Below are 288,358 nucleotides of genomic sequence, written 5' to 3'. Positions count from 1 at the left end.
TTTTATACTTATGTGGAAGAAATTTTATACTTTAGGAACTAAATTGGGACAAATTTTATACTATGAAAACGAAATTAAACATAATTTTGTACCTTAGAAATTAAAGTGAGATCGATTTTATATTTTAAAGACTAAATCATTTCACTTTAAAGTTTAAGAATCAAAGTGGAAATACGAGTATGGTTAAAGAGTGCAATTTCATTTTGCAATATAAGTTGACTGGATGATTTGAGACATTTTGACGATATTAGTGCGGGATATAAAAATAAAAGGTGCAAAGTGATAATCTACATAAACTTAAAGCATGAAGAGTGGAATTTATCCCCACCGAGAATGATCTAGACGGATCAGCCTCTGCTATATTATATTGCCTCAAACAAAAGTAATCAAATAAATAATGGAAATAACGGGAAAAGGATAATTCCCTTGAAAAAATAAAAGGTCGCATGGCACAAGATTTTGAAACTCAGATTGTTCATTAACGTGAAAAAAATGATTGGATCAAGAATCACTGGTTTAACCATTGGATGAATTGTTATTGACTCGTGACATCATAAATACATCATACATATTATTAATAAATATTGGATAGGCATTGTTTTCATAAAAATTATTTGCTTACATTACAAACACATTTTTTAACACATCTTTTTATCTCACATACATCACATAAAAAAAGTACTATAGTAATTATTCCAAATAATATTTCAAATAAACTCCTATCCAAACACACTCTATGTTAAAAAGAATCACATCAATCCTCATTCTAATTTTTTATGTATTACTTGTTTGAAATTCAAGAATAACTGTTATATGTAAAGGGAAATGTTATTTGCACTTTCATTTTTGTTAATCATACATTCACTGTCATTTTAATCATTTAGTTTTCATATATTGGACTATAAAATAAAATAAATAGTGAGAGTGCAAATAATATTTTCCATAGTACAAGGTAAAAGAATTATAGAATAGCATTATTATCTACATCTTTAATTTTTACATTTTTAATTTTTCTGAATTATATGATAAGTGGTTTATAAGATAGAAATGAAAATAATAGAAGGCAATGACAAACAATTGAAATGCACTGAAGAGTTAACATAATTAATATACTATATGGAATAAATGTTAGACAAGAGTTAAGGTATCATTATGAAATATAGAGAGAGAAAGAGTAGTAGAAATAAGATAACAATTGTTATTGCCTAATTAATTGGAGACAATTATGCATGAAAAATTAGTAAGGTTTAATTTTGGAATGCTATTGAATGAGATTAACTAACCAAATTAAAATTTTTTGGTTAATTAAATTTGGGCAAGGAACTGATTGGTTCAATAAAAACTATTCTGGTTTAATCGTTCAACGGTCGAACCGAATGATTTTTTTGGTTTAATGTGATATGGAATGATCTTCATCCAAACTGGCTTTTGAGGCTCACCAGATAGAAATGCAGGCTGGTCAACGATTTAACTAGTTGAACCATACAGTCCGAGCTGAGTTTTAAAACATTGGCACGACATTGTCAAATTGTCATCCATGATCGATCCACCATGTAAAGGGTACTTGGAGGCACATGAAAGTGGTAGGCTCACTGCTTCGGAATTTTAGAATTTGGAGCTGATTTTGCCACAGTTGTTATTCTTTTTCCGCAGCACATTTTGACTGAAGGGCAAATTTGTCTTCCGGAGCCAATGATCATAATTTTAGCAAGTCGTGCATAAGACCTACCACATTTAACTCTTCTGACTTCTGAGTCATCTCACTCAAACAATCATATTCAATTAGGGTTGCAGCGAATCAAACTGACTCGTGAGCCTGGTCAAATTTTGAGTCGAGTTTGAACCAATCAAGTTGAGTTATAGAGTCAAGATGAAAATACTGATGCTTGCTTGTTGGCTCATCCAACTAGTTCACAAGCGCGTATGTGTGTGTGTATATATATATATATATATATACAAGATGAAAATACTGATGCTTGCTTGTTGGCTCATCCAACTAGTTCACACGCGTGTATATATATATATATATATATATATATTATTAATAGCATTATTAATAGTGAAACTACACATACGTTTCCAACATTTTTATATTTGTCAAGGTGAAATGTCTATTTTATATATTTTTAGAATATGTCGTGAATTCGAATTCAATTATGCTCAAACTTGAGGTTGAGCTTAAACTTGAGTGTCACATTGAGAGCTCATCGAGTTTGAATTTGATAAAACAGTGTGAAACTTGGCTCAATTATGTAAAAATTTAATTCGATTCGATTGCAACCCCAGTCCCTCTTGACACTTGGAATTGTGTCTCAAACTTTAACATATTGGTGATCAAGACAAACAAAAGTATGTTGTAATCTAATCGTTAACACAATTAGAACAAGAATAAACTACTAACAATGAAAATACATGACTTGGGTTCTTTGATTTGAAACTTGGATTGTGGCAGTGACTCGACCGAGCTCTGAGGTAGGGACAAATAGGGGCTTGGTAAGGGTTGTGGATCCAATTTAGATGTTAAGGAAGAAATTGACTTAGATGGAAATGATAGACTTGCCTTGAGTATCAAGGTGGCTTGAGGATAAGCTTGTGAGTTTGGGTTCAATATGATAGGCTACTCATGAAAAGAGAGATTGTAAACTTATGAGGTTACTTAGGGGGCGTTTGGTAAGAAGGTATCGGATTCGGGGAATGGAATGAACCCCATAAATGGTGTTTGGTTCACTGGAATGGGAATTGAAATCTTGGAATGATTTCTAAAAATTTGGTGTTTCTCCATTCCCTAGTATTTTGGTGGGTTTTGTCCGATTCCCAAGTTTGATTCCAAGAAACAAATCCAATTACATATTATAATTATACAATGATATAATTAATATTTATATATATTATATTTATTATATATTATAATATATACATATATATAATATATTATAGGCTGCGTTTGGATTCCCTGTTTTTGGAGGTGTATTTCAAAAACTCTACTGTAGCAGTTTTTGAAAAACAAGTATAGTCGCTTGGATTGAAAAACTCCATGTATTTGAAAAAATCTGCATTTGGATTGACCTGTATTTCAAAAACACCTTTTTTTTTTTTTTTTAACTTCAATGGCTCATCAAAATTGCATAAGAATTCGTGTCAAAATTAGAACCTTGTGAAAGCTATGCTACAAAATTTTACTAACCTGGAATTTAATACATCAAAGCTCATTACAAATAAATACACTACACAATGGCTCATTTATGTGCCATTTGACTAGACTTCAGGGCCGGTAGCAAATAAACTACCAAGGCCTCGATTTACTTGAGCAGAAATTTGATGCCCTTGTAAAATCTCGCCATCTACATTCCATACGCTCTCCTTCCCGAAAGAAGTTGGGATGGAAAAATTTGGACTCGACTTGTTGAAATAATTTGGGATCGACTGGAAAGCTGTTGCACATATTCGAACCATGATTTGCACCTTAGTTGGAATAAATATTCACAAGATACAACCAATTCTGGTCTCAACGCCATGTATAACTACAAGCTATTGAATAAGACATGGTATAGGCACATAAAAAGCTGCATATTAAGTTTAGGCTTGATTAAAGGTGCCACAGCTGGAACTAGGCCATCCGATTAGTACCTCCCCAAAGGTTAACCTTTGTAAATACAAATAAGATAACATGACAAATTGTTTGGTTGTCAAATTATAGGAAGTAAGCAAAGTTTCTAAATAGTAGTACTACACGCTAGACATAAGCTTCTTTAAGCACCGTGCCGATTCACATACATATGAACTGCAATTGCCCGCCGATTTTCGTTCCAGTTCTGTACACCCTGTTGCGACATATCGATGGGTTGGGCTTCATGGATTTCATTCCCTCCCTCCTGGAGATCTAGTTGGGCTCCGAGGGCAGCTTCTTCATCGAAGTACTCATCGTTAGGCGCATAATCTCTCATGAAGTTGTGGAGAGTACAACATGCAAGCACGATATTGTTCTGAGTTGCTATGAGATAGTTCTGCATTGGACCCTTCAGTATCGGGAACCGTTTCTTAAGAACCCCAAAACTTCGTTCAATAATATTTCTAACAGAAGCGTGTCGTCGGTTGAATAAAGCTTTAGCGGCCCGCTCATGCTGCGTGCCCCTCACTGCCCTAAACGGTGCCATGAACCCGGGCATGTTAGTGTAGGCAGCATCCACCATATAATATTTTCCTAACATGTGAGAGCCCCAAATCCATGTCAGCATATTTCAAACTTTATAACTAAACAAACCTTCAAGCAATGCTAAAAAGTCTATTAATCTATGCAAGTCTCACATATGAAAATCACTTGTTTTACTACAAACCTTTATATAAAAGGTGTGCATACCTAGAGGTGGCATTGGAAATCCTGAATTTGGATGGTGTAGTGTTTCCTGAAGGATTCTGGCGTCGTGTGCACTGCCCTCCCAACCGACTCGAACATAAACAAAACGCATGTCATGATCACAAGCTGCAAGCATATTTTGAGACAGGCCACCGTGCCTATTTCTGTACCGCTCGCTTATCTCTGTTCGACACCAAGCTGAGATGTGGGTTCCATCTAAGGCACCGACGCAATCCTATGAATTTTGAGGCAAATTACTCAAAGTCATGGCAGTATCAGCTAATAAACTATTCATATGGATGTTTTAGCATGAATACAATGTTCTATTCATATATATGAAAAAATTATCAAGACAAATTACCAGAAAGATTAGATACGAACTTCATAGTCCTACCAAGAATTGGGTGTTTGTGTATTTACCTTGAACCACGGGTAAAACAGTCCGTTGTTCAAAATTCGGGGATGTGTCTCACCAACATCCCTCGGCCTAACAAATTCACGACCGAGTCGCACCAATGCTCGCAGAACTCTTCTTACATGCCGATCAATTGTCTCCGTGGAATGTTGGAAACGCTCGGCTAAAACCCGATGACGCTCATCATGGCTCAAGCACATTAAAGTTAGGGCAACGGATTCATGAACCCCAACCCTCTGAGAAGGATATGCGTGCCAGTACCCCCGGTCAACCAAGATGTCGCACAAGTGTAGGAACAGGGGCACAGAGAGGCGCATATTCTCAATAATTCGATCCGGATGGCCGTTTAGCACCTCAAGTACATAATCCCTGCCAGAGAGTGCACTATCTCGGATTCTTCTCCTTCTTGAAACACGATTCAGTCTGGGGTCAAAGAAAACCATTCCCATGAGAATGACCTCCATGAGTATGTTGTCGAGGTCAAGATCATCCGTCTCATCGTCTAATTGTCCACCCTGAACGTGCAGCTCGTTATCCATCAATTGAGATAACCCTTCAGAATGATGTCCAGACTAGTGTTTGCAGAGACGTACTGTTGCTAGAGCTCCAGAAAATAGCCAACCTGCATCCACATGGAAATGCAATATCAATCGAATACAGTTTTACAAAAAATAAACTGGAAACACTAATGAATGTAGAAGATTTGGCCTCTAGACTCATAGTGCATATGGATTACACCCAATAATTCCCATGCATGCAAGCAGATAGACATTTTCTATATAAGTGCAATATATTTCCAATCTCGATCTTATATTTCCATCAAATTAGAACTACATGCAACCATAAGACAGCATAGTAATGGGATATGAGTTAACAACCCATCATAGCTAATCAATGAAGTACAGTAAAGTGGCTTCTACACTTTGAAACACGGCCAGTTTAAAGATGGATTGCAGGAGTACACACAGGATGGATACACAGGACACCTAACATCCTGCTTGCGATAGGAGATATTACAAAAATGCACCAATAAGCATATTAAAGTTATGGAAATAAACGTAACAAGCTTAACCCCTGCGTACATAGAAAAGTTTAAAACCCGAGCAGCTGTAACTATAACCAAAGCACTTAACTTCCATAAGTTAAATGCGACACTAATAATTTTGGACAATTAAAGGCAATATAAAAATCTAATAAACAATTGTTTCATACAAGCGTGTGCGGAAAAAGAAGGAAAAAAATAATGAAAAACAGTTTTCCGATACAATGGCATGATTGCTACTAGAGTTAAGGCATAGTCATACTCATACCAAACCTACTGCCAACTCAATACTCAAATGGCAGAGCAGGGAGGAAAACATAGGAAATTAACAAGCTCTAATAAGCGTAACTACAATAAAACTGGACTGGTCTCGATCTACTCGGGGGGTAAGAACCCTCTGCGCCTCACAAATGCAAGACGAGCAGTATCAGTAGTGCAAGTATTCCAGATCGCCCGCTCTGAAGAATCTCGCAAAATATCAGCAACGCCCAAATGCACATTTATGTCTAGATTCAAGGCGAGGAGCTGTGCCAACGCGGCCTTTAGCTCAGAATCAACATCCACTGGGCGATGTGTAGTCTTCGACGGTGAACAGACCGAACCAGTCATGCTATCTCCCTTTTTACCACTCAATTTTGTGTCAATGCTGTCTAGCACACGCATATACTGTTGGAATTCCCTCGAAGAACCTGAGAAGAATGAATCCTCTGACATGTCTCCCGATTTGCGCTTTTTTTTCTCCTTAGTCACTTTCGCTTTCCCTTTTCCTTTCCCTTTCCTAGCCGAGGGTAACTTAACCTCATCACCCGATGAACCGACGTTAACAACATCCGAGGGCTTAGCACTTCTCGCAGCATTCTCCATTTCCAACTCCTCATCGGTGTTGAGGGGCGATTCTTCATGTGCCCCACTGTAGTCCCCTGTAGCGCCTTGGTTCATGAAGACTTCCTCAAGCAAATGAAATACATAGCATGATCTATTATAAAACCTTGTGAAGTCGCTGTTCACCTTCAAAAAATACATCAAAACAAGCATTAGATAATGCATAAAACACCCAAGACAGTTCTTTTCTGTGAGGCTATATTGCTTTGGTCGTCAGTCAGCAAATTATCGAAAGGAAATTGAAATGAAAAACTGTCAAACAGATTTGATGTACTGATAAGGAAAATATCGGAACAGAGTACGTCGAGTAATTGCACAGCCTGGTCACATAGGCAAGTCTACAGACTAGAAAAATAACCGAAATGAAACCTTTATATAAGTACAAGTTAACAGTACCTGGAGTAGATCAGCCCAGCGGCCATCATCCATCATGAATGTGTACTTCGAAGAGTCCCAACCCATACCAGTACCTCGTCTCTTGAATGAAATATACAGTCTGGTTTGGCGCCTCAGATCGTAGTACTTCGATCTGATGGTGTTTTTGGGAAAGGAAGTGCCAAAGGTAGCGTTAAGTGTAGCCATGACTTCGGGGATGACATGACTCCCGATGTTGTTAGGGGTTATTTCTCCTTTTCTATGCATACTCAATAGATGTTGGGCAAATGCAATTTCGTGTTGTTCAGTGAAAGAATTACGCTGGGAATACTTTGCTCGTGGTCGACTCATCTTTTTATTCTTTAGGATGGAAACAATGCATGGCAAAGGAAATTTTTTAGCTTAAACAGTTTGCATGGCATAGTTTCTTTCTAATCTATGGCATTCAACCAGTTTGCATGGCTTAAACAGCTTTACCTTGAAGTAGTTGGTGATGCACAGCTGCAAATCGTTCTCTCCACAAGCTGACTTCGAAGAATAACTGCCTAGGCGCCTACTTTTTTGAAAAGCTGGACAGCGAGAGAAGTTAGCATTATCCAACAATGAATAAATACTCATATAATCTAATAAAGACCCTAAGCGTGGAAGTAGTTCATACCCTTCCAAGCACGTCGAGTAACAGGGGGCATGTAGTTGAAGTAGGCTTCTAAAAAGTATCACCTAAATGGTTCACCTCAAAGCGAAGAAGGTTAACCGTAGAAATCTGAGCTAAACTTAATACATAAAAATACTAGTATGAGGCTATTTAAGCTGCGGAAAACAATTGAACTTCAGGGCCATAAGACTCTTAACAGTGTCCAAAAGCCATATTAGATACCAGTGTTATGGGTTATAACACATATTACCATCTATTTAAAAGAAGAGACCCAAGCGGAAGCTTTTGAAATGAAGGCAGATGCAAGCTCAACCACAATTTTATTTGATAACTACTTTCCAACTCTTAATTCATAGAAATTATATAAGGTGCACGTACAGAGGAACGGATACTAATGGATATAGCTGTACAACAGGCACTAATTTGAAATAGCTGTACCACAGGCACTAATTTGAATTTTATTGCTAGAAATGAAGTACTTCCATGGTGGAGAATATACGGACCTGGCGTGGTAAATGGCCAAAAAGACAGGACAGCGACACTATATCAAAAGCTAGTGCATATAAGAATGATTAGTACCTCCCTGCAATAACAGTTTTGGCAAAGTGTCGGCCACAACAGGTCTAAACCCAGTGATATAAGAGATTATTAGCCTAATAAAAATTGCAACTGGATAATCAATTGCAACTGGTAGACATTTTCTGCAATTAAACCCAAACAGGAAGCATAACCATTGCCAATTGATAACCGTCTGAAGCTGAAGACACACTGGAGACAACTGTATGTTCATACCAAAAAAAATTTCACAGAGGCTTGTCAATTAACATACCAACGGACAGACTTTCAAATTTTGGGGTTTTTGAACCAGCTTAGACAAATCAGCTGAGATTTGGGGGTTTGGGCAGAATGCTAATACAGGGATGATATGAAGGTCTCGACACATCAAAATCGGCTTATCAAAACATACTTGAAAATAGACTTGTTGTATCATTGCTAAAAAATAGACTTCAAATGCAAATAAACATACTGTCGACAACTCATTCTAGTAGTACTAACCTGATGAGCTGAGACGACCGTTTAACACGCTAGAAGAAGGTGCCTCAAGTGATTTGATTTTGCCGTAGGTCTGGAGCCGCAATGGTCGGACAACCTCGCCGCAAGTTGAATGTCCAAACACAGGTTGTTCGAGGGCAACAATGGCGGAAATAGTGCAGCTTCGGCAACAGCAATCTTACTGGAGGATATCTCTTCACATACCGTAGGTGGCCTGCATTAGCCGTACAATCGATGCCGTCTACAGGGAGAAGCTCGGCTCAAGTTGAATGTGGGTTCTGCGGTTGTTCCAGAGCAATAATGGAAGAGAGGTGAAGCTTGGGCAAAGAGAGCGACAGAAGAGGAAAGTGCTCACTACTGAATACTGACAAGCGTTCAGTTTTTGGGACACAAAAACAGAGACGAGACAGAAATTTTAAAACGGTGTCGTTTTCTAAAATGTACACTGTAGATGTTTGAAATTTTCCTCCGTGTTTTTGGACTACAAATACAGTTTTTGAAATATTTAGGGATCCAAACACAGCCATAATTATAATATTAGTACATTATATAAATATATATTATATTTATATAATATATATAAATTTATTAATATTATGTAATAATATATTTATAATATATATATATGTATATTTAATAAATGCATATTATATGTGCATATGATTATAATATACACATGTATATAATATTAATAAATTATATAATTATATTTATTATTTTAAATACAATAATATATAATAATTACTATATCTAATATTAATATGCATTATACTTATATAAAATATGAGTACAATTAATATTTATATATTATATAATTATAATTATGTACATATATATAATATATTATAATTATAATATTAGTACATTATATAAATATATATTATAATTATTCAATTAAATATAATTATATTTATATAATATATATAAATTTATTAATATTATGTAATAATACATTTATAATATATATGTATATTTATAAATGCATATTATATGTGCATATGATTATAATATACACATGTATATAACATTAATAAATTATATAATTATAATTATATTTATATTTATTATCTTAAATACAATAATATATAATAATTACTATATCTAATATTAATATGCATTATACTTATATAAAATATGAGTACAATTAATATTTATATATTATATAATTAAAATTATGTATTTATTTTATAGCGTTTGTATAATTATAATTAATTATATATATAACATTTAATTTAATTAGTTACAAACTTATAATAATGATGTTATTGTATTATATAATTATATATTATAATTATTTAGTTAAATATAATTATACTTATATAATATATATTATAAATTTATTAATGTTATATAATATTATATTTATAATATATATGTATATTTATAAATGTATATTATATGTGCATATAATTATAATATATACATGTATGTAATATTAATAAGTTATATAATTATAATAATAATTATTTTAAATATAATAATATATAATAATAACTATATTTAATATGTAATATATATTATATTTATATAAAATATTAGTATAATTAATATTTGTATATATTATATAATTATATATTTATATTTAATTATATATATAATATTTAATTGAATTAGTTACAAATTTATAATGATAATATTATTATCTAAATTTACTAATACATTTATACTAATATATTTACTAATACATTTATACTAATATATTTAATTAGTGAAAATTTCTTATATCTTATTTACAAAGAGCCAATAATTATCATTTACGATGTGGTTTATAATATATTTATTATATTCCATTCCGAAAGAGTCGACGAACCAAACATCAACTATAGTAATGATACACATTCCAGGTACTTGAACCAAACAAATATATTGGAATGAATGACCTCATTCCAAACCCAAGATATCCGATTCCGAATCCGAATCCGATTCCAACGTGCGAACCAAACGCCCCCTTATTCTATGTTGGTTCAGGAGAACAAGAAAAAAATGCTTAGTATATAGGTAAGGGTTCAAGGCTTACTAGTTTAAATATTTGGCTCAAAATTGGATTCTTGATCTATACATTAGACTTCTTTGGTGTACTTCCTTACATTTTTTTTCCGTAGCAGTTTTCCTCGGTCAAGTGCTATGGAGACTAAGATTGGTTTTTTCCCGTTTTATCTATTTTTTTGGTCAACTACAATTTGGTTTTTCAAAAGAGTTGGACCGAACAGCTAATGGGGTTTCCTGTTCAACAGATTTTATCCACATTTCAAACCACAGCTTGGGATCATTTTTAACTAATCGTTAATATTTCTGACCTATAATCAATAGATTGGGCTTGCTGCAGAAAATTATTCTCCCAATTTTAGAAATTTTGTAGATGCAGAACAGATGCTTCTTCTTTGTAATCTTGATATGCAAGGGTCATCAACCAAATTTCATCATATCTAAAGATAATTAGTCCATTAATTTGCACTAAATAAAAGGTAAATTTTGCTTAAAGCAAAATGAATGTAATTAACGGCTTGAAACCAATTCTAATAAATTCATCACAAGTATTCCAAGTACTTTTTAGACTGCATGCATATGTGAGACACGGAGTGTCATTGATATCACATTATTACCTCAATTGAAAAGTAAAAAAAAAAAAAAAAAAAAACAAAATATGTGCTTTTGAATTCCAATTATGTTCATGATAATAAGAAGCAATAGACGATAAGGCCTCTCTTTTCCTTTTTTATTTTAGTACTTGTTTAATACTAATAAACGATGTTGCTGTTACTAAGAAACCCATGTTAAAAAAAAAAAATTCCACTATTAATTCATTCTTCGCTGAATTATATAGATGATCTTGTAACGAAGGAGTTTATATTCTGTTTACTGAATTGAATGAAGTTTTACCCAACCCTACATCTCTTGAATAGAATATATGAAATACGTACGAACAGATTAAAACTTTAAACTTAATAAGTTTTCATTTATACAAATTGATTTCATATAGCCTGCAAGCAATTGCGTTACTTGTTGAAAAATTGTTAGACAATATGATAAAAGATGGGGAAAGGGGATGTAACTGAAATGTCTTGGATCTGAGACATCGCAATTACACTGAAGAGAAAAAAAAAACTTTTTAACATTATGTTGGGCCAACTATAAATATGAGCCGCACTTGGCCCATATTCACAATTGCTTAGATGGGTCAATGGATCAATTCTACAACGAAGTTGTTCTCTTGATGTTCATGTTGGCCCAAACACTGGCCGTCCTTTTTGATGTTCCCTGTAATTTTGGAATTTCTCTTGAAATCTTGGGAAAATTTGTCTAATGGCAACGGGTTTGATTCCTAATTGGGGGCAAAACATCAGCAAAATTCATAATAAGAGAATTTGAAACTATAGCAAAACCATTAAAAAATATATCAAAGGTCAAGTGAAATTACATAATTGACCTTCAGCAAGTTGTTTAATATATATAGGTGCAAAACACTTGCTATGGAAATGACACGTCACCATTTTTGGGCCCCATTCTGACCTGCAGCAAGTACTCTTGTGGTTTACTATTGTTATTAACTATAATTAAGTAATGAACGACATATTTGTGTTATAGATTAGTACATTTTGGATAAAAGATCAAATCTATTTTATCTCTGGGATGTAGTGGTGTATAGAATATACCACTTGTTGTACAAAAATTGCTTATATGGTACACTAAAAAATTAGAATTATGAGAAATATACTTGCAAGATAGGTCAATGCATGGAAAAACAAGATCAAATTTATAAGCAAAGCCACTACAATTGCTCTAGAAAAAGCTTTCCTCTCTTAGTGTTTTGAATGATAAAAGGGTAGAACGATGAACTAATCGTGATTACTTTTCGTTACAAAATGCGAGTACAAGTATCAATGTCAAGTCCAAGAAAGAGTCTTTGCTTTATGTTTCAAGAATGCTTGTAATGTTGAAAGTAATGATTAGAAATTGCAAGCGGACAGATTTCTCATCAGCTCTTCAGAGTATATGAGAGAAGGTACTGCAGTTGCACCAATGCCAATCATATCCCACCAAGTATGCAAGGAGAACTGTAAAGGACAAAGTTCAAAATCTCTAGGATGTATGATATTTGAGGCACATCCTCGAAACTTCATTCAAAAGCTCCTTAGAAGTTGCAATGAAATACTCTGATTATGCAATAGTATCTACTGCACTAGTAGCTGCAACCAAAGTTGTACATACTTAGATGGATGTATAAACTATGAAACTATTGATCAAGCTCTTCTTCATGTTTCACTCTACAAACAAGTACTATTACATTGAGCCAGCTTAAGTATTGATGGTAGCCTAGACTAGAGGCTAGTTTATTAATTCCCAAGGCTCAGCATATCCACAGCTTGACTAGGATATGAGCAGCACCTGCAGCCTCAGCCATAATAATTAACTACGGCCACAACAACCAAACCTGCAATATCCACCATAACCACGACGGCAGCCACCCGCCCGTCCTTCGTAACCACGTCCAGGATATCCTCCATATCCACCCCCAAGATACTTGGATTCTCCTAAGCCATTTGTCTTCTCAGTTTTTTTTTTTAATCTTTGCTCCAACAAAAGAAACATGCACTTTCATTACATTACTAAGCTAAAAAGATTAGTACACATACATTAAAAAAAATCAAGAAAATGGAGAAAATCTCACAATTGTCTACTGAATTAGAAGTCTCAGCCAACTCCCTACCAGCCACATCTGATGCAATCACTAGAACTGTAGCAAGTGAACTTCAAAAGAAAAGAAGTATCTTGGAACTCATTTTTTCTTACGGAATTTATCTAGTGTCAAAACTCATTTTTTACAAGGATGAAAAAGCTAGTGTATATTACCCTCAATTTGCAGGAAAGATGATTTACGGGGACAATGCCGTCAGAAAGTGAGATAAAATGCATGAAAGGGTTTTGACACTGGCCCATAAAGTAGTTTGGCATTAATACGACAACTAGTAGGAAGAAGTCCATCGGATCATAAATTTAATTCCCTTTTGGGTGTATACATGCATATATTAATGCCCAAGTTGAATCATGTCTAAATGCTATGTAAATGATAAGTCATTCTTACAGGCTTTAAAAGGAAAATGTATTTATTACTACTCCCTGTATTTTCCAAGGTATTAGCGACAAAGGAAAAGAAAAAAAGAAAAGGAAAAGGATTCAAAAAGACTGGGCATTAAAGAGTTTTCTAAAAATTTTCTTGTTGATGCTGACTCCTAAGTCTTAAATTGTAGGAAACTTGGAAATCCCAACTCCTTAAATTGATATTGGCTATCAAAGTTCATAAGTATCATATGTAAGTTAGAGGAACTTGAAAGAAGGCTGTCTTGAATTGAAGCACATTCAATCCTTGGGTTTGGATTTTGGACTGGCCATCGATGATACCTCCATCTGTAAGGATTAAAAAAGACAGGGTAAAGTTATAAACAGAATTGGTATACGTTTATTTCAGTTTTTTTTTTCAAATACAAAAATAAAAAAATAAAGTTTTTTAGAAGCATGGGTAAGAATGAAGGACTTCACTTTGCTAGCACTAGACAATATGGCTATTCTTACTTTATATTTTTACAGTTCCATTCATGACCATAAGCCCAAAATATTTTGATGGCTTTTTATTTTTTCTTTGAGTTAGTAGTTATGAGTGTAATTTTTTGATGAAAATTATATTCTAGACTTGAAGATGCATTGTTCTTATGGAAAAAAAAAAGAAGCAGAAACAGTAAAAAGATATAACTTTCTCAACTGCCAAATTCGTAAATGCTGATTAACATTCATTTTCAATATTATGGTATTAGCTATTAGGATAAAATTGCTATTGATAATGCCACACCACTTTTTTGGGAAAATATCAGCTTGCATCTCCAAACTTTGAGTCACAGACACATTTTATCATCGAACTTTTTTGGCATAACACAGTTACTATTTAAACTATCAATTTTTGACCAATTTCATCTTTAGATGAAAAATTAATCAATTTGGATGGGAATATGCCAGTGTTTATCTGCAAATTTTGGGACATTTCGTCCTCAAACAATGTGTTTTGCTATTCTGTTGATTCTATCTTTTCTTGGTAGCAATTGACTCGGATGCAAATTTTGGGACATTTCGTCCTCAAACAATGTGTTTTGCTATTCTGCTGATTCTATCTTTTCTTGGTAGCAATTGACTCGGATGCAATTGTTTGAGGACGAAATGCGTCCATGGTCTAAAGTTTGGGGATGAAAACTAGAATTTTTCTATTAATTTTTTGTTTGAAGATGAAATAGGTCAAAAATTGATAGTTCATATACTTAATGTGTTATGCCAAAAAGTTTAAGGACAAAATGTATCTATGCCTCAAAGTTTGGCGATGAAAGCTAGTGTTTTCCCTCTTTTTTATTGGCACAGCAAATTTTTCCTAAAATGACAAAATCCCTTTTTCAAATTAAACCCAACTAGTAACGTAAATAATTATCATTTTAAAAGGAAATTATGGTGAAACTAAGCTAGCTACTACATAAATACTAGTATATATCTTTTTTTTTGAAAAAATTGATTGGATGTGCAGGTTGCTTTCATTGTCAATATTTTGCAAAAAAAAATTTGTACTTGAATTATAAACATGTTTTTCAATCACCCTTCTTATTTTCTGATCATTTTTTTTTATCTCACATATATTATATTATAAAAATTACTATAATATTATTCTATAACAATTTTTTAAATAATTTTCAATCCAAACAGACCTGTATCATTCATCGCTTACAAAATTCAACTTTCGCTGACTCAGTCACCACGTTGTGTAAAGTCATTTCCTACAATTAAATTTGACGGGCCAACCAATTTGAATTTTGGTGCGACGCTGAAAGCTTTGACCTGGAACCGGGGTTGAAACCACAAACTCCGTCCTCACCGCCGTAGCCTAAAGGACACGAGACCCGGAGGCAGTGTAAATTCCTCTCAATAGGCCAAGTAGACCAATCAACTAAAATCTGCAAGCATGCATGCGTGCTGTGTGGCTATAATGGCTCAACGTGTCCGGAGGTATTAAATGGAACAAAACTATCATTGCGAAAGAACAAATGCATAAATCCCGGTAAATGAGGTAAAACAAGATATAATAATTGAGATTAAACATCAGCCAATACAAAACGCAAGAGTAGATACTCCTAAGAAGTCTGCTTCAAGTAAGGAAGCTACATCTGATGGCGTTACATTCAATAACAAAAAGTCTTCTTGTTGGTCCCATCCTTTTCTTGCTAGCTAATCAGCTCAACAATTTGCTTGGCGGTAGATATGCTTAAGAGAGATTTGGTTTAATGATGCTGTTGGGATACCTTGAATCAGGTCTTCGACCTTCGCTGAGTTGTTCGGGGCTCTCGCTGAAGCTTACGTATATATTAGTTATCGTGTCTATTTTTATTTTGGGTCTTAGTTTTGGACCTATTTTTGGGTCCAGTCCGTTTAGTTGTATATATATACACCTTATATTCAGTCTGTAAATTATACTGATTTAAACCCTAATAAAAATCTGATTTCCCCCAAAACTGTTCTAGTGTCCTTGCTTGTTCTCTTGTTTTGTTGCATCTGCTATAACAGATGCGTTGAGGGACCGGCAATCAGCAAGAGTACATGCATGTTCATAGCGGATAAGTCAGGATGTTGAATAAGCTCAATCGCAATATTTGCATCTATTTCAACTTGCAAATATTGTATAAGTACACAGTTTCTGGTAAAATTCTGCAAATAGGTGTTTGTTTTCCACAGTGTTGAAAGCAGTAAAGTCTTTGTCAAGGATTTAAATTTTATTGAAGGATAACCAGAAAGATACGCAACGTTTATGTGTTGAAGCAGTAAGTTTTTGCCTCGTTGGCATGCCAAAATAGCGTATAGGTGGATTTAGCAAGGTCTCATTGCCATGTCAAACATTTCCTCCCTCCAATTTTGATGGAGTTAGCAAGGTCACATTGCATTTGACACAACAAACGGTTTCAATTGCTGCTATGTTGAGAAGTTAACCTCGCTTAGAATGTGTGAGGTAAGTTTTCAAAATTTCTTTCCCTCTAATATCACATATAAATGTTATCTGGCAAAATCACATCTGTCCGAATGGTCCAATTAGCAATTACTGAAAGCCAAGGAGATAGAATTTGAAAAGGATTTTGATTTTTTCTTTTCTGTCGAACTGGTTTAATTTGGCATATTTTCCTAATGTGCTTTTCTTACATGACATAGGATTATTGGTTTTTGTTAAATGCTAAAATTGACTGATTTGACTCAAAATATTATGTGTCTGGATAGAGTAATATTTGAAATAATTACTATAATATTTTTATGGGGTGATGTATCTGAAATAAAAATATAATTTAAAATGTAAAAAAGACGATTGAAAAACATGTTTATGATGTGAACAAAATAATATTTACAATAATTTTTGTATCCAAACATTGTCATTCGGTGGTGAGGTTTGACAAGTGTGTCTTGCAGTTGAAGAATGTAGATGATAAGTGTTTTGACCTGCTAGATGAAAGAAAAAACTTGGCTGCAAATGACCTAATAATACCAAAGTCGGAAAGTCATTTACTAGTTAATGTATAAACAAGCTTAGATTAAGAGTATAGACAATTAGGTAAGTATTTATAGACGATTCTATCGTCTCAACTTGGTTTGTCAATCTTCACTGGTTCCTGCTGTGGACTGGACCAAATCTTGACACGTTGCTGTTGTTCGTTAACTACACCACATTAAATATGCTCCTCAGACTCATTCACTGAAACTTAGGGAGCACGAGACATGATCAAACCTTGATTACTTTTTACATTCAGAGAAGAATGTACACTATAGAAGGGATTGTCCCTTAGTCAAATACATCAAATCAAGAAAAGAAATCTGTAATCTGTACTACGAGTCTAGATTACATTCCCATGAATGTATTCTTGCACTTAAAGAGAAGGGTACAACATCTCCCTGAGATTTTCTCCTCTGACTAGGCGGCTTCTACCATGCCTCTCTTTTGAAGGCAAAAGCCACTGTGGCCTTTGATTGTGTCGTACGTATGAGAGTACAAGTTAGAAGATTTAGAATAATTACAGAAGAGCTTAAACATTTAGAAGATTTTACTTTTTACATGTATATATATATCAGTTATATTTCTTTCAAGGCAGAATTTTACTTATGTTTGTGTCTCCTTATTTGGAGATCATAGGCTTATATCTTTAACTTCAAATTCAGTGGATAATTTAGATTAAGGACATATTGATGGATATAACACATGGATCTTATCTTCATAATGGTCAAGTTATAGTTGTTAAGACTTAGGGCCAGTTTGAAATTGCGGTATTTTTGCAAAAAAAAAAAAAAAAAAAAAAAAACTTTTACAGGATAAAATCACTTTTAATGTGTTTGGAGAGTATCATTTCTTGAATTTAATAGTAGAGCTTATGGCCATTAAAGAACTTTTGGCATATGTTTAAAATTGTTACTTTTAGAGAAACTTTTGTTTTTCAAAATATAAAAAAGTTGACTTTTAACAAATTTATTATAAATTTTGAACTAAATTCAGAGATACATATGTTTTAAAAATTTAAAATTTGCACATTATCATATAGAAAAGTACTTATGTAAGTATGCACTCAAATAATATAATCAAGCACTTAAATAAAAAAAATCTAATAATTGAAGTACTTATTGATAAGTCATCACAACTGCAACAGGTTCTTAGAAGAAAGTAGAGTAAATGCTCTTGGCATATATCTCTGCTCCTAACTTCCCGTAAAGGGACTGCAATTTATGATATTGTGGACTTTGTACCAATTACAGCAATAAGCTCCCAACGGCCAACTACATCGTGGGCCGACTCTCCGACTCTTCTGCCAGCAAATGGCAATGTGGCATAGATTTTCCTATAAATAGATATCAATCCCTACCCGATTTCTCATCCTTCCCGAAATCAGTTTTCAATACATAAAATTAACTTTCCTTGAGCAAAAATGGGTTCCAAGACACTCCTTTTCTTTTGCATCTCCTTGGCTATAGTTCTTACTATTGCCTCACAGGTGGCTGCTAGGGAATTGGCTGAGACTACCACGTCAGCTGAGAATTGTAAGACATTTATTCTTCTCCTATCTAGTGTCCTCGTTTTTGCTTCCCCCCCCCCCCCCTTTTTTAACTTCTCTAAAGTTATGTCTATATTAAGAAAATATATTTAGGATCACCATATTTCCCCTTTCTGATTGTGTACTAATTCCATTTTTAAATGCATGCCAAGCTTTGGAGTATTGATAAACAATGCTAAGGCCTACTTTTAAGTTTAAATACAGCTTCCATAAGGTTTTCATTTAAGTGTACAGGCTTTTACTAATGCTATCGTTGCGATAAAAAAAAAAAGTACAAGCCTTTACTAATGTGGGGCTTGGGTTTTGGTGGTTACTAACTATGATTGGATATCACGAAATTACCTATTAATAGGTAGTGTTTAAACAATCCTAGGGACATTTTCAAAAAAAAAAAAAAAAGAATACTAATTTTGACTTAAAGACAAATTATCGACCTGAATATAATATTATTGATTTGGTATTCTTTGAACAAAAAAAAAAAAAAGTACACAGATTAGTCCAAAATTCAAAAATTGTATGACCCCACATGAATTTATTTGACAAGGTGATTCCTAGATTACACTAATAGACGTGCATGCTTTACTATCCTCAATGCAGCCAAGACAGATGAGACAACTGGTGTAGAAGAAGGCAAGTACGGTGGAGGCTATGGAGGTTATGGAGGATATCCAGGTTATGGTGGCTACGGAGGACGTGGTGGTTATGGGGGCTACGGAGGACGTGGTGGTTATGGTGGCTACGGAGGACGTGGTGGTTATGGCGGCTACGGAGGACGTGGTGGTTATGGTGGCTACGGAGGACGTGGTGGTTATGGCGGATATCCTGGGGGTGGCTATGGAGGACGTGGTGGTTATGGGGGATATCCTGGAGGTGGCTATGGCCATGGTGGATATCCTGGTCAGGCTGTGGATGCTGAGCCTCAGAACTAACAAAGCCAGCGAGCAAGTTATGATGTAATATATGCACTCCATGTAGCACTGTGAAGTACGAATAAGAGCTGGATTGTTATGTATTATGCACTCCATATATTTGCTACTTCGATATTTAATCACTCCATGTCTCTTTTCTTGAGCAATATGAATTCAGCTTAGTAAGTTTCAACCCGAAGAAGAGAAAAAATTGAATATTTCAAATTGACAACAAAACCAAGGCTACTTTTGGTCGGTTTATTTGTAAATCAGTTAACAATATTTTCAAATTGGTCTTTCTTTTCTTTTCTTTTCTTTTCTTTTGGGTATACCTAAACTAACCAATGCAAATATTTTTGCTAACATAATCAACAAACTCAATCTTCTATAAAGTTCGGCTATTTCAAGTGATTTCAAAAGGACCCTTATTCAAACATGTGTCTGTCGAATATAGTATATAAGCTGAAAAGAATATAGTGTATAAGCTGAAAAGAATATTTAGTACTATACTTGAAAATGATCATGTCAAAAGCATAAGAATACCTTGTGTTGACATCTAACTTTATTTATAATAAATGGAAAAATACATGCATAAAAATAAACATAACCCAACAAAATTAAGAAGAGATTTTAAGAAATAAATGAAAGAGATTTGAGAAAAGTAAAACAAGTTTCAGAAGCAAGGGGAAAAAATTAAGGACAGATCGATGCACTTTGCAAGGATTACACTAGATAGCTATATATGGGGGTGTTTTAGAAATTCTTTTACATCCCCTATAAAATTCTAAACATTTCATACCTATCCTTGTAAAAGTTAGACCTCCGTCCACCCTCAAAAGTTAGAAAGTATAATTCTTCGATAAAATTTATAGTCTTGAGCTGAACATGGAGGGTTTCTTACGGCAAAATGGATTACAACTCAATTGTGAAATTATAATATTTCAGGAAACTGGCTAATGGTAGCATTACAACAAATTTTTTTTTTTTGGTTGCCTCAACAAATTTCTACTTAAATAACAAGTTAAACTTTTTAAAAATGAATCCAACCTTGGACCAGTGAAGGATGCAGTTGTCATTGCAAAGAAATTTACTGTGGAACTAAAATAGGTAAAATAACAATATCACTTCCCGGCAAAAGATTGATTGGATGCAAGAGTAAAAAGATTAAAAATAAGCAGTGCTCGACAAATACGAATTCAAAACTCAATCGATTTGGTCAATATGTTGTTGAAGGTCATTTTTCCTACAATTAATATTGAGCTATCAACTGTTCCAATTTGCTTTTTTATAGGATGCTGAAAGCTTTGACCTGCAATTGGGGTTGAAACTTGAAACCACAAGCTCCTTCCTAACGACCCACAATGAAAGCCTTGACCAACTGATTCGCATTTTTTTATACCGGCGCGAGGCACGGAGACAATAATATAATGTCGTTCCCAATAAGGCAAATCATTAAATCTTGCATACATGTTGTGTGGGTTTAGCGATTCAACGTGTCCCAAGGCGTTAAATTGCAGAAAAAACTATCTTAGCATTTGGTGGGCAACTGGTCTTCTATTACACACTGAAGGGTAACATTTATGTTACACATTTTGATACGTTGATACTTATTTTTTAAATGATTATAATAATATTTCTATTTAAGTTGAATTCTTAAAAAGGAAATATGTCAATGCATGAGGCAATTGGGATCCTCTATGTCATTATTCGGTGTCAAATTCAGTGTCAATCCTATTTATTACATGAAGGTAGAAGAAATTTAAATAAACAGTATATGTCAAATTAAATAAACAGAACACTTGAATTAAATATAGAAATGACACTGAGTTGTCATTGAAAAAGTAGTACTGAAAATCTCATGTGTGCACAAGAATGTATGACATGAATGTTGCATATTAATGTGTGACAAAATATCCATAACCACTCTATCTATGGCAGTGAAAAAATGTGCAAATGCATGTTACCTATTTTGACAGAAGCAAAATCGATTAAGAATGTTGGGATGTTGGGGCCCCCAGGGAGGAAGAGCACAAGCTCCATTTTAGATCAGTTTTGTACCTCCTAGAGTGTGCAAAAGTTGAAATAAGATGTAAATAAATTTAGATAAAATGTAAAAAAAAAAAAAATTTTTGAAATGATAATTTTACCCTTTGAAATAGACTAGTGAGGATCCGAGAATGTGGTAAATAAGTACAAATAGATGCCTGTTCTCTAGAGCATTCATCGCCATGAGATCTTTGTGAATGCTTCTGAACGATGGCTTGTGAGACGAGCAGTGCTTTACGTGGTGACTTCTTGCAACGCCAAAATGGAAGTAGCACAGGTGGCAAAGCATTTCCTCCCATGGATAGTTGGAACAGTAATGGGGTTAGGAGGTTGCATTCGCATTTGAACGACAAAAGGCTTGACATGCTGTTACAGGTTTTCACAATTTTTTTCCTTTTTTTTTTATTTTGTCCAAAGAAAAAAAAAAAGTCAATGAAGCAGTGCGTATATAATTTGAAATATTATTCATGTTTTCTGACAAAAGCTTAATTGCCAGATGGCTAAATTTAACATTTAGCAAAGGTACTCGAGAAGGACCTCTGTTAAGTTTTGGATTGTGCAAGCTTGACAATTAATAGTTAATGTATGAGCAAAGCCTAAAGAATAAAGCGCATACAAATTTACAGACAATTATTACTTTATGACTTGGTTTATGAATCTTTATATGTTTCTGTTATGGACTGAACAGAAGAACCAAATTCTTTTGGTAGCACAAAACTTCTATACATTAATACGCTGTCAGACTTAAAAAATTGGGGCACTACATATCACTAAAAAAATTTGGACAAAATACACTTTACCTCCTGTGATTTAGCAAATTTTTACATAAATCCCCTATAGTTTCAAAAGCTATAAAAACTATATATAACTCGCTCATGGCTTGGATTAAAGTGTTAAAATGATAAAATTTATATTCCAAAACGGAGTCAACTAAAATGTCAAAAGCACCCCTATATAAATTTGAAAACTATTTATTAACCATGGAGAAATTATGTATATATTTTGAAAACCATAAGGGATTGTACGGTAAAACATTAAAGCACAAGGGAGTTATATGGTAAAACATAAAACTATACAAGGTTAAAACATCATGCATATTATGTTTATATACTTTGGTCATTTCATCCATTTTAGATTTTAAATAAGGGTAATTTTGATATTTTCATGGGTTCCGTTACAAATGATTATTTTCGTTACTTTGACACTTTAATCCAAATTATGAGGATGTTATTTATAGCTTTTGAAACTATTTGGGGGTTATGTGAAAAATTGCTAAATCACAAGAGATAAAGTGTATTATTTTTTAATTTCCGCAATGGTATTCCAGAATTAGGAAGAACGAGAACTAATCAAACCATGATTGCAATATTTAGATAAATGTAGTGTTGCTCTTTAACATGTAGGGCACTACATATCACTAAGGTTTTTTTGCATTGGCTAGGCTGCTTCAAGTATGCCTAGTTGCTTGGTGAGTTCAGCTAAACATTAGATGGCAGGGTTTTAAACACAAATTGATCATTCTTATCAATTTCTTTTGAAGGCAATTTGCGATAATCACATACAAGAGCCGAACTTTGCTAATGTTTATTTCTCGTTATTTGGAAAGCATAGGCTCACTAATGTACGTATGTATGTGTGCATGTTTATAGGACTTATGCTCTTTTTCGAAAGATATATCTTCTTGATGAATTGGCGTTACAAGTACGCATACAAGTAATTTTCCAGTTTTTACTTCAAATTCAGTGAATAGGATTAGATTAAGGGCATAATTTAACTTGGTCATAAGGACAAGAAATAAAATGTGATACTAAATTATGGCAAAAGAAACTTCTAAGTCCACATTAATATCCCAATCTTACATTTGAGATACAAAACGGTATTCGTCCATCCTCTATCTTATAGGTCTTTCACATATACAATAAAAGATACTCCCTCCGTCCCATTGAGAATGTCATATTTTTCATTTCGAAATGTTTCAAAACATTTGTCATATTAAAAAAATCAAATCACTTTTTAATCTTTCTTTTTAATATAACCTTTCTTTCTAATCATATGCATTTTACCATTTAAATTTAAAATTTGAATTTGCGAGGATAAAATTGAAAAGAGAAGTACAAAAATCACAATCAAATCACTATTCTTAAAAGGTTAGTTTTTCCAAATATGACTAAATAATTGGGACGGAGTGAGTATTGTTTTTGTGATGCAAAAGTACCTTACGTAATTAAACAGCCCACCAGCCATACTTCTCTTGGAACTACTGCAGAGATTAACATGTCTTCCTTATTTCCTTTCTTCTTAAAAAGTTGTTTGACATGTTAATCAGCTTGGAATAAATACAATCGATCGAGGTGACTGCAGAGTCCAAATTGTCAACAATACTTGGACATACTGTTGAATATAGGAGACATGAACCTTATCTTCTCCATAGTGCTCGAAGTCTATATGCCTTAAAGACATGTAGAAATTAGAACAAATGCTTTTCGTTACATCTTTCCATTTCTTTACCTCAATTCACTAAAGGGACTTTGTACCAAGTACAAACAATCATCTCTTGAACGCCCAACTACATGGTGGGCCGACTCCCCAACCCTTTTGATGGCAATGTGGCATAGATTTTCCTATAAATAGAGATCAACCTACACCTGCTTTCTCATCCTTCACGAAATCGGTTTCAATACATAAATTTTCCGTGAGAGCCAAAAATGGGATCCAAGACACTTCTTTTCTTTTGCATTTCCATGGCTGTAGTTCTAATGATTACCTCAGAGGTGTTTGCTAGGGAATTGGCTGAGACTTCCACGTCAGTTGACAATTGTAAGACATTTATTTTCCAATTCACATTTCATCATTTTATATGTAGCATATGTTAATTTAGAATGAAGGAACAGAGTTTTAACATTTCAAATAGATTTTTTGTTTTGGTACTTGTGAAGTGTTGGAGTAATAAGAAACATAGCTGAGGTGTAGTTTAACGATTAAAAACACCTCAGTTATGGTGTATATACAAGTGTCAAGCCTTTCCCAACGTGGAAGCTGGAATGTAACGGTTAATAACTGGATTAATCGTCCTGTATTTCTAGTGTAAAAATATATTCTACGTTAGTACGTCTCGAAGCATAAAACATAGTTTTTTCATTTAATAGAACAATAATTAATTCTCAGAAAGTACGATTCGATTTGCTATGATATTACGATCTATTAGTTGGTAATAATTAACCATTTTAAGGGTATCTCTAAAACAATAATTAATTTGTCGACACATACGATAAAAGACAAATTTTCAAATGATTACGATATTTTTGAAATGGTAACCTAGAACTAGAAGCATTTACACAATTTGGTCCAAACATTACATTTCGAAATTATGACTACAGCAAATAACGCCATGCCTAATTTATCTTGGTTGCGGCCGAGACAATTGAGACGAATGGCGTAGAAGAAGCCAAATACCGTGGAGGTGGCTATGGAGGGTACCGCGGAGGAGGATATGGAGGTTACCCACGAGGAGGTTATGGAGGGATCCTGGTGGTGGATATGGGGGCTATCCAGGTGGAGGTTATGGAGGATATCCTGGGGATGGGTATGGAGGGTACCCTGGGGGTGGCTATGGAGGATGTGGTGGTGGTGGCCGTGGAGGTTACGGGGGATATCCTGGGGGTGGATATGGAGGGTATCCTGAAGGACGCGGCGGCGGCGGCGGCCATGGCGGATATCCTGTTGAAGCTCTTGATGCAGAGACTGAGAACTAATCAAGCCAGCTTCTAGCTAGGTCATGATTACTCGTCAATGCTTGAACAGGCTCACTGTGAAATACAATAGTAGGTTTGTAGTGTGAATCGAGGTTGATTAGTGACCATGTAATGCGCACTCCATATCTTTGCCAGCACGTTCAATATATCCAGCATGTCTATTTCTAATTGTGTCTCTTGCATGGCCACTTTTGATGTTATGGCAAAATATTCTTCTGCAATATGAATTCAGTTTAACTATTTTCAACTAAAACAAATGAGTAATGTTAGCATTGATTAGATATTATTCAAGAATTTTTTTGATAGAATAATATTGTAGTATAATTTGTAATATGACGTATACAAGATAAAAATATAGTTAACAAATAAATAATTGATTGAAAGATGTTTTTATGTCGTAACGATTTTTTTTCCATTTTCTCAACTAATGGGCTATCCAAGCAAACTAGTATTTCAAAATGACAACGCATACTTAGTTTATCTGTTGATCAATTAAACATTATCAAATTGATTTTTTGGGAGTATATACTCAGTCACCCTATCCAATACAAATATTTTTTATAACAGATTTGTCGAACTCAATCTTCTATCCAGCTTGTTTCATGTTTGACCGATAATGGATTTTAAAGGCACCCTTACTCAAGCTGTCCGTCAAATATAGTATATAAGCTGAAATATGATAAACCCTAACACTTGATGTGATCTTTTTCCCCCTTCCCCCATTCCAAAGAAATGGTAACAATTTGTATTGTTATTGATACTCATAAAAGTACTATGACTTTATAAAGGTGGGATAAATCCCAAATATTAGGATTCCCTAGTTATCTAAATAGAAATTTAGAGGCAGAAAGGATTGAATTAGATCGTAAGGTAAGATTGTAAGCAAGAGATTTTGTGTTTAAAACCACCCACTATTTTTTTTTTTTAGTATAAGTGGGAGGACTCGAATCCGAGACCTCTTGCTTACACTCCCTCCCCCCGTACCACCCAATCCAACCCTCCCCCCAAACCTCCCACCTAAAAAAGAAAAAGAACTCATCACTCCATTCTATGTCAATCCTTAGATCAGTAGCAAACATAGCTAATCTTTTAGTTACAGTCAAAATTTACTTTTAGATTTTGTATAAAAGAGTTAATACTAACAGAGATCTTATACTAAATATATTGTAGACACCAAAATTTGCATTCATTTTATTTATTTATTATTATTATTTTGTTTTGTTTTATTTACTATTGTTTATTTATCCATTTGTTCCTTTTCATTTCATGATATTTTTATTTTCTTAAGAAAATCATTTTCAATTCATTTTTTTAGAAAATTAGAAAAAAGAAAAGAAAGGCAGAAAAGAAAAGAAAAGAGAAATTTTTTTGATTAAAATCAGATTTTGTAAAAATAAAAATAACAAAACCTGCATGCACGCTGGTTACTTCTTCTTCGTATGAAGAAGCCAGCAGAGAGGCCTGTAATGACTGGCTCAACAAGAGAAATGCAGAGAGAGGGGTAACAGAAAAAGAAGAAAGAGAAGGGAGATGTGAGAGGGAAGAAAGAAAGAGAAAATGCAGGAAAAGAAGAAACTGATTTTGTTGTATCTGATATTGTATGCCCTCTTCATGTCCCCCATAGGCTTATTTATACAGGATTTCCTCTAGATCCTTCTATGCCTAACTAACCTCTCAACATAATGATCATGCATGCCTTGCTAATAACTAACTTGCTAACTAACTTCTAGAAATGCTAACTAACTTCCTGAAAAGAAACCATGTCAGCTATATTTCTGCTGAAGAGTATCTAGGGTCATTACAACACCTTCCCCTCAAGAATCCTAGTCACTAGGATTGAGCTGGAAATCTGGAAACTGTGATTGTATCACGGTGACATCTTCCCAAGTTGAATCTTCAGTGCCTAGGTTCATCTAACCATTGCTCCACAGCAACTACTGGAGTCTCCAAGGCATTGATGCCTAATTGGGAAGATGGATAACCATATAGAGCCTGAAAAGGAGTCATCTTCAAGGTTGTATAATGGTTGGTGTTGTACCACCATTCTGCAGCAGCTAGTAAGGACTTCCATATGTGAGGTTGTTGGAAGCACAGACACCTCAAGTAGGTCTCCACACACCTGTTCAGTCTTTCTGTCTGTCCATCTGTCTGGGAATGATAGGCAGTAGAGTAGTGCAGCTCAGTACCTAGCTTCCCAAATAGCTCCTACCAGAATAAGTTGGTAAATAGTCTGTCCCTATCAGATACAATGCCCAGTGGTAATCCGTGCTGCTTGTAGATGTTATCAAATACATGTTTGCCACTAACCGTGCTGTATACTTTGATGGTAGTGCTAGGAGATGGCAGTACTTGGTGAGCCTATCAATGACAACCAGTATCTCTTCATATCCTTGAGATTTGGGTAATCCTTCAATGAAGTCCATTGAGATATGTTGCCATGCTTGCTCAGGAATAGGTGGAGGTTGTAGCAGGCCTGGTGTCTTGTAGTTTTCTACCTTGCTTCTCTTACAAACATCACACTGTTGTACCCACTTTTCTACTTCTCTTTTCATTCCTGGCCAAAAGAATGACCCTTTCAACCTTTGATAAGTTCACAGATTGCCTGAATGTCCCCCAAGGTGAGAATCATGAAAGTAAGCTATCAGCTTCTGTCTCAAGCCCCCTGAGGAACCAATATACACCCTGCCTTTATACCTGAGCAAACCCCCAGTAAAAAAGTAATTTGGAAGGGAATCAGGTGTAATTGTCAGGGCTTCAGCTAGCTTAGTAACTGCACTATCCCCTTGGTAACTCTCCTGGACTTTTGACAGCCATGCAGGTTTCATGACTGAAATGCTATGGGTAGAGCTGTCTTCTTCATAGCCTCTTCTGGACAGTGCATCAGCCACAAGGTTTTCCTTTCCCTTTTTGTATTATATTTTATAATCCAGTCCTAGCAACTTAGTGAGCCACTTTTGCTGTAGGGGAGTAGTTATCTTCTGCTCCAATAGGCATTTTAAGCTTTGGTGATCTGTCTTGATAATGAAATGATTACCCAACAGATAATACTTCCACTGAGACACAGCTATGATAAGGGACAACAGTTCCTTCTCGTATATGGATAACCCCAAATTCTTGGTCCTAAAGCTTGACTTAGATAGGCAATAGGCCTCACTTGCTACATTAGCATTGCACTTATAGCCTTGTGGCTAGCATCTTTTTCCAGAACAAAAGGTAGGGAAAAGTTAGGAAAGGTCAGGACTGGTGTGCTACTTATCAGTTGTTTAAGTTTTTGGAAGGCTAGCTCAGCTTGTTTACTGCAGTGAAAATTATCCTTCGTCAACAACTTAATAAGTGGCTTGGCAATGAGTCCATATCCCCTCACGAATCTCCTGTAGTATCCTGTAAGTCCCAAAAATCCTTTCAGTGCCTTCACTGATATAGGTATAGGCCAGTCCATCATTCTCCTGATTTTTGAGGGGTCTGCCTGTTGATAGGGTGCGATTTTGTCATTTATTTTATTATTAATTTTTCCTATTACCTGACCCGATGTGGATTAATTATTAGATTCTACTCACTTTTCGTAGTTTACATTTATTTCAGGGAGTAGAACGAAAATACGATAACAAGTGCCAATTTGTGGGGAAAAGGAGCCCAAGTCACAGAGCTTAGCCCAAGGGCAGTGTTGGCAAAGAAAAAAAGATCTTTTGCCCTTTATTTTGGAAGGGGTAAACCGAAAGGGAGTTGTTCCTTTCCCTTGGGGAGCCGCCGCACAAGGCAGGAGCAATAGAGAGGACGGACGACTGGATTGTTTCTTTAGCTTTGACCGTTCTTTTGGTTCTGGAGTAGCTTTTCCTTCTTCATAATTAGGACCTTTAGCTTAGCTTTTCTTTGGACTTTCCCTTTTGATTTCTAGTGGATTCCTCCTACGCATGTCAGGAGCACTTAGGAGTGGTTTCTTTGACTTTTCTTCTCTTCAGCAGGCTTTCTCTTCCTCCGTATGTGTAGGCAAAGTGGAGGCTAGAATTTACTTCTTGTAGCTTGTTTTTCATTGGTAATTTGAACGAAGTGAATTTATCACCCTTGATGGCCGCAGTTCTTTCTTCAATTTTCGGTGGGTTACGTGCATCAATTATGAACTAATTTCACCACTCTAGTCAAGGAGCAACGAAGGCTCTGGTTCACCTAAAAATTGTGAGATCGTTTTAATTTAATCTTTTCCTTTTATTTATTGGTACCCGCATATTTCTTGATTGCTATGCTTATGGTTATTTAATTAATTGATTGTCTTGGATCCGGATAATTAATTAACTTGGTAACCTATTGTCGATTGGGGCATTAAATCCGTAATTGTTTAATTGTCCTGAAATAGTGATAACTGGCACGATTAGATTCGTGTCAGGGGGATACGCGGGCTAATCTAAAATAACCCTGGTAGTGTGTTATTTGGTTAGAATAGGGCTCTTCTAATACGTAAGGCAATTAGGGAATTAAATCTTACGGGCGTACCTAAGATTATTCCTTAATTAGAGCAGTGGTTAACGGGCGTACCTTAATCACCGACACAATAAGGAGGGGTTGACTGCCATCGCTTATTTGGTAGTTATAACCTATTTATTGATAAATAATTGGAGTTGGCTTTGCATCGATGATCAATTCGGTGAATCATTGCTGAAGTTATTTCTTGGCTAGAGCCTTAGTTATCATTCATTTGAGTTTAGTAAATTGTTATTTAATTTCTAGTTGGCTATTTTATTTTATTTTTTTATTATTTTGCTTTTAGTTGAATTGTTTAAATTGTTACCCCTGAGACAAAAATACCCCACTGTCACTGTGAGCTTGAAAAGAAATAATTACTTCCAGTCCCTTTGGATTCGACCCTACTCACCACTATTTACAGAAATTACTTTTAGTTTGAGCAGATTTTATTATTGCACAGGCTTCGATAACCTGTCTATTTTTGGCGCCGCTGCAGGGGACTGGTGCCAGATTAATTTGTTTCTTTTTGAGTTTATCTTGTTTTCATTTTTTTAATTTATTTTTCTCTTATTTTTTTTTATTTTTTTATGGCTGCTAACATTCCATATTTTGATGATAGGCTGGACTTTGTTCCTGAATGGGGTTATGAGACTCATGTTTTTCCTAATGATCAATGGGCTGTTGCAAATTGTGGAACTTATTTTGACTCAGGTTATTCAACTGACACATGCCCCGCATTTCAAGATAATCTAAGTGCTCCAATTGATACTTTTGGAGATTTTTCACCCCAATATCAAACGCAGTATGACCCTTATTCAAACGGGTATGATCAAGGATGGTGGGATAATTCCAATTTTGATTATGCGACCGGGCCAATGGATTTTCAACAGCAAGAGTCTCAACAACCATCGTCCATGTCAGGTATGTCTCTTCAGGAATTGATTGAATTATTTACTAATACATACCAATTCCAACAGGAGACACAAATGAGGAATGAGATGATGAAGGATGCAATGAGTTATCTGCCAGATCAACTATGTCTATTGACATACAGAATAAATTGATTGGCTTCTCCAATGGAAGAATTGCCCTCGAAAACCATTGTTGATCTTGAGGAAGATGAGAGTGCAATTGTCCGGCCAAATGACATGGAACTGCAAGAGTTTCAAGGAAACGGATTTAAAGATGCAGTTGAAAAGGAAGCTGAAATGCAAGAAATGAGACTCCCGGATCAACTCATTCAAGTGAATGAATCCAGTGAACAATCTCCAAATGCTGCGACATCCCCTCCACTCCTTCATCAATATTCTCCTGACTCTTACCCTTCAATTCCTGTTAATGAAATTGACTTTATTATACCAGACAATTTTAAATTTCATAACAGGAATAAATTAAGAGTGGCGATGGCAGGACATCTTGAACCAATAAATGCAAGTGAGGGAGGTGTGAATGGAGAATGCAAATTATCATTGACTTGTTTGGTACCATTTACTAGTCCAGGGAAGACCGTAACTCGGGAGCTCAAGAATTACTCTATTTACGAGAGCTATCAGGACTATATAGAGGATGAAACATTAAGACGAGCCACACGATTTTATCCTCCATAAACAAAATATGATAATATCTAGCCAAAGACATTAAAGAAAGGCGCTCATTGGGAGGCAACCCAATTATTTCTTTTAATTATTTGTTTTGATTTCGTGTGATAGTTTAAATATGTTTTCCTTGAATTTGACTGATTTCGAATTTCAATTTTCGTTTTTGATAATTTGTAGGTGTCTTTCTGTCATAACGCGCCCGCGTCATGACGTTTGGAGAGCTCACGGTCAGAATCGTCGAAAGGGGTTCCTGCCCTCATGACGTGCCCGCATCATGACCCATGAAGAGCTCAAGGTCAGAGAGCTCCCCCGTTCTCATTCCGTGCCTTCGTCAGAGAGCTAAAGGTTGAGTTTTGCAATTGTTATAGGAAAAAATTTAATTAAAAAAATTTAATTTAAAATTAAAAAAAAAATTTTTCCTTTTCACCGTAGCTTAAATTTCCAAAAGAAAAAAAATTCTCTTTCTTTTTCCTTCTTTTCTTTCTTCTTCTTTCTTTCTTTCTTCTTCTTTCTTTCTTTCTTCTTTCTTTCTTTCCCGCTGCCCCTGTTCGTTTTTTTTTCTTTTCCTCTGCGCCAGCACCACCGCAACCAAACGCCGCACATGCGACGCACGCCGCCGCCTTTTCTCCAGCTCACATCCACTTCGTCAACCCATCAGCTCCTCCAACCGCGCTCCCAGCTTCCCCTCTAGCCCGAAGTCAGCCCGCGGCGCCACGGTTGAGCTGTTCTCCACATCTCTCGCTCTCTCTCCCGCGTCTCGCAGCCCCAATCTCTCTCACTCTCACGCCCATCGCCACTAACACCATCTCGCACGCCTCTCACCACCAGGCCGCCGCCACGCCAGCCACTACCACCCCAGTTCTTTATTTGGTAGCCGGTAGAGGTATTTCAACCTCGATCCCCAATTTTTGGTATTGATTGGTATCGTTTAGCGGCTGTGTTACTTTACTCCGGATTTGTTCATTTGCTGTTGTTGCCTATCTAATTGAAAGTGCGGGGATTATGCCTATGTTACTACTGTCTATATTCTAACTTGCTATTTCGGGTCGGCCAAATTCTTGGGAATATTTATTGCATTTTTTTTTGTGGATTTGAGTTCAATTATTTTGGGTTGTTGGGTGTTTGACAGTTGCCCTGCTCTTAGCCTCTTTGATTAGCACATTCGTTGAAATTGACTGTGCTCTAGCACAGTGCCGGGGGGGAACATTTGTTCAAACTTTGGGGGGAATTGTTGAAGTTCTTGGGTGGGCTGGAATTTTAACAATTGTCTGTGATATTTTGGGAAGAATCTTGGCCAGTGTTGTGATTGTTGAAATTTTGGTTGATTTAATTCGGCAACTGCATTCCTTGTTGGCATTAGTAGTTTTTAATCGAGTTTTTGAGGACATTCTGGATGTTGGTTTATATTGCTGATTTGGAGGAGCAGTGTCTGTGATTTTGGTCTGATCATTTGTGCAATTTGTTGACTCATTTGCGGACTTATTTGTTTCATGGGTTTGTTTATTGACTTCGGTGGACTGGGTTCCCACCTACGGTTCCTCTACTTGCTCTATTCATTGAAATTCTAGTCGCCTGTTGCTCTTCTTTAGCGATTTAGAATCTTTCTTGTGACTAGATTAACACTTGGGGTTATTGCTTACTACTGATCTTGTTTGCTATAGAAATCTTATTGATTTTGAATTGCGATTTGCACTAATGGTACTGGTGCGAGTATTTGTTAACTCTATTTGATTCGACATCCGATTGACTGCCACGGGCCTGTGACTGTGTGGCTATTACTCAATTTCTGAACTCATATCGCTGGGGTCAACATATTATTTTTGACTGACTGAATTGGGTAGTCCCTGTGCTTATTGACGTGCCTTTGCTAGTTTCTAATTGTTGATAATAGTTTCTGATTGTTGGTTTTGGAGTGCAACTGTTGCTTTGTTGACCATATTTGGGCTTAGGTGCCCATGTTTGCTTTTGCATTTGACTATTGAGTTGGGGAACACCAGTGACTATGGATTTGCATTTGTTGGTTGCTATCTTTGTTGGATATTCTGTCTTTTGTTGTTTGGGGTGATGATTGGCGTCAATGGTGAGTGGCGCCACTTACAAGCACAGGTTCACAACGTAGATGAGCGAATGACGAACATCACCCGCCAAGTGGCAAGGATGTCTCAGAACTCGGCTTCCCTCCACTGTTCCCTCATATCCCTTAACTGTTCAACAGGGAAGTTTCATTGTTCTCTTCACTTTCATTACTTTATTACCTCCATTGAGGACAATGTAGGATTTAGGTGTGGGGGGAGCAGTTATGGTGCTAGTGTCAGTGTCTTTCGTTCATTTTCTTTATCTTCTTTTCAGTGATTGGCTCGTAAGTGCATGCCAAGGTTTGATGTTGGATTATTGCCTCTATTTCTACTTTTGCCAAGTTTTAATAATAAAAGGGTGTCAAGTTAATGTGGTTGAATCCAAGAACATCTCTTTGGTGAATATCGATGATTGTTTTATTCTTATAATTTTTTTGGTTAACTCTCCTAGACATAGGGAATCACTGTTGGCATTTTCATGTGAATTGGTCCGGTTATTAACCTTAGTTCTCCATATTTAAAAATAAAACTAGCAGCTGCAAAGTTCCTTTTGATTTTTGTGTTATTTTAAATTTTTGGTATTATTTGGTTGTGAATAAGAGTTGACTGTACTCCGCTAGTATTTACTACCGAGTAACCGGGGATCTTCACCAAAAGTGTCGATTCTCGCGTCAAAAAGTAGTAATTGCTATGAGTACATGGTCACGTGGCGATAGAAGTTGAGTAATCGGGCTCCTTCATCTGGCCAATGTTAGAGTTCGCGTCAAAAGGCTCAAATGGCTAGCGACTAAGTCTTTTGTTACTATTAGGAAAAAAAAAAGAGAAAAGTAGAAAAAAAATGTGAAAAAAAGTGAATATTGTGTTAGTGTATAATAAAAGTCAGCTTGCTGATTTATGGATTTAATGTTGAGATTTTGGTTAATAGTTGGACCATTTGCCGATAAATGTTGCGCGTCATTCCTTTTTCTTAGATTAGTTAACCTGAAATTAGAGGAGTTTGTGGTCTAACCGGAGTGATGTTTTTTGGATCTTGATCACTGATGCTTGATATATATTTTTCCTGACATCTTGGCAATTTGGTAGATAGAGCAATAGCTATTGTCAAATATTGGCACTTGTTTAATGTTCTTATGCTTGAAGACAAGCATGGTTTAGGTGTGGGGGGAATTGATAGGGTGCGATTTTGTCATTTATTTTATTATTAATTTTCCCTATTACCTGACCTGATGTGGATTAATTATTAGATTCTACTCACTTTTCGTAGTTTACATTTATTTCAGGGAGTAGAACGAAAATACGATAACAAGTGCCAATTTGTGGGGAAAAGGAGCCCAAGTCACAGAGCTTAGCCCAAGGGCAGTGTTGGCAAAGAAAAAAAGATCTTTTGCCCTTTATTTTGGAAGTGCTAAACCGAAAGGGAGTTGTTCCTTTCCCTTGGGGAGCCGCCGCACAAGGCAGGAGCAATAGAGAAGACGGACGACTGGATTGTTTCTTTAGCTTTGACCGTTCTTTTGGTTCTGGAGTAGCTTTTCCTTCTTCATAATTAGGACCTTTAGCTTAGCTTTTCTTTGGACTTTCCCTTTTGATTTCTAATGGATTCCTCCTACGCATGTCAGGAGCACTTAGGAGTGGTTTCTTTGACTTTTCTTCTCTTCAGCACTTAGTGGCTTTCTCTTCCTCCGTATGTGTAGGCAAAGTGGAGGTCCGAATTTACTTCTTGTAGCTTGTTTTTCATTGGTAATTTGAACGAAGTGAATTTATCACCCTTGATGGCCGCAGTTCTTTCTTCAATTTTTGGTGGGTTACGTGCATCAATTATGAACTAATTTCACCACTCTAGTCAAGGAGCAACGAAGGCTCTGGTTCACCTAAAAATTGTGAGATCGTTTTAATTTAATCTTTTCCTTTCATTTATTGGTACCCGCATATTTCTTGATTGTTATGCTTATGGTTATTTAATTAATTGATTGTCTTGGATCCGGATAATTAATTAATTTGGTAACCTATTGTCGATTGGGACATTAAATCCGTAATTGTTTAATTGTCCTGAAATAGTGACAACTGGCACGATTAGATTCGTGTCAGGAGGATACGCGAGCTAATCTAAAATAACCCTGGTAGTGTGTTATTTGGTTAGAATAGGACTCCTCTAATACGTAAGGCAATTAGAGAATTAAATCTTACGGGCGTACCTAAGATTATTCCTTAATTAGAGCAGTGGTTAACGGGCGTACCTTAATCACCGACACAGTAAGGAGGGGTTGACTGCCATCGCTTGTTTGGTAGTTATAACCTATTTATTGATAAATAATTGGAGTTGGCTTTGCATCGATGATCAATTCGGTGAATCATTGCTGAAGTTATTTCTTGGCTAGAACCTTAGTTATCATTCATTTGAGTTTAGTAAATTGTTATTTAATTTCTAGTTGGCTATTTTATTTTATTTTTTTATTATTTTACTTTTAGTTGAATTGCTTAAATTGTTACCCCTGAGACAAAAACACCCCACTGTCACTGTGAGCTTGAAAAGAAATAATTACTCCCAGTCCCTGTGGATTCGACCATGCTCACCACTATTTACAGAAATTACTTTTAGTTTGAGCAGGTTTTATTATTGCACAGGCTTCGACAACCTGTCACCTGTACTCCATCTCCACTGATAATGTGTCCCAAATACTCTACTTGAGAATATCCAAAGATGCATTTGGAAAGCTTGGCAAATAGGGAGTGAGATTTGAGTGTTTCTAGCACAGTCTTGAGGTGCAAAAGGTGAGTGTCTGGGTCTGGACTGAATACAAGGATGTCATCAATGAATACTAGCAGAAACTTCCTCAGGTAGGGTTCAAATACATGGTTCATTAGGCTTTGGAAGGTTGCAAGTGCATTGTAAGCCCAAAGGGCATAACAGTGAACTCATATAGTCCAAGGTGAGTCTTGAAGGCAGTTTTTGGGATGTCAGCATGACACATTCTGATCTGATGGTAACCAGCTCTTAGATCAATCTTGGAGAAGAGCTTATCTCTATATAGTTCATCTATTAGATCATCAATGATAGGTATTAAAAATTTATCTTTGATAGTCAGGTCATTTAGTCGTCTGTAATCAACACAAAACCTCCAAGTTCCATCTTTCTTTTTTACTAACAGAACTGTAGAGGCAAAGGGGCTATGGCTAAGCTGAATAATGCCACTACTAAGTATGTCTTTCACCTGCTTTTCTATTTCATTCTTCTAGTTGCGAGAGTACATATGAGGTGCTAGTTTGGAGGGTATGGCATTTGGTATTAAGGGAATTTGGTGGTCACAGTTTCTAGAAGGGAGAACGGATTTTGGCTCTCCAAATACATCCTTGTAGTCTTCAAGTAAAGCACCTAGGGACTGTTGAAAACCAAGATCCAACTGAGTTACAGTGTTTACTTGAGTTTCAGTCATCTTCAGTCCACAGGCACGCTTTCATATTCTGGTGCTCAATCCCTTCTTCTCAGAATTATCTCTAGGAAATTTAAGGACGGCCTCCTTAGATTCCTCTTGTAACAAGATCCTCTCCCCTTTCTTGTCAAAAGACATGTTCAGCTGCCTAAAGTCAAAGGTGATGGGGCTGTGTGCAGCCATCCAATCTACCTCTATGATCATATCATGAGGCTCCAAGTTAATGATAAACATATCATGAGTGAACTGTTTACCTTGCATTTCCCAGCTCATGTTTGGAATCATCTTGTTACAAGTCAAATACTCCCCATTGGCCATACTGACCTTGAAAGGCTTGATAGACTGGACCATCCCTGGATATAGTTAAGCCACAGAGTTTTTGGCAAAACTATGAGTGCTTCTTCCATCCACCAGAATTAATAGTGGTATTCCTCTAAACAATCCTTGTAGTTTGATGGTGTTGTAAGTCATTTTCCCAGTTAGTGCATGTATCACCATCTCCACCCTTTGGCAGACTGTGCTCCTTGGTATTCAATCACCTCTCCTTCCTCCAGATCATCAGAATTATCTTCTATTGCTACTATCAGATGGATCTCCTTCTGTTTGCAATGGTGGCCGGGCCCAAACTTTTCGCCGCATTTGTAACAAAGATGGTGTTCTCTCCTGTATTATAGCTTTGCTGGTGTGATCTTCTTGAAGTTCTGAGGGATCTGCTTCTTGACAGCATTGGCAATGACAGGTTTTGTGTGTGGCAGGGCGTATTGAGCAGTAGTCTATGTGGTACTCCCCAAAGAGATAGTTTTCTGATGAGATTTGTGCTTCTTGTGGTAGGCTTCAAAGGCATTCTCCTGCAATCTGGCCAATTCAAATGCTTTGGATAATGTCTTAGGATCGTGAGTCTTCACCATTGATCTCAATTCATCCAACAGACCCACTCAAAAATAGGAAATGTAATAGGTTTCTAGGACATGTAGGGCTCGAATCATTACCTCTGATAGCAGCTCTTCAAATTTTTCTTGATAGGCAAGCACTGTGGAGGAGAATTGTAGCTTGTTGAATTCCTCTACTGGATCCATTTGTCCTAAGTTACCAAACCTCTTACACAATTCTCCCGAGAACTCCACCAATCCACATTGTTACCCCTAGTTGACTTGAATCCTTGATACCACACATCAGCTTTATCTTCTAAGTGAAATTCTGCCAGCTCCATCCATTGCTCCATGGGAATGTGTAGAAACTGGAAATACTCATGAAGCTTCCTGATCCACTCTCTCGGATTGTCCCCTCTAAATGCTGGAATTTCCAGTTTAGGTACGCTAGTATAGAAGGTGCTCTTGACACTCCTCTCTCCTTGCTCTCAATTCACCATATCTGAGCTCCTCGAGTGACTTATCTCTGGGGATCCCAATATTCCTTTCTCATGATTCCACAGTTCAAACTGGAGAGCTGCTGAGAAATGGCTGCCATGAATGTGTCTAACTTGTTGCTCAGCTCAACACTTACTGCATCCAACCTATCCTCCATACTTTGCTTGTCTGTGGCCATAGATTCCAGAATTCCTTGGATTTTGCTATCTTGCCTGCGAAGTTGTTCCTCCATTGTCTTCATCCCTGTTCCATTTGCCATTGTGATATACAGGTCTTAGCTTCCTAGTCCAAGAATCGAAAGCTCTGATACCACTTGTAGTGACTAGCTCAACAAGAGAAATGGAGAGGGAGGGGTAACAGAAAAAGAAGGAAGAGAAAGGAGACGTGAGAGGGAAGAGAGAAAGAGAAAATGCAGGAAAGAAGAAACTGATTTTGTTGTATCTGATATTGCATGCCCTTTTCATGTCCCCCATAGGCTTATTTGTACAGGATTTCCTCTAGATCCTTCTATGCCTAACTAACCTCTCAACAGAATGATCATACATGCCTTGCTAATAAATAACTTGCTAACTAACTTCCAGAAATGCCAACTAACTTCCTGAAAAGAAACCATGTCAGCTATATTTCTGCTGAAGAGTATCTAGGGTCATTACAAGGCCATAGTACCAGAAAATTGCAATGGCCATTTGATCCTTTTTTCATTCATTTTTTTTTTGCATTTTTTCTTTTCCCTCTAAGCCCCAGTACAATGCCAATTCATGCCAGTAGAAATCATCAAGAATATTCTAGAAAACAATCCATCCAATGGCTTCAAAAATGCCACAAAAAATCCATCTCATCTGCACCTTTGCTTTTAGGGTTATGGGGGAGGTTTGTTCCATATAAAGGCTTCAAAAACACTACATTAAGGCAGAAAAAAGAGAGAGAGAGAGGCGGCGGATAAAGAAAAAAGAGAAAAAAGAGAGAAAAGGAGAAAAAGCAGAGAGTGAAAGAGGAAGAAAAAGTGCATAAATTTTTCTGGAAAAAAACTTGAGCCACAGTTGAGCCTCTAGCCTTTTCATGAGCAAAATCCGAACCCAACGTTTGTCTTTTAGAGGATTTCTTTATTTCTGCATAATCTACGATAGTAGAGAGACAAATTTTGTTCACACAATTTTCAAGGAAAACGCCTCTAAGATCATAAAAGCGACTCAAATTAGGAGGTTTATCAGCTCTTGAACAACTTCTGCAGCAAAGGAACTAAGCTCCCACCTGCGATTTTCTCTTTTCCGTGAAGTTCAAAGCGGTGTTTTTTCTTCTTAAACCGTTAAAGGTATGGTATTTCATCTTTTCCAGCCTCATCTAAGCTTAAATTCACATCAAACTTGTCAAAAATTCTTGCCGAACTTGTTTTCCTATTTTTCTTCTTTTTTTTTTTTGCTGTTTTTCTGCTTATTTCATAGCATTTAGCTCAAATTTTCTTGTTAGGATGGCATTGAACTTTACCTGTGGATCTTGGGTCTCATGGGTTTGTGTTTTTGGGTCCGAATTCTTGGTTTTTCGCTTGATAAAGTTGCTGTGTTTGATGAACTAAAAAGAGAAGAAAGTTGCGAAAGAAAGTTGCAGAGAAGCAAAGCTTTCTTTGAACCAGATGCACGGAATTTTCAGAAAATTACATTTTGACCCCTTAATTTGTACATAATTTCATTACGGCCCAAAAACTCCTTCATCCCTATTAAGTTTTAATCCTCTTTTGCATGCTTAGATGTGCCTTTTAAGCAAATTATTTCTGGGTTATAGGACATAATTAGGTCTTAATTTTTTTAGGTGATTTAATGGTTTGTTGGGTTTAGTAAAAAAAGATGAGAATTGGATTTGGGTTATTTTGTTTGGATTTTTAGAAGTGGGTTTTAGTTATTTCAGATTGGGTTTTGACTTGGTTTTGGAAGCTGGAACCCATGCATTTTTGGTTGGGTCTACTTAATAAAATGATGGGCTAGTCCGTCTCCTTTCCCTTGGGGCTTAAGTTGGGCCAAATGGCCTTCGGCCCAAAAAGAAGTAAATATGGCCCAGAGGCCTAGTTTCTCAAGAAACTAGATAAAAAATTGAACATGGCTCCCTAGACTTTTGAGTAATTATAATATGGCCCTAAATACCTTGATTTTCTTTCAATTAGATCCCTATTTTAATTATAATTTGGTCCCTAAACTTTATTTTTTTTGATTTTGCCCTAATTTTTGAAATAATTATAATTTAACCTAAAAAACTTTCTTAGTTTTTGTAATTAGGTCCCTAACAGTTTTGATTTCTTAAATATAAGTTGTTTATCTTCTTTAATTGTTAACTATACTTCATTTAAATGCTTTAATTGGTGGATTGCATGGTTATTTCCAATTCTTTATAATTTATTTGTTAATTAAATTGGTGCCTCAACTGTTTTTGTTGATTTTGGAGTATGAATAGGATGTATCCAACCTCATTTAACCACTAATTTAAGGCAAATATCTTTTTTATTATTTTAAATCCTCTTACGTGTTCTTGTGTGTTTTTTTATGTGCAATTGCATGTTTTGAGTGCTTTTTCTTTTAATTACTCATTTTATTCATTTTAAGTTTCATTTATTTTATTTAATTTTGATGATTATTTGAAAGGCATTTAAATGCCAAATTGTAATAGATAGATGCTCAAAACATGTATTTAGTTAGCCTATGTAATAAATATGTTTTAATTTTGCCAAAAATGTAATTAGTTAAATTAATGTAATAGTTAGGTTATTATTTTTTAAAACTTCCCTTTAGATTGTAGTTAGGACCCCGAATGTAGTAGTTAGGTTTTTATTTGCGTTTATTTACTTGTGTGCTTGCATATTTGTGTGCTTACGTATTTATTCGCTTTCGTTAGGGTTTTGCATCTAAAAATTATATTTATGTGTTTTGTGCTCTATGTGCATTATGTGTTTATTTGGTTTAATTATGCTTTATATGATTTATTTAGTTATAATAAATGCATGATATCACCACACTAGTTCAACGCTAATTGTGGCCTTTCTCCCGATTTCTCACTAGTCCAATGCTAGTGAAAACTTGTAGAAATGGACTAATCTAATGCTAGACCCTTTAACCCATTTTTGCGCTAGATTCATACTTTTTGCGTGACATTTATCGCATTTCATACATATTTTTCATTTTTAGGATATTTTCTTTTTATATTATCTCCCTTATCCCTATGTACGCAAAACATGACATTTAAACTTGCCTTCCATTTAAGAAATTAGAAATATGTTAGTTCATTTGTTTGATTAGACTGGGAAAATCACCCTTCAAATATGGGAAATGGACGAGTACGATTTCTTAACTTTAGCACGCTCGTATCTCCTCTATAAAAAGGAAAATTGAGTAATGAATTTTAGTTCCCCGTATCCGTTATGTTCCATTTCTCTTTTTTAGATCATGTATATTTATATTTCTTGTTTTTTTCGAGTATCATCTTTTATATATTCATGACCTCTTTTAAGAATCACTTTGGTATCACAATTAATGTGATTTGCACCAATTAAATTTTGAAGAGATATTTCGACCCTCTCGAGATCTTTTAGGTCTAGATTTGCGTCTATGTAGAAACATCCAAATGTGATAAGTTTCATAGGTTAGATTAAGAAAATTTTTGACTAAATCTCGCAACTAGTCTTGGTTAGGTTGAAAAGGTACCTTAGGTTCAATTCAATCAAATCTTTACCTTCTTTTTTTTCAACCGTGACTCCCTAACTCTTTTATTTTATTTTCAAAGATCTGGAGTCATCTAAAAAGAGTTTTATCTATTTTTATTAAAAATACATTTTTAGGTGATTTGGTACACCTAAACTTGATATCAAGTGGCGACTCTTATTTTTTTAAAAAAATCCTTTTTAGACCATTATTTTGGGTCCAAATCGTCACACTTTTTAAGTCCCATTTTAGGTCCTCTTTTTCTTTGTTTATTTTCTAAAATCAAAAACTAATTTTCAAATAAAAATTAATCAAAAACTCATTTTTTCTATTTCTAAAATCAATAAATACATTTTTCAACCTTATCATTTTATTTCAAAAAATGGGGCGCGACATTTATCATTGATCACATTCTACAACATTGGGTGCTGTAATTTCTTTGTTTGTAGTTGCTTAATTATGGATTTGCAGTCTGCTTCTATATATATATCTCCATTTTATCCCCACCTTGTCTGTATCAAGCCAAGCCTAAAACAATCCAACAAAGAAAATAATTGGAAAAAGGTAATCTTGTTAGACAGTCAAGTATTGTTTTGCGTGTAACTTGAAAAATAATATTTTCATTTTTTTAGAATTCTTTTCAACGACGTTTTTGCAGCAACCCACAAAGAAATCGTCTAAATTAAATTGTTTGAGATAATTTTCAAATTATAAAAACCAATAATAATATGTTTCTTGACTTTTTCTTTTGTGATTCACCATTAACTAAACCCAACATTTATCCATCATTCTACAATTTAGTTATCTGAACAATTTGTTCCTTTCTTCTTTTGTCAAATTTCTAGCCTTCTAGTTGATAAAATCAATCAAATCCTTCAATTTAATAACCTGTGATGATAAAAATTTTGACAAGAGATTCTATCTGGATGTCATTATTAATCTGACAAATTTTGGACTTCTTTTATGGTCTAATCTTCACAATTTGACAATTCAAAACTAATCTTGTTGCCTTACTCGATCAACTAAATGCTTATAAGAAAATTTTGTGCTCTAATTCTGAAAGTGGAAGATACCCAAGACTAACCTCATAAGATACTCACTCACGACACCAATTATAGAACTCCAATTTTTATTATAGGAGTCTAATAATATTAACTTGCAGAGTTATAGAATAGAAGGAATCAAATAAAATAGGTGTGATAGAGAAGAAATAATGAACACATGTCACACTAACAACTTTACTAAAGTGTCAAACAAAGGAAGAACCCAATACTCTACTCGCTAAAGACTCTATTAGACAAATATCCTTACAAGTTGTCTTTTTTATAACTCATGATACTTGAAAAATAAGAAATTACCATACAAATAATTACATAATAAATTACCAATTACCCAGTAAGAAAACTGCTAAAAACTTGACTTTAGGAAAGCTTCTATATAATTTAATGGACAACTTCTAAACTTAGTTTGATTTTGCTAGCAACGGACTGTACTTTGCAAGGATTACACTATATATATGGCTATTAATAGGTAGATGAGATGAGTAGTGTTTGAGAAATTCTTTTATATCTCCTGTTAGATTCATGATTAAAAGGTTACATCCCATATTGGTCTGAGAGATAAAGAAAGAACGGTTAATATATAAGTAAGGGCCCGAGATTTAATGCTTTAAGCTTTTGGATCAGAATTGAGTTCCTGACTTACATATTGGGCTCTTTGGTGGACTCTCTCGAGATATTTCTCCCTATCAAATTGGTATCAGAACTTCAAGTTGCGAAATTGAACTACTCATGGGCAAGTGGATTCTTTTAGGAGTTGAACCGATGAAAATTCTCTTCTTGATGATGGATCGAAGTGCCAAAGTGTTAAAGAATTTAACTAGTATTAGACCAAGTGTTGGCAGGGTCCGGTTGGTGTTAGACAAAGGAGTCAAAGGCTGGCAGGGGTCCAAAATGCAGTTTGGATGTTAAATAAGAATGGATCCATGTTTGGGAGAAGAGGTGACTTTAGGTGATAAGGTGGGTTTGCGTTGAGTATTAAAGTGGATTCAAAAAATGGCTTGTAAATTTGGATTTAATATCAGGGGTTACTCATGAAGGGGGAGATTTGTTAGATCCATCAGTAAAGGATTATATTCTACATTGGTCTGAAAGATAGAGAAAGAGCGGTTAATATGTAAGTAAGGGTCCGAGGCCTTGTTAGGATTCAAGCACGAAATAAACAATTATTGAAACATCAAGTGCACAACAATTTAATGAGAAATAAGCCACAAGCATGAAAGATAAACGATACATAATATTTGACGTGACTCAATTTCACCGTTGAGCCTACATCTATGGAGAGAAACCCGTTCTTTATTATGAGAAGAAAACCCTATATAATAATATAATTTGAATCCAAACCCAATCCTTGTATAACATCTCTTATTTTTCAAGAACCTCCTCTCATCCCCATGCATAAGGCTACATATCACCTATTTTATGCCTTGTGTGTCACTTATGTAGTATGCCAACCTACCTATTTATACGGAACATTATTTGACAAAAATTCAAATAATAATAGGAAACCAATGCTAATTCCTAAACTTATACAGAATAGGAAATAGCTTCTAAATCCTAAATAAAATAGGAAATTCCTCGGCTACTATTTCAAGTAACTAAAATCAATTAGGAAATTAGTTACTTCCACACAAAATAAGAAACTTGTCTAAAAGAAATTAAGCCAATTTTCTAATAAATCTCCACTCTGACGAAAATTTTTTTTAACAACCATTTGCCTTCAACTACCAAATCATATAGTACCGAACTACACATCCGAATCAATACAGTTTTGACACCAAATTGATTCAATCAACAAATGAACATGTGTAATTACCCCGAATCCAACCTCCATTTAATTTGTGAGGTGTCTCAATTCACCAACACCTTTTGCAAGATTTCTTCTCATTACTACTTGCAACTCAAGATCCCTTTCTATGAGCTCTAACCCTAATTATTGAGACAATCAAGTGGAAAAATCACCATACTTTTTTTCCATTTTTAGGACTATTTCGCCACATGTGGTTTTCGATACTCTGTCTAAAACAAAAAATTTGTAACTGTCAGAGTCTTTTGGCACATGAAAATTAGATCTCTTTGTTTCTTTGGAACATGTGCCACACCACCTAAAGAACATAACCGAATCTAATAACCATTCGAGGTGAAGTATCAACCGATGGAGTTGTGAGAAAATCTCCACCGATTCATGTTCAAAATCAACATTGGACTCAACCTTTTTCTTGACCCGTGAATCACCTGCCTACATTTACTTTCAAGTATCTCCATGCTTTTCAACTTTTCACCCTTTACCTTCAATGCTTCTTACTAAACTCTTGAAACAAAGATACCACCCATTAAATTATTTAATTGGTAACAACCACCAACCCACTTAATCCCAATAGTTAATTAGGATCCAATCTTAAACAACCAAACTCTTGATCCAACCATTCAGTGTGTTGGGATCCAAATGCTTGTGACCAGCCCAGTTTCACAATCAAGCTCTGACACCACTTGTTAAGATCCAAGTGTGGAACAAACAACTATTGAGATATCAAGTGCTCAACAATTTAATGAGAAATAAGCCATGAGTATGAAAGATAAACGACACACAATATTTAATGTGGCTCGCCTCTATCATTGAGTCTACGTTCATAGAGAGAAATCCGTTCTTTATTATGAGAGGAAAATCCTATACAAGAATACAATTTGAATCAAAATCCAACCCTTGTATACCATCTCTCATCTTCAAGAACCCTCTCTCATCCCCACGTGTAAGGCTACATGTCGCCTCTTTTGTGCCTTGTGTGTCCCTTATGTAGTATACCAACCCACTTATTTATAGAAAACATTATCTGTCCAAAATTCAAATAACAATAGGAAACCATTGTTAATTCCTAAACTTATACAGAATATGAAATAATTTCTAAATTCTAAGCAAAAATAGAAAATTCCTTGACTACTATTTCAAGTAACTAAAACCAATTAGAAAACTAGTTACTTTCACATAAAATAAGAAACATGCCTAAAAAAATTAGCCAATTTCCTAACATCTCCTTACAAGTTTAGAAAGGTTTCATAGCTATCTTTATAAATATTAGATTTCTCTCCCGCTACCTCCAAATTTTGAAAATCCTTTTATATTCCCTTGACTATTGGAAATTTTCATTTATATCATTGTATTTTTTTAAACTTGCCCTCCGGTTTTTTACAAAAGGGAGAAATGCAGTTTTGAACCTTGATGCTTGGCCTATATGCCAAATTTGTCCCTAATGTTTCGATCAAAACAAATTCAATCCCCACAATTTTGATTTTACGCAAATTTGGGATAATTTGATGGAAATTCAACAATTCTAATGGTCATGATTAATTTTCCATTAGTCATTTTGATTTTGCATTTGTTGTCCCCATTGTTTGGAGATTGAATCATTATTATCTATCAAGTTTCAAATAGTGATACGTGGGTTTTTAGATCAAAATTACTTTACTTGTGTACCGTGAATTCTAGATGAACTTCTTTTTTTGTTCTCGTGTTATTTTCTTCATTTATTCATGGCACTCGTTTTGTTATAGCTTTCTTCTTTTTGGCATATAGTGTTGATCTCAAATTTGACATAATGTGTAATTATTTTTTGCATCATGAATAATTGATGGACCATATGTTCTTTCATTTTTACGCTTACATTGATTATTAAACATCCAATTACATTGCCTTTCAAAATATGAGGAATATACAATATATGTAAATTAAGTTGCTAATTTAATAAATTTTTCTTTCTTTTTAGTTTTCCATTTCAATAGGATATCAATGAAGTTTCAAATAAAATAGGTATTTTATAGAACTATTTTATTAAATGAAAATATCAATGTACACAAAAATTTGAAATAATTACTTTAAAACTTTGTTTTTGGAACATTTAGTTTTAACAGGAAGAAAAGACAAGACAAAACAAAAGGAAATTTTTAAAAATCCCTAAAAGATTGGTACTTATCTCATTAATTATTGCAATCACAATTTCTAACTACAGCCACTTGAAATTTAAGTCCACAAGTATTGCAAGAATTTGTGTATAATAGTTAGATTAACGTTATGTATTGAACTTAGTATTCTCTCTTCTTCCACTAATTGTATTTTGTATATTATTTGTGTATAGCTTTTCAATTCTAACTAGAGTTACTCTTTCGGCTAAAGATAATAGTATGCCGATGTGAAGTGCTTTTAGAGATTTTTAGATTTGGGAAAACATTTGTCATATGTTTAATTTCATTTTGGAACCATAACCATGCTTATTATTTAAATCCCAAGAGAGTATATTGATCAAAACTTCGAACCTTGGGGACTAAAAATATAATGTCAAAACTTTTCACTATTGCTAATTGGAATTTGATCATTAGTTATTGTGATTTTCTATTAGTTTTCCTAAATTTGTATAAAATCCATAATTTTGGAGACCAAATTTGTTATGATTGAAACATAATAGACCGGTCTGATAGATGGTCAAAACATTGAAAATCAAAACTGCATTTTTCCCTTTACAAAAATATAGATTGCCCCGTCAAGCACGCATCTCCACTAGTCTTGCCCCACCAAATCCTGACCTCTGGTTAGCCACTGCTATTCATATATAATATATTTTTTTTATTGATGACCATTAAGGCTAAATCTGTGATGCTTCTTCTTTTAATCAGTGGTAGAGAGTATCATTCTTCGATAAAATTTATAGTCTTGAGCTGAACACGAAGGGCTTCTTATGGCAAAAGAAGCATAAAGCAACAAGAAGGTAGGAATTTCTTAAATGCAACATGTTAATGCGGATTAGTTTTGAAATTATGGTGTTCGAGGAAACTGGCTAGTGGTAGCGGTACAACACTTAATTTATTGCCCTCAAAAAAAATTTATTGCCACAACAAATTTCTATTTAGGTAACAATCTCAACTTTTTCAAAATGAATCCAACCTTGGACGAGTGAAGGATGCAGATGCCATTTGAAAGCAATTTACTATGGAGCTAAAATGGGTAATATAAAAACATCACTTGCTATAAAAATTTTATTGGATTCAAGATTACAAGGACTACAAATGGGTAATATACAAATACGAATTCAGCCTTGTTTGGAGGAGAGATAGATTAGATAATTCGCAAGGATTGAGTGTGAGTAAGAGAGCTATCGAATCCTCTCACTTATTCTGTGAAAAAAAAAAGAGAATAGAAAAGAAAACCCTTAATAGTCGTTTGTTGCAAATATTGGGCAACCAAATTATTGGGCAACCAGATGATTGGGCAACCAAATATATTGGGCAACCAAATGATTGGCCAGCCAATCATTTGACACCAAAAAAATATATCTCTGGAAAAAAAATATTGGGCAACCAAATGATTCACTTTCTCATATGACACCTGAAAACTCTGACCTCCATTTAGGATTGAAATCGCAAGCTGTTTGGCTCTTTCCTACCGACACTGATAACTTTCACCACAGTTGTACCATTCTTTATACAACACCAGGCACGAAGACAATAAAAAATCGTAACTTGTAGGCGAAGCTGGTCGATCATTAAATTGTAGGCAAAGCCGTGCGGGCATAATGACTCAACGTATCCTTAGGTATTAAATGGCGGAAAACCATATTTGCATCTCGGGGATGTTGCTGCGATATGTTTATTAGTCAAAGAAAAGGTGTGGAAAGGTGAGCGAACAGGAGGTGTAAGTAATTGTGGCCACAAATGGTAGGGAAAATGTGTTAGATGGGCACGTGTAAAGGTCTTTTGTGGCCTGGAACCTGAAGAAGGTCTTTTGTGGCCTGGAACCTGAAGACCTATTGGGCGTTGCAGTTAAGTAGAAAGGGGATAGGAAAACTTGAGGGGATTCCAACTGAAAATGTGAAATGTGGGGCTCTTTTATTCAACAACGGGTTTATTTTTATGTTATCCGATAAATAAATTAGAATTTAAGGAAAATGGGCACTGTGTGAGTATAATGAACGAAAGTCATAAAGAGTTGGTATTTTATTAACAATGGGTTTAAATTTATTTTTAACCGACAAGTAAATTCCTATTTAAGGCACCTTGGGTACTATGTGAGTATAATGGACGAAAAGCATAAAGAGCTGGTCTTTTATTCAACTGGATTTATTTTTATTTTACCCGATAAATAAATTTCTATTTAAGGCACCTTGGGTACTATGTTGTTGTAATGGAGGAAAGCCATAAAGAACTTGTTTTTTATTTAACAACAAGTTAATTTTTATTATATTCGATAACTAAATTTTTGTTTAAGAAAAATGGATACTCTATTCTTATAATGGACAAAAGCTTGGAAAAGTGGGGACGGGTTTATTTTTATGTTATCCGACAAATAAATTAGTATTTAAGGAAAATGGGTACTCTGTGAGTATAATGGACGAAAGTCATAAAGAGCTGGTCTTTTATGCAATAATGGATTTAAATTTATTTTATTCGATAAATAAATTTCTATTTAAAGCACCTTGGGTATTCTGTGAGTATAATGAACGAAAGGTATAAAGAGCTGATCTTTTATTCAACAACAAATTTATTTTTATTTTATCCGATAAATAAATTTCTATTTAAGGCACCTTGGGTACTATGTTGTTGTAATGGAGGAAAACCATAAAAAATTGATTTTTTATTCAACAACGAGTTAATTTTTATTATATCTGATAACTAAATTTTTGTTTAAGAAAAATGGGTACTCTATTCTTATAATGAATGAAAGCTTTGTAAAGTGGGGCTCTTTTATTCAACAACGGGTTTATTTTTATATTATCCAACAAATAAATTAGTATTTAAGGAAAATGGGTACTCTGTAAGTATAATGGACGAAAGTCATAAAGAGCTGGTCTTTTGTTCAACAATGTGTTTAAATTTATTTTATCCGATAAATAAATTTCTAAACCGCCTGCTCCTGTTATAGGTGACACTTGATTTTTTACAAATATTCCCTTCATCCTCCGTACATGTCAGCTTGCAACGTGTTTGCTTCTTTGCCATATTCTTTATCTTTCCACACCTGTCTTGTATTAGTTGAATACACTACAGAATTTACCCTTGGAGGAAAAGTGAAAATGCATACTTCTAAAGATGCACGTTTCCTATAAATATAAATGCCTCTATTTTGAAGGAAAGCGTAATAGATTGACAAATGCATGATAGATGCTTGCTTGTTCCTTTTTTTTTCACTTTTCTTCTCTAAGTGGGAGAGGGATGAGATTAAAGAGTCATCGTAACTTAGGTGTTATGAAATTGGCTTAATTTCTTTTAAGTAGATTTTTTGTTTTGTGTGGAAATAACTAGTTTCCTAATTGGTTTTAATTACTTGAAATAGTAGCCAAAAAACATTCTATTCAGTCTAGGATTAGAAGTTATTTCATATTCTATACAAGTCTAAGAATTAGAATTAATTTCCTATTGTTATTTGGATTTTGGCTAAATAATTTTCCTTATAAATAGGTGAATTGATATACTATACAAGATACATAAGAGCACACAAGAGGCGACATGTAATCTTATACATGGGGTAAGAGAGGGTTCTTGGGAAATGAGAGATGGTATACAAGGGTTGGACTTGAATTCAAGTTGTATTCTTGTATAAGATTTTCCTCTCATAATAAAGAACGGGTTTCTTTCCATGTATGTAGGTTCAATGGTGGTGCCGAACCATGTTAAATATTGTGTGTCGTCTATTTTTCATGCTTGTGACTTGTTTATCATTAAATTATTGTATACTTAATATCTCAATAGTTATTTGTTCCGCGCTTGAATTCTAACATTAGGCTTAAATCATAGCCTAACTAAAATCACACTAGCGGTTTGACGAATTCAAAACTGAAATTGGACTTGTTATACCAGAACGGGGGCCAGAACCTGGACTAAATGTTCCCGTTTGGGTTCATAAAAATATTAAAACCAAAGCCAAAACTGCAAGTTCAAGAGTCGGTTTGAACCATCCAAATTTATTTAAGCAGAAAACTCAACACTAGCCCCTAGGCTTATTTTGGCCTAGCCTAAAGTCCAAATTTGAAAGCTCAACTAATTGTAAATTGTATAATTGTCTAATCGAGATATTTTTCTTTTTATATTTCAATATCAATGACCAGGTCATGCAGCTTTTTATTTTATTTAAAACAACCAATTAGTTTCGAGGTATTTTTGCGTATAATTTGTATGATTTTTTTTCAGCTAATAATATAATAAAAGTCTTATATTTCTTCCAGATTCATTGCTATATTTTCTCAAATTCAATGGTGAAACAATAAGCATTTAAGTGCAATTAGAAGATCTAGAATGATAACTGCAAGAACCTAGAACCATATCTAGAAAAAGAATCGGAACTAAAATCAAACCAAAACTAGAGGTTCCAGAACAGTAATCATAACCATCCTTACGAGGCGGGGTTGAGATTCCACCTTTTATGTGTTTATATTATCCTTCATTTACTTGGAGGCAAAATTTTACTAATGTTGTGTCTCCTTATTTGGAAAACATAGCCATATATACGATGACTGTTCGGGTTCATAAAACTACTTCTGCTCTTCTTCAAAATATTCATCTTCGCAAATCGTTGGATCAAAAGGGCGAGACCATATCTTATATTTACAACTTACAGGTTTTTAACATACATAATAAAAGATATTATTGTATCTTGTGATGTAAATAAAATGTTACATAATTCTAATCATGCTTATCTTTGAACTATTGCAAAGTTTGACGTGTTCTTCCTTGTTTCTTTTCTTCTTATAAAATATTTGGCACGTCAATCAAATTGGAAAACATTTAATCCATCCAAGTCGGTGCAGAGTCCAAATCATCAACACTACTTGGACATACTGTTGAATATGAGAGACATGAACCTTATCATCTCCATAGTCCTCGAAGATCCATTTGCCTTAAAGACATGTAGAAATTAGAACAAATGCTTCTCCGTACATCTTTCTATTTGTTTACGCTTTTATGGACTCTCTACCTAGCACGACAACCATCTCTTCAACAGTCATCAATCCACACCTGCTACACGGTGGGCCGACTCTGCGACCCTTTCGATGGGAATGTGGCATAGGTTTTCCTATAAATAGACATCAATCTACGCTTGCTTCCTCCTCCTTCTCAAAGTCAGTCTTCAGTACACAAATTTTCCTTGAGCAAAAATGGGTTCCAAGACACTTCTTTTCTTTTGCATTTCCATGGCTGTAGTTCTAATGATTACCTCAGAGGTGGCTGCCAAGTCAGTTGACGATTGTAAGACATTTATTCTCCAATTCACATTTCATTATTTTTTCTCTTTCTAATTTATATGCGCCATGTTTTAATTCAGTATTTAGGACCACAGCGTTTAACGTTTCAGATAGATTTTTGTTGCCCTTAAAAAAACAAAAATAGATTTTTGTTGTACACGTGAAGTGTCGGAGTGCTAAGAAACATGGCTGAGCTGTGGTTAAAAAGATTGAACACACCTCCACTTTCAGTTACTGGATTCTAAGTGTCAAGCCTTTCCAAACGTGGGAGTTGGGAGTATAGTCGTTTGTGACTGGATTACTCTTCCTGTATTTTTAGAGTAAAACTATATTTTATAATGGTAATGGTGCGTCTCGGTGCATAAAATATGGATTTAAGATTCTCATTTTGAACATACTGTTAACAAATCTTTATATTTATTAACTTTCAGAAACTATGATAAAATAGCTATTAGTTGGTAGTAATGAGCCATTTTAAAGATATCTGTAAAATAATAATTTGACACATACGTTAAAAGGCAAATTTTCAAAAGGATTACGATGTGTTTTGCTAAAATACTCGGTAACCTAAAAGCATGTACACAATTTGGTCCAGACCTTACATTTTCAAAATTGCGATTACAGTAACTAACGCCCATACCCTATTTATCTTTATTGCAGCCAAGACAGTTGAGACAAATCAGGAAGTAGAAGCCAAGTACCATGGAGGATATGGAGATCACCATGGAGGAGGTCATGGAGGGCATCCTGGTGGTGGATACGGGGGCCATCCAGGAGAAGGTAATGGGGATCGCGGTGGCGGCCATGGTGGTCATGGCGGTGGCGGGCATCATGGCGGAGGCAGCCACGGAGGCAGCCATGGTGGTTATGGACATGGAGGGCATCATGGTGGTGGCGGCCATGGTGGACATCCTGGTGAGGCCGCAGATGCTGAGCCTCAGAACTAATAAAGCCGGCTTCTAGCTAGGTCGTGATTAATCATGAATGCTTAAACAGGCTTGCTATAATAGTATGTACTTTGTAATGTGTGATTCAAATAAGTGTTGGATCAGTGATCATGTAATATGCACTCCATGTGTTTGCTGGCTATCTAGTTCAATATAAGCATATGAGTTTGTGATTTTATGTCTCTTTTTTGAGCACTTTTGAGGTGATGGCACTTTTGAAGTCAATTTTGCAAGTTTTCACCAAAAAAATGAGTAGTTTTAGTATTTCAAATTGACAACAAAGTCAATCTTAGTTTTTGGTTGGTTTTATCTGTAAATCAGTAAATCATTATCAAATTTCTCTTTTTCTTTTTCTTTCCTTTCTTTTGGGTATACTTAAACAAACCAGTGCATATATTTTCAAAAAGACCCTCACTTACGTATCTGTTTGTCCAATAATTTGTCAAGCCATACATAAAGTGATGTCAAAAGCTACAGAAAGATCGCTCACTCTACATATTTTCAACTATGTTTACTTTGTTTTACGACCGCTCACTCTCTCAAACCATAGCACAAATGCCTGAAATCTAATTAACTGAGTATGACAGGTTGAACATTGTGCTATTCTCAAGTATAAAAGAAAGGTAGATTACAATGAATTTCAGCCTCGGATTAACACGACGATTTTAAAGGGCAAAATAATGGTTCAGGTAAATGACTCCAACAGTACTTCAACTTTAATCAGTGATCCTATTTTGAACTTTAACATTTAGAACTGCGTATTAGGTCCCTTAATTTGAAAGTTTGGTTCTAACTCGTCCCTCCAAGCCAAAATTAAGTATGTTAACCCTTGAGGTTTGATGCCATATTTGTTTTCCTCCTCTAAGTGTGAATATGAGACATATTAGTCTGTAGAATGGAAAATATTATCTGTCTGACGGTTTACATAAACCTAAAAGGAGGACTTGCTCTTACCAAATAACAAGCAAAGTAGAAATTTGCTAAATTTATTAATCATTATTATTATCGTTAGCATCATCATCATTCAATTTAAAGTATAATAAAATCAAATATGCATGACATTAATCATTAACCCAACAAAAATAAGAAGAGATTTTAAGAAAATAAACGAAAGAGAGTTCTTTTTCTTTTATCAATTTAATTTCTTTTGTATATTTAATATTGTACAGTATATGATAATTTTGACCATACAAAGAAGACAAAAAAGATAAAAGTAAATAATAATTCCTGTATTGTTTTACCTAAAAAAAGCAAAAAAAAGAAATAAAAGTAAAAAATGTAAGGTCAATTTTCTATTTCAATTTTTTGGCATCCTTTTAATCTAAAAAATGTAAGGTTAATTTTTTTTATTTCAATTTTTGGGTATTGACTACCCAAAAATATTGTCTTATTTTCCCTAAAATCTTTTATTATTCATGTTGAATTAATCTTTGTCTTCGTATATATCACTTTCAGTTATGACTTCAGGCTGAATAATAATGATAACAATATATTAAAGTTAGCAAAATTCTACAACTATAAGGCAAATATTAGGTTTGTTATATTTTCTTAAAGTGAAAATTTTCATTTCTTTTAACTTGCATAATTTATTGGAAGGATAATACTGTTGTTTTTGGTTAGTCGACTCAGTCAATCATTAAATACTTGCTCATTAGAATGTTTGTGCTAAGGAGGACACTCTGTGGGCAAGACGAGTGCACAGCGCTTTCAGTGTCCTCAAACTAATTCATTTTAACCAATTTAATCCTCAAACTAATTTTTCACCTTCAATCATAGGTATGAACTCCATTTCCCTTGGGAATGTGTTATTTTTATAAATTTAGTCCCGTATGAAAATTATGCTCAACCTCAAGAAATGTGTAAAATGTAGTGTAATATTTCCCCCAATAAATAATTCCTTGAACTTGATCAATTATCCAAGTGTCCTTTGAATTCAGCCATTGAATTGATTGTAGGACACTGACACATGCCCAAGTTTAGTTTTCCCACTAAAAAACACACAGCAATTTTTACACATTATAGAAAACAGAAGAGAAGGTCACCGTCAAAATGTGAAAAAAAATTAAACTTTGAAACTTTATTCTAATAATTATTACCATAACAACAAATTCCAAAAAAAGAAAAAGAAAATTTCAAAAATGTTCAGCAAAAATTGGACCTTGTGAACGCCAATATCCAACCCATTTTTGAGGGGACGAGTCTAAATGATGTGTTATTGCTTAGTTGAGTTTGACGAAGAAAAAGATAAAAAAATTGAGAGCGGAGGGTTCATTCGATTCTGAGTAGGTGCCGGCCGAAGAAAGGCTTTTTGAGCTGAAGGAATAAGAGAAAGTTGGAGGCATTAATCTGGGGATGGTGAGAAGAAGTCTACAACAAAGTGTTCTTGAGAGTGAAGACACCATTGATGTAGAAGAAGAGAAATAATCTGATAAAATTTGAGGGAAATTGAAATGAAATGTTGCTATTGAATTCAAGAAGAGTAGATAGATCTGCGGTGGTATAATTGTTTGGTGAAGCATAAAATAATTTGCCATCAATAAAGAAGCAAAAAGGATATGAATTTTCACCATTTTGGTAGGATATGAACACTAAATCTGTTGATTGTAGAAGTTTAGTCCCGTGTGGCAATTGTGCCCAATCATGCCCCCGTCCGGCCATGCGGAATACGTAAATGTGGTGGCACAGCTGCAAAAGTCCCATATTGAAAGTGAAAAATTAGTTTGAAGACTAACTTAATTAAAATAAACCATGAAGAATGAAATTGATTTTAGTGAAAAAGTTTGGGGATCAAAATGGTGAAATTTCCTTTTATTTTTTTACACCACAGTCCTATTTTTTTTTTTTTTTTTTTTTGGTAAACTAGAGATTTTGAATTTTAAACTTCCTATTTACACTCCTACTTTGCCTCCCAACTCAACCCTCCTCTCCCCCTCCCCCCACCACAATCCTACTTATTTACATCCTATCTAAATTTATTTACACTTATTTAAACCTCAAGAGCTAGCAAGTTGGTTTGGACTGGAACCTATCCAAATATATATCTTTACTTACAAGTTTTTTTTTAACAAAAATATTAGAGTTAAACTTTACTCACAAGTTTTTTGGATATTAGAGTTAAACTTTACTCACAAGTTTTTTTCCAAAAAACTTAGAGTGCCCCCTTAAGCATGCGTCTCCAAATATATATCTTTACTTACAAGTTTTTTTTTAACAAAAATATTAGAGTTAAACTTTACTCACAAGTTTTTTGGATATTAGAGTTAAACTTTACTCACAAGTTTTTTTTCCAAAAAACTTAGAGTGCCCCCTTAAGCATGCGTCTCCGCTTGTCTTGCTTCCCTAAATTTAACCTCTGGGTCCGCCAATGGCAATGTAGAATTAAAGAAAATGCCATAAAAAATCTATAGGAGATAAATTTCATAAAATCAATGTATATAGAAGGCAATTTACACACATAAGAGTATATGTAGGAGAAGAGGATTAATACTAATAATAATCTATTAATTGCACACTATAATAACAAGCCTATTGAATTTCACACTTTTCAACTGATGACAATAACAAGATTTCCTATTTATAGACTAGATGTTTTGGTAAATAAGTTTTGACAACCATAATGAATTACCTAATTATAAAATACCAAATCCTATATAATAAAACTACTATAATTTGACTCTAATAATTTTTTTTTAATTATATATGTTTTTATTTATTCATGGAAAATATAACAAAATATTCCTCTTACATATTCCTCATTTTTCTAATTGAAGGTATCCCTATTCTGTCCAAACGGATTGCCCCACGAGCCAACCTTGGGAATGTACTGAAGGAGTCATAAACCTTAATTTGTTTATCTGGATGAGATATACCCACATTAGACAAAGCATTAGCAACTGTGTTAGCCTCTCGATAGCAGTGCGTGAATCTAGGTGGATCATCTAATAACTGCCAAATCTGGTTGACGTATCTTCGAATTTTCCACGGACACTGAGTACGACGTTGGATGATCCCAATTAAAACCAATTAATCTGACTGTACACATATGTTTCCAAAACCGTTATGTATACAGATCTGAAGACCAATAAGAAGGGCACAAGCCTCTGCACGGAGACATGTAGTTTCTCCCATATATGCTGAAAAACCAATCATTGGTAAACCAGTGGAATCCCGGAGTATGCCCCCACCTCCACCTATTCCTGGATTACCCTTAGGACATCCATCCATGTTAAGAGTATACCTCCCTGTCTCTTTTGTTTCCCAGCGGATACCTTGATATACAACCGTACCCCCAGGTGCCTTTGACCAAGCATACAACTGACAAAAGGATTGTAGTCTTATCAGTTGTTTAAAATGTATTCCTACCATGGATGGGATTTCCGAGAAGATGGCTTGGTGAATAGCCGATGATTGCATCTGGACACCCTCAAACATTGCTTTATTCCTTGCCTTCCAAATCTGCCAGCAAATTACACTAGGAAGAATACGGCAAATAAGCCTTCGTAACTCAGAATCCTGTGAGTACAACCACCAATCTACTATGCGTGCTCGTAGAAAAGATCCTGAGAATTTTATTCCACATAACCTTCCAAAATAATCCCAAAGTAATGACGCAATGTGTCCATTGGAGAATAAATGCTCAATAGACTCCTCAGAAGCCTCAGTACAGCAAAAGCACTTTGACGGTAAATGGAAACCAAATTTACGAAGCTTATCTGGTGTCGGTATTCTCCTCAGAAGTAATCTCAACATGAAAAATGAAACTTTCAAAGGTATCCGAGGGTGCCAAATGGAAGCAAATACCATAGACGTGGGTCGGGCCTGCCTTATGTCCCCAAAAGCCGAATGTAGAGAGAAATTTCCAGTTGTTGTGGGCATCCAAATGACTTCAGCTATACTTCCTTCTTCTGGGACCATTTGTTCTGAAATGGAATAAGCATTTTCCTTTGGCAGTGTGTGGTATAAAAGATTCAAATCCCAATGGCCATTGCTTATGAAGTTTCGGAACGTCAAAATTGGGATAAACGGAACTTTTAGAAACAATGCACCACTCCCCAACCAGTCATCGTACGAAAAATGACACGCCCCATATTTGGCCACCCATAACATTGAGAGTTCCACTTGCCGGCTCACATTGATCATCCTTCACCAAATTGCCGAATCCGTTGGCCTGAGTTCTACCTGACAAGGATGCAGACATTTACAATACTTTGCTTTCATGAAGGTCGACCACAGTGATGATTCTGTTCGGAATTTCCACCATAACTTGGAGGAAAAGGCCGTGTAGACATCACTTAATCTCCGAAATCCAATTCCCCCTTCCTCAACTGGATAGCACAATTGAGGCCAACGTATCCAGTGAAGCTTCGACTCCTCAGGTGAGGATCCCCACAGGAATGCTAAGCATGCCTTTTCTATAGTTTTAAACACCGAACTGGGAATTACTGCAGCTGACATTAGGTGAACTGGTATTGATGATAATACATGCTTGATTAGAATAATTTTTCCTCCAAAGGAAAGTAACCTTGATTTCCAAGACAGAATCCTTGCTAGTATTGCGTGACAAACTTCTCCAAAATAAGATGATTTACATCTTCCAATGTAGAGCGGAAACCCTAAATAGCGTATTGGAAATGACTTGTGGGCAAACCTAGAGATGCGATCAATCAGCCGTCGTCTCGCCATTGATACAGATGAATGAACTAGATAATAGCTTTTTTGTACATTTATTAATTGGCTCGAGCATCTTTGATAATCATCTAACACTTTCATGATAGCCTTCAGTGAAAATGAGGATCCATTTGTAAATATAAGAACATCATCCGCAAATGCCAAGTGAGTAATAGACGGGAATCCATATGGAACTTTGAAACCCACAAATCTTGGTTGCATGACAAGATTATTCACTGCTCTAGATAACACCTCTGCCCCTATAATAAATAATGCTGGTGATAATGGGTCACCCTGACGGAGTCCTCTGGAAGACTTGAAGAAACCGTATAAGGATCCATTTATAATGACGGAAAATCAGACATTCGAAATCAGTCGCCAAACCATATCAATGAATCTCTCACCAAAACCGAATCTTCTCAGAACATTGATAATACCACTCTGTCATATGCCTTAGACATGTCTAGTTTCATAACCACATTACCACCTCTATTCTTTTTCGCCATACCCGAAATCACCTCCTGTGCAAGTAGGAAGTTTTCGGTTATATTGCGACCCTTCACAAATCCTGTCTGCTGGGGAGAAATGATTTTTGGCAATATTCCCGCCACTCTGTCTGCCAAGATCCTTGATAATAGCTTGTTGAAGAAATTACATAGGCTGATGGGTCTAAATTGAGAAAAATCTTGAGGATTTGGCACCTTTGGAATTAGAACAATTGAAGTAGAGGTGATGAAACGAGGTAGTTCTGCTCCACAGAAAAAACTGAGTACTGTCTTGTGGACATCTTGGGCGATTACTTGCCATGCAAAAGTAAAAAATTTTCCCGTGAATCCATCTGGGCCAGCAGCACTTTCTTCATCCATTGCCTTCAGGACTTTAAAAACCTCTTCAATTGAAGGGATTTCTTCCAACTTCACATTATCCTCTCCCGAAATCATAGGTGGAATTAGGTGTAGCATATCTGCAGATGATCCCAAAGAATCCGAGTAAAGTTTATAGAAATAGGTCGTTGCTTCACTTGCTATATCAGCTTCATTATCCACCCAAACACCATTGGCTTTTTTGATACGATAAATCATACCTTGAGCCCGTCTCTGTCTTACTATCGCATGAAAATACTTTGTATTGGTATCTCCTTGTTGAAGCCATTTTACCCTGGCCTTTTGCCTCCAAAATTGTTCTTCAATTGATAATGCATGCCTCAGCTCCGCCTGAGCCTTTTTGAGTTCAATCTGGCACTCCTCTGAATCATCTTGATCTACCACTTCTTCTGCCCGTTGCACCGCCATTTCTGCAGATCGCATATTATCGATCATGTTTCCAAATTGTTCTTTGTTCCATGTCTGAATAGCTTTTCTTGTTGCCAATAATTTAGAACATAGAGCACGCATCGGAGATCCATTGACATCTTGATTCCAAGCCTGGCTTATCACCTCCAAGAGTTGTGGTTTAGTCGTCCACACATTCAAAAATCGAAATGAATGCGGCTTAGCATCTGATTGAGCGACAAATGAGAGCTTTAACGGTGAATGGTCAGATGGATGTCTAGCCAAGTGAAGGACAGAAATGTTATAAGAAAGATCCAGACATGCCCCGTTGACTAAGAACCTGTCTAACCTCTTTGAAATCCGAGCTCTACTTCGCCGATTGTTTGACCATGTGAAATTGGGACCTGAGAAACCTACATCAAATACTCCAACCTCCTCCATGAAAGACAGAAATTCCACTCCTTCTATTATAGCAAATGGACGACCTCCCCTTTTTTCATGAGGTGCAACAATAACATTAAAATCACCCCCAATACACCAAAGAAGAAAACCAGGCTTATCAGCTAACAATGAGGACCATAACTCACGCCGCTCGTCAACTGAGCATTTTGCATGAACAAAGGACATAATTATTGGAGAAGGGATTAGGGGACTTTGTACATGTAGAGAAATATGCTGATCTGAATTACCAACAATCGAGCAAAGAAAAGGATTATTATAGAACACCCAAATATCACTTGAACAATTAACAAGCACGTAATCAAATAATAGACGTAGACGAATGGTCTGTATTTTAGATACGTCTAACTTTGGCTCACAAATCACAACAAATTGGAAATGATATGTCCGTACTAAATTGATTAATCTTCGTAGATTAGGTGTTTTAGCTACTCCTCTAATATTCCAAAAAATGCCATTAGAAACTATATACTTACCTTAACTAAAATACTTCTGCTAAATTAGAAACTTCTATTTTTTAGGTTTGATTTAATATGCCCAACAAGCTATTCATGTTATGAAACAACTAAAATGTGGATGTTCCTTTGTATTTTCAAGAGGATTAATTCTTGATTTATGGCTACATTATGTATAGAAGTTACAATTCATAAATCTATTCATGTAGTGGAAGAACCGTTTCATAGGTTTTTTCATATTCTTGTAGTAGTGGGTGTTTAATATGATTAATGTACCTTTGATCTTGTAGTACCTATATATAGAGGTACATTGATACCCTTTGGGAAGGACACCCTTTGGGAAGGACTTTTTGTATTAGTTGGAATCATAAGAATATCATTCTCCATTGCTCTACTTTTTCTCTAATATCTCCATTTAGTTTATTAGTTCTACAACACGTTATCAGCAAGAAATCTCTACTTTTGAGCAAAAGGTGAAAACGGAACCTCTACCTTGAGTAAAAGTGAAACAAGAGATTCTGCCAGTATTTTTTCGGCAACTTCTATCTACTTATTGAGGTAAATTTTTGACACATAAATTTGTTTCAATTCTTATGGCTAACATTTGAATGATCGAAAAATACAAGTGCCTATTGCTGAACAATTACTAAACACAAATATATACTGGTTGACATCTTTGAGGTAATATTTCTCCTTTTAATTCTACTTATTTTCTTTAAAATTATTTGTTATAAATACTTATATTCTGATGCAATGAATTTTGGAGATGCTATTATAGAAAATTAATTATATTTGAGGATCTACTTGTCATTTGAAATTTTTAAAGAAAAATATTCGATCACCTGAAGATGGTCGTTCTTGAACGAAAATTTTTGACCACTAGAAGATGGTCATTATTTCAAAAACCCGGTATGATAAATTTACCTGTGGCTACAAGAACATAATTATGCGATTTTCAGAATTATTTCTCAGTTGAAATTGTGTTGAAAAAATTTTCCTCATAAGATATATTGAAAATGATACTCTCCACAATTGATTTCTCGAATATGCTCCTGTAGTAGCAATATTAAGAGAAAATTTGAGAAATATTCTGTACTTATTATATGCTAATTCTAGTCCATTCCCAAAAGTGAATGCGATTAAATTTCAATTTAATAATTATGGTTGATGCCATGACTATGATTTTGGTAAATATATATTTTACCATGACAAGAGAAAAAGTTACCACTTAAAGTGGGATAATAATGATAAGGACAAAAAAATAAGAATCCTGAAGATAAATGTCTCGAAGTACATTTGACGAATCAAAATTATAATAGCATCTTCACATGGCCAATTTCTTTAAACACCCTAAAGGTGTGTGATGATTGATTTAATTAATTTTTCTTCCTGAAGAAGAAATGGATGTTAAACATTTGGGATCAAAGGATTATGGTGATGATATTTGTCCCATAAGAATTATGGTGATAATGATATGTGTCTTATTAATAAGTGCTACTATATAAACTATATTCCAATGAAAGAGACAAACACAATAAGTGGCAGTGCTTAAGTGATTGAAAGCTCCAGAAGAGCCACTGATATATTTCTTCCTGTAGGAGAAAAGTTTATTATAAATAAAACACTACTTTTTACCATGTTCCGAAAGAATTATTGAATTTAAATATCCGTTGAAATGGATATCAAATTGAGACACTAAATGAGACAATAATAGAGATCATGTTTAGAAATCAAATGAGATAAAGGTTAATTATATCATAATAACCATTCAAGAGAGAAATGGTTATCGATATAGTTGTCTTCATTCTCATTTGATTTATAATTATCACTTGCAGTAAATCAGAAATTTACTGATTCCAATGAATACATGATTTGACGAAAGTGAAAATATTTGAGAGTCGACAAATATTTATACATACCCTCCCTTTATATTATATATGGCTCCAAAAGAAATTTAAAATTTATGTCGGGTATGAATCACCTTTTACGATTAAATATCGTAAAATATTGATAGGTGATCTATTGAATGATTTATTTATTCTGATGAGTTACGATTCCCGATATTAGGGGGAGGAAAAATCAACCGAAAGGAAATCACCTGAAAAATTGAATTTTCTCGATTCTCATACAAAATAATATGAACTACAAATTCAAGAAATTCTTCATTTGTAGAAAGTTATATTTATCGACTTCAAAAGAGTTATTAAATTAACTATTCCTGCAAGAAATATTCTGATTAAAATTAATGTCCCTGAAGGACATGCACAAATGCTACAAATAAATTTAAGGCCGGCTTATCTAAATAAGGTATGAATTGATTTCAAATATCTCCGGAGATTAAATAAATGTCATGACAAAATTCAACCTCTTGAAGAGGTCGCTCCTGAAGAGCCAACTCCTGAAGAGAATGAAATCATAGAAAATTTAATTGGAGCCTAATGAAATGTAGCACTTGATATTATAGAAGTTGATGAGGATCATGAATCTATATTGGTTGATGAATGTCGGTATAGAAATGATTGTTCAAAGTGGAAAGATACGATCCAATCTGAATTGGATTTATTGGTTAAAAGAAAAGTTTTTGGACTTGTAGTCCAAACACCTGAAGGTGTAAAGCAAGTAGCCCAAGAATTTTTACAAATATTTGGATACCAATGATCCAATATGTTCATGTGTTTTTATCAAGAAAAATGGATCAAATTTTATGATAATTGCTATATATGTTGATGATCTAAATTTGATTGGAACTCCTGAAAAGATTCAAAATAATGTTGAATATTTGAAGAAGGATTTTGAGATCAAGAATTTTGGAAAAACAAAATTCTACCTTGGTTTACAAATTGAGCATTTGAAAGGTAGAATTTTTTGTCCATCAAACTGCATATACCCGGAAGGTATTATAACGGTTTTATATGGATAAGGCACATATATTAAATACGCCAATGGTCGTCAGATCATTAGATCCTAATAAGGATCTTTTTAGATCGCGAGAGGAAGATGAAGAGATATTTGGTCCTGAAGTACCATATCTCAGTGCAATTGAAGAATATTGGAATGCGACGATTAAAAGATCTCAAATGATGTTTGTATCAGGGGAAGAAATTAATACACAAGAATAGTGTACTCTTTTTCCTTCACTAGGGTTTTTGTCCCGATGGGTTTTTCCCTGGTAAGGTTTTAACGAGGCATATTCTTTGTGTAATGGACATCCAAGGGGGAGTGTTATGAAACAACTAAAATGTGGATGTCCCTTTGTATTCCCAAGAGGATTAATTCTTGATTTATGGCTATATTATGTATAGAAGTTACAATCCATAAATCTATTTATGTAGTGGAAGAACCGTTTCATAGGTTTTTTCATATTCTTGTAGTAGTGGGTGTTTAATAGGATTAATGTACCTTTAATCTTGTAGTGCCTATATATAGAGGTACATTGACACCCTTTGGGAAGGACTTTTTGTATTAGTTGGAATCATAAGAATATCATTCTCCATTGCTCTACTTTTTCTCTAATATCTCCATTTAGTTTATTAGTTTTACAACAATTCACAAATGGTACTTTGATTGAACTTATGGCTACCATTGTTTCTTGTTTAGACTTAAAACCGAAACTTTTCATGTTTTTAAGTTATTGAACGTTTGATTTTCAAATCCTTCTTTGATATATCTTATTAACAGGTTGTCGAGCTTGTGTAATAATAATTACCTACTCAAGAAAAATACAAATTTTGTATATAGCCATGAGTAGGGTCGAATCCACAGGGACTGGGGATAATTAATTTCTTTTAGAGTTCAACGCAAGGGGGATTTTTGGAATAAAAATAACTCCGTGGTCCCCAAATGACTCATGTTTCTTATCTTCGTGGTCCCCGCCGATCAAAGGGCCCAAGAATTGGAGCTCTCTGCCGAAGTCCTTGTTTGCAATTTCCTCTCCATAGGAAAACTCTTAGTCAGCAACTTTTATAATCAGCAAAAGAAATGCAATCCGTCTGTGGCACCCTGTGGGCCAGGGTTTGTGAAGGTTGCCCACGTGTGGAGCAATTTTCTCCAACAGGTCCCCCTTTTTAGCATATTTCAGTTCAACTTCCTTGTAGATAGGTCCTAATACCAAATATAAGTATATACTGACAATTTAAACAATATTTGGTAAGAACAAAGGAAAAAATTAATAATAAAATAACCGACAATTAACACCCCATCACTTATGTTCACAACTAGCCCTTAATAAGAAACTTCAGCATATTTCGTTAATGATTTTCTAAGAAATAAAAATAAAAGGAAAAAAGATAGAGAGAGAGCTAAATAAAAGACAAAAAAAAAAAAGTATAGAGAGCAAATAAGTAGGGTCCTAAGATTCCCGATCAATACCCAACCATTCTCATATTTAACTGGGCATCATCGACCTTAAATCCCATAAATTTTAAATCCATTCCGATCCTCCCAAATTTCCTTTGGCTTTGGGCATAGATATCCTATTGAGACTTGGAATTATATTTGATTGGAAAAGAGTAAAAACAGCAGTATTCGACAAATACGAATTAAACCCTCAATGGACTAAAGTCACTATGCTGTTGAGAGTTTTTTTTTTTTTTTTTGACGAAAGTTAGAATTATAAACCTAATCTCAGAAGAAATCTCAAAAGCCGGCAACTCTTGAGGTCCTCCCAGGGACTTATAAACCCAACCCCAAACCTCCCCAAGAACCGATGTGGGATGGCAACCCCACAAGGGCAAGCCAGTAGGCCCGCGGCTACTAAGAAGTGAAGACCCCCCACGAAACCCAGTATAACTATCCTTACAGGAATTTGCCTCTTTCAACCTATTCCTAAGAATGGCTTTTTTTTTACGAAAGTTAGAATTATAAATCTAATCCCAGAAGAAACCTCAAAAGCCGGCAACTCTTGAGGTCCTCTTAGGGACTTATAAACCCAACCCCAAACCCCCCCCCCCCAAGAACCGATGTGGGATGGCAACCCCACAAGGGCACACTATGCTGTTGAGAGTCATTTTCTGCAATTTATGTGAATGGCTCGGCACCGACAGCTTTGACTTGCAGCCAGGGTCGAAACCGCAAACTCCTTCATAAAGACCAATGTTTTGAAAATCGGACCGGACCGGTCGGTTCGACCGGTTGAACCGCGAACCGGCCATGGCACCGGTCCGGTTCTATGCTCTGGTTGACTTTGCCAGAGAACCGGTCAAACCCAGTAAAAACCGAGAAAATCGGTGAACCGTGTTGAACCGGTTTTTGAGTTTTCCTTTTTTTTTTTTTTACTTTTTGCAAAATGCTTCTATCAAGATTCGAACTCAAAACCTTTGTAATAGAAGACCAATGTAGTAACCATTGCACCATCACATCTTATTTGCTTTTTTTGATAACTTATTTATATAAAACAAACATCTATATTTCATTTTTCCATTTTTCTTACAAAATCTCATCCTCTCATGACTCTTTCTTTTTAATCTTCAACTCTTTATTTTCTCTCTCATCTTTTCTTTTGTCACTCCATTTTTAATCAAACCTCATTAGTTTTAATTTATTGATGTTTTCTTCTATCTTTTAATTTTGTTTTTGCCCATTAAATTGGAAAAAGTTAAAAAAGAATTATTTTTCTTTAACCCAAATTATTTAATGCCACAACCACTCACTTTTATCTCATTTTTTATTTCTTATCAAGTTTGCATTTCTATTTTCAATTCTCTTAATTTCTTTCGAACTCCAAACTTTCTTTTTTAAATTACAATCTTTAAATCTCAAAGACGTAAATTAAAATTTAAATTCACAATATCAAATTCTCATAGACGTGAATTTGTATAATTTCAAAATATTGTGATATTTTTGGGTTGGATTTAAGATTTTTTTGGTAGATATAATTGAAATTGAGATGAAATTTATTTGTTTTAACTTATAATTTAAATAATTTATTTTTGAAAATCCAAATTATTCAAAAATAGTGAACTTTTCATCATATAAAGTTTTAAATTAGTCCATTGCATGTCTTATTTTGTGCATATATATATTTATATAAATTATTTTTAAAAAAATTCATTGAACCGAGATTGAACCGGTCCGACCGATTGAATCTCGATCCTTTCACCTCACCGGTTCAATTGACGGTTCGGGTTTTAAAACATTGATAAAGACACTGACAGCTATTATGCCGACGCGAGGCACGGAGACAAAAAAAGTCGTTCCGATTAGGCCAAGCAGGTCTGTCAGTCATTATGTTCTGCTGGCATCCTAGCTGTGTGGGTAAAATGAGTCAATCGTGTCCTGAGGTATTGTACGGCGGAAAGCCCATCTTAGCGCTATGGCAGTGCATCAAAGAGCGAGTACATGCTTCAAAAGATGCTTATTTTCTGGTAAACGTCTCTTTGACCAAAACATAATATTCACTCATTGTTGTTGAGCCAACTGACAATGCACTCGATACCGATTAAGGTCTTTTTTTTTTATTGCTTTAGATTTTACAAAATTTGATTATAGAAATTGATTATAAAGAATAATCAAATTTAGCAAAAACTACTATTTGGGTATTATAGATTTTAGCTACTAAATCTATACTTACAATATAAAAGCAATAGAAAACATCACAAAAATTAATTTTTCAACATCATAATCGATAATTGGTTGCAATAATGAATCAAGAACAACCCCTAAGTGAGGTCTTGATTCGACTTTTATGAATGGAGAAAATAATGCTAGAAGAATCACTCTCAAAAGGGATCCGACAATGTTTGACTTTAGATTAGTCAGGATCCAACGTGATTACTAGATACTGGGGTATTAAACACAAAAAAAGGCATAATGGATTGAGAATGTGGTAAATCATTACAAACTGATGCTCATCCTTTTTTTTTTTCCCCAAACTAGAGGTGTGAAATTTAAGAAACAAAAAAAAAGAGTAAATTTTATATACACTGATAATATATACACAATCACCGTTAGATTCATGATACATATGCAAAAAGTTAGATTTCAAATCTAAATTTTGTATAGTTGTCAGTCATCCAAGACTGACCATGTTTACACTATTAGTGTACGAAAAATTCATCCAAAGAAAAAACTCAAGATACCTAGTTCATGGTAGGTGAGAATGTCTCAAGGATTTTACAAAAAAAAAAAAAAAGTTACCACTTAAATGCGAGGATCCAGATATATTTATTATCCTCTGTAAGATTGGACATTCTAAAACTAAAAATGCCATGCTAGATTTAGGAGTTTCTATTATATGTGATGCCAATATCAATTTATGATTCCCTACATTCATCACCTTTGAAAGAAATAGGGGTAATAATTCAATTGGCTGATCGTACATTTGCTTATCCAGATGGGGTAATTGAGGATATTTTAGTACAAGTAGATGGATTAGTTTTCTTGCTGATTTTTATGTATTTTACATTGATGATAAAAGCTCTCCAAATCTGCTACCTATTATATTAGGAAGACCTTTCTTGAGTACTGTCCAAACTAATATTGATGTTAGTAAGGGTACAATTATGATAAAAGTTGACGGAGAAATAGTTCATTTTACTATTTTTGAGGAAATGAAACATTCCATTAACTATTATTCTATAATTGCTATTCATGTTATTAATCCTCCTGTGCAAAAATTTTCTGAGTTTAATTGCAGGGATAAGTTAACAGTTGTTGCCAACAAATATCATAGGTTGAAAGCAACTTATAATATAAAAATGGGCAAAAAATTGAAGAAGAATGTTGCATTCAATGGTGATCTGGATCCTGGAAAAATGCCACAAATTACAAGAAAGTTTGAATTACATCCAGATTAAGAAGTGATGCTTATGTCTAACCAAAGACATCAAAGAAAGACGCTGCTTGGGAGGCAACCCAAGAATTTATAATTTTAGTTGTTTCATGTTTCTTGTTTAATTTTTAGGTGCAATTTAAGTGGTTTTGTTTCCTTGTGTCAGGAAGTAGTTTGCTAGAAGACGTGCTCAAGTTAGAATTAAATGTTTAATATTTCTATGTCTAATGCAATTTTCTAGAAGACTCTTTATGATTTTGGCATGCCCGCGCTTAGTGGTCATGCTTGAGGAAAAAAATTTTACGGTGCATGATCAGAAAACTTTTTATGATTTTGACGTGCCCATGTTCACGGGTCACCCTTGAGAGAGAATTATTTTTTATGATGAATAATCAGAAGACTCTTCATGATTTCAATGTGGGCACGTCTATAGGGCGATCCAAGCTTTTCAAAAAAAAAGAAAAATATTTTCTTTTTCTTCTTTTTTTCTATTTCTCTTCTTTTCTTTTTTTCTTCCTTCTTTACTTCTTCTCTCTTTCTTCTTTTCCTTTATCTTTCCCAACCACATCTGCCCCACCACCACCATTTTGTGGAGATGAGTTACTCGCCATGAGCTCCGTATTTTCAAAATGATGCAAATTTTGGCGGCCTTTTTTCATCCATAGGATTAAACCCACCTTTGGCTCCTAACAGATAATCGTGCATTGCCTCCTCCATATACAGGGAACTGTTGTTGTCCCTTTTTTTTTAATTTGTTGTTTATTTCTTACACTGGGAACAATATCAGATTTAGGTGAGGGAGAGGGGTATGGACTACTAACTAGGCACTAATTGTTTATTTTTTTTCTTTTCTTTTTGCTAGTAGTTTATGTTGGTTAGGATGAATGTATGCAATCAAGATGTGAGTATGAGTAGCAAATTTATGCTAGTTGAGTATTTTATTTTCTTGGCAATGGATTTGAACAATGAATGTGCTAAATTTGACAAAGTTTAATCACTTTGTGAGTTTGCTTATTTATATTTGCTCTAATTTTCGTTTATTGAGTGGTTGTCACACATGATTGTGTCATTCTCGAACTTACTCTATTATACATGTCAAGACCGCATTTTAGTTGAATTTGATGCATGAAAGTGACAAGAGCACCTAGCATTTAACATTTTTTAGTTTTTTAAAGGACCAGCCCTTACTTTATTAACATTAGTGAGACCATTTGAGTTTTTATCCCTTTTTTTGTTTAAAAATCATAATTGCTACCCAAAACCTTTTCTTTTGACTTTCTTTTTGAATCTCATGTTGAAGGGGTATCCAAATTTGGTCACATGAAAACTAGATGTACTGTTGCAAGGCAATAGAGCAAATGAGGTGGTCCGCAAGTGTTTGAATATGCTGAGGAATCGTTAAACGTAAAAAACAAAAAAAAAAAGAAACAAATTTTATTTTAAAAAAAGTTAAAAGAAATGAAAAAGCGAAAAAAGAAAAAAAAATGGAGAGATGCAGGCTTTTGTGCATAACTGTTGAAGTAATAGAAGCAAATTGCTGAAAAATAGTTACACTTGTCAAAGTTGATGAAGGTGGATGCTAAGCCTAGCTTGGAAGATTGAGTTTGACAAATTTTCTTGTGATAAATTCTTGACATTCTCTTGATATGTTTACGCCTTAATTTTCCTTTATATCATACCCTTTACCCTAATTCCATTACAACCTTATAAAAGTCCGTTGGATTCTTGTATTGAATTCACTATTGGTAGTGGAGATGTGATATATGAGCAAGTTTATGATAAAATCACTCCATGGCATCGATTTTGTGAGTTATGTTATACCCTATACACTATTGAGTGGTGAGTGCGCATGTTCGAACCTTTTTAAGGCTTGCTGAGTTTGGTGCATTTGAATTTTGATGAAGTTGTTGGAAGGGTAGGATGTTTATACTAGTATGATATGCTACGAGTTGATATCTTGATTGTATTTCTGAGTTTGGATATGATTGAAAACAAATATAGTATAGGTGTGGAGGAAATTGATAAGTTGTATTTTTGTCATTTAATTTATGAATATTTTTTCCTTATTTTTAGCCAAATATTACATTAATTAGTAGATTCTACTTATATTTGATAATTGTGCTAGTTGTAGGGATTCGGAGCAAAAAGGAATTAAAAACGTGATTTTTAACTAGATTTTTGTGCAATTCGGCGTGGGCACATCGAGGTTTACTTTGTATGTCCGAAAACAAGGGATTTGGTTTTGAGATATCCAATCTTGGATGGAAGTTGGTTTGAAGTCGTGGAAATCGAGATTCTTTACTAATTGAATAGTTTCCTATTCTTATTAGGAGACTAGTCTATCTAACTAGTAGGAGTTTTCTTTGGTTTAGCAAAGTAGTTTTTTGATAGGAATAAGGAAACAAGGTGTCCAGAACATTAGATAGTAACTTTTCTTTTCTCGTCTATCGGGGAGAAACAAACAGATGTCTTTCCTTTTCTCCTTCATCGCATTTTAGAGAGAATTGCCACAGGAATTAATTCTAATAATTAGCACAGGACTTTCTCCTTGGGTATGAAGTAAGCTTTTCATTCTAGTTAAGGAACAACAGAGGATTTGATTCATCTAAACTTGTGAGATCGAATTGATTATATTTATTTCTTTTATTTACTTAAATTTATAATTGTTTAGTTGTTTTAAATTAGTAATAACTAGCATGATTGGATTGTGTCAGGAGAACATATGGGCTAATTTAAAATAATTCTCATAGCGTGTTACTTGGTTAGATCCGGATTTTTCTAATTCTTAAGGCAATGGAGAAATTAAATTCTCTAGTCATACTTAGGGTTATTTTCTTAATTAGGACAGTGGTTAACAGTCGTACCTTGACCACCAATACAGTAAGGAGGAGTTGGTTGTCATCACATGTTTGACAATTATAACTTGTTTATGAATGAATAAATGAAATTATTATTACATCAATGATCAATTAAGTGAACCATTTTCGAAGTTATTCCTTGGATAGAGTTTGGCAATTATTACTTCAATTTTAATAAACTGTCATTTAGTTTTTATTTATTTATTTTATTTGAGTTGTTTAATTGTTTTCATACTTATAAAAATCCCCCATACTTTGGACTCTATAAGAAAGGAATTATTTCCAATTCCTGTATATTCGACCCTGCTCATCGCTAATACAAAATTTGTATTTTAATTGAGTAGGTATTTGTTATTTCATAAACTCAACACTTGTCAAAGAGTGATTGTTAGTTATTGTGATTTTCTATTAGTTTTCCTAAATTCGTATAAAATCCATAATTTTGGAGACCAGTTTTGTTTTGATTGAAACATAATAGACTGGTTTGATAGACGGGCCAAACATTGAAAATCAAAACTGCATTTTTCCCTGACCCCTCAAGCATGCATCTCCACTAGTCTTGCCCCACCAAATCCTGACCTCTGGTTAGCCACTACTATTCATATATAATACTTTTATATTTTTGTTGATGACCATTAAGGCTAAATCTGTGATTCTTCTTCTTTTAATCAGTGGTAGAGAGTATAATTCTTCAATAAAATTTATGGTCTTGAGCTGAACACGCAGGGTTTCTTATGGCAAAAAAAGCACAAAGCAACAAGAAGACAGGAATTTCTTAAATGCAACATGTTACAGCGGATTAATACTTTAGTTTTGAAATTATGGTGTTTGAGGAAACTGGCTATTGGTAGCGATACAACACTTAATTTATCGCCACAACACCCTCAAAAAAAAAAATTATTGCCACAACAAATTTCTATTTAAATAACAATTTCGACTTTTTCAAAATGAATCCAACCTTGGACTAATGAAAGATGCAGATGCCATTCGAAAGTAATTTACTATGGTTAATATAAAAACATCACTTGCTATAAAAATTTTATTGGACAAATGCGAATTCCATCTTATCTCGGGAAAAAATGAATTGAATTTTTTTTTGTCAAAACGATAACATTTGTATTGATTTAAAACTTGATAATACAAGTATGCTTTACAAAAAGGGCAAGCTGCCCTCACAATCCTTTTGTGTTAGATCTTTTATCCAACCCGGGAAATTTGTTTCTCAATATACATAATTAACTAGATTCAAAGTGAATTTTGCTAGCCTACACACCTCATTTCCTTCCCTGTATATGAAGGAGAAGTTGCATTGATCAAAAAACTCCCCCAACTTTTGCATATCCTCCAATATTATGGCATAGCTGCAGTTGTTGCATGAGTCTGTTGTAATGCAGTCTATCACACTTTTGCAATCCGATTGTATTTCAAGCTTCCTCCATCCTACTTCTTTTCCTAATTGCGTAGCTGTTCTGATAGCCACTGCCTCCACTAGTCCTGGTTCTCCTATCTTTTCCTCCATTATTGTCCAGGCTTTCAGGATCTCTTCCTTCCAGTTTCGGGCAACAATTCCTTTTCCTGTTCTGATCATTTGTGAGGAAATTGCAGCGTCTGTGTTTATCAGGTACACACCTTCTATTGGGGGCCTCCAGCTTCTACCATGCTGATTGGGGGTTATTTCAGCAATGCCAGTTCTACCTTCTAGTTCCACAGCTTTCTTGAATTCCATCCATTCTTGTTGAGCTTTCCTCACAATTGTGATTTTCTCCATTTTAGCGTTGGTGAAACTGATCTTGTTCCTTGCTTTCCAGATTTGCTAGAGGATATTGATTGTTAGTTCTATATGCTCCTGACGATTAGCTCTTTGAGTTGCTTCTAAGAGTCCTTCTCACCATCTCCAGAAGCCAGCTTGTAGGGCTATTAATCCATCCCAGCTGATTCGACTTAGTTTCCATATTCTCTTGGCATAGTTGCATTCGAAAAACAAATGCTCTAGAGTTTCAATTCCATCCCCATAGCTTGTGCATATGCTGTTCCCCTTCCCTGTTCTTCTGTACACCAACTCATTGACTGGAATACAATTTTGCAGACATTTCCAAATAAAATGTTTCAGTTTGTGTTTAACATTTGTTCTCCATGACAAGAATATATTTTACGTATTTTAAGTGTGTTTTATGAGTTAGTTTTGGTGTGTTTTAATTAGTTTTATAGCCAATAAACTAAGATTCTAGTAAAAATATATATTTTGTGATTTAAATGGCAAACATTACATTTCTATGGATTTTAACAATAAAAACTTCATGTTCTTTCAGGATTAATGATTTAATCATCAAAGAGTGCGAATTGAGAAGAAAATTTGATGATCGGTGATCATTTGAGGTATTTAAAGAAGAAATGAAATGCAAAATAATCAAATGAAGAATTGAAAGAGAAGACTATTTTGACATATTTCTGTATTTCGGCTATATCATGAGCTATACACATTGGATTAAGATTATTCTTGAATTGAAGTTAAGAGATAGATCTATATTTGGTATGAGACATCAAAGTCCAATTCAGCCATTTTCCTGGTCAAAAAGTCGAAACACCGAAGCTAATTTGTATGGTCGAGAGCTGAAACACAGAATTGACCAGTCTATGGTATTTCGATCATATCTCCATCCACTGAGCTCCAAATTAGATGATTCTTAAAGCATTGGAACGCTAAGTCAAAGAGCTACAACTTTCATGTTTTGGACAACAGCTAGTTTGGCAGCTATCATAGAGAAAATTGCAGTTGAAACAATGTCAAAAGTGAATACGCATATGGCAGCCGAATTTTTGCAATTTGCTCAGCCATTTTTCTCATTTTCATACTACTTTCCAGCTGTAGTTGGAGAGAAAACTTGGGCTGCACATGTTTCTGATGCACAAAGGAAGAAAAATAGCTTATTGTCAAGTTAAAAAGATACGGTAGAATCAAGAGGCTGAACATTGTTTTGTTGATTTTGTTAACACCTTAGATTTGGAGAATCAAGGGGGAGAAGAAAAATACGGTAGGAGAGGGAAGGGACATCAGATTTTAGCATAAAAACTAAGGCTGGTCATATTCTTTGGATAACTTGGGAAGGCTAGAGAAACTCATCAAAAATGTAGTCTTCACTAGTTTTTCTTAGTTCATTAGTTTAGGTAGTTTTGAGTGTTATTCATTCTTGTATTGACTCAATAAGGAGGCCAAGGGAGATGAAGAAGGAGAGGCTCAAGAAACTCTAGTGACAAGGGTTTTCTTCTTTCCACATCTTTATCTTTGTATTGAACTCTAAGTTTTGTTAATGCAAGATTTGGATTTGTATTTAAATATGTGTTTCTAAAGTTTATACCTAGAGTATGGATGAACTTTCTATATCTTGTATATGATGTTTACTTGGTTATTTGGTGATGTTATTTTGAGCAAGTCATTTATCATTTTTGCTTTTCTAGTCATGATTAACCGGCCATTAGTTGTGATTATTTAAAGGTATTAAGTTTGCAATGAGAATTGGAATTTAATATTAGTTCAAGGAAGTGATAAACCTAGGGAGTACACTCACGAGAGTAGAGGTACACTTATGTGACTTTACCGACTTGTTTCATGTAATTTCATAGAAGAAATGAACTTGTAGTTAATTCATAACCACGAGAGTAGGTATGGTTTAGCTACAAGTATAGTTGATTCACTATGAGAATATGTTTCACATACATTAGGAAATTACGCCATAACTAGTCAAGATAATAACATTCATTTAACCGGTAACTTCATTTGTAAGAGTAGTAAGGAATTCCATATCTCTAGGAGCTTTCTAGTGCTAATTTTCATTGCTTTCATATTTATGGTTAGGGGTGAGCAAATTCGATTCATACTGAATTCAAATTCATTTCGATAATTTAAAATCGGGTATTTGGTAATTTGGTACAAATTCGGTACATACCGAATTCACCGAATTCTAATATAGTATGAAATAGGTAATGAGATTATGAATTTGGTAATAACCGATTTTGCATTCAAATTCGGTAATTGAAATAGGGTACTGCATTACCACATTCGAATACCAAATTGGTATATAAAATTATATAATATATAGATAAATGCTATTTAGTATTAGTATATACTACTAATATATTATTATATTATATAGGTAAATGCTATTAATAATAATTAGTATATGGTATTATCATCATATCATGTACTTATAATAATAATAATATATAATAATGTACAATATATTATTTTAGTATTTGTTAATTGTTATATGACTATAATAATACAAATATATAGTAATACATAACAATATAAGATAACTACTTATTATTTTATACATGAGTAACATGACTAGAATTAGATAATAATTAATACATATATGTATAATACTAAATATTAAACAATAAACATAATTAGTAATTAGAATTTAGATATTGGTAATTTGATACATCATTGATCATTCATGTTTGAATTATTGAATATTTGAATCCGTAATTTGTAACTTGCAAGTATTAGTGTGCTCTAAATTTATATTATATATTTAACATAAAAATTCGTATTATCTATTTAGTAATCTTAAGACTTTAAGTATAGACAAGACAACTAAGCAGTGTAAGTGAATGCATGTGAATTGCAAATCAATGTATTAGTGTATTGACTTTCATAATAACATATGTAAGTAAATAAGTTTTATTTTAATTTGAAATAAATTATAAGTTTGTAACTAATATAACTTATCACTAATCATTGTAATTTGTATGTTTGTAACTAATATTACTTATTTTTAATCATTGTAAATTATAAATTCATAAATTATCACTAATCATTGTACAGTCTAAAGTTTATTCTAGTTTAAATTAATCACTTTTTATGTGTTTCTTAAATCATAGACTAAGGATTCTAGGTATAAGTGATCAAATAAATGCCAATTAAATTAAACCACAAAATTATTAGAACATAAGTAATGTGTTAAATTATGAATAAATTTGGGGATCAAATTAGTAATAATTTTTAAAAAATCAGTTTTTTTTTAATAGATGAATTTGGTTAGACCGAATTCATCACCGTTTTCGAATTTGAAATCGGTTGCGGAATGAATTCGGTTATGGCCAATTTGAAATTGAAAACGATTTACATTTCTATAGGTCGAATAACCGAATTCACCGAATTCATTGCACCGAATTACCGCTTTTGCACCGAATGCACACCCCTATTTATAGTAGTCTAGATAATAAAGGAGTTCGAAAAACACCGGTAATTGCAATCTTCTCTGTGGGATCGACCCTTAATACCCTATATTCGCTCACAATTCGTATACTTGCGATAAATCGCGTGTGGGGTACTTAGGAATTATAAATGTTAAACTTGATTGTGGATGAGCTAATTGTGTATGGATACCCCGTGCACGTCACCCCACACTTTTTCCACAAACTTTCCTTCCTGTTATGGCTGCTTGTCTGTTACTTGATTTGCACTGTTTCTGTTGCCTGTGTCTCCATCTCCTTTGCACGTGCATAACCAGATTTCACTGTATACTCTCCATTTTTAGAGTGGTTCCAGATTAGTCTGTCCCTTCTTTAGTATATGCTAAGTGGAATTTTTGCAATCTTTTGAGTCATCTCTCTGCTAAAGATTGTATTCAGTAGCTCCCTGTCTCATTGTCCCTGTTTGATCAGATCTTTGACACATTGGATATCCACTTGTGCTACTCTATCTGGTTTCACACTGCCATCTCTTGAGTCTGGTACCCATCGATCCTCCCACACCTTGATCGTACTCCCATCCCCAACTTGTTTTCTTATTCCATTTATCAATAGGAATCTTGCACTTAGTAGACTCTTCCATAGGTATGATACTGATATAGGAGGTTCTCTCATCCATTCCTATTCTCTTTTCATGTATTTTGCTCTCATGACTCTACTGATTAGCCTATTAGGCTGGACAATGATCCTCCATAGCTGCTTAGCTAGCAAAGCTGTGTTGAACATTTCCAGGTCTCTAAAGCCTAATCCTCCCTTTCCTTTCACCTCAGTGAGTGTACTCCATTTGGTCCAGTGTATTTTCCTTTTCTGCTCATCTGCCCCCCACCAAAATCTTTGCCATTTGTTTACTAATGTCTCTACACATTCCTTTTGGGATTCTGAAACAGGACCTTGTGTAATATGGGAGTGCCATTATCACTAACTTTAGCAATACTTCTTTACCGGCTAGACTTAGCAGGTTTCTTTTCCATCTTTGTAGTCTTTCTGTTACACGTCTTTTGACTTGCCCAAACACTTGGTTCTTTGTTCGTCCTATTACCATAGGAAGACCTAGATACTTTCCACTGAATGCTTCCTTTAGGTTCCCAAGTATGCTGCATATCTCCTGTCTAATGTCCAAGTCAGTGTTTCTGCTATAATAGATAGCAGATTTTTCAAAGTTGATTAGCTGCCCTGATGCCCTCGCATATTTGTTCAGCATTTCTTTTACCATCCAAGCTTCCTGGTTTGTGGCCTTGCAGCACAACAGAGCATCATCAGCAATTCTACCTCTTTTTTTATTTTTTTTTAAGAAGTGCATAACTGCATGAGCTAGGAAAACATTATCCAGAATCTATCTGCCTAGAACAAAGGCAGATTGAGCTTCATTAATGCACTTAGACAGAACCTTTTTCAGCCTATTTACCAGGATTTTGGACACAATTTTAAAAAGGACATTGCATCGACTGATTGGCCTAAAATGAGTAATATTAGTAAGGGCAGACACTTTAGGGATTAGAGTTATCAAGGTTTCATTAACTGCCTTAAGCATATAACCACTATGGAAAAAACTCTTGATAGCATTAACTACATCCAAATTAATGATATGCCAATATTCTTGGAAAAAAAGAGTGACATATACCATCAGGGCCTGGTGCTTTGTTTGGATGCATAGAAAATACTGCTGCATTGACTTCCTTTTCATCCACAGGTTTGATCAGTTTTTCATTCATCTGCTGAGTTATTGTATGGGGGACATCTTCAAGGACCTCATCAATGTTATCAGGTTGTGAAGTGCTGAAAATGTTGCTGTAATAAGTACTGATCTCTTCCACCATTTCTTCCTTTGTAGCACACCAGCTTCAATTCTCTTTTTGAAGACCTGAAATCCTATTCTGTCTTCTCTTGATTCCCACAGAGGCATGAAAAAATGCGGTATTCCTATCACCATGCTTAAGCCAATTATTTCTTGCCTTTTGGGACCAGTAGATTTCTTCATCCCTATATGCCTTACCCAATTTGCTTTTCAGTTCATCAATCTTGTCCTTCCTTTGGCCATTGTCATTCATCTTGACTTCTTCAATTTGTTTTTTCAGTTTCTGTATTATCTCTCTTGAGTTGTTCTTTTTCTTTTTGTTCCATTCCAACAGGGCTAATCTGCATGCTTTGATCTTTCTTGTCACCTTAAAAAATCTAGATCCTTGTTGGTGTTCATTCCACGCACTTGAAGTCACTGCATTTGTCTCCTCCTCGTATGTCCACCTCTGGTCAAAATAGAACCTTTTCTTGAATTTCCTTCGAGCTGGTTCTATAGAGATTAGAATAATACAGTGATCTGATGCATCCTTGTGCACATGTGTACACCTTGCATCCTGGAAATGTTGGTTCCATCCTTGACTTGCTAGGCATCGGTCTAGTCTTTGCTGAATCAATCCTTCTCCCTCCCATTGGTTAGTTATGGAGGCTATCCAAGAGGAGGTTATGAGGGATACCCTGGTGGTGGCTATGGAGGGCGTGGCCGTGGTGGTTATGGGGATATCCTGGTGGTGGCTACGGAGGACGTGGTGGATTTGGGGGATATCCTGGGGGTGGATATGGGGGATATGCTGGAGGTGGCTATGGCCATGGTGGATACCCTGGTCAGACTGTGGATGCTGAGCCTCAGAACTAGCAAAGCCAGCGAGCAAGTTATGATGTAATATATGCACTCCATATAGCACTGTGAAGTACGAATAAGAGCCGGATTATAAAAAAAAAAAAGAGCTGGATTATTATGTAATATGCACTCCATATATTTGCTAGCTAGCTACTTCAATATGTAATCACTCAACGTCTCTTTTCTTGAGCACTACCGATGTGATGGTAAAATCGATATATACAATATGAATTCAGCTTAGTAAGTTTCAACCAAAAGAAGAAAAAAAAATTGAATATTTCAAATTGACAACAAAACGAAGACTACTTTTGGTCGGTTTATTTGTAAATCAGTTAACAATATTATCAAATTGGTCTTTCTTTTTTCTTTTTTTTTTTTCAGGTCTGGAGGCTAATCCTCAGGTTGGGCAGAGCTTTGCCCAAAGATACCCAAAAATATTATCAAATTGGTCTTTCTTTTCTTTTCTTTTGGGTATACCTAAACTAACCAATGCAAATATTTTTGCTAACATAATCAACGAACTCAATCTTCTATAAAGTTCGGTTATTTGTTTGGCTAACAAGTGATTTCTAAAGGACCCTTACTCAAACATGTGTCTGTCGAATATAGTATATAAGCTGAAAAGAATTGGTAATACCTAATATTTAATCTTGCCGTACAAAAAGTGATCATGTCAAAAGCATAAGAAGATGTTGTTTAGTTCACGACCTAACTCTCTTAAACCATAACATGAATGTCGGAAATTCTAATTAGCTGGTTGACTATGAGAGATCGAACATTTAGCTATTTTCAAGTATAGTGAAAAGGTAGATTACAATGAATTTCGGACTTAGGGACTAAGACTGGTCCATGATGTTTAGAGGGAAAATATTGGCTTAGATAAATGACTCCCATAGTATTTCAACTATTATCAATGGTTCTATTTAGTACATCAACTTTTAGAAGTGTCTATTAGGTTTCTTAATCTAGGAATTTGGTTTTAATTGGTCCCTCCAAGCCAAAACTAGATATGTGAATTCTCACTTTGCCCTCTGAGGTTTTATTTAATATTTAATTTCCTCCTTTAAGTGTAGAAATGATGCATAGTAGTCCTTAAAAATGAAAAAAAAAAATAAATCCTTGTAACAGTTTACATAAACTAAAAGAGAAAAATGAAAACTTACTCTTAACAAATAACTAGCCTAAAACTACCTTATGTTGACATCTAACTTTATTTATTGTTATCACTGTTGTCATCTTCATTTGATTTAAAGTCTAATAAATCGAAAAATACATGCATAAAAATAAACATAACCCAACAAAATTAAGAAGAGATTTTAAGAAATAAATGAAAGAGATTTCTTTTGCTTTTATGAATTTAATATACCTTTCGATAAATCTGTCCTACATCATCAGTATGAAGTGAGTTTACACTCACTGTTCACAATTTTGTGACACCTCATTAATCGAAGTTGATAACTTGCTGTAGCCTTTTACTATTGATTTAAAAAGAAAGAATTTCATGTGAACTAAAATTTCCTTTATCTATCCTTAGACACCAAAAGAAAAAAGAAAAAGGAAGAAAGTTTTTTAGTATGAAGCAATGGAGCATCTTATGCACAATCCTATTTGTACAATCCTGTTCTTTCCCCTCAATGAAAGCAGTTAAGTGTTGCTGAAAAAGGAAAAAAAATAATTATATTAGAGACACGTAAGTTGATTCCATGACTTTAAAATTATTTGTGCTTGAGCTTTGAGAAAAGTAAAACAGGTTTCAGAAGCAAGGGCAAAAAATTAAGGACGGATGCACTTTGCAAGGATTACACTAGATAGCTATATATGGGGGTGTTTTAGAAATTCTTTTATATCCCCTATAAAATTTTAAACATTTCATACCTATCCTTGTAAAAGTTAGACCTCCCTCCACCCTCAAAAATTAAAAAATAAACTTTTATATTCTCATAAAGTACAAGAATTTTGCACTTATATCCTTAGAAATATTTAATTGACAGGGTGTTAATTATTAGTAATTTTATTGTTAATTTCCCTCTTTGTTCTTGTCAAATATTATTTTAATTATTAACATATACTTATATTTGGTATTTAGCCCTAATAACAAAAAGTGGAGCAAGCAAGTGCTACAAAGGAGACTTTCTTGAGGAAAATGCTCCACACATAGAAAGTTTCTAAAAGATCTACAAACTGGGCTCCATATTGTACCACAAGCAGATTGCCTTTCCTTTTGCTGATTGAATTCCGAAACTGAAGGAACAATCGCGGGGCAGCTTTTGCTTTTGTTTTCTTTTTTGATTGTTGAGAGGGGGCACAGCTGCGGTTCATTGCTTTTGTCCAGTTCCTTCGTTCCCTTGTTTTCTTCTTTTTCCGTCTCTTCTATTAGAACTATTGGAACAAAGCTTTGTTATTACTACTGATTATTAGAGAAAAAGATGATACCTTTGAAATCAATTAATTTGCATGGAAATTTTCTCATGAGGCGTGGTTAAACCTTTCATCTAGTCAAGGATCAACGCGACGACGCAATCTCGAATATCTGTGAAATTGAATTAATTTTCATGCGTTTCTTAATTTGTTAATATTTGCACGTTTTCTACTTGAATTTTTATGGGATTATTTTGTTAATTGGATGTCAAGGGCTTGATATTCAAGGTGACTTGTTAATCTCTTGCCAAATTAATTAATTAAATCCGCAGTGCCCTACATATTTAGATAATCAAACCATGTTAGAGATATGTAGTGCCCTACATGTTTAACGATTAAAAACACCACAGTTATGGTGTATATACAAGTGTCAAGCCTTTCCCAACGTGGAAGTTGGAGTGTAACGGTTAGTAACTGGACTAATCGTCCTGTATTTCTAGTGTAAAAATATATTCTACGTTAGTACGTCTCGATGCATAAAACATAGTTTTTTCTTTTAATAGAACAATAATTAATTCTCAGAAAGTACGATTCGATTTGCTATGATATTACGATCTATTAGTTGGTAACAATTAACCATTTTAAGGGTATCTCTAGAACAATAATTAATTTGTCGACACATACGATAAAAGACAAATTTTCAAATGATTACGATATTTTTGAAATGGTAACCTAGAACTAGAAGCATTTACACAATTTGGTCCAAACATGACATTTCGATATTATGACTACAGCAAATAACGCCATGCCGAATTTATCTTGGTTGCAGCCGAAAATTGAGACGAATGGCGTAGAAGAAGCCAAATACCGTGAAGGTGGCTATGGAGGGTACCGCGGAGGAGGATATGGAGGTTACCCGCGAGGAGGTTATGGAGGGTATCCTGGTGGTGGCTATGGAGGACGTGGCGGCAGCGGTCATGGCGGATATCCTGGTGAAGCTGTTGATGCAGAGACTGAGAACTAATCAAGCCAGCTTCTAGCTAGGTCATGATTCCTCGTCAATGCTTGAACAGGCTCACTTTGATATGCAATGGTAGTTTTGTAGTGTGAATTACAAATAAGAGCTTGATTAGTGACCATGTAATGTGCACTCTATATCTTTGCCAGCACGTTCCATATATCCAGCATGTCTATTTCTAATTGTGTCCCTTGCATTGCCACTTTTGATGTTACGGCAAAAAATTCTTCTGCAATATGAATTCAGTTTATCTATTTTCAACTAAAACAAAATGAGTAATGTTAACATTGATTAGATATTATTCAAGAATTTTTGATAAAATAATACTGTAGTATAATTTGTAATATGACGCATACAAGATAAAAATATAGTTAACAAATAAATAATTGATTGAAAGATGTTTTTATGTCGTAACGATTTTTTTTCCATTTTCTCAACTAATGGGCTATCCAAGCAAACTAGTATTTCAAAATGACAACGCATACTTAGTTTATCTGTTGATCAATTAAACATTATCAAATTGATTTTTTGGGAGTATATACTCAGTCACCCTATCCAATACAAATATTTTTTATAACAGATTTGTCGAACTCAATCTTCTATCCAGCTTGTTTCATGTTTGACCGACAATGGATTTTAAAGGCACCCTTACTCAAGCTGTCCGTCAAATATAGTATATAAGCCGAAATATGATAAACCCTAACACTTGATGTGATCTTTTTCCCCCTTCCCTCATTCCAAAGAAATGGTAATAATTTGTATTGTTATTGATACTCATAAAAGTACTATGACTTTACAAAGGTGGGATAAATCCCAAATATTAGGATTCCCCAGTTATCTAAATAGAAATTTACAGGGAGAAAATATTGAATTAGATGGTAAGATAAGATTGTAAATAAGAGATTTTGGATTTAAAACTTCCCACTTAAAAAAAAAAAAAAAAAAAGAACTGATCATTCCATTCTATGTCAATCCTTAGATCAGTAGCAAACTTAGCTAATCCTTTAGTTACGGTCAAAATTTACTTTTAGATTTTGTATAAAAGAGTTAATGCTAACATAGATCTTATACTAAATATATTGTATATACCGAAATTTGCATTCATTTTTATGAATATTTCATTTTTATTTATTTATTTATTATTATTTTTTTGTTTTATTTATCCATTTCATGATATTTTTATTTTCTTAAGAAAATCATTTTCAATTCATTTTTTTAGAAAATTAGAAAGAAAAGAAAAGAAAGGCAGAAAAGAAAAGAAAATAGAAAATTTTTTGATTAAAATCAGATTTTGTTAAAAAAAAAAAACACCTGCACGCGCGCTGGTTAGTTCTTCTTCGTACGAAGAAGCCAGCAGAGAGGCCATAGTACCAGAAAATTGCAACGGCCATTTGATCCTTTTTTCGTTTTTTTTTTTTTTTTTTTTGCATTTTTTCTTTCCCTCTAAACCCCCAAGTACAATGCCAACTCATGCCATTAGAAATCATGAAGAATATTCTAGAAAACAATCAGTCCAATGGCTTCAAAAATGCCACAAAAACTCCATCTCATCTGCACCTTTGCTTTTAGGGTTATGGGGCAGGTTTGTTCCATATAAAGGCTTCTAAAACACTACATTAAGGAAGAAAAGAGAGAGAGAGGTGGCGGACAAAGAAAAAAAGAGAGAAAAGGAGAAAAAGCAGAGAGTGAAAGAGGAAGAAAAAGTGCAGAAATTTTTCTGGAAAAAACTTGAGCCACGGTTGAGCCTCTAACCTTTTTCATGAGCAAAATCGAACCCAACATTTGTCTTTTAGAGGATTTCTTTATTTATGCATAATCTACGATAGTAGAGGGACAAATTTTGTTCACACAATTTTCAAGGAAAACGCGTCTAAAATCGTAAAAGTGGGGCTCAAATTCGGAGGTTTATCAGCTCTCGAACAACTTCTGCAGCAAAGGAACTAAGCTCCCACCTACGATTTTCTCTTTTCCGTGAGGTTCAAAACGGTGTTTTTGCTTCTTAAATCGTTAAAGGTATGGTATTTCATCTTTTCCAGCCTCATCTAAGCTTAGATTCACATCAAACTTGTCAAAAATTCTTGCCGAACTTGTTTTCCTATTTTCCTTCTTTTTTTTCTGCTGTTTTTTTGCTTATTTCATAGCATTTAGATCAGATTTTCTTGTTAGGATTGCATTGAACTTTGCCTGTGGATCTTGGGTCTCATGGGTTTGTGTTTTTGGGTCCGAATTCTTGGTTTATCGCTTGATAAATTTGCTGTGTTTGATGAACTAAAAAGAGAAGAAAGTTACGAAAGAAAGTTGCAGAGAAGCGAAGCTTTTTTCGAATCAGATGGATGGAATTTTCAGAAAATTGCATTTTGACCCCTTAATTTGTACAGAATTTCACCGAGGCCCAAAAACTCCTGGATTTTAATCATTTTTCCCCCTGTTAAGTTTTAATCCTCTTTTGCATGTTTAGATGTGTCTTTTAAGCAAATTATTTCTGGGTTATAGGACATAATTAGGTCTTAATTTTTTTAGGTGATTTAATGGTTTGTTGGGTTTAGTAAAATAAGATGAGAATTGGATTTGGGTTATTTTGTTTGGGTTTTTGGAAGTGGGTTTTCTGATTGGGTTTTTACTTGGGTTTGGAAGCCAAAACCCATGCATTTTTGGTTGGGTCTACTTAGTAAAAATGATAGGCTAGCCGGTCTCCTATCCTTTGGGGCTTTAGTTGGGCCACATGGCCTTCAGCCCAAATAAGAAGTAAAAATGGCCCAGAGGCCTGTTTTCTCAAGAAACCAGATCCGAAAATTGTAAATAGCTCCCTAGACTTTTGCGTAATTATAATATGGCCCTAAATACCTTTTCTTTCAATTAGATCCCTATTTTAATTACAAGTTGGTCCTTAAACTTTATTTTTTTATTTTTGACCCCTAAATTTTGAAATAATTATAATTTGACCTAAAACACTTTCTTAATTTTTGTAATTAGGTCCCTAGCAGTTTTGATTTCTTAAATATAAGTTGTTTATCTTCTTTAATCGTTAATTATACTTCATTTAAATACTTTAATTGGTGGATTGCATGGTTATTTCCAATTCTTTATAATTTATTTGTTAATTAAATTGGTGCCATGACCATTTTTGTTGATTTTGGAGTATGAATGGGATAAATCCAACCTCATTTAATCACTACTTTAAGAGAGGTACCTCCTTTAATAATTTTAAATCCTCTTACATGTTTCTTTGTGTTTTCTATGTGTAATTGCATGTTTTGAGTGCTTTTTCTTTTAATTACTCATTTTATTCATTTTAAGTTTCACTTATTTTATTTAATTTTGATGATTATTTGAAAGGCATTTAAATGCCAAATTGTACAAGATAGATGCTCGAGAAATGTATTTTGTTAGCTTATGTAATAAATAGGTTTTAATTTTGCAAAAAATGCAATGAGTTAAATTGATGTAATAGTTAGGTTATTATTTGTTAAAACTTCCCTTTAGATTGTAGTTAGGGTCTCGAAGGTAATAGTTAGGTTTTTATTTGCGTTTATTTGCTTGTGTGCTTACGTGTTTATTAGCTTTCACTAGGGTTTTACTTCTAAAAATTATACTTATGTGTTATGTGCTTTATGTGCATTATGTGTTTACTTGATTTAATTATGTTTGATATGATTTATTTAGTTATAATAAATGCATAACATCACCACACTAGTCTAACGCTAATTGTGACCTTTCTCCCGACTTCTCACTAGTCCAACGCTAATTGTGGCCTTTCTCTCGATTTCTCACTAGTCCAACGCTAGTGAACATTTGTAGAAATGGGTTAATCCAATGCTAGACTCTTTAGCCAGTTTTCGCGCTAGATTCACACTTTTTGAATGACGTTTATTGCATTTCATACATATTTTTCATTTTAGGATATTTGTCTCATCTTGCGTGATATTTTTTCTATATATTATCTCTCTTATCCCTATGTATGTAAAACATGACATTTAAACTTGCCTTCTATTTAGGAAATTAGAAATAGGTTAGTTCATTTATTTGATTAGATTAGGAAAATCACCCTTCAAAAATGGGAAATGGATGAGTATGACTTCTTAACTTTAGCACGCTCAGATCTCTTCTATATAAAGGAAAATTGAATCACAAATTTTAGTCTTCCGTACCCGTTATATTACATTCCTCTTTTTTAGATCATGCATATTTATATTTCTTTTTTTTTCGAGTATCATCATATTCATGACCTCTTCTAAGAATCATTTTGGATATCATAATTAATGTGATTTGCATTAATTAAATTTTGAAGAGATATTTTGACCCTCTCGATATCCTTTAGGTCTAGATTTGCGTCCATATAAAAACATCCAAATGTGATAAGTTTTATATGTTAGATTAAGAAAATTTTCAACTAAATCTCGCAACTAGTTTTGGTTTGATTGAAAGAGTGTTTTAGGTTTAATTCTATCAAATCTTTACCTTCTCTTTTTTCAACTGTGACTCCCAAATTGTTTTATTTTATTTTCAAAAATCTAGAGTCTTCTAAAAAGAGTTTTATCTATTTTTATTAAAAATACGTTTTTATGTGATTTGATACACCTACTCTCTATACCAAGTGGCGACTCCTTTTTAAAAAAAAAAAAATCCTTTTTAAACTATTATTTTGGATCCAAATCGTCGCACTTTTTAAGTCCCATTTTAGACCCTCTTTTTCTTTATTTATTTTCTAAAATCAAAAACCAATTTTCAAATAAAAATTAATCAAAAACTCATTTTTTCTATTTCTAAAATCAATAAATACATTTTTTTCAACCTTATCATTTTATTTCAAAAAATGGGGTGTGACATATATCATGGATCACATTCTACAACACTGGGTGCTGTCATTCCTTTGTTTATAGTTGCTCAATTATGGATTTGTAGTCTGCTTCTATATATATCTCCATTTTATCCCCACCTTGCTCTCTAGTCTGTATCAAGCCAAGCTTGAAACAATCCAACAAAGAAAATAATTGGAAAAAAGGTAATCTTGTTAGACAGTCAAGTATTGTTTTGCGTGTAACTTGAAAAATAATATTTTCATTTTTTTTAGAATTCTTTTCAACGACGTTTTTGCAGCAACCCATAAAGAAATCATCTAAATTAAATTGTTTGAGATAATTTTCAAATTATAAAAACCAATAATAATACGTTTCTTGACTTTTTCTTTTGTGATTCATCATTAACTAAATCCCAACATTCATCCATCATTCTACAATTTACTTATCTAAACAATTTGTTCCTTTCGTCTGTTAGGATCCAAACGCGAAATAAACAACTATTGAGATATCAAGTGCATAACAATTTAATGAGAAACAAGCCACAAGTATGAAAGATAAACGACACATAATATTTAACATGGTTCGACTCCACCATTGAGCCTACATCCACGGAGAGAAATCTATTCTTTATTATGAGAGAAAAATCCTATACAAGAATACAACTTGAACCCAATCCCAACCCTTGTATACCATCTCTCATCTCCCAAGAACCCTCTCTCACACCCCATGTATAAGGCTACATGATGCCCCTTGTGTCTCCTTGTGTGTCTATTGTGTAGGATGCCAACCCACCTATTTATAGAGAACATTACTGTCAAAAAACCAAATAACAATTGGAAATCAATACTATTTCCTAAACTCATATAGAGTAGAAAATAGTATCTAATTGGGCAAAAAGTTACAGTGGCCCTCAAACTATTACCCGGATGAAGTTTTGGCCCCCAAACAATTAAAAGTAAAGTTTTGGCCCCCGATCTATTCAAAGTACAAATTGTTAGACCTTCTGTCAAATTCATCAGTTAATACCGACGGAATCTACGACCACGTGAGAAGCACTCCGAAATACGAAGGGCATTTTTGTTCATAAAGAGCTATCATCCACTTGGTGAAATGAGACTTCTTCCTAAACTTGAACAAAGAAAAACTCAATTGGTGCATGACAATGTACTAGTAGTACCAAATTTTCAATAAGAAATGCATGACAACTAGACAAGATCACAAGACTATCATTTTCTTTGGCAAAAGAACAGAGACTAAAAAGGACGCACTGGAGGTGAAGGACGGAAACCTAAGGCACCAAAAGCGGCCCTGAGTTTGGCAGGGAACGACATCAAGTCGAAGAAAGGAAGGTCGGTGGGGCTTGAGGGGACAGCTCTGAGCTTGCCCTCCCAGAAAACGAAACGAGGGGCTTTGGGATCTCCCAGTACCAAATCATCCTTGAGGCCGCTATCCACGACCAGGGTCAGCATTGGGTCGGAGGGCTGGAAACATTTGGGACCCTCTTCCCATAGATATCCGTCCCTCTCCACCGTGGTAATGTTGCCGCCCACTCGTTCTCTGGCCTCCGTCACGAGCACATTGTTACCAGATAGGGCCTGGGCGATGGTGAGGCCGGTTATACCCGGCTCTTGTGGCTACAATTGAGTTTTTCTTTGTTCAAGTTCAGGAAGAAGTCCCATTTCACCAAGTGGATGACAGCTCTTTATGGACAAAAATACCCTTCGTATTTCGGCGTGCTTCTCATGTGATCGTAGATTCCGTCGGTATTAACTGATGAATTTGACGGAAGGTCTAACAATTTGTACTTTGAATAGATCGGGGGCCAAAACTTTACTTTTAATTGTTTGGGGACCAAAACTTCATCCGGGTAATAGTTTGAGGGCCACTGGGACTTTTTCCCCTATCTAATTCTAACTAAATAGGGCTTTACTTGACTACTATTTCAAGTAACTAAATCCAATTAGGAAACTAATTACTTCACATACCAAATAGGAATTTTAACTAAAAGAAATTAAGCCAATTTTCTAACAAATCTCCACCTTGGCGAATATTTCTTTTTTAACAAACACAGCAAACCATCCAAAAACTCCATTTGCCTTTTCCCACCAAGTACCTTGGTGCCTAGCTACACACTCGAATCAATACAGTCCTGACACCAAATTGATTCAATCGGTAAATGAACATGTGTAGTTACCCCCGAGTCCAACCTCCAGTTGACTCGTGAGAATGTGCCTCAATTCACCATCTCCCTTTGCAAGATTTCTTCTCATCACCACTTGCAATTTGGGATCCCCTTCTGTGAGCTCTAATCCTAACCATTGAGGCAATCAAGTGGTAAAGTCAACATTCTTCTTCCCATCCTCAGAACTGTCTCGCCACATGTGGTTTCCAAGACTCCACCTAAAACGAAAAACTCGTACCTGTCAGAGTCTTCTGGCGCATAGAAATTAGATTTTCTTGTTTATTTGGGACACGTGTCACACCGCCCAAAAAATATAACAAAAATCGAAAATCCATTTGAATGAAGTATCAACCGTTGGAGGTGTGAGAAAGTCTCCACCGATTCACATTCAAAATCAACATTGGACTCCACCTTTTCCTTGACCCTTGAATCACCTGCCTAGATTCACTGTCAAGCATCTCCATCTTTTTCGACTTCCCATCCTTCATTATCAATGCTTTTTTCCCAAGCCATTGAAACAAAAATACCACTCATTAAATTGTTCAATTGGTAACAGCTACCAATACATTTGATCTCAATAGTTAACTAAGATCCAACTACGAACCTTGAGCAACCCAATCTCGCAACCAAGCTCTGATACCACTTGTTAGGATCCAAACGCGGAATAAACAACTATTGAGATATCAAGTGCATAACAATTTAATGAGGAACAAGCCACAAGTATGAAAGATAAACAACACACAATATCTAACGTGGTTCGACTCCACCATTGAGCCTACGTCCACGGAGAGAAACCTATTCTTTATTATGAGAGGAAAATCCTATACAAGAATACAACTTGAACCCAATCCTAACCCTTGTATACCATCTCTTATCTCCCAAGAACTCTCTCTCACACCCCATGTATAAGGCTACATGATGCCCCTTGTGTGTCCTTGTGTGTCTATTGTGTAGTATGCCAACCCATCTATTTATAGAGAACATTACTGTCAAAAAATCAAATAACAATTGGAAACCAATACCATTTCCTAAATTCATATAGAGTAGAAAATAGTATCTAATTCTAACTAAATAGGACTTTACTTGACTACTACTTCAAGTAACTAAATCCAATTAGAAAACTAGTTACTTCCCATACCAAATAGGAATTTTGACTAAAAGAAATTAAACCAATTTCCTAACATCGTCTTTTGTCAAATTTCTAGCCTCCTAGTTGATAAAATCAATCAAATCCTTCAATTAGATAACCTGCGATAATAAAAATTTTGATAGGAGATTCTATTTGGATACCATTATTAATATGACAAATTTTGGACTACTTTTATGGTCTAATCTTCATAATTTGACAATTCAAAACTAATCTTGTTGCCTTACTCAATCAACTGAATGTTTCTAAGCAAATTTTGTACTTTAATTCTGACAGTGGAAGATACCCAAGACTAACCTCATAAGATACTCACTCACGACATCAATTATAGAACTCCGATTTTTATTGTAGGAGTCTAATAATATTAACTTGCAGAGTTATAGAATAGAAGGAATCACATAAAATAGGTGGGATAGAGAGGAAATAATGAATGCATGTCACACTAAAACTTTACTAAAGTGTCAAATAAAGGAAGAACCCAATACTCTACTCGCTGAAGACTCTATTAGACAAATATCCTTACAAGTTGTATTTTTATAACTCACGATACTTGAAAAATAAGAAATTACCATACAAATAATTACATAATAGATTACCAATTACCCAGTAGGAAAATTGCTAAAAACTTGACTTTAGTAAAGCTTCTACATAATTTAATGGACAACTTCTAAACTTAGTTTGATTTTGCTAGCAACGAACTGCACTTTGCAAGGATTACACTATATATATGGCTATTCACCGGTAGATGAGATGAGTAGTGTTTGAGAAATTCTTTTATATCTTCTCTTAGATTTATGATTAAAAGATTATATCCCATATTGGTCTGAGAAATAGAGAAAGAGCAGTTAATATGTAATTAAGGGTCCGAGATTTAATGCTTTAAGCCTTTGGATCAGAATTGAGTTCCTGACTTACATACTGCGCTCTTTGGTAGACTCTCTCGAGGTGTTTCTCCCTATCAAATTGGTATCAAAACTTCAGGTTGCGAAACTGAACTACTCATGGACAAGTGGATTCTTTTCGAAGTTGAACCGATGAAAATTCTCTTCTTGATGATGGATTGAAGTGCCAAAGTGTTAAAGAATTTAACTAGAATTGGACCAAGTGTGTCATGGGTTTGGCAGGGGTCCAGTTGGTGTTAGACCAAGGAGCCAAAGGTTGGCAGGGGTTCAAAATACAATTTGGATGTTGAATAAGAGTGGATCCATGTTTAGGAGAAGATGTGACTTTAGGTGATAAGGTGGGTTTACGTTGAGTATTAAAATGGATTCGAAAAATGGCTTGTAAAGTTGGATTTAATGTGAGAGGTTACTCATGAAGGGGGAGATTTGTCAGATTCATCAGTAAAGGATTATATTTCATATTGGTCCAAGAGATAGAGTAAGAGTGGTTAATATGTAAGTAAGGGTCTGAGATCTTATTAGGATCCAAACGCGAAACAAACAATTATTGAGACATCAAGTGCGGAACAATTTAATGCGAAATAAGCCACAAGTATGAAAGATAAACGATATGCAATATTTAACGTAATTCGATTTCACCGTTTAGCCTACGTCTCCGGAGAGAAACGCATTCTTTATTATGAGAGGAAAACCTTATACAAGAATATAATTTGAATCCAAACCCAACCCTTATATACTATCTCTTATTTTTCAAGAACCTTCTCTCGTCCCCATGTATAAGGCTACATATCGCCTTTTTTATTCCTTGTGTATCACTTATGTAGTATGCCAACTCACCTATTTATGGGGAACATTATTTGGCAAAAATCCAAATAACAATAGGAAACCAGTGCTAATTCCTAAACTTATACAGAGTAGGAAATAACTTCTAAACCCTAAATAAAATAGGAAATTCCTTGGCTACTACTTCAAATAACTAAAATCAATTAGAAAATTAGTTACTTCCACACAAAATCAGAAATTGGTCTAAACAAAATTAAGCCAATTTTCTAACAAATCTTCACTTTGGCAAAAAATTTTTTAACAACCATTTGTTTTCAACTACCAAATTATATGGTACTGAACTACACATCCGCATCAATACAATTCTGACACCAAATTGATTCAATCAACAAATGAACATGTGTAGTTCCCCCGAATCCAACCTCCATTTGACTTGTGAGAAGGTATCTCAATTCACCATCTCCATTTTGTAAGATTTCTTCTCATGACCACTTACAACCTAAGATCTCTTTATGTGAGTTTTAACTCTAATCATTGAGACAATCAAGTGACAAAATCACCATACTTTTTCTCATTTTCAGAATTGTTTTGCTACGTGTGGTTTTCGATACTCTACCTAATATGAAAAATTTGTGACTGTCAGAATAGTTTGGCATATGAAAATTAGATCTCTTTGTTTCTTTGGGACACGTGCCACACCAACCAAAGAACATAACCGAATCTAATAACCATTCGAGATGAAGTATCAACCGATGGAGTTGTGAGAAAATCTCCATCGATTCTTGTTCAAAATCAACATTGGAATCCACCTTTTTCTTGACCCTTGAATCACTTGCCTAGATTCACGGTCAAGTATCTTCATGCTTTTCGACTTTCCATCATTTACCTTCAATGCTTCTTATCAAACTCTTGAAACAAGGATACCACCCATTACATTATTTAATTGGTAACAGCCACCAACCCACTTAATCCCAATAGTTAACTACAGTCCAACCTTAAACAATCAAACTCTTGATCCAACCATTCAGTCTGTTGGGATCCAAATGCGTGTGAGCAGCCCAATTTCGCAATCAAGCTCTGATACCATTTGTTAAGATCCAAGTGCAGAACAAACAACTATTGAGATATCAAGTGCACAACAATTTAATGAGAAATAAGCCACAAGCATGAAAGATAAATGACACACATTATTTAACGTGGTTAGTCTCTACCATTGAGCCTATGTCCATAGAGAGAAACCCGTTCTTTATTATGAGAGAAAGATCCTATACAAGAATACAATTTAAATTAAAATCTAACCTTTGTATACCATCTCTCATCTCCAAGAACCCTCTCTCATCCCCACGTGTAAGGCTACATGTCACCTCTTTCGTGCCTTGTGTGTCCCTTAAGTAGTATGCCAACTCACTTATTTATAGAAAACATTATCTACCCAAAATCCAAATAACAATAGGAAACCAGTGCTAATTCCTAAACTTATACAGAACATGAAATAATTTCTAAATTCTAAACAAAATAGGAAATTCCTTGACTATTATTTCAACCAATTAGGAAATTAGTTATTTCCACATAAAATAAGAAATTTGCCTAAAAAAATTAGCCAATTTCCTAACATCTCCTTACAAGTTTAGAAAGGTTTCATATGTATCTTTATAAAAATTAGATTTCCCTTCTCCTACCTCCAAATTTTGAAAACCCTTTTATATTCCCTTGAATATCGGAAATTTTCATTTATATCAAGGTAATTTTTTAAACTTGCCCTCAAGTTTTTTTACAAAAGGGAGAAATGCAGTTTTGAACCTTGATGCTTGGCCTATATGCCAAATTGGTCCCTAATGTTTCGATCACAACAAATTCAATCCCCAAAATTTTGATTTTATGCAAGTTTAGGATAATTTGATGGAAATTCAACAATTCTAATGGTCAAAAATTAATTTGCCATTAGTCATTTTGATTTTGCATTTGTTGTCCCCATTGTTTGGAGATTGAATCATTATTATCTATTAAGTTTCAAATAGTGATACATGGGTTTTTAGATCAAAATTACTTTACTTGTGTACTGTGAATTCTAGATGAACTTCTTTTTTTGTTCTCGTGTTATTTTCTTCATTTATTCATGGCACTCGTTTTGTTATAGCTTTCTTCTTTTTGGCATATAGTGTTGATCTCAAATTTGACATAATGTGTAATTATTTTTTGCATCATGAATAATTGATGGACCATATATATGTTCTTTCATTATTACGCTTACATTGATTATTAAACATCCAATTACATAGCCTTTCAAAATATGAGGAATATACAATATATGTAAATTAAGTTACTAATTTAATAAATTTTTCTTTCCTTTTAGTTTTCCATTTCAATAGGATATCAATGAAGTTTCAAATAAAATAGGTATTTTATAGAACTATTTTATTCAATGAAAATATCAATGTACACAAAAATTAGAAATAATTACTTTAAAACTTTGTTTTTGGAACATTTAGTTTAACAGGAAGAAAAGACAAGACAAAATGAAAGGAAATTTTTAAAAATCCCTAAAAGATTGGTACTTATCTCACTAATTATTGCAATCACAATTTCTAACTACAGCCACTTGAAATTTAAGTCCACAAGTATTGCAAGAATTTGTGTATAGTAGTTAGATTAAAGTTATGTATTGAACTTAGTATTCTCTCTTCTTCCACTAATTTTATTTTGTATATTATTTGGGTATAGTTTTCAATTCTAACTAGAGTTACTCTTTCGGCTAAAGATAATATTATGCCGATGTGAAGTGCTTTTAGAGATTTTTAGATTTGGGAAAACATTTGTCATATGTTTAATTTCATTTTGGAACCATAACCATGCTTATTATTTAAATCCCAAGAGAGTATATTGATCAAAACTTCGAACCTTGGGGACTACAAATATAATGTCAAAACTTTCACTATTGCTAATTTGAATTTGATCGTTAGTTATTGTGATTTTCTATTAGTTTTCCTAAATTTGTATAAAATCCATAATTTTGGAGACCAAATTTGTTATGATTGAAACATAATAGACCTGTTTGATAGATGGGCAAAACATTGAAAATCAAAACTGCATTTTTCCCTTTACAAAAATATAGATTGCCCCGTCAAGCACGCATCTCCACTAGTCTTGCCCCACCAAATCCTGACCTCTGGTTAGCCACTGCTATTCATATATAATACTTTAATTTTTTTAATTGATGACCATTAAGGCTAAATCTGTGATGCTTCTTCTTTTAATCAGTGGCAGAGAGTATAATTCTTCGATAAAATTTATAGTCTTGATGCTGAACACGAAGGGCTTCTTATGGCAAAAGAAGCATAAAGCAACAAGAAGGTAGGAATTTCTTAAATGCAACATGTTAATGCGGATTAGTTTTGTAATTATGGTGTTCGAGGAAACTGGCTAGTGGTAGCGGAACAACACTTAATTTATTGCCCTCAAAAAAAATTTATTGCCACAACACCAAATTTCTATTTAGGTAACCATCTCAACTTTTTCAAAATGAATCCAACCTTGGACTAGTGAAGGATGCAGATGCCATTTGAAAGCAGTTTATTATGGAGCTAAAATGGGTAATATAAAAACATCACTTGCTATAAAAAAAAAAAGAAAAGAAAAGAAAAGAAAACCCTTAATGGACTTTGTCACCATGTTGTTGAAAGTCGTTTGTTGCAAACATTGGGCAACCAAATTATTGGGCAACCAGATGATTGGGCAACCAAATATATTGGGCAACCAAATGATTGGGCAACCAATCATTTGACACCCAAAAAAATATATCTCTGGAAAAAAAAAATATTGGGGCAACCAAATGATTCACTTTCTCATGTGACACTGAAAACTTTGATCTCCATTCAGGATTGAAATCGCAAGCTTCTTTGCCTCCTTCCTAACGACACTGAAAACTTTCACGTTTTCACCACAGTTGTACCATTCTTTAGACAACACGAGGCACGAAGACAATAAAAAAGTCTTTAACTGGTAGGCGAAGCAAGTCGATCATTAAACTGTGCGGGCATAATGACTCAACGTGTCCTGAGGTATTAAATGGCGGAAAACCGGATCAGCATCTTGGAGGAAAAGTGCAAATGCATACTTCTAAGGATACACGTTTCCTATAAATATAAATGCCTCTATTTTGACAAAAAAGCATAATGGATTGACAAATGCATGGTTCCTTCTGCTTTTAACTTTCCTTTTATTAAGTAAGAGAGGGATGAAATGAAAGGGTCGTCGTAACTTAGGCCTAAATCATAACCAAACTAAAATCACACTAGCGGTTTGACGAATTCAAAACTGAAATTGGACTTGTTATATAAATGCCTTTTTTTTTTTCACTTTTCTTCTCTAAGTGGGAGAGGGATGAGATTAAAGAGTCATCGTAACTTAGGTGTTATGAAATTGGCTTAATTTCTTTTAAGTAGATTTTTTGTTTTGTGTGAAAATAACTAGTTTCCTAATTAGTTTTAATTACTTGAAGTAGTAGCCAAAAAATATTCTATTCAGTCTAGGATTTGAAGTTATTTCATATTCTATACAAGTCTAAGAATTAGAATTAATTTCCTATTGTTATTTGGATTTTGGCTAAATAATTTTCCCTATAAATAGGTGAATTGATATACTATACAAGATACATAAGAGCACACAAGAAGCGACATGTAACCTTATACATGGGGTAAGAGAGGGTTCTTGGGAAATGAAAGATGGTATACAAGGGTTGAACTTGAATTCAAGTTGTATTCTTGTATAAGATTTTCCTCTCATAATAAAGAACGGGTTTCTTTCTATGGATGTAGGCTCAATGGTGGTATCGAACCATGTTAAATATTGTGTGTCGTCTATTTTTCATGCTTGTGACTTGTTTATCATTAAATTATTGTGTACTTAATATCTCAATAGTTATTTGTTTCGTGCTTGGATTCTAACATTAGGCTTAAATCATAGCCTAACTAAAATCACACTAGCGGTTTGACGAATTCAAAACTGAAATTGGACTTGTTATACCAGAACGGGGGCCAGAACCTGGACTAAATGTTCCCGTTTGGGTTCATAAAAATATTACAACCAAAGCCAAAACTGCAAGTTCAAGAGTCGGTTTGAACCATCCAAATTTATTTAAGCAGAAAACTCAACACTAGCCCCTAGGCTTATTTTGGCCTAGCCTAAAGTCCAAATTTGAAAGCTCAACTAATTGTAAATTGTATAATTGTCTAATCGAGATATTTTTCTTTTTATATTTCAATATCAATGACCACGTCATGCAGCTTTTTATTTTATTTAAAACAACCAATTAGTTTCGAGGTATTTTTGCGTATAATTTGTATGATTTTTTTTCAGCTAATAATATAATAAAAGTCTTATATTTCTTCCAGATTCATTGCTATATTTTCTCAAATTCAATGGTGAAACAATAAGCATTTAAGTGCAATTAGAAGATCTAGAATGATAACTGCAAGAACCTAGAACCATATCTAGAAAAAGAATCGGAACTAAAATCAAACCAAAACTAGAGTTTCCAGTGCAGTAATCATAACCATGTAATAATAACTTGACGAATTGTCGCTTAACTATCTGTTGGATCAAAAGGACATGACCCTATTTTATATTTACAACTTTTAGGTTTTTAACATACATAACAAAAGATAGTATTGTATCTTGTGATATAAATAAAAAGTTACATAATTCTAATCATGCTTTTCTTGGAACTATTGCAAAGTTTGACGTGTTCTTCCTTGTTTCTTTTCTTCTTATAAAATATTTGACACGTCAATCAAATTGGAAAACATATAATCCATCGAAGTCGGTGCAGAGTCCAAATTATCAACCATGCTGGGACATACTGTTGAATATGGGAGACATGAACCTTATCTTCTCCATGGTGCTCGAAGTCTATATGCCTCAAAGACCTTTGTAGAAATTAGAACAAATGCTTCTCCGTACATCTTTGTATTTGTTTACGGTTATATGGACTTTCGACCTAGCACGACAACTGCCTCTTCAACACCTACTACATTGGTGGGCCGACTCCGGGACCCTTTCGATGGGAATGTGGCATAGGTTTTCCTATAAATAGAGATCAATCTGCACCAGCTTCCTCATCCTTCTCAAAATCAGTCTTCAATACATAAATTTTCCTTGAGCAAAAATGGGTTCCAAGACACTTCTTTTCTTTTTCATTTCCATGGCTGTAGTTCTAATGATTACCTCAGAGGTGGCTGCCAAGTCAGTTGACAATTGTAAGACATTTATTCTTCAATTCACATTTCATCATTTTTTCTCTTTCTAATTTACATGCGCCATATTTTAATTCAGCATTTAGGACCACAGCGTTTAAGGTTTCAGATAGATTTTTGTTGTACATGTGAAGTGCCGGAGTACTAAGAAACATGGCTGAGCTGTGGTTAAAAAGATTGAATACACCTCTCCTTTCAGTAACTGGATTCTAACTTTCTAAGTGTCAAGCCTTTCCAAACGTGGGAGTTGGAGTATGGTCGTTTGTGACTGGATTACTTTTCCTGCATTTTTAGAGTAAAACTATATTTTATAATGGTACATCTCGGTGCATAAAATATGGATTTAAGATTCTCATTTTGAATAAATCTTTATATTTATTAACTTTCAGAAACTATGATTCACTATGATAAAATAGCTATTAGTTGGTAGTAATTAGCCATTTTAAAGATATCTGTAAAATAATAAATTGACACATACGTTGAAAGGCAAATTTTCAAAAGAATTACGATGTATTTTGCTAAAATACTCGGTAACCTAAAAGCATGTACACAATTTGGGCCAAACTTTACATTTTCAAAATTACGATTACATATTCGTAACGCCCATACCCTATTTATCTTTATTGCAGCCAAGACAGTTGAGACAAAGGAGGAAGGAGAAGCCAAGTACCATGGAGGTGGCTACGGAGGACACCATGGAGGTGGCTACGGAGGAGGACATGGAGGGTACGGGGGTGGCGGCCATGGTGGACATCCTGGTGAGGCTGCAGATGCTGAGCCTCAGAACTAATAAAGCCAGCTTCTAGCTAGGTCATGATTAATCATGAATGCTTAAGCAGGCTTGCCATTTTAAAGATATCTGTAAATTAATAATTTGACACATACGTTGAAAGGCAAATTTTCAAAAGAATTACGATGTGTTTTGCTAAAATACTCGGTAACCTAAAAGCATGTACACAATTTGGTCCAAATGTCAAAATTGCGATTACATTTTCGTAACGCCCATACCCTATTTATCTTTTGTTGCAGCCAAGACAGTTGAGACAAATGAGGAAGGAGAAGCCAAGTACCATGGAGGTGGCTACGGAGGACACCATGGGGGTGGCTACGGAGGAGGACATGGAGGACACGGGGGTGGCGGCCATGGTGGACATCCTGGTGAGGCTGCAGATGCTGAGCCTCAAAACTAATAAAGCCAGCTTCTAGCTAGGTCATGATTAATCATGAATGCTTAAACAGGCTTACTATAATAGTATGTACTTTGTAATGTGAAATACAAATAAGAGTTGGATCAGTGATCATGTAATATGCATTCCATGTATTTGCTAGTTCCATTTAAGTATATGAGTGTGTGATTTTGTGTGTCTTTTTTGAGCACTTTGGAGGTGATGACAAAATGTTTTCTTGCAATATGAAGTCAATTTGGCAAGTTTCCACCAAAAAATGAGTAATTTTAGTATTTCAAATTGACAACAAAGCCAAGGCTAATTTTTGGTTGGTTTAATCTGCAAATCAGTAAACCATTGTCAAATTGCTTTTTTTTTTTTTTTTTGGTATACTTAAACCAATCAATATGGTGGATAAGCTGAAAAGAAATGGTAAGACCAAATATTTAGTGTAGCCAAACATAAAGTGATGTCAAAAGCATACAGAAGATCTTGTTTACTTTGTTTTACGACCTCACTCTCTCAAACCATAGCACAAATGCCTGAAATCTAATTGACTAGTTGACTATGAGTATGACATATTGAAAATTGTACTATTCTCAAGTATAAAAGAAAGGTAGATTACAATGAATTTCAGCCTCGGATTAACACTTGTCCATGACGATGTTTAGAGGCAAAATAATGGTTCCAAGAGTACTTCAACTTTAATCAGTGATCCTATTTTGATCTTTAACATTTAGAACTGTGTATTAGGTCCCATAATTTGAAATTTTGGTTCTAGAAATTTGTTTCTAACTGGTCCCTCCAAGCCAAAATTAAGTAGGTTAACCCTTGAGGTTTGGTGCAATACTTGTTTTCCTCCTCTAAGTGTAAATATGGGACATATTAGTCCTTAAATATGAAAATATTATCCTTATGACGGTTTACATAAACCTAAAAAAGAAAGGCCTTGCTCTTAACAAATAACAAGCAAAGTACTACCTTATTTTATAAAAATTTGCTAACTTTATTTATCATTATTATTATCGTTAGCATCATCATCATCTGATTTAAAGTCCAATAAACTCAAATATGCATGACATTAAACATTAACCCAACAAAAATAAGAAGAGATGTTAATAAAATAAACAAAAGAGTTTTCTTTTCCTTTTATCAATTTAATTTTCTTTGTAATTGTAGAGTACATGATAATTTTGACCTTACAAAGAAGACAAAAAGATAAAAGTAAATAATAATTCCTGTATTTTTTACCTAAAAAAAGGCAAACAAAGAAATAAAAGTAAAAAAAAAAATGTAGGGGTAGTTGTTTATTTAAATTTTTTGGCATCCTTTTAATATAAATATTTTTCATCTTCTCCGTAGTATTGACTACCCAAAAATATTCTGTTGATTACGTGAAAATCTCCCTTTTCTTATTTTCCTTAAAATTTTCTATTATTCATGTTGAATTAATCTCCCTTTTCTTTGTATATATCACTTTCAGTTATGACTTCAGGCTGAATAATAATAATAACAATATATTAAAGTTAGCAGAATTCTATAACTATAAGGCAACATTAGGTTTGTTATATTTTTTAAAGAGAAAATTTTCATTTCTTTTAGTTTGCATAATTTATTGGAAGGATAATACTGTTGTTTTTGGTTAGTCGACTCAGTCAATCATTAAATACTTAATCATTAGAATGTTTGTGCAAAGAAGGACACTTAGTGGGCGAGACGAGTGCATAGTGCTTTGCTCGCAGGAAGTTCTTCTTAGGCACCAACCGATTGCAGCTGGAGCCGGAGGAAACCGCTGATCCATAGAAGTATTGTCCCAGCAAACGAAAAATAGATCATTAATGGATGTTCAATTATTCTGGTTAGATAACCGGCAACCAGAGGGCCCTCTTTAGCCTTTATCTTTAGATACCTTTTTGGTAATATGATGAGATTCTCTGATTTGTCAGACAAAGATTTAATGGCCAAATGCATTCCAGAATGAGGTTGGAAATGGCCTTGTTTTGCCATGGGGGAGGAGAGATCACGGGCCTCACAAGTTACCAGTTCTATTTTAGTTCAGTCGAGAACAGCGTCAAAACCAATTTCATCTATCATAATTCATTTTAACCAATTTAATCCTCAAACTAATTTTTCATTTCCAATGTATGACTTTTGCGGCCACATCATTACATTTTACACGTTTCGGTCGGTTTGGTAGGGAGTAAAATATTTTCTTCAAAAAAGTCTTTCACAGAAAACCTTTGACAGGAAAATAGTTTCTTTTCTCTGTTATTTTCTGGTGTTTGAATACTTATTTACAGAAACACCCAAGCCCGTCGTAATGACTGAGCCTATGTTACTGTGATTAACTTATTCCTCTTTTAGCATTCTTGTCAGCTCTTCTTCTATCATCATCGTCATCCATTTCCCACAATTACATCTGCTGAAGGAACCAAAACCACGCATAGACGTATTGATCATCATCACCAACCTTCACCCAAATATAGACAACTTGAATAGTCCTTTGGATCTAGATTAGTTAATCTCCAGAGATTTGAGTTCGTCAAAATTTTTTGCCTTAGCATATGTCTGTGTGTGAGAGAGACAAATAGAGGACAATGAAGAGGGTGCATGTGCAGGAAGAGGGGGAGGAAGCATGGCGACGTGATTGCTTGACTTCGATGTTTCCATTTCTTTAAGGGATAATGCTTTAGTAACGAGAGTGATGGTAATGAAACAGTTTTTACCTAATATAACATGTTGTTGTACTTTTAGTGATAATTTGATTACTTGTTGGACCCATCCACTTAAATAGGATAACACCTAAAAATATGGGAGTAAGTTTCCCATCTAAAATAGTAAGTTAACCTTAATAGATTAGTAATTTTTATACCTCAAAAGGTAAATTGGAAAAAAGATTAAACTTACTTTTTAATAAATAAATTACTACTTTATATCCCAAACTTACTTTTTAGAGAGCAAGTTTAGTTCAAGTAATAGTAAGTTTTTATACATAAATAGTAATTCTTACTAATAACATGGTAAATTTGATTAATGATCAAAACTTACTGATTTTTGGAATACATGTACAATTTTACATTAAAAAATTATCTCAAACTAGTATTAGGAAATTTATTTGAAATAATGATAAGATATTTTATTAATAATTAAAACTTAGTACCTTAGTTAGTAAGTACTCATAATATACCTATACAATAAATGATTATAGGTATAATTTAAATTTTTTTTTGTATTTATATATTTTAAAATACTATGAAGTAGTTTCACATTTCAGATAACCTTGTAAAATATGTAATAAAATTTTGTCATATTATAAGTTTTTAATCATTTTCAATTTTTGAAAAGTTTGAAAGTTTGGATAACAATAACAACAAATCTTCCTAGTTATATATAGAATATCACTTGTTTATACATCACAATTTTTATAATTTAACACCTATGAATATAATAAGATGATAAAGTTTTAATAAATTTACATCTGGGGCACAAGAATTAATAAGACTTATAGCCCAAACAAAATGAGAAATAGTATAACAATAAAAATGACCAAATTAGTATAACAGTAAATATAAGAAAATCAGTATGATCTGGACTTTTTTTCCTTGAGAGATTGTTCATAAAAATAAGATCCAACAATTAAATGAAAATCACTTGCACATATAATCTATTGTATAATTTAAATTAAATTCTATTCACATATAAAACAGTCCAAAAATAATTAGCGCACTATGATACAATGTTATTTTAACAACAAAAATTTTTTTTATTGAAAGTCTCAAATATCCATGACATACATATGAGGGATATTTTACCATATTTGTATCTAATTGTAAGCACAAATTTCGTTGCCGAAAATAAAAGTCATGAAAACTTGCATAAATATGAAATTTATTAAATCAAATAATAAGAGAGTTACAATCTCTAAAAATTCTTTTTTCTTTTGATAATTACAATCTCTAAAAATTCTTGAATCAAAGAAATTAATCCCCTAATTCTTCTCTTCAAAAGCACTCCTAATTAAAGCATAATAAAATCAAGTTTTTTTTTTAACTTTTTAATGTAGTAGTTATGTTTACTAAAAAAATTAGTAAACCATTCCTACAATGGATTGCTTCTCCTAAAAGTACTAATATTTTGTAAATAAATTGAAATAATTTTGTAAAAGATTTTATGCATTTTCACTAATATAATCAAGAGAAGTTTGCACGGCTAAAATATAAATAGAAAGAAAGGAAAATGGTATGAGTATAAAGGTGACCAAATGCAATATATATCACATCATGTGTTTAGATATGGTTTGTTAAGTAATCAGTTATTTAGTCCTGGTCAATAAATGATGCATATTGATTTCTTATAAATAAAATATAATTTAGCAATTATGCACTAACAGAATTCATAGTTTGAATGTAATCAATTGAGCACCTATTTCCTTTTCTTAAGTAGCTATTATTATTTTAATACTTAGGTTATATATTTACATGTAAAATAACAACAATAGCATGCCAATCCTCGGACCAACAGAATTTTAATTATTGTTAACTAAACTAATTTTACATTGATAAAAATTAGTCAAGAAAATGAAATGTTAATGGCAACAATTGGTAAAAAATAGCAATCTTTTAATTTTGGGAAAATAAAAAATAAGTTCCCAAAATATTTCACTTTTATTTTAAAAAAAATCTCAACTTGTTAATTAAATTCAAAATGATTTTATTACAAAAAAATATCCTTCCTCAAATTAACATCAGTGATTAGACATGAGATACAAATATGGTAAAAAAAGAGATAAAAATATGGTAAAATATCTCTCATACATATATCATGGATATTGGAGACTTTTGGCAAAAAACAATTTTGTTGTTAAAATAATATGGTATTGAAGTGCTCTAATTATTTTAGGATCATTTTGTACATGAACTAAATTTAATTTAGATTATGCAATAGAATATATATGCATGTAATTTTTGTTTAGTGGTTGGATCTTATATTCATGAATAATCTCCAGAGAAAAAAAATCCAGATTATACTAATTCTGTTATTTTTATTGTTGTATTAATTGTTACACTATTTCTCTCATTTTGTTAGGTCCATATTAACACAAGTTTAATTCTTATTATTTCTTGTGTTCCAGACAATAAATATATTAAAACTTTATCATCTTATTATATTAATAGGTTTTAAATTATAGAAATTACATAGATAAGTGATATTCCATATATAACTAGGAAGATGTGTTGTTATTATTATCCAAACTTTTAAACTTTTCAAAAATTATTCAAAATTATAATACGACAAAATTTTATTATTTTATAAGGTTATGTGAAAGGTCAAAATATTTTTCATAGTATTTTAAAATATATAAATACAAAAAAATTTAAATTATACATATAATCATGTATTATACAAGTATATTACGAGTACTTACTAACTAAGGTATTAAGTTTTAATCATTAATAAAATATTTTATTATTATTTCAAATAAACTTAAACTTCCTAGTATTGGTTTGGTATAAGTTTTTTAAGCAAAATAGTACATTTGTGCTATAAATTAGTAAGTTTTGGTCATTAATCAAATTTACTATGTTATAAGTAAGAATTACTATTTATGTATAATATCTTACTATTACTTGAACTAAACTTGTGATGACCCCACTTTCCCCTAGGGCGTACCCAGGGTTTAGCGGACCGCCTGTCCAACTCTCGCCAGGACTCACTCACTCACTCCAACTCAAATAGGGTACAGCCTCAATAATAAAGGAAATAACATTTACTAACTTTGGAAAGTACAATTACATTCATTTCTGTCTCAAACATCCATAAAACCACAAATACATCAAAAGATTGGAGTTCTAAATACATTCAACCCTCATCAAGCGACTAGTGCGAGTATAATTACACAATTCAGAAAAATTAGACTACGCTAGTTTGTACAAGTCTCACGCCTCGCCCGTACCCCCTGTAAGGAAAACAAATGGCGTGGAATGAGTTAAAAACCCAGTGAAGTTCCAAATAGCAAGTTGACAATTAATTAAAAGTGAAAGTATCATAATAGGAAAATAGCGAGTATAACAAGTCAAGAAAATGAGCAATAACACTTCAAGTAGCAAATCTCAAGATGAGCGAGTGTAAAGTGTTTTTTTCAAAAGAAACAATAATCCAATAAGCAATAATCATTTCAAAGTCTAGGAATACGAATGGCTCTCAGGAGCCAAGTTTCCATTGCTTCACCAGACCTTGATCAAGTAGTAGTTGACACTCCGTCAACTTTCAAGCAAAGTAACCAGTCCAATAGAGCACTACTTAGCTACAATCTCTGTCCACCATCCAAACCCCCTACTGGGTCCAAAATCCTCAATAAACACTGGTGGTAATACTCGAGTATACCGATTAGTCGAGGAGATAACACTCCACTCGACAACACTAGATACCCATGGTTCGTTATCTAATCGACTAAGCCCTTGCCGGCTCGACTCGATTAACTAGCCAGTGGGGTTTGGGTTTCCAAGAATTCGATGAGATAATATTCCAATAGACTGAATCAAGATAAAAGTACGGAGACGGGAATGAGAGGCACCTCCCACTCGGATTGAATGTGGTACATGCTGCCGCTCTAGCATTTACAAATCAAGTATAAGTATATCAAGTCAATTGCACCAATAAACACGTATATATCACATTAGGGCAAGTGCAATAAAGTACACCCTTATCCGACCATACCAATCAAATATCATTCGATTACATTAGTCAAGTATTGAAAACAAGTGTCAAGTTCAATATGGTATTTGGAAACACTCACCAAAGATGTAGTGCCTTTACGAGTCACGTTCAGGTATTACTCCTTGTTGGGAGTCAAACTCTGCGATAAAACATCGTTTAAGAGCTTTGAAAATCAACTAAGGTTCGACACTTAAACGTTTCATTTAACGAAAATCAAGTAATTGAAACTCATTTGGGGAATATTCATTTTACTTATCATGTCCTAGAAAACTCATGCTCGCTTTTAAAACTTTGAAACTTTGAAGCGATTAAACTTTGAAATCACCATTTGAATCGAAAAAACGAGAAAAACGTATTTCTATTAGTCGTTACTTTTATTTTTTCAAGGGTACAAGTTTCGGCCGAATTCTAACTTACATACCCCATGAAAGAGGACTTGAATAACCTAGACAATTCAAGCTCAATTCAACCCCAACTCTTCGCTCAAACTACAAGTGCACACGTCTAGTTCTCGAATGAAAATTTGGGCAGCACACCCTTTGTATTTACCTATTTTTCAGCCATTTATGGCTTCATTATTTTTCTCAGATCAGTCTCAAAGTCACACACAAGCAATGTTACCATTATAGCCCTTCAATTAGGCTCCAAAATCATCCAATTATAACACAAGTCCATCAATACAACCGGAAATTAGTTTTGAAGACAAAATGCTAAACAGCAGATTTGACATCTTATAGTATTTTGGTCACAACTGGAGCTACGTTTATTGTATTGGGGTACACTTTATACCGTTTCAAAGCTAAGACAAAGGGTCACAACTTTCATGAAGACAAGTCAACCCAGTTCATATTTGATCCAGGTCAAATTTGCAGATTACAGAACTAGAATTTCAATGTCAGTTTGGTTGTCAGCACTAGATTTGAATGACAATAAGTCAAACTACAAAATTTCGATTGAGGTGTTTTCAGATGCATTGAAAATCTGAAACATAGGGCTGATTTGATACGGATCAAAGTGAAAAATGAAGCCAAAAATGTGAAATCTCAAAACTGCCCGTGGAAAAGAACATTTGGTAGTCAGGGGTATTTCGGTCATTTTACATGCTACAGTGAGTTGAAATTTTACAGGCACCTATATAACACCATTTCCTACAACTTTCATGTTTTGACCTAATCCTAATTTGGCCTCTAACATGGACGAATGAAGCTAGTCAGAAGCAGGGCAGAATTTTCTACTAAAGCTGGAAAATTCTTAGTTGGAAGCTAAAAGGCATATTAAAGTTAGAAATCTTCATATCAGCTCTCTCAAGTCTATAACAAAGTTGGATATAACCATCTCATGGCTAAAAAATGCATATCAAAGCTGGAAAATGAAACCCTAGGCTAAAATTCCATCAATTTCCATCAATCTAGATTATCATCCATAAAACTTCTAAGATTCAAGTCATCTATCCAATAAAATGCAAGATATGAGAGAGAAGAAGAGCTTCTTAGCTTAATACCTTCAAACCTCAAGGAAATACACAAAATCAAGGCTGACCATGCAAAAATCACTCCACTCAAAGCTTCCTTGTCATCTTGTTGCAAGTTTAATCAGTTTAGTTTTTGTGATTTCAACTCAAACAAGGTAAAATCTAAGATAGAAATTGAAGCTCTCACTTTCTTTTTCTCCTCACTAGGTTCGGCCAACAAAGGAAGAAAATGGAGGAAAATGGAGCCAAGAAGAAGATAAGAAAGAAAGAAAAAAAATACTTGGTCAAAGTTTCCTATGCTTCCAACAAGTGTCACCACAAGAATAATTCTCATTTTTCTTTCTTTTCCCCCTTTCTTTTAGTCAATAATTTTGGCTGATTTGAGGAGGTATTTAGGGTTAATTAGCTGAAATAAAGTGAGAAAATTAAGGTAATAAAGTAGTGGTCAAGTGGTGTACTCACTCGGTAATAAACGGTACACTTCGGTTCACACCGTTTTTCCTTAATTCGCACATACTAGCGTTTTCACTTGTAATTTACTAACTTATTATTATTACTTCTAATCATACACTTTTTCTCATCTAAAACTCACTCTTAACCACCAAATTTAGTACACACTCCATATCACACTACCAAAAGACGTAAAAACCCTAGTTTATCCTAACGATGAAGTAAAGGGGAAACTTTTCATTCTATTCTTTATTCCAACTATTGAGGGAGTAAATAAGTAGTAAATATATTATAAAGTAATTAAGTCAAAATAAAAGAGAACTTTAAGAAAATATGAGCGAATTTTTCAGTCATCACAAAACTTACTCTCTCAAAAGTATGTTTGGGATATAAAATAGTAATTTATCGTTTTAAAAAGTAAGTTTCATATTTATTCCAATTTACCTTTTGAGACACAAAAGTTACTAATTATTACGGTTAACTTACTATTTTAGATGAGAAACTTACTTCCTTATTTTTAGGCATTATCTTATATAGGTAGATAGGTCCAACAGGTAATCTAATGGTCGCTAAAAGTATAATAACCTGTTATATCAGATAAAAATTGTTTAGTTACCATAACGATAGTTACTACAGCATTTTTCTTCTTTAAGATAGGGAAAATAACTTCAGTTTCTTTTTTGCGGAAGTTATTTTACGCCATCGAGTGTAAAATCTTTTCCAAAAAAAATATTTTCCTATGTTATAAATGAACCAAACACTTAAAAATTAGGAAAACATTTTCCAAAAAACATTTTCAGTCCTAACAAATAGACCCTTCATGAGGCTGAGCAGGAGCATAATTGTCATACGAGACTAAATTTATAAAAATAACACATTCCCAGGGGAAATGGAGTCCATACCTGTCACAATGTTTCCCCCAATAAATAATTCCTTGAGTTTGAGCAATTATCCCAGTGTCCTTGGAATTCAGCCATTGAATTGATTGTATGACCCTGTCACATGCTCAAGTTTAATTTTCCCACTAAAAAACACACAACAATTTTTACACATTATAGAAAACAGAAGAGAAGATCACTGTCAAAATGTGAAAAAAAAATTAAACTTTGAAACTTTATTCTAATAATTATTACCATAACAATAAATTCCAAAAAAAAAGAAAAAAAATATTAAAAAATGTTCAGCAAAAATTGGACTTGTGAATGCCAATATCCAACCCATTTTTGAGGAGGAGTCTAAGGATGCATTTGATAAAACTAATGTTTGAAAACTGAAGTTTGAAATTTGAATCCATTAAATTATTGAATTATTAAGTATTAAATCTAATACATTTAAATACATAATATATTCAGTGATAAGTGAATGGTTTATCACTTAATTTTGGGAACAAATTTTGTTTAGAAAATTGAATGCCATTTAATTAATTCAGATGTTTAATTTTTGGTTATTAAACGGTCTGAATATGTTAAGATATGAATCTATTAAATTTAAGTGCTGAATTAAATTATCAGACAAGGCCCAAATGATGTGTTATTGCTTGGTTGAGTTTGATGAAGAAAACGATAAAAAGGCTGCTGGTGACTCAGCATCATGTTGGAATAATCACTTAATGTGGCCTACATGACCACATAAATGTAATGTTATCCCACATAGGTCAATGGATTGGTTCAAGGTATTATGACCAAAGTCATGTACCTAATTAATAAAGCACAAGATTCAATGACCAAAGTCATGAATCTAGATGAAGTGATAAATGAACTTATCCTACCATTTATGGATCCTCACATAAATGAATGTACATACTATTAAGGCTATGTATATACATTCTTGAAACAAGTGATTCATGATAAGATTTATCTTATCAAGAAGGAAGAATGAATGAGCCTTATTAATGATCCATGATGGGAAGGGTCACTTATGCATCTATAAATAGGCTCTTGGTCCCTCTCTCCACTTAACAAGTTTTGCAAAGATTATGCCATCATTATAGCAAACATAAGTGAGAGTAGGAGAGGGAAGATCAAGAGCTGTAGCAATTGAGGGTCAAAGTCTCAACACAAGTTCAAGTAGAGACATACTCAATGGCACAAGGTACGCTTAAATGTTCCTAGTCTCATGATCTATGAGTTATGGTTAAAGATCCTTCTTTCATGTTTTCTTACATGTGGCATCAGAGCAAGGTTGAAATCATGTCTCATAAATCATATTATGTCTTCTATTACCTTATGCATTTCTATTATGAATGATATGTTCTATTATGATTCTTGATATCTTAGAAATGTATAATTTTAATTTAGATATATGGAAAGCATGATATACCATTACATTTTGCTTATGTAATATGACACGAGTTTTAAATTTCATATTATGTTTATGAGAAATTTTATGTATAGCTCGTATGGTATGATATGAGAATGTCCATATGCATGTAGTTTGGACAATTTAATATAGCCTTATAAACCGTCAGTGAAACGACCCTATTTTTTAATGGTTATAAGGTTAATCCCTTTTTGTGATTATAGAGTTAAAACAACCCAAAGGTGTTTTATATTCTATATTCATGGAAGAGTTGTTATATAATCCAAAGGTGTATAACGTCTCTGTTTTGGGATATTAAGAGAATTACTGCAACTCATTTAGAGTGAATCGCTAGCATGCCTTGTATCTATCCAAAGATGGGACAAGGTGATGCAATTGATGGCTCACTAGAGTGAATCGCTAGTATATCCTATTCTGTCCAAAGACAGAATAAGATGATGCAATTGATTACTCTACTTATGGTATATCTCGTGACATGTTTTACGAAATTTCAGCTATCACTCCAACAGCACTTCCAGGAGTAATATCTAACATTCCGGAATTGAAAGGGTCTAACTATTCTGATTGGCATGAACAAGTGCTTATTTCCTTGGGATGCCTAGATTTGTAACAGGTGCCGAACCTGTACAATAATAAATACCTACTCGAGAAAAATACAAATTTTGTATATAGCGGTGAGCAGGGTCGAATCCACAGGGACTGGGGATAATTCGTTTCTTCTAGAGTCCAAAGTATGGGGGGTTTTGGATTAAATGCTAACTAAATAAATTAACTGCAGAAAATAATTGATTAAGAGGAATAATTAAGGGAAAACTCTAGCTAAGGGTACACTTCAAAAATGGTTCATGCACTGATCATTGATGCAGAAATAATTCCAACATTTAGTAATAGATTAGTTATAGTTGTCATGCACGCGATAAACAACCAACCCTTCCTTAATTTCTCGATAGCTAAGGTACGACCGTTAGCTATTTTTCTAACCCAAAAATAACCCTAGGTACGACCGTAGGATTTAATTTCTAGATTGCATTAATAATTAGAAAGGCCCAATCCTAACCAACAAACACGCTACGAGGGTTTGTTTAAGCTAGATCATATGCTCCCCTGACATAAACCCAATTACGCCAGTTGCTACTAAGATAGAGATAACGAACAATTACGGATTCAATTGCCTCTATTTAGCAAAATAGCCTATATGAATAATTAATTATTGCGCACTAATCAATCATACATAAGGACTATAACAATTAAAAACAGGAAACACATAAATACCAATAAATGAGGAAGCGATTAAAATAATTTCGATCTCACAGTAATTGTTGAACCAAGTCTTCAGTTGTCCCCTTAACTAGAATTAAGAGGTTAGTCCTCCATTAATGGAGAACAACCATGCGAAAGAGCTAAGAAAAGAAAACTAAAACTATGCTAAAAGCCTAAACTAAAACTATTGATCCGCCAACCTCTCGTACGTTTCTCCCTTTTTAAAGCCAAAAGGAAGCCTAATGCTATCTCTAGTGGTCCCCACACCAAATTCAAAGTCCAATTCCATTTCACAAGCTTTGTACGTTTCTTTTCCAAGAGTCCAAATGACTTATGCTTCTTATGCGTGGTCCCCGCACCAATGAGAGTCAAAGTACAAGAAGAATGCCCTGCCAAATTCCTTGTATTACGTTTTCTCTTGGTAGGACTCTTAGTCAGCAAAAGAAAAAGGGAAATGAACGTCCGATTCTTCTCAGCAATGTGGGCCAGGTCTGTGGAGTATTTAGAAGTCTCTATTTTCTCCAGAAAATATCTCCTTTTTTGTAGTTTTCTGCTCCATTCCCTGAAATTAAGTCCAGATACCAAATATAAGTAAATATTAATAATTAAAACAATATTTGGCAAGGACAAAGGGGAAATTAATAATAAAATAATTAACAATTAACACCATATCAATTTGGATCTATGTCTTCGGATTGATGAACCTGCCCAACCTACTCCTGAAAGTTCGGAAGCTGAAAAGGCTCTTTATGAGAATTGGGAGCGTTCCAACCGTCTAAGTCTCATGATCAAAACATATACGAAAGTCAATTTCGGAATCAACAAAGGCAAGTGAAATTTTGGCTTCAGTTGGGCAACAATTTTCGGCAACTGATAAAGCCTTGGCAGGAACAGTTATCGCAACCTTGACAACTAAAAGGTATGATGGGGTAAGTGGTGTACGTGAACACATTATGGAAATGAACAATTTGGCTGAACAACTTAAGACTATGGACATGACTATTTTCGAGTCCTTTTGGTGCAATTTATTCTCAATTCTCTTCCTCCTCAATTTGCTCCATTTAAGATTACCTACAACACTCAAAAGGATAAGTGGACCATGAATGAACTTATCTCTATGTGTGTACAAGAGGAGGAGAGATTGACAGGGTGTCGAATCCTGTATAATAATAAAACCTGCTCAAACTAAAAGTAATTTCTGTAGATAGCGGTAAGCAGGGTTGAATCCATAGGGACTGGGAGTAATTGTTCCTTTTCAAATTCACAGTGACAAGGGGGTGTTTTTATATCAGGGATGACAATTTAAACAATTCAACTAAAAATAATAAAAATAAAATAGCCAACTAGAAATTAAATAACAATTACTAAAATCAAATGAGTGATAATTAAGGATCTAGCCAAGAAATAATTTCAGCAATGATTCACCTAATTGATCATCGAAACAAAGGCAATTCCAATTATTTATCAATAAATAGGTTATAACTACCAAACAAGCGATGACAGTCAACCCCTCCTTACTGTGTCGATGATTAAGGTACGCCTGTTAATCACTGCTCTAATTGAGAAATAATCCTAGGTGCGCCCGTAAGATTTAATTCTCCAATTGCCTTACGTATTAGAGGAGTTCTATTCTAACCAAATAACGCACTACCAGGGTTATTTCAGATTAGTCCGCGTATCCCCCTGATACAAATCTAATCGTGCCAGTTATCACTGATTTAAGGCAATTAAACAATTACGGATTTAATGCCCTAATTGACAATAGATTATCAAATCAATTAATTATCTGGATCCAAGACAATTAATTAATTAAACAATCATAAGCACTGTAACCAGGGAATATGCGAATACCAATAAATAAAAGAAAATGGTAAAATTAAATCGATCTCACAATTTTAGACGACCCAAAGCATCCGTTGTCCCTTGACTAGAGTGAGGGAATTAGTTCATAATTGATGAACAAAATCCACGCAAAATGGAAGGAATAACTGCGGCCATTGTACTTCAAAACTAGGTAGAACTTAATTCGTCTAATTGGTGAAAAGCTCCTGGCATGCGCAGGGGCAACCACAAAAGACGAAAGGAAAAGTCAAAGCTACTCTCTATTGTTTCTCCTCATATCCGTGGAGAATAGCTACCACCAGTTAAAAAGAAAAAGTGAAAAAGTAAGGCTAAGCTAAAGACGAAAAACTGAGGAAGCAAGATAGCCCCCTTGTCCTCTGCAATCTCTTTGGTTTTTATCCCCTGCTTCCCTTTTGATGAGCGGCGGCTCACTGCCGAAAAGAAGACTTCGGCTCAATTTGCCGAACAAGGGCTCACGTTTTGTTGTTTCAAAAATACCCCTAGGACAAGCTCTATCATCTGGACTCTTTTCATGCCAAATTAGCACTTGTTATTATATTTTCGTTCTACTCCCTGAAATAAATGCCAAGTACTAAAAGTGAGTAGAATCCAGCAATTAATCCACATTGAGTCAGGTAATAGGGGAAATTAATAATAAAATAAATAATAAAATCGCACCCTATCAAAGATTAAAGGGAGAAGGATTGCAAACAGTCCATTTGGTATCACAAGGCCATTCTGGAAAAGGACCAAGAAAGAATAAAAGGAAGAGTTGGCAAACACCAAATAACAGCGATCAAGGAGAAGCATCTAACCATGATCGGTTTGACTTTAGATGCTATTTTTGTAAAAGGAAGGGACATAAGAAGACGGATTGTCCTAAACGTAAAGCTTGGTTTCAAAAGAAAGGTAATCTCCTTTCATTTATGTATTTTGAAACCAATTTAATCGATGTACCTTCTAATACGTGATGGCTTGACTCTGGTGCAACTATTCATGTTTCAAATAACATGCAGGGATTCCTTACAACCCGCCAACCAATGATAACCGAAAGGACAATTCTGATGGGAAACAAAATGGGAGTAAAAGTTGAAGCCGTTGGAACCTATCGTCTTATTCTTAATTTTGGAAATTTACTAGATCTTCCTAATACCTTTTGTGCACCCTCCTTTTCTAGAAACTTACTCTCCTTATCTCGTCTTGATTTGGAAGGCTATGTGTTTCATTTTGAGAATAATTCCTTTACCTTTTCTAAGACTGGTAGTTTCATTGGGAGTGGCAATTTATGTGATGGATTGTATCAAATAAACCTTGATCCTACTTTTTCCGCATCTCTTCTTTCCCTACATATGAATACTAATGTCTGCACCAAACGTAGTCGTGATAATGAAACTTCAGCTATGTTGTGGCATAAACGCTTAGGCCATATCTCTAAAGAAAGGATTGAGCGGCTTGTAAAGGATGGAGTTTTACCAACTCTTGATTTTACAAATTTTGGTATCTGTATAGATTGCATTAAAGGAAAGCAAACTGAGGGGACCAAGAAAGGTGCCACAAGAAGTTTAGGACTACTTGAAATAATACATACAGATATCTGTGGACCATTTTCTCCTTGTATCAGTGGAGAAACATATTTCATCACTTTTATTGATGACTTCTCACGGTATGGTTATATCTATCTTATTAAAGAAAAATCTGATACTTTGAGTATGTTTAAAATATTCAAGGCCGAAGTTGAAAATCAACTAGATAGAAAGATTAAAGTAGTGAGATCTGATAGAGGTGGTGAGTATTTTGGAAAGTATAATGAAAATGGTCAGAATCTTGGACCATTTGCTAGGTTCCTTCAAGAAAGTGGAATTATAACTCAATATACAATGCCAGGAACACCTCAGCAGAATGGTGTGGCTGAGAGAAGAAATCGAACCCTTCTGGATATGGTTCGAAGTATGATTAGCGACACCACACTTCCTGAATTTTTGTGGAGTGAAGCAATTAAAACAGCTATGTATCTTTTAAACCGGGTCCCAACTAAAGCTGTTGCGAGGACTCCTTTTGAATTATGGGTCGGTAGGAAACCAAGTTTAAATCATATACATATTTGGGGCTGTCCTGCTGAAGCAAGACTTTGCAATCCACATGAACGGAAGTTGGATTTAAGAACCGTTAGTTGCTTCTTTATCAGTTATCCTGAAAAGTCAAAAGGATACCGATTCTATTGTCCTAATCATTATAATAGAATAATGGAAACGAATACTGCTAAGTTCCTTGAGAATGAAAATTCTAGTGGGAGTCATGATATAAGAAAAGTGGCATTAGTCCCTGAAATTCGGGAATTAAATGATTTGCCTATTACAGAAATCGAAAAGGGCGACAAAAAATTTAATTTGCTGCATAATAAGCCAAGTCATGGCATTTCAAATCCCATTGATACTCATGATCATTCATACACTTTACGTCGGTCCAAAAGACACAAGAAAAGTGCAATTCCAGATGATTATCTAGTATACTTGCAAGAACTTGGTGAAACTGGCATTGATGATCCGAGCACGTTTTCACAAGCCATAATTAGTAGTGAGTCCAATAAATGGTTGGATGCTATGAATGAGGAAATAGCATCAATGAAAGCCAATGAGGTCTGGGAATTGGTTGAATTACCTAAGGGGCATGTACCCATTCAGTGTAAATGGGTATTCAAAACTAAACGAGACTCTAAAGGTAATATTGACCGTTATAAGGCCAGACTAGTGGCAAAAGGATTCACTCAAAGAGAAGGCATTGATTATAATGAGACTTTCTCTCCTGTATCAAAGAAGGACTCATTTCGAATCATTATGGCCTTGGTAGCACATTTTGATCTAGAGCTACATCAAATGGATGTAAAAACATCCTTTTTAAATGGGAATCTAGATGAAGAAATATACATGCAACAACCAGAAGGTTTTCAAGAGGAAGGAAATGAGCAATTGGTTTGTAAGCTTAAAAGATCTATATATGGACTTAAACAGGCCTCCCAACAGTGGTATCTTAAGTTTGCTAATACCATTACGACCTTTGAATTTCAAGAAAATAAGTTTGATGAATGTATATATCTGAAGGTCAGTGGGAGTAAGTTCATATTTTTGATCTTATATGTTGATGACATTTTGCTCGCTACCAACAGTTTAAGTTTATTGCACGAGACAAAAGAATATCTTTCCAAGAACTTTGAGATGAAGGATATGAATGAGGCATCCTTTGTACTTGGCATTGAGATCCATAGAGATAGAACTAAGAGAATTCTTGGTTTATCTCAACAGACATATATCAATAAAGTTCTTGAAAGATTTCACATGCAAAATTGTTTAGCAACTCCATCCCCAATTGCTAAAGGAGACAAGTTTAGTCAAAATCAATGTCCTTAGAATGATATTGAGAGACAACAAACATGCCATGTTCCATATGCCTCTGCCGTTGGTAGTTTAATATATGTCCAGACTTGCACGCGGCCCAATATTAGTTTTGCAGTCGGAATGCTTGGAAGATATCAGAGTAATCCACTTCTGGAAGGCAGCTAAAAGGGTAATGCTATACCTTCAAGGTACAAAAGGCTAGATGCTTACCTACAGGCACAGTGATCATCTTAATATTGTCGGGTACTCGGATTCAGATTTTATGGGTTGCCTTGATAGTATAAAATCCACTTCTGGATACGTTTTCATGCTAGCTGCTTCTTCTACAATGGAAGCAGAATTTATCGCATGTCATGAGGCTACTTCTCAGGCTATCTGGTTGCGGAATTTTATAGAGAGGATTCAAGTCGTGAACTCTATATCTCGACCAATAACACTTTACTGTGATAATTCTGCTGCTGTATTCTTTTGTAAAAACAACAAATGCTCGAGTAAGTCCAAGCACATTGAGTTGAAGTATCATGTTGTTTGTGAAAGAATACAGCAACAGAAGGTATCCATTGAACATATTCAAACGGATATGATGATTGTAGACCCTTTAACGAAAGTTTTGGCGCCGAATGAGTTTAAAGAACACACTAGTTCTATGGGTCTTGCTGAATTATTGTAACTTGAATTTGTGTAATTTGAAACACATGATTGTGATACTTATTTCCTGTATAAGAAATGGGTTTTTGTGCCCATTATATAGAGATATTATACAGGAAATTTTGGACCATTAATGGATCTGACAATTTTAATCCATCGTATCTTCCTTATTCGATTTATCTACATACAGTGATTGAAATTGTGATACACGGAAGGGATTGTATTACATTATTACTTGACCAACATGATCTATTCCAATCACTGTGTAGGATAAATGTAATTATTTTGGTGGCCATACTTACTTGTTTTATGATATTAATGTGATCATTTGTCCAAGTGGGAGAATGTTGGAATAATCACTTAATGTGGTCATGTTGTATTACATTATTACTTGACCAACATGATCTATTCCAATCACTGTGTAGGATAAATGTAATTATTTTGGTGGCCATACTTACTTGTTTTATGATATTAATGTGATCATTTGTCCAAGTGGGAGAATGTTGGAATAATCACTTAATGTGGCCTACATGACCACATAAATGTAATGCTATCCCACATAGGTGAATGGATGGTTCAAGGTATTATAACCAAAGTCATGTACCTAATTAATAAAGCACAAGATTCAATGACCAAAGTCATGAATCTAGCTGAAGTGATAAATGAACTTATCCTACCATTTATGGATCCTCACATAAATGAATGTACATACTATTAAGGCTATGTACATACATTCTTGAAACAAGTGATTCATGATAAGATTTATCTTACCAAGAAGGAAGAATGAATGAGCCTTATTAATGATCCATGATGGGAAGGGTCACTTATGCATCTATAAATAGGCTTTTGGTCCCTCTCTCCACTAAACAAGTTTTGCAAAGATTATGCCATCATTATAGCAAACATAAGTGAGAGTAGGAGAGGGAAGATCAAGAGCTATAGCAATTGAGAGTCAAGGTCTCAACACAAGTTCAAGTAGAGACATACTCAATGGCATAAGGTACGCTTAAATGTTCCTAGTCTCATGATTATGGTTAAAGATCCTTCTTTCATGTCTTCTTACACATCGGACCCCGCTAAAATGAGAGCGGAGGGTTCATTCGACTCTGAGGAGGTGTCGGCCGAAGAAAAGCTTTTTGAGCTAAAGCAATAAGAGAAAGTTGGGGCCATTAATCTGGGGATGGTGAGAAGAAGTCTACTGCAAAGAGTTCTTGAGAGTGAAGACACCATTGATGTAGAGGAAGAGAAATAATCTGATAAAATTTGAGGGAAATTGAAATGAAATGTTGCTTTTGAATTCAAGAAGTTGATAGATCTGCGGTGAGATTTTGAGGTGGTATAATTGCTTGGTGAAGCCTAAAATAATATGCCATCAATAAAGAAACAAAAAGGATATGAATTTTCACCATTTTGAGTAGGATATGAACACTAAATCTCTTAATGGTAGAAGTTTAGTCCCGTGTGACAGTTGGAAACGGGGCAGGACCGGTCCTGAGCTGTTAATGGCCATGATTTGGTCTCAACAAATTGTGAGATCCAGATCACAAGTTGTGCATCGATTTTCACACCATGTGTGGGACCCACGAAATTTTGTACTAAAGTTACACGTTGTGCAAACAAAGTTACTCCATGTGCAACCAAAGTTACGCACTGTTGAAAATAGCCAAAACCGTTGGGGACGGTTGCACTTGCAACCATCCGTGCCCCTTGTCCGTGACAGTTTTGCCCCTGCCCAGCCACGCAGAATACATAAATGTGGTGCCATAGCTGCAAAATTCCCACATTGAAGTGAAAAATTAGTTTGAAGACTAAATTGGTTAAAATAAACCATGAAGAATGAAATTGATTTTAGTGAAAAAGTTTGAGGACCAAAATGGTGAAATTTCCTTTTATTTTTTAACACCACAATCTTTTTTTTTTTTTTAGTAAGTGAGAGATATTGGATTCAAAACTTTCTATTTATACTCCTATTTTACCTTCCAACTCAACTTTTTCTCTCCCCCATCCCCCACCACAATCCTACTTATTTACATCCTATCTAAATTTATTTATACCATACTTACAGTTATTTAAACCTCAAGAGCTAGCAAGTTGGTTTGGACTAGAACCTGTCCAAATATTAATCTTTACTTACAAGTTTTTTTTTTACAAAAATATTAGAGTTAAACTTTACTCACAAGTTTTCTTTCAAAAACATTAGAGTGCCTCCTTCAGCATGCATCTCTGTTAGTCTTGCTTCCCTCAATTCCAACCTCTGGGTCCGCCAATGGCAACGTAGAACTAAAGAAAATTCCTTCAAAAATCTATAGGAGATTTCATAAAATCAATGTATATAAGAAGCAATTGACACACATAAGAGTACGTATAGGAGAAGAGGATTAATACTAATAATAATATATTAATTGCACACTATAATAACAAGTCTATCGAATTTCACTTTTTTCAATTGACGACAATAATAAGATTCCCTATTTTTAAACTAGATGATTTGGTAAATAAGTTTTGACAACCATAATAAATTACCTAATAAAATACCAAATCCTATATATTAAAACTACTATAATTTGACTCTAATAAACTACTAAGAACTTGCCTTGACTAAAATACTTCTACTAAGCTAGAAACTTCTATTTTTTCGGTTTGATTTAATATGTCCAACAGGCTATTCATATATAGTACTTTGATTGAACTTATGGCTACCATTGTTTCTTGTTTAGACTTAAAACCGAAACTTTTCATGTGTTTTAGGTTATTGAACGTTTGATTTTCAAATCCTTCTTTGATATTTCTTATGTTCACAACTAGCCCTTAATAAGAAACTTCAACGTATTTCGTTAATGATTTTCTAAGAAATGAAAATAAAAGGAAAAAAGATAGAGAGAGAGCTAAATAAAAGACAAAAAAAAAAAAAAGGTATAGAGAGCAAATAAGTTGGGTCCTATTCTCATATTTAACTGGGCATCATTGACCTTAAATCCCATAATTTTCAAATCCATTCCGATCCTCCCAAATTTCCATGGATATCCTATTGAGACTTGGAATTATTTTCCACGGGTAGTTTGATTGGAAAAGAGTAAAAATAGCAGTATCCGACAAATACGAATTAAGCCCTCAATGGACTAAAGTCACTATGCTGTTGAGAGTCATTTTCTGCAATTTATGAGAATGGTTTGACACCCAAAACTGTGACTTGCAGCTAGGCTCGAAACCGCAAACTCATTCCTAACGATACTGACAGCTTTGACCACTGATTTGCATAGTTTATGCCGACGCGAGGCATGGAGACAAAATAAGTAGTTCCGAGTAGGCCAAGCAGGTCTATCATTAAATGCTGCTGGCATGCTAGCTGTGTGGGTAAAATGACTCAATCGTGTCCTGAGGTATTGTATGGTGGAAAGCCCATCTTAGCGTTATGGCAGTGCATCAAAGAGCAAATACATGCTTCAAAAGATGCTCATTCTCTGGCAAACGTCTCTCTTCTGATCTAAACATAGTGATTTACTCGTTGTTGATCCAAGTGACAATGAACTCGATATCTTTTAAGGTCTTGTTTTTTGATTGCTTTAGATTTTACAAAATTTGATTGTAGAAATTGATTATAAAGAATAATTAGAATCAGCAAAAATTATGTTTGGATATTATAGATTTTAGTTACTAAATCTATAATTAATATACAAAAGCAGTCGAAAACGTCACAAAAACTAATTTTTCAACATTAGAATCTATAATCAATTGCAATAATCAATCGAGAACAAACTCTAAATAAGGTCTCGGTTCGACTTTTATGAATGAAAAAAATAACACTAGAAGAGTCACTCTCTAAAGGGATTCGATAATATTTGATTTCAGATTAGTTAGGACCCGACACGATTATCAGATATTGGAGTATTACACACAAAAAAAAAAGGCATAATGGATTGAGAATGTGATAAATCATTACAAACTGATGCTCATCCTTTTTTTTTTTTTAAAAAAAAAAAGGAGGTGCGAAATTTAAAAAACAAAAAAGGAGAACTCAAGATATCTAATTCTTGAAATGTCAATCTTAGTTAATGGACCATGACCTTCTCGACAAATGGATGTTTGCTCGTTAGAGTATTCATCATTGTGAAGCCTTTGTGAATGCATTGATGAATGATGGCTAATAAGACAAGCAGCATTTTACGCCCCGAAGCAGTAAGTCTTGACTTCTTGCAATGCCCAGATAGCGATAGCATTATGAATGATAGTATTGTATCTTGTGAGACAACAAAAGGCTTCATATGCTGTTATGTCAAGAAAATTGGCTTAGGATGTTCACATTGTAAGTTGTCAATTTTATATTTCTTTTTTATTCTATTTTATCAATAAAATAAAAAAATCATTATGAAGTAGAATGTACATATGTTTCCTGGCAAAAGCTCTGTCAAATTCAACAATTTCCAAAAGAAATTGAGGAGTACTTTTATTAAGTGTTGGAATGTGTAACTTTCACACACACAGGCATATATGTTTCTGATGCGCACTGGTTATGTGGCACTGTATATAACTTTTATCCCAAATGCCAAATTTGATAATTTTGACACCAAATAATGACTTGAGTTCCTACACCTTCTTCCTGAAAAATATTGCTTAATTTTACCCCATATTTGAGTACACCGTATTTGACGGTTACGTATGACCAGTTTGCCTTGCAATTGAACCATATATGTTGAACACTTGAACTAGGAAAAAGTGTTAATGCGAGACAAGGGAAAGAACTTAGAGTGCAAATGACGCAATAGAACCTAACTCAGAAGTCATATTTAGGGAAAATTCTATGATCTCTTTGGGGAATTATTCGCTCAATTTGAATATCTCAAGAATGAAATTTGTCTATGTTTTGAATTATTTAAGTTGTTACAATCTAAAAATCAAAATTACTTATTTCATTATCCAATGATATATTTAGCTTGAGGTCATTATGAAAGCTAAACGGAACTCTAAAATCTCCCCCTATTTAGAAGTGCTTAATGTATGGGCAAAACTTAAAGAATAAAAAGCATAAACAATCGTGTACAGAACCAAATCCTTTTGGTAGTAGAAAACTTCCATACAATCTTGATTACATTTGAATGAATGGAGTGTTGCAATTAAAATTAGGGCACAACATATCTTATATTTACAACTTTGCAGTCTTATATCTTATATCTTATATTCAATGGTGAAACAATAAGTATATAAGTGCAATGAGAAGATCCAGAATGATAATTGCAAGAAACTAGAACCATATCTAGAAAAAGAATCGGAACTAAAATCAAACCAAAACTAGAGTTTCCAGTGCAGTAATCATAACCATGTAATAATAACTTGACGAATTGTCACTTATCTATCTGTTGGATCAAAAGGACTTGACCCTATTTTATATTTACAACTTTTAGGTTTTTAACATACATAATAAAAGATAGTAGTATTGTATCTTGTGATGTAAATAAAAAGTTACATAATTCTAATTATGCTTCTCTTGGAACTATTGCAAAGTTTGACGTGTTTGTTTCTTTTCTTCTTATAAAATATTTGACACGTCAATCAAATTGGAAAACATATAATCCATCGACGTCGGTGCAGAGTCCAAATTATCAACCATGCTGGGACATACTGTTGAATATGGGAGACATGAACCTTATCTTCTCCATGGTGCTCGAAGTCTATATGCCTCAAAGACCTTTGTAGAAATTAGAACAAATGCTTCTCCGTACATCTTTGTATTTGTTTACGGTTATATGGACTTTCGACCTAGCACGACAACTGCCTCTTCAACACCTACTACATTGGTGGGTCGACTCCGGGACCCTTTCGATGGGAATGTGGCATAGGTTTTCCTATAAATAGAGATCAATCTGCACCAGCTTCCTCATCCTTCTCAAAATCAGTCTTCAATACATAAATTTTCCTTGAGCAAAAATGGGTTCCAAGACACTTCTTTTCTTTTTCATTTCCATGGCTGTAGTTCTAATGATTACCTCAGAGGTGGCTGCCAAGTCAGTTGACAATTGTAAGACATTTATTCTTCAATTCACATTTCGTCATTTTTCTCTTTCTAATTTATATGCGCCATATTTTAATTCAGTATTTAGGACCACGGCGTTTTACGTTTCAGATAGATTTTTGTTGTCCTTAAAAAAAAAAAAAAGGATTTTTGTTGTACATGTGAAGTGTCGGAGTACTAAGAAGCATGGCTGAGCTGTGGTTAAAAAGATTGAATACACCTCTACTTTCAGTTACTGGATTCTAAGTGTCAATCCTTTCCAAACGTGGGAGTTGGAGTATAGTCGTTTGTGACTGGATTACTTTTCCTGTATTTTTAGAGTAAAACTATATTTTAAGATTTAAGATTCAAGAATAAAATATGGATTTAAGATTCTCATTTTGAACATACTGTTAATAAATCTTTATATTTATTAACATTCAGAAACTATGATAAAGATATCTGTAAAGTAATTAGCCATTTTAAAGATATCTGTAAAGTAATAATTTGACACACACGTTAAAAGGCAAATTTTCAAAAGGATTACGATGTGTTTTGCTAAAAGCATGTACACAACTTGGTCCAAACTTTACATTTTCAAAATTGCGATTACAGTAACTAACGCACATACCCTATTTATCTTTATTGCAGCCAAGACAGTTGAAACAAATGAGGAAGGAGAAGCCAAGTACCATGGAGGTGGCTACGGAGGAGGCCACGGAGGAGGCTACGGAGGAGGCCATGGAGGTGGCTACGGAGGAGGACATGGAGGGTACGGGGGTGGCGGCCATGGTGGTTATGGACATGGCGGTGGCGGCCATGGTGGTTATGGACATGGTGGTTATGGACACGGCGGACATGGCGGTGGCGGCCATGGTGGACATCCTGGTGAGGCTGCAGATGCTCAGCCTCAGAACTAATCAAGCCAGCTTCTAGCTATGTCATGATTAATCATGAATGCTTAAACAGGCTTACTATAATAGTATGTACTTTGTAATGTGATCTCAAATAAGTGCTGGATCAGTGATCATGTAATATGCACTCCATGTACTTGCTGGCTATCTAGTTCAATACAAGTATATGAGTTTGTGATTTTGTGTCTCTTTTTTGAGCACTTTTGAGGTGATGGCAAAATCTTTTCATGCAATACGAAGTCAATTTTGCAAGTTTCCACAAAAAAAAGAGTAATTTTAGTATCTCAAATTGACAACAAAGTCAACGCTAGTTTTTGGTTGGTTTTATCTGTAAATCAGTAAATTATTATCAAATTGCTCCTTTTTTTTTCTTTATTTTCAAAAAGACCCTCACTTAGGTATGTATCCGTCCAATATTTAGTCTAGCCATACATAGTGATGCCATACAGACCCTCACTTTGTTTCACGACCTCTCTCTCTCTCTCTCTCTCAAACCATTGCACAAATGCCTGAAATCTAATTTTGACTAGTTGACAATGAGGGTGACAGATTGAACATTGTGCTATTCTCAAGTATAAATGAAAGGTAGATTACAATGAATTTCAGCCTCGGATTAACGCTTGTCCATGACAATTTTAGAGGGCAAAATAATGGTTCGGGTAAATGACTCCAACAGTACTTCAACTTTAATCAGTGATCCTATTTTGATCTTTAACATTTAGAACTGTGTATTAGGTCCCTTATTATTCATGTTCAATTAATCTTTGTCTTCGTATATATCACTTTCAGTTATGGCTTCAGGCTGAATAATAATAATAATAACAATATATTAAAGTTAACAAAATTCTATAATTATAAGGCAAATATTAGGTTTGCTATATTTTCTTAAAGTGAAAATTTTCATTTCTTTTAGTTTGCATAATTTATTGGAAGGATAATACTGTTGTTTTTGGTTAGTCGACTCAGTCAATCATTAGAATGTTTTTGCTAAGGAGGACACTCTGTGGGCAAGACGAGTGCACAGTGCTTTCAGTGTCCTCAAACTAATTCATTTTAAAAAATAATAATTCATTTAAACCAATTTAATCCTCAAACTAATTTTTCACCTTCAATCGTAGGTATGAACTCCATTTCCCTTGGGAATGTGTTATTTTTATAAATTTAGTCCCGTATGAAAATTATGCTCAACCTCATGAAATGTGTAAAATGTAGCGTAATATTTCCCCCAATAAATAATTCCTTGAACTTGAGCAATTATCCAAGTGTCCTTGGAATTCAGGCATTGAATTGATTGTAGGACACTGACACATGCCCAAGTTTAGTTTTCCCACTAAAAAACGCACAACAATTTTTACATGTACATTATAGCAAACAGAAGAGAAAGTCACTGATAAGTGACTAATTTACGTAATAATTGTATGACATTTTATATTATTTTTAGTCACTTTGATTATATTATTGGAAGAATATGAATCATTTTGGCTATAATTGGTGAAAAATGCTTTTAAGTGATTAAATGAGGTTTTTATCACTTTTTACTTGGATTTTGTGTATTTTGACAGTTTTGACACATTTTCGTATTTCGGCTATAACTTGAGTTACAATGATCGGATTGGGATGATTCTTGAACCCATTTGAAGATAAGAGATAGATCTACAACTTTGGTGAAGACATCCGAATCCAGTTTGAAGGTTTTCAAAATCAAAAAGCTGAATTACATTAGCTAATTTCTGTTGGTCAAAGCTGAAACAGGGCAATGAGCAGACAAGGGTATTTCAGTCATATCTCAGCCTACACAGATCCAAATGAGGTGATTCTTGATGCATTGGAACGATAACTCAAAAGGCTACAACTTTCGTGTTTTACACATGAGCTGGTTCAGCCTCTAACATCAAGAAAAGATCGGTTGAAGTTGGGCCAAAAACAGAGCAAGTGATCCACACTCGGATCCACTATTCATCCGAACCCTCGGCTGTTTCTGGGTTAGTGGATCCGAGCTCGGATCCATACGGATCCGAGGCACTGTAGCAGCTCGGATCACTGGTCAGAAAAGGCTACTTTATACGCGTAAAACTCAATTTCACCTCCACCAACTCACATGTGATGCTAGACATGTGAGAGACATTACCAGCTGTAAGGAGAAAGTGTAAAGCTTCATTTCTTGACCACCTTTCATCATTAAATAGCCAAATTCATTGCAAGAGAGAGGATCCAAGAAGAGAGATAGAGAGACATACGGGAGAAGATTGGAGTCTGCAGAAATGTAGCTCTTTCATCTTCCTAGTATTAGTTTAGCTTAGTATAGAGTAGTATAGTTCAACCATTCTTGTTTATTATCTAGATTAGGATGAAGATGGAGGATGAAGAAGGCAAGGAAGAAAGCTCATGTGACAAGGGTTGTATTCCTTCCAAACTCTTTATCTTTTGTATTTGATTCCAAGTTTAGTTAATATACAAGTTCTGGATTTCGTGTGTAATATGTGTTTTTAAAGTTTAAGCCTTGGGTTTGGTTGAACTTTCTATGATTGTTAGTGTTTATTATTTGGTTATTTGATTGCTATGATTTGAGCAAGTTATTTAGCACTTTGGCTTCTTAAATCATGATTAATCTGGTACCATTAATTGTGATTATCTAAGGTGTTGTTTCTGCAATGAAAATTGAGATTTAACACTAGTTCAAGAAGTGCTAAACATAGGGAGTACACTCACGAAAGTAGAGGTGCACTTATGTGGTTTTTAGTGATTCATTTCATGTAATTTCATTGAAGAAATGAACTTGTAGCTAATTTCATAACCATGAAAATAGGTATGGATTAGTTATGAGTATAGTTGATTCATTACGAAAGTAGGTTTCACATGTTTAAGGAAATTACACCATAACTAGCCTAAATGTAGTATTCAATGATCCAAATGTAGCACTTGCATGAGTAGTTAGGGATACCACAACCTAAGGAGCTTTTATTTGTTATTTTGTATAATTTCAGTAGGTTAAATTTCTTATAATTCATTGATAGTCTAAATAATAGAGAAGCTTTAGTAATACCGGTAATTGTTTACTCTTCCCTGTGGGATCGACCCGATATATACCCTAAACTACTAGTTGACCTGTATACTTGCAGTGAACGGGTGTAATTCGGTTTTTTAACTTGTACGTATGTAAAATACCCGTCAGTCACCGTCAAAATGTGAAAAAAAATTAAATTTTGAAACTTTATTCTAATAATTATTACCATAACAATAAATTCCAAAAAAAAAAAAGAAAGAAAATTCCAAAAATGTTCAGCAAAAACTGGACCTTGTGAACGCCAATATCCAACCCATTTTTGAGGGGACGAGTCTAGATGATGTGTCATTGCTAGTTGAGTCTGACGAAGAAAAAGATAAAAAAAAGGGCGCTGGTGACTCAACATCGCAGCTGCAAAAGTAAATGTGGTGGGCACAATTGTCCCACATTGAAAGTGAAAAAATAGTTTGAAGACTAAATTAATTAAAATAAATCATGAAGAATGAAATTGATTTTAGTGAAAAAGTTTGGGGATCAAAATGGTGAAATTCCCTTTTATTTTTTACACCACAATCCTACTTTTTTTCTATTTACACTCCTACCTTACCTCTCCTCCTCCCCCCACCACAATCCTACTTATTTACATCCTATCTAAATTTATTTACACCATGCGGCCACTTATTTAAACCTCAAGAGCTAGCAAGTTGGTTTGGACCGGAACCTATCCAAATATATATCTTTACTTACAAGTTTTTTTTTTCAACAAAAATATTAGAGTTAAACTTTACTTACAAGTTTTTTTCCAAAAACATTAGAGTGCCCCCTTAAGCATGCATCTCTGCTAGTCTTGCTTCCCTAAATTCGACCTCTGGGTCCGCCAATGGCAATGTAGAATTAAAGAAAATTCCATCAAAAATCTATAAGAGATAAATTTCATAAAATCAATGTATATGAGAAAGCAATTTACACACATAAGAGTACGCGTAGGAGAAGAGGATTAATGCTAATAATAATTAGTGTGTTTGGATTGTAAGTTATTTGAGATATTTTTACTGTAGCACTTTTTGTGATGTGATGTATGTGAGATAAAAAGGTAATTGGGAAGATAAAAAGGTGTATTGGAAATTGTAATGGTGATGTAAGCAAATATATTTGGACAAATAACTTACAATCCAAACACACTCAATATATTAATTGCACACTATAATAACAAGCCTATTGAATTTCACATTTTTCAACTGATGACAATAATAAGATTTCCTATTTATAGACTAGATGATTTGGTAAATAAGTTTTGACAACTATAATGAATTACCTAATTATAAAATACCAAATCCTATATATTAAAACTACTATAATTTGACTCTAATAAATTACTAAATACTTACCTTAACTAAAATACTTCTACTAAACTAGAAACGTCTATTTTTAGGTTTGATTTAACATGCCCAACAAGCTATTCACAAATAGTACTTTGATTGAACTTATGGCTACCATTGTTTCTTGTTTAGACTTAAAACCGAAACTTTTCATGTGTTTTAGGTTATTGAACGTTTGATTTTCAAATCCTTCTTTGATATTTCTTATGTTCACAACTAGCCCTTAATAAGAAACTTCAACGTATTTCGTTAATGATTTTCTAAGAAATGAAAATAAAAGGAAAAAAGATAGAGAGAGAGCTAAATAAAAGACAAAAAAAAAAAAAAAAAATGGTATAGAGAGCAAATAAGTTGGGTCCTATTCTCATATTTAACTGGGCATCGTTGACCTTAAATCCCATAATTTTCAAATCCATTCCGATCCTCCCAAATTTCCATGGATATCCTATTGAGACTTGGAATTATTTTCCACGGGTAGTTTGATTGGAAAAGAGTAAAAATAGCAGTATCCGACAAATACGAATTAAGCCCTCAATGGACTAAAGTCACTATGCTGTTGAGAGTCATTTTCTGCAATTTATGAGAATCGTTTGACACCCAGAACTTTGACTTGCAGCTAGCCTCGAAACCGCAAATTCCTTCCTAACGACACTGACAGCTTTGACCACTGATTTGCATACTTTGTGCCGACACGAGACACGGAAACAAAATAAAGTGGTTCCGAATAGGCCAAGCAGGTCTATCATTAAGTTCTGTGGGCATGCTAGCTGTGTGGGTAAAATGACTCAATCGTGTCCTGAGTATTGTATGGCGGAAAGCCCATCTTAGCGTTATGGCAGTGCATCAAAGAGCGAGTAGTACATGCTTCAAAAGATGCTCATTCTCTGCAGTGGCAAACGTCTCTTTGACGAAAACATAATATGATTCACTCATTGTTGTTGAGCCAAGTGACAATGAAGTCGATACCTATTAAGGTCTTGTTTTTTCGATTGCTTTAGATTTTATAAAATTTGATTACAGAAATTGATTATAAAGAATAATTAGTATCAGTAAAAACTACTATTTGGGTATTATAGATTTTAGCTACCAAATCTATAAGCAGGATATAAAAGCAATAAAAAACGTCACAAAAACTAATTTTTCAACATCATAATCGGTTGCAATAATGAATCAAGAACAACCCCAAGACTTTTATGAATGGAGAAAATGACGTTAGAAGAATCACTTTCAAAAGGGATCCGACTGTTTGATTTTAGATTAGTTAGGATCCAACGTGATTATCAGATTATGGGGGTATTACACACAAAAAAAAAAGGCATAATGGATTGAGAATGTGGTAAATCATTACAAACTGAAGCTCATCCTTTATTTTTTTTTAAACTAGAGGTGTGATATTTAAGAAACAAAAAGAAAAAGGGTAAATTTTATATATACTGATATTGTATACACAATTACTGTTAAATTCATGATATATGTGCAAAAACTGAATTTCAAATTTCAATTTTACATAATTATCAATCATCCAAAATTGATAATATATACACTATAAAAAATTCATCCAAAGAAAATATTTAGGATATCTAGTTCTTGAATTCCCAATCTTAGTTAATGGATCATGACCTTCTCGACAAATGGATGTTTGTTAGAGCATTCATCACGGTGAAGTCTTTGTGAATGCATTAATGAATGATGGCTAGTAAGACAAGCCGCGGTTTACGCCGTGAAGCAGTAAGTTTTGACTTCTTGCGATGCCAAGAGAGGATAGCATTACAAATGAAATTAGAAGGTCGCAATCGCATTTGAGACAACAAAAGGCTTCATATGCTGTTTGTCAAGAAAATTGGCTTGGGATGTTCACATTGTAAGTTTTCAATTTTATATTTCTTTTTTATTCTATTTTATCAAAAAAAAAAAAAAAACCAATGAAGTAGAACGTACATATGTTTCCCGGCAAAAGCTCTGTCAAATTCAACATTAACCAAAAGAACTTGAGGAGTACTTTTATTAGGTGTTGGAATGTATAACACTCACACACACATATATATGTTTCTGATGCGCACTGGTTATGTGGCACTGTATATAACTAGTTTTCCCAAATGCCAAATTTGATAATTTTGACACCAAATAATGACTTGAGTTCCTACACCTTCTTCATGAAAAATATTGCTTCATTTTACTCCATATTTGAGTACACCGTATTTGACGGTTACGTATGACCAGTTTGCCTTGCAATTGAACCATATATGTTGAACTAGGAAAAAGTGATGATGTGAGATAAGGGAAAGAGCCATTGTTTTGAAAATCGGACCGGTCGACTGGCTGGTTCGACCGAATGACCGTGAACCGGTCATAATTTCTGTACGGTTCATACTTTGGATTGATTGAAGTTAAAAACTGGTAAGAACCGTTTGAACTGGATTGAGCCGTTGAACCGATGGTTTTTTGTTTTTGTCTATTAAATATATATATATATATATATATATATATATATATATATATAAGAATAGGTTTTTCTTAACCCTAAAGACTAATTATTAAATATCACATTCACTCACTTTCTTCTCATTTTTTGCCTTTTATCAAGTTTGCATCTCTATGTTCTATTTTCCTGACTTCCTCCAAATTCTAAACTTATTTTTTTTAAGTTACAATCTCTAAATCTCAAAAACATAAATTAAAAATTTAAACTCATAATGTCTAATTCCCATGGACGTGAATTTTGTATAATTTTAGAATATTGTGGTATTTTTGGGTTGGCTTTAAGATTAATTTTTGGTAGATACAATTGAAATTGAGATGAAATTCATTTGTTGCAACTTATAATTTAACATTTTTATTTGTGAAAATCCAAATTCTTTGAAAATATAAAAATTTTAATCATATAAAATCTTAAATTAGTCCATTGTATGTCTTATTTTGTACATGTATATTTATATAAATTATTTTTAAAAAATTCATTGAACCAATATTGAATTGGTCTGACCGGTTGAACCTCTATCCGAAAACCTCTCCGGTTCAATTAAGGTTCCAAGTTTTAAAACATTGGAAAGAACTTAGACTACAAATGATGCAATAGAGCCAAACTTGGAACTCATATTTAGGGAAAATTCTATGATTCCTTTAGGGAATTATTCCTTCAATTTGAATATCTCAAGAATGAAAATTAGCTATATTTTGAATTATTTAAATTGTTGCAATCTAAAAGTCAAAATTACTTATTTCATTATCCAAAGATATATTTAACTTGAGGTCAATATGAAATCTAAACGGAATTCTAAAATCTCCCCTATTTAGAAGTATTTAATGTATGGGCAAAACTTAAAGAATAAAAAGAATACACAATTAGTTATATTCTTATAAAAAATTATTACTTTTAACTTGGTTTGTGAAACTTTATAGGTTCCTATTGTGTACAGAACCAAATCCTTTTGGTAGTAGAAAACTTCCATACAATCTTGATTACATTTGAATCAATGGATTGTTGCAATTAAAATGAGGGCACAACATATCACTAAAGTTTTTTGCTTGGTATTTAAGTTAAAGATTAGATGGTACGGTTTTTACACATTTTATCAATGTTTATCAACAGTTATGGACCTGTAATATATGCTTTTGAAGGCAATTCAAGATCAGACCGCAAGTTGGGCCCTATTTTTAAAAGTGCTTTATAGGTTTAGAAGATTTTACTTCCTTTACTTACATGGATATGGTCATGTCCTGCTTAGAATTCTAATGCGTTTTTACTATTTTTTGGAGGCTGAATAGTGCTAATCTTTGTGTCTTCTTTTTCAAAAGATTCTTCCTTGCGAATTAGCTTTGGAAATATGCACACAAGTAATTAATTTTCAGGATTATACTTCAATTTCGGTCAATAGAATTAGATCAAGAGCACGGCTTAACTAGAAGCAAAAGGAAAACCAATAAAAGGCAACACTAAATTAATTATGACAAAAGAAAATTTAAGTCCTCGTTATCAATCTTACATTTGAGATAAAAAATGGTATTCGTCCATTCTATACCTTACAGGCGTTTAGCAAACATAACAAAACATATTTTTGTAATGCAAAACGTAACATAATTAAATAGCCTTCCAATCATACCTCTCTTGGAACTATTGCAAAGTTTTGCATGTTCTTCCTTGTTTCTTTTCTTCTTCTTCCAAAAAAAAAGTTTGACAATTTAATCAATTTGTAATAATCATAATCGATCGAAGTAATCAGCAGAGTCCAAATTGTCAACAATTCTTGGACATGAACATTATCCTCTCCATAGTTCTCGAAGTCTGTGTCTTTAAACACATGTAGAAATTAGAATAAACGCTTTTAGGTACATCTTTCTATTTCATAACTTTCACTAAAGGGAATGTAATTTATGATCATATGGACTTTCTACCAAGTGCAAACAATCATCTCTTCATCGCCCAACGACCTGGTGGGCCGACTCCCCGACCCTTTTGACAGAAGTGTGGCAAAGATTTTCCTATAAATAGAGACCAATCTATACCAGCCTTCTCATCCTTCCAAAAACCAGTTTTTCAATACATAAGTTTTCCCTGAGCAAAAAATGGGTTCAAAGACACTTCTTTTCCTTTTCATTTCCTTGGCTATAGCCTTAATGATTACCTCAGAGGTTGCTGCTAGGGAATTGGCTGAGACTTCCACGTCTGTTGACAATTGTAAGAATTTATTCTCTAGTTCAAATTTTATCATTTTTTCTCTTTCCAAATTTATATGGATCTTAAAATTTTGGACTACACTGTTTAACATTTCAGATAGATTTTGGTTGTGCATGTGAAGCGTCGGAGTAGAAAAAGAAACATAGCTGAGGTGTACATACACCTTAGCATGGTGTACATACAATTGTTAAGCCTTTCCCAACGTGGGACTTGGAGTATAGTGCATAAAACATAAAAATTTTGGATCATTTTCCTGTACTTGTTGTGTCAAAATAAATTTTACACTAGTACTTCTCTATGCATAAAACATACTTTTTATTGAAATTTTAAGATTCTCATTTTGAATATAGCGTTAAATAATCTTTATACTCATAATAAAATAAAGATTAATTCTCAGAAACTATGATTCACTATGGTAAAACTAGCCATTAGTTAGTAGTAATAATCCATTTTAAGGATATCTGTACGATACTAACTTGACACAGATAAATGTTCAAATGATTACGATGTTTCCTGATATGCTACCTAAAAGCGTGTGAACAATTCGATCCAAACCTTACATTTCAGAATTGCGATTACGGTAACTAACGCCTACCCCGTATTTATCTTCTTTGCAGCTAATGCAGTTGAGACTGATGGCTACGGAGGGTACCGTGGAGGAGGATATGGAGGGTACCGCGGTGGTGGATATGGGGGCTATCCAGGAGGAGGTTATGGAGGATATCATGGGGGTGGATATGGAGGGTACCCGGGTGGTGGCTATGGCGGCCGTGGTGGTTATGGAGGATATCACGGGGGTGGATATGGAGGACGTGGTGGCGGCTATGGAGGACGTGGTGGTGGCGGCCATGGTGGACATCCTGATGGGGCTGTTGATGCAGAGACTGAGAACTAATAAAGCCAGCATCTAGCTAGGTCGTGATTACTCATCAATGCTTAAACAGGCTCAGTAGTTTGTAGTGTCAAATAGAAATAACAGCTTGACGAGTGATCATGCAATATGGACTCTATGTATTTGCAAGCTAGTTCAATATTTCGAGTATGTGTGTGTGTAACTGTGTGTCTCTTGTATGAGCGCTTCTGATGTGATGGCAAAATATTCTCATGCATTATGAAGCAGGTTTACTTATGTTTCACTAAAAAGTTGAGTTATGTTTACTTATGAGATTATTTTGAAAACCTTTTTAGAATGATACTATACCACGTTTTGTAATGTAATTTACATTGAATAAGCTGATAACAAATCATTAGAAAAGTAAATAATTGAAAACAGGTTATCCAAATTAGCAAGTATTTCAAACTAACAACGAAGTCATGGATACTTTTTGTTGGATTATTTGTACATCAATTAAACATTAGATTGATACTTTTTTAGGGGTTTACTTGATTAACCAATCTAATACAAAAAATTTTCAATAACACATATGACGAATTCAATCTTCTATCCAAACCAAATATTTGATCGGATCTACCTATACAGAAAATGATGTGAATAGTATGCAAGAGATTTTGTTTACTTAGTTTCATGACCAGGGTCATCTCTAATCCAATTGGTAGTGACTAGAGGGGCCCAAATTCTTTACTCTTTATTGATTAGTACAAAGATTTTTTGGCTAATTGATGTGGGATTGTTTTTGTTTAACAATTGTATGACCAAAATTTGAGAAAATCTTCTTACTATGGTCTTGGAAGTGATGTTTTTAAATAGAGATTCGATCATAAAAATTGCATCTCAAAAACTCGGTCAAATCCTATCGAAATCGGGTTTGAGCGGAAACAGGTGAAAACGGACAAAACCTGATTTTTTCCATTCTCATATTGTGATGACTTTTTTCCCCCTTATCTTCCTTCGATATTTGGCTAGCAGCAAAGAACTAATCTAAAATCAAATTATAAATCCAGATTGCAAGAAAAATTCCATAAGCTAAATTCTTTAAACCCATTTCTCATGCAACTAATTTCTTGAAAATTTGCAATCAAATTAGAGAAAGAAGGGAAAAAAAAGAGCAAAAAAGGGAAGAGAAAAGAGAGCTTTCATGCGAGTTTATTGTGTGATGAAAGAAAAGAGAGAGCTATGGTGTAATCTAGAGAAAGAAGAAGAAAAAAAAAAGAAAAAAAAAAAAGCAAAGCAAGTGATGGCCTCTTTCTCCAGCAACTTCTCTTCACCCGTTGCTTGCTTTTATCCCTTCTCTACCATTCTTCACAGCACCATCTGGATCATCCTCCTCCTTATTCCTCGGCTGTTTCTCGTCGTGGTTTCTTTATCAAAAGCCATGAATCAAAATTACTAATAAAAACCAAAAGCCTTTGTTCAGAGAACAAGAAATTGATGTATAAATTGTACTACAGTAAGTGACGCCCGCAGCAAAGAAAACAGCAAGTAGGAATTAGGTTTGACATTCATTTTCTGTGGAAACCCTAAAACTTTTTATAGTTGTGTTTTGACCCTTATAGTTTTAGCAAAGTGTAAAACTAACTCATCACATTTTCCAAATTACATTTCTGCTTATAGCTTTCAAAATTATTTAACCAGAATCCTTTTGAACTAAATCTAAACTCATCAAATAACTATGTAAATTTGTAAACCACTAATTTAAAGGAAACTTTTATATATTATCTGAATTATATATCATTAATATATATTCATGACGTATTTATAATATCATCCGATTTGACTCTTGAATTAAACTATTGAACCTAACCACCGATTTCAATTGAGTCGCTTTTTGTTCTGAGTTTCAAAACATAGCTTGGAAGTTCTAGCCAAATCCAAGAATGATCCTAATCTCATCCTTTGGAAGTGATTTTTTATGTGTTACTCCATCCATTGCACAGTGGTTACTATCACTAAAAATTGCAGATGCCGCCGAGTCCTCTTGAGTATAAAGTTTTCAAGGAAATCAAAGTAATAGTGGATGGTGTCCAGGAGATAATATACTTTAGATCTGGAATAAGAATCGACTGCACAAGTCTTTGACAAATAAAACAGTATAACCTTGACTTAACTGACCAAAAGTTCAATACTTTTTTTTTTTTTTCAACAAACGATATCATATTATAGATATTAACACTTGACCTTACAAGGATTAGTTATAAAAAGGGGATAGTACCCTCATCTCTGTCCTAGCTAATTCAGTCAGCCATATTGGGAAATCATTCTCCAAAAGTTCAATACTTGATGGCGTCCATTTTAGTCCAAGGCGACATCCCAAAAATGGTATACGTTACGGGTTTTTGCAAGCAAGCTTGCACTAAAACTTGCAACCCCATTTTAGGTTGTTACTTGGGCCTAATACCTGGACCTTCCTTCCTCACAACTGGACTTGCCGAGCCTATGTCTCTTGGTCTTGTAAAAAATTTGAAATCATTTAGAAAATGTTTCTTCAAACCAAGCCTCCCATTAATTGTCATAATATATGAGTCTACCTAAAAAATTCATACGGGTGCGTTGTACATCTGTTTGATCTGGTGGTCAATCCCTTTCGAATTATCCTTGGATTTCTTCCTGTCCCTCCTCCCCCTTGTATAGAATAGTGTAGGTTTATCGTATCCGAAAAAAAAATTTAGAAAATGTTCCTTTTTTTATTGTTTTTCAAATAAAAAATTATTTTGCAAATTTTTTTTTGGTAACTTGATGAACCATATAACACAGTGCCGGGTGGCAACTCGTAACTTTTACTAATAACTCTTTCTTCTAGACTATTTTTTTGTCTCTCCAAATCACTGCATTTTTAGAGCCCCGTATTCGGCCTTATGTTTTTCAAACCAAAACCATTTCCAAAGCCTTTCTTTTATTTTTGTTCATTCTAGAAACTATACTTTGTTATTTTTTTACATTAGAAAAGGGGCACAACAGTGCGCTTTGACACTATTGGTACCAGGGAGAGTTTTGCTCATCGAGTACATACTTGTACAGAAGCCTAAACTGCGTTGGCACAATTTATTTGGTTCTTAGTTCTGCCCTGATTTAGAGTTTTAACTTAATTGGGCATTTCTATATTCAGAAACTGCATAAAATGAAGTAAATTATATCATATTAGAGACATGAACAATTCGCCTTCTTTTACTGTGAAACTAAAATAGGTACTATGGAAGTATCAATTACTGGGGAAAAATTGACTGAATGCAAAAGTAAAAAGATTGAGCGTGATTCTTTTTTTTTTTTTTTTGCCGAAACGTTATGTGATTTCATAGATAATAAACCTTTACAGATTCAAGTAAAGACTTGAGAGAACTTTACAACCAGTGTACCCTAACACTGAGGAATCCAAAATTCCTGATCTTCGATGAATTCTAGCGCTTGCACGCTAATCCAGTGACTAATATGGTTAATATTCCTATTTACTAAACAAAATGAGCACATGCGAAACAAGGACTTAAGGCTATATATATCCTCCATCAGAGTTGCCATTCGCATTTCCTGAGATTTCCTTTGCTGGATGAGATTGTATGTTAGCTTGTTTTGGATTTGCGCTTCAATCCTTTCCATTTTTTGAAGAGCAGCTTTACACATCAGTAGTTTGATGGCTGTTAGTTTGTCCATGACCTGGTGACTAGAGGTTCTTTCCTGTAAAGTCCATCCTCGTATCATGTTGTGATTGTCCATGGAGACAATGACGCCTATCCCAACTTGAGGAGTGTCTTTACTCTTTTCTGTTGCAAACCTTAATCTCATGATGCCTTCAATTTCTTCCTGATACTGGGGGGATTCCGTCTTCTCTCTTGTTTCTTCTGTGCTCGTGCTTGAGGTCTTTGTCAATGTTTCTTCATATTCCAGCCATTCCTCATGAGCTGTCTGTATTGTTCTCATAGGGGGATGCTGCTTGACATTGAATTCCTTCTCATTTATTCTTTTCCAGATTTGCTAGAGGATGTTAGCTGTTAGGGAGATATGTTTGCTACCCTCACTTCTAGTGCTAGCTTCCATCATTGTAGTCCACCACCTACTGAAACAGCCATGCTGGTCTAGTATTCCTTCCCACTGAATAGGTGACATTTTCCACACTAGTTTGACATGGTTGCAGTTAAGCAAAGCATGCTCTATCGTCTCACCTTGCTCACCATAGATTCTGCATATTGGATCACCTTGTTTGGTTATAGCGTAGATGAGTTGTCTTACTGGTGACACCTGGTTCAGGCATTTCCTCAAGAAAATCTTCACCTTATGCTTGATGTTCAGTTTCCAAAGATGCTTCCAGCTTTTCTTGCTATTCGAACTCCAGCTTGCACCAGTTATCTCCATAGCATCCTGCTCTCGTTCCATCTGGCATTCAAATTGTATTCTATAAGTTGATCTCACTGTGTAATTCCCATTTGAACTATGAATCCAGTAGTTGCTATCCTCTCTATTGGCCAGGCTTATGGGGATGCTTAGTATACACTCTGCCTCCTTGGAGCAAAAGTTTCTGAATACCATATTTTTATTCCATCTGTTCTGGATGATCAGCTCCTCTACCTTAACCAGATTACATCCCTGTGGTTTCTGTGTGGTAACCTTTCCTTGATGGTTATCTGGCAGACAGCTATCCTCCCAAATATAGGTGCTCTTTCCATTGCCTATCCTTCTCCTGGTTCCTTGCTCTATCAGTTGTCTTGCTTCCATCAGACCCTTCCAAATCCAGGATGCGTTCCCAGCTACTTTGCACTTGAGAAGCGATTCTTTGGGATGGTATTTGTCCTTGAGCACTTTGCTAACCAGCAGATTTGGTTGTGTGAGTAGCCTCTATACTTGCTTTCCTAATATAGCTGTGTTGAATGCCTCTAAATCTAGAAATCCCAATCCTCCATCCTTCTTGTCCATTGACATTTTACCCCAAGATCTCCAATGCATCTTGTTCCTTCCATTTGCCTCTCCCCACCAATAGTTTGCCATTACAGCATTAATCTCTTTGCATTTCTTCTTTGGCATCTTGAAGCATGACATCGTGTATGTTGGCATTGCCATTGCTACTGATTTGAGCCTAACCTCTTTACCTGCTGCACTTAACAGCTTATTTTTCCACTTCTTCAGTCTCTGCTGGATGTTGTCTTTAATGTAGCCAAATAGTTGCTGTTTCGATCTTGTGATCACCATTGGGAGTCCCAAATACCTGCCTTGGTTGACCTTCTGAATATTTCCATGTGCTTGACTAACTTCCATCTTGGCTTCCTGCTCCAAATACCTGCCTTGATTGAGCGTGATTCGATTGACACGAATTCAACTCTAAGACTTAGTTTGTATTGTTGAAAGTCATTCTCTGGGGGTGGATATCGAGGGTACCCTAGTGGTGGTTATGCAGAACATGGCTGTGGTAGCCGTGGTGGTTACAGTGAATATTTTTTTTGGTCACAATAATAATATTTTAATAACCTAATCTATCATATTCTATAAGGATATTATCGCTTTGGTTGTTGTCTGGCTGCAGTTATTATGGCAGAGGTCAGGCAGTCGATATAAAGCCTCTGAATTAATAAACCTGCCTCTAGTCTAGGCTACAATCAATACTATGCTTGGCTCAATGTAGTAGGGCTTGTTTGGAAGGTGAGTTTTTGGGTGCTTGTCTAAAATTTTACTATAGAGTTACTGTAGAAGTTGTAAGAAAAATTTTTAGGATGAAAAACTTTCTTCTTTCTTTTTCTCTTTCTTTCTTTCTTTCTTCTTTTCTTTCCTCTCCTTTTCCCCTCCCCCGGCACCTTTGCCTCTGACCAGCAAAAACCAGCAGCCATGGAAATTTTTTTCCCTCTTTTTTCTCTCCCCCTCTTCTCCCTCTCCCTCTCTCCCTCTCTCCCTCTCCTCCCCCATCCTCGTCGCCGTCAGCAGCCATGAGAACTTGCAGCCATGGATTTTTTCTTTTGCTTTTTCTCTCCCCACTCTTCTCCCCCTTTCCCGCCACCCAGCTCAGATCTGGTCGCTCGACTCATGCCATGGGAAAATTTTCTGGCCCTTTCTCTTACCCTCCTTCCTCTCCTTCTCTCCCTCTCCTCTCCCCTCCCCCTCGTACTCCGATGCCAGAGGAAGATGATCGCAATGAATTTTTATTTTTTTTTCTGACCCTCTCCCTCACCCCTTCTTCCCCTCTCCCTCCCCCGCCACCCTCCCCCTCCCTTAGCTGCGACCTGCGACCAGACCGCAAAGGGGGAAGGGGAGGGTGGCGGGGGAGGGAGAGGGGAAGAGGGGAGGGGAGGAGAGGGGGTGTGGGAGAGGGTCAGAAAAATTTTTTTTTTTGAGGTGACCGGCGCCGGGAGAGGTGGTGGAGGTGGTAGTTGAAGTGGTGGGTTGGTTAAAATTTTTTTGTGTATTAGATTTTTTGTTCAAAATATTTTTTAGGTATTAAAATTTTGAGGTGTGTAGGTTAAAAACTTTGATAAGTTTTTGGAGTTCCTGTAGCAAAAGTTGTTAAAAAACTAGTATTATACAAACTTTCTAAAAACTTGCGGGTCCAAACAAGCTTGTAATAGTTGTAAACAACTCCTTACACCCTCCCTTCTTTTCCGAAGTATAAAGGCCAAAGAGGATAGAAAAAAAAAAGAAATATGAAAAGGATAGAATAACACTTGGCATTAGAAAGTCATTTCATGTTAGTCCGGTCGAAACTTACTCTCTTTAGTCTTGACGAGTAGAATTATATGAAATCACGAGTGCTTAAATTGATGTTTACAATTGAAACTCTTATATATAAAATGAAAATGATAGGAATTTGAGAGAAGACTATCTTAAATTTAAAAACATTGAAGAATTGGCCTGCATTAGTTTTTTTTTTTGTCCATATTTTGGGACATATTTCATAATATAGAAACTAAAGTATCTCATTACGAAGTTCAGGGATCAAAATAAAATTATAGGTATGGTTGAAGGGTAAAAGGTAGAATTAATCTTTTTATTTGGTTCTGAATTCTTCCCTGGTTCAACCTTTAAACTGAATGGCTCTACGAATATGAAGAAACAATACAGATTAAAGTAAAATTTTTGTTGCACACATGTAAGCTTATTCCATTGTTTCTAACATTTTCATCAGTTGCACGATGAAAAACAAAAACAAGTTGCAGAAGCATGGGCAAAAGGATGGACTGCAAGCAGTCCAGTCTTTGGCATTTGACAATTAAGGCTTGAAATTTTTCGGGACCATTAGTCCAAAATTGTGACAATTAAGGCAAGAGGGTTCTTTTTTTTTTTTTTTTTTTCAGTTAGTGGTAGTGAGTGCTATTGTTTGATAAAAATTATAGTCCTGAACCGAACATGCTCGGTGTTTTGCCAATATGTAAATGGGATTATTATTTATTTCTGAAATTATACTATTAGCAGAAAGTGGCTAGTGATAACAACATAGCAAAATTCACCAAAAATAACAAATTCAATCTTTTTCAAAAGGAACCCAACCTTTATCTAGTGAAAGACATAAACTCTCACTTTAAAAGTAAGAAAAAGTTCGCTGTAAAGCTACAACAGATGCTCCGGATATATCATTTGAGAAGAAAAATTGATTAGTTACTCTAAAAATTAAAAATAAGTATTATTGGACACATGCTTAGTAAACCTGTAAAAAGTAAAAATAAATATTATTGGACATATGCTAAGTAAACCCCTAATGGACTCGGTCATTCAGTCACCATGTTGTTGAAAGTCATTTTTTCAGAAATGGGGCATCACAAGTTCCATTTCGCATAAGTTGATATAAATTAACAATTTACTTTTAATTTATACCAAATTGCTCTTAGCTTATACTAAATGATAATAATCAACTTATATCAAATTGTACCTAATTTACACCAAATAATAACAAACCAATGTGCATTGAACTGCACCTGATTTACATCAAATCGGACCTGATTTATACTGAAATTCTATTGATTTACGTCAAAGTTCAAATTGTGCAAGATTGTGAGGCCTTGAATCCAGTTTTTCTACCATTAATATTGAGCGACCAACCGATTCAGTTCTTTGTACGATAGTACCGAGAGCGTTGATCTGAAATTATGGTCCGTGCATGTTTGCAGAGTTTAATGGTTAATCCTTCAGTATATATGAATAAACATAGTGTCCCAACTCCTAACTCCGCCATGATAGAAATATTATCAGGACTTGTACTTCAAATTCTAGAACTAAATTAGATAACATAACAAACCGTCCACAAATTAGCATTTAACTATTGAATTGGTCAAAAGACAAGACATAATGCGGCACTAATTTATGCCACAAGCAATTTAAATTACACATTCTTCCAATCTTATAGTTTGCAATATCATATGGTATTTTGTTTCTAAAAACGAGAAGTTTTAACATATTTTACAAGATATTGCTTTTGTAATGCAAATGTCACTTAATTCAACTGCCTACTAGGCATACTTTTATATATATATATATATATATATATATATATATATATAACCGTTCACGAATTGCAAAGTTGACCTTTTCTTTTATGTGAATTTTCTTTCTCAACAATATGATTGAGATATTATTCAACTCGGAATAATGGGATCAAAGTCACTCCTACGTCCAAATTGATTGACAATAATACTTGAACCTTATCCTCTCCATTATGGTCAACTTCTATCTCTTGGCACATATCCTCCTTTTTTCCATTTTTAATTTCTCCACTTGCCGCAGAGGGACTGCAACTTATGATAGCATTGACTTTGTACCAATGATAGTAATCTTTCCTTTAACGCCCAAGTCCCAACCACATCCAGGGCCTACGGCACGACCCATTTGACGGCAATGTCGCATCGATTGTCGTATAAATAGAGGTCAATCTACACAAGCTTTCTCATCCTTCCTAAAACAAATTTTGATTACATAAAATACCTTGAGCAGAAATGAGTTCCAAGAAACTTCTTTTGTCTTGCATTTCGTTGCCTATAGTTCTAATGATCACTTCGCAGGTGGATGCTAGGGAATTGGCTGAAACTTCCACGTCAGTGTCAGTTGACAATTGTAAGAATTTATTCTCCAATTCAAAATCCACCCATTTCTTATCTGTCTAGGTTTCTTTGTAGCATATGTTAATTAAAAACTTTGGACCACAGAATTTAGCATTTCAAGTTATGTATATAATTTTGGTTGCACATGTGAAGTGTCCGAGTACTAAGAAACATAGCTGAAGTGTTCTTTAAGGTTTAGATGCACCTTAGATAAGCTGCACCTTTAAGTGTCAAGCCTTTTCCTGAAGCGGGGCTTGGGGGTGGTAATACACTAATTCTGGTTAATGTGTGTTTTAACAAGTATTATATGATAAAATATAAAATCATACGGGGAAAGGTTTGACACTAAGGGATTATATGGTAAAATATAAAATTATACGGAGTTAGTGTGTCATGTATATTATATTTACATATTTTGATTAATTCAATCATTTTAATTTTTAAATAAGGATAATTTTAAGATTTTCAAAGGTTTCATTACGAATAATCATTTCGATCACTTTGACACTTTAATTCAAATTATGAGGGAATTATGTATAATTTTTCAAACCGTAAGGAGGTTATGTACAAAAATAACAAATTATAGGAGGGTAAAATATAATTTGCCCTTTTCTTTACACTGGTTTAGTAATTCTTATTTTACATGAGTATGAATATACAACATGTAACTTCTAACTAAATTTGAAGCTTTAATTTTTTACATATGACATGTATCCAATCATATTGCTATAGAATTTCCCAATATCGATAGTGCATAAACGATTAATTAGAAAGAACCATGTTCACTATGATAAAATTATCTATCAATTGGTAGTGATGACCATGTTCAGGGAGTTTGTGAAAAGAAGGCAATAATTTTGCCACATACATTAGAAGACAGAATTCCAAATGATTATGATACTTAATTGATATCATATGCGTTGACCAAAAGCATGAACACAAATCTGTCGAAAGTTTACTATTTGAAATTGTGACTGAAGTAATTAATGCGCGTGCCATATTTATGCTCATTGCAGCCAAGACAGAAGAAGCAAAGTACCCAGGTCAGTGTTTTGAAAACCGGACCGGACCGGCCGGTTCGACCGGTTGAACCGGCCATGACTCCGGTCTGGTTCACTGTCAGGTTTGACTTTGTCAAGAAACCGGTCAAAAACCGGTCGGGCCGCGAAACCGCTGAACCGGATTTGAACCGGTTATTTCCGGTTTTTGAGTTTTCCTTTTTTCTTTCTTTCTTTTTTCTTTTTTTTTTGTTTTTGTAAAATGTAGTTATCAAGATTCGAACTCAAGACCTTTGAAATAGAAGACCAATGTAGTAACCATTGCACTATCACATCTTATTAGTTTTTTTTGATAACTTATTTATATAAAACAAACACTCATATTTCTTTTGTTCCATTTTTTTTACAAAATATTATCCTTTCATGACTCTTTCTTTTTAATCTTCAACACACACACACACACACACACACTCTCTCTCTCTCTCTCTATCATCTTTTCTTTTGCCACTCATTTTTTAATCAAATCTCTTTATTTTTAATTTATTGATGTTTTCTTCCATATTTTAATTTTGTTTTTGTCCATTAAATTTTAAAAAGTTAAAAAAGAATTATTTTTCTTTAACCCAATTTATTTAATACCACAACCACTCACTTTTATCTCATTTTTTGTTTCTTATCAAATTTGCATTTCTATTTTCAATTCTCTTGATTTTCTTCGAACTCCAAACTTCCTTTTTTAAATTATAAATTTAAATTCCAAAATGTAAATTAAAATTTAAATTCACAATGTCTAAATTTTCATAGACGTGAATTTTGTATAATTTCAAATATTGTGATATTTTTGGATTATATTTAAGATTTTTTTGGTAGATATAATTGAAATTGAGATGAAATTTATTTGTTTTAACTTATAATTTAAAAAATTTATTTTTAAAAATCCAAGTTATTCAAAAATAGTAAACTTTTCATCATATAAAGTATTAAATTATCCATTACATGTCTTATTTTGTGCACATATATATTTATATAAATTATTTTTTAAAAAATTCATTGAACCGAGGTTGAACCGGTCCGACCGGTTGAACCGAGACCCTTTCACTTCACCGGTTCGATTAACGGTCCGGTTTTTAAAACATTGCCCAGGTGGCTATGGTGGGTACCCCGGAGGAGGATATGGTGGTTATCCCGGAGGGGGGTATGGAGGGTATCCTGGAGGAGGTTATGGGGGGTACCCAGGTGGTGGATATGGGGGGTATCCAGGAGGAAGGTATGGTGGATATCCTGGGGGCGGCCGTGGTGGTTATGGTGGAAATTGTCGCTTTGGTTGTTGCGGCCGAAACTATTATGGCGGGGGTTGCAGGTGCTGCTACTATCCTGGTCAGGCTGTGGATGCTGAGCCTCAGAACTAATAAAGCCAGCTTCTAGCAAGCTCATGAATGCTTAAGCAAGCTCATTGGTGGTATATAGCAGTACTTAGCAGTATGAAGTGCAGATAAGAGCTTGATTATTGATCATGTAATATGACTCCATGTATTTGTTGGGTAGTTAAATATTTCAAGTATGCGAGTGTATTTGTGTCTCGTTTTGAGCACTTTTGTCGTGATGACAAAATATTTCATGGGATATGTCTTCAATTCAGTCATTCTCCACTAAAAATTGGGTAAGGTTAGTATTTCAAATTAGAAAAAATCGAGGCTTATTTTGGTCACTTTTTCTGTAATTCTAGGACTTTTTTTTTTTTTTTTAAGTATACTTCGTTTTTAATCTAACATAAATGTTTGAGATAGCAAATTTGGCAAGTGCAATCCTTCCTTTTGGATTATATTTTTGACTAATCATAGATAACAAAAAGAAAAAGAAAAAACATTTTTGACTACTCGTATTCGTGGCAATACTGATTGGACTGCTAGTTCTACTGGTCAGCTTACTGTAAAATTGAGTGGTACCAGTTGGGAGCTGCAATTCATGGCAACATTAGCAGTGCAAATCAAATTTTGGGATGATATTATATGAACAAAACCTTTAACTGATTGCCAATTCAACACGCTAAATGATCTCGAAGAACATAGTGTAGGTGTTTACTTGAAATTTGCAGCACCAAAAAGTCTCTCGATCTATTCATAATTGATCATAAACCTTTATTCACCTCTTTTATGCTTTCTGCAATTTCACATGTACTTCAAACATTGAAAGTTCAATAAAATGACTTTTTTTTTTGGGTTAAAAGAAAGACTTCAAGTCTTACGAGGTGAAAGGAAGAAAGAAAACTGAGTGCTTGAATCCCAAATCAAAGGTCTCACGATCATCTAACAAATGTTCCCACCAAGTGAGTCGAGTTTTAAGGGCAAAGTGACAATTTCCTTTACTATTTACTATTTTCCTACATGAGAAGAGTTAAGATAACGTAGATATTGTGAATCTCTTTTTCTTTGGTTTGGTTTACTTTCTAAGCTATTTGATATGTTTTTTTTTTTAATACCTAAAGGATTTGTCAGAAATTATCTTTTATAATTTACGTTTGGGGGTAAAATTATCTTTTGCCACCTAGTTTGAGGGGGTAAACTGAGATTGACATGTAAAATTGCAAATTGTATAATATAATATTCTTTTCTCAGACTAGCCATGTCACATTGGATTTTTTCCGTATACCACCAATTCAGTACTGTGACATAAAGAAAATTTTGTCACCACTACCATAGCTATACTAAAAGAATAATTAATGGGATATCCTAATTACGAAAGTAATTGTACAATTGCACTGCGGGATAAAAATTGCCTTCAAAACTTTTCTCTTTTAATCAAAACTTGGGTTATTAATCAAAACTATTCTCTCCTAACTAACCAATCAAATCAACTCTATTAACCACATTATCTCTCCTCAAAGGAAATGTAATGAATATACTACACCAGCCAGTGCATGGGTTAAAAATGTCATAGTTTCTGGGAGAAGCTTTTCATTTTGAATTCTACAAAATAAAATTTAACTATCTTTATGTTTTGTCATCATTATGATGGCTAATTACTCTAAATATGGTCGAAAAAAAAAAACTTCGGACGTCTACCGCTCTGACATGGGTCTGTTGCAAATCTATGGCTGCCGGGCTGTGTAGTCAGTTAAAAATTTTTTTTTCCAGTCTGACACCGCCACCGGGCTGTGTCAGCCAGGCAGCGGAAAAAATCTTTTTTTTTTTTTTTTTAAAGTTGTCTGCTGTTAGCCCGGTAGCCAACAACTTATGCAAAAGAAAGCTGGCTGCCGGGCTGCTGCCGGGCCCTCTCAGCCCGGCAGCCAGTCTAACTTAAAAAAAAAAAAAAAAAATTTGCAGAAGAAATAGGTCCAAAGCCACGTCTGGAGTGAGTATGGATGGAGTCTTCTTTGTGGTCTCTGACCAGCATAAAATAGACCAGCCATATGATTGTATAACAATAGCAAGGAAGTTGAGGGCCATGCTCCAGTCAGCTGAAGGGAGTCTAAACGGAAAGAAGAAGAAAAGTGCATTTCTTATACAATTGGCTGCAAAAGCAGTCACCAGACCTATGCATTGCATTCCGTTGCTTCTCACAACGGACTACTACTTGCATGGTTATCAGGATAAGGACTTCCCAAAGAAAAGCTTGAAGATCCTTCTTTATACCAATATGCTTTTTTTTTTTTTTTTTTTTTTTTTTAAGTTAGACTGGCTGCCGGGCTGAGAGTGCCCGGCAGCTTGCTTTTTTTTCCAGGGTGAATTCTTAGTTTATGATGAAAAGAAAAAAGAATTCTACAACGAGGGCGTTTCCTGGAGGGGTTTCTGTAAATGGGGGTCTTCGCATTTTGAGAATGCGAGCTCACTGAGCTCGCATTCCGGGAATGCGAGCTCAGTGATTTGTGTCTGCTTTATTCAGTATGCTGAGTTTCAAATGATTAAGAATGATCCAGGATGGGAGGAGGATTTTGGAGGAGAGGAGGCGAAACACCTTCAGCTGTTAAATGGGAGGAAAGGATCATAGAGATTCGTGAAGGTTCTTGGTCCTACGTTTCTAGTTCGATCGGCAAAGCCCCTGGTATGTGCTTTAATGTAGCTCTTTCTCACTGCTTCCACCTGTTTTGATTCTTCAGTTATGCTGTTTCCTTCTCAACCTCCGTGCTTATTTTACATGCAATTGTCATCTAGTGCAGAGAAAGTTGTAGGCACTGCAACACCTCAAGAACCACCTGAGGAGTGGCAAGCTTCATGGAACATCTCAACAGGAAATGAACTATTAATACGTTGGGCGTCTCCGACATCCAGTTCAGGCTTGAATTTTGTCATAAGAAACAAGGAACCTACTGACAGGATGGTACAGCCCATTTCCGGAATCACTGATTGTCAAAATCACTGATTGTCAAAATCCTTTTTTGTTTTAATACAAAAATATAAATCTCTGCCTCCAAAAAAAAAAAAAGCAAAAAAATTTGCATCTCTGTAATGCGAGCAAATGAGAGCTCGCATTCGTGAAATGCGAGCTCTCCTGAGCTCGCATTTCACGAATGCGAAGACCCCCCCGACAGAATTCCTCGCCACAATCACCCCTTTTCTGAGCTCGCATTTCACGAATGCGAAGACCCCCCCGACAGAATTCCTCGCCACAATCACCCCTTTTGTAGAATTTTTTTAAAATTCATCACAAACTTAGAAATTTCTCTTTTTTTGCAGAAGTTGTTGGCTGCCGGGCCTTGTCAGCCCGGTAGCAAACAACTTTAAAAAAAAAGATTTTTTCCGCTGTCTAGCTGTGTCAGACTGAAAAAAAAAAATTTTTGACTGACTTTTGGTGCCGGGCTGTGTCATAGATTTGCAATAGAACCTTGTCAGAGCTGTAGATGTTCGAATTTTTTTTTTCCGATCATATTCTGAGTAATTAGCCCATTATGATCCAGACCATTAATTCAAAATCTGTGATGGGGTTCTTTTTCTGAGTGGTGGTAAGTGCAATTGTTTGATAAAAATTAAAGTATTGAGCTGAACATGCACGATTTTTGGTGACAAAAGAAGCATAAAGCATTAAAAAGATGGGAACTTCTTAGTGTCAATATGTAAATGCGAATTATTATTGATTTTTGAAATATAGTATTAGAGGAAAGTGGTCAGTGATAATAACATAGCAAAAAAAAAAAAAACTCCAAAAATGACAAAGTCAACCTTTTCAAAATGAACCCAACTTTAACCAGTGAAGAACATAAACTGTCATCGTTTTTTCAAGGTAAAATTGTTTAATTTTGTTGAAATCAAGAATGGAAATTTCTACAAGAGATAGACTCAGATACATAATACAATTCCTATCTATTCACAATGTTCAAGCTACTGAAAGCCGTGGAAAGACTCATTGAATTTTCCGTGCATTGCATGCAGAATTTAATGATTTATCCACTTGGCTGCTGGGCATAATTAACGTGTCCGGAGGCATTAAATGGAAGAAAATTAATCTTATCACAATAGCACATTATAAGCGCAAAAAATGAGTGTAGAAACATACATATAAAGGGCATTTAAAGGTGCATAGGTCCTGGTAAATGTTTCTATTTTGAAAAAACCATAATACATTCATAATTTCTGTTACATTTCTTGAAATAAAATGTTTGTTTTCTGCAGCATCCAACCCCGTGGAGTCTCTGTCAATGCTTTAATGAATGATAGAAGCAAGACATGCAGCGTTTTACGTGCCGAAGCAGGAAGTTTGACTTCTAGCAGAATTGCAACTTGGAACTATTAATTGAATTTGTTTGTCGGAATCGCATTGGACACGTCAAACTAAATTGGCAACTTGGCTTACAAATTGCACATTGTAGGACATTAATTTCTTTTTCTTTTTCTTTTTTTGTTATCAAAGAACAAATATACATACGTTTTTGAGCAAAATGTTAAGTGCCAAAATAGACAAATTTGGCATTGATTGAAAAGTCGAGAAGAACTCGTGAAGGATTTATATTAAGTGCTGAATCGGATAAACTTGTCTTATATTTCTAAGGTCCACTGCTTATGTGACACTCCGAAACTATCTTTGTCAAATGCCAAATTTGACCACTTCAAGAGCAGATAAGGGTTCATGTATTCCTATATCCTCTCCCTAAAAAAATGGCTTCGAATTTTCCTGTATTTGAGGACACTGTCACTTATTTGTCCGGTTAGATATGACAAGTGTGCCTTGGAATTGAACCATGTAGGTTGAGCAAGGAAAAAATGCTATGAGACACGGTATAAGGGGTAGACCTCAATTGCAAATGACACAATAGTACCTAAGTCTGACAGTCTTTTTAGTTTTCTTTTTGGGGTAAAATAAAGATGAATAAAAGTAAATAACATCCCTACAAAGTAATTAGCTTAGTACAGTCATCCCAAGGAGGGTGACTCCGCTCAAGTCATTTAGTAGTTGAAGAGACCAGTTGAATTTCATACATATAGAAAGGTCTTCTACTCTTATGATAGTGAGACAATTGTTCATTTTATTTGATGGTATTTGATCTCAATTTTGGCCACTTGTTATGCAAAGTAATGGGTTTCTGCTCATAATTGGTATTTGTGTCAGTTGCAGGTGATTGGTATCAAAAGTGATGAAAAGAGGTCAATTTCCAGAACACTATTCATTCCAAAGCGTGTGCCTACGCCAGAGGCCGCAGAGTTAAGTCCAAAAAGAAAGACCGCGAGACTTATCCCTGGAAGCTCGTCACTATTTTTGGAAGATATGTTTTGAAGTTGCATGGGATTAAGAGTCATCTTCAGAGAATATTTTGGCAACAAATCAAGAAGGAAAAGAAGGGAAGATATCCCATATAGATACAAACACGTATTTGGCTAAAGGAGGCGGTGGCAGAAAAACTTTAAAGAGAAGAGCAACAGACTAGCAATTTATCTTTTATCTTTTTCCTTTCCTTCTTAACATGAGTTAGAGATTAGCATCTGTACTTTTTCATCAGCAAAATTATATTAAAGCTTGGGATTGCATCGTCGTCATGAGGCGAGGCTAAGTTCCTTTATCTAGTTGAGGAATAATCAAGGCCCGGTGCACAGACAATTGTGAGATCTTTTAAATTGTTCTGTGTTATTTTAAATTCTACGTTAGTGGGTATTTAATTATTCTTTGTTTTAATAGGCTATTATTATTTGGATTTATTGGATTAATGTGGCTAGTTGTTCAATTGTCTGAATAGTATACTGCCAATTAGGACGATGGTGCGTATCACTTAATTGTCTTAAAATTAGTGGCAAACGGCGCAATTTCATTGCCTCGCAAGTAGTTTAATCTGTGTCGTAGGAATAGTTAATGTAGTTTAAATGACCCCGCATGTGTGTTTATTGGCTAGAATTGGGTCTCTCTAATTTCTAAATCTGTGAATAGATTAAATCTTACGAGCGTTTCTAGGGTTATCTATTTTACAAGGGAGTAGTTTAAGAGCGTCTCTAGACTACCATATAATTAAGGAGAGATTGATAGTTTGACGGTTGTCGAATTGCTTGAACCAATTTACTTGTGAACGTGTGAATTAATTCAGGTATCTATGATCAATTGCGTGAGCCGGTGCCGAAATTATTTCCTTAACTAGGTTGTGTCAATCAATTGTTTATTATATCCTTTAGCTACTGCACTGTTTGCGAATTAGAGATTCAGTACCCTTACATCTTTAATTTGTTCTTTATATCTCCCTTCCTAAAACCCCCCAAAATTATCTATGTAATAAATCTGCCAGTTCCTTGAGGCAACGACCCTACTCACCACCACACTCATTTAGTTTTGGGAGTAGGTATTGATATAAATTTTATTTTTGGTAGTTTGACAGCCACCATCTTACTAGGGGTTTTGGGCGGCTAGGGCTTCTTGAGTGCCATGGCAACATCGGCTGCCCTACAGCCGCAGGCTGGAGGGCATCCAATCTCTACGGTGCACCCTTCATTGCAACATAAATCATTCTCTTCGCTCTGTTCTTCAAATGATGGTCCGATAGACAAGACAAGACGACGAGAAGGGGGGAGCCAGCAGTGGTTTTCTCTCCGCTGGATGTGTCAAAAATTGCAGCCTCTTTTCAGATTTCTTTGGTTGGCAAGTTTTCAAAAGGTCGTCCTCCCATGGAGGATATTCGCAGGTTTTTCAAGGCATTGGATTTGAAAGATGAGATTTTAGTGGGTCTCTTAGATCATCGACATGTGCTTATTCGTCTTGCTAGTGAGAAGGATTTTCATTGGATTTGGGGTAGGAACGTATGGTATGTATTTGGATGCCCAATGCGGGTGTTTAAATGGACTTTATCATTCCATGTCGATAAAGAACCTTCAATAGTTCCTGTATGGTTTTTAGTACCGAAACTGCTGGTTCATTTTTTCAAGAAGGAATGCCTATTTCACATAGTGTCTTGCTTGGGTAGATCACTTTTCATGGATGCTGCAACCAGCTCATTGGCATGACCAAGTATGGCTCGTGTTTGTGTGGAGGTTGACCTGTTGAAATCTCTTTCGAAACGGGTATGGATTGGTGTTGGGATGGGTGAATCGGAGGGATTTTGCCAAGTGTTAGAGCCTGAGAATTTGCCTTCATATTGCTCTTTCTGTTTTTGCCAAGGCCATGATATGGATCGGTGTCATGTTAAGTATCCAGAATTGAGAGGAGCATTGCTACATGAAGGCCAAAATAGACAGGAGATACAATGAAGGACTGCTGTGGTTTTTCGTCCCAAGCAAACCGGCATAGACGAAAAGGAGGGAAGTAAATCGATAGTTGAAGTGAGTCCAAGTTTCGAGGTATTGGCTGGGGATGCCCTACTCGAGGCCTCTACTGAGGCTGGTCCGTCGTCGGCAACAGCTACTGGTGGAGTTTGTAATCCAGGTTCGTCATCGCTGGTTCCGCTCCAATCTACAGCAGCAGCTATTGCAGATGGTTCTTCGATTGCTGCTTTGGCTGGGCAATCACCTGGTGCTTATTTACATATGGCCATAGCCTCTCCCGTTGTGGCTGCAGAGAAGGTGTACAACCAGAATTGTGTAGCACACAAGGTGCTAGTGTCAAGGAATGACACATCAGCTTTACCATGCACCTTGAATATGACAACCGGCATGTCGGGGAATTCGACAGATTATCAAACCAGTTTGCCACCTTCTTCTGGGATTGCAACAACAACCGTGACTGATCAGGGTGGGGGGGAGAGTGGTAGGCCGGATGATGCACTCATAGAGGTGGCGTTGGGTTCAGCGGTGGAGGAAGATGAGGTTCATAGTGCAGAGCAAGTAGCTAGGAACTTGTCGCCGCGTGGTGAAGTGGGAGGTGTGCAAAGGGGACTGGTTCATTGTGTATTGATATTTTTAATCTAGACCCTGTAGTTCAACAAGTTCAAGAAAGGTTCAGGCAGAATAGGGGGTTAAAGTGATCACGAAACTTAAACACAAAGGTACGAACGCTCAAGTTCCTAGTGATCGCTCTTTACGGTCTAAGACAAAATTATCCTCAAACTCTTTTGCAGCATTGTCCAATGATTAATTTTCTATTTTGAAATATTCGGGTTATCTTGCGTGCCCCAAATCTTCGTCAGTTAAAAAGACTTATTGCTGATTTCTCTATTCAAATAGTTGCAATTTGTGAACCTAAGTTATCTTTGGTGGATGTCTAGTTGTTTCGGATAAAGTTGAAGATGGATGGTTGTATTGTTAATAGTGAGGGTTCCCTAAGGGTGTTTTTTCAAAAGTCATTTGTCTGTGAGCATATTGGGGAATCTAGTCAACATTTGTCAATTAAAATACAGTCCCAGTTGTTTTTTGAGCCGATGGTCTTTTCATTTGTACATGCTAAGTGTTATGGGCAAGAAAGAGCTTTGTCTTGGGCGGCGCTATTAATGGATAATCCTATGGCTTTTCCGTGGTTTCTGGTATGGGATTTTAATGTTATTGTTAGTGAGGAGGAAAAAAGAGGTGGTTTACCTTTTCGGCCGGAGGAGGGATTGGATTTTATTTTATTTATGGCTATGGCAGGTGTACAAGATGCTGGTTTTTCAAGATCCATATTTACATGGTGCAATAATAGAGAAGCGAATTTGGAAGTGACTTGATAGAATGCTCTTTAACCAAATGGCTTCTACCTTACCTCTTAACTTTCGGGTACAACATTTAGGGAGAGACCCTTCTGATCATGCTCCCCTTTTTTATCGGCCATGACTAGGCTTGATAATAAGCCAAGAGCGTTCCGGTTTCTGAACCTTTGGATGTCTAAACCAGAGCTACTGGAGGTAATTTGAAGAGGTTGGGAAGGGTCTTTTTCAGGCTCTCCGTTGCAGCGGTTAGTTGCCAAATTGCGTCAAGTTAAAAAACATATCCAAGGTTGGTCCCGTGAGCAGTTTGAAAATATTTTTGACGCGGTGTAAAAAGCTGAAGCGATGGTATCAATGGCAGAAGCTCATTTTGATAATGATCCCTCTGAGCCAAATTTGATAGCATTGCAAGAGGCTTGAGCGGTACTAAAGAAAGCTCTTTTTGTAGAGGAGGAATATTAGAAGCAAAAAGCAAGACTTAAATGGTTGCAGGATGGGGATAGAAATACAAAATATTTCCATTCTATAGTTGCAGAGAGGAGAGCCAAGTCAATTAATCATCGCATTAAAAATGCAAATGGGGTTTGGTTAATAGATGAGAATCAGATTGCAACAGAGGCTGTCCATATCTTTGAGAGCTTGTTTACAGTTGATCCATGCTTGGGGTCATGGGATATATTGGATGTAATTTCTAAAATAATATCTCATCAAGAAAATGAGGAACTGGTGCGTGTTCCTTCCTTGGAGGAGATTCGAGAGGTTGTGTTTGCCGTGGATGGTGAGAGTGCCGCTAGACCGGATGGTTTTACAGGAAAATTCTTTACCTTTGCTTGGGACATGGTGGCCAAAGATGTCCATGAAGCGGTGGGCAGTTTTTTTTTTTTGTGGATATAAGGTGCCTAAAAGTATTACTTCGACGTGGTTGTGCTTATTCCGAAGGTAAGTGCTCCTCAAGACTTTAGTCAATTTCGGTCGATAAGTTTGTGTAATTTTATTAATAAGGTTTTGTCCAAAGTTTTGGCTATTACATTGGCAAAGGTGTTACCTTGTATTAACTCACCTCAACAAAGTGGATTTGTTAAGGGTAGATAGATTTTTGAAAATTTTCTATTAGCTCAGGAGATAGTGTCAGATATTGGGAAGTCTAATAGAAAGGGTAATATTGTCTTAAAGCTTGCTTGACATGGCCAAAGCGTATGATAGGGTATCCTGGCTTTTCCTACTGTAAGTGCTCAGAAGGTTCGAATTTAGTGAGGTTTGGATAGATATGGTTTGGAGACTGATTTCGAATGTTTGGTTCTCAGTTATTATTAATGATTCGCCTCAAGGTTTTTTTAAATCTAGTCGGGGTATTCGCCAAGGGGATCCGCTCTCACAACCTCTCTTTGTCGTAGGTGCTGAAGTCTTGTCTCAACTTCTAAATTCCTTGATTGGGCAATAGGGCTTTGTGCCTTTTAAGGTTCCACTAGGGTGCCCGGTTGTAACTCATTTAGTTTATGCAGATGATGTGATTATTTTTTCTAGTGGAATGAAGAAGTCGTTACAGTTGATTATGAAAGTGCTAGAGGATTATGCGATGATCTCAGGACAGAAGGTCAATCATAGTAAGAGATGTCTTTTGTCTCATGCTAGTCTCTTGGATGTGCGATGGCACATTGTTGCACAAATCACTGGCTTTCACGCACAATCCTTCCCCGTAAAGTATCTTGGATTCCCGTTATACTCTGGAAGATGAAAGAAGAGTTATTTTTCAGCTTTATGTACTTCAGTTGTTAATAGGGTGCTATCATGGAAAGAGAAATTAGTATCGTACAGCGGCAAATTGGTTTTGATATAGAGTGTGCTTTCTTCTATGCATATCCATAATCTTGCGGCTTCCAATCCTCTTAAGGGGATACTCAGTCTATTGAAGAATATTTTTGCAGGTTTCTTACGGGGTGCTTCAGATTTTGGGCCACGTTTTCATTGGATCAAATGGGACTAGCTGTGTAAGCCTTATGGGGGGGAGGTGTGGGTTTACGATCGTTGCAGCATGTTTTTTACGTTTTTTCTCTGAAATTGTGGTGGAAGTTCAGGCTGCGACAATCATTATAGGCAGAGTTCATCCATTTGAAGTATAACTCAAATTTGCATCCTTGTTATTCCGAGGTTTGTCCAGGGCAATCTGCCACTTGAAGAAGAATGTTGGATGGTCAAGTGGTGGCGAAGAGGCATATAAGATGGGTATTGGGTAGTGGAAACTCAAGTTTTTGGCACAATAATTGGTTAGGATCAGGGCCGCTATGTCGACAAGTAGAAGTTTTTCAAGAACAGTCAGTTGCGGATTTCGTGGTTCAAGGTTGTTGGGATTTGCAGAAGTTATATAATGTTTTGCTTACGTGCTGTGTGCAGAGGGTCTTGGATGTTGCTCCACCTTCTTCGGATTAGGTGGGCATAATTGTTTGGTCTCCAAGTAACTCGGGTGAGTTTTTGATAGCGTCAGCCTATCAGGTAGTGCGGCAAGGTGGTAATAGTTCTAGACTCTTCTCTTTTTTCTGGCATCGGGTCTTACGATTGAAAATTTCTTTTTTTATGGTGCGATTAATGAATGGTAGGCTGCCGGTTATGGGTGTATTGCATAAATTTGGTGTAGGCACGTCTCGTTGTTTTTGTTGTCGACATCCTTCTTAAGAAACTATTAACCATATTTTTGTATTGGTGAGGTTGCTAGACAGGTCTGGGGTTTCTCTGAAGTGTTGATTGGCGGGTTTGGTGAAACTTTCTCGATAAGACATAAGGTAATTAATTGGTGGTTGAAATCTGGTCAAAATCCTTATATTGGGTTCTTATTTTGAATTTTGCCCTCCTTGATTTGCTGGAACTTATGAAAAATGAGAAATAAGTTTGTTTTTGAAGGGAGGTTGTTGACTATGAAACAAGTTTGTGATCGAGTTTTTAATGAGCTTCAAGAGAGTTTTGGCGCTCAGTTTTGGGAGATTAGTATACCTAGTCCATCATGGCCTAGTTTCTTTGATGTAGTAGCCGGGTTGAGATTTTCTGTGAATGTGATGGATGTTCAAGGGGTAATCCTAGGAGGAGTGGAGAGGGGAGGTCTGTTCAAGGATAGTGATGGGAGGGTCCTGTTAGCATTCTCCTGTTATTTTGGGGAGATGACTAGTTTATAAGCGGAAGTGAAAGCGCTACTCCATGTGGTGCGATTAGGTATAGCTTGAGGACTGGCCAATTTACATTTGGAGTCTGACTCGTTGTTCTTATCCAGATTATACAGGGGAGAGCTAAGTGTCCATGAGTTGTGCAGCGGGAGTTACAAGAATTGTTGCAGTCTAGCCATCACTACAAAGAGATTTTACATTTAGTAGTTACCCAATAGGCAAGCGTAAAGAGCATTGACAGTTAGTTATATATTTCTAGACAGTTCTTACTTTTTTTAAACCTTGTTGCGAATTTCATAGGTTACTATTGCGAAAAGAACCAAATTATTGGTAGAGCTAGATAGATATGGGTTCATTGTCCTTTTGGCAGAAGAAAACTTCCATAGATTCACTGCACGACATCGTATTCCTAATTTTCGTAAATTGACGGAGTAGAAACAAAGTTCTAACATGGCTGTCTTTCGTTTTATCTTTTGTTTCTTTGATGATAAATCATTATAATATCATTAGTTATTATCTTTGCATTGTAATTAAATAAAAACTTAAAAAAACTTATATGCAAAGTGCTCTTTAGGATTTTGATAGAATCTAGGGAAAAAATCCTCTCGTTCCATCCTTGATCAAGACTCTGTCGCAAACAAGTTTAAATTTTTCACGAAGTTATTTGTAAATTTGTAAGCATGTGGCATGATCATGTTGGATCCTTAATCCAACATTGGACTTATATGTGAATAATTATGTATTGCAAACTGTCAATTAAGGTTAAACCCAATTAAAGTGATCAAATATAGTTTGGGTTTAATGTATCTAATAGGATGTGGGCCCTTTTATGTGTAGAAACTTATGGGCTCCTATTTCAATGATGGGCTGAAATAGGGTTCCAAAGATAACAGGAATGTTACCTATAAATAGGGTTATGGTCCCCAGGTCACAGGCATCGTTTTAATTGTCGTATTTCCGAATACCACAAAATACCCCTTCCCTGATATCCCATCGTCAGGAAAGATACCAGAGAGAAACTAAAGGCCTCTCTCAAAGGATCGGTGAATACCTGTTGACCTGGAAGACCACCCCAAATCTCTAGGGATTCAAGTATCAAGTTTATCAATATGGATTCAGGTACGCTTCCGCTATTTTACAGTTAATGTATTTCTTAATAATCGTCATATAGATCTTGGGTTTAATAGGTGATGGTTTTCACCAGTGGTTAGATTTAAATAACCACCCTAACAAGTGGTATCAGAGCCCATATGGTTGATTATTAGGAAATAATTTGGGTTTGATATTTTTATTTTAAGAAAGTTATGTGTGATATTTGTGAACAATCGGCTGACAAGATACAATACTTTATGTTTCGGTTTTTTTTTGGTTACGGCTTCATGGTTGTTTGAAAATCACGATTGTTGATATTGCATGAATTTAACTCTGCTGGAACATGAATGGAATTGACACATGGCTCAAGAATTGTGATTGTTTGTCCTATTGATTGTGTGAGTTAGTCACGTGCCTATTCATTGTTTTCATTACTTTTGGATCTGTGGGCTCCGCTGCATGATTGACTAGTCTTCATGCACATTCAATGTTCATGACTATTTACATAAGTCCCGATATGAATTTACATGACATTTTTTTTCTCAAATTACGTTCACTGGTTGAATGCGAAAACTATGTTTTCGGCTTTCATGAAGTCAGGGCCCTTCGGCTCTTAAGTTGCTTTCTTTGACTTGTTTTCTTGTTTGAAAAAAATAATAATAATAATAATGTTAAGGAAATTAGGGTTTCTTTAATTTAAGTAAACCCTAATAAAGTTAAATAGGACATTTAATCCCTATAAAATTCATATGTGTAGCCCATTAAATATGTAGTTTTTTATAAAGTACTTATGGATTTCAAGAAAATTTTTGGGCTTAAATGTTAATTTTGGGTCAAATTATGGGTATGGACCTTTGGTCCAATAAGTCATGATTTAATTTGATTGATTTGACCATGTTTGACCATGTTTTGATCAAAGTTGACTTTGATTAAAATTTTTTGTTTAATTTAGATAATTTTAAATTCGAATATTGGTATGATTATATATATTTTAGAATAAATTAATTGAAATAATATGCCACCAAAGTGACCTCTATTATGAAAATTAATTTATTTTAAAATATAATTAGTTGGACACTAGTAATTTTATGAATATTGATCGTCCCAAAGGAAGGTCAATATTTAATGAAATTATATGTGTACTTGTGGTAATAAATACGTGATAATTATTTGGATTTTACATGTGATTTATAAATTGACCCAAAGAAAAATTTATTTTCGACATGCTATTATTATCAGCATTTATTACTGCACCAAGATATCACTCAGAAGTTAATATTTTTGTCCAAAGACGAAATATTAATGGAAAATCGGTATCTTGAGATGGGACTACCATTATTTGAATTTATTATTGTTTTTGATTTATGTGAGCTTGTTTTAATTATATTATGTTTTCTGTTCAGTTGCAAATGATCTTACAAATATTACTTCCAACATCAATAATATTCCTATACTGAATGGCACAAATTTCAAGTCTTGAAAAGAAAATCTCTTGATAGTACTTGGAGTAATGGATCTCGACCTTGCGTTAAGGGATGATTCTCCCCCATCTCTTACAGATCAGAGTACCTCTGATGAAAAGAGAAATAATGAGAGGTGGGAGAGATCAAATCGCTTGTGTCTGATGATCATTAAAAAGGCCGTTCCAGAAGCATTCAGGGGAACAATGTCAGAAACGACTGTAACCGCTAAAGAGTTCCTTCAGGACATTGAAAAAAGGTTTGTCAAGAACGAAAAGGCTGAAGTTAGTACGCTCTTGACACGCCTAGTTTCAATGAAATATAGTGGTAAAGGCAATATCAGAGAGTACATCATGGAGATGTCTCATCTTGCTTCGAAATTAAATGCACTTAAATTGAAACTCTCTGAAGAGTTACTAGTGCATTTGATTTTAATATCTCTTCCTACACAATTTAGCCAGTTTAAGGTGAGTTATAACTGTCAAAAGGAGACTTGGTCTCTAAATGAACTCATCTCACACTGTGTAGAGGAAGAGGAAAGGTTGAAGCAAGAGCAGACAGAAAGTGCTCATCTGGTGTCAACCACTAATAATAAAGTAAGGGACTTAAAAGAAAGAAGGAAAAAGGAGCTGCAGGTACAGCGCCACAAAAGAAACAACAAAAGAAATCAAATGATCAGGGAAAGAATAGTTGTTTCTTCTGTGGGGCTGAAGGGCATCAAAAGAAACATTGAACCAATTATCACGCTTGGCGTGCTAAGAAAGGTATGCTTCTTAATTTGGTTTGTTCTGAGGTTAATTTAACTTCGGTACCTAGACACACATGGTGATTAGATTCTGGTGCAACAACTCACATCAGTGTGTCTATGCAGGGTTGCCTGAATTGCCGAAAGTCTAATGATAATGAAAGATATATCTACGTGGGCAATGGCAAAACAGTTCAAGTTGAGGCAATTGGAGTTTTTAGATTATTGTTAAAGACCGAATTTTATTTGGATCTCAATGAGACATTTGTTGTACCGTCTTTTAGACGGAATTTAATTTCTATTTCTGCTTTGGACAAATTTGGTTATTTTTTGTTCATTTGGAAATGAAAAATTTGAATTGTTTCATGATTCAAAATTGGTTGGTTCTGGTTCTTTAATGCATTACGATAATCTATATTTAATTGATACGATTGCCTCATTTAATGAATCTCTGCATTTGAGTACTAGAGGAGTTAAAAGAAAATTAGCCAATGAGAGTTCAGCTGCATTATGGCACAAGAGATTGGGACATATCTCCAAACGGAGAATGGAAAGGCTTGTGTTAAATGAAATTCTCGACCCCTTGAATTTTACAAATTTTGATGATTGTATTAACTGTATAAAGGGAAAACAAACCAATCAAAGGAGATTTGAAACCAATAGGTCCTCAAACGTCTTAGAACTTATACATACTGATATTTGTGGACCATTTCTTACATCTGCTTGGAATGGTCAACAATATTTTATAACGTTCATAGACGATTTTTCAAGATATGGCTACATATATCTCATTTCTGAAAAATCACAGTCACTGGACGTGTTCAAAAATTTTAAGGCTGAAGTTGAGAATCAATTCAACAAAAGAATTAAAAGCGTCAGATCTGACCGTGGTGGTGAGTACTATGGCAGATATGACGGTTCAGGTGAACAACGTCCAGGACCATTTGCTAAATACCTAGAGCGGTGCGGTATCGTCCCACAGTACACTATGCCGGGTTCACCCACTATGAATGGTGTAGCTGAAAGACGAAATAGAACACTTAAAGATATGGTAAGGAGTATGATATGTCATTCCACCTTACCAGAGTCACTCTGGGGTGAAGCACTTAAGACTGCAGCATATATCCTTAATAGGGTTCCAACTAAAGCAACTATCAAAACCCCTTATGAGTTTTGGACAGGGAAAAAGCCTAGTTTAAAGCATCTACACATTTGGGGATATCCAGTTGAGGCAAGGCCTTATAGGCCTAATGAAAAGAAACTGGACTCAAGAACGATTAGTTGTTATTTTATTGGATACTCTTAAAGATTCAGGGGTTACAAATTTTATGATCCCACAGCCAAATCAATTTTTGAGACAGGAAATGCTCGGTTCTTTGAGGATGTCGAGTTTGGGGGAGAAAATACAGTAAGGGACATTGTCTTTAAAGAGAAATATATTAATATTCCCACAGGTGTCATTGCTCTTGCTCAGGACCCTATTCCTGAACTTGATCATGGCATAACAAATCAAAACAATGTCGAAGAGCAAACTGTTATAGAAGAACAAACTCTTCCTCTTCAAGAACCAGTGTCATTAAGAAGATCCACTAGAGAAAGGAGAAGTGCAGTGCCAGATGATTACATTGTTTTTCTCCAAGAACATGAGGATGACTCTGGATTGATGGAAGATGATCCAATTAACTTCCGTCAAGCCATGGAAAGTTCAAATTCTCAAAAGTGGATCGATGCCATGAATGAGAAGATTAAATCCATGAAGGACAATGACGTTTGGGATCTTATCCCATTGGCAGAAGGAGCGAAACCCATTGGTTGTAAATGGATATTTAAAATCAAGAGGGATTCGAAAGGCAATGTGGAAAGATACAAAGCTCGTCTTGTTGCTAAGGGATTTACACAAAAGGAAGGTATCGATTATAAAGAAACCTTCTCTCCAGTCTCTTCAAAGGACTCTTTTAGAATTATCATGGCATTAGTGGCACATTTTGATCTTGAGTTACATCAGATGGATGTAAAGACAGCGTTTCTCAATGGTAACATTGATGAGACGATTTATATGGTGCAACCAGAAAACTTTGTATCTGGAGATCCAAAGAATATGATTTGCAAACTTAAAAAATCCATCTATGGGCTCAAACAAGCGTCTCGACAATGGTATTTCAAATTTCATCAAGTGATTATCTCATTTGGTTTTGAGATGAATCTAGTAGATGATTGCATATACCATAAGTTCTGTGGGTGCAAACATATTTTTCTGGTATTATATGTTGATGACATTTTACTTGCCAGTAACGATATTGGTCTATTGCATGAAACCAAGAAATTTCTAACTAAAAATTTTGAGATGAAAGATCTTGGTGATGCATCTTTTGTGTTAGGCATACAGATACACCGTGATCGCTCTCGGGGTATTTTAGGACTATCACAAAAGGGCTATATCGAAAAGATCCTTAAAAGGTATGGCATGCAAAATTGTAAACCAGGTGACACCCCTGTTGCTAAAGGAGACAAATTTAGTCTTGAGCAGTGTCTCAAGAATGCTTTTGAGGAAAAAGAGATGCAAAAAATTCCTTATGCCTCAGCAGTGGGGAGTCTAATGTATGCTCAAGTATGTACGCGTCCGGATATTGTGTACATTACTGGAATGTTGGGTAGATATTTGAGTAATCTTGGATTAGATCATTGGAAAGCAACCAAACGGGTCTTTCGATATCTACAGAAAACAAAGGATTACATACTCACGTATCGGAAGTCAGATGAGTTAGAGATCATTAGGTATACTGATTCCGATTATGCTGGATGCAAAGATACTATGAAGTCAACGTCAGGCTATGTCTACTTGTTGGCTGGAGGTGCCATATCCTGGAAGAGTGCTAAACAGTCCCTCATAGTATCTTCCACTATGGCTGCAGAGTTTATAGCTTGTTATGAGGCATCCAACCAGGGAATTTGGCTGCCAAATTTCGTCACAGAATTACGTGTAGTGGATGGCATTGAAAGACCACTCAAATTATTCTGTGACAATAAGTCAGCAGTCTTATATTCCAATAACAATAGGAGCTCGATCAAATCTAAACATATAGATATCAAGTTCCTGACTGTTAAAGAAAGAGTGCAGAATGGACAGTTATCAATAGAGCACATCGGGACAAACTCCATGGTTGCGGATCCGCTTACTAAGGGATTGCCACCCAAAATGTTTCATGAGCATACTGCTCATATGGGTGTCGTATTAAATGATGTATAGTTTTAGTGGGAGTTTGTTATTTTAAATGCTCTTATAATATTTTTCAGTTATTAAGGATTTAAGGATATTTTATGCATAAATAAAGTTTGGATTTATTTGCACTCTAATTTTGGTATGGTTTGATCTCATAAAATTTAAGGTGGACCAGTTGGAAATAGGCATGTTTTGATCACATTACATGAAATTTTCATGCTACACATCCACATCATAATTCATGTCATTCAATTGCATTGATATATGTGACCATTGATGGGTCGAGTTACGAAATTGTAACAAAGGCCGCTTTGATCCTATATTGGTGTAATTGATGGACCGAATTGGTTACAGATACATTGTGATAATAACAGTAAAGTTGAACTCATACGGTTAGTTGCAAAACATAATTGTAAGGTTACACATATAGTCCAAGTGGGAGATTGTTGGATCCTTAATCCAACATTGGACTTATATGTGAATAATTATGTATTGCAAACTGTCAATTAAGGTTAAACCCAATTAAAGTGATCAAATATAGTTTGGGTTTAATGTATCTAATAGGATGTGGGCCCTTTTATGTGTAGAAACTTATGGGCTCCTATTTCAATGATGGGCTGAAATAGAGCTCCAAAGGTAACAGGAATGTTACCTATAAATAGGGTTATAGTCCCCAGGTCACAGGCATCGTTTTAGTTGTCGTATTTCCTAATACCACAAAATACCCCTTCCCTGATATCCCATCGTCAGGAAAGATACCAGAGAGAAACTAAAGGCCTCTCTCAAAGGATCGGTGAATACCTGTTGACCTGGAAGGCCACCCCAAATCTCTAGGGATTCAAGTATCAAGTTTATCAATATGGATTCAGGTACGCTTCCGTTATTTTACAGTTAATGTATTTCTTAATAATCGCCATACAGATCTTGGGTCTAAGGGTGATGGTTTTCACCAGTGGTTAGATTTAGATAACCACCCTTACAGATCAATCCTTGATTTATTTCCATGGATGGATCCTTTCACTTCAAAGAAGTAGGGTACACTGCCTCTATCTTTCCTTTGGGTAGGCAACTTCTAGTATGCCTCTCTTGGTTGCTATGTACAGTGACTTTTAGCTCAAAATTATCCATCACTAGAGAAAGTCAACTCTCGAACTTACTTTGGACAAGATTCGTAGATGGTGGGGTTTCATGCATACGCAACTTGGGTCAATGCTGTCGAGATTTTAACATCTCTACCGACGGCAGTTGGAGGCAATTTACGAGATAAACTATGAGCGTTAGAAGTCTGGAAGATTTTACTTCTTCTTGCTACACATGTACCTTGCCATATTTAGTGTTCTAATGTACTTGTTTGATTGTTTGCTAGCAGAATTATATAAATTTGTGTCTACTTATATTAACATCATGGGTTGTGTATTGATAGGTTTTACTCTCTTTTAAGAGATTCTTCTTCCCGAATTGGCAATTGGAATATGCATAGAGGTAGTATCGTGGGTTGAAATTCAAATTCAAGGGACAAATTAAATAGCATAACATACCAAGAATTAGCATTTAACCATCTATTGGTTCAAAAAGACAAGACATAAGTGCGATACTAATTTATGCCACAAGAAGTTTAAAGTACATGGCTTGCAATACTACATGGTACTTGTCCATTGTAAAAACTAGATATTTCTAATATATTTTAGGACTTATTGTTTTTTTTTAATAAGCGGCAGGTTTTGAATTCAGTACCTCCTAATTATAATTCCTATCACTGTACCACCTAACCTAATCCGCCTTGCTTTTGTGATGCAAATGCCACTTTTCTTGGATCCATTCATGAATCACCAGATTTGACCTTTTCTTCTATGTGAATTTTTTCTTACTCAATAATATGTTTGACATTCTACTCGCAGTAAATGTAATCAAAGTCACTCCAAATTCCAAATTGATTGACAATAATATCTCAACATATTCTTGAATATGGGACGTCAACGTTATCCCCTCCCTAATGGTCAACTTCTATCTCTTAAGACATAGAAGAGAATAGAGTAAATGCTTTTGGCATATGTGTCTATTTCTTTAGTTGCCTTAAAAGGGTCTGCAATTTATGATATTATGGAATTTGTACTAATCAAAGTAATATTCTCTTTAACGCCCAACCACATCCCTAGCCGATGCCATGGCCCATTTGACGGCAAGTGGCAAACATTTTCCTATAAATAGAGGTCAATCTACACAAGCTTTCTTATCCTCCTAAAATAAATTTTGATTACCTAAAATACTTTGAGCAAAAATGAGTTCCAAGAAATTTCTTTTCTTTTGCATTTCCTTGGCTTTAGTTCTAATGATTACCTCGCAGGTGGCCGTTGGGGAGTTGGCCGAGACTTCCAATTCAGTTGACAATTGTAAGAATTTATTCTCCAATTCCCCAATATTGAAACTTCTCGCAATTTGATCCACTTATCAGAATAGGGTTATATCTTAGCTCATGGTATCATAATAGAGAAATTCCATGTTGTCTTACCTGTCTAGGTTTTTGTGTAGCATATGTTAATTTAAATCTTTGGACCACAGAATTGAACATTTCAATTTATGTATATAATTTCGGTTGTACATGTGAAGGGTCGGAGTACTAAGAAACATAGCTGACCTTTAGATACACGTTCAATAAGCTGCACATTTAAGTGTCAAGCCTTTCCTGAAGCAAGACTTGGGGTGTAATACTGGTTAATACATGTTTTCTCTTATTCTCAATTCGATTAATTTTCCTTTTAGTTACGTTGGTTGCGTAATTCTTATTTTTGCATAAGTATGGATATACAACACGTAACTTTTAGCCAAGTTTAAAACTTTAATTTTATATGTATGACCTACATCAAAGCGTACTATTACGAAAATTCTTAATACTGATAGTGTATAAAAAATTAATTACAAGAATTATGTTCACTATGATAAAATTCTCTATAAGTTTGTAGTGATTAACCATGTTAAGAGAATTCTTGTACTATATAAGAATGAGTTTGGGTCAAAGAATGGTTTTGAATTTCAACCGCAAGAGTAGGGTTATTTTGGGATTGTGAGGTTATTTTGAGTGTAGTTATAGTATTGGGTACTACTTTAGATGACATGTGTATTATTGTGTTTACTGAAATGTCCTTGTATTCTAAAAGATGCAGTAATGATTTGTTCAAAGGTTTGGATAGTTTGGAAATGTGAGATTATTTGATCATCTTTTCTACAATGGGTACAACCCATAATAGTTTCTTTATTGGTGTAATTACTTCAATGTCCTTGCAGAGACATTCATTTTGGTTTGTATCAATTATTACTGTTACTTTGCTATTATAACTTGAAGAACTTCAAACGTCATTTTCATCTCAATTAAAGTAAGGACAATGTGGTTTATTAAGGAATTTATGATTAAGCATTAGTTTCAATTTCAATTCTTCAAATGTCTGCCCCTTCACATTCTTCCGTTATGTTCCTTTTGTCTTTCGATAAATATTTATTTGTATTGTCATTGTACTCTGGATTTCAATATGGTTCTCTGGTGAAGTTATTCTTGGTGGTTCAACTTGAGGTGAGGTTTTATTCTTTTTTTTAATGGTATAATTTGCTTTGTAAAATCGTAATTTCTATTGTTAGCTAAATGTTTTCATTCCAAAATTGGATACTCTGTTAGCGCAATTTAGTGTTGATATTATTGTTTCTCCACAAAATTGGTTGTTCTATACAATTTAAATGATGTGGTTTTGTTGGAATAGGTTTGGAGATACAAAACTTTCTCTTTTGGTCTACTTACATGATGGAGGCTTTTTGATCAAATCTGCCTTCTCTCTTACATATCATGCGTACCTTAATGTAGTAGTTGCAAAAGCTGGTGTTGTAGCAGTTTCAATTAACTATCGGCTCGCCCCTAAGCATCCTTTGCCTATTGCTTATGAAGATTCTTAGATTGCAGTCAAATGGGTTGCCCATCGTTCAAATGGCGAGGGTCCTGAGGTATGGCTTAGGGATTATGCTAGCTTTGATAGGGTGTTTTTTGGTGGGGATAGTGCTGGTGGCAATTTAGCACATAACATGGCATCAAGGGTTTGGCTGGAGATACTAGACGGCTTCGATCTTGATGTGATTTTTCTCAATTATCCTTATTTTTTGGGGAAAGATCTAATTAGTATTGAGTTAATGAAATTACAGGTAAAGGCCTATGTTAAGGGCATTTGGCATTATGTTCACCCAAAATCTACGGGAGTTGATGATCCATTGTTGAATCCTCGGATGGAACCAAACCTTTTGAGGCTAGGCTTTGTCGTTGCTAAAAAAGTTGGTTACTTTCATCAACAAGAATGTTGTGCAGATGCATTTTTAAGTGGATAATCACTTTGTTTATTGCCATTAATCATTTGGGTATTTGTTTAAAGTTCATTTAGTTTTGTTAATGAAAAGCTCATATACAAGTGTTTGTTTCAAAATATATGAATTGAGCAAGATAGCATGCATAATTTTCTTCTCCATCTTCCAGTATACATTAGATATTTTATTACTTCATATTATTACTCAATGTACGTGAGTTTTTTAATATTCGCTTGAACTACTGTAAAATCCTCTTCAACCACAGGCACCAAATACCCGCGCATTTCCCTCCTAGTTTGTAAAAAGAAAAATGACACTAATTTTGACACGTTCGTTGTAAGACAGAACTTCAAATGATAATGATACTTAATTGATATGATATGCGTTAACCAAAAGCATGCACACAAATCTGTTCAAAATTTACTATTCGAAATTGATACCAAATTAATTAACGTGCATGCCCTATTTATGCTCATTGCAGCCAGGACAGATGAAGCAAATGGCCTAAAAGAAGCCAAGTACCCAGGTGGCTATGGTGGGTACCCCGAAGGAGGATATGGTGGTTATCCCGAAGGGGGGTATGGAGGGTATCCTGGAGGAGGTCATGGGGGATACCCAGGTGGTGGATATGGGGGCTATCCAGGAGGAAGGTATGGTGGATATCCTGGGGGTGGATATGGAGGGTATCCTGGGGGTGGCCGTGGTGGTTATGGTGGAAATTGCCGCTTTAGTTGTTGCGGCCGAAACTATTATGGTGGGGGTTGCAGGTGCTGCTACTATCCTGGTCAGGCTGTGGATGCTGAGCCTCAGAACTAATAAAGCCAGCTCCTAGCAAGCTCATGAATGCTTAAGCAAGCTAACTGGTGATATATAGCTGTACTTAGTAGTGTGAAGTGCAGATAAGAGCTTGATGAGTGATGTAATATGTGTAATCATGTGTGACTTCAGTGAGCGCTTTATATGTAATGGAAATACATTTTCATGCAATTTGAAGATGGTTCTGTAATTTTCGACCATAGAAGACTGAGTAATATTAGTATTCCATTAGAAATTGGTTTATCTAAATGAGTTACCTATTATCAAATTGCTCTTTATTGCTGTTTTGGGTATGCTTAATCGATCAATCTAATACAAGTATTTGCGATAACGCATTTGACGAACTGAATCTTCTTAATTTCCTGTTCGGTTATGTGTTTACCTTACTCATGCACCTGTCTGTCAGATATAGTTTATAAGCTGAAAGAAATGATAAAACCAAATATTTAATCTAGCCATGGAAGAAAGATGTGAAAGTTAATGATAGAACAGAATGTGTTTACTTAGTTTCAAGATCTAACTCTCTCAAATATGTCAACCATCTAATTGACTAGTTGACTCTGATAGATTGAAAATGGAGCTATTGTGGAATGGGAATATTTGTTATGAACTTGGTGCATAAGTGCCCCCAAAACACAAACATGTGGGCATCACTTGGGGGAGACCATCCTAATCAGCATTCTAGAGGGCTCCAATTTGTATAAATCAATAAAACTTAAAGTTCAAGAGCTCAAAACACTTAAGAGATACTTTCTACTACACTACAAAATCTGAAGTATATTTTGTTAGAGAATTATCCTGCAAGAAACCAAAACGTGGCGCGCAGTTTCACTATCCCAAAAGAAAATTTGAAGTCCACATTGTCCGCGTGGGATACGAATGGTATCTCTGCATTCTATGAAGTATTGGTCTCTAATATATTCTATATATGATATTATTGTTTCTGTAATGCAATTGCTCCAGAATTATACTGGCTGTTGAGAATTTTTTCTTGGCAAGTATTCGTGCATTGCAAAGTTTGACATGTTCTTCATTTGTTATATATTATCTTTAGTGTAACGATGTTTGACTTGTTATGCAACTTGGAATGAACATAATCAAGTCACTCCAAATTCCAAGTTGATCGACAATAATGCTTGAAATATTCACGACTGTAGGACATGAATTATTCTTTCCATAATGCTCAAATTGTTTCTCTAAAGAGATACAAGACAGAAGACCAGATTAAGTGCTTTTTGTATATCTCTATTCCTTTAATTTCTTCAAAGGGACTGCAATTTATGATAGTAAGGGCTTTGTATTAATTACAGCAATCATCTCTTCAATGGCCAACTACATCATGGGCCAACGCGATGCAAACAAATCAAGTCGAGTCGAGTTTTGACCTAATCGAGTCGAGACTTGATTTAGTTTTATCGAGTTTGAACTTGATGAGCTACTAATTTAAAACTCGAGCTCGAAAAAATAAAAAATAATTATTTTATTTTTTAAAAAATAAATAAAATAAATATTTTTTCTTAATAAATAATAAAATATTAGAGATATATATGTAAAATAAAAATAAAAAATAAAAAAATATTTACTCAAACTCGCGAGCTTAATATTTTTGAGTTTGAGCTCGAGCTGGAATTCGATTTGGCTATCTCAAGTTCGACTAGAGCTCGATATTAATCGTGATCGACTCGAGTTTTGACTCGAGCCGCTCGCGAGCGGTTCAATTCATTTATAGCCTTAGCCAGGACGCGAGTGGCTCAATTCGTTTATAGCCCTAGCCAGGACCTTTTTTACAGCAATTTGGCCTCTATAAAATAGAGATCAATCTACTCCAGCTTTTTCATCATTCACAAAAATCAGTTTCAATACTTAAAATACCTTCAGCAAAAATGGGTTCCAAGACACTTCTTTTCTTTTGCATTTCCTTGGCTACAGTTCTAATGATTAACTCAGAGGTGGCAGCTAGGGAATTGGCCAAGACTTCCACGTCTGTTGACAATTGCAAGACATTTATCCTCTACTAATTTCTGCTTTTCTTAAAGGACCACAAATATATCATAGTTCAAATTATGTACTTATATTTCAGTTATACATGTAAAGCATTGGTGTATTAAGACACAAATCTGAGCTCTTTAAAATATAATAGACGTCAACTAAGCTGTACAAGCAAGCGTTCAAGGCTTCCCTGACGCGGGACTCGGGGCATAGTGGCTGGTCATCTATGGCAACGATAAGCCTACCTACGGGTTGGTTGCATTTAACCATTTTAAAGACAATATTTGATTTTCTTGGCACATAGTTTAGAAGGAAAAGACTTCCAATTGAGTATAAAATTATTGTTTTGGTATTCGTTAAACTAAAAGCATGTATAAAAATTAGTCCAAATATGAAAATTTCAAAATGTATGACGCCAAATGAATTTATGTGAAAATGTCATTCCTAGATTACAATAATAAACGTATTTATTATCCTCAGTGCAGCAATGACGGTTGACACGGATGGCCTAAAAGAAGCAAAGTACCCTGGAGGTGGCTACAGAGGGTACCCCAGAGGAGGCTACGGAGGTTACCCTGGTGGTGGATATCGGGGACTACCTAGGAGGAGGTTTTGGGGGATATCTTGGGGCTGGATATTGTCGCATTCGTTGCTGCGGCCCAAGCTATTACGGTAGGGATTGTAGGTGCTGGTCATATCCTAGTCAGGCTGTGGTTTGCTGAGCCTGAATGCTAACAGAGTGAGCTTCTAGCACCGCCAGTAATGCATAGAGCTTGGGAAGGGATGTAATATGGACTGAAAGTATTCGGTAGTTTGAGATTTCTATTATGTGTCTCTTTTATGAGCACCTTTGGTGTAATGGCAAAATAATCTCATGCCATATGAAGTCATTTTAGTGGCATTGCACTAAAACATGTGTAATTTTTGTAGTCCAAAATACAACAAATTCAAGACTAATTTTGGTTGATTCATCTGTAAGTTAGTTAACCATTACCAAAGTGTTTTTTTTTTTTTTAAATTTTTTCTATTTTGGGTATACACAATTAACGATTCTAATCCAGATATTTGTGGTAATAGTTTTTACAAACTCTCTGTCCATCCAATTTTGTTATATGTTTGACTAAAAACTAGATTAAAAAAAGCCCTTACCCTACCTCCACCTTCTCGGTCAAATTTAGTATACGAACTAAAAAGAAATGATAGAACGAAATATTGAAGGGTTAATTACATACAACCCCGTCATGGATTCACAAATTGCTACATGATCTTTTTGACATTTAAAAAATGTTCATATAACTCTTTTGTAGTTTCATGTAAAGTAAAAACTTAAAGAAAAGCAGTCTTTGCAAAATCATCAGTTGAAATACTGCTTATACTTGAGCACTTAACCGAACAGTGGTCCAATCATTTTACATAAAATCAGAGAGGGATTATATGGATAAAGACAAATATCACATGAGAGATAAAGTAAATATTTATGTAAATTATGGGAGATTAACTGATACTATAATTTTATCACATGCATTTCTGGAGTATGTCTGGTTGAATTGACATAATCATTTGTTCTTTCTGTTTATTTTTAACTTTACATAAAAATATAAAAAAAGTTATGTGAATACATTGAATCCCTACAAGAGTCGTGGTAATATGGAAAAACCCAGGTGGATTCATGTGTAATTAACCCAATGTTTAATCTGACCATACGAAAAATTCATGCTAAAAGCTCAAGTAGATGTTTTGTTTACCTGGTTTCACGAAAACGTCAAAAATCTGTTTGACTAGTTGACTACGAGAGATTGAAGATTGATGTCAACTATACAAAAAAGTAGTAGAGTACACAGAATTTGAGGCACAAGGATGTGTAACACTTGTGCATGAGCATGTTAGGTTTTCAAGAACCATATTTTGGATTAGCATATATGAAGGGTGATGCGACAGCTAAAAACGCGATCCAAGTTGAGCTGCAACGAGTTGAGCGAGCTGAGGGTGACCGAGCTAACGGGAAGGAAGCGAGCGAGCTGTCCTTCAAGGAAGAGTGAACGGCGGGGCTAGTTTTCCAGAGTAGCTCCGACGATCAAGTCAGTAAGAGCTTGAGAGTAGAGTAACCGTATAGAGTACTGTAGATAGCGTACCTTGTACTGCCTTATGGTGCTGTATTTATAAGCTTATGGATCGTAGTTTCCTTATAGAACCATGAGTCCTAGTAGAGAGGGAGTCTTTCTAGGGTTTCGCCTGCCAACTCCGAAGGTTCGGGGGTCGCAACCCACAAGGCCCATCCTGCTGAGAGGCGGCGGCCATGACCGAACTGGCGCCCCTTACACCCGAACTGATCTGTCCGAATTGACAGATCAGCCAATCCAAACTGACACGTGGCATCCGTAGATTGGCCCTACTACAAAGGAGTCTTTTAATTGATTGTAGTTTGTCGTTTTTCAATATCAGTCACATGACTATCTAATTTCATAAACTTTAATAACACAATATAGTAAATAAATTCAGAGGACATAACTTTGTTCATTGCTTGAAGTTTGTTGCACACAACTGTCTCTAGTTCTACTCGTAAATGATCGATCATAAACCGACCTTTACCACTTTTATCATTTCTTTCTCCTGTCTAAAAGGAGTCAAGACTTAATGTAGGTTTTCGGAATCTCTAGTTGAAATCTCAAAGTGTTAAAGAATTCTAAGCAAATACTACTTGAACAATTATGGGTATACTTTACACAATGATTAATGTGAGTGAATCCAAGCAGAAGTGCTAGCTGTTCAAAATTGAAACACGCATAAGATTTCACTTTCATCCTATTGAAGTAGAAAAAAGTACATCATTATATGCAATAATTCATCTAATGGTGAATGGATACCACTGATTAAGTTCTTATTTTCATAACACGGTACATAGTTTTTGTACATATAGCCTCTTAATTTGCTCCAAAGGCATTGAAGCATCATGATGCATAAGAGCTGGATGTTAGTTTTGCGGTTCAGTTTCTGGCTTAGCATCCACAGCCTCACCAGCATATGTACAGCACCTGCAGCCATAATAACCTCGGCCACAGCAACCATAGTGGCATCTGCCGCCACCATAGCCACCACGGCCGCCACCATAACCACCATCTGGGTAACCCCCATATCCACCTCCAGGGTTCCCTCCATATCCACCACCAGGGTATTTGGATTCTTCCAGGCCATTAGTACTCTTCTCTGCAGCATTGGCTACAAATGGTCACAGGATCGTGTGCAGAATTATTAGTTAGTGCATGCATTTTAGCAGGAAAAAAAAAACCCTCTTAGAGTAAATTATGTTATGCAAAAACATCTATATTTTGTAGGTATAAGCTTGTTGAAAAAGGAAAGAATAAGTTCTTGAATGAATAACTTATTATTTTCGGCCAAATCCCTGGCTGTCACCTCTAAAGCAATCATCAGAACTACCGCCAAAAGGCATAGGAAGAGAATTGCCTTGGAACCCATTTTTGTTTTCCTCACACACCTTGGTTTATGAACTGGTATTGAGAACAATGAGAAGGATGAGGAGGCTGGAGCATTCTCTTCTCTATTTATCTATGTTTTCAGAATCGGACTAGGTATCAACTCAGTCGAACTCAGTAGTCAGGGATCAATAGGTTCAACCGGATTCGATATGGGAACCGGATGACGTCATAAATAAAAAATTTTTAAAAATTAAAATATTATATGTAAAATACCTAATAACATGTTAATATTAATAAAGGTGTATTCATATATATATTTAATGTTTCAAATATATTTAACAAGAAAATACAAAGAAATTAGAGCAATCAAGTAGCAATTTATATTATTTAATGAGCATTAATAAATTTAGAATTAAAATTATGAATTTTATTGAAAAATAACACCAAACTTTAAGACAACAATTATAAAGTATGAAATATTTGAGGTATATTAATAATTTTTAACAACCTAGAAGTCAAAACATAATATTAAAAATATTTTGCCTTTAAAAAAAGTTAAAAAAAAGTCACTTGATTGATTATTGTTGGTGGGATGGACCGGCGCGGTGGTGAATGGCGGGACCCGAGTGTATTGACTGCAAACGTGGCACATGGTCAACAGCTTTGGGTTTGGCAGGTCCTCTACTCCCGGTTCTTATTTTTTTGGTCAAATCGGGTCAAACTTGGTTTTTGACTTGGTTTGATCGAGTTATAAAATATCTGATTTTTAGAGTTAATTCGGATCGAACAGTTGGCCAGTTTTCGGTTCAATCGATCGGACCGACTGATCCTGTCCGAGTTTGAAAATAGAGTCATTTATAGGTAGATTTACGTAACATGGTTCTCAAAGAGGGAGAGATAAAAATATGCATGGCTGCAATATTTGATAGAATATCCAACTTATCACAACTTGGATTTCCTGTTTGGATTTTATTTTCTAGTGGCATTATTCAAATCCATGGAGGGAGATAGTCAACCATGTGATCAATATCTAAGGCCCATGTATAATGGCAGGATTCATGAATGGACGTACATCACTAATACTATTAGTAGGAAAGTTAAAGTATCGAATTAATTGCCTGTGACTTTTATTACATACACTAGAAACATGTATACAGATGTCAAAAATATTTGTGCACTTGTTACATATAAATCTTCAAGACAAATCGTGTCGCTACTCAACGTAATCACGAATATGTTTGCAAAGCTACTCAAATTCAGCCAAAAAGTGGCAAATTCATACTTTTTTTTTCTTAACTTTAGTAGGCACATTCTGCATTTGTGTAAAAGAAGCCATTGAAGAATTTAAAATTTTCAATTTGCACAGTCTCGAACCTGTGACTTTTTATTACTAGTTTTAATAAGGATTAATAATATTTTGCTCCCTTGGAGTAGAGTTTGTGATCATACTTTTCCCTCTAGAATGAAAAAATTATACAATCTTGTCCTCCTTAACACTAGATATTAACTAATTTATCAACACCAATAAAAAAAAAAGTGATTTAATGACTAAAATGCCAATGTTACTGTGATGCATGGCCAGAAAGGCAGAAACACTCAGGTGATGCAATGTGCAAAGAAACAACAACAGAAACAGGAAATAGGATCGCATAAGGAGAGGCATCTATAGAAATTAGTATAAAGCCTGTTTAACACTCTATTACTCAAATTAGGCCATGTTCTTACGGTATCATCAGTAAATCAATGAAAGAAGGGCTGCTGATCATTATTGGAATTCTCTCGAGAGTTTTAGTTGTGAGGTTGCAGTTTATGTTATACTTGTTTCTTTTCCCCCTTATGTTTTGCTTGTTGGTTTTAAAGAATGTTAAGCTTATTGCTAAAATCCTGGATTTTTGCTACTTTGACCATTTATTGGTTTTGCCAATGATTTCCAAAGTAGCCGTTCATCATAATAATTTTGAGGGGAAAAATTGGAAGAAAAAAATTTTACATTCTTTTAGAGTGTTAAAAAATAGGGAGAATTATAATTTTGGTCCCCAATCTATAGTGTATGTGCAGAATTATCCGCAATCTTTTTCGAAAATAATTTTGGTCCCCAATCTATTCAATTTTGCGCTAAAGTGGACAATTGACGGAATCTCTTCAATTTCAATCGAAACTAAGTCACGTGAGATCAAGTGCCGGCACCTAAAACCCCTTTTTCAATTTTTTAATTTCTAAAACATATTTTTTAATATTTTCAACTTTCTCTTGCCTTTTGTCTTATTAAACAAAGACATGCAAAGGGTAATCTCACAATCCAAATTACTCCTCTTGTTGGCCGCTGCCTTCAAATCCCCAAAACCCACAGCACGAGTAAGAAGCTCAGCTTGGCCTCCAAGTCCAAGTCTCGTTCTTGTCTTCATTAGTAATGGAGATAATTTGCAATCAATGACAGAAACGGACCCAGTTCAACTCTCCTGCACAAACAACAGGAGCAGTAGCAGCAGCAACAGTAATACTTCATAAGCAAGCAAGCAAGCATGCAGCTGAGAGAGAAGAGCGGATGATAATAATTGGAAATCAATGGGATTATACGGACCAGATCATCAAAGGGATTATACTAGTAAGTATATTCTTTCCCTATTAGCCATACTTCACCGTTGAACTGGAATGAGCATTCAATTAAAATTGGTAGGTAATACTTACGGCTGGAACAGACACTTCATCGGTGACTATAGAATGGGCCTTGTCTCTTTTGCTCAACCATCCCGAGGTGCTAGAGAAAGCTCGAGCTGAATTGGATGCTCAAGTAGGGACTGATTGATTAGTCGACGAACATGATCTATCCAATCTTCCTTATCTTCATAACATTATTTCAGAAACACTTCATTTGTACCTAGCAGCACCAATGCTAGTGCCACATGAGTCGTCCGATGACTATAAAATTGGGGGATACAATATTCTGCAAAGGCACAATTTTGTTAGTTAATGCGTGGGCAGTTCATAGAGACCCAAACGTATGGGATGATCCAACAAGCTTCAAGCCAAAGAGATTCGAAGGCTTGCAGGTTCAGCCATCAAAGCTGATTCCATTTGGGATGGGAAGGAAATCTTGCCCTGGTTCTGGCCTAGCACAGTGGGTGGTGGGTTTGGCCTTGGGATCTCTAATTCAGAGTTTTGATTGGAAAAGAATTGATGAGGAGGAAATTGATCTGGTTGACGGGACAGGAGTGTCCATATCAAAAGCCAAGCCACAAGAAAAAATGTGTTTTAGAAATAAAAAATTGAAAAAGTGGTTTTAGGTGCCAACACGTGATCTCACGTGACTTATTTCCGATTGAAATTGAAAAGATTCCGTCAATTGTCCACTTTAGTGCAAAATTGAATAGATTGGGGACCAAAATTGATTTTTGAAATAGATTGGGGATAATTTCGTGCATACACTACGGATTGGGGACCAAAATTACAATTCTTCCTAAAAAATACAACATCCATTATATTGGGAAGTAAAATGAGATTACCCCCTAGTTCAGGGGGTAAACTATGACTGACCATTTAAAATTGCAAATGTGTATTAGTACATTCTTTTCTCAGACTAGCCACCTTGCATTCGATTTTTCCCTTACACTTACAATTTAGTACTGCGACATAAAGATAAAAAAATTTCACCACCACTAAAGCTATACTGAAAGAAAAATGGGATATCTTTACGCAATCAAAGATACTAATGTACTTTGGTCTTAAAAAATTCCCCTAAAAAAATTTCTCTCTCAATTATCCAGTCAAATCAACTCTACTGATCACATTTTCTCTGAAATGCACTGAATATACTCCTAACTCCTAAGTGCGGTGCATGGATTAAAATTTAGTAGTTTCTGGGAGAAACTTTTAAATCTTGAATTTTCCAAACCAAATGTTAGGTATCTTTATGGTTTGTCATCATTATCTCCAATTATGACTGGGATGCAAAACTCTACACATGTTTCATTTCTTTGGATAATGAAGTATGGAAACTCAGAATTATTGAGTTTTGTTTAGTATGCCAATAAGGCAACTACTGCAGGAGCGGATTTAAGGGGGGCTTTGGGGGCACAAGCCCCCACTGCCCCTCTTAAATTTCTATAATACTTCTATAATTTTGACATAATTTTAATGGTGTCTCCAGAACTTTTTTTAAAAAAAATTGTGAAAGATGGGTCACAAAATTTATATCATTTACTTTCCTCCTCTGGTCCCCATTTTTCCCCCAAGAGGGCTAAATACCAATTATATCAGTGATTACTTTGGTCCCCACTCCCCAAGTTTCCTTTACTCCTGTGGTCCCCATTTCACTTCACAACCCACGACTCCTCTTCTTCCACACCCAACTAACTACTCTTTCTTTTTATTACTTCATCCAATCATCATTAAGCATTTACTTCCTTTGTCCTCACTCCCCAATTTCCCTTTCCTCTTCTGGCTCTTAGTTGTTCCCACTCCCCAACATATGAGAGCCACTTTTTCTTCCATAACTAAAGTTTGTTACTCTTTCTCTTGATCACTTCATCCGATTTAGAGATTGCACCAGAATCAATTGATCTTCTGGGACCTGGGTCCGCCACTGATTTGCAACTCTTTTCACCAACTTTGGGAGACCATCAAAATCAGGTTCTAAATAATTACTTCTTATTATTATTATTTTAAATTTATTTGCAAATATATTTCTAGAGCATGAGACTATTACTGTTTTAGAGAAATTTGAAAATTGATTAGTTAATGTAATAACTAATAAATGGGTTATTTGATAAATATTTTAACTTGTGAAATGGTGATTTTATAGATTTATAATTTATTTTTTAGTTTCCTTGATTAGTTTCTTATTTGGAGTTAATGTAATGATGAATAGAGGGTCATTTGACATATTTTTTAACTTTTAAATTATTCTTGTATGGATCCTTTTGTCTAATTAACTTGATTAGGTTCATATAATGTGATTAATGATTTGATATAGTAATGAATAAATAAGTTGTGATTTGATATAGTAATGATATGTTGTGATTAATGATTTAATAAATAACTTTAACTTGTAAAATAGTTCTTGGATAGATTATTAGATTGTTTAGTTACTTATATTGAGAAAAATATACTTCGTGAAGTTGAAAATGAGGAAGTTGTAAACTGTTATCAAAATATGAAAACTCGTCGTGAACAATTGCAAATAGTTTACTTTGTTTTTAAAATAAAATTATTATTACATTAATAATTTTGAGTTTTTCTTTTTATGTTTTTAATGGAATATACATATCATTTGTACTTGTTAGTGAATTTATTTATTTTTTGCTCAAAAAATTAAAAAAAGAGTAGATAAAAAATTTTAGTGTTCTTTTTGCCCCCACTAAGATTTTTTTTTTTTTGGCTCCGCCACTGAACTACTATGTGTATGCCAAACAGAAATTTCAAGAAATCAACAAAACATCTAGCAAATCAATTTGTCTGGTGCTGTTATGCTACCAAATATTGTGATTATGCTTCATTTGAGACCTTGAAGAAGAAACCAAGGTCGTAACAAAATTGGTCAGTCTGAGCATTTAGCGAACATATAGTATGTCATCTATATAATAGATCAAATTATGACAGATGAGACTGAGAATAATGCAAGTTTGAAATGGAAGGCAAGGACCAGTGAGTATTTGGCTACATGGAGAGTATGTGGTCCAATATGGTTCAGTTGTCTGCCCATATCGTCCCATAACTTCATCTGTATGCCCGTTTGACGTATTAATTTGTCTTCCTTTGGCGCTCAACTCTTGTACGGAACAATGAAATGATCAAATGTTCCCCAAAATCAACCTCAGCCAAGGCTGGAAGCCTTAGAAAAACAAGGTACTTAAGTCACATTTGTATATATCTTGAAACTTGCTGTAACATTTGTATATATCTTGAAACTTGCTATAATTAGTAGGTTTTGGTTCAACAAATTCTTGAACACGACTTGATAATAAAAATAATAGAGCCATTTAACACAAAAAAAAAAATTAATAGAACAACAATGATTACGCGACTAAAGTGTATGCATATGAGACAAATATATCTAGTTCTATCATCTCACTGGGGAAGGGTTGGACTGGATAATAAAACGGAAGGGTGACAAGTAGGAGATTTTTGGTTTAAAACCTCTCACTTACTATAAAAGATACATTAAAAAGAATTCTAATAGGCCATATAATCACAAAAGAAAAGAAGAAAAAGAAAAAAGAAAAAACCAAATGACCCGAGTATATTAATGAAGATCGATGGAGGGAAGGGATGAAGGTGGAGGACCATAAAGAGAGGGGATTGAAGGAGGAAAGGTAGTAAACACTGACTGCGCGCTCTAAGGTGCGATGGTAAGCGAACACTATGACTTCTAGGAGGGTGTTAGGTAAAGGATAGGGAAGAGAAAAGGGGCGAGAGAAATAGGGGGAAATTTTTGACAATTTGGTCATGAGGATAAAGGAAAGAGGGACGTAAGGGTGATGATTGTCATTAGCTCAGTGGCCATCAGAGTAGTGTGGGTTCAAACCTCACCTACAGCACACAAAAAAAAAAAAAAAATCTAAGAGTAGTGCTATAGCACTCATTTGGTCTAATTAGATCTATATATCCACTAACCCCTAACACACAAGCCTCCTTAGGCTCCTCATCTCCTAGATTAGGATAGAGTAGGTTATACAATGTATCGTTGCTGGCAAAAAAATAAGTAAAGGTGATGATTTTCATTTTTACTTTTTATTTCCTTTTGTAAACATAATGGGGTGGGGGCATCGGAGTACTTTTGCACACCGAAGGGAGGTGTGTATAACATTAGAAATTAGAAGGGAGTTTCTTGAAATTGTTAAAATACTTTAAGGAGGTTTCTGAAATTATTCCTCAGTAGTCTAGTGCCAAACATGCATGGTTTTGTGGCAAAAGAAGCACAAAGCAACCAAAAAGATATAAATTTCTTGTGTCAAATTGTAAATGCGTATTAATATTAATATTTAACATTATGGTATTAGGGAAAACAGCCAGTAATAATGCCATATCACTCTTTCTACCCTTTTTAAAATGAGTCCACCCTTTGACTAGTAAAAGACATAATTACCATCATGTGGAAAGAAATATACTGCAAAAAATGGTGTTCTGGAAATATCATTTGTCGGGAAAATTGTATGGATATTTTAAAGAGTAAAAATAAGTATCAGCCGGCATGTGCGAATTTAACCCTCAATGGACCCACTTCTTTGCACGACGCTGAAACCAGCAATACGGTTGAAAGTTGAAACTAGAAGTGGCAAAATGGATTCATATCCACCAATCCATCCATATAAACCAACCTTAAATGGATTTGGATTATCCATATAAATTCAATGGTTTTAAATGGATAACCATTTAAATCCAATTATGTTGGTGGATTTAGATGGATTATCCATCTTATCCATATACATCCATTTAACTTAAAAAAATAGAAAACACATTTATAAAAATATGAGATAAAATCTTGTGGGACTATCTATTCTTTTCTTCATAACTTCCTCATATGTCAAAATAATTTTGTGGGACCACCTATTCTTTCCTTCATAACTTCCTCACATGCCAAGTTGCCAATAACATTAATTGCATTTTGTTTGCTTCTAGTTCCTAGACTTCTTCCATCCTTTTCAAAATTATAATTTAATATCTACTCTTGTTTTTTTTTTAATTAAACTCTCATGTAGTAATGATTGCAAACATTTATATTCTTAAGTAAAAAAAAGCGAGAATGCATCATGCAGTGTCAAAATAATTTTTATTTTTTTAATTCTTTTATTTATAAAAAGAATTTTTCTAACGAGTGTCCCCACAACATTGGTTAAGATATGTAAATGACACTTTTTTTTTTTTTTCCAAATTCTCATACTTGCAATCCCTCTCCCCTTATCACCCAATCCAACTATCCAAAAAAAAAAAAGACACCTAATTTACTAAGTAATATAAGGTAGCTTGTATATCAATGGTATAATAAGGAGTTTCATACATTTTTAGGTACTACGTGCACATGTAATGAAAATATTTTACTTGTCAAATAACATAAGATTTTTTATTAGAACTCCACTTTTATTCAAGACATCACTCTTGAACAGGAGTGCAAAAAATTGGAAACGTAAACTTCTTTTCACTGTAAAGCCGTATTCAATTCATTCAAAAGTTATAAAAATATAGCCAAGTTCTTAATTGTTCATTACTTTACAAAATGATATTTAAAGTAATGACGAAAGGTTAAATTGACCACAGCAGTTAAATTTTCTTGGAACTAAACTAATTTTATGAAGAACTGAAATAGAGTAGTAGTACAAGCATTTGTTATTACCAAAAGGTTTTAGGTGATTTAAGAATAGAACTTTGGGGATCTGTATTTTTTGAAAAAAAGCATTTGGATCTTAAATTTAGGATTTGGGAGAGTAAATGGATAAATGGATGGATCATGGTTTACACTATCCATTTAAATGACATCCATTTAGATCCATTTATTAAATGGTTTTAATTGGATTGGATCAATTTGATCCACTATCCATTTAACTAAAACCATTTATCAACCATATATCCATTTTGCCACTTCTAGTTGAAACCACCAACTTATTTGATTCCTTCTTCTTCATTACTACACGACACGAGACTATATATATATATATATATGGTAAGAAGAAAGTTTAAATGGGTTCGATTTCGATTATTACTTAAAAAAATCTAACAAAGAAAATAATTGGAAAAAAGTAATCTTGTTAGACAGTCAAGTATTGTTTTGCATAACTTAAAAAATAATATTGTCAATTTTTTAGAATTCTTTTCAACAACGTATTTGCAACAACCCAGAAAGAACTCATCTAAATTAAATTGTTTGAGATAATTTTCAAATTATAAAAACCAATAATAAGATGTTTCTTGACCTTTTTTTTTTGTGATTCACCATTAACTAAAACCCAACATTCATCCATCATTCTACAATTTACTTATCTGAACAATTGGTTCCTCTATTCTTTTGTCAAATTTCTGGCCCCCTAGTTGATAAAATCAATCAAATCCTTCAATTTGATAACCTGCGATATTAAAAATTTTGACAAGAGTTCTATCTTGATACCATTATTAATCTGACAAATTTTGGACTATTTTTATGGTCTAATCTTCACAATTTGACAATTCAAAACTAATCTTGCTGCCTTACTCGATCAACTGAATGCTTCTAAGCAAATTTTGTACTCTAACTCTGGCAGTGGAAGGTACTCAACACAAACCTCATAAGACACTCACTCATGACACCAATTATAGAACTCCAATTTTTATTGTATGAGTCTAATAATATTAACTTGCAGAGTTATAGAATAGAAGGAATCAAATAATCAAATAAAATAGATGTGATAGAAAAGAAATAATGAACACATGTCACACTAACAACTTCACTAAAATGTCAAACAAAGGAAGAACCCAATACCCTACTCGCTGAAGACTATTAGGCAAATATCCTTACAAGCTGTCTTTTTATAACGATACTTGAAAAATAAGAAATTACCATACAAATAATTACATAATAAATTACCCAGTAGGAAAACTACCAAAAACTTGACTCTAGTAAAACTTCTACATAATTTAATGGGCAACTTCTAAACTTAGTTTGATTTTGCTAGCAACGGACTGCACTTTGCAAGGATTACACTATACTAGGTGGTGAGACCCCGCGTTCGACGCGGGGTGCCCATATTAACTGAATTGGTTGTTATTTGTTGGTTTTGGTCGAAGTAATTTATGTTTGTAAAGATATTACGATAATTTGTAAGTAATATTAAGTTGTTGGTGATTGCAAAGATAGACAGAGAGGTGAAAATCACGTAGGCTCTAGTCTGTCACCGAAAGAACAAAATCACGTTGTTGTTTGAACAAAAACTTATGCATGCCTAACCAGTGTTTTTGCATTTCTAACAAAAGTAGATTTTTTGTCATCTCTTTGCTTGATTACGAAGTTCAATCAAGCTTTGGATGTTTTGTTGTCTTTGTCAGTTCTTCCTCAAGACTTCGTTTTACTGAAGATGAGGGACCTTTGTGGCTGCCTTGGTCTGCTGAGACAACAGATAAGGTTGATGTTGGAATGAGGCTCGGGGAAACTTCTTCAATAGAAGCAACATTTTCTGTGGTGCTATCTTTTAGAAAGGATGGTGGAGTTGCAACTAACTCTAATGACTGTGTTTCAGCAATTTGGTGAGTTTGTGGATGCTGTTCTGGTTCTTCTGGAATGAAAGTTGTGAGGAAAAATAGTGGAAGAAGATGCTTCTGAGAGGGAAGATATGATCTCATTTCACAGAGGAAATTCTGATTTTGCAATTTTTCATTAATTCTGCTAAAAGGCAACAATTCTCCCTGTAAAAAAATAATTGCTGTTGGTGATTTTGGTAGACAGTATTGATTGAAATTATATTTGTTTGTATAATTATAACAAAGTTGATATACTTGTAGATGCTTTTCATATATTTGAGTGGTGGTGAAATCAATGAGGGTCTCAGCATTTAGATCCTCTATTGTTGCATCAATGAAACCAGTGTCGTCATAAATGTGTGCCTGGAATCTAGCTCTGCAGCAGAGATGATTATTAGCATATGAGATAAAATATATGAAGTGTATAATAAGAAATTTTAGGAACTTAAAAATAAAGTTACTTTGGTTTGGGTTTTATATCTCTGAGTCCACAGAAATTGCAGTCAAATTCCATATCCATTGGTGCACCAGTGATTTTGTTGCAGCTGGTACATATCGCAGAGAAAAATCTCTGATTGCAGTTGATGATTCTGATTTTTCCTCTGATCCAAAAGTTCTTTATCTGATTCAAGCACAGTTATATAGATGTTAATATAATTGAATCAGCGATACTATAAGATAATAAAGTATGTAGTTGATAATGTAGAATATTGGTGGATATATGTTCTTGTTTTACCGGATTTGATGATGCAACAATCTGTCCAATCAAACGAACTTCAGTGTTGGCTGGCGCAACTGTTTTTTGTTTATCTTTCTCATACAGTCTTTCATTGATAACTCTGTGAATGTAGGAAATATTTTCCTGAGACCTATGACAGCAAAAATAAATGTTAATATTTATGTGGATAGTTAGAAAGAGAATTTTGAGTAAAAGAGGGTGATATTTGTACGTGAAAACATACCAGATTTTGAGAGACGCAATCTGATGTAGTGGTGGATCCAGGACAATTGTGCTATTTGGCCTAGTGCTAATGTCAATTCCTGATTTATTGTGCCAAGAAAATAAATGGAGTTATATTTATTTAAATTAAACGTAAATACAATCAGGTTGATCTTAATATATTTTTACCATGATAGGTGGTGACTCTAGGCCGTAGAATCAGAATTGGTGGATGAGTGTGGATTGCGTTAACAAGTTCAACACCCTCATAGTAAATATAAGGTTCCCACATTGTGAATATCAATGGTCTACATCTGTAAATTTCAATATATAGATGATAGAGTTAGGAGTAAATCATCAATAATCTGTTCATATATAAAATGCTCTATAACTATATCTATTTTCCAGTTTTCAAAGTTAAGATCATAAGATACTTACTCGGGATTGACAACTATGAATCTTTGAATTGTACGTGGTCCTCTTGCAGTACTAACCACTTCTTCTGGGAATGCATGGATTGCTATACACAGGACATCTAGTTGAACATGAAAATTTTGTGATTAGAAAATGTACAGTAAACTATCATATAGTATTTATTATTCATGAGTTTTTATACTGAATCTGTCTGCATCACTGTTCTTGTATTTGTCAAGACTCTAAAATCGAGTGATAGGAAAGCAGTTTGCTAGTTGTAGTGAGCCCGTTTTGCTGACTTTCCTGATGAAGGCAGCTTTAGTAAGTGTTAACTGGAGTGGAACAGAGCCAGTTTGGTTTCTTGGATCAGTAATTGGCACAACAGCAGCATTTGCAATGTAATAGGTCTCATAAAGTTGTAATTTGTCATGAACGTAATTGACATCTCTATTAAAAGCAATTGCTTGAATTGATTCATGCTGTCAAAACAAGAGAAAAAGCAATAAGTAAATGAGGAGATATGAATGGTTTCAAATTTTGTTTACAGTTTGGTTATTCAATGCTGTTGTTTTCTAATTGATAACCAAAGAAGTCTAACAATTGTCTAGAGAGTGATTTATTGGTATATATAAATTGATGTGTATCATTTAAATAACTAAATTTTAGTATTCTTAAATTTGAGTATTTTAAAATTGAGTTACAGAGAGTTTCTGTATTTGAATCACGTTTTTTTGTTTTGTTGGACAAGCAAGTAACTAAGTAAGTAGATGAAGTGTTTATCTGACCTGTTGATCTGCAAACATCAGTCTGATAAAGCAAGAACCTTGGTTCTTTCCTAGATAGATTGGTGATTTTTCCGTGAGAATTGCCTTGATCATCCAATCTGTTGACTCATGAGTCAAACTGCTAACAGGAATACATCTGTCATCCATAGCTACAATATACGAAACATATAAATTAGTGAACACAATTATTAGCAGTTATAATTGGCAATCATAAAACACAGGCATATTAGATATGATAAGCAAAGCAAAATGCGTTGTAAATAATGTAGATGCAACTTGATATAAATTAAGTATAAAGGACATGATAGATAGAGTACAAAAAATTGGTACTTAAGTAGCAGTTGCAGCTGCAAGTATTTCTTTATAAACAATGTTTCGTGTGCTACTGTCTGCCATGGATTCAAGCACAACTGGTGTTAGAAGTATCTTTAGTTTCTCTGCAGTTCTTGCCCTTGACATTGCAACATACAACTGGCCATGTGAAAAAATTGGTTCTTTTAAATATATTCCAACAAAATCAAGTGTCTGCCCCTGTAATTTGTTAATAGTCAATGCAAAACACAATGAAACAGGAAACTGAGTTCGCTTGAATGGTATTTGATAAAGTGGTAAATCTGGCCTTGTACTCTAAATGTATATATACCATTATTCCTTCTACTAAGATTTTTATCATAATGAACGCCAAGAGATGTAAAGGCAAACATGTTATTGTAACTCCTGATGCACAGTCTGAATTCTCTAGCTTCAAGAGTATTTGCTCTATAAAGCTGAACTAATTTTTCTGGCATTTGAGTTTCTGCTAAGTGAATTTCGCCTGCTGAACAACAGAATCTCGGTGGCTCCATGTAGAATCGCTTAGCACGACAAAAGATACAGTCTGGAACCTCTGGTAAAACACTTGGGTGAACTGGTATTTGTTCCAACAACGATATGCTTTTTCTTCTACGACGTGGACCTATACATTATGGAAAATAGGTGCTTCTAACTAATAGAGGAACGAGAAAAAGTATAAACAATCTTAGTCACACTCGTATACAGATAGTTATATATAAATCTATAATATATAGCTACCAGTTGCATGCTGCAGATTGTTGCTTGATGGTTGGTCTTCAGATACAACAGTTGACAGTAGAAGATGGCAAGATTGCAGAAGAGATCACAAGAAAGAAAAATGGATTTAAAAGAGAGGAAAGTTAATAGTTCCTAGTATATAAGAAGAGAAGAGAAATATAGTTCATAAATAATTCGTAAATCTACCTAGATCTACAGCTGAGGAATCATCGAAGATATTTGTTTGAAAAGCAGTCGAAGAAAGGATGTTTTCAGAGAGTACAGAATCAGTTGTTGAAAAAACTGGTAATAGAGGAAAAGAAATAAGCAGCAATAATTTGTGAGCTTTCATAAGAATTTGATAGTTAGTATAAAACAATTAAATTTGAAGGCTCAAGAGAATACTTTCATGAACAGCATCGTTTGTCAAGCTGAAATCCATGGCTGACTGATCAGAAAAGTTAAGAACAGGCACTTGAAAACATGTACAATTAGCTTTCAATAGAGCTGAAAGCGATACATCATTATGGATAGAAACATGAACAAGTGTATCATCTATCGGAGAAAAAGGTATAGCATGGGAAGTCTGGCTGTTTCTGTTTTCATATTCAATTTTACTCTGTTGTGTTCTTTGTTGTTTCTCAGCTGCTTTCTTAGCATATCTTTCTCGTCGACGCTGATTAGCTTGTATACGATGCTCATCTTCAGAAATAACTTTGCGCTTTCGGCCCATATCACAAAATGATTCTTGATAGCAAAAGTCACAGAAGCAACAGTGAATGTCATGGCAGAAGTTTTATAGTATAGATTATATAACAAGCGTAACAAACAAAAGCGATAGAAAGTGGAAAAAGATTAAAATGCGATCACAATGAACAATGAGAATAACAAATATGTTTAAATGAAATAAAAACAAGAGCAGAGAATGAAAACAAATGATATAGGTATGAGATTAATATGCAAGATTTAAATTAAAAAGAAATACAGTTACCTTGAAAGCGGCACAGGAAAACCTTCACAATCCGAATTAGACAGGAGACAACTGAGACAACTGATGAAAAAACAGATATGAAGGGCAAAATGTCAATATCCTAAAACGGTATACAAACGATAAGTAAATTTCGATACTTATAGTGTAAATACCAGCTCTAAGAAACAGAGGATACAATGGATATATACATTTTGTGTTCACTGTGACTATCTGTTTATATATCAGACCACAGAATACAACAGACGAAGAGAAACGCAAGGGAGAAGACATTCATGGAGAAGACAACAAAAACGAAAGAGTTCATTAGAAAGAAAAATCATCTGTCCTAAATCATGCACACATGAGACAACGAACATGAAAGACAGATGAACAAAAAGAACCAAAAGTAGAACTCACCAGCAAGACAAATGAGGGAAAAAGTAAAACGCAAGGAGAACAAAAGAACACGAAATATCTATGGTTTTCACAGGAGAAAGGAAGAGCAAAAGATAGAAGAAAGATCACGGAACACCGGTAGTTAGCATCACGAAGACAATGAAAGCCTCGCCAGATACACAAATTTAAAGGATAGAAAAACTCAAATAATACATTAAAAATGATGAATGGCCAACAACAAGATCGATGATGAGCAGACTTCACATGAACATTTAATGCAAATGAGATAGCTGAAATCCCAATTGCAGTATCAGCTAAGCAAAGAGCTGAAGACAGGTGGAAGTCCATGCAAAATAGACGCGCCATGCATGCATTGTATCCTGTCAACCACTGTAATATAAAAATGCACTTAGTTGCTAAAGAAACAGTGAAACACACACATGAACAAATGCGCAGATGGTTAAAAAATGGAGTAAAAATGATGGCAAACAAAAGCACAAAGAAAACACTCGGTCTAAAGCCATCGGCAGAATTGCGGGAACCAAAATGATCAGAACAAAAAAAAACACTTGGTTTGACGCCACCGATAGAATTGCGGGGAGCAAAATGATTAGACAAACATGACATCTTATTACTTTCAAAGCAGTAAAAGGACGAACACGTCCAAAATTGAATCGCAAATAACAAGATAACCAAGACAAAAGGACAAGATAGTCCAAAAGAAAGTTAGCAAATGAAAATGAACAGCGGAAGAATTGTCCTCATGCAACTCGGCAGCTCCCAAAAGACCATGAAGGACAAAATGAGCAATGAAATCACAATATAACCGACACAATCAATTGGGATGCACTGTTCATCGCCCTTCCATGCTTTATGTAAAGTAGGGATAGAGATAGAGATAGAGATATATGGCTATTCACAGGCAGATGAGATGAGTAGTGTTTGAGAAATTGTTTTATATCTCCTTACAAGTTTAGAAAGGTTTCATATCTATCTTTATAAAAATTAGATTTCCCTTCCCCTCTTAAATTTTGAAAATCCTTTTATATTCCTTTGAATACCAGAATTTTTCATTTATATCATAGTATGTATTAAACTTGCCCCAATTTTTTTACAAAAGGGAGAAATGCAGTTTTGAACCTTGATGTTTGGCCTATATGCGAAATTGGTTTCTAATGTTTTGATCACAACAAATTTAGTCCCCAAAATTTTGATTTTATGCAAATTTAGGATAATTTGATGGAAATTCAAAAATTCTAATGGTCAAAATTAATTTGCCATTAGTCATTTTGATTTTACATTTGTTGTCCCCGTTGTTTGGAGATTGAATCATTATTATCTATTAAGTTTCAAATAGTGGTACGTGGGATTTTAGACTAAATTACTTTAATTCTAGGTACGCCCGTAAGATTTAATTCCACAATTGCCTTACGTATTAGAGGAGCTCTATTCTAACCAAATAACGCACTACCAGGGTTATTTCGGATTAGCCCGCGTATCCCCCTGACACGAACCCAATCATGTCAGTTGTCACTATATCAAGGCAATTAAACAATTACGAATTTAATGTCCTAATTGACAATAGATTACCAAATTAACTAATTATCCGGATCCAAGACAATCAATTAATTAAATAACCATAAGTACTGAAATAAAAAAATATGCGAATACCAATAAGTAAAAGAAAAAAATTAAATTAAATCGATCTCACAATCTTTAGGAGAATCAAATCCTCCGTTGTTCCTTGACTAGACAAAGGAATTTAACTCACTCCTTGTCTACTCCTACCGAAAAGAAAAGAAAAGCAACTAAAGATGGAAGGAAAAGTCAAAGGCTAAGCTTCTCTTCCTGACATGCGTAGGGCGTAAAAACTAAAAAAAAGAAGCCAAAAGAGAAAAGTTCCAAAAGCTAAAGGAGTCCTAATCCTCTGCAACTCCAAATCCTATCAAAAGTCCTACTCTACTTTTCTATTTTGTGGCGGCTTCAATGCCTCCCGAAAACTTCGGCCTTTTCGGTTCCTTTTCCTTTCTTGCTGTTTTTGGCCAAATTACCAAAATGGGATCGCATCTCCTCGTTTCAAAAATGCTCTTGAATGCCTTTTATTTGAATTCTTTCCCGATAACTGCCAAATTGGCCTTGGTTGTGGTATTTTCATTCTACTCCCTGAAATAAATACAAATTACGAAAAGTGAGTAGAATCTAATAATTAATTCACATCGGGTTAGGCAATAGAGAAAATTAATAATAAAATAAATGATAAAATTGCAATCTATCAATTCCCTCCACGCCTAAATCATGCTTGTCCTCAAGTATGAGAACAACAAACAAAACACCAATATTTGATAATGGCCATTGCTCCATCTACCAAATTGCCAAGATACCAAGAAAAATATATATCAAGCATCAGTGATCAAAACCTAATAAACATCACTCCGGTTAGCTTCTAAACCACAAACTCCTCTAATTTCAGGTTAACTAATTTAAGAAAAAGGAATGGTCGCTCAACATTAGTAGCAAATGGTCCAACTATTAACCAAAATCTCAACATTAAATTCATAATTCGGCAAGCTGACTTATATCACACACTAACACAACCGTCACTCTCTTTTTTTCATATTTTTCTATTTTTTTTCAATAGTAACACAGGACTTAATCTCTAGCCATTGAAACCTTTTGACGCGAACTCCGATATTTGCCAGATGAAAGAGTCCGGTTACTCAGCTCCTATAGCCACGTGACGACGCATTCATAGCAATTACTACTTTTTAACGCGAGAATCGACACTTTTGATGAAGATCCCCAGTTAGTCGGTACTAAAGACTAGCGGAGTACAGTCAACTCTTATTCACAGCCAAATAACATAAAAACTCAAAATAACACAAAAATCGAAAGAAAATTTACATAAACTAGCCTCATTTTCAAACATGAAGAACTAAGGTTAATAACTGGACCAATTCACATGAAAATGCCAATAATCATTCCCTATACCTAGGAAAGTTAACCAGAAATTACAAAAGTCACACAACCTTCGATATTTACCAAAGAGATATTCTTAGACTCAACCACGTCCGCTTGATACACTTTCATTATTAAAATTTTGGCAATAGCAGAAATAGAGGCAACAATCCAACATCAAATCTTGGCATGCACATACGAGCTAATCACTAAAAAGAAAGGAAGAAAATGAACGAGAGATGGGCTAATAACAAACTAAAAATAAAGGGGAAGAAAAAAAATCTAAAAACTAAAAAATAGAAAAACTAGCACAACTGTCCCCCCCCCACACCTAGATCTTACATTGTTCTCAATGGAGGAAATAAAGAAATTAAAACAAAGAGGACAATGAAACTTCCCTCTCGAGTGGCTAAGGGGTAGGCAGGAACGGCTGAGGGGAACCGATGTGGTGAGACATCAATTCAACCAGCAAATGCAAAACTCTCTATTGTTTGATGGTCGAAGAAGGTGGGACTGGCACGAACTGCTGGTGTGTGTGCGTGAGAGCGGCAATGGTTAAGGTAGCAATGGGGTTATCTTCCTTTGTTGGAGGAAGACTAGGAATGTAGTGGTGGCCGTGGGTGGCGTGCGGCAGAGAGCTCAGAGCGAGAGAGAGACAGTGGGCGGCGCGGATGGGACGAGGAAGGTAGCACGGCGTGTGAGCGCTTGAGCGACGGCGGCTTCAGAAGCTAGGCGACTACAAGGAAGATGCGCAAAGCAGCGGTCGTGCGCTTGGTGCGCCTGTGGTGGGCGATGGAACTACGGTGGAGAGAGGGAGGTGCGCGAGGGGGCGGCATGCTTGCTAGGGGAAACGGCAGCGGCGGTCTCTGAGAGGAAGGAGAGAGGCGGCGAGTTGCGATGGTGGAGATGGAGTGAAGTGCATGGGGAAGAGGGATGGCGGTTGACGAGCGAGATGGAGGAGATGGTGGCGTGCGAAGGAGCCTCGGTCGACACAGAGGAGAACAGGGAAGAAGAAAGAAAGAAGAAAGAAAAAGAAAGAAAGAAAGAAAGAAAAAAAAGAAAAGAAAGAAGAGGGAAGAAAGAAAAAGAAAAAGAAAAGAAAATAGTATTTGTGTGTGTGTGTTTTTTTTGTTGCTTTTCCATTTTATTTTTTTCTCTTTTTAGAATTTTTTTACGGGAAGACTCTCTCTTTTTTTTAGTTAATTACTAAAAAAAAGTTTTTTTTGAAATTTTTTTATATATAACTTCTTTTTTTTATTATTATTATTGACAAAATTTATTTTTGAGATTCAAAAGTAGAGATTAACAGAAAATCAATAATCGTTCTTGACCTTTTTTGAATACTTAGCTTTCTCGCAAACGTGACGTGGACATGTGAAGAAGGCACGGAATGAGGAGCTCTGCAGGTGACTTGACACGGGCACGTCATGAGGACAAAAACCCTTTCTGACCATGAGCTCTTCATAGGACTTGACGTGGGCACGGCAAGGGGACAAGAACCCCTTTTTACTAAGCATTAGGAAATCGCAATGTGCCACGTGCCCAGTTGACGCGGACGCGTTATGTCAGATAGATACCTACGAATCATGAAAAACGAAAATTGAAACCAGAAATCAGTCAAACTCAAGAAAAACATATTTAAACTAACAAACAAAATCGAACAAACAATTAAAAGAAATTGGATTGCCTCCCAATGAGCGCCTTTCTTTAATGTCTTTGGCTAGACATTATCATGTTTTGTTCATGGAGGATAAAATCTTGTAGCTCGTCTTAATGCTTCATCCTCTATATAGTCCTGATAGCCCTCGTAAATAGAGTAATTCTTAGGCACACGAGTTAAGGGCTTCCATGGACTAATAAATGGCGCCAAACAAGTCAACGATAATTTATACTCTCCATTCACTCCCCCCTCACGTGCATTTATTGGTCCAAGATATCTTGTCATCGCTACTTTTAATTTATTCCTGTCGTGAAATTCAAAATTTTCTGGTATAATAAAATCAATTTCATTAACAAGAATTAAAGAATAAAAATCAGGAGAATATTGATTAAAGACTGGAGGAGATGTCACCACATTTGGAGATTGTACACTGGATTCATTCACTTGGACGAATTGATATTGGGGTTTCATTTCTTACACTTTAGTTTCCTTTTCAACTGCATCTTTAGATCCGTTTTCTTGAAACTCTTGCAGTTCCATGTCATTTGGCCGGATAATTACACTCTCATCTTCTTCAAGGTTGATGTTGGTCTGTGAAGGCAATTCTTCATACATGTGAGAAGCTAATTGCGTTATCTTGGATGCCAATAGATGCACTTGATCCGCCAGGTTACTAATGCTCGCTTGTGTCTCCTGATGAAATCGATATTATTAGTAGCGAATAATTCAATCATTTCCTGAAGAGACATACCTGACATGAATGATAGTTGTTGAGACTCTTGTTGTTGAGAACCCATTGGCCTGGTTGCATAATTAAAATTGGAATCATCCCACCATTCTTGATCATATCCGTTTGAATAAGGGTCATACCATGTTTGATATTGAGGTGAAAAATCTCCAAAAGTATCAATTGGAGCACTTAGGTTATCTTGAAATGCAGGGCATATGTCGGTTGAATAACCTGAAACAAAATAAGTTCTACAATTTGCAACAGCCCATTGATCATTAGGAAAAACACGAGTCTCATAACCTCATTCAAGAATAAAGTCCAATCTATCATCAAAATACGGAATGTTAGTAGCCATAAATTGCATAAAAAAATAGACAAATAAATAAAAAAAATGAAAACAAGATGAACTCAAAAATAAATAAATTAATCTGACACCAGTCCCCGGCAACGGCGCCAAAAATTGACAGGTTGTCGGCCTGTGCAATAATAAAACCTACTCAACTAAAGTTAATTTTGGTAAATAGTGGCGAGTAGGGTCGAATCCACAGGGATTGAGAGTAATTGTTTCTTTTCAAATTCACAGTAACAAAGGGGGTGTTTTTGTGTAGAATGTGACAATTAAAGAAATTCAAATAAAAATATAAAAATAAATAACTAACTAAAAATTAAATGATAATTCACTAAACTTAGAGTAACGATAATTGAAGGTCTAAAACATTTAAAATAAGAAAATAATTAAAAATAAAATAAAATAGGCAACTAGAAATCAAAGGGCAATTCGCTAAAAACAAGGTAATAATAATTAAAGATCTAACCAAGAAATAACTTCAGCAATGGTTCACCTAATTGATCATCGAAACAAAGGCAATTCCAATTATTCACTAATAAATAGGTTATAACTGCCAAACAAGCGATGACAGTCAACCCCTCCTTACTGTATCGGTGATTAAGGTACGCCCATTAACCACTACTCTAATTGAAAAATAATCCTAGGTACGCCCGTAAGATTTAATTTCTCAATTACCTTACGTATTAGAGGAGCCCTATTCTAACCGAATAACGCACTGCCAGGGTTATTTCGGATTAGCCCGCGTATCCCCTTGACACAAACCCAATCATGTCAGTTGTCACTATATCAAGGCAATTAAACAATTACGGATTTAATGCCCTAATTGACAATTGATTACCAAATTAACTAATTATCCGGATCCAAGACAATCAATTAATTAAATAACCATAAGTACTGAAATTAAAGAATATGCAAATACCAATAAATAAAAGAAAAAGATAAAATTAAATCGATCTCACAATCTTTAGGCGAATCAAAACCTCCGTAGTTCCTTGACTAGACAAAGGGATTTAACTCATCCCTTGTCTACTCCTACCAAAAAAAAAAGAAAAGCAACTAAAGATGAAAGGAAAAGTCAAAGGCTAAGCTTCCTCTCCTGACATGAGTAGGGCGTAAGAACTAAAAAAAAAGAAGCCAAAAGAGAAAAGTTCCAAAAGCTAAAGGAGTCCTAATCCTTTGCAACTCCAAATCCTATCAAAAGTCCTACTCTACTTTTATATTGTGCGGCGGCTTCAATGCCTCCCGAAGACTTCGGCCTTTTCGGTTCCTTTTCCTTTCTTGCTGTTTTCAGCCAAATTACCAAAATGGGATCGCATCTCCTCATTTCAAAAATGCCCCAAAATGCCTTTTATTTGAATTCTTTCCCGATGACTGCCAAATTGGCCTTGGTTGTGGTATTTTCGTTCTACTCCTTAAAATAAATGCAAATTACGAAAAGTGAGTAGAATCTAATAATTAATTCACATCGGGTTAGATAATACAGGAAATTAATAATAAAATAAATGATAAAATTGCAACCTATCACTAGTGGTAGAGATACAACACTTGATTTATTGCCACAACAGCCTCAAAAAAATTTTGATGAGGTCATCCAAGCGGTGGAAGAATCACATGACCCAAGTGGTAATGTGATTAGAGTTTGATTGGGTGATAGAATGCATTTTGTTGGTGTATTTGCGGATACAATGTAAGATTTAGGTGTGGGAAGTATAATATAGTGGTATCGTTTTATTGAATTTTTTGTTAAAATTTGCAAAATTTCTTTTAGTTTTGTTATTTTTATGTGTATTTAACAGTTATAACCTATTTATAATGAATAAATGAAATAATTGTTGCATCGATGAATAGTTGTATGAACCATTTCCATTGCTAAGGTTTTAAATGATAATGGGTCAAGTATGATATGGTTGGGTATAAGGCTATCTTTTTAGTGAATATTTGATATTTTGTGACTTTTGAAATTTTTGGTTAACTTTTCTAGGTTTTGCAAATATTTTTCTAGCATTTTTCATGTAAATTGGTTCAGTTATTAATCTTAGTTCCTCATGTTTAGGAAATAAATTTAGCTAGTGGTCTCTAATTTATTTTTGGTGCTTAATTGTGAAAAGTAGTTGGTTATACACTGCTAGTTATCGCTACCTAGTAACCGAAAGTATTCACCGCAAGTGTGAACTTCCACGTCAATTAGTGGCGATAGCTATGAGTGTGTGGTCTTTAAACGATGAGAGTTGAATAACCGAGTTCCTTCATTTGGTAGATATCGAAATTCGCATCAAAAGACTTGAATGACTAAGGACTAAGCATTTCCCCTGAGAAAAAAAATCAAGTGTAGAGGACACATTACAAAAAACAAAGAAAAAATGAAAAAGCGCATATGAATGGAAGTACGTGAATGATTACGTTACCTTGTTGATACATGAGTTTTAATATTGAGATTTTGCTTATTAGTTGAACCATTTGCTGACGAATGCTAGTTGAATATTTTATATCCACAGATTAGTAAATTAGAAATTGCAAGAGTCATTGGTTTTAAAAACTAATCAGAGAAATATTTCTTTGAACTTAGTTACTAATACTTGTGTAATGGCTGAGCTGGAGTTTAGTTATCTGACGTCAGGAAGTTAGTTGAAAGAAATATTCCAAATAACAGATTGCATGATCGGTTACTTGATCGAGCATGTGAGTCATTTCATATTGCATGCGTAGTTATATTGTTAGAATACCAGAAACTAGTATAAAGCAGAGGAGGAAGATAAGAGATGTAGTTTTTGAATGAACATTTCTCATTATCCGTCTAATCTATCCTAGACTTCCTCTGCTCTCTTTTCTATCTTTCTCTGTATCTGCATTTCTCTTAATTTCTGCCTTGAATTCGTTCCTGATTGTACTAGACCAATACAATTGGTATCAGAGCTTGCGGTCCTTGGATCTGCAAGCTCAGCTACCGAATCTGTAGCTGACTATGGCGGAGGGTACCAGAATGAAAGGCTTCGAAGAACAACTGAAGAAGCAGGATTCACGGATCCAGAGCATCCTTGAAGCCAATGCAGCTGAAAGACTAGCACTGGAAGAGAAATTGGCAACAAATCATTCTGATATGAAGGCACTCTTGGAAGCGAACTCAGCTGAGATGAAAAATTTCATGATTTCCATGAATGCTCAATACACCGCTTTTGTGAGAAGCTTGCAAAGCGACCGAGGGATCTTAGGAATTTCACCAGATAATACGGAGAGGCAACCTGTCCAAAGGCCTCAGAGAAACTTGGAGTTGGGGCTGCCCAATCAAGGAGAGAGGAATTTCCTACCTGTAGGGACTCCTAAGGTGGAATTTCCCAAATTTGATGGCTCTAACCCCAGAGAGTGGGTTAGGAGATGTGAGAAGTTTTTCCGTTTATGTCGCATTCCAGATTCGCAGCAAATGGATTTAGTGGAATTGCATCTGGATGGGAAAGCTAGTATCTGGTATCAAGGTTTCAAGATGGACATGGGGGAGTTACGGTGGGACAGATTCAGCCAAGAGTTTTGTAGTAGATTTGGGAATTTAGGGGAGGATGATGTTATAGAGGAGTTTAACAAGCTTCATCAAACTTCCACAGTAATCGCCTACCAAGAAAAGTTTGAAGAGCTGCGAGCTGCCGTGATGCTCAAGGTCCCTGGTCTTACTGAATCATATTACATCTCCAGTTTCCTAAGTGGACTAAAGGAGGAGATTAAGTCTGTGGTCAAGATCCACAAACCTGCAACCTTGCAATCTGCGTTTGAGAAGGCGAGATGGCAGGAGCATTATTTACAAGTTATGGCTAAGCAACCTAGGATGGCTACAAAACCAACTCCAGTTACGGACACAATACAGAGGAAGCCTGCACATCAGGTGTTTGATAGCAGCAACAGCAAACCTACTTTCCAAGGCTCTAGGAGGATTACCCCCACTGAGTTCCAGTACAGGAAGGATCACAACTTATGTTACAAATGTGGAGAGAAGTTCTCCCCTGGGCATGTTTGCAGGAATAAGGGAATTCATCTGCTGCTAGCGGATGAGGGCGAGGCTCAAGTAGAGGAAGTAGCAGATGAAGAGGATGAGGTCATTGAGTATCAAGGCAACAAGTATGGTAGGGATATTACACTATCCCTCCACTCAGTTTCTGGCCAATTGTCTTCCAGTACCATTAAGATGTTGGGATATTATGGTGATCAAGAGGTATCGATCCTGCTGGATGGAGGTAGCACCCATTGCTTCATTAAGCCAACTATTGCTCAACTCTACCCTGAAGCTGTTGAGAATCATAAACCTTTTAGAGTCAGAATTGCTGATGGGAAAGAATTAGTTTGTGAGCAATGGATTCCTGGTATGAAGTGGACGATGCAAGGCCATCATTTCACTCACAATGTGTATGTACTAGACTTGGAACCATACGACCTGATTTTGGGGGTTGACTGGATGAAGTGTTATAGCCCCATGACTTTTGACTTTCAAAAGTTGTCACTATCATTTGAGAAGGAGGGTGAAATGGTGTTACTACAAGGGGATTCCCACTCTGCCAAGGTGTTGATGAAGCAAGGAGTATCAGCCCAGAAGTATTGCAGAAACAAAATCAGAACAGCCTTGCAACACTCTTGCATGATACGAGTACAAAACTCACAGGTAACTACTGTGCCCAAAACACTCACTCAATTACTTGCTCAATATGATGACATATTTGCTGCACCTACAACTTTACCACCCAACCGTAGCTTCAATCATCAAATACCTTTGAAACCTGATGCTAAACCTTTCAAGATTAGGCCCTATAGGTATCCCCACAGGCAAAAAACCGAAATAGAAAGGCAAGTCAAGGAAATGTTGGCCACTGGTATCATCCAAACCAGCCATAGTCCTTTTGCATCCCCAGCCTTACTAGTTAAAAAGAAGGATGGCACTTGGAGGTTATGCATTGACTATAGACAACTTAACAGCCTCACTATCAAAGACAAGTTTCCCATCCCAATCATTGATGACCTCCTTGATGAACTGCAGGGTGCCAAAATTTTTTCAAAAATTGATTTGAGGTCAGGGTACCATCAGATAAGAATGCACCCATCTGATATCCAAAAAACAGCTTTCAGAACCCACTCTGCCCTCTATGAATACTTAGTAATGCCATTTGGCCTCACTAATGCACCAGCCACCTTCCAGGCTCTAATGAACTTGGTATTTGAACCTTTTATTCGAAAATTTGTGCTAGTGTTCTTTGATGACATTCTAGTTTACAGGCCGGATTTTGACTCCCATCTCAAACACCTCTCCCTTGTTCTTGACACCCTCAGAAATCACTCCTTATATGCAAAAATGTCTAAGTGTTCATTTGGGCAAGATAGAGTAGAGTACTTGGGACATATAGTTACTGGTGAGGGAGTCTCTGCTGATCCTGCAAAAATAGAAGCTATGCTGTCCTGGCCATCTCCTACCACTGTTAAAGGTTTAAGGGATTTTTTGGGACTGACAGGTTACTACAGGAGATTTGTGAAGGGATATGGGAAGATAGCTAAACCTTTAACTAATCTGCTAAAGAAGGATGGCTTTGGGTGGGATGAACAAGCTGAGCAAGCTTTCCAAGAACTCAAACATGCTATGACTCAAGCTCCTATACTAGCACTACCTGATTTCTTTGGAACATTTGTATTGGAAACCGATGCTAGCCAAAAAACCATTGGAGCAGTTTTGATGCAGCAAGGTAGGCCTATTGCTTTCATGAGTCAGGCACTTGGTCCCAAAAACCAAACACTGTCCATATATGAAAAGGAATTATTGTCATTGATTACTGCAGTAGGGAAATGGAGACACTACTTGCTAGGAACTCACTTCATAATCAAAACTGATCATGAAAGTTTGAAATACTTACTGGAACAAAAAATCACTACACCTCTCCAGCAAAAATGGTTAGCAATGCTGATGGGACTAGACTATGAGATCCAATATAAAAGGGGTAAGGATAACTTGGTGGCTGATGCTCTATCTAGAAGGATGGAAGGAAGGGATGAAGGGTCAGGTGGTGAGGAGGTGCAGGTCCATGCCATAACCACAGCAAAGCCATTATGGTTAGCAAAGGTCTCTGGCAGTTATAATGGGGATGAGAAGGCCAAGGAACTACTGACTGCACTGGCGGTGGACAAATCTAGTGTGCAAGATTACACATACCAACAGGGGATTATCAGGTATATGGGAAGAATGTACATTGGGAGTAACTCAGAGTTAAGGTCTCAGCTCATCAGTTGCATGCATGATTCTGCAATTGGAGGGCACTCGGGGAACCAAGGAACATACCAGAGAATGAAGAACTACTTCTACTGGCCGGGCATGAAAAAGGATGTGGAGTCTTACGTACAGTCTTGTGACATTTTCAAGAGGAGTAAAGTGGAGCATTGCCCCTACCCAGGATTGTTGCAGCCATTGTCAATTCCTGAGCAAGCATGGCAGGAAATTTCTATGGATTTTATTGAAGGACTACCCAAATCACATGGTCATGATGTCATTTTTGTGGTGGTAGACAGATTTACAAAATATGCTCACTTCACCTCCATGACTTCTCACTACACTGCTAAGAGTGTGGCTCAGCAACCAGGCCATTGGAAAAGGTGTTTACCTGCAGCTGAATGGTGGTACAACACTAACTTCCACTCCAGTTTGCAGATGACTCCGTTCCAAGCTTTATATGGCTACAAACCATCCCAATTGAGTTTGAACACAGCTGACACTCAGGTTGCTGCTGTGGAGGATTGGATAAAGGAAAGGGTAAACTAGAATACATTGCTCAGGGAAAACTTATTGCAGGCTCAGAACCGAATGAAGCAGTTTGCAGATAAACATAGAATAGATTAGGTCCTTCGCTGAGGGTGATTGGGTGTATCTCAAGTTGCAGCCGTATAGACAGACTACGGTAGCACTAAGGAGGAACTTGAAGCTGGCAGCCAAGTATTATGGTCCATATCAGGTGGAAAAGAGGATTGGGTCAGTTGCTTATAGGCTCAAGCTTCCACAGGGTGCTGCTATTCACCCTGTTTTCCATGTTTCACTCTTGAAACCAATGTCTAAGGGAGCTCCTATCAGCACTGAATTGCCACGGATATCGGAGGAAGGGCTCTACACTACTGCTCCCACTGCAGTCCTAGACAGAAGAATGTTAGACAGGGCTGGTCAGCAGGTGGAGCAGGTCTTAATTTGTTGGAAGAACATGAATGAGGAGGATGCTACCTGGGAGGATTTGACTGTTATACAAAGCCAATTTCCATCCTTCAATCCTAGAGACTAGGATTGTTTGAAGGGAGGGCAACTGTAATGGCTGAGCTGGAGTTTAGTTATCTGACGTCAGGAAGTTAGTTGAAAGAAATATTCCAAATAACAAATTGCATGATCGGTTACTTGATCGAGCATGTGAGTCATTTCATATTGCATGCGTAGTTATATTGTTAGAATACCAGAAACTAGTATAAAGCAGAGGAGGAAGATAAGAGATGTAGTTTTTGAATGAACATTTCTCATTATCCGTCTAATCTATCCTAGACTTCCTCTGCTCTCTTTTCTATCTTTCTCTGTATCTGCATTTCTCTTAATTTCTGCCTTGAATTCGTTCCTGATTGTACTAGACCAGTACAACTTGACGTGTGTTTTAATTGTATTTTAGCAATGGACGATTTGGGCGAGCCATTGGTTGAGCTCAGTTGCCTAGTTGGTTGTTCTTATGCTTGAGAACAAGTATGATTTTGGTGTACAAAGAATTGTTAGAATGTATTTTGTTGGTGTCTTTGTGGATTTTTTCCCCTTGATTTTAGCCAAATATCATTTTAACCGGTGGATTCTACTCATATTAAGTAATTGGCACTAATTTTAGGAATTTGGTAAGAAATGGAGTAAAAAGTGGTTTAATGAAGATTTTTTGCCAATTCCTTGTGACCGCACCTAAAGTTAGCCTACAAGTTCGGAGAAGTCGGAAATTACGCGCATGGTGATTTCCTAGTTTAAGTTGAAGACCTAAGGAGCGTGTTTCCAAGTTGTATTGTGAACCGACAATGAATTGCCTTACGTTAATTTAGGAAATATTTCTTTCATAGGAAATTAGAAGTATTAGTAGTACTAATAGTTAGGAAAGTAACGTGAGGAGGAGGGACTTTGCTTTAGCGACTTTAAGTGTTCGTCTTGGTCCCCAGAGAGGGATACTACTGACTACTGAGTCTTGGCGTCAAGACCAAAAAGGGAGAGCTATTCTCTCCGTCTTTTCATTTTTTCAGTTTTTCTCTTTTGTCAAACACTTATGCAATCTCCTTCAATGAAATTGCTTGGTTTGTTCTAAATGAACAATTAATTTCTTTTCTAGTCTAGGCATAACGAAGGTTTTGGTTTATCTATAATTGTGAAATCTAACTGTTTTATTAGTTTTCTATATTCGTTGGTATTTGCATGTTTTCTGATTTAATTTCTCATGATTGTTTCGTTATTTGAGTATCAGGACCCAATATTTAATTTAACTTAACAAACTATTGTCAGTTGGAACAATTAAATCTGTAATTTGTTTAGTTATCTTGAATTAGTGACGAATAGTGTGATTAGTTTCATGTTAGGAAAACATATAATCTAATTTAAATAAACTTTGGTAATGTATTTATTGATTAAAAGAGGGCTTTTGTAGTTTTTAATGCAGTCAAGAAATTAAATTTTATGGACATATCTAGGATTGTTTCTTGGGTAGGGAAGTAGTTAACTAGCGTAACTTAATTATCGAGATGTTTAAGAAAAAGATGGTTGTTGTCACGTGTTTGACAACTAAAACCTGTTTATTAATGAATAGTTGAAATAATTATTGTATCGATGAATAGTTGTATGAACCTCTTCCGAAATTATTTCCTTGGCTAGAGCTTGTTTATTCTTAATTTGAATTTAATTTGTCTTATTTTAATTATTTTGATTTATGTTGATCATTTATTTTAATTTTAATTTCTCAAAACTCCCTTTTAGTTCTCACTTGGAAGGAAACAAATTTTCTCCTAATCTCTGTAGAGATAACCTTACTTGCCATTATACTCGTGTATATTTTTGTGAGTAGGAATTTAATATTACATAGGCTCGACACCTGTTATTAGGTTCGATTACAAGAGCTAAAGAAAATGAAGGATGCACTACTAGTATTTGTTCGCACAATACAAGATCAAGTTGGAGCGTGTCGGGCAATCGAAGAACTTGAAAATCAAGGTTCACGTGTTAATTACAAATTTATTGCCACAACAAATTTCTATTTAAGTAACAATTTCAACTTTTTCAAAATGAATCCAACCCTGGACTAGTGAAGGATGCAGATGCCATTCGAAAGCAATTTACTATGGGTAATATAAAAACATCACTTGCTATAAAAATTTTATTGGATACAAGATTACAAGGACTACAAATCGGTAATATACAAATACGAATTCCACCATATTTGAGGGAAAAATGAATTGGATGACCCGGAAGAATTGAGTATAAGTAAAAGGTATCATATCCTCTCACTTATTCTATAATCGACTTTGTCACTATGTTGTTGAAAGTCGTTTGTTGCAATAAATATTGGGGAACCAAATGATTCACTTTCTCATATGACACTGAAAGCTTTGGCCTCCATTCAGGATTGAAATCGCAAGCCGTTTGCTCTTTCCTACCGACGCTGAAAACTTTCACCACAGTTGTACCATTCTTTATACAACACGAGGCACGAAGACAATAAAATTCTGCATAATGACTCATTGTGTCCTGAGGTATTAAATGGCGGAAAACCGTATCAGCATCTTGGAGAAAAAGTGCGAAATAGATTGACAAATATAAATGCCTCTGTTTTGACAAAAATGCATAATAGATTGACAAATGCATGATGGATGCTTGTTCCTTCTGTCTTTCATTTTTTCTTTTCTTAAGTAAGAGAGGGATGAGATTAAGAGTCGCCTTACATAAGAAATTAAACTAAGTTATTTTAGTATTAGTTTTTTAATTCCTTTTGGTTTCCATATTAGATTAAGAAATCTCAATCAGTTTCCAAGTAAGTTTTAGTTTATAACTGTATTTGTTTTAGTAAGATTTGGAGTCTATAAATACTATTAATCTAGTATGTTGTTATTTGAAAAGTTGACTTGAGATTTAAGAGAGAGTTTTAGGAAAAGCTCATAGTTGAAATTTGTGAATTGTCGTGAGTAAAATGTTTGAATTAATAAAATTATTAAAAATTTGTTATGTGTTTATTCTTCTCCTCTTTTCTCCTCTTTTCTCATGCCAACAGCATAGCTTAGATTTAAATCATAACCAAACTGAAACCACACTAGCGGTTTGCCGAATTCAGAACTGGAATTGGACTTTTTACACCAGAACTGGGGCCAGAACCTTGACTAAATGTTCCCGTTCTGGACTTTTTATACAAGAACTGGGGCCAGAACCTTGACTAAATGCTTCCGTTCTGGACTTTTTATACCAGGATTGGGGCCAGAACCTTGACTAAGTGTTCCCGTTCGGGTTCATAAAAATATTAAAACCAGAGCCAAAACTGCAAGTTCATAGTCAGTTTGAACCATCCAAATTTAGGAGAAAAACTCAACACTAGCCCGTAGGCTTATTTGGCCTAGCCTAAAGTCCAAATTTGAAAGCTCAACTAATTGTAAATTGTATAATTGTCTAATCGAGATTTTATTTCTTGTTACATTTCAATATAAATGACAAAATCATGCATCTTTTTATTTTATTTAAAACAACCAATTAGTTTGAAGTATTTTTGCGTATAATTTGTATGATTTTTTTTTAGCTAATAATATAATAAAAGTCTTATTTTTTCTTCCAGATTCATTGCTATATTTTCCCAAATTCAGTGGTGAAACAATAAGTATATAAGTGCAACTAGAAGATCCGGAATGATAACTGCAAGAAACTAGAAAAGTAATCATAAGATTCATAACTATCCTTACGAGGCAGAATTTTATTTGGAGGCAGAATTTTACTAATGTTGTGTCTCCTTATTTGGAAAACAGAGGCATATATATACGTTCATATAACTACTTCTACTCTTCTTCAAAAGATTCTTCTTCGCAAATCGGCTTTAGATGTATGCATACAAGTAACTTTCGTTCATACTTCAAATTCATTCAATAGAATTAGATTTAAGGGCATAACAAGACCCTATCTTATATTTACAACTTATAGGTTTTTAACATACATAATAAAAGATATTATTGTATCTTGTGATGTAAATAAAAAGTTACATAATTCTAATCATGCTTCTCTTGGAACTATTGCAAAGTTTGACGTGTTTGTTTCTTTTCTTCTTATAAAATATTTGACACGTCAATCAATTTGGAAAGCATATAATCCATCGAAGTCGGTGCAGAGTCCAAATTATCAACAATGCTGTTGAATATGGGAGACATGAACCTTATCTTCTCCATGGTGCTCGAAGTCTATATGCCTCAAAGACCTTTGTAGAAATTAGAACAAATGCTTCTCCGTACATCTTTCTATTTGTTTACGCTTATATAGACTTTCGACCTAGCACGACAACTGCCTCTTCAACATTGGTGGGCCGACTCCGGGACCCTTTCGATGGGAATGTGGCATAGGCTTTCCTATAAATAGAGATCAATCTGCACCACCTTCCTCATCCTTCTCAAAATCAGTCTTCGATACATAAATTTCCCTTGAGCAAAAATGGGTTCCAAGACACTTCTTTTCTTTTTCATTTCCATGGCTGTAGTTCTAATGATTACCTCAGAGGTGGCTGCCAAGTCAGTTGACAATTGTAAGACATTTATTCTTCAATTAACATTTCATCATTTTTTCTCTTTCTAATTTATATGCACCATGTTTTAATTCAGCATTTAGGACCACAGCGTTTAACATTTCAAATAGATTTTTGTTGTTTTTCAAAAATAAAAAATAGATTTTTTTTGTACATGTGAAGTGTCGGAGTACTAAGAAGCATAGCTGAGCTGTGGTTAAAAAGATTGAATACACCCCTACTTTCAGTAACTGGATTCTAAGTGTCAAGCCTTTCTAAACGTGGGAGTTGGAGTATAGTCGTTTGTGACTGGATTGCCTTTCCTGTATTTTTTGAGTAAAACTATATTTTGTAAACATATGGATTTGAGATTCTCATTTTAAACATACTGTTAATAAATCATTGTATTTATTAACTTTCAGAAACTATAATTCGCTATGATAAAATAGCTATTAGTTGGTAGTAATTAGTCATTTTAATGATATCTGTAAAATAATAATTTGACACATACGTTAAAAGGCAAAATTTCAAAAGAATTACGATGTGTTTCGCTAAAATACTCTGTAACCTAAAAGCATGTACACAATTTGGTCCAAACTTTACATTTTCAAAATTGCGATTACAGTAACTAACGCCCATACCCTGTTTATCTTTATTGCAGCCAAGACAGTTGAGACAAATGAGGAAGGAGAAGCCAAGTACCATGGAGGTGGCTACGGAGGAGGCCATGGAGGTGGCTACGGAGGCCACGGAGGAGGCTACGGAGGAGGTCATGGAGGGCACCATGGTGGTGGATACGGGGGCCATCCAGGAGAAGGTAATGGGGATCGACATGGAGGGTACGGGGGTGGCGGCCATGGTGGTTATGGACACGGCGGACATGGCGGTGGCGGCCATGGTGGACATCCTGGTGAGGCTGCAGATGCTAAGCCTCAGAACTAATAAAGCCAGCTTCTAGCTAGGTCATGATTAATCATGAATGCTTAAACAGGCTTGCTATAATAGTATGTACTTTGTAATGTGAAATTCAAATAAGTGCTGGATCAGTGATCATGTAATATGCACTCCATGTATTTGCTGGCTATCTAGTTCAATATAAGTATATGAGTTTGTGATTTTGTCTCTCTTTTTTTAGCACTTTTGAGGTGATGGCAAAATCTTTTCATGCAATACGAAGTAAATTTTGCAAATTTTAACCAAAAAATGAGTAATTTTAGTATTTCAAATTGGCAACAAAGTCAATCCTAGTTTTTGGTTGATTTTATCTGTAAATCAGTAAATTATTATCAAATTGCTCCTTTTTTCTTTCTTCCTTTTCTTTTGGATATACTTAAACTAACCAATGCATATATTTTCAAAAAGATCCTCACTTAGGTATCTGTCTGTCCAATATTTAGTCTAGCCATACATAAAGTGATGCAAAAGCATGCAGAAGATCTTGTTTACTTTGTTTCACCGCCTCTCTCTCTCAAACCATAGCACAAATGCCTGAAATCTAATTGACTAGTTGACAATGAGTGTGACAGATTGAACATTGTGCTATTCTCGGATTACAATGCATTTCAGCCTCGGATTAACACTTGTCCATTACGATTTTAGAGGGCAAAATAATGGTTCGGGTAAATGACTCCAATAGTACTTCAACTTTAATCAGTGATCCTATTTTGATCTTTAACATTTAGAACTGCGTATTAGGCCCCTTAATTTGAAATTTTGGTTCTAGAAATTTGTTTCTAACTAGTCCCTCCAAGCCAAAATTAAGTATGTTAACCCTTGAGGTTTGATGCAATATTTGTTTTCCTCCTCTAAGTGTAAATATGAGACATATTAGTCTGTAAAAAAGGAAAATATTATCCGTCTGACAGTTTACATAAACCTGAAAAAAGGACTTGCTCTTACCAAGTAACAAGCAAAGTACTACCTTATTTTTAGAATTTGCTAACTTTATTTATCATTATTATTATCGTTAGCATCATCATCATCTGATTTAAATTCTAATAAACTCAAATATGCATGACATTAAACATTAACCCAACAAAAATAAGAAGAGATGTTAAGAAAATAAACCAAAGAGTTCTTTTCCTTTTATCAATTTAATTTTCTTTGTAGAGTATATGATAATTTTGACCTTATAAAGAAGACAAAAAGATAAAAAGTAAATAGTAATTCCTGTATTTTTTAACCTAAAAAAAGCAAACAAAGAAATAAAAGTAAAAAAATGTAGGGGTAATTGTTTATTTTATTATTTTGGCATCCTTTTAATGTAAATATTTGTCATATTCTCCGAAGTATTGACTACGCAAAAATATTGTGTTGAAAGTGAATAATCTCCCTTTTCTTATTTTCCTTAAAATCTTTTATTATTCATGTTGAATTGATCTTTGTCTTTGTATATATCACTTTCAGTTACGACTTCAGGCTGAATAATAATAATAACAATATATTAAAGTTAGCAAAATTCTATTACTATAAGGCAATATTAGGTTTGTTATATTTTTTAAAGAGAAAATTTTCATTTCTTTTAGTTTGCATAATTTATAGGAAGGATAATACCGTTGCTTTTGGTTTGTCGACTTAGTCAATCATTAAATACCTAATCATTAGAATGTTTGTGCTAGGAGGACACTCTGTTGGCGGGACCAGTGCATTGCTCGTAATCGGTATGGAATTCTTCGATATGATATCGGAACGAAATAACTACGAGATGGATAGAAACATCATTGGGTTATTCATATATAGCACGTTGATTGAACTTATGGCTATTATTGTTTCTTGTTTAGACTTAAAACTGAAACTTTTCATTTTTTTAGGTTATTGAACGTTTGATTTTCAAATCCTTCTTTGATTTTTCTTGTATTCACAACTTGCACTTAGTAAGAAACTTCAACATATTCTGTTAATGGTTTTCTAAGAAATGAAAAAAAAAAGGAAAAAGATAGAGAGAGCTAAATAAACGATTTAAAAAAGTATAGAGAGCAAATAAATTGGGTCCTAGGATTCCCAATCAATACCTAACCATTCTCATATTTAACTGGGCATCATTGAGCTTAAATCCCCTAATTTTTAAATCCATTCCGATCCTCCCAAATTTCCTTTGGGCTTAGATATCCTATTGAGACTTGGAATTATTTTTCACCGCTAGTTTGATTGATAAACGAGTTAGCAGTATTCGACAAATACGAATTAAACCCTCAATGGGCTAAAGTCACTATGCAGTTGAGAGTCATTTTCTCCAATTTATGAGAATCGTTTGACACCGAAAGCTTTGACTGGCAGCTAGGCTCGAAACCGCAAACTCCTTCCCAGCAACACTGACAACTTTGCCCACTGATTTGCAAGTTTATGCCGACACGAGCGACGAAGACTATAAAGTCGTTCCGAATAGGCCAAGCAGGTCTATAATTAAGTACTGCTGGCTGGCATGCTAGCTGTGTGGGTAAAATGACTCAATCGTGTCCTGAGGTATCGTATGGCGGAAAGCCCATCTTAGCGTTATGGCTGTACATGAAAAGTACAAATACATGCTTCAAGAGATGCTCATTTTCTGGCAAACGTCTCTATTTTGACATAAACGTGGTGGTTTACTCGTCGTTGAGCCAAGTGACAATGAACTTGATACCTATTAAGGTCTTGTTTTTTGATTGCTTTAGATTTTACAAAATTTAATTGTAGAAATTGATTATAAAGAATAATAAGAATCAGCAAAAACTATGTTTGGATATTATAGATTTTAGCTACCAAATCCAAAATCAAAATATGAGAGCAACTAAAAATATCACAAAAACTAATTATCCAACATCAAAATCTATAATTGATTGAAATAATCAATCGAGAATAAGCCCTAAGTAAGGTCTCGATTTAACTTTTATGAATGGAGAAAATAACGTTACAAGAGTCACTTTCAAAAGGGATCTGACAATGTTTAACTTCAGATTAGTCGGGATCCAATGCGATTACTAGACACTGGGATATTACACAAAACAAAAAATGCACAATGGATTGAGAATGTGGTAAATCATTACAGCCTGACGCTTATCCTTTTTTTTTTCTTTTTTTTTATTAAGCTATTTCTAAAATTTAAGAAACAAAAAGAAAAACTCAAGATATTGAATTCTTAAATTCTCAATCTTAGTTAATGGACCATGACCTTCTCGACAAATGGATGTTTGTTCGTCAGAGCTTTCATCGCGGTGAAGTCTTTGTGAATGCATTAATGGATGATGGTTAACAAGAGGTGTGAAATTTAAGAAACAAAAAGAAAAACTCAAGATATTGAATTCTTAAATTCTCAATCTTAGTTAATGGACCATGACCTTCTCGACAAATGGATGTTTGTTCGTCAGAGCTTTCATCGCGGTGAAGTCTTTGTGAATGCATTAATGGATGATGGCTAATAAGACAAGCAGCGGTTTACGCCATGAACCAGTAAGTTTCGACTTCTTGCAATGCCAAGATAGGTCGCAATCGCATTTGAGACAACAAAAGGCTTCATATGCTGTTTGTCAAGAAAATTGGCATAGGATGTTCACATTGTAAGTTTTCAATTTTATATTTCTTTTTTTATTCTATTTTATCAACAAAAAAAAATTCAATGAAGTAGAATGTACATATGTTTCCCGGCAAAAGCTCTGTCAAATTCAACAGTTACCAAAAGAACTCGAGGAGCACTTTTTGATAGGTTGCATTTTTGTCATTAATTTTATGATTATTTTTTTCTTTTATTTTATTAAATATTGTATTAATTGATGGATTATATTTATAGTTGGTAATTGGCATTAGTTATAAGAATTTGGAGCAAAAAAAATTAAAGGCGTGATTTTTATTGAATTTTTATGCTAATCAATATGAGCACATCAAAATTTAAACTCTACATGTCCTAAGGAGGCTCGGGAGTGGACGCGTATTATCCGGTTGTGCTTTGAAGTCTCGAAATGGGGTCACGGATGTTCTATCAAATGATTGTTATAGACTTTCTAAATTGATTTGAATTAGTAATAGTAGTTTGATAAGAATACGAAACTAGTCCATTAGGTAGTTTCCTTTCTTTTTGGCCGAGGTGACAGGTTGTCGAAACCTGTACAATAATAAAACCTGCTCAAACTAAAGTTAATTTCTGTAAATAGCGGTGAGCAGGGTCGAATCCACAGGGACTGGGAGTAATCGTTTCTTTTCAAATTCACAGTGACAAGGGGGTGTTTTTGTGTAGAAAGTGACAATCAAATAAAATCTAAGAAACTATTAAAAATTAAATAACAAGTTACTAAAATCAAACGAGTGATAATCAAGGATCTAGTGATAGCATCATGGTACGTGGGCAGGCCAACAATGGCTCGAGTAATCGAGGAGTTGAGGATCACGTGCACGCCCCAAGTGGACCCATTACTAAGGCTCGCGCAAAGAAACTTCGTGAGCAACTCAATGTACTTATTCAAGCCATACACAAGTCCTTTGAAGGATTCATACACTCAAGTGAAGATGGTCGCGGTCCGATAATGAGCATTGAAGCTACACCTGAGGATTAGGGTTTTGCGAAACCCTAATTTCCGTTTTAGCATCATAGTTAGTTATTTCCACATTAGTTGATTAGATTGAATAATTGGCTAAGTGCATATTGCACGTAGAATCGCCAAGGGTAGGATTGCTAATTTACTCATTATTATTTACTAGAGTGGGCTGCCTAGGAATGAAAGGCCACATGAGGCCCAACCCGTCGGGGGTTAAGCCTCCCTTATTAGGGCCCATGTCCACTGCACCCTTAGTCTATTTTCTACTAGATTAGGGTTTTCACTTGTAGCCTATATAAGGCACCATATTACATCAATAAAAGGTAGACACTTTTATGATAAAAATATTGAGAGAGTTTTCTCCATAGCTTTCGAGCAAACCTTGAACAACTTAGAGTTATACTCTAGTGTTCTTGTTCGGCTTATCAATTCAAGAATCGCACTTGAATTGTGGCGCCTTCTACACTTGCCTGAGGTTCACTAATTCGTTTGGTTACGGGTTGAGATAATATCAACAAGTTCGTAGTCACGGGGATTAGAGGGGTCTTAGGGTTTCCGCTGCTACCGTTCTTGCGTTCGAAGTCAAATCCAACAAGTGATCTTGGGTCGCGTATCTCCTCTCCAACGAGATTCGTATCATCTAGCCAAGAAATAACTTCAACAATTGTTCACCTAATTGATCATTGAAACAAAGACAATTCCAATTATTTATTAATAAATAGGTTATAACTGCCAAACAAGCGATGACAGTCAACCCCTCCTTACTGTGTCGGCGATTAAGGTACGCCCGTTAATCACTACTCTAATTGAAAAATAATCTTAGGTACGCCCGTAAGATTTAATTTCGCAATTGCCTTACGAATTAGAGGAGCCCTATTCTAACCAAATAACACACTACCAGGGTTATTTCAGATTAGCCCGCGTATTCCCCTGACACAAACCCAATCATGCCAGTTATCACTATTTTGAGACAATTAAACAATTACGGATTTAACGTCCCAATTGACAATAGATTATCAAATTAACTAATTATCCGGATCCAAGACAATCAATTAATTAAACAATCATAAGCACTGCAACCAGGGAATATGCGAATACCAATAAATAAAAGAAAAAGATAAAATTAAATCGATCTCACAATTTTTAAGCGAACCAGAACCTCAGTTGTCCCTTGACTAGACAAAGGGGTTTAGCTCATTGCTGATGAGGAAAACCCATGCAGAATCAAAGCATCAGTCACGGCCATAGTCTAGAAATTTAGGAAACTTCAATTCAATTGAAGGGATAAAGCAAAGTAAAGTTACAAAGGATGATTTAGTCTTCCATGCTCCTGACTCACGTAGGAGGCAGCCACAAAAGACTCAAAGGAAAAGTCAAAAGCTCTCCACTACAAGACGAAGGAGACCAAACGGTCAAAAGAAAAGCTAATCTATCCTAGTGCTCCTCTGCAATTCTAATTCTAAATCCTATCTAAGTAGCCCACTGCTACTGTGCGGCGTCCGCCGCACGAGAGGAAGAAGACTCCCGAGGTTTGCTTTCTTTTCCCTTTTTCTAGTTGTTGTCTTCGATCAAAATTACCAAAAAGGTCATGCAGCTCCTAGTTCCAAGAATGCCCTTGATTGCCTGCTATTTTGAACTCTTTCCCGATGACTGTCAAATTGGCCTTGATTGTGATATTTTTGTTCTACTCCGTGAAATAAATGTAAATTACGAAAAGTGAGTAGAATTTAATAATTAATTCACATCAGGTCAGGTAATAGGGAAAATTAATAATAAAATAAATGATAAAATTGCAACCTATCAATTCCCCCCACACCTAAACCATGCTTGTCCTCAAGCATGAGAAAAGCGATCAAACACCAATATTTGATAGTGGCTATTGCTCTATCCAACAAATTGCCAAGATACCAAGAAAAATAATAATCAAGCATCAATGGTCAAGTCCAAGAAACATCACTCCGGTTAGCTTCTAAACCACAAGATCTTCTAATTTCATGTTAACTAATCTAAGAAGAAGGAATGACGCATAACATTTATCAGCAAATGGTCCAACTATTAACCAAAATCTCAACATTAAATCCATACATCGGCAAACTGACTTTTATTATACACTAACACAAACTTCACTTTTTTTCACATTTTTCTATTTTTCTATATTTTTTTTTCTTCTTTTTTTTTCAATAGTAACACAAGACTTAGTCTCTAGCCATTGGAGTCTTTTGACGCGAACTCTGACATTTGTCAGATGAAAGAGCCCGGTTACTCAGCTTCTATCGCCACGTGACCACGTACTCATAGCAATTACTACTTTTCGACGCGAGAATCGACACTTTTGATGAAGATCCCTGGTTACTCGATAGTAAAGACTAGCGGAGTACAGTCAACTCTTATTCACACAAACATTCAATATAACACAAAACCCAAAAGAAAATTTTCATCAGCTAGCCTCATTTTCAAACATGGAGAACTAAGATTAATAATTGGACCAATTCACATGGAAATGCCAACGATCATTCCCTATGCCTAGAGAAGTTAACCAAAAATTAGAAGAGCTACATAATCACTGATATTCACCAAAGGAATGCTCTTGGATCCAACCACATTAACTCGATATATTTTTATTATTAAAACTTGACAAAAGTAGAAATAGGGGCAACAATCCAACATCAAACCTTGGCATGCACATGTGAGCTAATCACTAAAAAGAAAGAAAGGAATTGCACGAAAGATGGCCAAATAACAAACTAAAAAAGAAAGAAAGAAAAAAAAATATGAGAGAAAAAAAAATAAATAAATAAAAGAAAAACACCTAAAAACTAAAAACGCTAGCACCCCCTATTTGCTCCCCCCACACTTAAATTACACATTGCCCTCAATGTGATAATGTAAAAGTAGAAGGAAGGAGAGGGGCATCGGTACTTCCCTGAAGTCATCAAAATAGGGGCGGTTCAGGTGGTAATTGTGGATCAACTCACATCTGGAGCTGGTGCCATTCGTGGCTTCACCATGAACTCTCGATATCACTCGACGCAACAAGAGACTACAACTGCCAACAAATAATGGAAGCCGGAAATTCAAAGCAATAACAATTTTAAAGCCAACCAAATGAGCAAAGTGCACAATTCAATCACCCAGAGGACATACAAATACCCCAACACTTATAGCAATGGGAATCAATAAGCACTTGCGGTCCCAAACTAGTCAATTTCAAAATCAATGCAGTCCAAAGTGCAACACGTGCTCCCAAGAGCTTAGTAAAGGAAACCAAAAGGATAAAATGCTCCTAAACAAGGCAATCAGAGGCAACTAACTTCAATAAGCAAATTTAAGCATTACAGGCACCTCCCAATTTACAAGCAAATTACCCACAATTAGACACAAATCACAGCAAATTAGACATAATGAGACCCAAAATCGTAACAACCGCCTCCAATTGGATAGTCAATTACCCAATTCAACCTGCCAAAATCAGCAATTAACCCAAGGAATGCTCAAATCACCTCCTGCTTTATCCAAAACAACTCAATCACAGGTTGGACAGAAACGACTCAATCACAAATGCCCAGTAGTCACAACTCGATCAATTGGGCAACTAATAACACAGGATAAACAAATGTTAAAAAACTACCATCGCCAGTACCACTGGTAAATGCACAGGGGCAAATTAAATCAAAGAGACAACCGAATCCACTAAGAGATACAAACAACACCAGACAGTACTCCAAGAACCTAAACAAATGACAGTTATATTAGACTAGGCAAATCAGTTGCAGGACATCACCCAATGCACTGGCTCCAGTAACACAGATGCAATTCAATCAAATTTACTCAGTGAAATCGCAAGCATCAAAATCCCATCAATCATCAAGAAATCAGAATTGGGGACCACCAAATTAATAAGAAAAACCTGGCACCAGGGAGGTTGGGCTACCGACGGTGGCGCTGAGCTGTGCGTCGCGAGTGGTGCAGGTTGAGTGGTGCGCGAGGAAGTGGGCTAGACGAGAGGCGGCGCACGTGTAAGGGAGCAACGAGCTGGGGAAGGTCGCGCTGTTGGCGCTCATGAGTGTCGCGCGAGGTGGTGCGCGAGTGGGTAGCCGCTGGTGGATGGCGGCTAGTCAGCAGCTGCCGCAGGCTGGAGATGGCGATGGAGCTGCTGGAGTGGAGGCGAGCTGGCGGTGCGCTAGCTGTGGGCTTGTGGGCCGCGGCGTGCGGCTTGAGATGGGAGAGAGAGAATGTCGCGCCAGGTAGAGCTGGGCGTGAGGCAATGGCGGAGCTACGGCGCTCAGCTGTTGGAGGTGGAGGTCCATGGGCTCCAGGCGACAGGCGGCGGCGAGGGATTTCGGCCAAAGAGAAAAAGAAAAGAAGAAGAAGGAAGCGGGGAAGAAAAGGGAAAGAAGAAAAAAAAAGGAAAGAAAGAAAGAAAAAGAAGGGAGAAAAAAAAGAAAAAGAAAAAGGAAATAGTTTTTTTTTTCATTTTATTTTTTTTCTCTCTTTAGAACTTTTTTTTTTTTTACCGGGAAGACTCTCCCCCTTTTTTTTTACTTAATTACTAAAAAAGTTTTTTTTTTTTGGAAAATTTTGTTTTTGAAAAATTTTTTTTTGAAGATTTTTTTTATATAACTTCTTTTTTGGAAAAGAAAAAATTTTTTTTTTGAAGAATTTTTTTTATTATTGACAAAATTATTTTTAAAATTCAAAAGTAGAGATTAGCAGAAAATCAATAATCGTTTTTTAGCTTTTTTAAATACTGACCTTTCCTGCGAATGTGACGCGGGCACGTCATGAAGGCACGGAATCTGGAGCTTTCCAGATTATTTGACGCCGGCACGTCAAGAGGGCAGGAACCCTTTCTGACGATTCTGACCATGAGCTCTCTGTACATCATGACGCGGGCGCGTCATGACAGAAGGACACGTACAAATCATCAAAAACGAAAATTGAGACCCGAAATCAGTCAAATTCAAGGAAAACATATTTAAATTATCATACGAAATCAAAACAAACAATTAAAATAAACAATTGGGTTGCCTCCCAATAAGCGCCTTTCTTTAATGTTTTTGGCTAGACATTATCATGTTTTGTTCATGGAGGATAAAATCTTGTGGCTCGTCTTAATGCTTCATCCTCTATATAGTTCTGATAGCCCTCGTAAATAGAATAATCCTTGAGCACACGAGTTACGGGCTTCCATGGACTAGTAAATGGCGCCAAACAAGTCAACGATAAGTTGAATTCTCCATTCACTCCTCCCTCCCTTGCATTTATTGGTTCAAGATATCTTGCCATCACCACTCTTATTTTATTCTTGTCATGAAATTCGAAATTTTCTGGCATAATAAAGTCAATTTCATTAACAGAAATTGAAGAATAAGAGTCAGGAGAATATTGATGAATGAGTGGAAGAGATGTCACCGTATTTGGAGATTGTTCACTGGATTCGTTCACTTGAACGAGTTGATCCTGGAGTCTCATTTCTTGCACTTCAGCTTCCTTTTCAACTGCATCTTTAAATCCGTTTTCTTGAAACTCTTGCAGTTCCATGTCATTTGGCCGGACAATTGCACTCTCATCTTCCTCAAGTTTGATATTGGTTTGTGCGAGCAATTCTTCAAAGTGAGAAGTTAATCGCGCTATCCTGGATGTCAATTGATTCATTTGATCCTTCAGGTCGCGAAGGTTCGCTTGTGTCTCCTGATGAAATCGATATGTATTAGTAGCTATTGATTCAACTATTTCTTCAAGAGACATACCTGACATAGATGATGATTCTTGAGACTCATACTGCTGAAAATTCATTGGCTCTGTTGTATAATTATAACTGGAGTTATCCCACCATCCTTGATCATACCCGTTTGGATTAGGGTTATACCACGTTTGAGACCAGGGTGAAAAATCTCCATAATTATTGAGTGGGACACTCAGATTATCTTGATATTCGGGGCACATACCGGTTGAATGATCCCTGGCATAACAAATTTTACAAGTTGCTGCAGCCATTCTTTCTCTAATAGAGTTTAGTGCCTCTGAATATGCAAACTTAGCAAAAAAACAAGCCTTATTGCCTTCCCTGGAAACAAAATCCAATCTATCACCTAAATACGGAGTGTTAGAAGCCATAAACTATATAAACAAAAATAAGAGAAAAATAAATAAAAAAAATAAAAACAATTAATCTGGCACCAGTCCCCGACAACGGCGACAAAAATTGACAGGTTGTCGAAACCTGTGCAATAATAAAAACCTACTCAAACTAAAAATAATTTCTGTAGATAGCGGTGAGCAGGGTCGAATCCACAGGAACTAGGAGTAATTATTTCTTTTCAAGTTCACAGTGACAAGGGGGTGTTTTGTGCAGAAGGTGACAATCAAAGAAATTCAACTAAAATCTAAGAAACTACTAAAAATTAAATAACAAATTACTAAAATCAAATGGGTGATAATTGAGGATCTAACCAAGAAATAACTTTAGCAATGGTTCACCTAATTGATCATTGATGCAGAGCCAATTCCAATTATTTATCAATAAATAGGTTATAACTACCAAACAAGCGATGGCAGTCAACCCCTCCTTACTGTGTCGGTGATTAAGGTACGCCCGTTAATCACTGCTCTAATTGAGAAATAATTCTAGGTACGCCCGTAAGATTTAATTTCCCAATTGCCTTACGTATTAGAGGAGCCCTATTCTAACCAAATAACGCACTACCAGGGTTATTTTAGATTAGCCCGCGTATTCCCCTGACACAAATTTAATCATGCCAGTTGTCACTATTTTGAGGTAATTAAATAATTACGGATTTAATGTGAGAACCCTGAAAAAATGGATATATAAATTAGTGCATATTTCATTTGCATTTCTTTTATTGTTCAATAACTTCTAGCATTACTTTTAATTGTTCACAATTAAGCGTGTAAAAATAGGTTTATGTGAAAAATACTATACTTTTCCAAAGTTATGAAATTTCTTGGTTCTATTTGACTAAATTAATATCTTTAGGGTTGGATTAAATTTTCGCCTTAAAATAAATTATTTAAATTCCAATGATAATTTCTGTTTAGTGCCAACGATAAATGTTAGATTTTTATTACAAGGTCAAACTTGATTTTAATAAGGAATTAATAAAGTAAGAATGTAGGAACCTTAATACTAAATAGTAAACGATAAAGATTCGATAAAACGGTTTAAGTATACTAACGTATAATAGGCCACTAAATCATACTTGAGGAAAATCGTTGATACTAAGTTCGAATCTAAATTCAAGTAGAGGTTAGAGGCAATGTGAAAGGACAAAAATGCCCTTCGCAACTCACCAAATCCCCACTGCACCACAACCATCACCACTCACGGCCAAACGACTCCTTGGACACCATGATTGTCCGCCACTCCAGCTAACCAATCGGCAACTTCTCCACTGCAATACACAAGCCGCCCCATACCACCAATCCAAATCTATCACCAACTCCACAAGTAAACCAACTCTTACACTCAATCAGCTCCAAAACCACGGCACTCCTTCATTTCATCTCCACTCCACATATCAGACTACACTCCACCTTCACTTCGCTATTCTCGACTGAGTTAGAGAGTGAGAGACCGAGCTTCACTCTGCCATTCGAGAGAGGAGAAAAGAAAGGAAGCCGCACGAGCTGCAACTCTTCCAAGGTTCTGTCTGCAAGCCAGAGTGGAACTAGGAAGAAGCCGTGAGTAAGCCCATCCCTTTCCGCATCAACAACCAGCTGCAACCCAGCTTCACCCTCCACCAGTCGCAACCAGAAAACCAGAACCATCAAACCTGTGCGTGAGCCGAGAGAAAATTTCGTAGCTTTCTTATTCGTGAGCTGAGCTATTCTGAGGTAATTTTCTGGACTATTTTGGGTTGATCAGAGGTAGATAGAGTCACGTAGGGGCATGCATGCTTTGGTTGTGTAGTCGGATGAGGAAATCAAAGTTTCAGAAAAATCTGTTTTGATTAAATGACTCTGCCAAGAAACTGAACTGGAAAATGCAGCCTTAATCTCGGCCATTTGTGGTAATGTGAGCCCAGAAATATGATTACTTATCTCAGGACTAGAGGTTTAAGCTTTGCATGTTGAATATTAAACCATCGGATGAGTCATTGGAAAAAAGAAAATTTGACTTGCGTAAGAATCTGTTTCTGCCGAGAACTTGAGCTGGAAATTTTGGTTTTAAAATTGCTGGGTGTGATGAGTTGAGCTTAATCTTGGATCAACCTGTTAGATAACCTCCTTATTTAGTGATGCATGTGAACTTTAAGGCTCAGAATTTCGGTTGCATGGCTGGAAAACTTATTAGAAAATTTCTGGACTGCTGAACTGATTTTCCAGATTAGCCGTTGAAATTGTTTTGGGAAATTGCTTGGGTATTTTAGCATGAATTTGCTGGAACGTGTTTGATTTCCACTTGGTTAGGTGTTTGACTAATTAAAACTAAATGATTAAGCCTTGCATGAAGTGTTTTGGCTAATCTAGAAACAAAAATAAACAAGAAAATCTGCTGCATGCAAGATTATCCAAGAAGAGCCGAATGAATTCCTGGATTTTTGGGATGTTTGTAGTTGTTAACTGAATTTGATTTTGAACGAGGGATGTTAATTACCTAGCTAAGTGGTGGCATGTTGAATTTGAGTGCTTAATACCCTGTTTTGGCCAAAGAAAAGTTGGAGTTAAGAACATACAATTGCTGGAAATTTCTTTGTAAACTGCCGTGAATTTGAACCTGGAAATTTTGAAGATTATAACAGTTGTTTAAATTCAACTCTTGAACTGGAAATGTTCATTGTTTAGCTAAGAAAGTGTATGATCAAGCTGAGAGCTTAATAGCATGTCTTAGCCACGAAAATTGTGAATTTATAAACAACGAAGTGCTGGAAATTTTAATGACCGAAAGGTTGAACTGAATTTTTTTAAAAGTGGTTCCTGAAATTTTCAAAGAATTAGAGGGTAAGAAGGTACTTGCTAAACGTATGCTTAAGCCTGGCTAGTGAAACAATTTCTACTCGTATTCCAATGTTCGCAAAGCTAATGGTTGACATTATTTTTCATTGGAGCATAATGTGTCGAAATTGTTGACGGTGGGCTCTACGAATTCCCACTTTTGAATTGATGGTTGATTTATTGGAAATTGGTGGGTGGTGGGCTCTATGAATTCCCACCCTGCATGGATAACTGGACTGCTGAAATTGTATAGAAATCTGTGCTACTACTTTGTGAAACTGTGAGTTGATATAAGTACTGATTACCAAGTGCTAAGTATTGACGAAGCCTTGGTAAATTTTCCTGCTTATGCTTAGGTATAAATTTGTTGGAACACAGGGCTAAGAATTGACGAGCCCTAGTGTTATTACTGTTTAAATTCTAATTGTGCAATATTGAGGAAATGAGATTTTGGATTGGAATCGAAAATGTGAGAAGTTGTACCGACCTTGTGACTCCAAGTAAACGCTTGACTAAGTAAATGAAAAATATTTTGCTTTAAGTCTCGAACGGTACAGGTTTAGCATCGTATTGCTAAACATAGTGTCTACTATTTCTGCCTTAGAAACTTGGGCAACATGACTTTTATCCCTTAAGTTAGACTAGCCTTATCAATTTGGGGAAATGATTCTCCCAGACTCAAAACCTTAGTTTTGTTCCAAATTCCTTCCTTCTTTATAAATCGTTTAAGGCTAGTCGGAACTAAGGAAAATTTAAAAGGTGAAACTCGATCACTTTGGTTTTAAACGTAGAAACCTGCTTGGCAAGAAGAAAAGAAAAACCTTATTCTAGCAACATTTTTCAATAGACCTTACCCTAAAGCCTTAGCAAAGATTTTGCAAGCACCGCCACTCAAAGGAACTTTTTCTCAAGGTATACTCTTAGCCTCGATATTAAATAGCTTGCCGACTTATTTTAAGAAAATAATAATAGTATTTTTTTCGAGGAAAAGTATTCCAGGAATCTTATAAGAAATATTGTACGGTTCTCACAAGCTCGATTCCAAGTAAAATATTTTGAGAAAAAGTAAACTAGCAACATGCTAGAAAACTCTACATACGCAAGCCAACAGTTCCAATAGAAGACTTATGGCTTAAATTCTGATATTCTAGGATTTTACGAGGACGCGGAACTCGATCCTCAATCCAATATCTGAACTTCACTCTTGGTGAGTGCCCCTGCTTGTTCTATGTTATGTGGTTAAGCGCTTTATCAATTCGCTATGTGATAATTGTCAAAATGCAATAAATGATTTTGATCCATCGAAGTGAGCAGTGTGTACTTTATCGCACTAGCCGTTCGAGTGGTGACATGTGTGAAACATTTTCTAATGAATCTGTGAATCTGATGACGTAAAGTCGTTGGGTGAATCCCTAGACGAGTCAATAATAATAAATCAAGTGCTAGACGTAAAGTCGTTGGGTGAATCCCTCGACGAGTCAATAATAATAAATCAAGTGCTAGACGTAAAGTCGTTGGGTGAATCCCTCGACGAGTCAATAATAATAAATCAAGTGATAGACGTAAAGTCGTTGGGTGAATCCCTCGACGAGTCAATAATAATAAATCAAGTGCTAGACGTAAAGTCGTTGGGTGAATCCCTCGACGAGTCAATAATAATAAATCAAGTGCTAGACGTGAAGTTGATTGGGTGAATCCCTCGACGAGTCTATAATAATAATGTAAGTTCAGGACGTAACGTCGTTGGGTGAATCGCTCGACCAGTCTAAGGTACACTTGGGTATTATCGCCTTCCTATTTGTTTACTTCAGTCGAATCAATACGTGTTAATTGTTTTAATTGATTGCATGTTTTTGGGGCACCACTGAGCTTTAGCTCACCCCACGTTTATTGTTTTCCTTAACAGGTTCTGGAAACTGAAAGCTGGATGCTTACTTAAGTTTTCCTTTTGGATTGTATTTGAATACTATAACTTATTCTGTGGGCTGTAATGTGTTATTTGAGATAATGCACTTTTCTTTTGGGTTGCCACTTGAAACTGGAAAATGGGTAAACCCTAATTCGATTACTTGGCCTGTAAATTTGTAATAGAGATTTATGTATTTATCTACCCGGATTGGTACGACTTTATATTTTGGTACGTAGCACGTGGGACGTTTAAGAGCCTCGACTGGCTAATTTATCTCTGCTATCTCTGAAGTTAAGTTGGATGTAAGGATGATCTTATTCGGAAAGATTTATTTTATCACAGATTAAGTTCTCCTTTGAAAGGATTTGGGTTAGAATGTTTGCGTGAGTCCTGGCGAGAGCTGGGCAGACGGCCCGCCAACCCTTTGGTTCGCCTTAGGGGGAAGTGGGGTCGCCACATTTAACACCTCAATTGACAATAGATTATTAAATTAACTAATTATCCGGATCCAAGACAATCAATTAATTAAATAACCATAAGTACTGAAATCAAAGAATATGCGAATACCAATAAATAAAAGAAAAAGATAAAATTAAATCGATCTCACAATTTTTAGGCGAATCAAAGCCTCCGTTGTTCCTTAACTAGACAAAGGGATTTAGTTCATCCCAAATGAAAAGAACCCACAAGAAATTGTAAAGAGAGCCGCGGCCATTGTCCCTTGAAATTGGGGAAATTCAATTCGGTTCCAATGTTTGAAAAGATAGCAAAGCTACAGCAATTGATTCTATGGTTTCTACTTGTCCAATCATACGAGAAGGAAAAGGAAAAGCTACTTGAGCCCACAAGGAAAAGTCAAAAGACTAAGCCAAAAAGTTGTCTGCCATTGTTTGCTTTCCTCTCTAATGTCCTCAAGGCTGTGCGGCGGCTTTCCTTCCGGAGAGGAAGAAGCCTCCCGAGGTTTGCTTTCTTTTCCCTTTTTCTAGTTGTTGTCTTCAATCAAAATTACCAAAAAGGTCATGCAGCTCCTAGTTCCAAGAATGCCCTTGATTGCCTGCTATTTTGAACTTTCCCGATGACTGTCAAATTGGCCTTGATTATGGTATTTTTGTTCTACTCCCTGAAATAAATGTAAATTACGAAAAGTGAGTAGAATTTAATAATTAATTCACATCAGGTCAGGTAATAGGGAAAATTAATAATAAAATAAATGATAAAATTGCAACCTATCACGAGGACTCTTGGTCAACCGAAAAAAGAGACAAGTCAATTTAGGATAGGTTTTTATCATCTTTGGTTTTGGGCGGCAGACTGGTAGTCATATTCTTTCTTTTGGCCGTGATAGACAATTAAAAGAAGGCGCTCTTCTTTTCCCTTGACGATGAACTAAGCTTGTCATTCTAGTCAAGGAACAACGGAAGATATGGTTCATCTAAAATTATGAGATCAAATTGATTTTTTTTTCTTTTATTTACTGGTTTTCGTGCATTCTCTGATTTAATTTCTTATGGTTATTATTTTATTTAAATATCAAGGGCGTCCGATATTTAATTAATCTAATAACTTAAAACCAGTTAGGGCAGTTAAATTCGTAATTATTTAATTGCTTTAATTAGTGGTGACTGGCATAATTGGGTTTGTATCAGGGGAACGCATGGACTAAATTAAAATAACCCTCATAGCGTGTTATTTGGTTAGAACAGGACTTCTCTAATTCTTAAGGTAATTGAAAAATTGAACTCTATGATCGTACCTAAGGTTATTTCTTGATTAGGGAAGTGATTAATGGTCGTACCTTAATCACCGATACAGTAAGGAGAAATTGAATGTCATCGCTTGTTTGACAATTATAACGTGTTTATCAGTGAGTGAATGAAATTATTATTGCATCCATGATCAATTGAGTGAACCATTTCCGAAATTATTTCTTGGATAGAGTTTATTTATTATTGTTTAATTTTTAGTAAATTGTTAGTTGCGTATTTTTATTTGATTTGTTTAACTATTCATATTCCCCCATATTCTAAATTCTAGAAGAAGCAAATTATCCCCAGTTTCTGTGAATTCAATCCTGCTCATCGCTATATACAAAAATTGTATTTTTCTCGAGTAAATATTTATTATTATACAGGTTCGACACCTGTCACTTTTATTAAGTGTTGGATGTGTAACTTTCACACACACGCACATATATGTTTCTGATGCGCACTCGTTACGTGGCACTGTATATAACTAGTTTATCCCAAATGCCAAATTTGATAATTTTGACACCGAATAATGACTTGAGTTCCTACACCTTCTTCCTGAAAAATATTGCTTCATTTTACCCCATATTTGAGTACACCGTATTTGACGGTTACATATGACCAGTTTGCCTTGCAATTGAACCATATATGTTGAACTAGGAAAAACTGTTAATGCGAGAAAATCGAAAGAACCATTGTTTTGAAAACCGGACCGGACCAGCGGGTTCGATTGATTGGATCGTGAATCGGCCATAGCTCCAGTCCGATTCATACCTTGGGTTGACTGGAGTTAAAAACCAATAAGAACCGTTTGAACCGGATTGAACTGTTGAACCGGCGATTTTTTTGTTTTTGTCTATCAAATTGAAAAAAAATATATATATATAAAAAGAATAGGTTTTTCTTAATCTTAAAGACTAATTATTAAATGACACATCCACTCACTTTCTTCTCATTTTTTGCCATTTATCAAGTTTGCATCACTGTTTTCTATTTTCCTGACTTCCTCCAAATTTCAAACTTCTTTAAAAACGTAAATTAAAAATTTAAACTCATAATGTCTAATTCTCATGGGCGTGAATTTTGTATAATTTTAGAATATTGTGGTATTTTTGGGTTAGATTTAAGATTATTTTTTGGTAGATACAATTTAGATTGAGATAAAATTTATTTGTTGCAACTTATAATTAAAAATTTTTAATTGTCAAAATCCAAATTCTTTGAAAATATTAAACTTTTCTTCATATAAAGTTTTCCATTGCATGTCTTATTTTGTACATATATATTTATATAAATTATTTTTTCAGAATTGAACCGGTCTGATCGGTTGAACCTTGACCCGAACACCTGGTCGGTTCAATTAACATTCCAAGTTTTAAAACATTGGAAAGAACTTAGACTGCAAATGATGCAATAGAACCAAACTCCGAACTCATATTTAGGGAAAATTCTATGATTTCTTTAGGGGAATCATTCCTTCAATTTGAATATCTCAAGAATGAAAATTAGCTATATTTTGAATTATTTAAATTGTTGCAATCTAAAAGTCAAAATTACTTATTTCATTATCCAAAGATATATTTAACTTGAGGTCAATATGAAATCTAAACGGAATTCTAAAATCTCCCCTATTTAGAAGTATTTAATGTATGGGCAAAACTTAAAGAATAAAAAGAATACACAATTAGTTATATTCTTATAAAAAATTATTACTTTTAACTTGGTTTGTGAAACTTTATAGGTTCCTATTGTGTACAGAACCAAATCCTTTTGGTAGTAGAAAACTTCCATACAATCTTGATTACATTTGAATCAATGGATTGTTGCAATTAAAATGAGGGCACAACATATCACTAAAGTTTTTTGCTTGGTATTTAAGTTAAAGATTAGATGGTACGGTTTTTACACATTTGATCAATGTTTATCAACAGTCATGCATCTGTAATATATGCTTTTGAAGGCAATTCACGTTCAGAGCGCAAGTTAGGCCCTATTTTTAAAAGTGCTTTATAGGTTTAAAAGATTTTACTTCTTTTAGTTACATATATATGATCATGTCCTGCTTAGAATTCTATGCGTTTATACTATTTTTTGGAGGCTGAATTGTGCTAATGTTTGTGTCTTCTTTTTTAAAAGATTCTTCCTTGCGAATTAGCTTTGGAAGTATGCATACAAGTAATTAATTTTCGGGTTTATACTTCAAATTGGGTGCATAGAATTAGATCAAGACCATAACTTAACTTGGGGCAAAAGGAAAACCAATAAAAGGCAACACTAAATTAATGATGACAAAAGAAAATTCAAGTCCTCTTTTTTTTTTTTTAAAGGAAATCTATGCTTTATTATTAATGTAGCCAAAATTACAAAGCCAGGATCTAAACCTCACACAGGATTACATGATCGAATACCCTGAGCACATATAGCAACAGCTCTTACCTCTTTTTTTTTTTTTTCCACAAATGTCAACAGTTATATATATTTGATAAACCCTTGATAAATACAAGAATTAATTACAAAAAGGGGCAACTACCCTCATTTGCTTCCTCACTAAATCCATCAGCCAAACTGGGAAATCTTGTTCACATTCAATATCATTCTCTAGCTGAATAGCAAACTGAGCTAGAGCATGGCTAATTTCATTTTCTGTTCTAGATATACACACAAACCTACAACTTGCAAAATGTGAAGTCAAAACCTGCACATCTTCCAGAATAGTTGCAATGGTACTATCATACTCATAGCCACTATGTATTTGATCAATAACTGATTTGCTATCCGAATGGATTGTAATTTTAGTCCATCCTACCTGTTTAGCCATCAGCATTGCATTCCTAATTGCCAAAGCTTCTTCTTTACTTGGTTCCTCCTTATATTGATTGACTATTGCCTTTGCTTTCATGATCATTCCGTTCCACTTTCTTGCAACAATGCCTTGACCCGTCCTGATCATCCTTGATGATATCACCGCATCCGTGAATAAGCAAACGTCATCATCCCCTGCTGTTTGGCCTCGCGTTTGATGCTCCTTGATGTTTGTCGTTGCAGTCTGCTCCTTTTCTTCCTCCCTTGCATGCTCATATTCCAGCCATTCCACTTGCACCTTGGAGACAATGTTGGGTGAAATTTGGATTTCATTGTCAAAAACTCTTCTGTTTTGTGCTTTCCAGATTTGCCAAAACAGATTAATGGTGAGGTTCACTCGGTCAGGTCCACATTCCTTTGAAGTAGCTTTAGTGGCTTCCTCCCACCATAGCCAGAGATTGTGTTGTTTGTCAACTAATCCATCCCAACTAACCGGTGCCAATTTCCAAACCTCCATCGCATTCACACAAAAAATGAGTAAGTGTTCTATGGTTTCTATGCCTTCTCCGTAGCAGCTGCATCTTCCCTCACCTTGTCCAATCCTTTTGAAAATTACTTCATTGGTTGGTAAACAATTTTGCAAGCATTTCCACATGAAATGTTTCAGCTTGGCCTTTACCTTTTGGTGCCACAGATTCTTCCACACCGTACGTTTTCTAACTTCCCAACTTGACTCAGCATTGTATGTTCGGTTTCGACTGATCTAATTTTCCTCCTGCCTTGCCCTTGCATATCCTGTTTTCACCATATATGCTCCAGTCTTTGAAAATTTCCAGATCAATCTGTCCATTCTCCTTCCAATGCTGGTGGGAATACGTTCAATGAGCTAAGCCTGTGTGTTTCCAAACCATGTCTGCAAAAGTTCTCTTTTCCATCTCCCATCTTCAATCAGCTCACTCACCCACTTGAGGTTCCATCCCTCAGGTTTTTTCAGCCTCCACCTTACCATCTTCGGACCCTATTACCCATCTATCCTTCCATATACTTATCGTTCTTCCATCACCTATCCTTTTCCATAGTCCAGCCAACAACAAATTTTTTGCACTATGAATGCTTTTCCAGCTCCATGATGCCGAGCCAGGAGGGCCTTTGTTCATCCAATTGGGATTCTTCATATATTTCACCTTCATTACCTTGCTTACTAACAAATTCAGAGCAGTTAGGAATCTCCAAATTTGTTTGGCAAGCAAGGAAGTATTAAAGGCTTCCAGGTCTCTAAATCCCAGTCCACCTCTACCCTTCACCTCTGAGAGTTTTTTCCAGCTTGCCCAATGAATACTTGCCTCTCTCTCCCCTTTGCCCCACCAAAACTTTGCAATTTTCCTAGTAATTTCTCTACATAAACCCTTCGGGAGCCTGAAACATGCCATGACATATGTTGGCATGGCCATTGTCACCGCCTTTATCAGCACTTCCTTTCCTCCTTCACTCAGTAGCCTTTGTTTCCATCCCTGTAGTTTACTACTGATTTTGTTCTTTACAAAGCCAAACACTTGTGCCTTTGATCTTCCAATGGCCATTGGTAGTCCCAAATATGTCCCATTCACTGCTTCCTTCATATTATCCAGGCTTTCGCTTATTTCTTGCTTCATCCTTTCTTTGGTGTTTTTACTGAAGAACAATGCTGATTTTTCATAATTCACAACCTGGCCAGATGCATTACCATACTTTGTCAAAATGCTTTTCACCTTTAGAGCTTCCCGTTTGGTTGCTTTACAGCACAAAAGAAAGATTTAATATTTAATATTGTAGAGTATATGATAATTTTGACTATACAAAGAAAGATAAAAGTAAATAATAATTCCTGTATTTTTTACCTAAAAAAAGCAAACAAAGAAATAAAAGTGAAAAATGTAAGGTTAAACTTTTATTTCAATTTTTTGGCATCCTTTTAATGTAAAAATTTGTCGTCTTCTCCGTAGTATAGACTACCCAAAAATATTGTCTTATTTTCCCTAAAATCTTTTATTATTCATTTTTTTAACCAAAAAGTTCGGATTTTATTGCCTCGGAACAGTTCTTGAGAGGGACAAAAGCCTGACCTCAACGATACAAGACAGCTACAAGACACCTACTTACTTAACTCAACGTCGTCGAATAGACGGGTAGAATAGTTTATTCAACCGATATTCACCCCTAACTACACCTGGTAAGTCCCTGAAATGTTCATAAATACATACCGACTCAACCAAGGCACACCCCACATTGGCTAGAACATCCGCAACCTTATTGGCCTCATGATAGCAATGCTTAACTGTACAATCCCTTGAGAGAACTCGCAACACTGCTCGATCTCATAACTAATCGTCCACGGGCATTGGTAATCATTTCTCAAAATCTTTATTAGCACTAGCGAATCCAACTCAACCACCAACTGCTGTAAAAAATTCCTCTGGGCACATAGACTCAGCCCAAGCACTAACGCTTTGGCCTCGGCCTGCAAGCTAGTAGCAACATCAAAGCAACCAGCGAAAGCGAAGATGAACTTCCCTGAGCCATCCCTAAGAATCCCCCCACCACCACTCAACCCCGGGTTTCATTTGGAGCACCTATCTATGTTAAGTTTAAACATTGCCAGCCTTGGAGCCTGCCAATGAACCAAATGAAACTTAACCACATCAGGGTACTGCTCCACCAATCCCAAGAATTGGGGCCAAGATGCTACCTGTTGTAATTCCCCAAATTTCATCCAGTATTCGTCTTTCAAGTTTTGAAAAATAGCTCGACAAACAGATCAGACATCCTTAATAACCCCTTCAAATACTGCTGAATTCCTCGTCTTCCATAAATTCCAACACACAAAGTTAATCTTTGTCTTCAAATTCCTCGTCTTCAAATACTGCTTAATCTTGGTCTTTGTATATATCACTTTCAGTCATGACTTCAGGCTGAATAATAATGATAACAATATATTAAAGTTAGCAAAATTCTATAAGGCAATATTAGGTTTGTTATATTTTCTTAAAGTGGAAATTTTCATTTCTTTTAGTTTGCATAATTTATTGGAAGGATAATACTGTTGTTTTTGGTTAGTCGACTCAGTCAATCATTAAATACTTAATCATTAGAATGTTTGTGCTAAGGAGGACACTCTGTGGGCAAGACGAGTGCACAGTGCTTTCATTGTCCTCAAACTAATTCATTTTAACCAATTTAATCCTCAAATTAATTTTTCACTTTCAATCATAGGTAAGAACTCCACATCCCTTGGAAATGTGATATTTTTATAAATTTAGTCCTGTGTGAAAATTATGCTCAACCTCATGAAATGTGTAAAATGTAGTGTAATATTTCCCCCAATAAATAATTCCTTGAACTTGATCAATTATCCAAGTGTCCTTGGAATTCAGCCATTGAATTGATTGTAGGACACTGACACTTGCCCAAGTTTAGTATTCCGACTAAAAAACGCACAAGTTGTTTTACACGTTATAGAAAACAGAAGAGAAGGTCCCCACCGAAATGTGAAAAAGAAAATTAAACTTTGAAACTTTATTCTAATGGCTACCATTGTTTCTTGTTTAGACTTAAAACTGAAACTTTTCATGTTTTTAGGTTATTGAACGTTTGATTTTCAAATCCTTCTTTGATATTTCTTATGTTCACAAGTAGCCCTTAATAAGAAGCTTCAACATATTTCGTTAATGATTTTCTAAGAAATGAAAATAAAAGGAAAAAAGATAGAGAGAGAGCTAAACAAAAGACAAAAAAAAAAAAAGAAAATGGTATAGAGAGCAAATAAGTTGGGTCCTAGGATTCCCGATCATTACCCAGCCATTCTTATATTTAACCGGGCATCATTGATCTTAAATCCCATAATTTTTAAATCCATTCCGATCCTCCCAAATTTCCTTTGGCTTTGGGCATAGACATCCTATTGAGACTTGGAATTATTTTCCACGGGTAATTTGATTGGAAAAGAGTAAAAATAGCAGTATTCGACAAATACGGATTAAGCCCTCAATGCACTAAAGTCACTATGCCGTTGAGAGGTCATTTTCTGCAATTTATGAGAATGGTTTGACACCCAAAACTTTGACTTGCAGCTACGCTCGAAACCGCAAACTCATTCCTAACGATACTGACAGCTTTGACCACTGATTTGCATAGTTTATGCCGACGCGAGGCACGGAGACAAAATAAGTTATTGTATGGCGGTAGGCCAAGCAGGTCTATCATTAAGTTCTGCTGGCATGCTAGCTGTGTGGGTAAAATGACTCAATCGTGTCCTGAGGTATTGTATGGCGGAAAGCCCATCTTAGTGCATCAAAGAGCGAGTAGTACATGCTTCAAGGGTCTGTTTGGTTGGAAGTAAAATGTTTTTCTTGGAAAAATATTTTTCGTGGAAGTAATTTTTCATGAAAATCATTTCCCTTTCATCATTTTCAGGTGTTTGGTTAGCTTATTGAAAATATTTTCTTACTTCATTTTTCTGGTGTTTGTTTAACTTTTGAAATATTTTCACTTTTATCTCTATCTTTACTTTCTACACATTATAACTACGTACTTCTTCCCATGCAAAATAAAAAAATTTATCTCATTGTTTAACTTTAAAAAATCTTGGAGAAATGTATATATGAATAAAAAATATCTCCTTAAGCAATAAACAAATTGCTGGCCATTTAGTGTCAAATATCAATCACATACAATGCTTATTGTGACATATATCTTGCACTCTCACTGCTGCAAGTTTCTCTAGAAAAGAATGTCCCTATTATACATAATTAATTACTAGCATAGGATGAGCAGGATGAGGTTTTTTTTTTTATTTTGAATATACTAGGGGGAGAGTTGGGTTAGATGATACGGGGGAGGGAGTGTAAGGAAGAGGTCTTGGGTTCGTGACAGGTTGTCGAAGCCTGTGCAATAATAAAACCTGCTCAAACTAAAGTTAATTTCTGTAGATAGCAGTAAGCAGGGTCGAATCCACAGGGACTGGGAGTAATTGTTCCTTTCCAAATTCACAGTGACAAAGGGGGTGTTTTATATCAGGAGTGACAATTTAAACAATTCAATTAAAAGTAAAAAAATAAAATAGCCAACTAGAAATTAAATAACAAGTTACTAAAATCTAATGAGTGATAATTAAGGATCTAGCCAAGAAATAACTTCACCAATGGTTCACCCAATTGATCATCGATAAGCAAAGGCAATTCCAATTATTTACTAATAAATAGGTTATAACTACCAAACAAGCGATGGCAGTCAACCCCTCCTTACTGTGTCGGTGATCAAGGTACGCCTGATAGGATGTTAATTGTTGGTTTATTTTATTATTAATCTCCCTTTTTATCCTTGCCAAATATTGCTTAATTGTTAATATTTACTCATATTTGGTATCTGGACTTAATTTCAGGAATGAAGTAGAAAACTATCAAAAGGAGGGACTTTATGGAAAATATGGAGACTTTCAAGGGCTTCAATTCTTGGGCCCTTGAATTGGTGGGGACCACAAGCTAGTGAAAGGCATTTAGTCATTTGGGCTCTTCAAAAGAAGTTACGTAGAGAGACTTGGAGAAAGAAGTACTTTGGAGGCTTTGTCCACATGTGTGGGGACCACCTAGATAGCTTTTAGTCATCTTTCTTTTGTTGCTTTAAAAGGGGACAACGTACAGAAGCAAAAGACATCTAGGGCTTTAGTTTTAGTTTTTTAGTTTTAGTTCTAGTTTCTTTTCTTTGGACTGGCCTCTGACACACGCCAGGTGTTCGACAATATTCCCCAACGGGGAGATTTTCTCATGAGGCGTGGTTAAGCTTTTCTAGTCAAGGGGACAACTGACGATTTGGTTCGACAACTACTGTGACATCGAATCTGTTTTAATTATTTTCTTCATTTATTGGTATTTGTATGTTCCTTGATTTTAATTGCTATGGCCTTGTGTATGATTGATTAGTGCGCAATAATTAATTATTCATATAGGCTATTTTTGCTAAATAGGGGTAATTGAATCCGTAATTGTTCGTTATCTCTACCTCAGTAGCAACTGGCGTAATTGGGTTTATGTCAGGGGAGCATATGATCTAATTTAAACAAACCCTCGTAGCGTGTTTGTTGGTTAGGATTGGGTCTTTCTAATTATTAATGCAATCTAGAAATTAAATCCTACGGTCGTACCTAAGGTTATTTTTTGGGTTAGAGAAATAGCTAACGGTCGTACCTTAGCTATCGATAAATTAAGGAAGGGTTGGTTGTTTATCGCATGCATGACAACTGTAACTAATCTATTACTAAATGTTGGAATTATTTTTGCATCAATGATCAGTGCATGAACCATTTCTGAAGTATACCCTTGGCTAGAGTTTCTCTTAGTTATTTCTTTTACTTAATTATTTTCTGAAGTTAAATTATTTAGTTAGTATTTGATCCAAAAACCCCCCACACTTTGGATTTTAGAAGAAACGAATTATCCCCAGTCCCTGTGGATTCGACCCTACTCACCGCTATATACAAAATCTGTATTTTTCTCGAGTAGGTATTTATTATTGTACAGGTTCGGCACCTGTCAACGCCCGTTAATCACTGCTCTAATTGAAAAATAATCCTAGGTACGCCCATAGAATTTAATTCCCCAATTGCCTTACGTATTAGAGGAGCCCTATTCTAATCAAATAACACACTACCAGGGTTATTTTAGATTAGCCCGCGTATTCCCCTGACACAAACCCAATCATGCCAGTTATCACTATTTTGAGACAATTAAACAATTACGGATTCAATGCCCCAATTGACAATAGGTTGCCAAATCAATTAATTATCCGGATCCAAGACAATCAATTAATTAAACAACCATAAGCATAGCAAACAAGGAATATGCGAATACCAATAAATAAAAGGGAAAGATTAAATTAAATCGATCTCACAATTTTTAGGCACCCCAAAGCCTCCGTTGTTTCTTGACTAGACAGAGCAAAATTAGTTCATATTTGATGAACAAAACCCGCAAGAAATTGAAGCCAGAGCTGCGGCCATTATCACTGATATTGGGAGAGTTCAAGTCGCTTCAATCGATGAGAAAAGCGAGATACAGCAATTGATCCAATTCTTTCTAATTGTCTAGTCAAACGAGAAGAAAACTACTAAGGATGAAAAGCAAAAGTCAAAAAGTGAAGCTAGCTACAAGATGAAAAGACTAAGAAGAGAGTCAGTGCTCTTCCTCTGCAATTCTCATAATTCCTATCTAATGTCTACTGCTACTGTGCGGCGTCCGCCGCACGAGAGGAAGAAGCCCCCCTTTTTTCCTGCGCAAGTTTTCTATATAAAGTAGTGCCCTTGCGGCGGCTCCTGTGCGGGAAAATGAAGACTTCGGCCCAATTTGCCCAACAAGGGCTCATGTTTTGTTGTTCCAAAAATGCCCCTAGGACAAACTCTATCATCTGAACTCTTTTCTTGCCAAATTAGCACCTGTTATTATATTTTCGTTCTACTCCCTGAAATAAATGTAAAATATCAAAAGTGAGTAGAATCTAGCAATTAATCCACATTAGGTCAGGTAATAGGAAAAATTAATAATACAATAAATGATAAAATTGCAACCTATCAGTTCGAGTCCTCCTGTTTACACTAAAAAAAATAAAAGAACATACTACAAGATGTTTTCAGTAAGTTTGGAACATACTACAGGTGGGATACATGCATTTCGGAAAACAACTTCAGTAAGTTTGGAAAGGAAGTTGTTTTCCATAAGATGAGTGAAAATATTTTACATAGAAAAATGTTTTCAGTAACTTTTGTGCAACCAAACACGGGAAATTAGGAAAATATTTTCACCCGAAACAAACGGACCCCAAAAGATGCTCATTTTCTGAAAAACGTCTCTTTGACGAAAACATTGTTGTATGGCGGAAAGCCCATCTTAGTGCATCAAAGAGCGAGTGGTACATGCTTCAAAAGATGCTCATTTTCTGGAAAACGTCTCTTTGACGAAAACTTTGTTCACTCATTGTTGTTGAGCCAAGTGACAATGAACTCGATACCTATTAAGGTCTTGCTTTTTCAATTGCTTTAGATTTTATAAAATTTGATTATAGAAATTGATTATAAAAAATAATTAGTATCAGTAAAAACTACTATTTGAGTAATATAGATTTTAGCTACCAAATCTATAATCAGGATATAAAAGTAATAAAAAGAGTCACAAAAACTAGTTTTTCAACATCATAGTCTATAATCGATTGCAATAATGAATCAAGAACAACCCCAACACTTTTATGAATGGAGAAAATAACGTTAGAAGAATCACTTTCAAAAGGGATCCGACTGTTTGACTTTAGATTAATTAGGATCCGACGTGATTATCAGATTATGGGGGTATTACGCACAAAAAAAAAAGGCATAATGGATTGAGAATGTGGTAAATCATTACAAATTGATGCTCATTCTTTTTAACAAAAAAAAAACGAGAGGTGTGAAATTTAAGAAACAAAAAAAAAGGTAAATTTTATATACACTGATATTATATACATAATCACTATTAAATTTATGATACATGTGCAAAAATTGGATTTTAAAGATAAATTTTACATAATTATCAGTCATCCAAAACTGATAATATGTACACTATTAGTGTACAAAAAATTCATCCAAAGAAAAAATTTAGGATATCTAGTTCTTGAATTCGCAATCTTAGTTAATGGATCATGACCCTCTCGACAAATGAATGTTTGTTAGAGCATTCATCACGGTGAAGTCTTCGTGAATGCATTAATGAATGATAGCTAATAAGACAAGCAGCGGTTTAAGCAGTGAAGCAGCAAGTTTTGACTTCTTGCAATGCCAAGATAGGACAGCAATATAAATGAAATTAGAAGGTCGCAATCGCATTTGAGACAACAAAAGGCTTCATATGCTGTTTGTCAAGAAAATTGGCTTAGGATGTTCACATTGTAAGTTTTCAATTTATATTTCTTTTTATTCTATTTTATCAAAAAAAAAAATCAATGAAGTAGAACGTACATATGTTTCCCGGCAAAAGCTCTGTCAAATTCGACATTTACCAAAAGAACTTGAGGAGTACTTTTATTAAGTGTGTGTGTTTCTGATGCGCACTGGTTATGTGGCACTGTATATAACTAGTTTATCCCAAATGCCAAATTTGATAATTTTGACACCAAATAATGACTTGAGTTCCTACACCTTCTTCCTGAAAAATATTGCTTCATTTTTCTCCATATTTGAGTACACCGTATTTGACGGTTACGTAGGACCAGTTTGCCTTGCAATTGAACCATACATGTTAAACTAGGAAAAAGTGTTAATGCAAGATAAGGGAAAGAACCATTGTTTTGAAAATCGGACCGGACTGGCTAGTTTGATCGATTCGATTGGCCGTGAACTGGTCATAGTTTCTGTCCGGTTCATACCTTGGGTTAATTGAAGTTAAAAACTGGTAAGAACCGTTTGAACTGGATTGAACTGTTGAACCGGTAGTTTTTTGTTTTTGTCTATTAAATTGAAATATATATATATATATATATCTATAAGAATAGGCTTTCCTTAACCCTAAAGACTAATTATTAAATGCCACATCCACTCACTTTATTCTCATTTTTTTGCCTTTTATCAAGTTTGCATCTCTATTTTCTATTTTCCTGACTTTCTTCAAATTCCAAACTTCTTTTTTTTTTTAAGTTATAATCTCTAAATCCCAAAAGCGTAAATTAAAAATTTAAGCTCATAATGTCTAATTCCAATGGACGTGAATTTTGTATAATTTTAGAATATTGTGGTATTTTTGGGTTGGATTTAAGATTAGTTTTTGGTAGATACAATTGAAATTGAGATGAAATTCATTTGTTGCAACTTATAATTTAACATTTTTATTTCTGAAAATCCAAATTCTTTGAAAACATTAAAATTTTCATCATATAAAATCTTAAATTATTCCATTGTATGTCTTATTTTGTACATATATATTCATATAAATTATTTTTTAAAAAATTCATTGAACCAAGATTGAATCGGTCTAACCGGTTGAACCTCTATCCGAAAACCTCATTGGTTCATTTAAAGTTCCAAGTTTTAAAACATTGGAAAGAGCTTAGACTACAAATGATGCAATAGAACCAAACTTGGAACTCATATTTAGGGAAAATTCTATGATTGGGAATCATTCCTTCAATTTGAATATCTCAAGAATGAAAATTAGCTATATTTTGAATTATTTAAATTGTTGCGATCTAAATGTCAAAATTACTTATTTCATTATCCAATGATATATTTAACTTGGGGTCAGTATGAAATCCAAATGGAATGCTAAAATCTCCCCTATTTAGAAGTATTTAATGTATGGGCAAAACTTAAAGAATAAAAAGAATACACAATTAGTTTTTTTTTTTAAAACAAAAGATTATCTTATTAAACGGAAAAGGCCAAAGTTACAAGCGCCCATGCTTAAAAACTAGCCCTCCCTCACAACAACCTGGCGGAGGGATGGCACTCCTAGCCTATCTAGAAATAAAGCTCCTCGTGCTAAACAGGGCAAATCCGAAGCTGCCAAATATATATCGTCACGAGCCTGCTGACAACCAGAATTTGCCAATATATCCGCGACCTGGTTCGCCTGACGGTAACAGTGAAAAATCCGAGGAAAATGATGCGCCACCCCCATCAATTGCTGCACCTCCGTGTGAATGCCCTATGGGCAATGTACTAAGAATTCAAGATACGAACTAAAACCAACGAGTCCAGTTCAACGTCCAAGGTATCAATGCCCCTCTGGAGACACAACTTGACCCCAAACAACAGGGTTCGGGCCTCAGCCTGCATGCTCGAAGCCAAACCGAAACTACAGGAAAATGCCAGCACCATTCTCCCCCCATCACGCAGCACCCGCCCTCCTCCACTCAAGCCAGGGTTACCCTTCGAACAACCGTCCGTATTAAGCTTTAGACTTCCATGGAAAGATCGCACCCATTTCACCAACCTATGTGAAACTGCCGGTTTCCATGTTGATATGGCCAAATGGAACTAGATCCACGACCACGACGGAACCCGGCAGTCCAGAAACTGGATCCTGAACAACTAGCTGTAGCATCTTTGAGAAGATCAGTTGACATACCTGTGCCCCTACAATCCTCTTGCCCTCGTACTTCATACCGTTGCGAGCCTTCCAGAGATGCCAATAGATCATCAAAGGGACAACTTGATGGACAAACCTCAAAAGTTTATTCCGTTGCCGTCCCTCCCACCGGGCTGCCATACATATGCAAAACGAAGACCCTGACCAACCTACTCCAACCGGAGCCCCAAAAAACCTCCACACATACAGTGCCAATACCCCATCACTAAACAAATGCTCCGTTGTCTCAATCTCAGGAGATGGGTAGTACGAACATCGCGAAGGTCCCTGCATCCCCAACTTCCATACGGAACAATCCAAGGGGAGGCGATCCTGCAGCAGGCGCAAGAGGAAAAACGAAACCCTCAGCGGCACCCCTGGATGCCAAATGCGATTGAATAGCGGCGAAGGCGTAGAATGATGCTGGACCAAGAAGAAAGCCGTCTTGAGTGTAAAATGACCTGATGGCTCGGGTCACCTAACCATTAGATCAGGAAGCTACCCAACAGGTGGGTGCATTCGGCCAATCTCCGCAACTATATCCAGAGGTACCCATTGTGAAATCCTGCGAACGTCCCAAGAACCGCCTTGCACAAATTCCGTCACCTTATGGTCCGACATGCTATCCAACCAATCCGCCAGCCCCCCAGTACCTAGCCAATTGTCAAACCAAAAATTAGAGCTCCCGGACCGGATGATCCATCCAATGTGCCTCTCCGCCAAGGCTCGGACTTTCACCATCCTTCTCCACCCCTCTGAGCCCTTCTCAGAAAATACTAGGTTGGGGTGCACCACCCGGTAAAACTTTGCATGCATAAATGAGGCCCACAAGGGCAACTCGGAACGAAAATTCCACCATAATTTGATGGAGAAGGCCCTATAAATATCCTCTAGTAGACGGAAGTCAACCCCCCCTTCTTCGCGCGAAACACGCAAATCTTTCCACCGAATCCAATGGTGTTTGGACCTTCGTCAGTCGACCCCCACAGGAAATTAGAAAAAAAACCTTCCAGCTGCTTGAAAATAGCTTTAGGGGGCGAAGCCGCCATCAACAGGTACGTCGGCATAGCAGAAAGGACATGTTTCAACAACACAATCCTCCCACCCTACGACAACAACCTATTCTGCCAGGACAACACTCGTAGAATGACGGCATGACACAACCCTCCAAAAAAATCCTTCTTTCGCCGCCCACAATAAAGAGGAAAACCAAGGTACTTAATTGGGAACGGCTTATACGAGAACCCCGTTACCCTCTGAATTCCCAATCTCTTGGACGGAGAAACCGTCGGGTGCACCAAGAAGCAGCTCTTTCTCGCATTGATCCTTTGCCCGAAAACCGCCTCATAATCAGTTAGTACCTGCTTCACTAGCTTCAAGGATTTCATCGAGGCACTGGAGAAGATCAACACATCATCGGCGTACCCCAAGTGAGACACTTGAGGACATCCCCTGGGGACATGAAACCCCTGAAACCCTCGATGACTCTGCAAATTATTTAGCGACCTCAATAACATCTCAGCCCCAATGATAAATAGCACAGGGGAAAGGGGGTCCCCTTGACGAAACCCCCGGGTTGATTTAAAAAAACCATACGACGACCCATTTACCACCACTAAAAACCAGACATTTGATATTAACCACCAAACCATATCTATCGACCGCTCTCCGAATCCAAACGCTCTGAGCACATTGATCAAAAAAGGCCACACAACCCGATCATAAGCTTTCATCATATCTAGTTTCAAAGCAACGTTACCTCCTCTTGCATCGAAGAGACCAATTCCTGAGCTAACAAGTAATTGTCAGATATCAACCGTCCCCAGACGAATCCACTTTGGTTCTCCGAAATTATCTTGGGGAGGACAGAAGCAAGACGATTGGCCAGAAGCTTAGAGATAATCTTGTTGACAAAATTACACAAGCTGATCGGACGGAACTCAGAAAAATCCTTAGGACGTGCAACCTTGGCCAGCAAAACTAGAGAAGTAGCAGTCACTCGCCCGGGCAATTCCTCCCCACAGAAAAAACTTTGTACAGCGTGATATACATCCTCCCCAATTATGTCCCAAAAGGAGGTGAAAAATTTTCCAGTAAAACCATTAGGCCCCGCAGCACCATTCTCGTCCATCTCAAAAATCACCTGCCGAACTTCTTCTATGGATGGAACTTCTTGTAAGACCACATTGTCTGCCTCCGAGAGTAAGCGTGAGATGACCCCAAGAGTTGCAGATGAGAAGGAATCCTCCTCCTTCGAGAAGAGTGCGGAGAAATACCTGACTGCTTCCGCTCCTACAAGCTCATCCTCAGTAACTCACTCCTGATTACAGTCTTGTATCCCATGAATTATTGCCTACATATGGTGTTGTTTCACCACCGAATGGAAAAACTTTGTGTTCCTGTCACCTAATTGCAACCATTTGACCTTAGACCGCTGCTTCCACAAGGATTCCTCCATACTTAGAGCTCGACTGAGATGAGCCTGGGCCTATTGTAGACACACCTGAGCTTCATTCGTGCCCCCGTCCTCCATAGCTTGCTCCAGTCGTGCCACCTCTGCCTCAGCCTCCCGAACATTGGCAGTGAAATTACCTACTCTTTCCCTATTCCAGGGTTGAATACACTTCCTTAACCGTTGTAGCTTCGAGCATAGGACGTGCAATGGCAGCCCCGTGCACTCTTGCTCCCAGGATTTCCTTACCACCCCCAAGAATTCCTCATGTTCAGCCCAAGCATTTATGAATCGGAAGGGCCGGGGTTTACCACAAAACATGTTTTTGTAATGCCAAACGTAACATAATTAAATAGCCTTCCAATCATACCTCTCTTGGTGTTGTAAAATATATAGTATTTCAAAAATATTCTTTGTCCCACATCGAAAAAATGAGAAGTATTATTTCTCTGTCCCACATTGTCAAGTGAGAAGGGTTGCAGTCTTTGTCCCACATCGGAAGTGAGAAGGGTTGCACCTCACTCTGAAGTCTATAAATAGGATCCATTTCTCCCTCAGAAAATCACCCCAGCAGCTTCAGTTAATATCTTTTGATAGCTGCTCTATCTCTCTCTCTCTCTCTCTTTTATTTTTTGTTAGTTGATATCTTTCTGATAATTCTGTTCTCATCTTCCTTTTTATATATATATATCTGCTGGTTTTAATTTGCTAGTTCTGGTCCTTCTAGTTTGCAACAAGAAGAAAGGTTGTCTTTCTTGTTCGCAATAAATAGAAGAAGACTTGTTTAATCCTGGGGAAATATTTCAATACTCTGAAATAGTTTCTTAGGACAGTGCTACGCACAACTCAAGCAGATAGTGTTAACATTGTTGTAGCCATTTATCCAACAATCTAAGAAACTATGGCATCTGATAATGTTAGCACCCCGCAGCCTTCATCAACAACTGTTGCAGTGGCACTACCATTCGCCAAGCCCTTTCCAGATGTATCCAAAATTGAAATTTTCGCCAATGAAAATTTTAAAAGATGGCAAGAACGTGTGCACTCTCTACTTGACATTCATGGAGTAGCTTATGCGCTCACTGAATCTCAACCTTCCGCAACTGCGGATGCCAAGACTCAAGAAGCATGGCAATATGCCAATAAGGTATGTCGACACACTATCCTTCAAACACTCTCTAATGAATTATTTGATGTCTACTGTAGCAGCAAAGAAGCCAAGGCAATTTGGGAAGCCTTGGTAACAAAGTTTACTGCCGAAGATGCAACCAAGCAAAAATTCGTCGTAGGAAAATACAACCAATGGCAAATGATTGATGACAAGGAGATGAAAATCCAAATCACCGAATATCAAATGCTGCTAGAGGACTTGAAAAATGAAGACATCAATCTTCCTGAAAAATTTGCTGCAGGCATGCTGATTGAAAAGCTACCTGAGTCATGGGCCGACTATAAAAACAACTTGAAACACAAGGAGAAAAATTATACCATGGATGAGCTCGTGAAGCACATCCTCATTGAGGATTCAAACAAAAGGGAGTTGAGAGCTACCAAGGCAAAGGAGATGGCTTACAAAGCCAATCTGGTACAAAGCAATAATAAAAGGTACGCCAATAAATCCCAGAATTACAAGCCCAAAAATTTTAATGTCAAGCCTAACAATCCCAACTTTAAGAAGAAGAAAGGCAATTATTTTTATTGTGGAAAACCAGGACATTATGTAGTCCAATGCAGACATAATAAAGGTGACAGAGCAAATGGTAACCCTCCTAAGGTGCACTTAACCGAAGGAGATGATATAATTGCTGCTGTCATCTCCCAAGTGAACATTGCAGCCAATGTCAAAGAGTGGGTGGTAGACTCTGGGGCTACTCGGCACATATGTGCGAATCGAGAAGTATTTTCCTCCTATACTCCTATAGGGGATGATGAAGAAGTGGTCTACCTTGGTGACTCACGAACGGCTAATGTTCTGGGTAAGGGCAAAGTATTCTTGAAACTCACTTCAGGAAAAACTTTGGCTCTCAATGATGTGCTGCATGTGCCCAACATTCGGGCAAATCTGGTTTCCGTAGCATTGCTAGGAAAAGTTGGAGTGAAAGTGTCATTTGAATCTGGAAAGATCATAATGACCAAAAATAATATATTTGTGGGCAAGGGCTATTGTAATCAGGGACTTTTTGTACTTAATATTTCCAATGTGATCAATGAAAATGCATCTTCTTCTGCTTATATTGTTGATTCCATTTCTTTATGGCATGCTAGATTAGGACATGTTAATATTGGTTATATAAAGAAAATGCAATCATGTGGCCTAATTTCTGGTATTAATGATAATATGGACAAATGTGAAATATGTGCAGAAGCTAAAATAACAAAGAAAAGTTGTATAACTGTCCATAGAGAAACTGAATTATTAAATTTAATTCATACTGATTTAGGTGATTTAAAACAAACAATGACTAGAGGTGGGAAAAGGTATTATGTCACATTTATAGATGACTATTCTAGATATACCAAAGTTTATTTACTTAGAAATAAAGATGATACTTATAATGCCTTTTTATCCTATAAGTCTGAAGTAGAAAATCAACTTAATAAAAGGATAAAAAGAATTAGATCAGATAGGGGTGGAGAATATTTAACTTTAGATAACTTTTGTGAACAGGAAGGCATAATACATGAAATAACTCCACCTTATTCACCAGAATCTAATGGAGTAGCTGAAAGGAAAAATAGAACGTTGAAAGAAATGATGAACTCTATGTTAATTAGTTCTCATGCTCCAGATAATTTATGGGGAGAAGCTATATTATCTGCATGTCACTTACAAAATAGAATCCCACATAAAAAGACTGGCAAAACACCTTATGAGTTATGGAAAAATTATAAACCAAATTTGAAATATTTAAAAGTTTGGGGGTGTCTTGCTAAAGTCTTGTTGCCTGAACCTAAGAAAAGGAAAATAGGTTCTAAAACTTCTGATTGTATGTTTATTGGATATGCTGAACATAGTGCTGCATATAGATTTCTTGTGTTAAGAAGTGATATACTTGATTGTAATACAATTATTGAGACAAAGAATGCAGAATTTTTTGAACATATTTTTCCACTGTCTAGTAAAATTTCTCATGCACCTGTTGAAATAAATAAGGAAATTATTCCAATTGAGGAATTAAGAAGGAGCAAAAGGCCAAGAAAAGAATTTTCATTTGGAAAAGATTTCCAAACCTTTCTTGTTGATAATGATCCTTCAACATACTCCGATGCTATTTCTTCTCCTGAGTGTAAATTTTGGAAAGAAGCAATTAAATCTGAAATTGATTCTATCTTGTCAAATAAAACTTGAATTTTGGTAGACTTACCTCCTGGTGCAAAACCTATTGGCTGCAAATGGATTTTTAAAAGAAAATATAACTCTGATGGCTCTATAGAAAAGTACAAAGCTCGTTTAGTAGCAAAAGGATTTTCTCAAAAACAAAATATTGACTATTTTGATACATTTGTACCAGTAACTAGAATTGCGTCTATTCGAGTTTTATTTGCTTTAGCTTCTATCCATAAACTTGTTATTCATCAAATGGATGTCAAAACAGCCTTTTTAAATGGTGACTTAGAAGAAGAAATTTATATGTTTCAACCTGAGGGATGTATTGTATCTGGACAAGAAAATAAGGTTTGTAAATTAATTAAATCTCTTTATGGCCTAAAACAAGCTCCTAAACAGTGGCATGAGAAATTTGATCAAGTATTGATGAAAGATGGATTTTCGTCTGTAGAAATGGATAAATGTGTATATGTCAAAAATATAAATGATCAATATGTGATAATCAGTTTATATGTGGATGACATGCTTATATTTGGTACTAGTCTAGATATTGTAAATAGTACTAAATATTTTTTGTCTTCTAATTTTGATATGAAAGATTTGGGTGAAGCCAAAATAATATTGGGTGTTAAAATCATAAGAAAATGTGATGGTATAATGTTGTCACAAGAACATTATACAGAAAGACTTCTTAGGAAGTTTGAAAATTATGATGTGACACCTGTGAGTACTCCTTATGATGCTAACACTCAATTAAAGAAAAATAATGGTGGCCCAATTGCTCAGTCTAAATATGCTCAGATTATTGGGAGTCTGATGCATCTGATGAATTTTACTAGACCTGATATAGCTTATGCTGTATGTCGACTGAGTAGATATACTCATAATCCCAACCGTGAGCATTGGTTTGCATTAGTCAGACTAATGAAATATTTGAGAGGTACCATGAATTTTGGTATCCTGTATAGTGGATTTCCCACTGTATTAGAAGGTTACAGTGATGCTAATTGGATCTCTGATTCAAATGATACGAAATCCACTAGTGGTTATGTGTACACCCTTGGTGGTGGTGCAATAGCATGGAAATCTGCTAGACAGACAATCATTGCTAGATCAACAATGGAGTCAGAGTTTGTAGCTCTGGAACTGACAGGGACTGAGGCCGAGTGGTTGAGAAATTTCTTAGCTAATATTCCTTCAACTAAGGATTTGTTGCCTCCTGTGTCCATACATTGTGACTGTCAAGCAGCGATTGCCATAGCTAAAAATAAATCGTATAATTGTAAAAGTCGACACATGAGATTGAGACATGATGTCGTAAAGCAGCTGTTTAGAGATGGAATTATTTCCATTGATTATGTAAAGTCAGAGTTGAATTTGGCCGATCCTCTGACTAAACCCGTAGGAAGAAAATTGATTCTTCAAACTACGAAAGAAATGGGACTTCGACCAACAAGTTGTCAATAGAGACGGTAACCCAACCTATGTGATTGGTGATCCCATGAAGTAGGTTCATATGGGTAATAACAAGTCAATATTGATAATAAAGCACTTCAAATTTAAATCCCTCTAGAGATAAGTGCTTTGAGTAATTGTGAGAATGAGTTAAAACTCTTAATGAATTCATATCCCATTAGGGAGGTGTAGTTAAAGCAATACACACTTGATGAATTCACCTATATGAGAGTGGAGTGGGGCCGCTCCTATAAGATTCATTGGTCAAATCTTTAGAGCTCTCATGAATAACCAGGCAGGCGCACGGCCAAAAAGCGCAAAATCGCGTTAACAGCAAATTATGGGTTGTAATGTGATTGATAAAATCTCTGTCATACATCAAGAGTTATTGGTTCATAGAAATTTATATTTCACCAATAATTCTGTAGATCATGTTTTATCAATCTATGTTTGGTTCATAGTCCAAAAGACACCAATCTAATTACATTTCAACCAAATCCAGCAGAGCACTTTTAAAATTCTTCCTTTATCCAAAGAATTTTTTTGAAATAGGTGGGAGATTGTTGTAAAATATATAGTATTTCAAAAATATTCTTTGTCCCACATCGAAAAAATGAGAAGTATTATTTCTCTGTCCCACATTGTCAAGTGAGAAGGGTTGCAGTCTTTGTCCCACATCGGAAGTGAGAAGGGTTGCACCTCACTCTGAAGTCTATAAATAGGATCCACTTCTCCCTCAGAAAATCACCCCAGCAGCTTCAGTTAATATCTTTTGATAGCTGCTCTATCTCTCTCTCTCTCTCTCTTTTATTTTTTGTTAGTTGATATCTTTCTGATAATTCTGTTCTAATCTTCCTTTATATATATATATATCTGCTGGTTTTAATTTGCTAGTTCTGGTCCTTCTAGTTTGCAACAAGAAGAAAGGTTGTCTTTCTTGTTCGCAATAAATAGAAGAAGGCTTGTTTAATCCTGGGGAAATATTTCAATACTCTGAAATAGTTTCTTAGGACAGTGCTACGCACGACTCAAGCAGATAGTGTTAACATTGTTGTAGCCATTTATCCAACACTTGGAACTATTGCAAAGTTTGGCATGTTCTTCCTTGTTTCTTTTCTTCTTCTTCCAAAAAAAAAAGTTTGACAATTTAATCAATTTGTAATAATCATAATCGATCGAAGTAATCAGCAGAGTCCAAATTGTCAACAATACTTGGACATATTGTTGAATATTGGACATGATCATTATCCTCTCCATAGTTCTCGAAGTCTATGTGTCTTTAAAACATGTAGAAATTGGAATAAACGCTTTTAGGTACATCTTTCTATTTCATAACTTTCACTAAAGGGACTGTAATTTATGATAATATGGACTTTCTACCAAGTGCAAACAATCATCTCTTCATCGCCCAACTACCTGGTGGGCCGACTCCCCGACCCTTTTGACAGAAATGTGGCAAAGATTTTCCTATAAATAGAGACCACTCTATACCAGGCTTCTCATCCTTCCAAAAACCAGTTTTTCAACACATAAGTTTTCCCTGAGCAAAAAATGGGTTCAAAGACACTTCTTTTCCTTTTCATTTCCTTGGCTGTAGCTTTAACGATTACCTCAGAGGTTGCTGCTAGAGAATTGGCTGAGACTTCCACGTCAGTTGAAAATTGTAAGAATTTATTCTCTAGTTCAAATTTTATCATTTTTTCTCTTTCCAAATTTATATGGATCTTAAAATTTTGGACTACACAGTTTAACATTTCAGATAGATTTTGGTCGTGCATGTGAAGCGTCGGAGTAGAAAAGCTACATAGCTGAGGTGTACATACACCTTAGCATGGTGTACATGCAATTGTTAAGCCTTTCCCAACGTGGGGCTTGGAGTATAGTGCAACTGGATCATTTTCCTGTACTTGTTGTGTCAAAATAAATTTTACACTAGTACTTCTCTATGCATAAAACATACTTTTTATTGAAATTTTGAAACTGTGATTCACTATGGTAAAACTAGCCATTAGTTAGTAGTAATAATCCATTTTAAGGATATCTGTACGATACTAACTTGACACAGATAAATGTTCAAATGATTACGATGTTTCTTGATATGCTGCCTAAAAAAGTGTGGACAATTCGGTCCAAACCTTACATTTCAGAATTGCGATTACGGTAACTAACGCCTACGCCGTATTTTTCTTCTTTGCAGCTAATGCAGTTGAGACTGATGGCTACGGAGGGTACCGTGGAGGAGGATATGGAGGGTACCGCGGTGGTGGATATGGGGGCTATCCAGGAGGAGGTCATGGAGGATATCATGGGGGCGGATATGGAGGGTACCCGGGTGGTGGCTATGGCGGACGTGGCGGTGGCGGCCGTGGTGGTTATGGAGGATATCACGGGGGTGGATATGGAGGGTATCCTGGTGGTGGCTATGGAGGACGCGGTGGCGGTGGCTATGGAGGACGTGGTGGCGGCGGCTATGGTGGACATCCTGATGAAGCCGTTGATGCAGAGACTGCGAACTAATAAAGCTAGGTCGTGATTACCCATCAATGCTTAAACAGCCTCAGTAGTTTGTAGTGTGAAATAGAAATAACAGCTTGATGAGTGATCATGTAATATGCACCTATGCAATATGCACCTATGTAATTGTGTGTCTCTTGCATGAGCACTTCTGATGTGATGGCAAAATATTCTCATGCATTATGAAGCAGGTTTACTTATGTTTCACTAAAAAGTTGAGTTATGTTTACTTATGAGATTATTTTGAAAACCTTTTTAGAATGATACTGTACCACGTTTTGTAACGTAATTTACATTGAATAAGCTGATAACAAATCATTAGAAAGTAAATAATTGAAAACAGGTTTACTTATGTTTCACTAAAAAGAATTTTTTTTTCCAAAAAAAGGCTATCCAAATTAGCAAGTATTTCAAACTAACAACGAAGTCATGGATACTTTTTGTTGGATTATTTGTACATCAATTAAACACTAGATTGCTGCTTTTTTAGGGGTTTACTTGATTAACCAATCTAATACAAAAAATTTTCAATAACGCATATGACGAATTCAATCTTCTATCCAAACCAAATATTTGATCGGATCATAACTATACAGAAAATGATGTGAATAGTATGCAGCGGATTTTGTTTACTTAATTAGTTTCACGACAGGGTCATCTCTAATCCAAAGATTTTTTGGCTAATTGATGTGGGATTGTTTTTGCACAATTGTATGACCAAAAATTTGAGAAAATCTTCGTACTATGGTCTTGGAAGTGATGTTTTTAAATAGACATTCAATCGTAAAAAATTGCATCTCAAAAATTCGGTCAAATCCTTTAAACCCAAATTGCAAGAAAAATTCCATTATCTAAAATCAAATTATAAACCCAAATTGCAAGAAAAATTCCATTATCTAAATTCTTTAAACCCATTTCTCATGCAACTAATTTGTTGAACATTTGCAATCAAATAAGAGAAAGAAGGGGAAAAATAAAAGAAAAGAGCAAAAAAGGGAAGAGAAAAGAGAGTTTTCATGTGAGTTTATTGTGTGATAAAAGAAAAGAAAGAGCTATGGTGTAATCTAGAGAAAGAAGAAGAAAAAAAGACAAAAAAGAAAAAAAAGCAAAGCAAGTGATGGCCTCTTTCTTCAGCAACTTCTTTTTCCCCTTCTCCACCATTCTTCACAGCAGTATCTGGACCACACTCCTCCTTATTTCCCGGCTGATTCTCGTCGTGGTTTCTTTCTCAAAAGTCATGAATCAAAATTACTAATAAAAACCAAAAGGCTTTGGTCAGAGAACAAGAAATTGACGTATAGATTATACTATAGTAAATGACGGCCGCAACAAAGAAAACAGCAAGGAGTTAGGTTTGAAATTCATTTGCTTTGGATACCCTAAAACTTTTTTATAGTTGTGTTTTGACCCTTGTAGTTTTAGCAACGTGTAAAACTAACCCCTCACATTCTCTAAATTACATTTCTACTTATAGCTTTTAAAATTATTTAACAAGAAATTGACGTATAGATTATACTATAGTAAATGACGGCCGCAACACAGAAAACAGCAAGGAGTTAGTTTGAAATTCATTTGCTTTGGATACCCTAAAACTTTTTTATAGTTGTGTTTTGACCCTTGTAGTTTTAGCAAAGTGTAAAACTAACCCCTCACATTTTCTAAATTACATTTCTACCTATAGCTTTTAAAATTATTTAACTAGAGTCCCTTTGGACTAAATCTAAACTCATCAAATAACTCTGTAAAGTTGTAAACCACTAAGTTAAAGGGAACTTTTATATATTATTTTCATTATATATTATTAATATATATTTATGACGTATTTATGATATCATCCGATTTGACTCTTGAGTTAACTGATCGAACTTATTGACTCCTAATCTCCGATTTCAATCGAGTCGCTTCTTGGTCTTAGTTTCAAAACATAGAATGGAAGTTTTAGCCAAAACCTAGAATGATCCTAATCTTATCCTTTCGAAGTGATTTTTTATGTGTTACTCCATCCATTGCACAGCGGTCACTATCACTAAAAATCGCAGATGCCAAGTCCACTTGAGTATAAAGTTTTCAAGGAAATCAAAGTAATAGTGGATGGTATCCAGGAGATAATATACTTCAAATCTGGAATAAGAATCGACTGTACAAGTCTTAGGTTCCGTTTGATAAAACTGAATCTGAATTCTGAAATCTGAATACTGAAACAATTAATTCGCTGAATTTTAAGCACTGAAAAGAAAAATATGAATGTTTGAATTTTAATGTTAAACTTATTTATGCTGTTTGATAAATATTTATAACTAAATGCTTAATAAGTTTAATTTGACAATTTTGCCCTTATATCTTTTCATTCAAAAAAATAGAACCTACAATTTAATTAACTTAAAATTGTTAGGTATGAAAATGATAATATTTATTTTTAAATCAAATTAATATAAAAGATGAAATATATTATATAAGGAGTATGGAGAAAAAATTAAAGTCATTAAAAAGGGAGAAAAGAGAAACAGAAAGCCATTAGATAGAAAATATCAGGTTGTTTAATTAGATAAGAATTTTGAATATAATTAACAAACAAGGATAGATTTGGTAGATAAGATAAGATAGTTGAAATAATTCTATTGATTCTTATCAAAATTAAGCATTCATTTAGAATTCTTGTGCTGAAAAAAATACACACAAGTTCAGCACTGCTTAACAAATTTAGCAGATAGATTTTCATTTATCAAACATTCAAAACATTTGAATGTCTGAAAAGGTTCAGTTTCAGCACTATTTTATGTTATCAAATAGACCCTTAGACAAACAAAACAGTGTAAACTTGACTTAACTGACCAAAAGTTCAATACTCGATAGTATACTTGGCAATTGATCGGATTGGAAGGGTTGATATTAGGTTTTCACTTAAATGGGATTTATCCAACCCGTTTAACTTTAGATTAGGTTGATTTTGGATTGGATCATATTAGGTCATTTCAAACCCATGACCTAAATATGACTCAATATATTAATTAATACATTGTGATATATAACTTCTCTCTTATACATTTACACATACAAAAAGATTCTTTTTACATACATAAATACATTTTCAAATGCATAAATATATTTTCGCACACTAACACACTTTCACACACACAAACCCACAGTCACTTCTAAAACTCCTTGAAAATACATCATAAATACAATAATATTTTGTGTTGTTTGTACATTTAAATAGATTAGCTAAAAAAATTTGTTTGCTTTATACCTTTTAACACCATTAATTGATTGAAACTTATTTTTGTCACAACTTATTTAACACTTTTACTATTTGTATTTGCTCTATTGTAAGTTGTAATATTCTGTATATATAAATTAATGAATGCTAGATTTTATTATGCTCAAAAATGTAATTAAGAGACATATAATTTGTTGTATTATAATATTGGCGAGGAATTAAGAAATGTAAAAGAATGCAATTAGAACAAATTTAAAATTCTATTCTAGGTACACGAAATATTTACAAGTAGAAATAAGTAGCAATCAGAGAACAACAATAAAAAAGAGGGAGGAAAGCAACATACTTTTAAAAGACATAATAAATTATTATAGATGTTGAGCAAGTTTAAGTATTATTATAAAAGTAAAATAAGCATGAGTTTTTATTTCAATTTTTTTCTTTTAAATAAAAATTTTAAAAATTGATTGAAAGCATATATATGAGAATTTTAAATACAAATTGGTCAATGAATTATTAACACATATCTAAATACAAGTGATTAGACAGATGCGTATTGAATTATTTTTAAACAAGTTGAATATTATGTATCCAAATAAAAAAAATAGCCAGCCCAATAAATAAATTGAGTTGTACTTACCTAACCCAATAAAACCTATAATCCAACTAACCCAATCCATCCTTTCAAATTAATGAACGGATTGGACGGGTTGTTGAATTTTGAGGTTTTGTGGCCGTTCTACTCGATGGCAACCACTGTAGTCCAAGGCGATATCCCAAAATTGGGATATGTTACGGGCTGTTGTAAGAATGCTTCTACTATACCTTGCAAACAGATTTTACGTGTAGGTTGGTACTTGGGCTTAATACCTGGACCTTCCTTCCTCACAACAGGACTTGCCAAGCCTATGTCTCTTGGTTTTCTCAAAAATTTGAAATCATTTAGAAAATGTTTCTTTTTCCTATTGTTTTTCCAATTAAAATATTACTTTGCAAATTTTTTTGGGTAACTTGATGAATCATATAATACAATACCGGGTGGCAATTTGTAACTTTTACTAAAAACTCTTTCTTCTAGCCTATTTTTTGTCTTTCCAAATCGTTGCATTTTTAGAACCCCATAGTTGGCCTTTTGTTTTTCAAACCATAAACCATTTTCAAAGCCATTCTTTTTTTTTTTTTCCAGAAACGATACTTTATTATTATTTTTCCATCAGAAAAGGGGCACAACAGTGCGCTTTGAGACTATCTTGGTACCAAAGAGAGTTTTGCTCATTAAGTACATACTTGCATGGAAGCCTAAGCTGAATTGACACAATTTATTTGGTTCTTATTCTGCCCTGATTTAGAGTTTTAGCTTAATTGGGCATTTCTATATTCAGAAACAGTATAAAATGAAGTAAATTATATTATATAAGAGACATGAACAATTCACCTTCTTTTACTGTGAAACTAAAATAGGTACTATGGAAGTATCAAATGCCGGGGAAAATTGACAGAATGCAAAAGTAAAAAGATTAAAAATGAGCGTACGCGATTCGATTGACATGAATTCAACTCTAGATGGACTTGGTCTGCATTGTTGAAAGTCATTCTCTGGGGGTGGATATGGAGGTTACCCTAGTGGTGATTATGGAGAACATGGCTGCGGCAGCCGTTGTGATTATGGTGGATATATATTGTTTCTATGTGACGATGATATTTTTATAATTTAATTTATTATATTATTCAAGAATATTACCGCTATGGTTGTTGTGTGGCCGCAGTTATTATGGCAGAGGTTGCAGGTGCTGCTCAACCCTAGACAGGCAGTCGATGTTGAGCCTCTGAATTTAAAAACCAGCTCAATCAATACTTTACGTGGCTCAATGTAATAGTTGTTTTTTCTAGAGTGAAACATGAATAAGAGCTCGATCAATGGTATCATTCATCCATCAACATGTAAGTTGGCTCAATGCAATAGTTGTTTACCAACTTTGTGTAATCAAATGTTGTGGCCAGCTCACGGAGTAAACAGCTCCTTACACCTTCCTTTCTTTTCCGAAGTATAAAGGCCAAAGTGGATACAAAATAAGAAATATGAAAAGGATAGAATAACACTTGGCATTAGAAAGTCATTTCTTGTTAGTCCAGTCGAAACTTACTCTCTTTAGTCTTGACTAGTAGAATTATAGAAATCACGAGTGCTTAAATTGATGTTTACAATTGAAACTCGTATATATAAAATGAAAATTATAGGAATTTGAGAGAAGACTATCTTAAATTTAAAAACATTCAAGAATTGGCCTGCATTAGTTGTTTTTATTTTATTTTATTGTGTCCATATTTTGGGACATATTTCATACTTTAGAAACTAAAGTATTTCATTGCGAAGTTCAGGGATCAAAATAAAATTATAAGTATGGTTGAAGGGTAAAAAGTAGAATTAATCTTTTTATTTGGTTCTGAATTCTGCCCTGGTTCAAACTTTAAACTGAATGGCTCTACGAATATGAAGAAACAATACAGATTAAAGTAAAATTTTGGTTACACACACGTAAGCTTATTCCATTGTTTCTAACATTTTCATCCGTTGCACGATGAAAAACAAAAACAAGTTCCAGAAGCATGGGCAAAATGGATGGACTGAACTTTGCAAGCAGTACACTCGTTGGCCATTGACAATTAAGGCTTGAAATTTTTCGAGACCATTAGTCCAAAATCTGTGATGGGGTTCTTTTTCTTTTTTTTTTCAGTTAGTGGTAGTAAGTGTCTCATACCACTTGTTAGAATCCAAGCGTGAAACAAACAAGTATTGAAATATCAAGTACACAACAATTTAATGATAAACAAGTTACAAGCATAAAAGATAAATGACGCACAATATTTAATGTGATTCGGCTCCACTATTGAGTCCATGTCCACAGAGAGAAATTTGTTCCTTATTATGAGAGGAAAATCCTATACAAAAATACAATTTGAATCAAATCTCAACCCTTGTATATCATCTCTCATCCCATGTATAAGATTATATAACGCCTCTTGTGAGTCCTTGTCTGTCCCCTTGTGTAGTATGCCAACTTACCTATTTATAGGTAACATTATTTCGTTAGAAACTCAAATAACAACATGAAATCAATTCTAATTCCTAAACTTATACAGAATAGGAAATAACTTCTAATTCTAAATAAAATAGGAAATTTCGTGACAACTACTTCAAGTAATTAAAATCAATTAGGAAACTAATAACTTTTACATAAAATAAGAAATCTATCTCAAAAAAATTAAGCCAATTTCCTAACATTGTTCATTACACGCGCCACACAAATCAAAGAACATCAACTGTCATTTTAAAAGGAAAGAAAACATTTGCTGTAAAGCTGCAATAGATGCTCTGGATATATCATTTGCAAGGAAAAGATTGATTAGACACTGTAAAAGTAAAAATAAGCATTATCGGACACATGCTAATTAAACCCTTAATGGACTAGGTCACTATATATGCTGTTGCAGGTCATTTTCTACAATTAATATTGCCGACCTGCCATTCAGTTCTTTGCTGTGTTTTAAAACTCGGATCGGATCGGTCGGTTCGACTGGTCAAGCCGAGAACTGGCTAAGTATCCGGTCCGAATCATGCTTAAAAATCGGGTAAATTAAAATCCGGTCAAATTCGGTCAAAAATCTGGTTTGACCGGGTTTTTCGGTTCAAACAGTTTTTTTTAAAAAAAAATTTAAATTTTTTTAATATTATGTTTTGACCTCTAGATTATTAAAAATTATTAATATATCTCAAATATTTCATACTTTATCAATATTTTCTTAAGGATCAGACATTCTTAATAACCCCTTCAAATACTGCTGAATTCCTCGTCTTCCATAAATTCCAACACACAAAGTTAATCTTTGTCTTCAAATTCCTCGTCTTCAAATACTGCTTAATCTTTGTCTTCGTATATATCACTTTCAGTCATGACTTCAGGCTGAATAATAATGATAACAATATATTAAAGTTAGCAAAATTCTATAAGGCAATATTAGGTTTGTTATATTTTCTTAAAGTGGAAATTTTCATTTCTTTTAGTTTGCATAATTTATTGGAAGGATAATACTGTTGTTTTTTGTTAGTCGACTCAGTCAATCATTAAATACTTAATCATTAGAATGTTTGTGCTAAGGAGGACACTCTGTGGGCAAGACGTGTGCACAGTGCTTTCATTGTCCTCAAACTAATTCATTTTAAAAAATAATAATTCATTTTAACCAATTTAATCCTCAAATTAATTTTTCACTTTCAATCATAGGTAAGAACTCCGCATCCCTTGGAAATGTGATATTTTTATAAATTTAGTCCTGTATGAAAATTATGCTCAACCTCATTAAATGTGTAAAATGTAGTGTAATATTTCCCCCAATAAATAATTCCTTGAACTTGATCAATTATCCAAGTGTCCTTGGAATTCAGCCATTGAATTGATTGTAGGACACTGACACTTGCCCAAGTTTAGTATTCCGACTAAAAAACGCACAACAAGTTTTACACGTTATAGAAAACAGAAGAGAAGGTCCCCGCCAAAATGTGAAAAAGAAAATTAAACTTTGAAACTTTATTCTAATGGCTACCATTGTTTCTTGTTTAGACTTAAAACTGAAACTTTTCATGTTTTTAGGTTATTGAACGTTTGATTTTCAAATCCTTCTTTGATATTTCTTATGTTCACAAGTAGCCCTTAATAAGAAGCTTCAACATATTTCGTTAATGATTTTCTAAGAAATGAAAATAAAAGGAAAAAAGATAGAGAGAGAGCTAAACAAAAGACAAAAAAAAAAAAAAAAGAAAATGGTATAGAGAGCAAATAAGTTGGGTCCTAGGATTCCCGATCAATACCCAGCCATTCTTGTATTCAACCGGGCATCATTGATCTTAAATCCCATAATTTTTAAATCCATTCCGATCCTCCCAAATTTCCTTTGGCTTTGGGCATAGATATCCTATTGAGACTTGGAATTATTTTCCACGAGTAGTGTGATTGGAAAAGAGTAAAAATAGCAGTATTCGACAAATACGGATTAAGCCCTCAATGCACTAAAGTCACTATGCCGTTGAGAGGTCATTTTCTGCAATTTATGAGAATGGTTTGACACCCAAAACTGTGACTTGCAGCTAGGCTCGAAACCGCAAACTCATTCCTAACGATACTGAGAGCTTTGACCACTGATTTGCATAGTTTATGCCGACGCGAGGCACGGAGACAAAATAAGTTATTGTATGGCGGTAGGCCAAGCAGGTCTATCATTAAGTTCTGCTGGCATGCTAGCTGTGTGGGTAAAATGACTCAATCGTGTCCTGAGGTATTGTATGGCGGAAAGCCCATCTTAGTCATGCTTCAAAAGATGCTCATTTTCTGGAAAACGTCTCTTTGACGAAAACATTGTTGTATGGCGGAAAGCCCATCTTAGTGCATCAAAGAGCGAGTGGTACATGCTTCAAAAGATGCTCATTTTCTGGAAAACGTCTCTTTGACGAAAACTTTGTTCACTCATTGTTGTTGAGCCAAGTGACAATGAACTCGATACCTATTAAGGTCTTGCTTTTTCGATTGCTTTAGATTTTATAAAATTTGATTATAGAAATTGATTATAAAAAATAATTAGTATCAGTAAAAACTACTATTTGGGTAATATAGATTTTAGCTACCAAATCTATAATCAGGATATAAAAGTAATAAAAAAAGTCACAAAAACTAGTTTTTCAACATCATAGTCTATAATCGATTGCAATAATGAATCAAGAACAACCCCAACACTTTTATGAATGGAGAAAATAACGTTAGAAGAATCACTTTCAAAAGGGATCCGACTGTTTGACTTTATATTAGTTAGGATCCGGCGTGATTATCAGATTATGGGGGTATTACGCACCAAAAAAAAAGGCATAATGGATTGAGAATGTGGTAAATCATTACAAATTGATGCTCATTCTTTTTTTTTTTTTAAAAAAAAAACTAGAGGTGTGAAATTTAAGAAACAAAAAAAAAGGTAAATTTTATATACACTGATATTATATATATAATCACTATTAAATTTATGATACATGTGCAAAAATTGGATTTTAAAGATAAATTTTACATAATTGTCAGTTATCCAAAACTGATAATATGTACACTATTAGTGTACAAAAAATTCATCCAAAGAAAAAATTTAGGATATCTAGTTCTTGAATTCGCAATCTTAGTTAATGGATCATGACCCTCTCGACAAATGAATGTTTGTTAGAGCATTCATCACGGTGAAGTCTTCGTGAATGCATTAATGAATGATAGCTAATAAGACAAGCAGCGGTTTAAGCAGTGAAGCAGCAAGTTTTGACTTCTTGCAATGCCAAGATAGGACAGCAATATAAATGAAATTAGAAGGTCGCAATCGCATTTGAGACAACAAAAGGCTTCATATGCTGTTTGTCAAGAAAATTGGCTTAGGATGTTCACATTGTAAGTTTTCAATTTATATTTCTTTTTATTCTATTTTATCAAAAAAAAAAAATCAATGAAGTAGAACGTACATATGTTTCCCGGCAAAAGCTCTGTCAAATTCGACATTTACCAAAAGAACTTGAGGAGTACTTTTATTAAGTGTGTGTGTTTCTGATGCGCACTGGTTATGTGGCACTGTATATAACTAGTTTATCCCAAATGCCAAATTTGATAATTTTGACACCAAATAATGACTTGAGTTCCTACACCTTCTTCCTGAAAAATATTGCTTCATTTTACTCCATATTTGAGTACACCGTATTTGACGGTTACGTATGACCAGTTTGCCTTGCAATTGAACCATACATGTTAAACTAGGAAAAAGTGTTAATGCAAGATAAGGGAAAGAACCATTGTTTTGAAAATCGGACCGGACTGGCTAGTTCGATCGATTCGATTGGCCGTGAACTGGTCATAGTTTCTGTCCGGTTCATACCTTGGGTTAATTGAAGTTAAAAACTGGTAAGAACCGTTTGAACTGGATTGAACTGTTGAACCGGTAGTTTTTTGTTTTTGTCTATTAAATTGAAAATATATATATATATATATCTATAAGAATAGGTTTTCCTTAACCCTAAAAACTAATTATTAAATGCCACATCCACTCGTTTTTTTCTCATTTTTTTGCCTTTTATCAAGTTTGCATCTCTATTTTCTATTTTCCTGACTTTCTTCAAATTCCAAACTTCTTTTTTTTTTAAGTTATAATCTCTAAATCCTAAAAGCGTAAATTAAAAATTTAAGCTCATAATGTCTAATTCCAATGGACATGAATTTTGTATAATTTTAGAATATTGTGGTATTTTTGGGTTGGATTTAAGATTAGTTTTTGGTAGATGCAATTGAAATTGAGATGAAATTCATTTGTTGCAACTTATAATTTAACATTTTTATTTCTGAAAATCCAAATTCTTTGAAAACATTAAAATTTTCATCATATAAAATCTTAAATTATTCCATTGTATGTCTTATTTTGTACATATATATTCATATAAATTATTTTTTTAAAAAATTTATTGAACCAAGATTGAATCGGTCTAACCGGTTGAACCTCTATCCGAAAACCTCATTGGTTCAATTAAGGTTCCAAGTTTTAAAACATTGGAAAGAGCTTAGACTACAAATGATGCAATAGAACCAAACTTGGAACTCATATTTAGGGAAAATTCTATGATTGGGAATCATTCCTTCAATTTGAATATCTCAAGAATGAAAATTAGCTATATTTTGAATTATTTAAATTGTTGCGATCTAAATGTCAAAATTACTTATTTCATTATCCAATGATATATTTAACTTGGGGTCAGTATGAAATCCAAATGGAATGCTAAAATCTCCCCTATTTAGAAGTATTTAATGTATGGGCAAAACTTAAAGAATAAAAAGAATAAAAAGTATGGGCACAATTAGTTTTTTTTTTAAACAAAAGATTATCTCATTAAACGGAAAAGGCCAAAGTTACAAGCGCCCATGCTTAAAAACTAGCCCTCCCTCACAACAACCTGGCGGAGGGATAGCACTCCTAGCCTATCTAGAAATAAAGCTCCTCGTGCTAAACGGAGCAAATCCAAAGCTGCCAAATATATATCGTCACGAGCCTGCTGACAACCAGAATTTGCCAATATATCCGCGACCTGGTTCGCCTGACGGTAACAGTGAAAAATCCGAGGAAAATGATGCGCCACCCCCATCAATTGCTGCACCTCCGTGTGAATGCCCTATGGGCAATGTACTAAGCAATTCAAGATACGAACTAAAACTAACGAGTCCAGTTCAACGTCCAAGGTATCAATGCCCCTCTGGAGACACAACTTGACCCCAAACAACAGGGTTCGGGCCTCAGCCTGCATGCTCGAAGCCAAACCGAAACTACAGGAAAATGCCAGCACCATTCTCCCCCCCATCACGCAGCACCCGCCCTCCTCCACTCAAGCCAAGGTTACCCTTCGAACAACCGTTCGTGTTAAGCTTTAGACTTCCATGGAAAGATCGCACCCATTTCACCAACCTATGTGTAACTGCAAGTTTCCATGTTGATATGGCCAAATGGAACTAGATCCACGACCATGACGGAACCCGGCAGTCCAGAAACTGGATCCTGAACAACTAGCTGTAGCATCTTTGAGAAGATCAGTTGACATACCTATGCCCCTACAATCCTCTTGCCCTCGTACTTCATATCGTTGCGAGCCTTCCAGAGATGCCAATAGATCATCAAAGGGACAACTTGATGGACAAACCTCAAAAGTTTATTCCGTTGCCGTCCCTCCCACCGGGCTGCCATACATACGCAAAACGAAGACCCTGACCAACCTACTCCAACCGGAGCCCCAAAAAACCTCCACACATACAGTGCCAATACCCCATCACTAAACAAATGCTCCGTTGTCTCAATCTCAGGAGATGGGTAGTACGAACATCGCGAAGGTCCCTGAATCCCCAACTTTCATACGGAACAATCCAAGGGGAGGCGATCCCGCAGCAGGCGCAAGAGGAAAAACGAAACCCTCAGCGGCACCCCTGGATGCCAAATGCGATTGAATAGCGGCGAAGGCGTAGAATGATGCTGGACCAAGAAGAAAGCCGTCTTGAGTGTAAAATGACCTGATGGCTCCGGTCACCTAACCATTAGATCAGGAAGCTACCCAACAGGTGGGTGCATTCGGCCAATCTCCGCAACTATATCCAGAGGTACCCATTGTGAAATCCTGCGGATGTCCCAAGAACCGCCTTGCACAAATTCCGTCACCTTATGGTCCGACATGCTATCCAACCAATCCGCCAGCCCCCCAGTACCTAGCCAATTGTCAAACCAAAAATTAGAGCTCCCGGACCGGATGCTCTATCCAATGTACCTCTCCGCCAAGGCTCGGACTTTCACCATCCTTCTCCACCCCTCTGAGCCCTTCTCAGAAAATACTAGGTTGGGGTGCACCACCCGGCAAAACTTTGCATGCATAAATGAGGCCCACAAGGGCAACTCGGAACGAAAATTCCACCATAATTTGATAGAGAAGGCCCTATAAATATCCTCTAGTAGACGGAAGTCAACCCCCCTACTTCGCGCGAAACACGCAAATCTTTCCACCGAATCCAATGGTGTTTGGACCTTCGTCAGTCGACCCCCACAGGAAATTAGAAAAAAAACCTTCCAGCTGCTTGAAAATAGCTTTAGGGGGCGAAGCCGCCATCAACAGGTACGTCGGCATAGTAGAAAGGACATGTTTCAACAACACAATCCTCCCACCCTACGACAACAACCTATTCTGCCAGGACAACACTCGTAGAATGACGGCATGACACAACCCTCCAAAAAAATCCTTCTTTCGCCGCCCACAATAAAGTGGAAAACCGAGGTACTTAATCGGGAACGGCTTATACGAGAACCCCATTACCCTCTGAATTCCCAATCTCTTGGACGGAGAAACCGTCGGGTGCACCAAGAAACATCTCTTTCTCGCATTGATCCTTTGCCCGAAAACCGCCTCATAATCAGTTAGTACCTGCTTCACTAGCTTCAAGGATTTCATCGAGGCACTGGAGAAGATCAACACATCATCGGCGTACCCCAAGTGAGACACTTGAGGACATCCCCTGGGGACACGAAGCCCCTGAAACTCTCGATGACTCTGCAAATTATTTAGCGACCTCAATAATATCTCAGCCCCAATGATAAATAGCACAGGGGAAAGGGGGTCCCCTTGACGAAACCCCCGGGTTGATTTAAAAAAACCATACGACGACCCATTTACCACCACTAAAAACCAGACATTTGATATTAACCTCCAAACCATATCTATCGACTGCTCTCCGAATCCAAACGCTCTGAGCACATTGATCAAAAAAGGCCACACAACCCGATCATAAGCTTTCATCATATCTAGTTTCAAAGCAACGTTACCTCCTCTTGCATCGAAGAGACCAATTCCTGAGCTAACAAGTAATTGTCAGATATCAACCGTCCCCAGACGAATCCACTTTGGTTCTCCGAAATTATCTTGGGGAGGACAGAAGCAAGACGATTGGCCAGAAGCTTAGAGATAATCTTGTTGACAAAATTACACAAGCTGATCGGACGGAACTCAGAAAAATCCTTAGGACGTGCAACCTTGGCCAGCAAAACTAGAGAAGTAGCAGTCACTCGCCCGGGCAATTCCTCCCCACAGAAAAAGCTTTGTACAGCGTGATATACATCCTCCCCAATTATGTCTCAAAAGGAGGTGAAAAATTTTCCAGTAAAACCATTAGGCCCGGCAGCACCATTCCCGTCCATCTCAAAAATCACCTGCCGAACTTCTTCTATGGATGGAACTTCTTGTAAGACCACATTGTCTGCCTCCGAGAGTAAGCGTGAGATGACCCCAAGAGTTGCAGATGAGAAGGAATCCTCCTCCTTCGAGAAGAGTGCGGAGAAATACCTGGCTGCTTCCGCTCCTACAAGCTCACCCTCAGTAACTCACTCCTGATTACAGTCTTGTATCCCATGAATTATTGCCTACATATGGTGTTGTTTCACCACCGAATGGAAAAACTTTGTGTTCCTGTCACCTAATTGCAACCATTTGACCTTAGACCGCTGCTTCCACAAGGATTCCTCCATACTTAGAGCTCGACTGAGATGAGCCTGGGCCTATTGTAGACACACCTGAGCTTCATTCGTGCCCCCGTCCTCCATAGCTTGCTCCAGTCGTGCCACCTCTGCCTCAGCCTCCCGAACATTGGCAGTGAAATTACCTACTCTTTCCCTATTCCAGGGTTGAATACACTTCCTTAACCGTTGTAGCTTCGAGCATAGGACGTGCAATGGCAGCCCCGTGCACTCTTGCTCCCAGGATTTCCTTACCACCCCCAAGAATTCCCCATGTTCAGCCCAAGCATTTATGAATCGGAAGGGCCGGGGTTTACCACAAAACATGTTTTTGTAATGCCAAACGTAACATAATTAAATAGCCTTCCAATCATACCTCTCTTGGAACTATTGCAAAGTTTGGCATGTTCTTCCTTGTTTCTTTTCATCTTCTTCCAAAAAAAAAGTTTGACAATTTAATCAATTTGTAATAATCATAATCGATCGAAGTAATCAGCAGAGTCCAAATTGTCAACAATACTTGGACATATTGTTGAATATTGGACATGATCATTATCCTCTCCATAGTTCTCGAAGTCTATGTGTCTTTAAAACATGTAGAAATTGGAATAAACGCTTTTAGGTACATCTTTCTATTTCATAACTTTCACTAAAGGGACTGTAATTTATGATAATATGGACTTTCTACCAAGTGCAAACAATCATCTCTTCATCGCCCAACTACCTGGTGGGCCGACTCCCCGACCCTTTTGACAGAAATGTGGCAAAGATTTTCCTATAAATAGAGACCACTCTATACCAGGCTTCTCATCCTTCCAAAAACCAGTTTTTCAACACATAAGTTTTCCCTGAGCAAAAAATGGGTTCAAAGACACTTCTTTTCCTTTTCATTTCCTTGGCTGTAGCTTTAACGATTACCTCAGAGGTTGCTGCTAGAGAATTGGCTGAGACTTCCACGTCAGTTGAAAATTGTAAGAATTTATTCTCTAGTTCAAATTTTATCATTTTTTCTCTTTCCAAATTTATATGGATCTTAAAATTTTGGACTACACAGTTTAACATTTCAGATAGATTTTGGTCGTGCATGTGAAGCGTCGGAGTAGAAAAGCTACATAGCTGAGGTGTACATACACCTTAGCATGGTGTACATGCAATTGTTAAGCCTTTCCCAACGTGGGGCTTGGAGTATAGTGCAACTGGATCATTTTCCTGTACTTGTTGTGTCAAAATAAATTTTACACTAGTACTTCTCTATGCATAAAACATACTTTTTATTGAAATTTTGAAACTGTGATTCACTATGGTAAAACTAGCCATTAGTTAGTAGTAATAATCCATTTTAAGGATATCTGTACGATACTAACTTGACACAGATAAATGTTCAAATGATTACGATGTTTCTTGATATGCTGCCTAAAAAAGTGTGGACAATTCGGTCCAAACCTTACATTTCAGAATTGCGATTACGGTAACTAACGCCTACGCCGTATTTTTCTTCTTTGCAGCTAATGCAGTTGAGACTGATGGCTACGGAGGGTACCGTGGAGGAGGATATGGAGGGTACCGCGGTGGTGGATATGGGGGCTATCCAGGAGGAGGTCATGGAGGATATCATGGGGGCGGATATGGAGGGTACCCGGGTGGTGGCTATGGCGGACGTGGCGGTGGCGGCCGTGGTGGTTATGGAGGATATCACGGGGGTGGATATGGAGGGTATCCTGGTGGTGGCTATGGAGGACGCGGTGGCGGTGGCTATGGAGGACGTGGTGGCGGCGGCTATGGTGGACATCCTGATGAAGCCGTTGATGCAGAGACTGCGAACTAATAAAGCTAGGTCGTGATTACCCATCAATGCTTAAACAGCCTCAGTAGTTTGTAGTGTGAAATAGAAATAACAGCTTGATGAGTGATCATGTAATATGCACCTATGTAATTGTGTGTCTCTTGCATGAGCACTTCTGATGTAATGGCAAAATATTCTCATGCATTATGAAGCAGGTTTACTTATTTTTCACTAAAAATTTGAGTAATGTTAACATTGAGATTATTTTGAAAACCTTTTTAGAATGATACTATACCAGGTTTTGTAATGTAATTTACATTGAATAAGCTGATAACAAATCACTAGAAATGTAAATAATTGAAAACATGTTCACGAAGCGACAAAGAAAAGAATTTTTTTTTTCCAAAAAAAGGCTATCCAAATTAGCAAGTATTTCAAACTAACAACGAAATCATGGATACTTTTTGTTGGATTATTTGTACATCAATTAAACACTAGATTGCAGCTTTTTTGGGGTTATACTTAATTAACCAATATAATACAAAAAATTTTCAATAACGCATATGACGAATTCAATCTTCTATCCAAACCAAATATTTGATCGGATCATAACTATACAGAAAATGATGTGAATAGTATGCAGCGGATTTTGTTTACTTAATTAGTTTCACGACAGGGTCATCTCTAATCCAAAGATTTTTTGGCTAATTGATGTGGGATTGTTTTTGCACAATTGTATGACCAAAAATTTGAGAAAATCTTCGTACTATGGTCTTGGAAGTGATGTTTTTAAATAGACATTCAATCGTAAAAAATTGCATCTCAAAAATTCGGTCAAATCCTTTAAACCCAAATTGCAAGAAAAATTCCATTATCTAAAATCAAATTATAAACCCAAATTGCAAGAAAAATTCCATTATCTAAATTCTTTAAACCCATTTCTCATGCAACTAATTTGTTGAACATTTGCAATCAAATAAGAGAAAGAAGGGGAAAAATAAAAGAAAAGAGCAAAAAAGGGAAGAGAAAAGAGAGTTTTCATGTGAGTTTATTGTGTGATAAAAGAAAAGAAAGAGCTATGGTGTAATCTAGAGAAAGAAGAAGAAAAAAAGACAAAAAAGAAAAAAAAGCAAAGCAAGTGATGGCCTCTTTCTTCAGCAACTTCTTTTTCCCCTTCTCCACCATTCTTCACAGCAGTATCTGGACCACACTCCTCCTTATTTCCCGGCTGATTCTCGTCGTGGTTTCTTTCTCAAAAGCCATGAATCAAAATTACTAATAAAAACCAAAAGGCTTTGGTCAGAGAACAAGAAATTGACGTATAGATTATACTATAGTAAATGACGGCCGCAACAAAGAAAACAGCAAGGAGTTAGGTTTGAAATTCATTTGCTTTGGATACCCTAAAACTTTTTTATAGTTGTGTTTTGACCCTTGTAGTTTTAGCAACGTGTAAAACTAACCCCTCACATTCTCTAAATTACATTTCTACTTATAGCTTTTAAAATTATTTAACAAGAAATTGACGTATAGATTATACTATAGTAAATGACGGCCGCAACACAGAAAACAGCAAGGAGTTAGTTTGAAATTCATTTGCTTTGGATACCCTAAAACTTTTTTATAGTTGTGTTTTGACCCTTGTAGTTTTAGCAAAGTGTAAAACTAACCCCTCACATTTTCTAAATTACATTTCTACCTATAGCTTTTAAAATTATTTAACTAGAGTCCCTTTGGACTAAATCTAAACTCATCAAATAACTCTGTAAAGTTGTAAACCACCAAGTTAAAAGGGAACTTTTATATATTATTTTCATTATATATCATTAATATATATTTATGACGTATTTATGATATCATCCGATTTGACTCTTGAGTTAACTGATCGAACCTATTGACTCCTAATCTCCGATTTCAATCGAGTCGCTTCTTGGTCTTAGTTTCAAAACATAGAATGGAAGTTTTAGCCAAAACCTAGAATGATCCTAATCTTATCCTTTCGAAGTGATTTTTTATGTGTTACTCCATCCATTGCACAGCGGTCACTATCACTAAAAATCGCAGATGCCAAGTCCACTTGAGTATAAAGTTTTCAAGGAAATCAAAGTAATAGTGGATGGTATCCAGGAGATAATATACTTCAAATCTGGAATAAGAATCGACTGTACAAGTCTTAGGTTCCGTTTGATAAAACTGAATCTGAATTCTGAAATCTGAATACTGAAACAATTAATTCGCTGAATTTTAAGCACTGAAAAGAAAAATATGAATGTTTGAATTTTAATGTTAATCTTATTTATGCTGTTTGATAAATATTTATAACTAAATGCTTAATAAGTTTAATTTGACAATTTTGCCCTTATATCTTTTCATTCAGAAAAATAGAACCTACAATTTAATTAACTTAAAATTGTTAGGTATGAAAATGATAATGTTTATTTTTAAATCAAATTAATATAAAAGATGAAATATACTATATAAGGAGTATGGAGAAAAAATGAAAGTCATTAAAAAGGGAGAAAAGAGAAATAGAAAACCATTAGATAGAAAATATCAGGTTGTTTAATTAGATAAGAATTTTGAATATAATTAACAAACAAGGATAGATTTGGTAGATAAGATAAGATAGTTGAAATAATTCTATTGATTCTTATCAAAATTAAGCATTCAATTAGAATTCTTGTGCTGAAAAAAATACACACAAGTTCAGCACTGCTTAACAAATTTAGCAGATAGATTTTCATTTATCAAACACTCAAAACATCTGAATGTCTGAAAAGGTTCAGTTTCAGCACTATTTTATGTTATCAAATAGACCCTTAGACAAACAAAACAGTGTAAACTTGACTTAACTGACCAAAAGTTCAATACTCGATAGTATACTTGGCAATTGATCGGGTTGGAAGGGTTGATATTAGGTTTTCACTTAAATGGGATTTATCCAACCCGTTTAACTTTAGATTGGGTTGATTTTGAATTGGATCATATTGGGTCATTTCAAACCCATGACCCAAATATGACTCAATATATTAATTAATACATTGTGATATATAACTTCTCTCTTATACATTTACACATACAAAAAGATTTTTTTTACATACATAAATACATTTTCAAATGCATAAATATATTTTCACACACTAACACACTTTCACACACACAAACCCACACTCACTTCTAAAACTCCTTGAAAATACATCATAAATACAATAATATTTTATGTTGTTTGTACATTTAAATAGATTAGCTAAAAAAAATTTTTTGCTTTATACTTTTTAACACCATTAATTGATTGAAACTTATTTTTGTCACAACTTATTTAACACTTTTACTATTTGTATTTTCTCTATTGTAAGTTGTAATATTTAGTATATATAAATTAATGAATGCTAGATTATATTATGCTAAAAAATGTAATTAAGAGACATATAATTTGTTGTATTATAATATTGGTGAGGAATTAAGAAATGTAAAAGAATGCAATTAGAACAAATTTAAAATTCTATTCTAGGTACACGAAATATTAACAAATAGAAATAAGTAGCAATCAGAGAACAACAATAAAAAAGAGGGAGGAAAGCAACATACTTTTAAAAGACATAATAAATTATTATAGATGTTGAGCAAGTTTAAGTATTATTATAAAAGTAAAATAAGCATGAGTTTTTATTTCAATTTTTTTCTTTTAAATAAAAATTTTAAAAATTGATTGAAAGCATATATATGAGAATTTTAAATACAAATTGGTCAATGAATTATTAACACATATCTAAATACAAGTGATTAGACAGATGCGTATTGAATTATTTTTAAACAAGTTGAATATTATGTATCCAAATAAAAAAAATAGCCAGCCCAATAAATAAATTGAGTTGTACTTACCTAACCCAATAAAACCTATAATCCAACTAACCCAATCCATCCTTTCAAATTAATGAACGGATTGGACGGGTTGTTGAATTTTGAGGTTTTGTGGCCGTTCTACTCGATGGCAACCACTGTAGTCCAAGGCGATATCCCAAAATTGGGATATGTTACGGGCTGTTGTAAGAATGCTTCTACTATACCTTGCAAACAGATTTTACGTGTAGGTTGGTACTTGGGCTTAATACCTGGACCTTCCTTCCTCACAACAGGACTTGCCAAGCCTATGTCTCTTGGTTTTCTCAAAAATTTGAAATCATTTAGAAAATGTTTCTTTTTCCTATTGTTTTTCCAATTAAAATATTACTTTGCAAATTTTTTTGGGTAACTTGATGAATCATATAATACAATACCGGGTGGCAATTTGTAACTTTTACTAAAAACTCTTTCTTCTAGCCTATTTTTTGTCTTTCCAAATCGTTGCATTTTTAGAACCCCATAGTTGGCCTTTTGTTTTTCAAACCATAAACCATTTTCAAAGCCATTCTTTTTTTTTTTTTCCAGAAACGATACTTTATTATTATTTTTCCATCAGAAAAGGGGCACAACAGTGCGCTTTGAGACTATCTTGGTACCAAAGAGAGTTTTGCTCATTAAGTACATACTTGCATGGAAGCCTAAGCTGAATTGACACAATTTATTTGGTTCTTATTCTGCCCTGATTTAGAGTTTTAGCTTAATTGGGCATTTCTATATTCAGAAACAGTATAAAATGAAGTAAATTATATTATATAAGAGACATGAACAATTCACCTTCTTTTACTGTGAAACTAAAATAGGTACTATGGAAGTATCAAATGCCGGGGAAAATTGACAGAATGCAAAAGTAAAAAGATTAAAAATGAGCGTACGCGATTCGATTGACATGAATTCAACTCTAGATGGACTTGGTCTGCATTGTTGAAAGTCATTCTCTGGGGGTGGATATGGAGGTTACCCTAGTGGTGATTATGGAGAACATGGCTGCGGCAGCCGTTGTGATTATGGTGGATATATATTGTTTCTATGTGACGATGATATTTTTATAATTTAATTTATTATATTATTCAAGAATATTACCGCTATGGTTGTTGTGTGGCCGCAGTTATTATGGCAGAGGTTGCAGGTGCTGCTCAACCCTAGACAGGCAGTCGATGTTGAGCCTCTGAATTTAAAAACCAGCTCAATCAATACTTTACGTGGCTCAATGTAATAGTTGTTTTTTCTAGAGTGAAACATGAATAAGAGCTCGATCAATGGTATCATTCATCCATCAACATGTAAGTTGGCTCAATGCAATAGTTGTTTACCAACTTTGTGTAATCAAATGTTGTGGCCAGCTCACGGAGTAAACAGCTCCTTACACCTTCCTTTCTTTTCCGAAGTATAAAGGCCAAAGTGGATACAAAATAAGAAATATGAAAAGGATAGAATAACACTTGGCATTAGAAAGTCATTTCTTGTTAGTCCAGTCGAAACTTACTCTCTTTAGTCTTGACTAGTAGAATTATAGAAATCACGAGTGCTTAAATTGATGTTTACAATTGAAACTCGTATATATAAAATGAAAATTATAGGAATTTGAGAGAAGACTATCTTAAATTTAAAAACATTCAAGAATTGGCCTGCATTAGTTGTTTTTATTTTATTTTATTGTGTCCATATTTTGGGACATATTTCATACTTTAGAAACTAAAGTATTTCATTGCGAAGTTCAGGGATCAAAATAAAATTATAAGTATGGTTGAAGGGTAAAAAGTAGAATTAATCTTTTTATTTGGTTCTGAATTCTGCCCTGGTTCAAACTTTAAACTGAATGGCTCTACGAATATGAAGAAACAATACAGATTAAAGTAAAATTTTGGTTACACACACGTAAGCTTATTCCATTGTTTCTAACATTTTCATCCGTTGCACGATGAAAAACAAAAACAAGTTCCAGAAGCATGGGCAAAATGGATGGACTGAACTTTGCAAGCAGTACACTCGTTGGCCATTGACAATTAAGGCTTGAAATTTTTCGAGACCATTAGTCCAAAATCTGTGATGGGGTTCTTTTTCTTTTTTTTTTCAGTTAGTGGTAGTAAGTGTCTCATACCACTTGTTAGAATCCAAGCGTGAAACAAACAAGTATTGAAATATCAAGTACACAACAATTTAATGATAAACAAGTTACAAGCATAAAAGATAAATGACGCACAATATTTAATGTGATTCGGCTCCACTATTGAGTCCATGTCCACAGAGAGAAATTTGTTCCTTATTATGAGAGGAAAATCCTATACAAAAATACAACTTGAATCAAATCTCAACCCTTGTATATCATCTCTCATCCCATGTATAAGATTATATAACGCCTCTTGTGAGTCCTTGTCTGTCCCCTTGTGTAGTATGCCAACTTACCTATTTATAGGTAACATTATTTCGTTAGAAACTCAAATAACAACATGAAATCAATTCTAATTCCTAAACTTATACAGAATAGGAAATAACTTCTAATTCTAAATAAAATAGGAAATTTCGTGACAACTACTTCAAGTAATTAAAATCAATTAGGAAACTAATAACTTTTACATAAAATAAGAAATCTATCTAAAAAAAATTAAGCCAATTTCCTAACATTGTTCATTACACGCGCCACACAAATCAAAGAACATCAACTGTCATTTTAAAAGGAAAGAAAACATTTGCTGTAAAGCTACAATAGATGCTCTGGATATATCATTTGCGAGGAAAAGATTGATTAGACACTGTAAAAGTAAATATAAGCATTATCGGACACATGCTAATTAAACCCTTAATGGACTAGGTCACTATATATATATGCTGTTGAAGGTCATTTTCTACAATTAATATTGCCGACCTGCCGATTCAGTTCTTCGCTGTGTTTTAAAACTCGGACCGAATCGGTCGGTTCGACTGGTCAAACTGAGAATCGGTCAAGTATTCGGATCGAATCATGCTTAAAAACCGGGTAAGTTAAAATCCGATCAAATTCGGTCAAAAATCGGGTTTGACCGGATTTTTCGGTTCAAACAGTTTTTTTTTAAAAAAATTTAAATTTTTTAATATTATGTTTTGACCCCTAGATTATTAAAAATTATTAATATACATCAGATATTTCATACTTTATCAATATTTTCTTAAAGTTTGGTATTATTTTTCAATTAAATCCATAATTTTAATTCTAAACTTGTTAATGCTCATTAAATAATATAAATTGTTACTTGATTGTTCTAATTTCTTTGTATTTTCTTGTTAAATATATTTAAAACATCAAATATATATGAATATACCATTATTAATATTAACATGTTATTAGGTATTTTACATATAATATTTTAATTTTTAAATAATTTTTATTTATGACGTCATCCGATTCAATCCCTATCGAATTCGATTGAATCCATTGACCCCTGACCCTGAGTTTGACCGAATTCGATACCCGATCCGATTCTGAAAACATAGGCTCTTTGTATGACGGTACTGAAAGCATTAACCTGCAATTTGGGTCGAAACCTCCAACGTTTCTTCCTAGTCGATATACCCCACGAGGCTGGCGGACAATGTATAATCGAAGTAGATAACTCGTTGAATTTTCCAGGCATGCATGCAGAATTTAATGATTTATCCACTTGGCTGCTGGGCATAATTAACGTGTCCGGAGGCATTAAATGGAAGAAAAATAACATTATCACAATATCACATTATGGAAGCGCAACAAAAGGTGCCGATACATACATTTAAAGGGCATTTAAAGGTGCATCGGTCCTGGTAAATGTTTCTATTTTGAAAAAACCATAATACATTTATAATTTCTCTTACATCTACCTTGTATATAAAAAGAAGGAGAAATTACTGTAACAACTTCTTTTTTTATCAAGTGTAGAGTCTCTTATTTTAATGAGTGCCAGTTTCTATTTGTAATTGAATTTTTGCTCCACAATTTTTTTTTGTTAGTCAAAAGTCATAAATATCTCTCCTCCTAATTCTTCTTTTCCACAATTTTTTTTAGTTAGTCAAAAGTCACAAATATCTCTCCTCCTAATTCTTCTTTTCTCTCTCTTTCTGCCTCTACTTTTAACCTTCATCTCCCTCTTTTTTTCTTCATTTTTCATTTTTCCTTCAAATTTTTTCTTTATAATTAACAAAAAAAAGAGAGGTTACTGTAGCAACTTTTTTTTTTTCCAAGTGTATAGTTTCTTATTTTGTATAGCTGAATTATTTTTTTGCCAACTTCTTTTTTTCGCCAACGTTACTATATAGTTTCTATTTGTAGTTAAATTTTTGCTCCATAATTTTTTTTGGTTAGTCAAAAGTCATAAATATCTCTCCTCCCAATTTTTCTTTTCTTCCTCTTTCTGCCTCTACTTTTAACTTTCATCTCCCTCTTTTTTTTTTTTATTTTTCTATTTTCCCTTCAAAATTTTTCTTTATAATTAATTATAAAAAGAAAGAGAGGTTATTGTAGCAACTTCTTTTTTTGCCAAGTGTATAGTTTCTTATTTTGACATGCGTAAGTTTCTATTTGTAGTTGAAGTTTTGCTCCACAATTTTTTTTGGTTAGTCAAAAGTCATAAATATCTCTCCTCCCAATTCTTCTTTTTTTCCTCTTTCTGCCTCTACTTTTATCCTTCATCTCCCTTTTTTTCCTCATCTTTCTTTTGTTTCCCTTCAAATTTTTTCTTTATAATTAATTATACTAAAATTATTTTCTTACTATTGTTTTAGATGATTATTGTTGACCATGGAGAGGTGTCATAAAATCAACTAATTTATTCTGTCACTTTCTATTCCATCAATTTTAACTCTTTAATCTAGTATTTTGTTTTTTCTTTTCTTTTTTTCGTTCATTCTAATTTTTCTCTACCTTTCTCGTTCCACTCAATTAATGTATTTTTTCCTTTTCCCTCTATAATTAATTGAATGTATGTTTTTCTTGCACAGGAATGGATATTTCTTTTATTCCATTTTTCAAAAATCATGATTATGTTTCATTATCATTATCATCTTTTTTTAGGAGAAACATAGATAATAAACCTTTTAACTCCACTGCTCCAACTGTCTGGTATATTCCATTTTCCTTTTATTTCTATTCTTCCCCTGTTTCACGCTGCCGAATTTGAATTTAACTTTTTTTTATTAACTGTATTTTATTTAGCCTTTATCATTTTTCTTTTTTTACCTCTTTATTCTGTTACCTTGGTGTATTTATTTATTTTGTCTTGATCTCCTTGATATTCATTAAGCCTTCTATTATTTTGTTTTTGCAAATCAATTTTCCTTTTGTGCGGTTTGTCTTAAATCTAAATGCAAAATTTATTTTTTGCAATTCTGATGTTTTAGTTCCTTTTTAATGCATAATTGAATCTTGCACTTCCTTTACTAATTCTTTGGTACTGAATTTTTGTACCCTTTTTATGAATTAAAAGCCTTCCATTCAACTTTCTTGCAAGTTCTATTGGGAATTTGTAGGATAGAAGTTTTTACATGATGATATCTTGTTTGAAAAAGAAATAGTGGTGAAATTTTATGCATTTGTAATTATAAAAGCATGATACTTGAGTTTTATGAAGCATATATCATTTATGTTAATATTGAATCGGTTTTGCATTTCTCATGTGATTGGGTTTTGAATTCTTTGCTGTTGTTTGTCCATATAATATAGTAAATATCTTATTGCATCACAATAAGTAAGTTGGAGCAAACTTTTGAAACATTCTACTAAAGATAAATTTTTTTAGGCTCATTTTTTTGACAATTATAATTTCTTTTTATTTGAAAGCAAATTATGGTGTAATGAATTTAAGCCATAATTTTATAGATGGGTCTAGACTGTGCTTGCACATTCTGGTTGCTTCTAGTTTCTTGAAATAAAATGTTTCTTTCCTGCAACATTCAACCCCGTGAAGTCTCTGTCAACGCTATAATGAATATGATGGGAGCAAGACATGCAGCGTCTTGCGTGCTGAAGCAGGAAGTTTGATGTCTAGCAGAATTGCAACTTGGAACTATTAATGAAATTTGTTTGTCGGAATCGCATTGGACGCGTCAAACTAAATTGCAACTTGGCTTACAAACTGCACATTGTAGGACATTAATTTCTTTTTCTTTTTTCGTTATCAAAGAACAAATATACATACGTTTTCGAGCAAAATGTTAAGTGCCAAAATAGACAAATTTGGCATTGATTGAAAAGTCGAGAAAAACTCGTGAAGGATTTATATTAAGTGCTGAATTGGATAAACTTGTCTTATATTTCCAATGTCCACTGCTTACGTGACACTCAGAAACTATCTTTGTCAAATGCCAAATTTGACCATTGCAAGAGCAGATAAGGGTTCATGTATTCCTACATCCTCTCCCTAAAAAAAATTGCTTCAAATTTTCCTGTATTTGAGGACACTGTCACTTATTTGTCCGGTTGGATATGACAAGTGTGCCTTGGAATTGAACCATGTAGGTTGAGCAAGGAAAAAATGCTATGAGGCACGGTATAAGGGGTAGACCTCAATTGCAAATGACACAATAGTACCTAAGTCTGACAGTCAGTTTAGTTTTCTTTTTGGGGGTAAAATAAAGATGAATAAAAGTAAATAATATCCCCACAAAGTAATTAGTTTAGTACAGTCATCCCAAGGAGGGTGACTCCGCTCAAGTCATTTAGTAGTTATCCAATGAGCAAGCTTAAAAAACATTGACAATTAGTTAAATATTCCTAGACAATTCTTACTTTTTTTTTTAAACTTTGTTTGCGAATTTCATAGATTCCTATTGTTTGACAGAACCAAATCCTATTGGTAGAGCAGGATAGATATGGGTTCATTATCCTTTTGGTAGAAGAAAACTTCCATAGATTCACTGCACGACGTCATATTCCTAATTTTCGTAAATTGACGGAGTACAAACAAAGTTCTAACACGGCTGCCTTTCGTTTTATCTTTTGCTTCTTTGATGATAAATCATTATAATATCATTAGTTATTATCGTTGCATTGTAATTAAATAAAAACTTTAAAAAACTTATATGCAAAGTGCTTTTTAGGATTTGGATGGAATCCAAAAAACCCTCTAATTCCGTCCTTGGTCAAGACTAGAGGTATCAAAATGGGTGACTTGGGTGGGTTCGGGTTGGGTAAAATGAGTAATGGGTATAAGTGAGTCAACCCATTTATACCCATTTAATTAAATGGATATAAATGGGTAAGTCAAAAAATGAATTGGGTAACCCAATTACCCATTTATAACCCATTTATTTTAATTTTTTTTAAATTCATTTTTGCAAACTAAGTTATCAATTTATACTGCTCTTTGTACCCATCATTAGTTTTAAATATTTACTTATAATGTTCAATAAGCCTAATTACCAAATTTTTTTCATTTATACTCTATTTCACAAAATTACATATTATTTAATAATTGAATAATAAGAATATAAAAATTTGAACTAAGTACTATAAAAGTTAATATAAAAATTTAATCCAAAAATTTTTAACCCCTAACATTTTTTCCATAAATAAATTTAAAATTTCATTTTAGAAAGATAAGAAAAGAGGCTCAAATTTATCATAAATTGGTAATGCCGAAAAATGAGCAAGTTAACAAACTAAGAGAAAAGAAAATAATAAAATAAAACCAAAAAATAATAATAATAATGAAACAAAAGTAGTTAACATCATGACAAAATGAAAAATTTGAAAAAAAATGGGTGGGGAAAAAGAAGAGATTTAGGGGAAGAGAATTTTAAATAGGTTAATTGGGTTTGATGGGTTACCCAATAATACCCATTTATTAAATGGGTATTATTGGGTAACCCATTTATACCCATATATAAAAATTTAAGATATCCATACCCATCTATTCATGGGCGGATATGGGTAAATTTATTTAAGTGGGTTGATATGCCACCTCTAGTCAAGACCCTGTCGCGGACAAGCTTAAACTTTTCAGAGTTATTTGCAAACTTGTAAGCATGAGGCATGATCAATCCTTGATTTCTTTCCATGGATGGATCCCTTCACTTAAAAGAAGTAGGGTACATTGCCTGTATCTTTCCTTTGGGTAGGCAACTTCTAGTATGCCTCTGTTGGTTGCTATGTACAATGAGTTTTAGCTCAAAATTATCCATCACTAGAGAAAGTCAACTCTCGAACTTACTACGGATAAGACATGTAAACGGTGGGGTTTCATGCATACGCAACTTGGGTAAATGCTGTCGACATTTTAACATCTCTACCGACGGCTGTTGGAGGCAATTTACGAGCTAAACCATGAGCGTTAGAAGTCTGGAAGATTTTACTTCTTCCAGCTACACATGTACCTTGCCTTATTTAGTATTCTAATGTACTTGTTTGATTGTTTCCTAGCAGAATTATATAAATTTGTGTCTACTTATGTTAAGATCATGGGTTGTGTATTGATAGGTTTTACTCTCTTTTAAGAGATTCTTCTCTCCGATTTGGCAATTGGAATATGCATAGAACTGCTATTGTGGCTTGTAATTCAAATTCAAGGGACGAATTAAATAGCATAACATACCAAGAATTAGCATTTAACCATCTATTGGTTAAAAAAGACAAGACATAAATGCGCTACTAATTTATGCCACAAGAAATTTAAAGTACATGGTTTGCAATACTACATGGTACTTGTCCATTGTAAAAGCTAGAGGTTTTCAACATATTTTAGGACTTATTGTTTCTTTTTTTTAATAAGGTGAAGATTTTGAATTTAATATTTCCTTCTTACAATTCCTAACGCATTGCCACCTAACCTAATTTTCCCTCAACTTATTGCTTTTGTGATGCAAATGCCACTTTTCTTGGATCCATTCATGAATCACCAAATTTGACCTTTTCTTCTATGTGAATTTTTTCTTACTCAATAATATGTTTGACATTCTAGTTGCAATAAACGTAATCAATGTCACTTCAAAGTCTAAATTGATTGACAATAATATCTCAACATATTATTGAATATAGGACGTCAACGTTATCCCCTCCCTAATGGTCAATTTGTATCTCTTAAGACATAGAGTAAATGCTCTTGGCATATGTGTCTATTTCTTTAGTTGCCTTAAAAGGGTTTGCAATTTATGATATTATGGAATTTGTACTAATCAAGGTGATATTCTCTTTAACGCCCAACCACTTCCTGGGCCGATGCCATGACCCATTTGACAGCAAGTGGCAAACAATTTCCTATAAATAGAGGTCTATCTACACAAGCTTTCTCATCCTCCTAAAATAAATTTTGATTACATAAAATACTTTGAGCAAAAATGAGTTCCATGAAAATTCTTTTCTTTTGCATTTCCTTGGCTTTAGTTCTAATGATTATCTCGCAGGTGGCTGCTAGGGAATTGGTCGAGACTTCCAATTCAGTTGACAATTGTAAGAATTTATTCTCCAATTCAAATTCCAACTTGTCTTACCTGTCTAGGTTTTTGTGTAGCATATGTTAATTTACATCTTTGGACCACAGAATTTAACATTTCAATTTATGTATATAATTTCGGTTGTACATGTGAAGGGCCGGAGTACTAAGAAACATAGCTGACCTTTAGACACACCCTCTATAAGTCCTTCCTGAAGCGGACTTGGGGTCTAATACTGGTTAATATATGCGTTCTTTTTTTCTCAACTCGTTTAATTTTCCTTCTAGTTACACTGGTTGTGTAATTCTTATTTTCGATAGGTATGGATATACAACACGTAAATTTTAGCCAAGTTTAAAACTTTAATCCAAGCGTATGAAAATTTTTAATAATGATAGTGTATAAAAAATTACTTACAAGAACTATGTTCATTATGATAAAATTCTCTATCAGTTTGTAGTGATTAACCATGTTAAGGGAATTTGTGAAAAAAAAGACACTAATTTTGACTGTACATCGGAAGACGGAATTTCAAATGATAATGATACTTAATTGATATGGTATGCGTTAACCAAAAGCTTGCACACAAATCTGTCGAAAATTTACTATTCGAAAATTTACTATTAATTAACGCGCATGCCCTATTTACGCTTATTGCAGCCAAGACAGATGAAGCAAATGGCCTAAAAGAAGCCAAGTACCCAGGTGGTTATGGTGGGTACCCCGGAGGAGGATATGGTGGTTATCCCGGAGGGGGGTATGGAGGGTATCCTGGAGGAGGTTATGGGGGATACCCAGGTGGTGGATATGGGGGCTATCCAGGAGGAAGGTATGGTGGATATCCTGGGGGTAGATATGGAGGGTATCCTGGGGGTGGCCGTGGTGGTTATGGTGGATATTGCCGCTTTGGTTGTTGCGGCCGAAACTATTATGGTGGGGGTTGCAGGTGCTGCTACTATTCTGGTCAGGCTGTGGATGCTGAGCCTCAGAACTAATAAAGCCAGCTTCTAGCAAACTCATGAATGCTTAAGCAAGTTCATTGGTGATATATAGCAGTACTTAATAGTGTGAAGTGTAGATAAGAGCTTGACGAGTGATGTAATATGTGTGCAATATATTTGCTTTGCTAGTTCATTATAGCAAATTATATGGATGTGTAATCATGTGTGACCTCTGTGAGCGCTTTTTATGTAATGACAATACATTCTCATGCAAATTGAAGTTGGTTCTGTAATTTTCGACTGTAGAAGACTGAGTAATATTAGTATTCCATTTGAAGTTGGTTTATCTAAATGAGTTACCTATTATCAAATTGCTCTTTATTGCTGTTTTGGGTATGCTGAATCTATCAATCTTCTTAATTTCCTGTTCGGTTATATGTTTGCCTTACTCATGCACCTGTCTGTCAGATATAGTTTATAAGCTGAAAGAAATGATAAAACCAAATATTTAATCTAGCCATGGAAGAAAGATGTGAAAGTTAATGATGGAACAGAATTTGTTTACTTAGTTTCAAGATCTAACTCTCTCAAATATGTCAACCTTCTAATTGACTAGTTGACTATGAGAGATTGAAAATTGAGCTATTGTGGAGTGGGAATATCTGTTATGAACTTGGTGCATAAGTGCTCCCAAAACACAAACATGGGGGCATCACTTGTGCGAAACCATCCTAATTACCATTCTACAGGGCTCCAATTTGTATAAATCAATAAAACTTAAAGTTCAAGAGCTCAAAACAGTTAAGAGATACTTTCCAATCCACTATAAGATCTGAAGTATATTTTGTTAGAGGATTATCCTGCAAGAAGCCAAAACTTGGCGCATAGTTTCAGTATCCCAAAAGAAAATTGAAAGTCCACATTGTCCGCATGGAATACAAATGGTATCTCTGCATTCTATGAAGTATTGATCTCTAATATACTCTATATAAAAAATTTTTCTTGGGAAGTATTCGTGCATTGCAAAGTTTGACATGTTCTTCATTTGTTATATACTATCTTTAGTGTAAAGATGTTTGACTTGTTATGCAACTTGGAATGAACATAATCAAGTCACTCCAAAGTCCAAGTTGATCGACAATAATGCTTGAAATATTCATGATTGTAGGACATGAATTATTCTCTCCATAATGCTCAAATTGTTTCTCTAAAGAGATACAAGACAAACCAGATTAAGTGCTTTTGGTATATCTCTATTCCTTTAATTTTTACAAAGGGACTGCAATTTATGATAGTAAGGCCTTTGTATTAATTACAACAATCATCTCTTCAACAGCCAACTATATCGTGGGCCAATGGCAAGACTAGGGCTGTAAACGGGTCGAATCGAGTTGAGTTTTGGCCTAATCAAACCGAGTCTTAACTTAGTTTTATCAAGCTCGAAATCGAACTTAAACTCGACAAGCTGCCAATTTAAAACTCGAACTTGAGCTCGAATTTGAAAAAAAAAGTAATTATTTTGTTTTTTAAAAAATAAATAACATAATAATTTTTAAATAAATAATAAAATATTACAGCTATGTATATGTTATTTTACTATTAAAATAATAATAATATATATATGTATTCGAGCTCGCAAGTCAGCTTGCGAGTTAACGAGTTTAATATTTTTTAATTCGAGTTCAAACTTGAGTTTGACTCGAGCTCAATATTGATCGTGCTCGACTTAAGTTTTGATTCGACCTGCTAACGAGCGGTTCAATTCGTTTACAGTTCTAGCCAGGACCCTCTATAAAATAGAGATCAATCTACAGCAGCTTTTTCATCATTCACAAAATCAGTTAAAATACTTAAAATACCTCGAGCAAAAATCGGTTCCAAGACACTTCTTTTTCTTTTGCATTTCCTTGGCTACAGTTCTAATGATTAACTCAGAGGTGGCAGCTAGGGAATTGGCCAAGACTTCCACGTCTGTTGACAATTGCAAGACATTTATCCTCTACTAATTTCTGCTTTTCTTACAGGATCACAAATTATATCATATTTAAAATTATGTACTTATTTCAGTTATAGATGTAAAGCATTGGACTATTACGACACAAATCTGACGTCTTCAAACTATAATAGACGTCAACTAAGGTGTACAAGAAAGCGTTCAAGGCTTCCCTGACGTGGGACTCGGGGCATAGTGGCTGGTCATCTATGGTTGGCAACAATAAGCCTACCTGCTAGTTGGTTGTATTTAACCATTTTAAAGACAACATTAGATTTTCTTGGCACGTAGTTTAGAAGGAAAAAAAACCTTCCAATTGAGTATAAAATTATTGTTTTGGTATTCGTTAAACTAAAAACGTGTATAAAAATTAGTCCAAATATGAAATTTTCAAATGTACGACTCCAAATGAATTTATGTGAAAACGTCATTCCTAGATTACACTAATAAACGTATTTATTATCCTCAATGCAGCAATGACAGTTGAGGCGGATGCCTAAAAGAAGCAAAGTACCCTGGAGGTGGCTACAGAGGATACCCCAGAGGAGGCTACGGAGGTGGTATCCTGGAGGAGGTTATGGAGGTTACCTGCTGGTGGATATGGGGTCTACCGAGGAGGAGGTTTTGGGGGATATCCTGGGGCTAGATTTCGTTGTTGCGGCCCAAGCTATTATGGTAGGGGTTGTAGGTGCTGTTCTTATCCAGGTCAGGCTGTGGTTGCTGAGCCTAAGAACTAACAGAGGTAAGGGATGTAATATGGACTGTAAGTATTCGGTAGTTCGAGATTACTTTTATGTGTCTCTTTTATGAGCACTTTTGGTGTAATGGCAAAATAATCTCATGCCATATGAAGTCATTTTAGTGGCTTTGCAATAAAAATGTGTAATTTTTGTAGTCCAAAATACAACAAAATTCAAGACTAATTTTGGTTAATTCATCTGTAAGTTAGTTAACCTCCGCCTTCTCAGTCAATTTTAATATACGAGCGGAAAAGAAATGATAGAACGAAATATTGAAGGGTTAATTACATAAAACCCCCTTGTGGATTCACCGATTGCTGTATGATTTTTGACATTTCCAAAATATGCATATTACTCTTTTGTGATTTCATGAAAAGTAAAACTAAAGGAAAAGCAGACTCCGCAACATCATCAGTTGAAATACTGCTTTTACTTAACCACTAAACCGAACAATGGCTTGATCAAAGAGAAATTATATGGATAAAGACAAAAATCACATAAGAGATAATGTAGATATTTATGCAAATTATGGGAGACCAAGTGAAACTATAATTTTATTACATGCATTTTTGGAGTATGTCTGATTGAATTGACACAATCATTTGTTCTTTCTGTTTATTTTTAACTTTACATAAAAATATAAAGAAGTTATGTGAATATATTGAAGCCCTAAAAGAGTCGTGGTAATATGAAAACCCAGGTGGAGTCATGTGCAATTTACCCCATACGAAAAATTCATGCTAAAAGCTCAAGTAGATGTTGTTTTGTTTACCAAGTTTCACGAAAACGTCAAAAATCTGTTTGACTAGCAGACTACGAGATTGAATATTGATGTCAACTATACAAAAAAGTAGCAGAGTACACAGAATTTGAGGCACACGGACATGTAACACAGTAACACTTGTGCAAAATAGGGGCAAAATAGGTTTCCAAGAACCATATTTTGGATCAGCATATATGAAGGGATCCTTTAATTGATTGTAGTTTGTCGTTTTCCAATATCAGTCACATGACTATCTGATTTCATAAACTTTAATAACACAATATACTAAATAAATTCAGAGGACATAACTTTGTTCATTGCCTGAAGTTTGTTGCACACAACAGTTTCTAGATGTACTCGTAAATTATCATAAACCGACCTTTGCCTCTTTTGTCGTTTCTTTTTCCTGTCTGAAAGGAGTCAAGACTTAATGTAGGTTTTCGGAATCTCTAGTTGAAACCTCAAAGTGTTAAAGAATTTCTAAGCAAAAATATACTTGAACAATTTTGGGTATACTTTAGACAATGCAGCATATAAGTGAATCCAAGCAGAAGTGCTAGCTGTTCAAAATTGAAACACACATAAGATTTCACTTTCATGCTATTGAAGTAGAAAAAAGTACATCATTATATTCAGTAATTCATCTAATGGTGAATGGATACCACTGATTAAGCTCTTATTTTTATAGCACAGGACATAGTTTTAGTACTTATAGCCTCTTAATTTGCTCCAAAGGCATTGAGGCATCATGATGCATAAGGCCTGGCTATTAGTTTTGCGGTTCAGTTTCTGGCTCAGCATCCACAGCCTCACCAGCATATGTGCAGCACCTGCAGCCATAATAACCTTGGCCACAGCAACCATAGCGGCATCTGCCACCACCATAGCCACCACGGCCGCCACCACCATAACCACCTCGGCCGCCACCATAACCACCACCTGGGTAACCCCCATATCCGCCTCCAGGGTACCCTCCATATCCACCACCAGGGTATTTGGATTCTTCCAGGCCATTAGTACTCTTCTCTGCAGCATTGGCTGCAAATGGTCACAGGATCGTATGCAGAATTATTAGTTAGTGCATGCATTTTAGCAGGAAAAAAATATCGTCTTAGAGTAAATTATGTTATGCAAAAACGTCTATATTTTGTAGGTACAAAATTGTTGAAAAAGGAAAGAATAAGTTCTTGAGTGGATAGCTTACTATTTTCGGCCAAATCCCTGGCTGTCACCTCTGAAGCAATCATCAGAACTACTGCCAAAAGGCATAGGAAGAGAATTGCCTTGGAACCCATTTTTGTTTTCCTCACACAACTTGGTTTATGAACTCAAGATTTGGTATTGAGAGCAATGAGAAGGATGAGGAAGCTGGAGCAATCTCTACTCTATTTATAGGGAGATCTACGTGACATGGTTCTCGAAGAGGGAGAGATAAAAATATGCATGGAAATGTGTCGACCCCATGATTTAGTTGGCTGTTGAAGATAATTATGACTGCAATATCTGATGGAATATCCAACTTATCACAGCTTGGATTCCCTGTTTGGATTTTATATTCTAGTGGCATTATTCAAATCCATGGAGGGTAGATAGTCAACCGTGTGATAAGATATGGCCCATGTATAATGGCATGATTCATGAATGGACTTATATTACTAGTACTACTTGCCTTGATGTGGGATGGGATTGATTAGGGAAGAGTTGGAAAGTTAAAGTATCGAATTAATTGCCTGTGATTTTTATTACCTACACCAGAAACATGTATATAGATGTCAAAAATATTTGTGCACTTGTTACATATAAATGTTCAACACAAATCGTGTCGCTACTCAATATAATCAAGAATATGTTTGTCAAGCTACTCATATTCCGCAAAAAGGTGGCAAATTCATACTTTTTCTTTCTTAACTTTAGTAGGCACATTCTGTATTTGTGTAAAAGAAGCCATTGAAGAATTTAAAATTTTCAACTTGCTCAGTCTCGAAGCTGTGACTTTTTATTACTAGTTTTAATAAGGATTAATAATATTTTGCTCCCTTGGAGTAGAGTTTGTGATCGTACTTTTCCCTCTAGAATGAAAAAATTATGCAATCTTGTCCTCCTTAACACTAGATATTAACTAATTTATCAACTCCAATAAAAAAAAAAAGTGATTTAATGACTAAACTGCCAATGTTACTGTGATGCATGGCCAGAAACACTCAGGTGCTACAATGTGCAAAGAAATAACAACAGAAAAAAAGAAATAGGATCGAATAAGGAGAGGCATCTATAAAAATTAGTATAAAACCTATTTAACACTCTATTACTCAATATTAGGCCATGTTGTTAGGGTATCATCAGTGAATCAATGAAAGAAGTAAGGGCTGCTGATTATTATTGGAATTCTCTCAAGAGTTTTAGTTGTGAGGTTGCAGTTTATGTTATACTTGTTTCTTTTCCCCCTTATGTTATACATTTTGGTTTTAAAGAATGTTGAGCTTATTGCTAAAATCCTGGATTTTTGCTACTTTGACCATTTATTGGTTTTGCCAAAGAATTCAGAAGTAGGCGTTCATCATAATAACTTTGAGGGAAATTGGAAGAAAAAAATTTTACATTCTTTTAGAGTGTTAAAAAATACAACATCCATTATATTGGGAAGTAAAATGAGTGACAAGAGTATATTTTACGTCTTTTTTAGTGTGTTTTATTAATTAGTTTTGGTGTGTTTTATTTACTTTTATAGCTAATTAACTAAGTTTCTAGTGAAAATATGCATTTTATGGTTTAAGTGGTAAAAATTGCATTTCTATGGATTTTTATGGTGAAAATTTCATGTTTTTGTAGGTTTAATAATTCAACCATCAAATGGTATGAATTGAGAAGATAATTGGATGATTATGGATGATTTGAAGTGGTTTAAAGAAGATGTGAAGTACAAGAGAGGAAATGCAATCAAGAATAAAAGGAAGCTTCACAGCTTTGATATCTTATGGTATTTTGGCAATATCTTGAGTTACAAGCATTACATTGAGGTGATTCTTATACCATTTTGAAGCTAAGAGATGAATCTACATTTGGTATGAGGACATCAAAGTTCAGTTCAGTCGTTTTCATTGTCAAAAAATCGAAATACAAAAGTGCAACTCTGCTATCGAAAACTGAAACAGAGCTCTGACCAGTTGATAGTATTTTGGTCATATCTTAGTCTACAGAGCTTCAAATTGGATGAATCTTGAGGTATTGGAAAGCTAACTCAAAGGATACAATTTTCATGGTTTGCACAAGAGCTAGTTCGGCCTTCATCATTGCGAACATAGTAGTTGAAGTGGTACTAAAGTGAAAACGCGACTATCAATACGCGAGTTGAAGTGGTATTCTCTTCTGTTTTTTTGCAATTTGCACATCAACTTGCTCTGCTTTCACACAACTTTTCCAACTCAATTCTAGCTATCAATTTCTATTGTATCTGATCAAGAAAAGATTGGAAAGTTGGAGAGACAACTCATAGGAGTTCATGAGTCAAAAAATGACAACTTTAACAACTCTTCTTGACCTTGAATTCTTGTATAAATAGAAGCCTTTGGAGACCATTTTCACAACTTTGGAAGGCTAGAGAAACTCCACCAAAAATGTAGTTTTCACTAGTTTTTCTTAGTTCATTAGTTTAGTAGTTTAGTATAGAGTAGTATAGTTTTTATCCACTCTTGTATATTGGCTAGATTAGGATGAAGATGGAGAAGAAGAAAGAGGGCTTGAAACTCATGTGACAAGGGTTATCTCTTCTCCAACTTTTTATCCTTTGTATTGAATTCATAAGTATGGTTAATATGCAAGTTTTGGCTTTGTGTTTCAATATGTGTTTCTAAAGTTTATGTCTAGAGTTATGGATGGACTTTTTATATCTTGTTAATGATATTTACTTGGTTATTTGATAATATTATTTTGAGCAAGTTATTTAACACTTTTGCTTTTCTAATCATGATTAACTGGCCACTAGTTGTGATTATCTAAAGGTGTTAAGTTTGCAATGAAAATTAAAATTTAACACTAGTTCAAAGAAGTGATAAACCTAGGGAGTTCACTCACAAGAGTAGAGGTGCACTTTGTGGCTTTAGTGACTTGTTTCATGTAATTTCATAGAAGAAATGAACTTGTAGTTAATTCATAACCATAAGGGTATGTATGGTTTAGCTATAAGTAAGTTGATTTACTATGAGAGTAGGTTTCACGTACATGAGGAAATTATGCCATAACTAGCTAAGATAATAGCATTCACTTAATCGGAAACTTCATTTGTAAGAATAGTAAGGAATTCCATACTTCTAGGAGTTTTGTAGTGTTATTGTCATTACTTTTATATTTATGGTAGTCTAGATAATAAAGGAGTTCCAAAAACACCGGTAATTGAAATCTTCCATATGGGATCGACCCTTAATACCCTATACTCGCTTATGATTCGTATACTTGCGATAAATCGCGTGTGGGGTATTCAGGAGTTAATAAATATAAAACTTGATTGTGAATGAACTTAATTGTATATGTATACCTATGCACGTCAATGAGAATACCCCTAGTTCGAGGGGGTAAACTTTGACTGACCATTTAAAATTACAAATATGTAGTAGTACATTCTTTTCTCAGACTAGCCACCTTGCATTCAATTTTTCCCTTACACTTACAATTTAGTACTGTGACATAAAGGTAAAAAAATTTCACCCCCACTAAAGCTATACTGAAAGAAAAATGGGATATTCTTACGCAATCAAAGATACTAATGTACTTTGGTTTAAAAAAAATTCCCCTAAAAAAATTTCTCTCTCAATTATCCAGTCAAATCAACTCTACTGATCACATTTTCTCTCTTCAAATGAAATGTACTGAATATACTCCTAAGTGCGGTGCATGGATTAAAATTTAGTAGTTTCTGGGAGAAACTTTTAAAT

At 35.1% G+C, this 288,358-nt stretch overlaps 16 protein-coding genes and 1 long non-coding RNA gene across 18 annotated transcripts; 9 read left to right on the top strand and 8 right to left on the bottom strand.

The window, feature by feature from the left end:
- Positions 1-3,749: 3,749 nt before the first annotated feature.
- Positions 3,750-5,308, bottom strand: LOC113735553 (uncharacterized). Its single transcript, XM_027262550.1, has 3 exons — positions 4,775-5,308; positions 4,358-4,589; positions 3,750-4,201 (listed from the first exon to the last, which is right to left on the bottom strand). The coding sequence occupies exons 1-3, from the start codon at positions 5,306-5,308 to the stop codon at positions 3,750-3,752; spliced, it is 1,218 nt and encodes a 405-aa protein (XP_027118351.1).
- Positions 5,309-18,689: 13,381 nt separating this feature from the next.
- Positions 18,690-19,936, top strand: LOC113734564 (uncharacterized). The gene is made up of 2 exons (XM_027261153.2): positions 18,690-18,871; positions 19,483-19,936. Exons 1-2 carry the CDS (start codon positions 18,760-18,762, stop codon positions 19,812-19,814), a joined length of 444 nt encoding a protein of 147 aa, XP_027116954.1. The 5' UTR covers positions 18,690-18,759; the 3' UTR covers positions 19,815-19,936.
- Positions 19,937-52,329: 32,393 nt separating this feature from the next.
- On the top strand, positions 52,330-53,607 carry LOC140004420 (uncharacterized). The gene is made up of 2 exons (XM_072082221.1): positions 52,330-52,486; positions 53,143-53,607. The coding sequence occupies exons 1-2, from the start codon at positions 52,396-52,398 to the stop codon at positions 53,427-53,429; spliced, it is 378 nt and encodes a 125-aa protein (XP_071938322.1). The 5' UTR covers positions 52,330-52,395; the 3' UTR covers positions 53,430-53,607.
- A 19,522-nt stretch (positions 53,608-73,129) lies between these two features.
- Positions 73,130-73,675, bottom strand: LOC140037803 (uncharacterized). The gene has a single exon (XM_072082928.1). The coding sequence runs from the start codon at positions 73,673-73,675 to the stop codon at positions 73,130-73,132; it is 546 nt and encodes a 181-aa protein (XP_071939029.1).
- Positions 73,676-99,083: 25,408 nt separating this feature from the next.
- LOC113734562 (uncharacterized) lies at positions 99,084-208,949 on the top strand. Of its 2 annotated transcripts, none has more exons than XM_027261150.2 (4): positions 99,084-99,241; positions 99,868-99,996; positions 100,268-100,396; positions 208,496-208,949. In XM_027261150.2, the coding sequence occupies exons 1-4, from the start codon at positions 99,151-99,153 to the stop codon at positions 208,774-208,776; spliced, it is 630 nt and encodes a 209-aa protein (XP_027116951.2). In that variant the 5' UTR covers positions 99,084-99,150; the 3' UTR covers positions 208,777-208,949. The 2 variants fall into 2 exon arrangements, with proteins under 2 accessions (XP_027116951.2, XP_071938321.1); XM_072082220.1 differs by lacking the exon at positions 208,496-208,949 and adding an exon at positions 125,141-125,581.
- LOC113734561 (uncharacterized) lies at positions 134,291-135,558 on the top strand. The gene is made up of 2 exons (XM_027261146.2): positions 134,291-134,461; positions 135,079-135,558. The coding sequence occupies exons 1-2, from the start codon at positions 134,350-134,352 to the stop codon at positions 135,354-135,356; spliced, it is 390 nt and encodes a 129-aa protein (XP_027116947.1). The 5' UTR covers positions 134,291-134,349; the 3' UTR covers positions 135,357-135,558.
- On the top strand, positions 149,239-149,591 carry LOC113735551 (uncharacterized). Its single transcript, XR_011841862.1, has 2 exons — positions 149,239-149,400; positions 149,511-149,591. It is a non-coding gene; the product is annotated as an uncharacterized lncRNA (long non-coding RNA).
- LOC113734559 (glycine-rich protein-like) lies at positions 175,164-175,694 on the bottom strand. Its single transcript, XM_072083256.1, has 2 exons — positions 175,510-175,694; positions 175,164-175,408 (listed from the first exon to the last, which is right to left on the bottom strand). The coding sequence occupies exons 1-2, from the start codon at positions 175,664-175,666 to the stop codon at positions 175,164-175,166; spliced, it is 402 nt and encodes a 133-aa protein (XP_071939357.1). The 5' UTR covers positions 175,667-175,694.
- On the bottom strand, positions 185,389-187,353 carry LOC140038051 (uncharacterized). Its single transcript, XM_072083228.1, has 6 exons — positions 187,208-187,353; positions 186,959-187,083; positions 186,792-186,870; positions 186,566-186,698; positions 186,291-186,451; positions 185,389-186,205 (listed from the first exon to the last, which is right to left on the bottom strand). The coding sequence occupies exons 2-6, from the start codon at positions 187,059-187,061 to the stop codon at positions 185,602-185,604; spliced, it is 1,080 nt and encodes a 359-aa protein (XP_071939329.1). The 5' UTR covers positions 187,062-187,083; positions 187,208-187,353; the 3' UTR covers positions 185,389-185,601.
- Positions 208,950-228,453: 19,504 nt separating the features above from the next.
- LOC140037802 (uncharacterized) lies at positions 228,454-229,266 on the bottom strand. Its single transcript, XM_072082927.1, has one exon. It carries the CDS (start codon positions 229,264-229,266, stop codon positions 228,454-228,456), a length of 813 nt encoding a protein of 270 aa, XP_071939028.1.
- Positions 229,267-229,729: 463 nt separating this feature from the next.
- Positions 229,730-231,308, bottom strand: LOC140037801 (uncharacterized mitochondrial protein AtMg00310-like). The gene is made up of 2 exons (XM_072082926.1): positions 231,233-231,308; positions 229,730-230,520 (listed from the first exon to the last, which is right to left on the bottom strand). The coding sequence occupies exons 1-2, from the start codon at positions 231,306-231,308 to the stop codon at positions 229,730-229,732; spliced, it is 867 nt and encodes a 288-aa protein (XP_071939027.1).
- A 7,898-nt stretch (positions 231,309-239,206) lies between these two features.
- LOC140037800 (uncharacterized) lies at positions 239,207-242,639 on the bottom strand. Its single transcript, XM_072082924.1, has 9 exons — positions 242,370-242,639; positions 242,257-242,272; positions 241,626-242,158; positions 241,120-241,353; positions 240,873-240,972; positions 240,374-240,519; positions 239,867-240,289; positions 239,485-239,775; positions 239,207-239,443 (listed from the first exon to the last, which is right to left on the bottom strand). Exons 1-9 carry the CDS (start codon positions 242,637-242,639, stop codon positions 239,207-239,209), a joined length of 2,250 nt encoding a protein of 749 aa, XP_071939025.1.
- A 580-nt stretch (positions 242,640-243,219) lies between these two features.
- LOC140037799 (uncharacterized) lies at positions 243,220-247,113 on the top strand. The gene is made up of 2 exons (XM_072082923.1): positions 243,220-244,642; positions 246,245-247,113. The coding sequence occupies exons 1-2, from the start codon at positions 243,220-243,222 to the stop codon at positions 247,111-247,113; spliced, it is 2,292 nt and encodes a 763-aa protein (XP_071939024.1).
- Positions 247,114-248,620: 1,507 nt separating this feature from the next.
- On the top strand, positions 248,621-249,865 carry LOC140037629 (uncharacterized). The gene is made up of 2 exons (XM_072082217.1): positions 248,621-248,764; positions 249,299-249,865. Exons 1-2 carry the CDS (start codon positions 248,653-248,655, stop codon positions 249,616-249,618), a joined length of 432 nt encoding a protein of 143 aa, XP_071938318.1. The 5' UTR covers positions 248,621-248,652; the 3' UTR covers positions 249,619-249,865.
- A 14,894-nt stretch (positions 249,866-264,759) lies between these two features.
- LOC140038050 (uncharacterized) lies at positions 264,760-265,907 on the top strand. Its single transcript, XM_072083227.1, has 2 exons — positions 264,760-264,903; positions 265,438-265,907. The coding sequence occupies exons 1-2, from the start codon at positions 264,792-264,794 to the stop codon at positions 265,755-265,757; spliced, it is 432 nt and encodes a 143-aa protein (XP_071939328.1). The 5' UTR covers positions 264,760-264,791; the 3' UTR covers positions 265,758-265,907.
- A 12,930-nt stretch (positions 265,908-278,837) lies between these two features.
- Positions 278,838-280,242, top strand: LOC140038049 (uncharacterized). Its single transcript, XM_072083226.1, has 2 exons — positions 278,838-279,009; positions 279,654-280,242. The coding sequence occupies exons 1-2, from the start codon at positions 278,898-278,900 to the stop codon at positions 279,986-279,988; spliced, it is 447 nt and encodes a 148-aa protein (XP_071939327.1). The 5' UTR covers positions 278,838-278,897; the 3' UTR covers positions 279,989-280,242.
- Positions 280,243-283,997: 3,755 nt separating this feature from the next.
- LOC113736434 (glycine-rich protein) lies at positions 283,998-284,806 on the bottom strand. Its single transcript, XM_027263388.2, has 2 exons — positions 284,635-284,806; positions 283,998-284,468 (listed from the first exon to the last, which is right to left on the bottom strand). The coding sequence occupies exons 1-2, from the start codon at positions 284,723-284,725 to the stop codon at positions 284,200-284,202; spliced, it is 360 nt and encodes a 119-aa protein (XP_027119189.2). The 5' UTR covers positions 284,726-284,806; the 3' UTR covers positions 283,998-284,199.
- Positions 284,807-288,358: the final 3,552 nt, after the last annotated feature.

This window comes from Coffea arabica, chromosome 3c (genome assembly GCF_036785885.1).
Source record: "Coffea arabica cultivar ET-39 chromosome 3c, Coffea Arabica ET-39 HiFi, whole genome shotgun sequence".
Lineage (NCBI taxonomy): Eukaryota > Viridiplantae > Streptophyta > Magnoliopsida > Gentianales > Rubiaceae > Coffea > Coffea arabica.
The sequence above is the reverse complement of the archived record's forward strand: the minus strand, read 5'-3'. Positions and strand labels throughout refer to the sequence as shown.

Coding starts and splice junctions, on each gene's coding strand:
- LOC113736434 (XM_027263388.2), bottom strand. CDS start 284,725: ATGGGTTCCAAGGCAATTCTCTTCCTATGCCTTTTGGCAGTAGTTCTG. Junction 284,469..284,634: donor CAGGGATTTGGCCGAAAATA/GTAAGCTATCCA, acceptor GACCATTTGCAG/CCAATGCTGCAGAGAAGAGT.
- LOC140037799 (XM_072082923.1), top strand. CDS start 243,220: ATGGCATCTGATAATGTTAGCACCCCGCAGCCTTCATCAACAACTGTT. Junction 244,643..246,244: donor ATCATGTGGCCTAATTTCTG/GTATTAATGATA, acceptor TTGATATGAAAG/ATTTGGGTGAAGCCAAAATA.
- LOC140038050 (XM_072083227.1), top strand. CDS start 264,792: ATGGGTTCAAAGACACTTCTTTTCCTTTTCATTTCCTTGGCTGTAGCT. Junction 264,904..265,437: donor TTCCACGTCAGTTGAAAATT/GTAAGAATTTAT, acceptor TCTTCTTTGCAG/CTAATGCAGTTGAGACTGAT.
- LOC140037803 (XM_072082928.1), bottom strand. CDS start 73,675: ATGGAGAAAATCACAATTGTGAGGAAAGCTCAACAAGAATGGATGGAA.
- LOC113734562 (XM_027261150.2), top strand. CDS start 99,151: ATGGGTTCCAAGACACTTCTTTTCTTTTTCATTTCCATGGCTGTAGTT. Junction 99,242..99,867: donor TGCCAAGTCAGTTGACAATT/GTAAGACATTTA, acceptor TCTTTATTGCAG/CCAAGACAGTTGAGACAAAG. Junction 99,997..100,267: donor CGGCCATGGTGGACATCCTG/GTGAGGCTGCAG, acceptor CTTTTGTTGCAG/CCAAGACAGTTGAGACAAAT.
- LOC113734561 (XM_027261146.2), top strand. CDS start 134,350: ATGGGTTCAAAGACACTTCTTTTCCTTTTCATTTCCTTGGCTATAGCC. Junction 134,462..135,078: donor TTCCACGTCTGTTGACAATT/GTAAGAATTTAT, acceptor TCTTCTTTGCAG/CTAATGCAGTTGAGACTGAT.
- LOC140037629 (XM_072082217.1), top strand. CDS start 248,653: ATGGGTTCAAAGACACTTCTTTTCCTTTTCATTTCCTTGGCTGTAGCT. Junction 248,765..249,298: donor TTCCACGTCAGTTGAAAATT/GTAAGAATTTAT, acceptor TCTTCTTTGCAG/CTAATGCAGTTGAGACTGAT.
- LOC113735553 (XM_027262550.1), bottom strand. CDS start 5,308: ATGGATAACGAGCTGCACGTTCAGGGTGGACAATTAGACGATGAGACG. Junction 4,590..4,774: donor TGTTTTACCCGTGGTTCAAG/GTAAATACACAA, acceptor CAAAATTCATAG/GATTGCGTCGGTGCCTTAGA. Junction 4,202..4,357: donor ATTTCCAATGCCACCTCTAG/GTATGCACACCT, acceptor CTCACATGTTAG/GAAAATATTATATGGTGGAT.
- LOC113734559 (XM_072083256.1), bottom strand. CDS start 175,666: ATGGGTTCCAAGGCAATTCTCTTCCTATGCCTTTTGGCGGTAGTTCTG. Junction 175,409..175,509: donor TATACCTACAAAATATAGAT/GTTTTTGCATAA, acceptor GACCATTTGTAG/CCAATGCTGCAGAGAAGAGT.
- LOC140037801 (XM_072082926.1), bottom strand. CDS start 231,308: ATGGCTCAGGGAAGTTCATCTTCGCTTTCGCTGGTTGCTTTGATGTTG. Junction 230,521..231,232: donor TTGCAGGCCGAGGCCAAAGC/GTTAGTGCTTGG, acceptor TGTGCTGTAAAG/CAACCAAACGGGAAGCTCTA.
- LOC140037800 (XM_072082924.1), bottom strand. CDS start 242,639: ATGTTTTGTGGTAAACCCCGGCCCTTCCGATTCATAAATGCTTGGGCT. Junction 240,973..241,119: donor AGAGATTGGGAATTCAGAGG/GTAACGGGGTTC, acceptor TTGTTGTCGTAG/GGTGGGAGGATTGTGTTGTT. Junction 240,290..240,373: donor TTGGCCGAATGCACCCACCT/GTTGGGTAGCTT, acceptor TTCTTGGTCCAG/CATCATTCTACGCCTTCGCC.
- LOC140037802 (XM_072082927.1), bottom strand. CDS start 229,266: ATGGAGGTTTGGAAATTGGCACCGGTTAGTTGGGATGGATTAGTTGAC.
- LOC140004420 (XM_072082221.1), top strand. CDS start 52,396: ATGGGTTCCAAGACACTTCTTTTCTTTTGCATTTCCATGGCTGTAGTT. Junction 52,487..53,142: donor TGCCAAGTCAGTTGACGATT/GTAAGACATTTA, acceptor TCTTTATTGCAG/CCAAGACAGTTGAGACAAAT.
- LOC140038051 (XM_072083228.1), bottom strand. CDS start 187,061: ATGTGGGAACCTTATATTTACTATGAGGGTGTTGAACTTGTTAACGCA. Junction 186,699..186,791: donor ATTGCGTCTCTCAAAATCTG/GTATGTTTTCAC, acceptor TTGCTGTCATAG/GTCTCAGGAAAATATTTCCT. Junction 186,452..186,565: donor TTGTTGCATCATCAAATCCG/GTAAAACAAGAA, acceptor TGCTTGAATCAG/ATAAAGAACTTTTGGATCAG.
- LOC113734564 (XM_027261153.2), top strand. CDS start 18,760: ATGGGTTCCAAGACACTCCTTTTCTTTTGCATCTCCTTGGCTATAGTT. Junction 18,872..19,482: donor TACCACGTCAGCTGAGAATT/GTAAGACATTTA, acceptor TCCTCAATGCAG/CCAAGACAGATGAGACAACT.
- LOC140038049 (XM_072083226.1), top strand. CDS start 278,898: ATGAGTTCCATGAAAATTCTTTTCTTTTGCATTTCCTTGGCTTTAGTT. Junction 279,010..279,653: donor TTCCAATTCAGTTGACAATT/GTAAGAATTTAT, acceptor CGCTTATTGCAG/CCAAGACAGATGAAGCAAAT.